Here is a 288358-nt window from a genome sequence, read left to right as displayed (position 1 = left end):
GTTTTCACACGTGGGGAAGAGCACCAATATAAGATAGTCATCAAGAAATCCAGAAATCAAATCGAGAATTCAGTAGCAACTTCTTTCTGGAAAGAGTGATGAGAATGTGGAACTCAAAAGCGTAGGAGTGGTTCAAGCGAATAGGTATAGATACATTTAAGGAGAGGCTATTCCAGCATATGAGGTATAAAGGAATAGATGGCTATGCTGATAGATTTAAATCAAGAAAGACTCCAGAATATTCGAGTGGAACATAAACGCTGGCATGGTCAGAATAGCCAGAAAGGCAGTATACGCTATGCTGTCCTTTGTAAGCCTATCAGTTATCTGCAGCATTATGCATTGGATTCAATGACAAGCTCTCTGACTATAGGTAGGAGTGTCTGGGTCACTGTAAGAGCTTTCTTTTTCTATGTAATAGTTTCTGAGTCTCTTTAGTTTCTCTCTGTGTCTGCGTTGCAGCTGCATGTGTCAGATTTTGAGCTGACTGTGTCTGTTTAAGTGTTGGCGGCTTTGTGTAGGAGCGTCGGGGTTTGTGTTGCAGCTCCATGTTCATGTTTGGAGCTGACTGGGTCTGTGCAAGAGTTGTCTCTATTTGTGCCGGAGAGCCTGCGTCTGTGTTGGAGTGTGTCTGTCTGTGGCTGATCTCCCTGAGTTAGCCTGGTTCTGCATTGAGCTTCTTGATCCAGTACCGGTGCTGTCTTGATCTTTAAATGAGGTGTCTGCATCTCCGAAGCGAGCTGTCTGGCTCGGGAAAAAAGCAGTCTGGTCCTTTCTCGGAACAGTCTGCGCCCGTGGAGGAACTGCTTATATCAGTGTAGGAGCTCTTGGAGCTGTGTTGGTGATGCCTTGGCCAGGGTCGAGCTGCCTATGTCTATGTAGGAGGGAATTAAGCTGTCTCGGAGGTCCCTCTGTCTCTGAAAGGAGCTGTATGGGTCTGTGTATTAAAGTTTGTGCCTGTGCTGTTAATCAGTGCTTCAGTGTAGCACCTGCCTGGTTCTGCATAGGAGCTGCCTGCTTTCGCGGAGGAAATGTCAGTGTCTCTGTCGAAGCTCTCTGTAAATGTGTTGGTGTTGTCTGCGGCTGATGAGGACATGTTTGCTCCTGTGTAGGTGATGCTGGGTCTGTGAAAGGAATTGTCTGAATATGTAAACAAGCATTTTGATGCTGTGTATGAGGTTTGCCTGTCTCCACAGGAGTGTATGGATCTGTGCAGTAATGTCTGGCTCGATGTAGGATCACTACCTCTCTGTACGGGAGCTGCCTCGATCTGTTTAGCCGCTGTCTGGGTCGGTGCAGGAAAAGTCTGGATCTGTGAAAGTAGATTGTGAAACTGTGTCGGAAGATTTTGAATCTGTGAAGGTCGAGTCTGGGACTGTGAAAGAGCCGTCTGAATATGTTTTGCAGATGTCTGGCTCTGTGATGGAATAGTCTGGGGCTGTGAAAGTAAATATAAATCTAGAAATCCACAGCGCTGAAGGAGGCCACTTCGGCCCATAGTATACATGCCAGCTGACAAAGAGCCAAAAGGCCCTTTGATCAACAACCCTGAAGGCTATATATGAACCTGTGAAGCATGACAATGGCGGAAAGATAAAGAACGCCCAGCCCATTAAGTTCGCCCCACACAACTTCTACAACCGTTGCACCGAAACATTACACACACCACCCCAACCCGAGCCATGCGAACGCATGGGAGAAGCAAAAAAGCAGAAAAAAAACCCAGGCGAATTGTGGGAAAAAATCTGTTAAAATTCCTCTCCATCTAAGCGATCAAAATTAGTCCAAGAGATCAACTTGGTCGTATTGGAATCCCTTCAGTACTTACCATCGTTTCTGCGCCAGCCAACAAAAGGTTATCCAGCCTAATCCCACGTACCAGCTCTCGGTCCGTAACTCTGCTGGTTACAGCAAGGACATTGTACTTGACTGTATAAAACATTGGTTAGGCCGCTGCTGGAGTACTGTGTGCAGTTCTGGTCACAACATTTCAAAAAAAAGATGTGGTTGCGCTGGAAAGGGTACTTTGGAGATTTACAAAAAAAGTTGCCTGGACTGGAGAATTTTGGTGATGAGGAAAGATTGGAAATGCTGAGTCTGTTTTCTTTGGACCAGAGGAGGCTGAGGGGAGACTATATTGAGGTGCAAAACTTTATGAGGGCCCTAGATGGAGTTGGTAGGAAGATCCTGTTTCCCTTTGCAGAGTGGTCAACAATCAGGGGGAATAGATTTAAACTAATTTCGGGGTGGACCAATTTCCCTATCTTGGGCGCCTCCTATCAACAAGAGCAGGCATTGATGACGAGATCCAACACCGCCTGCAGTACGCTAGTGCAGCCTTCGGCCGCTTGAGGAAAAGAGTGTTTGAAGATGAGTCCTTCAAAACTTTCACCAAGCTCATGGTCTTCAAGGCTGTATTAATACCCGCCCTCCTGTATGGCTCACGGACATGGACTATGTACAGTAAACACCTGAAGTCGCTGGAGAAATGTCTCCTCAAGATCCTGCAAATCCCCTGGCAGGACAGACGCGCAAACATTCGCGTCCTCGTCCAAGACATCATCCCCAGCATTGCACCACTTACCACACTTGATCAGCGCCGCTGGGCAGGCCATATGCCACACACGAGACTGCCAGAGCAAGCGCTCTTCTCGGAACTCGTCCACGGTAAATGAGCCAAAGGCGGACAGAGGAAACGTTACAACGACAGCCTCAAAGCCTCCCTGATAAAGTGTGACATCCCCACTGTGGGAGTCCTTGGCCATAGATCGCCCTAAGTGGAGGAAGTGCATGCGGGAGTGTGCTGAGCTCCTCGAGTATCGACGCCGAGAGCACGCAGAAATCAGGTGCAGGCAGCGGAAGGAGCTGCGGCAAACCAAGCTCCCTGACCATCCTTTCCCTCAACGACGATCTGTCTGACCTGTGACAGAGACTGTGGTTCCCGTATTGAACTGCACAGCCATCTAAGAACACATGCTAAGAGTGGAAGCAAGTCTTCCTCGATTCCGAGGGACTGCCTATGATGATGAATTAGGGGGAGGGTTAGACGAGCTGCGAGGATAAATGTCTTTACACAGGGCGTCATGGTAGTCGGGAACTCAATGCCTCAATGCGGCAGAAACACTCACACATTTTAACAATACTTCAATGCTACTTAAATTGCTGTAACCCATTGGACGGACTTAGAGCTGGGAAGTGGGAATTAGGCTGGAAAGCTCTTGATCGGCCTCCTCGGGCACTATTGGCTGAATAGGCCTCCTTCCATGCTGCACATTTTTGCATTTCCTACACTACAAAGTGATCACATCTTAAAAGTACTTATTTTGCTCTGAACTGCTTTGGGAAGTGCTGAGGTGAAAGTCGCTGGAGGAATGCTAACATTTTAATGTAAAAGTGCCATAAAAAAGCACATAGCATGAAAGCCGGTTGCCTCACTTGGTTAGCGCTGGGTGTTACTAACGCCAAATTGGCGAATTCGTACCAATTACGGGCCATTTATTTTATTTTTGGTGGTGCGGTTGGGCTGTAACTATTTTAGAGCATCTTAAACATTCAGGGACGAAACTCACACCAAACCTGTAATACATTGAAGCAATGCTGCAAAACATTAGTTCTGCCGAGAGCTGGTGGCCCTGCGGAGTGTTTCCAGCATTAAATGAAGAATTCGATATCCGCTGGGGATTTGTGACTTCTCATATTTCAATCAGTAAAAGGCTCACTGCCGCTGATTGGTTTGTAGTGCAAAGTATGGAACTGATCTAAACACATTTCCACTGCGTAATCCCTCATTATAAGAACATAGAATTAGGACAAGAGTAGGCCATCTAGCCCCTCGAGCCTGATCCGCCATTCAAGAAGATCATGGCTGATGTGGCCGTGGAATCAGCTCCACTGACCCGCCCGCTCCCCGTAACCCTTAATTCTCTTATTGGTTAAAAATGTATCTATCTGTGATTTGAATACATTCAATGAGCTAGCCTCAACTGCTTCCTTGGGCAGAGAATTCCACAGATTCACAACTCTCTGGGAGAAGAAATTCCTTCTCAACTCGGTTTAAAATTGGCTCCCCCGTAATTGAGGCTGTGCCCCCTAGGTCTAGTCTCCCCGACCAGTGGAAACAACCTCTCTGCCTTTATCTTGTTTATCTTTTTCATTATTTTAAATGTTTATTTCAGATCATGCTTCATCCTTCTGAACTCCAACGAGTAAAGACACAGTCTACGCAATCTATCATAATAAGGTAACCCCCTCATCTCCGGAATCAGCCGAGTGAATCGTCTCTGTACCCCCTTCAAATCTTGTATATCCTTCCTAAAAAAAGGTGATCAAAACTGCACGCAGTACTCCAGTGCGTCCTCAACAATGCCCTATACAGATGCTGCAGGACCTCCCTGCTTTTGTACTCCATTCCTCTCGCAATGAAGGCCAAGATTCCATTCGCCTTCCTGATTACTTGCTGCACCTGCAAACTAACATTTTGGCATTCATGCACAAGGACCCCTAGGTCCCTCTGCACCTCAGCATGTTGTAATTTCTCCCCATTCAAATAATATTCCTTTTTCCTGTTTTTTTTTTCCACAAGGTGGATGACCTCACATTTTCCGACATTGTATTCCATCTGCCAAACCTTAGCCCATTCGCTTAACCTATCTAAATCTATTTGCAGCCTCTCTGCGTCCTCTGCACAATCCGCTTTCCCACTATTCTTTGTGTCATCTGTAAATTTTGTTTCACGACACTCTGTCCCCTCTTCCAGGTCATGTATGTATAATGTAAACAGTTGTGGTCCCAGCACCGATCACTGTGGCACACCACTAACCACCGATTTCCAACCCGAAATGGACCCATTTATCCCGACTCTCTGCTTTCTGTTAGCTAGCCAGTTCTCTATCCATGCTAATAGATTTTCTATGACTCCACGTACCTTTATCTTCTGCAGTAACCTTTTGTGTGGCACCTTATCGAATGCCTTTTGGAAATCTAAATACACCACATCGATCCGTACACCTCTATCCACCATGCTCGTTATATCCTCAAAGAATTCCAATAAATTATTTCAACATGCTTTGCCCTTCCTGAATCCATGTTGCGTCTGTTGATTGTACTGTTCCTATCTAGATGTCCCGCTATTTCTTCCTTGATGATAGCTTCAAGCATGTTCCCCACCTATAGATATTAAACTAACCGGCCTATAATTACCTGCCTTTTGTCTGCCCCCTTTTTTAAACAGAGGTGTTACATTTGCTGTTTTTTAATTCGCTGGTACCTCCCCAGAGTCCAGAGCATTTTGGTAGATTATAACGAATGCATCTGCGAGAACATCCGCCATCTCTTTTAATACCCTGAGATGCTTTTCATCAGGACCAGGTGACTTGTCTACCTTGAGTCCTATTAGCCTGTCCAGCACTACCCCCCTAGTGATAGTGATTATCTCAAGGTCCTTCCTTCCCACATTCCCGTGACCAGCAATTTTTGGCCTGGTTTTTGTGTGTTCCACTGTGAAGACCGAAGCAAAATAATTGTTTGAGATCACAGCCAATTCCACATTTCCCTTTATTAAATCCCCCTTCTCATCTTCTCAGGGACCAACATTTACTTTAGTCACTCTTTTCCGTTTTATATATCGGTACAAGCTTTTAATAACTATATTTATGTTTTGTGCAAATTTACCTTCGTAATCTATCTTTCCTTTCTTTATTGCTTTCTTCGTCATTCTTTGCTGTCGTTTAAAATTTTCCCAATCTGCTAGTTTCCCACTAACCTTGGCCACCTTATACACATTGGTTTTCATTTTGATACTCTCCTATATTTCCTTGGTTATCCACGGCTGGTTATCCCTTCTCTTACCGCCCTTCTTTTTCACTGGAATATATTTTTGTTGAGCACTATGAAAGAGCTCCATAAAAGTCCTTCACTGTTCCTCAATTGTGCCACCGTTTAGTCTGTGTTTCCAGTCTACGTCAGCCAACTCTGCCCTCATCCCACTATAGTCACCTTTGGTTCAGCATAGTACGCTCGTTTGAGACACTACTTCCTCACCCACAATCTGTATTTCAAATTCAACCATACTGTCATCACTCATTCCGAGAGGATCTTTTTCTGGGAGATCGTTTATTATTCCTGTCTCATTACACAGGGCCAGATCTAAGATAGTTTGCACCCTTGTTTGTTCTGTAACATACTGTTCTAAGAAACAATCCAGTATGCATTCTATGAATTCCTCCTCAAGGCTACCCAGTGCGATTTGATTTGACCAATCGATATGTAGGTTAAAATCCCCCATGTTTACTGCCGTTCCTTTTTCACATGCTTCCATTATTCCCTTGGTTATTGCCCGCCCACCAGTGACTTTTTCCCCTTACTATCTCTAATCTCCACTCACAATGATTCAACATGTTGTTCATAGAGCCAATATAGTCTCTCACAACTGTCCTGATATCATCTTTTATTATCAGAGCTACCACACCTCCTTTCCCTTCTTGTCTATCTTTCCGAATTGTCAGATACCGCTGTAGGTTTAATTCCCTGTCCGAGCCAACCTGCAACGTTTCTATAATGGCCACCAAATCATACACATTTATGATGATTTGTGCCGTCAACTCATTTACTTTATTGCGAATGCTGCGTGCGGTTAGGTAAAGTGTTTTAATACTAGTTTTATAACAATGATTTTTAGTTTTGACCCTTCCTGCAGCCCCATTATATTCATACATAGTGTCCCTTCCTATCACCTTGTCGTTTACACTTACCCCAGTACTACTCTGCTCTGTTGCCTCCTGCCTTTTGCATGTTTTCTTGGGGTCCTGTGATCTGAGCTCTCACCCATTCTAACTAGCTCAGAGCCCTGTCCTGGGTTACGAATACTCCTTGCATTGCGGCACCGAGATTTCATGTTTGCCTTTCTATTACACTTTGACCCATTAGATTTTTGCTGTATATTAGTCTGCTGCAAACTGCAGGGGCCACATCGCTTAATGGATAAGGCATCTACTTTGATGCAAACACTGATGTTATCAGAAAATTGAAACTCAAACGCTGCCGTGGTCATTTTGGCAAAACTTGTTTATCTTTATAAAACCAAACCTCGTTCGCACTCATTAACTAAAGGTGAGTTCCTCCCAAACAATGCACTGATCTTTATTAAAAGGCATTTTTTTCATGCTGACTATATTGCTCACTGATTTTTGCAGATAGTGTCGAAAAACCAACAATTAATACCGATAAATTATTAATGTTTCCAGTTCGAACAACAGCTTCGCGTCAATCAAGGGCAGTGGAGGGAATTGTGATCAGATTCCAATGAGATCCCCGTGATTCGATAAAAAAGAGCACCTGTAGAATCGCGGCGAGCAGGGTTCGAACCTGCGCGAGGAAACCCCATTGGATTTCAAGTCCAACGCCTTAACCACTCGGCCATCGCAGCTACACAATAAAACTGCTTTAATAGTCGAATCGTTGGTGTAATTTATCAGAGAGTCCGCCTGCATGCTTGCCCTATTGGATCTCCCAGATGATGCGAACATTAAATCATAGAATCACAAAATCTCACAGCAAAGAAGGAAATATTTCGGTCAGAACTGAAAGAATTTACATTTCGGGAAAAACTGAACAGTCTGGGGAACTTCTTTCTCGAAAAACAAGGGAGATATATTTTTAACATTATGAAGGTATTTGGTCGTGTTGATGTGGAGAAAATATTTGCTATTGTGCAGGAGTTCAGAACGGGAGGTCACTGATAAATTCAGTCGACAATTCAAGAGCAACTTATTTACCAAAGAGTGGTTAGAATGTGGAAGATGCTACATAAGCAGTAGTTGAGGCGAATATCACAGAGACTAGTGGGGTACCGCAAGGTTCTGTGCTGGGGCCCCAGCTGTTTACACTGTACATTAATGATTTAGATGAGGGGATTAAATGTAGTATCTCCAAATTTGCGGATGACACTAAGTTGGGTGGCAGTGTGAGCTGCGAGGAGGATGCTGTGAGGCTGCAGAGCGACTTGGATAGGTTAGGTGAGTGGGCAAATGCATGGCAGATGAAGTATAATGTGGATAAATGTGAGGTTATCCACTTTGGTGGTAAAAACAGAGAGACAGACTATTATCTGAATGGTGACAGATTAGGAAAAGGGGAGGTGCAAAGAGACCTGGGTGTCATGGTACATCAGTCATTGAAGGTTGGCATGCAGGTGCAGCAGGCGGTTAAGAAAGCAAATGGCATGTTGGCCTTCATAGCAAGGGGATTTGAGTACAGGGGCAGGGAGGTGTTGCTACAGTTGTACAGGGCATTGGTGAGGCCACACCTGGAGTATTGTGTACAGTTTTGGTCTCCTAACCTGAGGAAGGACATTCTTGCTATTGAGGGAGTGCAGCGAAGGTTCACCAGACTGATTCCCGGGATGGCGGGACTGACCTATCAAGAAAGACTGGATCAACTGGGCTTGTATTCACTGGAGTTCAGAAGAATGAGAGGGGACCTCATAGAAACATATAAAATTCTGACGGGGTTAGACAGGTTAGATGCAGGAAGAATGTTCCCAATGTTGGGGAAGTCCAGAACCAGGGATCACAGTCTAGGGATAAGGGGAAAGCCATTTAGGACCGAGATGCGGAGGAACTTATTCACCCAGAGAGTGGTGAACCTGTGGAATTCTCTACCACAGAAAGTTGTTGAGGCCAATTCACTAAATATATTCAAAAAGGAGTTAGATGAGGTCCTTACTGCTAGAGGAATCAAGGGGTATGGCGAGAAAGCAGGAATGGGGTACTGAAGTTGAATGTTCAGCCATGAACTCATTGAATGGCGGTGCAGGCTAGAAGGGCCGAATGGCCTGCTCCTGCACCTATTTTCTATGTTTCTATGTTTCTATGTCTATTCATTTTAAAAGGAATTACCTGAGCACATGACTGAGAAAGCAATAGAACAATATGCTGATCGGATCAAGTGAAGTAGGGTAGCGTGCAGCATTAACTCTAGCAACACCAGTTAGGTATAATTGTCTCTTTCTGTGATGCAATCTCGAGATAACCTTATGTAACACACATTTTAAACAACAACAACAAATTATATAATAAGCACCTTGAAATTAGCGAAACGTCCAAGGCGCTTCACAAGAGTATTATGCGATACAAATTTGACACCGAGCCACTAAATATAAATTAGCGCAGGTGACTAAAAGATTGGCCAACCAGGTATGTTTGATAATTAGGAAGAAAACTGTACATTGCAGATAGATATCAAAGAACTGGTCAGGGGTTTAATGGAATTCAACTCGGATACGTGTTAGATAATGCATTTGGGGAGTGCTTAAAGGGAAAGCGAATAAACATTAAATGTTCGGACACTGATGAGTGTAGAGGTGCAAATGACCTTGGAGTGCATGTCCACAGACTCCTTGACGGTAGCAGGGCAGGTAGATAAGATGCTTGTGAAGGATAGACAGAAAGGAAAGGGAGGCAGGGTGGAGTTTCTGGTTAAAGAGGAAATTAATACAATGATAAGGAGGGACATTAGCATGGATGATTTGGAAGCGGTATGGGGGAAGCTGCAGAATACCAAATGGCAGGAAACGCTAGTGGGAATTGTGTACAGACCTCCGAACTGTAGTAGTGAAGTTGGGGACAGCATCAAACAAGAAATAAGGGATGTGTGCAATAAAGGTACAGCAGTTACCATGATCGACTTTAATCTATATGTTGATTGGGCTGACCAAACTGGTAGCAATGCGGTGGAGGACGATTTCCTGGATATATTCGGTATAGTTTTCCAGACCAATATGTCGAGGAACCACATAGAGAGCTGGCCATCGTGGACTAGGTGATGTGTAATGAGAAGGGAAAAATTGGCAATCTTGTTGTGCGAGGCCCCTTGGGGAAGAGTGACCATAACATGGTAGAATTCTTCATAAGATGGAGAGTGACACAGTTAATTCAGAAACTAGGCTCCTGAACTTTCGGAAAGGTAATTTCGATGGTATGAGGCGTGAATTGGCTAGAATCAGACTGTTGTTAACCTGTGGAATTCCCTGCCTCAAAGAGTTGTTGATGCCAGTTCATTGGATATATTCACCAGGGAGTTATTGTGGCCCTAATGGCTAAAAGATTCAAGAGATAGGGAGGAAACATGAAAGCGGTACTGAGGGAATGATCAGCCATGATCTTATTAAGTGGTGGTGCAGGCTCGAAGTGTCGAATGGCATTCTGCTGAATCTATTTTCGATGTTTCTATGTTGAGAAGCAACACGGAATACTTGAATACTTGCCTTCATTCGATGAGCCATAGCATATAGAAACATAGAAACATAGAAAATAGGTGCAGGAGTAGGCCATTCGGCCCTTCTAGCCTGCACCGCCATTCAATGGGTTCATGGCTGAATATTCAACTTCAGTACCCCAATCCTGCTTTCTCGCCATACCCCTTGATCCCCCTAGTAGTAAGGACCTCATCTAACTCCTTTTTGCATATATTTAGTGAATTGGCCTCAACAACATTCTGTGGTAGAGAATTCCACAGGTTCACCACTCTCTGGGTGAAGAAGTTCCTCCGCATCTCGGTCCTAAATGGCTTACCCCTTATCCTTAGACTGTGACCTCTGGTTCTAGACTTCCCCAACATTGGGAACATTCTTCCTGCATCTAACCTGTCTAACCCCGTCAGAATTTTAAATGTTTCTATGAGATCCCCTCTCATTCTTCTAAACTCCAGTGAATACAAGCCCAGTTGATCCAATCTTTCTTGATAGGTCAGTCCCGACATCCCGGGAATCAGTCTGGTGAACCTTCGCTGCACTCCGTCAATAGCAAGAATGTCCTTCCTCAGGTTAGGAGACCAAAACTGTACACAATACTCCAGGTGTGGCCTCACCAATGCCCTGTACAACTGTAGCAACACCTCCCTGCCCCTGTACTCAAATCCCCTTGCTATTAAGGCCCACATGCCATTTGCTTTCTTAACCGCCTGCTGCACCTGCATGCCAACCTTCAATGACTGATGTACCATGACACCCAAGTCTCTTTGCACCTCCCCTTTTCCTAATCTGTCACCATTCAGATAATAGTCTGTCTCTCTGTTTTTACCACCAAAGTGGATAACCTCACATTTATCCACATTATACTTCATCTGCCATGCATTTGCCCACTCACCTAACCTATCCAAGTCGCTCTGCAGCCTCACAGCATCCTCCTCGCAGCTCACACTGCCACCCAACTTAGTGTCATCCGCAAATTTGGAGATACTACATTTAATCCCCTCATCTAAATCATTAATGTACAGTGTAAACAGCTGGGGCCCCAGCACAGAACCTTGCGGTACCCCACGAGTCACTGCCTGCCATTCTGAAAAGTACCCATGTACTCCTACTCTTTGCTTCCTGTCTGACAACCAGTTCTCAATCCATGTCAGTACACTACCCCCAATCCCATGTGCTCTAACTTTGCACATCAATCTCTTGTGTGGGACCTTGTCGAACGCCTTCTGAAAGTAAAAAATATACCACATCAACTGGTTCTCCCTTATCCACTCTACTGGAAACATCCTCAAAAAATTCCAGGACATTTGTCAAGCATGATTTCCCTTTCACAAATCCATGCTAACTTGGACCTATCATGTCACCTCTTTCCAAATGCACTGCTATGACATCCTTAATAATTGATTCCATCATTTTACCCACTACCGATGTCAGGCTGACCGGTCTATAATTCCCTGTTTTCTCTCTCCCTCCTTTTTTAAAAAGTGGGGTTACATTGGCTACCCTCCACTACATAGGAACTGATCCAGAGTCAATGGAATGTTGGAAAATGACTGTCAACGCATCCACTATTTCGAAGGCCACCTCCTTAACTACTTTGGGATGCAGTCCATCAGGTCCTGGGGATTTATCGGCCTTCAATCCCATCAATTGCCCCAACACAATTTTCCGGCTAATAAGGATTTCCCTCAGTTCCTCCTCCTTACTAAACCCCCTGACCCATTTTATAACCGGAATGTTGTTCGTGTCCTCCTTCGTGAATACCGAACCAAAGTACTTGTTCAATTGGTCCGCCATTTCTTTGTTCCCCGTTATGACTTCCCCTGATTCTGACTGCAGGGGACCTACATTTGTCTTTACTAACCTTTTTCTCTTTACATATCTATAGAAACTTTTGCAATCCGTCTTAATGTTCGCTGCAAGCTTCTTCTCATACTCCATTTTCCCTGCCCTTGTCCTCCTCTGCTGAGTTCTAAATTTCTCCCAGTCCCCAGGTTCGCTGCTATTTCTGGCCAATTTGTATGCCACTTCCTTGGCTTTAATACTAACCCTGATTTCCCTTGATAGCCACGGTTGAGCCACCTTCCCTTTTTTATTTCTATGCCAGACAGGAATGTACAATTGTTGTAGTTCATCCATGCGGTCTCTAAATGTCTGCCATTGCCCATCCACAGTCAACCCCTGAAGTATCATTCGCCAATCCATCCCAGCCAATTCACGCCTCATACCTTCAAAGTTAGCCTTCTTTAAGTTCTGGACCATGGTCTCTGAATTAACTGTTTCATTCTCCATCCCAATGCAGAATTCCACCATATTATGGTCACTCTTCACCAAGGGGCCTCGCACAACGAGATTGCTAATTAATCCTCTCTCATTACACAACATCCAGTCTAAGATGGCCTCCCCGCTAGTTGGTTCCTCGACATATTGGTCTAGAAAACCATCCCTTATGCACTCCAGAAAATCCTCCTCCACCGTATTGCTTCCAGTTTGGTTAGCCCAATCTATGTGCATATTAAAGTCACCCATTATAACTGCTCCACCTTTATTGCACGCAGCCCTAATTTCCTGTTTGATGCCCTCCCCAACATCACTACTACTGTTTGGAGGTCTGTACACAACTCCCACTAACGTTTTTTGCCCTTTGGTGTTCTGCAGCTCTACCCATATAGATTCCACATCATCCAAGCTAATGTCCTTCCTAACTATTGCCTTAATCTCCTCCTTAACCAGCAATGCTACCCCACCTCCTTTTCCTTTTATTCTATCCTTCCTGAATGTTGAATACCCCTGGATGTTGAGTTCCCAGCCCTGCTCATCCTGGAGCCACGTCTCCGTAATCCCAATCATATCATATTTGTTAACATCTAATTGCACAGTTAATTCATCCCCCTTATTGCGGATACTCCTTGCATTAAGACACAAAGCCTTTAGGCTTGTTTTTGTAATACCCTCTGTCCATTTAGAATTTTGCTATATAATGGCCCTTTTTGTTCTTTGCCTTGGGTTTCTCTGCCCTCCACTTTTCCTCATCTCCTTTCTGTCTTTTGTTTTTGACTCCTTTTTGTTTCCCTCTATCTCCCTGCATTGGTTCCCATCCCCCTGCCATATTAGTTTAACTCCTCCCCAACAGCACTAGCACACACTCCCCCGAGGACATTGGTTCCGATTCTGCCCAGGTGCTGACCTTCCGGATTGTCCTGGTCCCACCTCCCCCAGAACCGGTTCCAATGCCCCAGAAATATAAGATCGAGGAAGTTATGCTTCAAATGTGTGAAACTCTAGTTGGGACACAGCTAGATTATTGCATGCTTCTCTGGTCACCGCATTACAGGAATGGTCAGACATACAGGTTAGATTTAGGCGGATGGTGAATTTAGATCTGAGTAAATATTGCATCGGCTGGGTTTGTTTTCTTTGGAACAGAGGAGGCTAAGGGGGTCCGTATTGAAGTGAATAAAATTATGAGTGGCCTAGATCGACTGCATAGAAAGGATCTATTTCCCTTCGCAGAGTGGCCAACAACCAGGCGTCATAGATTTAAAGTAATTGGTAGGAGGTTTTCCGGAACTTGTGTTGCACTGTTTTCACCTAGGGGTGTTGAGAGTCTGGAACTCACTCCTGAAAGTGATTTAGAGGCAGAAGTCCTCACCACGTTAAAAAGTCCTTGAATGTGCACTTCAATTCCAGTAACCTAAACGGTTATGGAGCAAGAGCTGGAAAGTGGCATTAGTCTGGATAGGTCGGATTTTAGTAGTAATTTAGGTCATGATCTGGTGTTTCTTCGGCAGCTCAGTGTATTTTGCAGCAAATCTATACTTCAGAGAAGGGAAACTGCGTTCCCAGCAGTTCCTGCTACACAAGTGGCTCCAATTCTAATCACTTTTCCATTGAGTTCTCTTAGAACCTGAGTCTATTACACAGGAACAAAAGCAAGCCATCGAACCTGTTACAGAAGGACTTCAGAATTCCATTAGCCCCTCGAGCCAGTTGCAAATGTCAAGAGGAAGTAATTCAGATCCTTGGGCTTTTTATACAGAATAGTAAAACGCCTTCGGCCGCTCGTACCTGCTGCATACATGACGAGGAGGCACACTTTCCTGTTACACAGAATTAGCTGGAGGCCATTCAGCCGCACTGCACTGTTGCACAAGGAAAGGAGTAGGACATTAACACCTCAAATCTGAGCCTTCGGAGAGGCAGAAGCCGATCAGTTCATTGAGCTTGCTCTACAAGAAGAGTATAAGTCCATTTAGATCCTAGAACTTCGAAACATAGAAAACGGCAGCAGTCGTCGTCCATTCGGCCCTTCGAGTCTGCACCGCCATTTGATATGATCATTCCTAATCTTCTATCTCAACAGCATATTGATGCTTTCCCCCCATATCACTTGAGGTCTTTTGTGTCTAGAAATCTATCTCCCTGTTAAATATATTCAGTGACTCGTCATTCACAGCCTTCTGTCGAAGGGAATTCCATAGCTGCACCACTCTCTGAATGAAAAAAAAATCATCACCTTCTCCTTCCTAAATTTCTTACCCCGTATCCTGAGAGTGTGACCCCTTGTCATAACCTTCCCAATCAGGTGAATCATCTTCCCCGCATCCAGTTTATTCAACCCTTTCAGAATGGTATACGTTTCAATGAGATCTTCTCTCATTCTTCTAAACTCTGCAGAATACTGGCCTAGTCTTCCCAATCTGTGCTCATACGACAGTCCTGCCATCCCAATAATCCATCTGGTGAACCTTCGCTGCACTCCCTCTATGGCAAGTATATCCTTGCTTGGGTAACGAAACCAAAACTGCACACAATACTCCAGGTGCGGTCTCACCAAGTCACTGTAGAATTGTAGTAACACATCTTTACTCATTTACTCACATCCTCTTGGAATGAAGGCCAACATACCATCTGCCTTCCTCACTGCTTGCTGCACCTGTATGTATGCTTTCAATAGACTATTTAACAAGGACACCAGGTCTCTCTGCCCATCGATCCTGTTTCCAGTCCATTAACGAATTTTCAATCCATGCTAGTAAATTACCCCTTATCATATATGTTTTACTTTTGCACACTATATCTTATGTGCGACTTTATCAGAGGCCTTCTGAAAATCCAAATACACTATATCCACTGGTTCTCCCTTAACTTTTCTATCAGTTACATCCTCAAAAACTCGAGTAGGTTTATCAAACATGATTTTCTTTTCATGACTTCATGTTGACTTTGGTATTATCTTAGTGTTCCGTTATAATATTCTTTACTATAGATTCTCGCATTTACCCTACAATTGGTGTTCGGCTAACCGGTCTGTAGTTCCTTGTTTTCTCTCTCCCTCCATTTTTAAACAGTGGGGTTACATTTGCCACCGTGCAAACTGCAGGAACTGTTCCATAATCTGTAGATATTTGGAAGTTGTCAACCAATGCAAGCACTATTTCCATTGTAACTTTTTTTCGTACTCTGGTATTCAGATCATCAGGCCCTGGGGATTTATCGGCCTTCATTCCCATTAGTTTCCTCAGCACTATTTTCTTACAAATAATCATGTCCGTTAATTCCTCTTGCTCACTAGACTTTTGGTTCACAAGCATTTTTGGGATGTTATTTATGTCCTCCGTGAAGACAGAACCGAAGTATTTATTTAATTGTCCTTCCATTTCCTTGTTCCACGTTATAAATTCCACCGTTTCTGTCTTTAAAGGGCCAACATTTGTCTTCACTAATCTTTTCCTTTTTACGAACTTGTAGAATCTACTGCAGCCGGTTTTAATGTTCCTTGCAAGTTCACTCTTGTACTCTATTTCTCGCCTCTCAATCAATCTCTTGGCACATTTTTGCTGAATTCTAAATTGTTCCCCATCCTCAGGCTTGTACTTTTTCTGGCAACTTTGTATAATTCTTCTTTGAATCTAATACTATCCTTAATTTATTTTGTTAACCATGGTTGGGCCAGCATCCTTTTATTTACACCAGAAAGGAAAGTATAACTGCCGCAATTGATACATTCGTTCCTGAAATGTTTGTCATTGCCCATCCACCAACATGACGTTTATTGACTCTTCCCAATCTAACATACCCCATGCAATTCATTCCCCATGCATTCGTAGTTACCTTTGCTTAGATTTAGGACCATATATTCGGATTAGGCTACTTCATTTTCCATCTTAATAACGAGTTTAATCGAGTTATTGCCACTCTTCGCGAAATGACCCCAGACAACTTGACTTTTACTTAACCCCTTCTCATTACACAAGACCCAATCTAGGATATTCTGTTCCCTAGTACGCTCCGCAAAATACTGGGTTCAAAAAACAACTGGTCCAAACGCCAGGAATTCATCAGCCACGTTATTATTATTTTAATTTATATGGAGTTTAAAGTCACCTTCGATGATGGTAGCACCCTTGTTACATGCAGCTCTGATTTCCTGTTAATGTTATCCTCTACACTACCACAACTGTTTGGAGGCCTATGGACAACTCACACCAATCCTTTCGGGTCCTTCGTTCTCCTTAGCGCCATCCAACTGAATCTACATCTTGTCTTTCTGAGCCGAATACCTTTCTCATTATTGCACTGATATCATCCTTTACCAACAACGCAACACAATCCGCTCTTTATTTTTCCCTGTCATTTCTAAATACCGAATATCATTTGATAGTCAGTTCCCAACCCTGGTCACCGTGCAACCATATATCTGTAATTGCACCGATATTGTATCTGTTTACATCTTTTTGCGCTGTTAATTCTTCTATCTTATTACAGATGCTTCGTCCATTCAGATACAATACTTTTGGATTTGTCTTTTTAACATTATTAGAGATCGTAGCATTTTTTTGCACTATAGCTCGATTTATCTTATCGCTTTTTTTCTTATCAGGATCCTTTTTGTTCGTGCCACCTTTTGTTTCTATGCTCTGTCCCTTCTTGACATAATGTGGTTACATTACAACAATCACTTTCCGGCATTGCTTCATTTTCATTTCTCCTTCGCATTCTAGATTTCTCTGCACCACGACCTCCGCCCCCCCCCCCCGCGGTCCCACATCCGGAACCCCACTCCGCTCTCCCCTCAATAGAAAAAGTTGCATAGGATTAGGAAGAGGCCTTCAGACCAACCGACCTGTTATATAGGAACAGGTGGAGACTAATCAACCCCTAGAACCTGTTACATAGGACTAGGAGGATGACATTCTGTCCCTCAAACTATTGCACAGGAACATCCTGAGTCATTCAGCCCCTCTAGCACATTACACAGCCGGAGGCCTGTGGCACTGGACTCTTAATCCAGTGAGAGAAAATCATAGTCCACCAAGACAGCAGGACAATTTAAATTTAATTAAATACATCTAGAATTTTAAAAGTATTAATAATGTTGACCATTGACTCAACACACCCATCACGTTTAATAGTCTCCTTTAGTGAAGGAAATCTGCGGTCCTTACTGGTCTGGGCCCAAATCTGGCTCCAGATCCAGAGCAACGTGGTTGGCTCTTTACGGCCCTCTGAAAAGGCCCAGTGAGAAACTCATTTGCATAAGGTGGCGAACCATCCCCTTCACAAGGGCAATTAGCGAAGTGCAACAAAGGCTGCCCTTGCTAGCATTGTCCACATACAAGAATTAATAAAAGAAACAATAGGATCTCGAGATTGTTACACGGGAGAAAGAAGAACCGCAAGACAGGTCATAGAATGTGGAGTCAGGAGACAACTAGATAAATGCATAGCTAGCTGGCTTTAAGAAAGAAAGCAGAGAGTAGGGGTAAAAGTTAGCTTTTTGGAGTGGCAGAAGGTGGGTAGTGCTGATCCACAAGGATCGGTGCTGGGACCACAGTTGTTTACAATTTATATTAATGACTTCTCCCTGCGAATCAAAAACACAATTTCTCAATTTGCGGATGACGCCAAATTAGTTCAATAATCAATACTGAGGATGACTGCAACATATTCGGTCGCGCGAACCTGTTGCATAGATGAGGAGAAGGCAATGCCAAACCAACGAACCTGTTGCACAGAAAAAGTAGGAGGCAGTTGAGCCTCTCCAGTCTGTTACACAAGAACAGGAGAATGACATTAACCGCTTTCTAGCGATGTCAACATGCTTGAATGAATAAAATAAAAACATAGATTGTTATATGGTTACAAGAAGAGTTGGAAAGTGGGATTAAGCGGGATAGCAATTTTTGGACGGTGCGGTCACGCTGTGCCTAAGTGGCCTCCTTCCGTTCTGAAATGTTCTTCGAGTCCATGATAAAACATCCCTTTCAAACATAATGATTCGGGTCTGACAGGACATCCGTTTTAGACGGCGGATATTGATCCAGTGGCTGTGCAAGTTCGTCGACCTCAAACGTTCACTCTGTTTCTCTCTCTGCAGATTCTGCCTCAATCGTTGATTGTTTCAGGATTTCTTTTAGCTCAGATTACGCATCAACACTATTTTACTTTTGTATTGATGCACAATTTCCTCTGTCGCGCAAAGGATAGCACGTTAGATTTTTAATTCTTGGCATATTAAACATTCAAAATTTTTGGGCTCGACTCCCACCAGAGTCAGGATTTGAGCCTGGGCCGCACAGTGAACTTTGCATCAAAGCAATACTTCAGAGAAGACTCACTGTGGTCCCTGCACTTCCTGTTGCACAAGTGGCTCCAGTCCTTCCCAATTATCATCTGAATATTCTGCACAGTAACAGATGCAAGCAATCGAGCCTGTTACACAGGGACAGGTGGAGGCCAATGAGTCACTTAAACCCTCAAACCAATTGCAAAGGGCAGGACGAAACCATTCAGCTGTGTGCGCCTGTTTTATAAGAAATGTCGAACTCCATTCGGTCGCTCGAACCTTTCGCATAGTTGACCTTAAGGCAATGCCAAACCAATGAATCTGTTGATCAGAAATAGAAGGATGTCATTGAACCTCTCCAGTCTGTTGGACAAGGACAAGGGAAGGCCATTAACCAATCGAACCTGAGGCAGAGGACTGGCGGAAGCCATTCAGCTCCTTGAGTCTTATCTATAAGAAGAGTCGAAGTCCATTTAGCCATTCGAAAGGCTGAGGATGAGGCATTTGCGAAGCACGAACCAGTTACACAGGAACAAGAGGAGGCTAATCAATCTCCCGATCCTGTTGCGTAGGAACAGGGCACAAAAATCCTTCCCTCAACCTGTTGCAATGAATAGGGGGTGTCAGTCAGCCCCTTGAGCGCATTACATCGATGGAGGTCAATCATAGTAGCATGATGGTTATGTCACTGGACTAATAATCCAGAGAGAAGAAATCATAGTCCAGTACGAGAGTGGGGAAATTTAAATTCAATTAATTAAATCTGGAATTTTAAAAGTATCAATAATGATAACCATTGTAACAAACTCCTCATCTGGTTCACGTGTCTCCTTTCGGGAAATAATTCTGCCGTCCTTACCGGTCTGGGCAAACATGTGACTCCAAACCCACAGCAATGTTGTTGGCTCTGAACTGACCTCTGAAATGGCCTTGCGAGCCAGTCGGTTGCGTAAAATGAATCACCAACAATTTCACAAGGGCAGATGGAGATGGGCAACAAATCCGGCCCTTGCTGGCGGTGTCGACATGATTGAATGAATAAAATAAAAAAAATAGATTGTTACATCGGAACAAGAAATGCCTCAAGCCAGGTCAGAGAATGCGGAGTCAGGTGACAACTAGCAGAATGGTTAGCTAGCTGGCTTCAAGACAGAAATCAAAGAGTAATTATAAAACTTAGCGTTTCTTAGCCGCAGAAGGTGGTTCGTGGCGTTCCACAAGGATCGGTGCTGGGACCACTGATGTTCATAATTAATATTAAAGATTTAGACGTCGGAATAAAAAACACTATTTCTAAATGTGTGGGTGACACCAAATTAGGAGGGATAGTAAATACGGAGGTACAGTGCAGCAACTTACAAGAGGACATTATTAAACTTGCAGAATGGGCATATAATTGGCAAATGAATTTCAAACCATCTAAATGTGAGGTGTTACATTTAAGGAGGAGGCTTAGTGAGGTCAGTTATGATTGGAAGGTGCCAGTCTGGATGGTGTACAGGAACAAAGGGATATCGGAGTACAAATACAAATCTCCAAAAAATAACGGCATAAGTTAGCAAGGCCATAAAAATCAAACCAAACACGCTGATTTATTTCTAGACATAAAGAATTGAAAAGTAGCGACATTATGCTAAACCTGTATTTAACCTTCATCAGATCACGCTTAGAGTATTACGTACAGGTCTGGTCGTCACATTATAAAAAGGTCATAAAGGCATTTCAGAGGATGCAGTGAAGATTTTAAAGGATGATACCAGAACAGACAGCGTATACAAATCAGGAAAGGATGAACAGGCAGTGTCTCTTTTCTCTTGAAAAAGGAAGCCTGAGGCGTGACCTGATACAAACATTTAAAATTATGAAAGATTTTGATGGATTGGATACAGTTAGAATGTATCAACTTGTTGGGAACAGAATAACTAGACGCTATCAATATAAGATAGTCACCATGAAATCAAAATAGGGAATTCAGAAGAAACTTATTTTCCCAAAGAGTGGTGATATTGTGCAACTCGGTACCACAGGGAGTGGCTGAAGAGAATAGTATGGACGTATTTAAGGAGCGGCTGGACAGACATATGAGAGGGAAGGGATTAGAGCATTCGGCTGTTGAGGAATGTTAAGCGGAGACTCCAATGGAGCATAAAAGACTGGCTGAGGCGAATGGCCGGTTTCAGTGCTGTATATCCGATGTAATCCAATGCTTGACATGAGTGTACTTGACTTCATTCCCGCCACCACCTCAATGAGACCCCAACACTGCACGAGGTAGAAAACGCCATAAGAAAGCTAAAAAATAACAAGGCTACGGGGGCTGACGGAATCATTGCTGAGGCACTAAAGTATGGCGGTGAGGCACTGCTGGCGCGAATACTTGACCTTCTTTCTCTCATCTGGAGGGAGGAAAGCATGCCGGGAGATCTTAGTGATTCAGTGATCGTGAACATTTTTAATAAGGCGATAAGCAGCAACGAAAGGGGAATCTCCCTGCTATCAGCCACTTGGAAAGTCGTCGCTAGCATCCTCCTCAACTGACTTCTCCCTGTGGCCGAGGAGCTCCTCACGGAGTTGCAGAGCAGATTTCGTCCCCTCCGGGGAACAACGGACATGATTTTTTGCAGCACGACAGCTGCAGGAAAAATGCAGGAAAAATGGCCTTCTTCGACCTTACAAATGCCTTTCCCACTCTTAACCACGAGAGCTTAAGGAGTGTCCTCCTCCGTTTCGGACGGCCCCAAAAGTACGTCACCATCCTCCGCCTGCTCCACGATGACATGCAGGCCGTGATCATTACCAATGGATCCATCACAGACGCAATCCACTTCCGGACCGGGGGTCAAGCAGTCTGCGTCAACGCTCCAACCCTCTTCTCATTCTTCGTCGCTGCCATGTTCCACCTCACAGTCCACAAGCTCCCCGCTGGAGTGGAACTAAACTACAGAACCAGGGGAAACCTGTTCATCCTTCGCCATCCCTAGGCCAGGTCCAAGACCATCCCAACCTCTGTCGTGAGCTACAGTACGCGGATGACGCCTTCGTCTGTGCTCACACAGAGGCTCAACTCCAGCACACAGTCGAGGTATTTACTGAGGCACACGAAAGCATGGCGCTTGCGCTAAACATGAGTAAGACAAAGGTCCTCCACCAACCTGTCCTCGCTGCACAGCACTGCCCCCCCGTCATCAACATCCATGGTCCGGCCCTGGACAACGTGAACCAATTTATTATTTCGGGTGCCTCCTATCAACAAGAGCTGGCATTGACGACAAGATCCAACAACGGTCTCCAGTGCGCCAGTGCAGCCTTCGGCCGCCTGTGGAAAAGTGTGCTTGAAGACCAGGACTTCAATACTTTCACCAAGCTCATGGTCGACAGGCCGTAGTAAAACCCGCCCTTCTGTACTGCTCAGAGATGTGGAACATGTAAAGTAGACACCGCAAGTCGCTGGAGAAATACCACCAACGATTTGTCCAAAAGATCCTACAAATTTCCTGGGAGGACAGACGCACCAAATTTAATATCCTCGTCCAGGCCAACATACCCAGCAGTGTAGCACTGACTACACATGATCAGCTCCGTTGGGCAGGCCACATAGTTTGCATGCCAAAGCAAGCGCTCTACTCGCAACTCGTCCACTGCCAACGAGCCAAAGGTGGGCAGTGGAAACGTTACAAGGACACACTCAAAGCCTCCCTGATAAAGTGTGACATTCCTACTGACACTTGGGAGTCACTGGCCCATGACTGCCCTAAGTGGAGGAAGTGCATCCGGGAGGGCACTGAGCTGCTCGAGTCTCATCCCCGAGAGCATGCAAACATCAAGCGCAGGCAGCGGAAAGAGCGTGCAACAAACCAGACTCCACTCCCACCCTTTACTTCAAACACTGTCTGTCCCACTTGTGATAGAGACTGTGGTTCTCGTATTAGACTGTACAGCCACCTACCAACTCATACTAAGAGTTGAAGCAAGTTTTCCTCGATTCCGAGGGACTGTCTATGATGATGATGATGATGTGAGGCTATTGCACAGGAAGAAGCCTTTCAGTACCTTCAACCTTGTACGCAGGATCAGGCTATTCATCCCCTCATACATGTTAAATAGTAACAGGTGGCCACCATTCAACTTTTCAAGCGTTTTAAATAAGAACAGGAGGTGGGTCATTCGTCACTTTCCAGAAGTTTTATAGTTATAGGAAAAGGCAATTCTGCCCCTCGAATCCGTTGCATAGGAACAGGAGGTTGTCATTAAGCCCATCGATGCTCATACACTAGAAAAAGAGGAGGACATTCAATCTCCCGAGCCGGTTACATAGGAACAGGAGAAGAATATTCAACCCACAGAGGCTGGTTAATCAGGAACAGGAGGAGTTCAATCACTCCCTCAAGCTTGTTAGACAAGACAGCAGGAGGGCATTCAGCCACTCGAGCTTGTTACACAAGAATAGGAGGAGGCCATTCATCCACTTGAGCCTGTTACGCTGGAACGGGTAGAGGCGATTCAGTCCTTCGAGCCTGTGGCAGTGGAACAAGAGGACGTAATTCAGCCCCCATAAATTATTACACACAAGCACACTATTCGGCCCCTCAAAACACTTACATTGGAATAGAGGGGATGATTAAACGCTGTTCAGCCTATTAGACATCAACAGGATACATAGAAACATACAAACATCGAAAATGGATGCAGGATTAGGCCATTCGGCCCTTCGAGCCTGCACCACCATTCATATAATGATGGCTGATCATGCAAGATCAGTACACAATTCCTGCTTTCTCTCCATACCACTTGATCCTTTTAGCAGTAAGTGGCACATCTTACTCCCATTTTGAATATATCTAACGAACTGGCTAAAACAACTTTCTGTGATAGAGAATTCCACAGGTTCACAATTCTCTGAGTGAAGAAGTTTCTCCTCATCTCAGTCCTAAATGGCTTACCCCTTATCCTTCGACTCTGATCCCTAGTTCTGGATTTCCCTAACATCGGGGACATTCTTCCTGCATTTAACCTGTCCAATCCCGTCAGAATTGTATCTGTTCCTATAGAATCCCCTCTCATTCTTCTAAATTCCAGTTAATATAAGCCAGTCGATCCAGGTGGAGGCGATTCAAGCCCTCGACCCTTGTATTTAGGAAATGGAGCAGGCCATTCAGCCACTAAAGCCTGTTACATAAGAGCTGAAGGAGGCTATTCATCCAGTTTTAATCGTGATGTTGTCAGAAGATTGCAGGTTCGGGTTGTGTTCCGGTTGTTTAACTCACCGGGCAAAACTTATTCTTCTGTGTTCCGAATCTCCCCAAAAAGCGACCAATTCTGACAGTTACTCAACTAAAGTTATGGAAACGCCTGCTTACAGAGACTGATTCTGCGTTTTCCACATTGCCGATCTGTGGGCACCCGCAAGGCATGCGACGAACATAAGAAAATAAGCATTAGTAGAAAGGGTCGGCGATTCTGCCCTTCGAGCCTGCTCCGCAATGAAATCACCTCCTATTCTTCTAAACTCTGTAGCATATAGGCCGAGTATACTCAACCTCTCCTCATGGAACATAACATTGCGGTTTCGAGTCTGTTGAGGTCGGTTTGCCCTGTGGCTTCCAACTTGGAAAGGAACTGTTTTTACCCGAACATTTCTAACAGTCTCTGACCTTACATAACGGACTTAGCGAAATTAATTTTGCTCACAGAAGCTGACTGTCAGTTTTTCACATTGTTGCTCCGGGTGCACGGGCAGGTCTTATGGTAAAGAGAACTGTCGTGCACGTTTTCTCTTTGAATGTCATTTCTTAAAAAATCTTTGTCAGTTCACTCCAGACGAATGATCTGAAGGAAGAAGTGAGGAAAAGTTCCATCTCCGATCCGGATCTCTGTTCCACCTTCATTCAAGAAATGACGAATTCCAATAGTCAGTGTTCATTTTAACAAGACCTGAACAATGCTGGGACAGAGACCAGTGGTTTTAAGGAGATTTGGATTCAATGCCTATTGTATGTAAGTTTCAGTCAAATTCTGGGATGATTCATCAGCATCAAAAGTTTACAATAAATGAGCAGAACGGTTTCGGCGGCCATCGCCATAACGTCCCGTCAACTGTCTAAGACAACTTTGCCATTCAACCTGGTGCTGTTAGTCTCCAACCAGAAATACTCTGCTAGAATGTCCCTCTCACCTACAAAGTCCTGCCCGTGCACCCAGATTGACAAAGTTCAAAATGTAGAATCAGATTCTGCAAGCAAAATGCCTTCAGGAATGCTATAAACTACCTTATCGAATGAAGCCTTTTACTCTGATCAGACAGCCTGGCGACGCCGGGTTCATTCCCAGTCATTACAGAATCCTCTACAGATAGACCACATTTGGCGTACTTTGTGTAAATCTGGTCGCCATATAATTTACAAAATTGATATAATGGAACTGGAGAGGGTAAAGAGAGGATTTACAAGGAGGATACATGAAATGCGAGGCTATATATTAGGAAAGGATGAACAGGCCGCGTCTCTTTTCACTTGAAAAGAGAAGTCTGAGAGTGACCTAATAGAGGTCTGCTAGACATGAAAGGGTTTGATACGTTAAATGCACAGAGAGAGAGTTTCCACATGTGGGGAGGACCGTCACTGGAGGTTATCAATATAAGATCGTCACCAACAAATCCAATAAAGAATTCACAAGAAACTTATGTATCAGAGATTGAGAATGTGGAACTCACTATCACAGGAATTTGTTGAAGCAAGTAGGATATAATCATTTAAGGGACAGTTAGATAAGTATATGTGTGAAAAAGGAATATAGCGTAATTCTGATGAGAGGATGTCCAGTGGACCATAAAGGTGGGAATCGACTGGTTGGGTCGAATGGCCTGCTCCTGCTCTATATATCCTAAATAATCGTATGCATTCGACACACATGATAGTAATTCAAAGGCCAGCTCCTTAAAACCTTCAGCACTAGAGAATGGGCACTGACTAAAATACAGTGCTGAGGATTTTTCAACATTATTTTGAGCTGGACGCTGAATTTAAACGTATCCAAATTCAGGCGAGTTCCTGCGTGCTGAATGGAACACGGGTGTCAGACGTCAAGTCGACACAGCGCCGCTACACCGGGAAACAATTAACTTTACTCAGTGGATTAGTTTTCATTAGTTGCTCATGTGAAGCTCTGAGATTTAGGAAAATGTGGGGAAAATGGAGCAAATTCATAAGTTTATATTTACTTTTATCTAATAGCCAGCGAGTCTCGCTTATTAATTTGAGAAATTTCATGAGCTGAGTGTAACATGCTTGGTAGAAAAAGATGAATCTGGACATGAGCTTCAAGGTAAAAGTACAATGAAAAAAAAACAGAGGCATGAAACATTCCACAAAGAAAATACGAGAATGGGATCCGAACCAACACGTGCAGTGTATAAGGGATTAGCAGTACATCTACTAAACCACACGGCCACCTGGTCTGAGGCCTAAAGTGTGATCTGCCCTTCGGTTTCCTGTTTTTTGCATCCAAACATATATACCCTGCGACAAAGTCCAGTTCACCACTTGTATGGCCCGAGCATCCAGGTCCACAAATTTCAAAGTCGACAATCAGCTTCTTTAAGCAAAAGCTCTTCCAATACTTCAGGTGAGCGAGTTTCAGAAATGGCCAGTTTTGAGACAGTTTCACAGCAGAATAGAAAAGTTATTACCCAGTGAGTTATACAGCCCCGATAGGGCATGGTTAGCACGGAAGTCAGACGCCTTATCCATTGAGCCACATCCCACTGCCGTTGTCAGTAGATGTGTTATATTTGGAACATAAGAACATAAGAAATAGGTGCAGGAGTCGGCTATTTGGCCCTGCTCCGCTATTCAATAAGATGATGGCTGATCTGATAATGGAATCAGCTCCACTTCCCTGTCCGCACTCCATAACCCTTTACACAATTATTGCTCAAAAAGCTATCTATCTCCGCTTTACATATATTCAGACCAAGCCTCCACAGCGCTCTGGGGCATTGTTTAACAAAACTCTGAGAGAGGAAATGTTTCCTCATCTCAGTTTTAAATAGGCAGCACATTATTTTAAAACTATATCCCCTTGTTTTATTTTCTCCTATGAGTGGAAATATCCTCTCTGCATTCACCTAGTCGAGCTCCCTAACGATCTTATACGTTTCAATCAGATCACCTCGCATTCTTCAGAACTCCAATGTGTATAGGGCCAAACTACCAAACCTATCCTCAAATCAACGCCCTCATCTCCGGAATGAACCTAGTGAACCTTCTCTGAGCAGCATCCAATGCAAGTATAACCTTTCTTAAAACGGAGAACAAAACTGTACGCAGTACTCTACGTGGTGACCTGTACAGTTGTAGAAGGACTTCATTGTTTTTATACTCTATCTCCCTTGCAATAAATGCCAACAAGCTATATGCCTTCCTGATTACTTACTGTAACTGAATAATAACGTTTTTGTGTTTAATGCACAAGGACCCCCAGGTCTCCTTTTATTGCATCACGTTTCAACGTTTCTCCATTTAAATTGTGGGCCATGAAATTCCGTTTTCGCCTTCCCGCGGGCATTTCAGAGATAAAATACGCATCTACATTAAGCTGTTGACCACGTTCGACTTTCTTGAGGACTCCTTCGACTGTGCTTTGCAGCGTGTGCACGGCCTAGAGCTGGAGTCACATGGCTTTGTGCAGCCAATCAGGTGAGGTATCATAGTAATAGGAGTTCCGAAGTATCCTATACTCCTGTTACTATGATTGTGATAGAGCCTGAAACACTAAAAACACAGCCCCAAACAGCTAAAACACTTATAAAAAAATTAATTACACTACTTCCATTTAAATTAAAGTTAATAATATCTTTAAAAAATTCACGAATTTTAACATTTTCTTTAACAAACTTACCGTTGTGGGGAGGGTTTTTAATGATAAAATATGTTTCAATAACTTTATTTTTATATGTTTCTTGCTTTTTAAAACACTTGCGCCTGTAAAAGTCGGCTATGCGCCTGCTTTTTCAGGTGCAAGATTTTTGAGGATATTAGTAAGAATAATTATGGGAAATTTCCACCTACAAGTGTCCTTGCTCCAGAGATACGGCCATCTGTCAAGTCAGAAACTTGCACACTGAAAACCAGCATTTCCGATGCCTTCCCGGATCCATAGGAACTCCATACAGACCCGGGGAAGCCGGAATTTCTGGGCCAATATTTGCTTTTCTATTATTTCTGCAAAAGTTGATAACCTCACATGTTCCCCTATTATAATCAATCTGCCGAATTATTGCCCAGTCACTTAGCCTGTCTATATCCCTTTGAAGGTTTGTTTTGTGCTGCTCACGATTTGCTTTCCCACCCATCTTTGTATCATCAGCAAACTTGGCTACATTACACTCGGTCCTTTCATCCAAGTAATTAATATAGATTTTAAATAGTTGATGACCCAGCACAAATCTCTGCGGCACCCCATTAGTCACTGTTTCCCATCCAGAAAATGACCCGTTTATCCTGACTCTCTGATTTCTGTTAGTTAGCCAATCCTCTATCCATGCTAATAGATTACCGCCAACCCCGTGAGCGTTTATCTTGTGTAGTAATCTCTTATGTGGCATCTTATCGAATGCCTTCTGGAAATCCAAATGCACCACATCCTCTTGTTCCCCCTTATTCACTCTACTCGATATATCCTCAAAGATTTGCAGGATATTTATCAAACATGACTTCCGTTTCATAAAACCATGTTGAGTCTGCTTGATTCAATCATGTTTGATCAAATGTCCTGCTACTGCTTCCTTAATAATGGACTCCAGCTTTTTCCCAACGACAGATGTTAGTCTAACTGGTTCATATTTTCCAGCTTTGCGTCTGCCTTTTTATTTAAATAGGGACTTTACGTTTGCGGTATTCCAATCCGCTGGGACGAACCCAGAATCGAGGGAATTTTGGTAGATTACAACCAAACCATCCATTATCGATGCTGCCTTTTCTCTTAAGACCCTAGGATATAAGCCATCAGATTCAGGTGACTTGTCCGCCTTTAGTCCCATTATTTTACATCGTATTACTTCATTCGTGATAATGATAGTGTTAAGTGCCTCCCTCCCTATAGCCCATGGATAATCCAGTATTGGGATGTTTTTAGTGACTTCTACCGTGAGAACTGATACAAAATATTTGTTCAAAGTCTCTGCCACTTCCCTGTTCTCCATATTAAATTCCACATTCTCATCCTCCAGGAGACCAACATTTACTTTAGCCACTCTTTTCTTTTTTATATATCTGTATAACTCTTATTATCTGTTTTCTATATTTCGTGCAAGTTAACATTCATAATCTATCCTCTTTTAATCATATTTTTAGTCGTTCTTGGCTCGATTTTAAAAATGTCCCAATCCTCTGGACTCGAACGAGTGGATAATTGGGGGAGCGTGATGTAACAGGTGGCCTAAAAGTTGCTGCAAAATAATTCAGGAGAATTTCAACTGAAATGAACTCCAATCAGAGCGGATTACGAGCAAATGCCTACACCCACTGATTCACTACGAGTAGGGCTCGAACCTACTCGGGAACAATTCCATAAAATTCGGAATCCAACGATTTAAGCACATTAATACTGCAGCTAGCACGTTGCATTTTTAAGCATACACCGAGTGAAGCAGCACTGACAGCACAACCATTTTAAACAGACAAAGACTAATCCGAGCCTGACAGTACAACTTGATGTCGCAGTATTACGCAGCAGAAAGCGGGATAGGCTGAATCCCTTTTGGCGGAAAATAAAATGTGAATCCCTGCTTGTCTCAGCTAATCAGCTCGGTGGTCAAGGGGTATGATTGTCTCTTTGATAGGAAAATAATGGAACCCTTACTAATAGAAGAACATCTAGAAACCAAAAGTATAAAAATGAATTATCAGCATTGATTTCAACAGGGAAAGTCCTGCTGGACCAACCTCACATACTTTTTGAAGAGGTAATAGAGAGAGTAGACCTTGATAAGGCAATAAGTGTGATGTATCGAGATTTTCAAAAGATCTTCGCTTTGATACCAAATAATAGCCTACTGAATACGGTCAGGGGATAAGTAGCAGAATGGATAGCGAGCTCGCTTCAAGACTGCAATCAGAGATTGGACATAAACGGTAGCTATTCACATTGGCAGAAGGTCGGCAGTGGTTTTCCAAAAGGATCAATGCTGGGACCATTATAGTTCACAATTTATAATAACGATTTAGATTTGGAACTAAAAACAGAATTTCCAAATATGTTAATGATACCAAATTGGAGGAAATTTATACTGAGAAGGACTGCAGCAAATTAAGGACAACACTGATAAATATGCAGAATGGGCACATCATTTTCAATGAAGTTCCACACACATAAATGTGAGTTATTACATTTTGGTGGGAAGAATATGGAGGTCACTTATTACTTGGTGCAAATGACTCTCGGGGGTGCAAGAGGAACAATAGGATCTCTCAGTATAACAACTCACTTAAATTGTGACAGAATTTAGCAAGGCAAAATAAAGGTAACTAAGAGTGGAGATTATTTCTAGTGTTATAGAATTGCAAAGTAGGAAGGTTATGATGAACCAGTATTGAACCTCGGTTAGACCACACTTAGAGTACTGCATGCAGTTTTGGTTATAAAGATGATATAGAGGCTCTTGGGAGGGTGCAGAGAGGATTTACACGGACGATACCGGAAACGTGAGGTTATTCATAAGAGGAAATATTGAACAAGCTAGGGGATTCAGAAGCAACTTCTTTCTGGAAAGAGTAATGAGAATGTGGAACTCAAAATGCAGGAGTGGTTCAAGCGAATAGTATAGATAAGTTTAAGGAGAGGCTATACAAGCATATGAGGGAGAAAGGAATAGACGGCTATGCTGATAGATTTAAATCAGGAAAGACTCGAGAAGATTCGATTAGAACATAAAAGCTGGCATGGTTGGATTAGGCAGAAAGGCAGCGTAGGCTATGCTCTCCTTTGTAAGCCTACACATTTCCGTTATCTGCAGCATTAGGCATTGGATTCAATGACAAGCTCTCTGGGTATATGTAGGAGTGTCTGGGTCACGATAAGAACTTTCAGTTTCTGGATCTCGTTAGATGCTGTCTGGGTCTGTGTTGCAGCTGCCTGTGTCAGATTGTGAGCTGACTGTGTCTGTTTAAGTGTTGTCCGTGATTGCGGAGGAGCGTCGTGGTTTATATTGCAGTTCCATGTGTCAGGTTTGGAGCTGACTTGGTCTGTGCAAGAGTTGTCTCTGTTTGTGTTGGAGAGTCTGCGTCCGTGTTGGAGTGTGTCGGTCTGTGGTTGATCTTTCTGGGTAGATGTTGCTCTGTATTGGCGTTTTTGATTCATTGCCGACACTGTCTTGATCTTCAAATGAGGTGTCTGGGTCTCCGAAGCTAGCTGTCTGGCTGGGTGTAGCAGCAGTCTGGTCCTTTGCTGGAACAGGCTGCGCCCGTGTAAGAACTGATTATCTCTGTGTAAGAGCTCTCTTCGATCTGTGTTGGTGAAGCCTTGGCCAGGGTAAAGCTGTCCATGTCTATGTAGAAGGGAATTAATCTGTCTCGGAGGTCCCTTTGTCTCTGATAGGAGCTGTACGGGCCTGTGTAGTAAAGTTTGTGCCTGTGCTGTTGATCCCTGCTTCAGTGTAGCACCTGCCTGGTTCTGTACAGGAGCTGCCTGCTTTCGCGAAGGAAATGTCAGTGTCTCTGTCGAAGCTCTCTGGAAAGGTTTTGGTGTTGTCTGCGGCTGATGAGGATATGTTTGCTCCTGTGTAGTTGATGCTGGGTCTGTGAAAGGAACTGTCTGAATCTGTAAACAAGCATTTTGATGCTGTGTATGAGGTTTGCCTGTCTGCACAGGAGTGTCTGCATCTGTGCAGTAATGTCTGTCTCGGTGTAGGATCAGTACCCCTCTGTGCGGGAGCTGCCTGCGTCTGTTTAACCGCTGTCTGGGTCGCTGTAGGACAAGTTTGGATCTGTGAAGGTAGAGTATGGGACTGTGTAGGAAGATTCTGAATCTGTGAAGGTAGAGTCTGGGAATGTGAAAGAGCAGTCTGAGTCAGTGTTGCAGCTGTCTGGGTCTGTGAAGGAATAGTTTGGATCTGTGAAGGAACATAGAAATTTAGAAATTCACAGCGCTGACGGAGACCACTTCGGCCCATAGTATACGTGCCGGCTGACAATGAGCCACAAGGCACTTTGATCAACAACCCTGAAGGCTATATATTAACCTGTGATGATTAACAATGGCGGAATGATAAAGAATGCCCAACCTAATAAGTCCGCCCCGCACAACTGCTACACCCCTTCCACCGAAATCTTAAACACAGCACCATAACTGGAGCCATGTGAAATCATGTGAGAAGCAAAAAACAGAAAAAAAAGCAAGCTAATGTGGGGAAAAAAAATCTGTGTAACTTCCTCTCCATCTTGTCGATTGAAATTAGTCCAGGAGATCAGCTTGGCCGTATTGGATTCCCTGCAGTACTTACCATTATATCTGCGCCAGCCAACAAGAGGTTATCCAGCCGATTCCCACTTACCAGCTCTCGGTCCGTAACTCTGCAGGTTACAGCAAGGACATTATAATTGACTTTATAAAGCATTGGTCAGGCGGCAGCTGGAATACTGTGTGCCGTTCTCGTCATCACATTTCAGAAAAAAGATGGAAATCCGCTGGAAAGGGTACTGAGGAGATTTCCAAAAATAGTTGCCTGGACTGGATAATTTGGGTGATGAGGAAAGATTGGAAATGCTGAGTCTGCTTTCATTGCAACAGAGGAGGCTGAGGGGAGACTATATTCAGGTGCATAACTTTATGAGGACCCTAGATAGAGTTGGTAGGAAGGACTTGTTTCCCTTTACAGAGTGGTCAACAACCAGGGGGAATGGTTTTAAAGTAATTGCGGGGTGGACCACTTCCCCTCTCTCGGGAGCCTTATATCAACAAGAGCAGGCATTGATGCTGAGAGGTAACACCGCCTCCAGTGCGCCAGTGCAGCCTTCGGTCGCCTGAGTAAAAAAGTGTTTGAAGATCAATCCCTTAAAACTGTCACCAACTCATGGTCTACAAGGCCGTAGTAATACCCGCCTCCTGTATGGCTCAGAGACCTGGACCATGTACAGTAAACACCTCAAGTCGCTGGAGAAAACCACTATCGATGTCTCCGCAAGATCCAGCAAATTCCCTAGCAGGACAGACGCACAAACATTATCGTCCTCGTCCAGGACAGCATACCCAGCATTGAAGCACTGACCACATTTGATCAGCTCCGCTGGGCAGGCCACGTGCCAGACACGAGATTGCAAAAGCAAGCGCTCTTCGAGGAAATCGTCCACGGCAAGTGAGCCAAGGGCGGGCAGAGGAAACGTTACAAGGACACACTCAAAGCCTCCCTGATAAAGAATGACATCCACAATGACACCTGGGAGACCTTGGCCATAGACTGCGTGAAGTGGAGGAAGTGCATTCGGGAGTGTCCTGAGCTCCTCGAGTATCGTTGCCGAGAGCATGCAGAAATCAAGCGCGGAAGGAGCGTGCGGCAAACCAGGCTCCCTTTCCATCCTTTCCCTCAACGAATATCTGTCCGAGCTGTGACAGAGACTGTAGTTCTCGTATTAGACTGTACAGCCACCAAAGAACACATGCTAAGAGTGGAAGCAAGTCTTCCTCGACCCCGAGGGCTGCCTATGATGATGAATTAGGGGGAGTATTAGACGAGCTATGAGGGTAACTATCTTTACCCAGGGGATCCTGGTAGTCGGGAACTCATTGCCTGGATGGGCGGTAGTGGCAGAAATCCTCACACATTTTAAAAATACTTGGATGCCACTTATAGTGCTGTAACCTACTTAGAGCTGGGAAGTGAGAATTAGGCTGGAAAGCTCTTGGTCGGCCTGCGTGGACACGATTGGCTGAAACGGCCTCCTTCCATGCTATACATTTTTGCGTCTCCTACATTACAACAGTGAATTAAAAGTAATTAATTTGCTCAGAACCGCCTTGTGAAGTGCTGAGGTGAATGTTGCTGTGGAAATGCTAGCATTTTAATTTTAAAGTGACTTAAGAAAGGACGCAGCGTTAAGGCAGGTTAGCTCAGTTGGTGAGAGCGTCGTACTAATAACGCAAAATTCGCGGGTTCGAACTCATTACGGGCCATCTATTATATTTTTGGTGTTGCAGTTGGGCTGCAAGTATTTTAGAGCAACTTAAACATTCAGGAACGAAAATCACACCGGAACTATAGTATATTGAAGTAACGCTGCAAAACATTAGTTCTGCCGAGAGCTGATGGCCCTGCGGAGTGTTTTCAGCATTTCATGAATAATTCCATATCCTCCGGGCCTTTGTGACTTCTCGTATTTCAATGAATGAAAGGCTCACTGCCACTGATTGGTTTGCAGTGCAAAGTATTGAACTGATCAAAATGCAATTCCGCTGTGTAATCCTTCATTCTTATCATTAGCCTGCTGCAAACGGCAGGGGCCATGTCGCTTAATGCATAAGGCATCTCACTTTGATGCAAACGCTGATGTTATCAGAAAATCGCAACGTCAAATGCTGCCGCTGTTATTTTGTCAAAACTTGTTCAACTTTATAAAACCAAACCCCGTTCCCACTCATTAACTGAAGGTGATTTCCTCCCTAACAATGCAGGGATCATTATTAAAAGGCATTATTTCATGCGGTGTATATTTCTCACTGATTTTTGCAGATAGTTTATAACAAACCAACAATCACGAATTAATACTGATAAATGATTAGTGTTTCCAGTTCGAACAACAGCTTCGCGTCTATCAGTGTAATAAAGGGCAGTGGAGGGAATTGTTGTCAGATTCCAGTGATATCCACAGGGAGTCGAGTAAAAAATAAAGTCGGCTGTTGAATCACTGGGAGGAGGGTTCTAACTTTTAAATCCAACGCCTTAACCACTCGGCCATCGCAGTTACACGATAACGCTGTTTTAATAGTCCAATGGTTGGTGCAAATTATCAGAGAGACTGCCTGCATGCTTGCCCTGTTGCCTCTCCCAGACGATGTGAAAATTAAATCGGAGAATCATAGAATCTCACAGCAAAGAAGGAAACATTTCGGTCAGAATTGAAATAATTTACATTTCGGGAAATGTAAATGAACAGACTGGGGAGCTTCTTTCTAGAAAAACAAGGGAGAAATATTTTTAACATTATGAAGGTATTTGATCGGCTTGATGTGGAGAAAATGTTTGATATAGTGCAGGATTTCAGAACGGAGGTCACCGCTAAATTCAGTTGGCAATTCAACAGTAACTTATTTACCAAAGAGTGGTTAGAATGTGGAAGATGCTACACAAGCTGTAGTTGAGGCGACGAGCACAGATTTATTTTAGAGGGAGTATTTAAGCACATGACTGAGAAAGTAAAAGAACAATATGCTGTTAGGATCAAGTGAAGTAGGGTAGTGTGGAGCATTAACTTCAGCAACACCAGTTAGGTGCAATTGTCTCTTTCTGTGGTGAAAACTCTATATAACGTTACGTAACACACATTTTAAACAACAACTTATATACAATTAGCGCCTTGAAATTAGAGAAAAGTCCATGGTGCTTCACAAGAGTATTATGCGATACAAATTTGACACCTAGCCGCTAAATACAAGTTAGCGCAGGTGACTAAAAGATTAGTGAACCATTTATGGTTGACAATGAGGACGAAAGCTGTACATTGCAGGAAGATATCAAAGAACTGGTCAGGAGTTTAATGGAATTTAACACGGAGAAGTGTGAGATAATGCATTTGGGGAGTGCTTATAGGGAAAGCGAATAAACATTCAATGTTAGGCCACTGTTAAGTGTAGAGGTGCAAATGACCTTGGAGTGCATGTCCACAGAATCCTTGACGGTAGCAGGGCCAGTAGATAAGATGCTTGGGAAGACTAGACAGAAAGGAAAAGAAGGCGGGGTGGCGTTGTTGGTTAAAGAGGAAATTAATGGAATAGTAAAGAGGATATTAGCTTGGATGATATGGAAGCGGTATGGCTCGAGCTGCGGAATACCAAATGGCAGAAAACGCTCGTGGGAGTTTTGTGCAGACCTCCAAACACTAGTAGTGAGGTTGGGGACTGCATCAAACAAGAAATAAGGGATGTGTGCAATAATGGTACAGCAGTTACCATGGCCGATTATAATCTACATATTGATTGGGCTGAACACATGGTAGCACTGCGGTGGTGGACGATTTCCTGGCGTGTATTAGGGATGGTTTTCTAGATCAATATATCGAGGGATCAACTGGAGAGCTGGCCATCCTAGACAGGGTGATGTGTAATGAGAGGGTCTAATTGGCAATCTTGTTGTGCGAGGCCCCTTGGGGAAGAGTGACCATAACATGGTCGAATTCTTTATTAAGATGGCGAGTGAAACAATTAATTCAGAAACTAGGGACCTGAACTTAAGGAAAGTTAATTACGATGGAATGAGGCGTGAATGGCAAGAATAGACTGGCAAATGATACTTAAAGGGATGACGGTGGATAGGCAATGGCAACATTAAAAGACCACATGGATCAACTTTAACAATTTACATTCCTGTCTGGAGTAAAAACAAAAGGGGCAGTTGGCTCAACCGTGGCGAACAAGGGAAGTTAAGGATAGTGTTAAATCCAAGGAAGAGACATATAAATTGGCCAGAAAAAGCAACAAACCTAAGGACTGGGAGAAATATACAATTCAGCAGAGCAGGATTAAGGGTTTAATTAAGAGGGGGAAAATAGAGTACGAGAGGAAGCTTGCCGGACACATAAAAAATGAGTGCAAAAGCTTCTGTCGATATGTGAAGTGAAAAAGATCAGTGAAGACAAACGTCGGTCGCTTGCAGTCGGATTCAGGTGAATTTATAATGGGGAACAAAGACATAGTCGAGTAATTGAACAAATACTTATGTTCTGTCTTCACGATGGAAGACACAGATAACCTTCCCGGTGTATTAATGGACCGAGGGTCTCGTGAGAAGGAGGAACCGAAGGATATCCTTATTAGATGGGAAATTGTCTTAGAGAAATTGATGTGATTGAAGGCAGATACATCCCCGGAGCCTGATAGCCTGCATCCCAGAGTACTTAACGAAGTGGCCCTAGAAATAGTGGATGAATTGGTGATCATTTTCCAACAGTCTATCGATTCTGGATCTGGGTAGCTAATGTAATATCAAATTTTTAAAAAGGAGGGAGAGAGAAAATGGGTAATTATAGAATGGTTAGCCTGATATCAGTAGTGGGGAAAATGTTGGTTCAATAATTAAGTATGATATAGCAGCGCATTTGGAAAGCTGTGATAAGGTCGGTCCAAGTCAGCATGGATTTATGAAGGGAAAATCATGCTTGACAAATCTTCTGGACTTTTTGACTATATAACTACCAGAGTGGACAAGGGAGAATCAGTGGATGTGGTCTATTTGGACTTTCAAAAGGCTGTTGACAAGGTCCCACATAAGCACATGGTATTGGGGGTAATGTACTGACGTGGATAGAGAACTGGTTGGCAGACAGGAAGCAGAGTGTCGGGATAAACGGATCCTTTTAAGAATTTGCAGGCAGTGATTAGTGGAGTGCCGCAGGGCTCAGTGCTGTGATCCCAGCTCTTAACAGTACTTTAATTATTTGGATGAAGGAATTGAGTGTAATATCTCCAGGATAGCAGATGAAACTAAATTGGGTGGCGGTGTGCGCCATTAGGAGGACGCTAATAGACTGCTGGATGACTTGGGCAGGTTCGGTGAGTGGGCAAATACATGGCAGATGCAGTATAATGTTGATAAATGTGAGGTTATCCACTTTGGTGGCAAAAACACGAAGGCAGAATATTATCTGAATGGCGGCAGATTAGGAAAACTGGGGGTGCAACGCGACCTGGGTGTCATGGTACATCAGTCATTGAAAGTTGGCATGCAGGTACAGCAGGCGGTGAACAGGGCAAATGGTATGTTGGCCTTTATAGCTTGGGGATTTGAATATAGGAGCACGGTGGTCTTACTGCTGTTCTACAGGGCCTTGGTGAGACCTCACCTGGAATATTCTGGTCAGTTTTGATCTCCTAATCCGAGGAAGGACATTCTTGCTATTGAGGGAGCGCTGCTTAGGTTCACCAGACTGATTCCCGGGATTGCAGGACTGACATATGAGGAGAGACTGGATCAACTGGGCCTTTATACACTGGAGTTTAGAAGGATGAGAGGGGATCTCATAGAAACATATAAGATTCTGACGGGACTGGACAGGTTAATGCGGGAAGAATGTTCCTGATGTTGCGAAAGTCCGGAACCAGGTGACACATTCTTAGGATAAGGGACAGATCATTTAGGATAAGATGAGGAGAAACTTCTTCACTCAGAGAGTTGTTAACCTGTGGAATTCCCTGCCGCAGAGAGTTGTTGATGCCAGTTCATAGGATATATTCAACAGGTAGTTAGGTATGGCCTTACGGCTAAATGGATCAAGGGGTATGGAGAGAAAAAGGAACGGGGTACTGAGGGAATGATCAGCCATGATCTTATTGAGTGGTGGTGCAGGCTCCAAGTGCCAAATGGCGTATGATGCGCCTAATTTCTATATTTCTATGTTAAGAATCAACACGGAATAGTTGCCTTCATTAGATGAGCTCTAGATTATAAGATCGTGGAAGTTATGCTTCAAATGTGTAAAGCTCTAGTTAGGCCACAGCTCGAGTATTACATGCCGTTCTGGTCACCGTACTACGGGAAGGATCTGACTGCACTCGTGAAGATACAGGGTAGATTTAGCCGGATGGTGAATTTAGCTCTGAGTAAATATTGCATAGACTGGGTTTGTTTTCTTTGGAACAAAGGAGGCTAAGAGGTGTCCGTATTGAAGTGAATAAAACTATGACTAGCCTAGATAGAGTGAATAGAAAGGATCGATTTCCCTTAGCAGAGTTGTCAACAACCAGGCGGCATAGATTTAAAGTAATTGGTAGGAGGTTATAAGGGAGTTGAGGTGCAATGCTTTCACCCAGGGAGTGGTGAGAGTCTGGAAATCACTGCCTGAAAGGACTTTAGAGGGCGAAGTCCTCACCACTATTAAAAAGTCCTTGAATGTGCACTTGAATTCCAGTAAACTGAAAGGCTACGGACCAAGAGCCGGAAAGTGGCATTCGTCTGGATAGCTTTGATTTAAGTCGTAATTTAGGTCATGAGCTGGTGTTTCCTCGGCCGCTCACTGCATTTTGCAGCAAATCAATACTTCCGAGAAGGGAAACTGCGGCGCCTGCACTTCCTGTAACACAAGTGGCTCCAACCTCACCCACTTTTCTATTGAGTTCTCTTCGCACACTGAGTCTGTTACACAGCAACAGGAGCAAGCCATCAACCCTGTTACAGAAGGACAGTAGAATTCCATTAACCCCTCGAGCCAGTTGCAAGGGTCAAGAGGAAGTCAGTCAGATACTTGGGCTTTTTATACAAGAATAGTAGAACGCCATTCGGCCGCTCGTACCTGCTGCATAGATGACGAGGAGGCACTCTTTCCTGTTACACAGATTTAGGAGGAGGCCTTTCACCCCCACCGCACTGTTGCACAGGGAAAGGAGGAAGCCATTAACGCCTCAAAACTGAGCCTTAGCAGAGGCAGAAGCCGATCAGTTCCTTGAGTTGCTCTACAAGAAGAGCAAAAGTCCATTTAGATCCTAAAACATAGAAACATGCAGTAGTCGTCCATTCGGCCCTTCGAGTCTGCACCACTATTCAATATGATCATTCCTAATCCTCTATCTCAACACCATATTCAGGCTTTTTCCCCATATCACTGGATGTCTTTTGTGTCTAGAAATCTATCTCCATCTTAAATATATTCAGTGACTCGGGCTTCACAGTCTTCTGTAGTAGAGAATTCCACAGCTGCACCACTCTCTGAGTGAAAAAAAACCTCCACTTCTCCTTTCTAAACTTCCTACCCCGTATCCTGAGACTGTGACTCCTTGTTAAAATCTTCCCATCAGGAGAATCATCTTCTCCGCATCCAGTCTATTCATCCTGTCAGAATGGTATAAGTTTCAATGAGATCTTCTCTCATTCTTATAAACTCCACTGAATACAGGGCTAGTCGACTCAATCTCTCCTCATACGACAATCCTGCCATCCCAATAATCCGTCTGGTGAACCTTCGCTGCACTCCCTCTATGGCAAGTATATCCTTTCTTGATTTACGAAACCAAAACTGCACGCCATACTCCAGGTGCGGTCTCACCAAGGCTCTGTACAACTAGTAACACATCGTTGCTCCTTTACTCAAATCTTCTTGCACTGAAGACCAACATGCCATCTGCCTTCTTAACTGCCTGCTGCACCTGCATGTATGCTTTCACATTACAGTTTTACAAGGACACCGTTCCCGCTGCACATCGATCCTGTTTCCTGTCCGTTAAACAATTTTCAATTCATGCTAGTAAATTACCCCCAATCCGATGTACTTTAATTTTGCACACTACATCTTACGTGGGACTTTATCCGAGGCCTTCTGAAAATCCAAATACACTATATACACTGGTTCTACCTTATGTTTTCTATTATTACATACTCAAAAAACGCCAGTTTGTCAAACATGATTTTCTTTTCATGAATTCATGTTGACTTTGTCTAATCCCTTTGATATTATGTAAGTGTGCCGTTATAAAATCCTTTATTATAGGCTCTCGCATTTTCCCTGCAGCTGATGTTAGGCTAACCGGTCTGTAGTTCCTTGTTTTCTCTCTCCATCCATTTTTAAAGAGTGAGGTTACATTTGCCACCATCCAGTCTGCAGGAACTGTTCCATAAACTATAGATTTTTGGAAGTTGTCAACCAATGCATGCACTCTTTCCATTGCAACCTCTTTTAGTACTCTTGGATGCAGATCATCAGGCCCTTGTGATTAATCGGCCTTCAGTCCCATTTGTTTCCTCAGCACTATTTTCTTACAAATAATCATTTCCTTTAATTGCTCTTGCGCAGTAGACCTTTGGTTCGCAAGCATTTCTGGAATGTTACTTGTGTCCTCGTCCTTGAAGACAGAAACGAAGTATTTATTTAACTGTGCTGCCATTTCCTTGTTCCACTTTATAAATTCTCCCGTGTCTGTCTGTAAAGGACCTACGTTTGCCTTCACTAATCTTTTCCTTTTTATGAACTTGTAGAATCTACTACAGTTGGTGTTTATGTTCCTTGCAAGTTCACACTCATACTCTATGTCTCGCCTCTTAATCAATCTCTTGGCACATTTTTACTGAATTCTAAATTGTCCACCATCCTCAGGCTTGCTACTTTTTCTGGCAACTTTGTATAACTCTTCTTTGAATTTAATACTATACTTAATTTATTTTGTTAGCCATTGTTGGGCAAGTATCATTTTTGTGTCTTTACACCAGAAAGGAAAGTATAACTGTCGCAATTCATGCATTCGTTCCAGAAATGTTAGCTGTTGCCCATCCACCAACATGACGTTTATTGACTCTTCCCAATCTATCACAGCCAATTCATTCCCCATACATTCGTAGTTTCCTTTGCTTGGATTTAGGACCATAGATTCGGATTGAATACTTCACTTTCCATCTTAATAAAGAATTCAATCATATTATTGCCACTCTTCCCGAAAGGACCCTGGTCAAAAAGATTGCTAAATAACCACTTCTCATTACATAATACCCAACCTAGTACATTCTGTTCCCTAGTAGGCTCCGAAAATACTGGGCTAAAAAAACATCTCATACACATGCCAGGAATCAATCGGCCATATTATTATTACTTTAATTTATATGCAGTTTAAAGTCACCTTCGATGATGGTAGTACCCTTGTTACATGCAGCTCCAATTTCCTGTTAATGTTATCCTCTACACTACCACAACTGTTTGGAGGCCTATAGACAAATCACACCAATCTTTTCTGCCCCTTCGTTCTCCTTCGTGCCACCCAGACTGAATCTACATCTTGACTTTCCGTGCCGTTAAACTTTCTCTTTCTTGCGCTGATTTCATCCTTTACTAACAATGCCACACAACCCGCTCTTCCTTTCTGCCTGTCCTTCCGAAATACCGGATATTGTTTGATATTCAGTTCCCAACCCTGGTCACCGTGCAACCATATCTCTGTAATTGCAACGATATTGTATCCGTTTACATCTATTTGAGCTGTCAATTCTTCTACCTTATTACAGATGCTTCGTTCATTCAGATACAATGCTTTTAGATTTGTCACTTTAAATCGTAACATTATTTTGTACAATAGCCCTATTTATCTTATCGTTTTTTTTCTTACCAGGATCCTTTTTGTTAGTGCCCCCTTTTGTTTCCATGCTCTGTCCCTTCTTGACATAATGTGGTTACAATACAACAATCACTTTCCGGCATTGTTTCCTTTTCATTTCTTTTTAGCATTCTAGATTTCTCTGCAACACGACCTCCGCCCCCTCTCTCCGCGGCCCCACATCCCGAACCCCACTCTGCTCTCCCCTTAATAGAACACGTTGCATAGGATTAGGACGAGGCATTTCAGACCAACCGACCTGTTATACAGGAACAGGTTGAGACTAAACAACCCCTCGAACCTGTTACATAGGACTCGGAGGATGACATTCCATCCCTCAACTTGTTGCACAGGAACAGGAGGAGTCATTCAGCCCCTCTAGCACATTACACAGGCGGAGGCCAATCATAATAGAATAATGGTTATGGCACTGGACAATAATCCAGTGCGAGAAAATCATAGCCCACCGGGAGAATAGAGCAATTTAAATTAAATTAAATACATCAGGAATTTTAAAAGTATTAGTAATGTTGACCATTGATGCAACACACCCATCTCGTTCGATGGTCTCCTTTAGTGAAGGAAATCTGCAGTCCTTACTGGTCTGGGCCTAAATGGGGCTCCAGATCCCGAGCAACATGGTTGACTCTTAACTGCCCTCTGAAATGGCCTAGCAAGAAACTCTGTTGCATAAGATGGCTAACCATTACCTTCACAAGGGCAATTAGGGAAAGGCAAAAACGGTTGCCCTTGCTAGCATTATCCACATGCTAGAATGAATAAAAAAATACTAGGATTGCTAGATTGTTAAACAGGAAAAAGAAGAACCGCAAGTCAGGTCAGAGAATGTGGAATCAGGAGACAACTAGATAAATGCATAGCTAGCTGGCTTCAAGACAGAAAGCAGAGTGTAGGGGTAAAAGTTAGCTTTCATAGTGGCAGATGGTGGCTAGTGCTGGTCCAGAAGGATCTGTGCTGGGACCACTGTTGTTTACAATTTATATTTAAGATTTAGACCTAGGAATCAAAATCATAATTTCTCAATTTGCGGATGACGCCAAATTAGTTGGATATTCAATACTGAGGATGACTGCAACAAATTCGGTCGCGTGAACCTGTTGCATAGATGATGAGAAGGCAATGCCAAACCAACGAACCTGTTGCTCAGAAATATTAGAAGGCAATTGAGCCTGTCCAGTCTGTTACACAAGAACAGGAGAAGGCCATTAACTCCTTGCTACCGATGTCCACATGCTTGAATGAATAAAATGAAACCATAGATTGTTACATGGGAACAAGAAGAGCTGGAAAGTGGGTTTAGGTGGGATAGCTATTTGTCGGACATTGCGGATACAGTGGGGCGAAGTGGCCTCCTTCCAAGCTGAAAAGTTCCATCAGTCAATGACAAAACATCACTTTCAAACAGTAACATGATGATTCGGGTCTGAAAGAGCATCCGTTTTGGACGGCAGAGATTGATCCAGTTGCGATGAAAGTCCATCGACCCAACACGTTCACTCTGTTTCTCTCTCCGCAGGTTTTTGCCTCGTCTGCTGAGTATATGCAGATTTTTCTGTTTTTAGCTCAGATTATGCATCTATTTTAATTTTGGATTGATGCAACATTTGGCGGCTCGGTGGTGTACTGGATAGTACGTTGGCACTTCTAATCCATGGCATATTAAACATTTGTGGGTTCCACTCACACCAAAGTCAATATTTGGGCTTGGGCTGCACAGTGAATTGTGCAGCAAAACAATACTTCAAAGAAGGCTAGCTGCGGTACCTGCGCTTTCTGTTGCACAAGTGGCTGCAGTCCTTCCCAATTATCATCTGAGTATTTTGCACACTAGCAGATGCAAGCAATCGAGCCTGTTACACACGGACAGGTGGAGGCCATTGTGTCCATTAACCCCTCAAATCAATTGCAAAGGGCAGGAGGAAGCCATTCAGCTTCTTGTGCCTGTTTTACCAGAAATGTCGAACTCCATTCGGTCGCTCGAACCTTTTGCATAGATGACGAGAAGGCAATGCCAAACCAACGAAGCTGCTGGGCAGAAATAGGAGGATGCCATTGAGCCTCTCCAGTCTGTTGCTCAAGGATAGGGGAAGGTCATTAACCCCTCGAGCCTGAGGCATAGGATTCGCGGAAGCCATTCAGCTCCTTGTGACTTATCTATAAGAAGACTAGAAGCCCATTTAACCATTCGAAACTGCAGCATAGGCTGAGGATGAGACATTTGAGACACACGAACGTGTTATACAGGAACAGGAGGAAGCTAATCAACCTCTAGATCCTGTTACATGGGAACAGGAGCATGCCATTCCTTCCCTCAACCTGTTGCACAGGAGTAGGAGGAGTCATTAAGCCCCTTGAGCATATTACACAGACAGAGGTCAATCATAGTGGCATGATGGTTATATAACTGGACTAATAATCCAGAGAGAGGAAATCACATCCCAACACTAGAGTGGGGAAATATAAATTCAATTAATTAAACCTGGAATTTTAAAAGTATCAGTAATGGTGACCATTATAACAAACTCCTCATCTGGTTCACTTGTCGCTTTTAGGGAGGGAAATCTGCCGTCCTTACCGGTCTGGGCCTACATGTGACTCCAAACCCACAGCAATGTCGTTGGCTCTTAACTGACCTCTGAAATTGCCTGGCGAGTTGTGAAATGGTGACTCACCGCCAACTTCACAAGGGCAGATCGAGATGGGCAACAAATGCTGCCCTTGCTAGCGATGTCGATATGCTGAATGAATACAATTGCAAAAAGTAGTTTGTTGCATATGAACTAGAAAAGCCTCAAGCCAGGTCAGAGAATGCAGAGTCAGAAAAAACTAGCAGAATGGAGAGTTAGCTGACTTCGAGACAGAAATCAGAGAGTAGCTTTTCTTCGTCGCAGAAGGTGGGTACTGGTGTTCCACAAGGATCGGTGCTGGGACCGCTGCTGTTCACAATTTATATTAAAGATTTAGATCTATGAAGCAAAAACAAAATTTCTAAATATGCGGGTGACACCAAATTAGGAGGGATAGTTAATACTGAGGAACGCTGAAACAACTTACCGGAGGACATTAATAAACTTGCAGAATGGGCATATAATTGGGAAATGAATTTCAAACCATATAAATGTGAGGTGTTAAACATTTAGATCGTAAACTTAGGGAGGTCGCTTATTGCTGCAAGTTGCCAGTCTGGATGGTGTTCAGGAACAAAGAGATCTCGGAGTACAAATACAAAAGTCGAAAAAATAACGACATGCAAGGCCATAAAAAAGCAAAGCAAACACGCTGATTTATTTCGAGACATACAGAATTGAAAAGTAGTCACATTATGCTAAACCTGCATTTAACCTTCATTAGATCACGCTTAGAGTACAATGCACAGTTCTGGTCGCCATATTATAAAAAGGACATAGAGGCATTTCAGAGCATGCAGAGAAGATTTACAAGGATGATACCAGAACATCCAGCGTATACAAATCAGGAAAGGATGAGCAGGCAGTGTCCCTTTTCCCTTGAAAAAAGAAGGCTGAGCCGTGACCTGATAGAGGCATTTCAAATTATGAAAGATTTTGATGGTGTGGATGCAGTGAGAATGTTTCCACTGGTGGGGATGAGAATAACCAGACGCTATCAATATAAGATAGTCACCATGAAATCAACATCGGCAATTCAGAAGAAACTTATCGGTACCACAGGGAGTGGTTGAAGAGAATAGTATGGAAGTATTTAAGGTGGGTCAAGACAGGCATATGAGAGAGAAGGAAATAGAGCGTTAGGCTGTTGAGGAAAGTTGAGCGGAGGCTCCCGTGGAGCATAAAAAACCGGCTGGGGCGAATGGACTGTTTCTGTGCAGTATACACTATGTAATCCAAAATTTGACACGAGTGTAGTTAACTTCCCCAATGAGATCCCAACACTTCACCAGATTGAAAACACCTCAAGAAATCTAAAGATATAACAAGGCTACGGGGGACGGACGGAATCCCTGCTGAGGCACTGAAGTATGGTGAAGAGGAACTTCTGGCGCGAATACATTACCTCCTCTCTCTCATCTGGCGTGTGGAGAACATGCGGGGAGATCTTAGAGATGTAGCGATCGTGAACATCTTTTACAACGGGGACAAGTCCGACTGCGGTATCTATAGGGGAATCTCCCGGCTATCAACCACTGGGAAAGTCGTCGCTCGTCTACTCCTCAACCGACTTCACCCTGTGGTCGAGGAGCTCCTCACAGAGTTGCAGAGCAGATTTCGTCCCCTCCGGGGCACAACGGACATAATTTTTTGCAGCGCTACAGCTGCAGGAAAAATGCAGGGAACATGGCTTTCTTCAACCTTTCAAATGTCTTTCCCACTCTCAACCACGAGAGCCTAAGGAGTGTCCTCCTCCGTTTCGGACGCCACCAAAAGTACGTCACCATCCTCCACCTGCTACACGACGACCTGCAGGCCGTGATCCTTACCAACGGATCCATCACAGACAGAATCCACGTCCGAACCGGAGTCAAGCAGAGCTGCTTCAATGCTCCAACCCTCTTCTCAATTCCTCGCTGCCATGGTCCAGCTCACAGTTGACTAACTCCCCGCTGGAGTGGAATTAAACTACAGAACCAGTGGGAACCTGTTCAACGTTCGCCATCACCAGGCCAGGTCCAAGACCATCCCAACCTCTGTCGTCGAGCTACCGTAGGTGGATGACGCCTGCGTCTGTGCACACACAGAAGCTGAACTCCAGGACACAGTCGAGGTATTTACTGATGTGCACGAAAGCATGGGCCTTGCGCTACACATCAGTAAGACAAATTTTCTCCAGCAACCTGTCCTCGCTGCAGAGCACTGCCCCCCAGTCATCAGGATACACAGTACGGCCCTGGACAACCTGGAGCACTTCCCTTATCTCGGGAGCCTACTTTCAACAAGAGCTGGCATTGAAGACAAGCTCCAAGAACGCCTCCAGTGCGCCAGTGCAGCCTTTGGCCACCTGTGGAATAGAGTGTTTGAAGACAAGTTCCTCAATACTTTCACCAAGATCATGGTCTACAGGGCCGTATTAATAACGGTGCTCCTGTTTTGCTCAAACATGTGGAACATGTAAAGTAGACATCTCAAGTCGCTGGGGAACTATCCCCAACGATTTCTCTGCAAAATCCTGCAAATTCCCTGGGAGGACAGAAACAACAAAGTTAGCGTCCTCGTCCAGGCCAACATCCCGAGCATTGAAGCACTGACCACACTTGATCAGCTCCGCTGGGCAGGCGACATAGATTGCATGCCAGACACGAGACTCCCAAAGCAAGCGCTCAACTTGGACCTCGTCCACGGCAAACGAGCCAAAGGTGGAGAGTGGAAACGTTACAAGGACACCCTTAAAGGCTCCCTGATAAAGTGTGACATTCCCACTGACACCTGGGAGTCCCTGGCCATAGACCGCCCTAAGTAGAGGAAGTGCATCCAGGAGGGCACTGAGCTGCTCGAGGCTCATCCCCGGGAGCAAGCAGAAATCAAGCGCAGGCAGCGGAAGGAGCGTGCAGCATACCAGACTCCCAACCTACCCTTTACTTCAACCAGTGTCTGTCCCACTTGTGACAGAGACTGTGGTTCTCGTACAGCCACCGAATAACTCATGCTAAAAGTGGAAGCAAGTCTTCCTCGATTCAGAGGGATTGCCGATGATGATGATGATGATAACGTGAGCCAATTGCACAGGAAGAATCCTTTCAGTCCGTTGAACCTTTTACACAAGAGCAGGCTATTCATCCCCTCAATCATGTTCAATAGTAACAGGTGGCGGCCAGTCAGCTTTTCAAGCGTCTTACATAAGAACAGGAGGCGGGATATTCATCACTTTCCAGACAGTTTCATAGGAATTGGAAAAGGCAATTTTGCCCCTCGAATCTGTTGTATTGGAACAGGAGGATGCCATTAAGCCCATAGATACTCTTACTGTGTTCTGTTTTGATCTCCTAATCTGACGAAGGACGTTCTTGCTACTGAGGGAGTGCAGCGAAGGTTCACCAGACTGATTCCCGGGATGGCAGGACTGACATATGAGGAGAGATTGGAACAACTGGGCCTGTATTCACTGGAGTTTAGAAGGATGAGAGGGGATCTCACCGAGACTTACAAGATTCCGACGGGACTGGACAGGTTAAATGCGGGAACAATGTTCCCAATGATGGGGAAGTCCAGAACCAGGAGATAAAGTCTTAGGATAAGGGGTAGGCCATGTAGGACGGAGCTGAGGAGAAAGTTCTTCATTCAGAGCGTTGTTAACCTTGAGGTATTCTCTACCGCAGAGAATTGTTGATGCCAGTTCTCTGAATAGGGAGTTATATATGGCCCAAAGGTATCAAAGAGTATGGGGAGAAAGCTGGAACGGGGTACTGAGGGAATGATCAGCCATCATCTTATTGAATGGTGATGCTAGCTCGAAGAGCCGAATGGCCTACTGCTGCACCTATGTTCTATGTTTTTATGTTTCTATGTTACACTGGAACAGGAGGAGGACATTCAATCTCCCGAGCCCTATTACATAGGAACAGGAGAAGAATGTTCAACCTATAGAGGCTGGTTATACAGGAACAGAATGAGTTTAATCTTCCCTCAAGCTTGTTACACAAGAACAGGAGGAGGACATTCAGCCACTCAAGCTTGTTACATAAGAATGGGAGGAGGCCATTCAACCACTTGAGCCTGTTACACTGGAACGGGTAGAGGCGACTCAGATATTCGAGCCTGCAGCAGTGGAACAAGAGGACGTCATTCAGCCCCTATAAATTGTTACACAGAAGTACACTATTCAGCCCCTCAAAACACCTACATAGGAATAGAACGGGCTGATTAAATGCCGTGCAGCCTATTAGACAGCAACAGGAAACATAGAAACATAGAAACATAGAAAATAGGCGCAGGAGTAGGCCATTTGGCCCTTCGAGCCTGCACCACCAATCATATGCTGATGGCTGATCATGCAAAATCAGTACCCCATTCCTGCTTTCTCTCCATACCACTTGATCCCTTTAGGGGCACATCTAACTCCCTTTTGAATATATCCAACGAACTGGCCACAACAATTTTCTGTGGTAGAGAATTTCACAGGTTCACAATTCACTGAGTGAAGAGGTTTCTATTCATCACGGTCCTAAATGGCTTATCCTTTATCCTTAGGCTGTGACCTCTTGTTCTGGACTTCCCCAACATCGGGGACTTCCTGCATCTAACCCGTCCAATCCCGTTAGAATTTTATATGTTTCTGTGACATTCCCTCTCATTCTTCTAAATTCCAGTTAATATAAGCCGAGTTGATCCACGAGGAAGTGATTCAAGCCCTTGACCCTTGTATTTAGGGAACGGAGCAGGCCATTCAGCCACTCAAGCCTGTTACATCAGAGCTGAAGGAGGCTATTCACCTCCTTGACTCAGTTGCACAGGTAAAGGATGAAGTTTAGAGTACGGTAGTACAGTGGTTATGCTACTTGTTCAGTAACTCAGAGGCATGTATACACATCCAACCATGGCAGGTGGGGAATTTAAATTGAGTTCATTAAATACATCTGGAATTAAAATGCTGTCTTTCCTCGTCAACTCTATCCGCATAATGCTCTATTCCTTTCTCCCTCATATGCTTAACTAACCACCCCTTAAAAGCATCTACACTATTTTACTCAACTATTCCTTGTTGCAGTGACTTCCACATTCTCACCACTATCTGGGTAAATGAGTTTATATTTAAATTGTTGTTGTTTATCTTATATTGATGGCCTTTTAGTTTTGCTCTTTCACACAAGTGGACATTACTCTACCAAAGTCTTTCATAATTTTAAAGAATTCTATTAGGTCAACCTCAAGCCTTTTCTTTTCAGGAGAAAAGAAACCCAACATGTTCATCATTTCCTTGCATTTCTGGTATCATCATCTTTTTTCCGCCCTCTCCAGTGCCTCTCTACCTATTTAATAACAACGTGACCAGAATTATACGCAGATTTCCAACTGCGCTATAAAACGTTATTATAACTTTTCAATTATATCCCGTCAGAAGTAAACCCTAGTGCTTTGTTGGCTTTTTATTGCCTTGTTAACCTGCGTCGCTACATTCAGTGATTTGTATATTTGTACTCAGACATCCATTTTCTCTTCTATCCCACTGAGCCTCGTATTTACCGAGTAACATGTGACCGCCCTATTTTTGTCAACAAAATATAATACCTCATATTTATTTGTGCTGACGTCCATTTGCCAATTACATGTGCATTCATCAAATGTATTTACATTACATTAATTATTTGAAACATCACCACGAAATTTGCTTTCTTATTAATGTTTCACATAATGCCTTCACTCATTTGTAAATTGTTGTTTGAAATGGATAAGTAAAAATGAAAAGCTGCATCGGCCGAGAATCGCACATGGGTCGGCTGTGTAGCAGGTGAGAATTCTTTTCTGAAAGCAGCAATGTTGCCATTCATAGGCTGCCATTTGCCAGCAGGTCACATTTAAATTACTTTGACATTTTATCAATATAATGAGGCCACTGCTGTAAAATAACAAGCAAAGTGCAACAGATGCTGGATATGGAATTGTTTATTTAATGCTGGAAACACTTGGCAGCTCAGGGAAGGCACTCGCGACTTTAAAGCATCGCCTTTGTTGACCACATCTTCCTTCGTGGCTTATCTTCCACCATGGGCTTACTGTATTTGGGTATTTACTGACTGCACGCCCTGATTTCCAGTGGGTTTCGCGCAGTCAAACAGCCTTCGTTCAATCAAAAATATATAAATTGTGAAACAATTAATTATTTATTGAAATCAAATCAAATTCAATTTTTTGCAATAAAATTATAAATTGATTTATTTTCTTATTATGATAAATATATATAATATTTTAAATTGTCTTTTTGTCTGGATTGGTTTTACATCCCCCACCCCCTCCTTCCTGCCTGTCGATCATCTGTGGCTTCAACAACCATCCCAGCCCTGCGTGGTCCTGAGACCCGCGCTCACTCACGCACAGCACAATTGCATTCAGGTATGACAGAAATCTCACTTTATTCTTTTAAAAGGGAACTGCTGTCCGTCAAGGGCCATTCTACATCTGTGTAGGAAGGATGTGCTTCCTGTCCAGGATCATTCGGTGTCTGTTTAAACTGGCTGGTTGTCAGTTCCGGTTCATCATTTTCCCCTTTAAGACATATTTTCTCATAATACGGAGCATCCTGTACATTTTAAAAGGAGTGTGATTTCACTGCGATGACCGAATTGTAAAACTGTTCAGTTTCAAGCTACATTGACGTTGACTGTGTCCGTGCGCATCCAGACCGCAGTGCATCTGTTCATTACTCGAAATATGCTCATGTTTTCCAAAATCCACTCCTTCATGAAACATTTGTCCCAAATTTGCTCTGAATATAAAAAACAATAAATTTTGTGCCGACGGCAACAGCCGCGTGGCAAAATGGATTAGGCGTCTGACTTCGATTGGAACTGTGATGTGATTAGAAGATTGCAGGTTCGAGTCATGCTGCGTTCAGCTAACACGCCGTGTGAAATTTTATATTCTTTGTTTTGATTCTGCCTCAAAACCAACCATCTCGGACATTCACTCACCTGAAGTAAAGGAAGGCTGTTTGCTTTAAGAAGGTAAAGGTACATTTTCATCACTGTCGATCTGGTTGAACGAGCAGAACAAGCGGTGAAGTAGACTTTTGTGCACGTTATTTCTGTTTGAATGCAAAAAGTAGGGGATGGATGTCTGACTTTGCAGTTAATAGGACACAAGGTGACTGAGAGGTTCAGGCAATGGACTGCTGATCCAGTATGCCATTAGCTTCGTCGTTATTGTGTTATACATTTTCCCCTCGTTTTTTTCGTCAATCACATTTAACCCCATTGCCAAATTCACCTTTTACTGACAAGGATGCAGCTCATTGGTGAAGTAATGTCTCAAAAAATAATCTTTCATCCAAGGGAAAACATTCGCTGTACTCTGGAGTTGGGGACTCATGAGATGGTTTCTGAGAGTCAGCACAGGCACGATGGGCCGAATAGCAAACTAACGTCAGAATCTGAGAGCTACGGCCCTTATTGTCGGCGGCTCATTGGTCTCGGGGTCTGATTCTCGCTTCGGGATTTTAATAATTGAAATGCGAGAGGGCACGGGTTCAAATACTGGACGAGCCCTCCCAACTAATAGCAAAAAAAAACACTTCTCAGCCGGTCAACATGTGAGAAATCTGACATGTTTCAAATTAAAACATGTGATTGCGCTCCGTTGTTCCCACAGTGTCCAAAATCCTGGAGATTCCCAGGAGCAAAGTGAAACTCACCGAACTGACTAAAGTTCATGTATCTCAGATGTACGCGGCTTTGTGTCTCATTGGATCAACCTAAACGCGGGTTTGATTCCGGCCAATACTTGATCAGTCTGTCTTCCTTTCTGCACGCATGAGCTCACCTCCATTGGGATAAGCATACATTCAGCGTCAATCTCCACTTTAACGTGAAACAGACTCTGCCCTGAATATGAGTGCGTCCTGTTTCTCTCGCGCTGAAAAGATGTGAGAAGCTGGTTTTGGATTTAGTCCCTTGGCTGCGGAATTTAAACCGTGCAGGAAATCAATCCGGGGTGGCCAAGCTGCCTGGTCTGATTAAAAGGCCTTCAAACCCTACATTCCAGGCATGTTATAGTGTTCTGGCCTCAACATTCGGTTCAACGTATCGGATCATAAGCACCGCTCCCATTGTCTGCTAATGGTTCTGCTGTTCCCACTAACACCTCCTCTGATCTATCCTTTGTTACTTTATTGCACGCTTACCACCCACTTTACCTTTTCGCATTGTGCCATTTATTATTCAATCAATCCTACGCTCCACTGTATCACAGGCATTCCCTTTTGTCCTTCCTCGCTGCCTATTTTTTACGGGCGCTATTTTCGTGGAAAATATCTGTAAACTTTACATTTTTCTTAAAATATCGGAATGATCATCTGAGTGAACGTGAGCACGGGAAATTCATCCACAGAATGTTCACGGCCTGCTGAGTTTTACAGAATTCTTTGTTTTTGTCCATTGTATTTCTGTATCCCTTTTAAGGTGATGTGCTGGTCTGCACGGGGTAATTCCCCGTCTCTCCAAAATGGTGTGCTATCAGTATCGAATCATTATCTATCTGTTTAAAAGATTTCAAATTTCAAATTTCAAAAACTGCCTTTGGAGGTTGCAGGAATTTTAGTTTGTTGGTTTGTTTGTGTCAGCGAGGGAGTGCGTGCAAACGTTCTGCGCGATCTTACTGTGCATTTCATGTCATGGGAGGAAAAATGCATTAGATGCAACTTGAAGCCACACTGATTTGATTCAACACGCATTCGGGGACTGCCTGACAGGAGAAGAATCTGCTGTGGGATTTTGCTATTCCACATCTGAAAGAAGGCAAATTATATAAGTTAGAAGCATAGCGATTTTAGCGAGAGCTTGCGGATGGGCTGTGTGACATGATGAGCTCTTTCCCCCTTATTTTCAAATACAAATCAAATCAAGACAAGACAAGACATGACTGACTGACTGACTTTGTTTATATAAATATATGTATAAATATTTATACATGCGTATATTTACATACATTCCCTACTTTTTAACTTTCACAATCAATGTGCTTTTTCTGTTCTATTACATTTGACCTCTTTCACAGCACACGCAGCTTCTGTCTGATCCTGCAGAAATGCACTCGCGACTTTAAAGATCGTCTTTGTTGCCCACATCTTCCCTCGTTGCTTGTCTTACACCATGGGCTTACTGTGTTTGGGTTTTTACTGACTGCACGTCCTGATTTCCAGTGGATTTCATGCAGTCGCACAGACTTCGTTCAATCAAAAATATATAGATTAAGAAACAATTATATATTTATTTCAATCAAATCAAATTCAATTTTTTGCAATAAAATCGTAAATGTATTTATTTTCTTATTATGATAAATATATATATGTTTTAAATTGTCTGTTTGTCTGGGTTGGTTTTATTTCCCTCCCTCCTTCCTGCCTGTCTATCACCTGTGGCTTCAACAACCATCCCAGCCCCGCGTGCTCCTGAGAACCGCGCTCAATCACACACAGCACAATTGCATTCAGGAATGACAGAAATCCCACTTTATTTTTCTGAAAGGGAACTGCTGTCCGTGAAGGGCAATTCTACAGCTGTGTAAGAGGGATGTGCTTCCTGTCCAGGATCATTCGGTGTCTGTTCAAACGGGATGGTTGTCAGTTCCATTTCATCAATTGCCACTTTAAGATGTATTTTCTCATAATCCGGATCATCCTGTATATTTAAAACGGATTGTGATTTAAGCTGTGATAACCGAATTGTTAAACTGTTGTGTTTCAAGCTACATTGACGTTGCCTGTGTCCGTGCACATCCATATCGCAGCGCATCTGTTCATTACTCAAAATATGCTCATGTTTTCCGATATCCACTTCTTGATATAGCCCTTGTCCCAAATTTGCTCTCAATATAAAAAACAACAAATATGGTGCCGATGGTAGCGGCCGCGTGGGCTAATGGATAAGGTGTCTGACTTCGATTGTAACTGTCATCTTATCATAATATTGCAGGTTCGAGGCCTGCCGCGGTCAATAAACGCGCCGCGTGAAATTTTATATTCTTTGTTTTGATTCTGCCTCAAAACCAACCATCTCCTACAGTCACTCACCTGATGTAAAGGAAGGCTGTTAAACTTTTTCCCCTCGTTTTTTTTCGACAATAACATTGAACCGCATTGCCAAATTCACCTTTTACTGACAAGGATGCAGCTCGTTGGTGAAGTAATGTCTCAAAAAATAATCACTTCATCAAACGGAAAACATTAGCAGGACTGTGGAGAGGGGGACTCATGAGATCGGTCTCTGAGAGTCAGCACAGGCACGATGGCCCGAATAGCAAACGAACGTCAGAATCTGAGAGCTACGTCCTTCACTGTCGGCGGCTCGTTGGTCTCGGGGTATGATTCCCGCTAAGGGGTTTTAATAATTGAAATGCGAGAGATCCCGGGTCCAAATCCTGGACGAGCCCTGCCAACTTTTAGTCAAAAAACCACTTCTCAGCCGGTCGACTTGTGAGAAAACTGACATGTTTCAAATTAAAACGTGTGATTGCACTCCGTTGTTCACACAGCGTCCAAAAATCCTGGAGATTCCCAGTCGCAAAGTGAAACTCACCGAACTGAGTAAAGTTCATATATTTCAGATGTACTCGGTTCTGTGTCTCATTGGACAACCTAAACCCGGGTTTGATTCCCGCAAATACTTGATCAGTATATCGTCCTTCCTGCACGCATGAGCTCACCTCCATTGGGATAAGCATACATTCAGCATCAATCTCAACTTCAACGTGAAACAGACTCTGCCCTGAATATGAGTGCGTCCTGTATCTCTAGCGCTGAAAAGATATGAGAAGCTGGCTTTGGATTTAGTCCCTTGGCTGCCGAATTTAAACCGTACAGGAAATCAATCCGGGGTGGCCAACCTGCTTGGTCTGATTAAAAGGCGTTCAAACCCTACATTCCAGGCATGTTATAGTGTTCTCGCCTCAACATTCGGTTCAACGTATCGGATCATAAGCACCGCTCCCATTGTCTGCTAATGGTTCTGCTGTTCCCACTAACACCTCCTCTGGTCCATCCTTTGTTACTTTATTGCCCGCTTACCACCCACTTTGCCTTTTCGCATTGTGCCATTTATTATTCAATCACTCATACGCTCCACTGTATGATAGGCATTCCCTTTTGTCCTTCCTCGCTGCCTATTTTTTTCCAGGCGCTATTTCCGTGGAAAATTCTGTAAACTTTACATTTTTCTTAAAATATCGGAATGATCATCTGACTGAACGTGAGCCCGGGAAATTCATCCACAGAATGTTCACGGCCTGCTGAGTTTTACAGAATGCTTTGTTTTTGTTCATTGTGTTTCTGTATCCCTTTTAAGGTGATGTGCTGGTCTGCCCGGGGCATTCTCTGTCTCTCCAAAATGGTGTGCTATCAGTATCGGATCATTATCTATCTGTTTAAAAGGTATGTGCTGTCGGTCCCGGATTTCAAATTTCAAATTTCAAAAACTGCCTTTGGAGGATGCAGGATTTTTAGTTTGTTGTGGGTTTGTGCAAGCGAGGGAGTGCGTGCAAACATTCTGCGCGATCTTACTGTGCATTTCATGTCATGGGAGGAAAAATGCATTACATGCAACTTGAAGCCACACTGATTTGATTCAACACGCATTCGGGAACTGCCTGACAGGAGAAGAATCAGCTGTGGGATTTTGCTATTCCACATTTGAAAGAAGGCAAATTATATAAGTTAGAAACATAGCGATTTTAGCGAGAGCTTGCGGATGGGCTGTGTGACATGATGAGCTCCTTCCCCCTTATTTTCAAATACAAATCAAATCAAGACAAGACAAGACATGACTGACTGACTGACTTTGTTTATATAAATATATGTATAAATATTTATACATGCATATATTTACATACATTCCCTACTTTTTAACTTTCACAATAAATGTGCTTTTCTGTTCTGCCTGCATTGGCTCTATTACATTTGACCTCTTTCACAGCACACGCAGCTTCTGTCTGATCCTGCAGAAAGGCACTCGCGACTTTAAAAGATGGCCTTTGTTGCGCACATCTTACCTCGTGGCTTGTCTTACACCATGGGCTTACTGTGTTTGGGTATTTACTGTTTGCACGCCCTGATTTCCAGTGGATTTCATGCAGTCGCACATAATTCGTTCAATCAAAAATATATAAATTAAGAAATCATTATTTATTTATTTAAATCTAATCAAATTCAATTTTTTGCAATAAAATTGTAAATTTATTTATTTTCTTATTATGATAAATATATATATGTTTTAAATTGTCTTTTTGTCTGGTTTGGTTTTACTTCCCTCCCTCTTTCCTGCTTGTCTATCACCTGAGGCTTCAACAACCGTCCCAGCCCCGCGTGGTCCTGAGACCCGCGCTCATTCACGCACAGCACAATTGCATTCAGGAATGATAGAAATCCCACTTTATTCTTCTGAAAGGGAACTGCTGTTCGTGAAGTGCCATTCTACAGCTGTGTAAGAGGGATGTGCTTCCTATCCAGGATCATTCGGTGTCTGTTTCAACGGGATGGTTGTCAGTTCCGGTTCATCAATTGCCCCTTTAAAACGTATCTTCTCATTATCCAGATCATCCTGTACATTTAAAAAGGAGTGTGATTATCAGCTGTGATAAGCGAATTGTTAAACTGTTGTGTTTCAAGCTACATTGACGTTGCCTGTGTCCGTGCACATCCATATCGCAGCGCATCTGTTCATTGCTCAAAATATGCTCATGTTTTCCGATATCCACTCCTTGATGCAACCCTTGTCCCAAATTTGCTCTCAATATAAAAAACAACAAATTTGGTACCGACGGTAGCGGCCGCGTGGTCTAATGGATAAGGTGTCTGACTTCGATTATAACTGTCATCTTATCAGAAGATTGCAAGTTCGAGTCCTGCAGTGGTCAGCTAACGCGCCGCGTGAAATATTATATTCTTTGTTTTGATTCTGCCTCAAAACCAACCATCTCGGACAGTCACTCACCTGAAGTAAAGGAAGGCTGTTTGCTTTAAGAAGCTAATGGCACATTTTCATCACTGTCGATCTGGTTGCACGGGCAAAACAAGCGGTGAAGTAGACTTTCGTGCACGTTATTTCTGTTTGAATGCAAAAAGTAGGGGATGGATGTCTGACTTTGCAGTAAATAGGGGACAAGGTGACTGAGAGGTTCAGGCAATGGACTGCTGATCCAGTATGCCCCCAGCTTCGTCGTTATTGTGTTAAACATTTTCCCCTCGTTTTTTTTCGTCAATCAAATTGAACCTCATTGCCAAATTCACCTTTTACTGACAAGGATGCAGCTCGTTGGTGAAGTAATGTCTCAAAAAATAATCACTTCATCAAAGCGAAAACATTAGCAGGACGATGGAGAGGTGGACTCATGAGATCGGTCTCTGAGAGTCAGCACAGGCACGATGGGCCGAATAGCAAACTAACGTCAGAATCTGAGAGCTACGTCCTTCACTGTCGGCGGCTCGTTGGTCTAGGGGTATGATTCTCGCTTAGGGATTATAATAATTGAAATGCGAGAGGTCCCGGGTTCAAATCCCGGACGAGCCCTGCCAACTTTTAGTCAAAAAAAACACTTCTCAGCCGGTCGACATGTGAGAAAACTGACATGTTTCAAATTAAAACGTGTGATTGCACTCCGTTGTTCACACAGCGTCAAAAAATCCTGGAGATTCCCAGTAGCAAAGTGAAACTCACCGAACGGAGTAAAGTTCATATATTTCAGATGTACTCGGCTCGGTGTCTCATTGGACAACCTAAACCCGGTTTGATTCCCGCAAATACTTGATCAGTATATCGTCCTTCCTGCACGCATGAGCTCACCTCCATTGGGATAAGCATACATTCAGCATCAATCTCAACTTCAACGTGAAACAGACTCTGCCCTGAATATGAGTGCGTCCTGTATCTCTAGCGCTGAAAAGATATGAGAAGCTGGCTTTGGATTTAGTCCCTTGGCTGCCGAATTTAAACCGTACAGGAAATCAATCCGGGGTGGCCAACCTGCTTGGTCTGATTAAAAGGCGTTCAAACCCGACATTCCAGGCATGTTATAGTGTTCTGGCCTCACCATTCGGTTCAACGTATCGGATCATAAGCACCGCTCCCATTGTCTGCTAATGGTTCTGCTGTTCCCACTAACACGTCCTCTGGTCCATCCTTTGTTACTTTATTGCCCGCTTACCACCCACTTTGCCTTTTCGCATTGTGCCATTTATTATTCAATCACTCCTACGCTCCACTGTATCACAGGCATTCCTTTTTGTCCTTCCTCGCTGCCTATTTTTTTCCAGGCGCTATTTTCGTGGAAAAATCTGTAAACTTTACATTTTTCTTAAAATATCGGAATGATCATCTGACTGAACGTGAGCCCGGGAAATTCATCCACAGAATGTTCACCGCCTGCTGAGTTTTACAGAATGCTTTGTTTTTGTTCATTGTGTTTCTGTATCCCTTTTGAGGTGATGTGCTGGTCTGCCCGGGGCATTCTCTGTCTCTCCAAAATGGTGTGCTATCAGTATCGGATCGTTATCTATCTGTTTAAAAGGTATGTGCTGTCGGTCCCGGATTTCAAATTTCAAATTTCAAAAACTGCCTTTGGAGGATGCAGGATTTTTAGTTTGTTGTGTGTTTGTGCAAGCGAGGGAGTGCGTGCAAACATTCTGCGCGAATTTACTGTGCATTTCATATCATGGGAGGAAAAATGCATTACATGCAACTTGAAGCCACACTGATTTGATTCAACACGCATTCGGGAACTGCCTGACAGGAGAAGAATCAGCTGTGGGATTTTGCTATTCCACATTTGAAAGAAGGCAAATTATATAAGTTAGAAACATAGCGATTTTAGCGAGAGCTTGCGGATGGGCTGTGTGACATGATGAGCTCCTTCCCCCTTATTTTCAAATACAAATCAAATCAAGACAAGACAAGACATGACTGACTGACTGACTTTGTTTATATAAATATATGTATAAATATTTATACATGCATATATTTACATACATTCCCTACTTTTTAACTTTCACAATAAATGTGCTTTTCTGTTCTGCCTGCATTGGCTCTATTACATTTGACCTCTTTCACAGCACACGCAGCTTCTGTCTGATCCTGCAGAAAGGCACTCGCGACTTTAAAAGATGGCCTTTGTTGCGCACATCTTACCTCGTGGCTTGTCTTACACCATGGGCTTACTGTGTTTGGGTATTTACTGTTTGCACGCCCTGATTTCCAGTGGATTTCATGCAGTCGCACATAATTCGTTCAATCAAAAATATATAAATTAAGAAATCATTATTTATTTATTTAAATCTAATCAAATTCAATTTTTTGCAATAAAATTGTAAATTTATTTATTTTCTTATTATGATAAATATATATATGTTTTAAATTGTCTTTTTGTCTGGTTTGGTTTTACTTCCCTCCCTCTTTCCTGCTTGTCTATCACCTGAGGCTTCAACAACCGTCCCAGCCCCGCGTGGTCCTGAGACCCGCGCTCATTCACGCACAGCACAATTGCATTCAGGAATGATAGAAATCCCACTTTATTCTTCTGAAAGGGAACTGCTGTTCGTGAAGTGCCATTCTACAGCTGTGTAAGAGGGATGTGCTTCCTATCCAGGATCATTCGGTGTCTGTTTCAACGGGATGGTTGTCAGTTCCGGTTCATCAATTGCCCCTTTAAAACGTATCTTCTCATTATCCAGATCATCCTGTACATTTAAAAAGGAGTGTGATTATCAGCTGTGATAAGCGAATTGTTAAACTGTTGTGTTTCAAGCTACATTGACGTTGCCTGTGTCCGTGCACATCCATATCGCAGCGCATCTGTTCATTGCTCAAAATATGCTCATGTTTTCCGATATCCACTCCTTGATGCAACCCTTGTCCCAAATTTGCTCTCAATATAAAAAACAACAAATTTGGTACCGACGGTAGCGGCCGCGTGGTCTAATGGATAAGGTGTCTGACTTCGATTATAACTGTCATCTTATCAAAAGATTGCAAGTTCGAGTCCTGCAGTGGTCAGCTAACGCGCCGCGTGAAATATTATATTCTTTGTTTTGATTCTGCCTCAAAACCAACCATCTCGGACAGTCACTCACCTTAGTAAAGGAAGGCTGTTTGCTTTAAGAAGCTAATGGCACATTTTCATCACTGTCGATCTGGTTGCATGGGCAAAACAAGCGGTGAAGTAGACTTTCGTGCACGTTATTTCTGTTTGAATGCAAAAAGTAGGGGATGGATGTCTGACTTTGCAGTAAATAGGGGACAAGGTGACTGAGAGGTTCAGGCAATGGACTGCTGATCCAGTATGCCCCCAGCTTCGTCGTTATTGTGTTAAACATTTTCCCCTCGTTTTTTTTCGTCAATCAAATTGAACCTCATTGCCAAATTCACCTTTTACTGACAAGGATGCAGCTCGTTGGTGAAGTAATGTCTCAAAAAATAATCACTTCATCAAAGCGAAAACATTAGCAGGACGATGGAGAGGTGGACTCATGAGATCGGTCTCTGAGAGTCAGCACAGGCACGATGGGCCGAATAGCAAACTAACGTCAGAATCTGAGAGCTACGTCCTTCACTGTCGGCGGCTCGTTGGTCTAGGGGTATGATTCTCGCTTAGGGATTATAATAATTGAAATGCGAGAGGTCCCGGGTTCAAATCCCGGACGAGCCCTGCCAACTTTTAGTCAAAAAAAACACTTCTCAGCCGGTCGACATGTGAGAAAACTGACATGTTTCAAATTAAAACGTGTGATTGCACTCCGTTGTTCACACAGCGTCAAAAAATCCTGGAGATTCCCAGTAGCAAAGTGAAACTCACCGAACGGAGTAAAGTTCATATATTTCAGATGTACTCGGCTCGGTGTCTCATTGGACAACCTAAACCCGGTTTGATTCCCGCAAATACTTGATCAGTATATCGTCCTTCCTGCACGCATGAGCTCACCTCCATTGGGATAAGCATACATTCAGCATCAATCTCAACTTCAACGTGAAACAGACTCTGCCCTGAATATGAGTGCGTCCTGTATCTCTAGCGCTGAAAAGATATGAGAAGCTGGCTTTGGATTTAGTCCCTTGGCTGCCGAATTTAAACCGTACAGGAAATCAATCCGGGGTGGCCAACCTGCTTGGTCTGATTAAAAGGCGTTCAAACCCGACATTCCAGGCATGTTATAGTGTTCTGGCCTCACCATTCGGTTCAACGTATCGGATCATAAGCACCGCTCCCATTGTCTGCTAATGGTTCTGCTGTTCCCACTAACACGTCCTCTGGTCCATCCTTTGTTACTTTATTGCCCGCTTACCACCCACTTTGCCTTTTCGCATTGTGCCATTTATTATTCAATCACTCCTACGCTCCACTGTATCACAGGCATTCCTTTTTGTCCTTCCTCGCTGCCTATTTTTTTCCAGGCGCTATTTTCGTGGAAAAATCTGTAAACTTTACATTTTTCTTAAAATATCGGAATGATCATCTGACTGAACGTGAGCCCGGGAAATTCATCCACAGAATGTTCACCGCCTGCTGAGTTTTACAGAATGCTTTGTTTTTGTTCATTGTGTTTCTGTATCCCTTTTGAGGTGATGTGCTGGTCTGCCCGGGGCATTCTCTGTCTCTCCAAAATGGTGTGCTATCAGTATCGGATCGTTATCTATCTGTTTAAAAGGTATGTGCTGTCGGTCCCGGATTTCAAATTTCAAATTTCAAAAACTGCCTTTGGAGGATGCAGGATTTTTAGTTTGTTGTGTGTTTGTGCAAGCGAGGGAGTGCGTGCAAACATTCTGCGCGAATTTACTGTGCATTTCATATCATGGGAGGAAAAATGCATTACATGCAACTTGAAGCCACACTGATTTGATTCAACACGCATTCGGGAACTGCCTGACAGGAGAAGAATCAGCTGTGGGATTTTGCTATTCCACATTTGAAAGAAGGCAAATTATATAAGTTAGAAACATAGCGATTTTAGCGAGAGCTTGCGGATGGGCTGTGTGACATGATGAGCTCCTTCCCCCTTATTTTCAAATACAAATCAAATCAAGACAAGACAAGACATGACTGACTGACTGACTTTGTTTATATAAATATATGTATAAATATTTATACATGCATATATTTACATACATTCCCTACTTTTTAACTTTCACAATAAATGTGCTTTTCTGTTCTGCCTGCATTGGCTCTATTACATTTGACCTCTTTCACAGCACACGCAGCTTCTGTCTGATCCTGCAGAAAGGCACTCGCGACTTTAAAAGATGGCCTTTGTTGCGCACATCTTACCTCGTGGCTTGTCTTACACCATGGGCTTACTGTGTTTGGGTATTTACAGTTTGCACGCCCTGATTTCCAGTGGATTTCATGCAGTCGCACATAATTCGTTCAATCAAAAATATATAAATTAAGAAATCATTATTTATTTATTTAAATCTAATCAAATTCAATTTTTTGCAATAAAATTGTAAATTTATTTATTTTCTTATTATGATAAATATATATATGTTTTAAATTGTCTTTTTGTCTGGTTTGGTTTTACTTCCCTCCCTCTTTCCTGCTTGTCTATCACCTGAGGCTTCAACAACCGTCCCAGCCCCGCGTGGTCCTGAGACCCGCGCTCATTCACGCACAGCACAATTGCATTCAGGAATGATAGAAATCCCACTTTATTCTTCTGAAAGGGAACTGCTGTTCGTGAAGTGCCATTCTACAGCTGTGTAAGAGGGATGTGCTTCCTATCCAGGATCATTCGGTGTCTGTTTCAACGGGATGGTTGTCAGTTCCGGTTCATCAATTGCCCCTTTAAAACGTATCTTCTCATTATCCAGATCATCCTGTACATTTAAAAAGGAGTGTGATTATCAGCTGTGATAAGCGAATTGTTAAACTGTTGTGTTTCAAGCTACATTGACGTTGCCTGTGTCCGTGCACATCCATATCGCAGCGCATCTGTTCATTGCTCAAAATATGCTCATGTTTTCCGATATCCACTCCTTGATGCAACCCTTGTCCCAAATTTGCTCTCAATATAAAAAACAACAAATTTGGTACCGACGGTAGCGGCCGCGTGGTCTAATGGATAAGGTGTCTGACTTCGATTATAACTGTCATCTTATCAAAAGATTGCAAGTTCGAGTCCTGCAGTGGTCAGCTAACGCGCCGCGTGAAATATTATATTCTTTGTTTTGATTCTGCCTCAAAACCAACCATCTCGGACAGTCACTCACCTTAGTAAAGGAAGGCTGTTTGCTTTAAGAAGCTAATGGCACATTTTCATCACTGTCGATCTGGTTGCATGGGCAAAACAAGCGGTGAAGTAGACTTTCGTGCACGTTATTTCTGTTTGAATGCAAAAAGTAGGGGATGGATGTCTGACTTTGCAGTAAATAGGGGACAAGGTGACTGAGAGGTTCAGGCAATGGACTGCTGATCCAGTATGCCACCAGCTTCGTCGTTATTGTGTTAAACATTTTCCCCTCGTTTTTTTTCGTCAATCACATTGAACCTCATTGCCAAATTCACCTTTTACTGACAAGGATGCAGCTCGTTGGTGAAGTAATGTCTCAAAAAATAATCACTTCATCAAAGCGAAAACATTAGCAGGACTATGGAGAGGTGGACTCATGAGATCGGTCTCTGAGAGTCAGCACAGGCACGATGGGCCGAATAGCAAACTAACGTCAGAATCTGAGAGCTACGTCCTTCACTGTCGGCGGCTCGTTGGTCTAGGGGTATGATTCTCGCTTAGGGATTATAATAATTGAAATGCGAGAGGTCCCGGGTTCAAATCCCGGACGAGCCCTGCCAACTTTTAGTAAAAAAAAACACTTCTCAGCCGGTCGACATGTGAGAAAACTGACATGTTTCAAATTAAAACGTGTGATTGCACTCCGTTGTTCACACAGCGTCAAAAAATCCTGGAGATTCCCAGTAGCAAAGTGAAACTCACCGAACGGAGTAAAGTTCATATATTTCAGATGTACTCGGCTCTGTGTCTCATTGGACAACCTAAACCCGGTTTGATTCCCGCAAATACTTGATCAGTATATCGTCCTTCCTGCACGCATGAGCTCACCTCTATTGGGATAAGCATACATTCAGCATCAATCTCAACTTCAACGTGAAACAGACTCTGCCCTGAATATGAGTGCGTCCTGTATCTCTAGCGCTGAAAAGATATGAGAAGCTGGCTTTGGATTTAGTCCCTTGGCTGCCGAATTTAAACCGTACAGGAAATCAATCCGGGGTGGCCAACCTGCTTGGTCTGATTAAAAGGCGTTCAAACCCGACATTCCAGGCATGTTATAGTGTTCTGGCCTCACCATTCGGTTCAACGTATCGGATCATAAGCACCGCTCCCATTGTCTGCTAATGGTTCTGCTGTTCCCACTAACACGTCCTCTGGTCCATCCTTTGTTACTTTATTGCCCGCTTACCACCCACTTTGCCTTTTCGCATTGTGCCATTTATTATTCAATCACTCCTACGCTCCACTGTATCACAGGCATTCCTTTTTGTCCTTCCTCGCTGCCTATTTTTTTCCAGGCGCTATTTTCGTGGAAAAATCTGTAAACTTTACATTTTTCTTAAAATATCGGAATGATCATCTGACTGAACGTGAGCCCGGGAAATTCATCCACAGAATGTTCACCGCCTGCTGAGTTTTACAGAATGCTTTGTTTTTGTTCATTGTGTTTCTGTATCCCTTTTGAGGTGATGTGCTGGTCTGCCCGGGGCATTCTCTGTCTCTCCAAAATGGTGTGCTATCAGTATCGGATCGTTATCTATCTGTTTAAAAGGTATGTGCTGTCGGTCCCGGATTTCAAATTTCAAATTTCAAAAACTGCCTTTGGAGGATGCAGGATTTTTAGTTTGTTGTGTGTTTGTGCAAGCGAGGGAGTGCGTGCAAACATTCTGCGCGAATTTACTGTGCATTTCATATCATGGGAGGAAAAATGCATTACATGCAACTTGAAGCCACACTGATTTGATTCAACACGCATTCGGGAACTGCCTGACAGGAGAAGAATCAGCTGTGGGATTTTGCTATTCCACATTTGAAAGAAGGCAAATTATATAAGTTAGAAACATAGCGATTTTAGCGAGAGCTTGCGGATGGGCTGTGTGACATGATGAGCTCCTTCCCCCTTATTTTCAAATACAAATCAAATCAAGACAAGACAAGACATGACTGACTGACTGACTTTGTTTATATAAATATATGTATAAATATTTATACATGCATATATTTACATACATTCCCTACTTTTTAACTTTCACAATAAATGTGCTTTTCTGTTCTGCCTGCATTGGCTCTATTACATTTGACCTCTTTCACAGCACACGCAGCTTCTGTCTGATCCTGCAGAAAGGCACTCGCGACTTTAAAAGATGGCCTTTGTTGCGCACATCTTACCTCGTGGCTTGTCTTACACCATGGGCTTACTGTGTTTGGGTATTTACTGTTTGCACGCCCTGATTTCCAGTGGATTTCATGCAGTCGCACATAATTCGTTCAATCAAAAATATATAAATTAAGAAATCATTATTTATTTATTTAAATCTAATCAAATTCAATTTTTTGCAATAAAATTGTAAATTTATTTATTTTCTTATTATGATAAATATATATATGTTTTAAATTGTCTTTTTGTCTGGTTTGGTTTTACTTCCCTCCCTCTTTCCTGCTTGTCTATCACCTGAGGCTTCAACAACCGTCCCAGCCCCGCGTGGTCCTGAGACCCGCGCTCATTCACGCACAGCACAATTGCATTCAGGAATGATAGAAATCCCACTTTATTCTTCTGAAAGGGAACTGCTGTTCGTGAAGTGCCATTCTACAGCTGTGTAAGAGGGATGTGCTTCCTATCCAGGATCATTCGGTGTCTGTTTCAACGGGATGGTTGTCAGTTCCGGTTCATCAATTGCCCCTTTAAAACGTATCTTCTCATTATCCAGATCATCCTGTACATTTAAAAAGGAGTGTGATTATCAGCTGTGATAAGCGAATTGTTAAACTGTTGTGTTTCAAGCTACATTGACGTTGCCTGTGTCCGTGCACATCCATATCGCAGCGCATCTGTTCATTGCTCAAAATATGCTCATGTTTTCCGATATCCACTCCTTGATGCAACCCTTGTCCCAAATTTGCTCTCAATATAAAAAACAACAAATTTGGTACCGACGGTAGCGGCCGCGTGGTCTAATGGATAAGGTGTCTGACTTCGATTATAACTGTCATCTTATCAAAAGATTGCAAGTTCGAGTCCTGCAGTGGTCAGCTAACGCGCCGCGTGAAATATTATATTCTTTGTTTTGATTCTGCCTCAAAACCAACCATCTCGGACAGTCACTCACCTTAGTAAAGGAAGGCTGTTTGCTTTAAGAAGCTAATGGCACATTTTCATCACTGTCGATCTGGTTGCATGGGCAAAACAAGCGGTGAAGTAGACTTTCGTGCACGTTATTTCTGTTTGAATGCAAAAAGTAGGGGATGGATGTCTGACTTTGCAGTAAATAGGGGACAAGGTGACTGAGAGGTTCAGGCAATGGACTGCTGATCCAGTATGCCCCCAGCTTCGTCGTTATTGTGTTAAACATTTTCCCCTCGTTTTTTTTCGTCAATCAAATTGAACCTCATTGCCAAATTCACCTTTTACTGACAAGGATGCAGCTCGTTGGTGAAGTAATGTCTCAAAAAATAATCACTTCATCAAAGCGAAAACATTAGCAGGACGATGGAGAGGTGGACTCATGAGATCGGTCTCTGAGAGTCAGCACAGGCACGATGGGCCGAATAGCAAACTAACGTCAGAATCTGAGAGCTACGTCCTTCACTGTCGGCGGCTCGTTGGTCTAGGGGTATGATTCTCGCTTAGGGATTATAATAATTGAAATGCGAGAGGTCCCGGGTTCAAATCCCGGACGAGCCCTGCCAACTTTTAGTAAAAAAAAACACTTCTCAGCCGGTCGACATGTGAGAAAACTGACATGTTTCAAATTAAAACGTGTGATTGCACTCCGTTGTTCACACAGCGTCAAAAAATCCTGGAGATTCCCAGTAGCAAAGTGAAACTCACCGAACGGAGTAAAGTTCATATATTTCAGATGTACTCGGCTCTGTGTCTCATTGGACAACCTAAACCCGGTTTGATTCCCGCAAATACTTGATCAGTATATCGTCCTTCCTGCACGCATGAGCTCACCTCTATTGGGATCAGCATACATTCAGCATCAATCTCAACTTCAACGTGAAACAGACTCTGCCCTGAATATGAGTGCGTCCTGTATCTCTAGCGCTGAAAAGATATGAGAAGCTGGCTTTGGATTTAGTCCCTTGGCTGCCGAATTTAAACCGTACAGGAAATCAATCCGGGGTGGCCAACCTGCTTGGTCTGATTAAAAGGCGTTCAAACCCGACATTCCAGGCATGTTATAGTGTTCTGGCCTCACCATTCGGTTCAACGTATCGGATCATAAGCACCGCTCCCATTGTCTGCTAATGGTTCTGCTGTTCCCACTAACACGTCCTCTGGTCCATCCTTTGTTACTTTATTGCCCGCTTACCACCCACTTTGCCTTTTCGCATTGTGCCATTTATTATTCAATCACTCCTACGCTCCACTGTATCACAGGCATTCCTTTTTGTCCTTCCTCGCTGCCTATTTTTTTCCAGGCGCTATTTTCGTGGAAAAATCTGTAAACTTTACATTTTTCTTAAAATATCGGAATGATCATCTGACTGAACGTGAGCCCGGGAAATTCATCCACAGAATGTTCACCGCCTGCTGAGTTTTACAGAATGCTTTGTTTTTGTTCATTGTGTTTCTGTATCCCTTTTAAGGTGATGTGCTGGTCTGCCCGGGGTCATTCTCTGTCTCTCCAAAATGGTGTGCTATCAGTATCGGATCATTATCTATCTGTTTAAAAGGAATGTGCTGTCTGTCCCGGATTTCAAATTTCAAATTTCAAAAACTGCCTTTGGAGAGTGCAGAATTTTTAGTTTGTTGGTGTGTTTGTGTAAGTGAGAGAGTGCGTGGAAACGTTCTGCGCGATCTTACTGTGCATTTCATGGCATGGGAGGAAAAATGCATTACATGCAACTTGAAGCCACACTGATTTGATTCAACACGCATTCAGGGACTGACTGACAGGAGAAGAGTCTGCTGTGGGATTTTGCTATTCCACATGTGAAAGAAGGCAAATTATATAAGTTAGAAACATAGCGATTTTAGCGAGAGCTTGCGGATGGGCTGTGTGACATGATGAGCTCCTTCCCCCTTATTTTCAAATACAAATCAAATCAAGACAAGACAAGACATGACTGACTGACTGACTTTGTTTATATAAATTTCTGTATCAATATTTATATATGCATATATTTACATACATTCCCTACTTTTTAACTTTCACAATAAATGTGCTTTTCTGTTCTGCCTGCATTGGCTCTATTACATTTGACCTCTTTCACAGCACACGCAGCTTCTGTCTGATCCTGCAGAAAAGCACTCGCGACTTTAAAAGATGGCCTTTGTTGCCCACATCTTCCCTCGTGGCTTGTCTTACACCATGGGCTTACTGTGTTTGGGAATTTACTGACTGCACATCCTGATTTCCAGTGGATTTCATGCAGTCGCACAGACTTCGTTCAATCAAAAATATATAGATTAAGAAACAATTATTTATTTATTTCAATCAAATCAAATTCAATTTTTTGCAATAAAATTGTAAATTTATTTATTTTCTTATTATGATAAATATATATATGTTTTAAATTGTCTTTTTGTCTGGGTTGGTTTTATTTCCCTCCCTCTTTCCTGCTTGTCTATCACCTGTGGCTTCAACAACCGTCCCAGTCCCGCGTGCTCATGAGAACCGCGCTCATTCACGCACAACACAATTGCATTCAGGAATGATAGAAATTCCAATTTATTCTTCTGAAAGGGAACTGCTGTCCGTGAAGGGCAATTCTACAGCTGTGTAAGAGGGATGTGCTTCCTGTCCAGGATCATTCGGTGTCTGTTTCAACGGGATGGTTGTCAGTTCCGGTTCATCAATTGCCCCTTTAAAACGTATTTTCTCATTATCCGGATCATCCTGTACATTTAAAAAGGAGTGTGATTATCAGCTGTGATAACCGAATTGTTAAACTGTTGTGTTTCAAGATACATTGACTTTGCCTGTGTCCGAGTACATCCATATCGCAGCGCATCTGTTCATTACTCAAAATATGCTCATGTTTTCCGATATCCACTCCTTGATGTAACCCTTGTCCCAAATTTGCTCTCAATATAAAAAACAACAAATTATGCACCAACGGTAGCGGCAGCGTGGCCTAAAGGATAAGGTGTCTGATTTCGATTGTAACTGTGATGTTATCAGATGATTGCAAGTTCGAGTGCGGCAGTGGTCAGCTATCGCATTTTGTGAAATTTTATATTCTTTGTTTTGATTCTGCCTCAAAACCACCATCTCGGACAGTCACTCACCTGAAGTAAAGGAAGGCTGTGTGCTTGAAGAAACTAATGGCACATTTTCATCACTGTCGATCTGGTTGCACGGGCAAAACAAGTGGTGAAGTAGATTTTCGTGCATATCATTTCTGTTTGAATGCAAAAAGTAGGGGATGGATGTCTGACTTTGCAGTCAATAGGAGACAAGCTGACTGACAGGTTGAAGCAATGGACTGCTGATCCAGTATGCCCCCAGCTTCGTCGTTATTGTGTTAAACATTTTCCCCTCGTTTTTATATTCAATCACATTTATCCTCATTGCCAAATTCACCTTTTACTGAAAAGGATGCAGCTCGTTGGTGAAGTAATGTCACAAAAAATAATCACTTCATCAAAGGGAAAACATTAGCAGGACGATGGAGAGGGGGACTCATGAAATCGGTCTCTGAGAGTCAGCACAGGCACGATGGGCCGAATAGCAAACTAACGTCAGAAACTGAGAGCTACGCTCATCACCGTCGGCGGCTCGTTGGTCTAGGGGTATGATTCTCGCTTTGGGATTATAATAATTGAAATGCGAGAGGTCCCGGGTTCAAATCCCGGACGAGCCCTGCCAACCTTTTGTCAAAAAACGACTTCTCAGCCGGTCGACATGTCAGAAAACTGACATGTTTCAAATTAAAACGCGTGATTGCACGTTTTAACACACAGCGTCCAAAAATCCTGGAGATTCCCAGGAGCAAAGTGAAACTCACCGAACTGAGTAAATTTCATGTTTCTCAGATGTGCTCGGCTCTGCGTCTCATTGGACAACATAAACCCCGGTTTGATTCCGGCAAATACTTGATCAGTGTATCTTCCTTGCTGCACGCATGAGCTCACCTCCATAGGGATAAGCATACATTCAACGTCAATCTCAAATTCAACGTGAAACAGACTCTGCCCTGAATATGAGTGCGTCCTGTTTCTCTCGCGCTGAAAAGATGTGAGAAGCTGGGTTTGGATTTAGTCCCTTGGCTGCCGAATTTAAACCGTGCAGGAAATCAATCCGGGGTGGCCAAGACGCCTGGTCTAATTAAAAGGCGTTCAAACCCTACATTCCAGGCAGGTTATAGTGTTCTGGCCTCAACATTCGGTTCAACGTATCGGATCATAAGCACCGCTCCCATTGTCTGCTAATTGTTCTGCTGTTCACACTAACACCTCCTCTGGTCCATCCTTTGTTACTTTATTGCCCGCTTACCACTCACTTTGCCTTTTTGCATTGTGCCATTTATTATTCAATCACTCCTACGCTCCACTGTATCACAGGCATTCCCTTTTGTCCTTCCTCGCTGCCTATTTTTCCAGGCGCTATTTTCCAGGAAAAATCTGTAAACTTTACATTTTTCTTAAAATATCGGAATGATCATCTGACTGAACGTGAGCCCGGGAAATTCATCCACAGAATGTTCACGGCCTGCAGAGTTTTACAGAATGATTTGTTTTTGTTCATTGTGTTTCTGTATCCCTTTTAAGGTGATGTGCTGGTCTGCCCGGGGTCATTCTCTGTCTCTCCAAAATGGTGTGCTATCAGTATCGGATCATTATCTATCTGTTTAAAAGGAATGTGCTGTCTGTCCCGGATTTCAAATTTCAAATTTCAAAAACTGCCTTTGGAGAGTGCAGAATTTTTAGTTTGTTGGTGTGTTTGTGTAAGTGAGAGAGTGCGTGGAAACGTTCTGCGCGATCTTACTGTGCATTTCATGTCATGGGAGGGAAAATGCATTACATGCAACTTGAAGCCACACTGATTTGATTCAACACGCATTCAGGGACTGACTGACAGGAGAAGAGTCTGCTGTGGGATTTTTCTATTCCACATGTGAAAGAACGCAAATAATATAAGTTAGAAACATAGCGATTTTAGCGAGAGCTTGCGGATGGGCTGTGTGACATGATGAGTTCCTTCCCCCTTATTTTCAAATACAAATCAAATCAAGACAAGACAAGACATGACTGACTGACTGACTTTGTTTATATAAATTTCTGTATCAATATTTATATATGCATATATTTACATACATTCCCTACTTTTTAACTTTCACAATAAATGTGCTTTTCTGTTCTGCCTGCATTGGCTCTATTACATTTGACCTCTTTCACAGCACACGCAGCTTCTGTCTGACCCTGCAGAAAAGCACTCGCGACCTTAAAAGATGGCTTTTGTTTCCCACATCTTCCTTCGTGGCTTGTCTTACACCATGGGCTTACTGTGTTTGGGAATTTACTGACTGCACACCCTGATTTCCAGTGGATTTCATGCAGTCGCACAGACTTCGTTCAATCAAAAATATATAGATTAAGAAACAATTATTTATTTATTTCAATCAAATCAAATTCAATTTTTTGCAATAAAATTGTAAATTTATTTATTTTCTTATTATGATAAATATATATATGTTTTAAATTGTCTTTTTGTCTCTGTTGGTTTTATTTCCCTCCCTCTTTCCTGCTTGTCTATCACCTGTGGCTATCACCTATCAGTCCCGCATACTCATGAGAACCACGCTCAATCACGTACAACACAATTGCATTCAGGAATGATAGAAATCCCACTTTATTCTTCTGAAAGGGAACTGCTGTCCGTGAAGGGCAATTCTACAGCTGTGTAAGAGGGATGTGCTCCCTGTCCAGGATTATTCGGTGTTGTTTCAACGGGATGGTTGTCAGTTCCGGTTCATCAATTGCCCCTTTAAAACGTATTTTCTCATTATCCGGATCATCCTGTACATTTAAAAAGGAGTGTGATTATCAGCTGTGATAACCGAATTGTTAAACTGTTGTGTTTCAAGATACATTGACTTTGCCTGTGTCCGTGTACATCCATATGGCAGCGCATCTGTTCATGACTCAAAATATGCTCATGTTTTCCGATATCCACTCCCAAATTTGCTCTCAATATAAAAAACAACAAATTATACACCGACGGTAGCGGCCGCGTTGCCTAAAGGATAAGGTGTCTGATTTCGATTGTAACTGTGATCTTATCAGACGATTGCAGGTTCGAGTCCGGCAGTGGTTAGCTATCGCGCTTTGTGAAATTTTATATTCTTTGTTTTGATTCTGCCTCAAAACCAACCATCTCGGACAGTCACTCACCTGAAGTAAAGGAAGGCTGTGTGCTTTAAGAAGCTAATGGCACATTTTCATCACTGTCGATCTGGTTGCACGGGCAAAACAAGTGGTGAAGTAGATTTTCGTGCACATTATTTCTGTTTGAATGCAAAAAGTAGGGGATGGATGTCTGACTTTGCAGTCAATAGGAGACAAGGTGACTGACAGGTTGAAGCAATGGACTGCTGATCCAGTATGCCCCCAGCTTCGTCGTTATTGTGTTAAACATTTTCCCCAATTTTTTTATTCAATCACATTTATCCTCATTGCCAAATTCACCTTTTACTGAAAAGGATGCAGCTCGTTGGTGAAGTAACGTCACAAAAAATAATCACTTCATCAAAGGGAAAACATTAGCAGGACGATGGAGAGGAGGACTCATGAAATCGGTCTCTGAGAGTCAGCACAGGCACGATGGGCCGAATAGCAAACTAACGTCAGAAACTGAGAGCTACGTGCATCACTGTCGGCGGCTCGTTGGTCTAGGGGTATGATTCTCGCTTTGGGATTATAATAATTGAAATGCGAGAGGTCCCGGGTTCAAATCCCGGACGAGCCCTGCCAACCTTTTGTCAAAAAACGACTTCTCAGCCGGTCAACATGTGAGAAAACTGACATGTTTCAAATTAAAACGTGTGATTGCACTCCGTTGTTCACACAGCGTCCAAAAATCCTGGAGATTCCCAGGAGCAAAGTGAAACTCACCGAACTGAGTAAATTTCATGTTTCTCAGATGTGCTCGGCTCTGCGTCTCATTGGACAACATAAACCCCGGTTTGATTCCGGCAAATACTTGATCAGTGTATCTTCCTTGCTGCACGCATGAGCTCACCTCCATAGGGATCAGCATACATTCAACGTCAATCTCAAATTCAACGTGAAACACACTCTGCCCTGAATATGAGTGCGTCCTGTTTCTCTCGCGTTGAAAAGATGTGAGAAGCTGGGTTTGGATTTAGTCCCTTGGCTGCCGAATTTAAACCGTGCAGGAAATCAATCCGGGGTGGCCAAGCTGCCTGGTCTAATTAAAAGGCGTTCAAACCCTACATTCCAGGCAGGTTATAGTGTTCTGGCCTCAACATTCGGTTCAACGTATCGGATCATAAGCACCGCTCCCATTGTCTGCTAATGGTTCTGCTGTTCACACTAACACCTCCTCTGGTCCATCCTTTGTTACTTTATTGCCCGCTTACCACTCACTTTGCCTTTTTGCATTGTGCCATTTATTATTCAATCACTCCTACGCTCCACTGTATCACAGGCATTCCCTTTTGTCCTTCCTCGCTGCCTATTTTTCCAGGCGCTATTTTCCAGGAAAAATCTATAAACTTTACATTTTTCTTAAAATATCGGAATGATCATCTGACTGAACGTGAGCCCGGGAAATTCATCCACAGAATGTATACGGCCTGCTGAGTTTTACAGAATGCTTTGTTTTTGTTCATTGTGTTTCTGTATCCCTTTTAAGGTGATGTGCTGGTCTGCCCGGGGTCATTCTCTGTCTCTCCAAAATGGTATGCTATCAGTATCGGATCATTATCTATCTGTTTAAAAGGAATGTGCTGTCTGTCCCGGATTTCAAATTTCAAATTTCAAAAACTGCCTTTGGAGAGTGCAGAATTTTTAGTTTGTTGGTGTGTTTGTGTAAGTGAGAGAGTGCGTGGAAACGTTCTGTGCGATCTTCCTGTGCATTTCATGTCATGGGAGGAAAAATGCATTACATGCAACTTGAAGCCACACTGATTTGATTCAACACGCATTCAGGGACTGACTGACAGGAGAAGAGTCTGCTGTGGGATTTTGCTATTCCACATGTGAAAGAAGGCAAATTATATAAGTTAGAAACATAGCGATTTTAGCGAGAGCTTGCGGATGGGCTTTGTGACATGATGAGTTCCTTCCCCCTTATTTTCAAATACAAATCAAATCAAGACAAGACAAGACATGACTGACTGACTGACTTTGTTTATATAAATTTCTGTATCAATATTTATATATGCATATATTTACATACATTCCCTACTTTTTAACTTTCACAATAAATGTGTTTTTCTGTTCTGCCTGCATTGGCTCTATTACATTTGACCTCTTTCACAGCACACGCAGCTTCTGTCTGACCCTGCAGAAAAGCACTCGCGACCTTAAAAGATGGCCTTTGTTTCCCACATCTTCCTTCGTGGCTTGTCTTACACCATGGGCTTACTGTGTTTGGGAATTTACTGACTGCACACCCTGATTTCCAGTGGATTTCATGCAGTCGCACAGACTTCGTTCAATCAAAAATATATAGATTAAGAAACAATTATTTATTTATTTCAATCAAATCAAATTCAATTTTTTGCAATAAAATTGTAAATTTATTTATTTTCTTATTATGATAAATATATATATGTTTTAAATTGTCTTTTTGTCTCTGTTGGTTTTATTTCCCTCCCTCTTTCCTGCTTGTCTATCACCTGTGGCTATCACCTATCAGTCCCGCATACTCATGAGAACCACGCTCAATCACGTACAACACAATTGCATTCAGGAATGATAGAAATCCCACTTTATTCTTCTGAAAGGGAACTGCTGTCCGTGAAGGGCAATTCTACAGCTGTGTAAGAGGGATGTGCTCCCTGTCCAGGATTATTCGGTGTTGTTTCAACGGGATGGTTGTCAGTTCCGGTTCATCAATTGCCCCTTTAAAACGTATTTTCTCATTATCCGGATCATCCTGTACATTTAAAAAGGAGTGTGATTATCAGCTGTGATAACCGAATTGTTAAACTGTTGTGTTTCAAGATACATTGACTTTGCCTGTGTCCGTGTACATCCATATGGCAGCGCATCTGTTCATGACTCAAAATATGCTCATGTTTTCCGATATCCACTCCCAAATTTGCTCTCAATATAAAAAACAACAAATTATACACCGACGGTAGCGGCCGCGTTGCCTAAAGGATAAGGTGTCTGATTTCGATTGTAACTGTGATCTTATCAGACGATTGCAGGTTCGAGTCCGGCAGTGGTTAGCTATCGCGCTTTGTGAAATTTTATATTCTTTGTTTTGATTCTGCCTCAAAACCAACCATCTCGGACAGTCACTCACCTGAAGTAAAGGAAGGCTGTGTGCTTTAAGAAGCTAATGGCACATTTTCATCACTGTCGATCTGGTTGCACGGGCAAAACAAGTGGTGAAGTAGATTTTCGTGCACATTATTTCTGTTTGAATGCAAAAAGTAGGGGATGTATGTCTGACTTTGCAGTCAATAGGAGACAAGGTGACTGACAGGTTGAAGCAATGGACTGCTGATCCAGTATGCCCCCAGCTTCGTCGTTATTGTGTTAAACATTTTCCCCAATTTTTTTATTCAATCACATTTATCCTCATTGCCAAATTCACCTTTTACTGAAAAGGATGCAGCTCGTTGGTGAAGTAACGTCACAAAAAATAATCACTTCATCAAAGGGAAAACATTAGCAGGACGATGGAGAGGGGGACTCATGAAATCGGTCTCTGAGAGTCAGCACAGGCACGATGGGCCGAATAGCAAACTAACGTCAGAAACTGAGAGCTACGTGCATCACTGTCGGCGGCTCGTTGGTCTAGGGGTATGATTCTCGCTTTGGGATTATAATAATTGAAATGCGAGAGGTCCAGGGTTCAAATCCCGGACGAGCCCTGCCAACCTTTTGTCAAAAAACGACTTCTCAGCCGGTCAACATGTGAGAAAACTGACATGTTTCAAATTAAAACGTGTGATTGCACTCCGTTGTTCACACAGCGTCCAAAAATCCTGGAGATTCCCAGGAGCAAAGTGAAACTCACCGAACTGAGTAAATTTCATGTTTCTCAGATGTGCTCGGCTCTGCGTCTCATTGGACAACATAAACCCCGGTTTGATTCCGGCAAATACTTGATCAGTGTATCTTCCTTGCTGCACGCATGAGCTCACCTCCATAGGGATAAGCATACATTCAACGTCAATCTCAAAAATAACGTGAAACACACTCTGCCCTGAATATGTGTGCGTCCTGTTTCTCTCGCGTTGAAAAGATGTGAGAAGCTGGGTTTGGATTTAGTCCCTTGGCTGCCGAATTTAAACCGTGCAGGAAATCAATCCGGGGTGGCCAAGCTGCCTGGTCTAATTAAAAGGCGTTCAAACCCTACATTCCAGGCAGGTTATAGTGTTCTGGCCTCAACATTCGGTTCAACGTATCGGATCATAAGCACCGCTCCCATTGTCTGCTAATGGTTCTGCTGTTCACACTAACACCTCCTCTGGTCCATCCTTTGTTACTTTATTGCCCGCTGACCACTCACTTTGCCTTTTTGCATTGTGCCATTTATTATTCAATCACTCCTACGCTCCACTGTATCACAGGCATTCCCTTTTGTCCTTCCTCGCTGCCTATTTTTCCAGGCGCTATTTTCCAGGAAAAATCTATAAACTTTACATTTTTCTTAAAATATCGGAATGATCATCTGACTGAACGTGAGCCCGGGAAATTCATCCACAGAATGTATACGGCCTGCTGAGTTTTACAGAATGCTTTGTTTTTGTTCATTGTGTTTCTGTATCCCTTTTAAGGTGATGTGCTGGTCTGCCCGGGGTCATTCTCTGTCTCTCCAAAATGGTATGCTATCAGTATCGGATCATTATCTATCTGTTTAAAAGGAATGTGCTGTCTGTCCCGGATTTCAAATTTCAAATTTCAAAAACTGCCTTTGGAGAGTGCAGAATTTTTAGTTTGTTGGTGTGTTTGTGTAAGTGAGAGAGTGCGTGGAAACGTTCTGCGCGATCTTCCTGTGCATTTCATGTCATGGGAGGAAAAATGCATTACATGCAACTTGAAGCCACACTGATTTGATTCAACACGCATTCAGGGACTGACTGACAGGAGAAGAGTCTGCTGTGGGATTTTGCTATTCCACATGTGAAAGAAGGCAAATTATATAAGTTAGAAACATAGCGATTTTAGCGAGAGCTTGCGGATGGGCTTTGTGACATGATGAGTTCCTTCCCCCTTATTTTCAAATACAAATCAAATCAAGACAAGACAAGACATGACTGACTGACTGACTTTGTTTATATAAATTTCTGTATCAATATTTATATATGCATATATTTACATACATTCCCTACTTTTTAACTTTCACAATAAATGTGCTTTTCTGTTCTGCCTGCATTGGCTCTATTACATTTGACCTCTTTCACAGCACACGCAGCTTCTGTCTGACCCTGCAGAAAAGCACTCGCGACCTTAAAAGATGGCCTTTGTTTCCCACATCTTCCTTCGTGGCTTGTCTTACACCATGGGCTTACTGTGTTTGGGAATTTACTGACTGCACACCCTGATTTCCAGTGGATTTCATGCAGTCGCACAGACTTCGTTCAATCAAAAATATATAGATTAAGAAACAATTATTTATTTATTTCAATCAAATCAAATTCAATTTTTTGCAATAAAATTGTAAATTTATTTATTTTCTTATTATGATAAATATATATATGTTTTAAATTGTCTTTTTGTCTCTGTTGGTTTTATTTCCCTCCCTCTTTCCTGCTTGTCTATCACCTGTGGCTATCACCTATCAGTCCCGCATACTCATGAGAACCACGCTCAATCACGTACAACACAATTGCATTCAGGAATGATAGAAATCCCACTTTATTCTTCTGAAAGGGAACTGCTGTCCGTGAAGGGCAATTCTACAGCTGTGTAAGAGGGATGTGCTCCCTGTCCAGGATTATTCGGTGTTGTTTCAACGGGATGGTTGTCAGTTCCGGTTCATCAATTGCCCCTTTAAAACGTATTTTCTCATTATCCGGATCATCCTGTACATTTAAAAAGGAGTGTGATTATCAGCTGTGATAACCGAATTGTTAAACTGTTGTGTTTCAAGATACATTGACTTTGCCTGTGTCCGTGTACATCCATATGGCAGCGCATCTGTTCATGACTCAAAATATGCTCATGTTTTCCGATATCCACTCCCAAATTTGCTCTCAATATAAAAAACAACAAATTATACACCGACGGTAGCGGCCGCGTTGCCTAAAGGATAAGGTGTCTGATTTCGATTGTAACTGTGATCTTATCAGACGATTGCAGGTTCGAGTCCGGCAGTGGTTAGCTATCGCGCTTTGTGAAATTTTATATTCTTTGTTTTGATTCTGCCTCAAAACCAACCATCTCGGACAGTCACTCACCTGAAGTAAAGGAAGGCTGTGTGCTTTAAGAAGCTAATGGCACATTTTCATCACTGTCGATCTGGTTGCACGGGCAAAACAAGTGGTGAAGTAGATTTTCGTGCACATTATTTCTGTTTGAATGCAAAAAGTAGGGGATGGATGTCTGACTTTGCAGTCAATAGGAGACAAGGTGACTGACAGGTTGAAGCAATGGACTGCTGATCCAGTATGCCCCCGGCTTCGTCGTTATTGTGTTAAACATTTTCCCCAATTTTTTTATTCAATCACATTTATCCTCATTGCCAAATTCACCTTTTACTGAAAAGGATGCAGCTCGTTGGTGAAGTAATGTCACAAAAAATAATCACTTCATCAAAGGGAAAACATTAGCAGGACGATGGAGAGGGGGACTCATGAAATCGGTCTCTGAGAGTCAGCACAGGCACGATGGGCCGAATAGCAAACTAACGTCAGAAACTGAGAGCTACGTGCATCACTGTCGGCGGCTCGTTGGTCTAGGGGTATGATTCTCGCTTTGGGATTATAATAATTGAAATGCGAGAGGTCCCGGGTTCAAATCCCGGACGAGCCCTGCCAACCTTTTGTCAAAAAACGACTTCTCAGCCGGTCAACATGTGAGAAAACTGACATGTTTCAAATTAAAACGTGTGATTGCACTCCGTTGTTCACACAGCGTCCAAAAATCCTGGAGATTCCCAGGAGCAAAGTGAAACTCACCGAACTGAGTAAATTTCATGTTTCTCAGATGTGCTCGGCTCTGCGTCTCATTGGACAACATAAACCCCGGTTTGATTCCGGCAAATACTTGATCAGTGTATCTTCCTTGCTGCACGCATGAGCTCACCTCCATAGGGATAAGCATACATTCAACGTCAATCTCAAATTCAACGTGAAACACACTCTGCCCTGAATATGAGTGCGTCCTGTTTCTCTCGCGTTGAAAAGATGTGAGAAGCTGGGTTTGGATTTAGTCCCTTGGCTGCCGAATTTAAACCGTGCAGGAAATCAATCCGGGGTGGCCAAGCTGCCTGGTCTAATTAAAAGGCGTTCAAACCCTACATTCCAGGCAGGTTATAGTGTTCTGGCCTCAACATTCGGTTCAACGTATCGGATCATAAGCACCGCTCCCATTGTCTGCTAATGGTTCTGCTGTTCACACTAACACCTCCTCTGGTCCATCCTTTGTTACTTTATTGCCCGCTTACCACTCACTTTGCCTTTTTGCATTGTGCCATTTATTATTCAATCACTCCTACGCTCCACTGTATCACAGGCATTCCCTTTTGTCCTTCCTCGCTGCCTATTTTTCCAGGCGCTATTTTCCAGGAAAAATCTATAAACTTTACATTTTTCTTAAAATATCGGAATGATCATCTGACTGTACGTGAGCCCGGGAAATTCATCCACAGAATGTATACGGCCTGCTGAGTTTTACAGAATGCATTGTTTTTGTTCATTGTGTTTCTGTATCTGTTTTAAGGTGATGTGCTGGTCTGCCCGGGGTCATTCTCTGTCTCTCCAAAATGGTATGCTATCAGTATCGGATCATTATCTATCTGTTTAAAAGGAATGTGCTGTCTGTCCTGGATTTCAAATTTCAAATTTCAAAAACTGCCTTTGGAGAGTGCAGAATTTTTAGTTTGTTGGTGTGTTTGTGTAAGTGAGAGAGTGCGTGGAAACGTTCTGCGCGATCTTCCTGTGCATTTCATGTCATGGGAGGAAAAATGCATTACATGCAACTTGAAGCCACACTGATTTGATTCAACACGCATTCAGGGACTGACTGACAGGAGAAGAGTCTGCTGTGGGATTTTGCTATTCCACATGTGAAAGAAGGCAAATTATATAAGTTAGAAACATAGCGATTTTAGCGAGAGCTTGCGGATGGGCTTTGTGACATGATGAGTTCCTTCCCCCTTATTTTCAAATACAAATCAAATCAAGACAAGACAAGACATGACTGACTGACTGACTTTGTTTATATAAATTTCTGTATCAATATTTATATATGCATATATTTACATACATTCCCTACTTTTTAACTTTCACAATAAATGTGCTTTTCTGTTCTGCCTGCATTGGCTCTATTACATTTGACCTCTTTCACAGCACACGCAGCTTCTGTCTGACCCTGCAGAAAAGCACTCGCGACCTTAAAAGATGGCCTTTGTTTCCCACATCTTCCTTCGTGGCTTGTCTTACACCATGGGCTTACTGTGTTTGGGAATTTACTGACTGCACACCCTGATTTCCAGTGGATTTCATGCAGTCGCACAGACTTCGTTCAATCAAAAATATATAGATTAAGAAACAATTATTTATTTATTTCAATCAAATCAAATTCAATTTTTTGCAATAAAATTGTAAATTTATTTATTTTCTTATTATGATAAATATATATATGTTTTAAATTGTCTTTTTGTCTCTGTTGGTTTTATTTCCCTCCCTCTTTCCTGCTTGTCTATCACCTGTGGCTATCACCTATCAGTCCCGCATACTCATGAGAACCACGCTCAATCACGTACAACACAATTGCATTCAGGAATGATAGAAATCCCACTTTATTCTTCTGAAAGGGAACTGCTGTCCGTGAAGGGCAATTCTACAGCTGTGTAAGAGGGATGTGCTCCCTGTCCAGGATTATTCGGTGTTGTTTCAACGGGATGGTTGTCAGTTCCGGTTCATCAATTGCCCCTTTAAAACGTATTTTCTCATTATCCGGATCATCCTGTACATTTAAAAAGGAGTGTGATTATCAGCTGTGATAACCGAATTGTTAAACTGTTGTGTTTCAAGATACATTGACTTTGCCTGTGTCCGTGTACATCCATATGGCAGCGCATCTGTTCATGACTCAAAATATGCTCATGTTTTCCGATATCCACTCCCAAATTTGCTCTCAATATAAAAAACAACAAATTATACACCGACGGTAGCGGCCGCGTTGCCTAAAGGATAAGGTGTCTGATTTCGATTGTAACTGTGATCTTATCAGACGATTGCAGGTTCGAGTCCGGCAGTGGTTAGCTATCGCGCTTTGTGAAATTTTATATTCTTTGTTTTGATTCTGCCTCAAAACCAACCATCTCGGACAGTCACTCACCTGAAGTAAAGGAAGGCTGTGTGCTTTAAGAAGCTAAATGGCACATTTTCCTCACTGTCGATCTGGTTGCACGGGCAAAACAAGTGGTGAAGTAGATTTTCGTGCACATTATTTCTGTTTGAATGCAAAAAGTAGGGGATGGATGTCTGACTTTGCAGTCAATAGGAGACAAGGTGACTGACAGGTTGAAGCAATGGACTGCTGATCCAGTATGCCCCCGGCTTCGTCGTTATTGTGTTAAACATTTTCCCCAATTTTTTTATTCAATCACATTTATCCTCATTGCCAAATTCACCTTTTACTGAAAAGGATGCAGCTCGTTGGTGAAGTAATGTCACAAAAAATAATCACTTCATCAAAGGGAAAACATTAGCAGGACGATGGAGAGGGGGACTCATGAAATCGGTCTCTGAGAGTCAGCACAGGCACGATGGGCCGAATAGCAAACTAACGTCAGAAACTGAGAGCTACGTGCATCACTGTCGGCGGCTCGTTGGTCTAGGGGTATGATTCTCGCTTTGGGATTATAATAATTGAAATGCGAGAGGTCCCGGGTTCAAATCCCGGACGAGCCCTGCCAACCTTTTGTCAAAAAACGACTTCTCAGCCGGTCAACATGTGAGAAAACTGACATGTTTCAAATTAAAACGTGTGATTGCACTCCGTTGTTCACACAGCGTCCAAAAATCCTGGAGATTCCCAGGAGCAAAGTGAAACTCACCGAACTGAGTAAATTTCATGTTTCTCAGATGTGCTCGGCTCTGCGTCTCATTGGACAACATAAACCCCGGTTTGATTCCGGCAAATACTTGATCAGTGTATCTTCCTTGCTGCACGCATGAGCTCACCTCCATAGGGATAAGCATACATTCAACGTCAATCTCAAATTCAACGTGAAACACACTCTGCCCTGAATATGAGTGCGTCCTGTTTCTCTCGCGTTGAAAAGATGTGAGAAGCTGGGTTTGGATTTAGTCCCTTGGCTGCCGAATTTAAACCGTGCAGGAAATCAATCCGGGGTGGCCAAGCTGCCTGGTCTAATTAAAAGGCGTTCAAACCCTACATTCCAGGCAGGTTATAGTGTTCTGGCCTCAACATTCGGTTCAACGTATCGGATCATAAGCACCGCTCCCATTGTCTGCTAATGGTTCTGCTGTTCACACTAACACCTCCTCTGGTCCATCCTTTGTTACTTTATTGCCCGCTTACCACTCACTTTGCCTTTTTGCATTGTGCCATTTATTATTCAATCACTCCTACGCTCCACTGTATCACAGGCATTCCCTTTTGTCCTTCCTCGCTGCCTATTTTTCCAGGCGCTATTTTCCAGGAAAAATCTATAAACTTTACATTTTTCTTAAAATATCGGAATGATCATCTGACTGTACGTGAGCCCGGGAAATTCATCCACAGAATGTATACGGCCTGCTGAGTTTTACAGAATGCTTTGTTTTTGTTCATTGTGTTTCTGTATCCCTTTTAAGGTGATGTGCTGGTCTGCCCGGGGTCATTCTCTGTCTCTCCAAAATGGTATGCTATCAGTATCGGATCATTATCTATCTGTTTAAAAGGAATGTGCTGTCTGTCCCGGATTTCAAATTTCAAATTTCAAAAACTGCCTTTGGAGAGTGCAGAATTTTTAGTTTGTTGGTGTGTTTGTGTAAGTGAGAGAGTGCGTGGAAACGTTCTGCGCGATCTTCCTGTGCATTTCATGTCATGGGAGGAAAAATGCATTACATGCAACTTGAAGCCACACTGATTTGATTCAACACGCATTCAGGGACTGACTGACAGGAGAAGAGTCTGCTGTGGGATTTTGCTATTCCACATGTGAAAGAAGGCAAATTATATAAGTTAGAAACATAGCGATTTTAGCGAGAGCTTGCGGATGGGCTTTGTGACATGATGAGTTCCTTCCCCCTTATTTTCAAATACAAATCAAATCAAGACAAGACAAGACATGACTGACTGACTGACTTTGTTTATATAAATTTCTATATCAATATTTATATATGCATATATTTACATACATTCCCTACTTTTTAACTTTCACAATAAATGTGCTTTTCTGTTCTGCCTGCATTGGCTCTATTACATTTGACCTCTTTCACAGCACACGCAGCTTCTGTCTGACCCTGCAGAAAAGCACTCGCGACCTTAAAAGATGGCCTTTGTTTCCCACATCTTCCTTCGTGGCTTGTCTTACACCATGGGCTTACTGTGTTTGGGAATTTACTGACTGCACACCCTGATTTCCAGTGGATTTCATGCAGTCTCACAGACTTCGTTCAATCAAAAATATATAGATTAAGAAACAATTATTTATTTATTTCAATCAAATCAAATTCAATTTTTTGCAATAAAATTGTAAATTTATTTATTTTCTTATTATGATAAATATATATATGTTTTAAATTGTCTTTTTGTCTCTGTTGGTTTTATTTCCCTCCCTCTTTCCTGCTTGTCTATCACCTGTGGCTATCACCTATCAGTCCCGCATACTCATGAGAACCACGCTCAATCACGTACAACACAATTGCATTCAGGAATGATAGAAATCCCACTTTATTCTTCTGAAAGGGAACTGCTGTCCGTGAAGGGCAATTCTACAGCTGTGTAAGAGGGATGTGCTCCCTGTCCAGGATTATTCGGTGTTGTTTCAACGGGATGGTTGTCAGTTCCGGTTCATCAATTGCCCCTTTAAAACGTATTTTCTCATTATCCGGATCATCCTGTACATTTAAAAAGGAGTGTGATTATCAGCTGTGATAACCGAATTGTTAAACTGTTGTGTTTCAAGATACATTGACTTTGCCTGTGTCCGTGTACATCCATATGGCAGCGCATCTGTTCATGACTCAAAATATGCTCATGTTTTCCGATATCCACTCCCAAATTTGCTCTCAATATAAAAAACAACAAATTATACACCGACGGTAGCGGCCGCGTTGCCTAAAGGATAAGGTGTCTGATTTCGATTGTAACTGTGATCTTATCAGACGATTGCAGGTTCGAGTCCGGCAGTGGTTAGCTATCGCGCTTTGTGAAATTGTATATTCTTTGTTTTGATTCTGCCTCAAAACCAACCATCTCGGACAGTCACTCACCTGAAGTAAAGGAAGGCTGTGTGCTTTAAGAAGCTAATGGCACATTTTCATCACTGTCGATCTGGTTGCACGGGCAAAACAAGTGGTGAAGTAGATTTTCGTGCACATTATTTCTGTTTGAATGCAAAAAGTAGGGGATGGATGTCTGACTTTGCAGTCAATAGGAGACAAGGTGACTGACAGGTTGAAGCAATGGACTGCTGATCCAGTATGCCCCCAGCTTCGTCGTTATTGTGTTAAACATTTTCCCCAATTTTTTTATTCAATCACATTTATCCTCATTGCCAAATTCACCTTTTACTGAAAAGGATGCAGCTCGTTGGTGAAGTAATGTCACAAAAAATAATCACTTCATCAAAGGGAAAACATTAGCAGGACGATGGAGAGGGGGACTCATGAAATCGGTCTCTGAGAGTCAGCACAGGCACGATGGGCCGAATAGCAAACTAACGTCAGAAACTGAGAGCTACGTGCATCACTGTCGGCGGCTCGTTGGTCTAGGGGTATGATTCTCGCTTTGGGATTATAATAATTGAAATGCGAGAGGTCCCGGGTTCAAATCCCGGACGAGCCCTGCCAACCTTTTGTCAAAAAACGACTTCTCAGCCGGTCAACATGTGAGAAAACTGACATGTTTCAAATTAAAACGTGTGATTGCACTCCGTTGTTCACACAGCGTCCAAAAATCCTGGAGATTCCCAGGAGCAAAGTGAAACTCACCGAACTGAGTAAATTTCATGTTTCTCAGATGTGCTCGGCTCTGAGTCTCATTGGACAACATAAACCCCGGTTTGATTCCGGCAAATACTTGATCAGTGTATCTTCCTTGCTGCACGCATGAGCTCACCTCCATAGGGATAAGCATACATTCAACGTCAATCTCAAATTCAACGTGAAACACACTCTGCCCTGAATATGAGTGCGTCCTGTTTCTCTCGCGTTGAAAAGATGTGAGAAGCTGGGTTTGGATTTAGTCCCTTGGCTGCCGAATTTAAACCGTGCAGGAAATCAACCCGGGGTGGCCAAGCTGCCTGGTCTAATTAAAAGGCGTTCAAACCCTACATTCCAGGCAGGTTATAGTGTTCTGGCCTCAACATTCGGTTCAACGTATCGGATCATAAGCACCGCTCCCATTGTCTGCTAATGGTTCTGCTGTTCACACTAACACCTCCTCTGGTCCATCCTTTGTTACTTTATTGCCCGCTTACCACTCACTTTGCCTTTTTGCATTGTGCCATTTATTATTCAATCACTCCTACGCTCCACTGTATCACAGGCATTCCCTTTTGTCCTTCCTCGCTGCCTATTTTTCCAGGCGCTATTTTCCAGGAAAAATCTATAAACTTTACATTTTTCTTAAAATATCGGAATGATCATCTGACTGAACGTGAGCCCGGGAAATTCATCCACAGAATGTATACGGCCTGCTGAGTTTTACAGAATGCTTTGTTTTTGTTCATTGTGTTTCTGTATCCCTTTTAAGGTGATGTGCTGGTCTGCCCGGGGTCATTCTCTGTCTCTCCAAAATGGTATGCTATCAGTATCGGATCATTATCTATCTGTTTAAAAGGAATGTGCTGTCTGTCCCGGATTTCAAATTTCAAATTTCAAAAACTGCCTTTGGAGAGTGCAGAATGTTTAGTTTGTTGGTGTGTTTGTGTAAGTGAGAGAGTGCGTGGAAACGTTCTGCGCGATCTTCCTGTGCATTTCATGTCATGGGAGGAAAAATGCATTACATGCAACTTGAAGCCACACTGATTTGATTCAACACGCATTCAGGGACTGACTGACAGGAGAAGAGTCTGCTGTGGGATTTTGCTATTCCACATGTGAAAGAAGGCAAATTATATAAGTTAGAAACATAGCGATTTTAGCGAGAGCTTGCGGATGGGCTTTGTGACATGATGAGTTCCTTCCCCCTTATTTTCAAATAAAAATCAAATCAAGACAAGACAAGACATGACTGACTGACTGACTTTGTTTATATAAATTTCTGTATCAATATTTATATATGCATATATTTACATACATTCCCTACTTTTTAACTTTCACAATAAATGTGCTTTTCTGTTCTGCCTGCATTGGCTCTATTACATTTGACCTCTTTCACAGCACACGCAGCTTCTGTCTGACCCTGCAGAAAAGCACTCGCGACCTTAAAAGATGGCCTTTGTTTCCCACATCTTCCTTCGTGGCTTGTCTTACACCATGGGCTTACTGTGTTTGGGAATTTACTGACTGCACACCCTGATTTCCAGTGGATTTCATGCAGTCGCACAGACTTCGTTCAATCAAAAATATATAGATTAAGAAACAATTATTTATTTATTTCAATCAAATCAAATTCAATTTTTTGCAATAAAATTGTAAATTTATTTATTTTCTTATTATGATAAATATATATATGTTTTAAATTGTCTTTTTGTCTCTGTTGGTTTTATTTCCCTCCCTCTTTCCTGCTTGTCTATCACCTGTGGCTATCACCTATCAGTCCCGCGTACTCATGAGAACCACGCTCAATCACGTACAACACAATTGCATTCAGGAATGTTAGAAATCCCACTTTATTCTTCTGAAAGGGAACTGCTGTCCGTGAAGGGCAATTCTACAGCTGTGTAAGAGGGATGTGCTCCCTGTCCAGTATCATTCGGTGTTGTTTCAACGGGATGGTTGTCAGTTCCGGTTCATCAATTGCCCCTTTAAAACGTATTTTCTCATTATCCGGATCATCCTGTACATTTAAAAAGGAGTGTGATTATCAGCTGTGATAACCGAATTGTTAAACTGTTGTGTTTCAAGATACATTGACTTTGCCTGTGTCCGTGTACATCCATATGGCAGCGCATCTGTTCATGACTCAAAATATGCTCATGTTTTCCGATATCCACTCCTTGATGTAACCCTTGTCCCAAATTTGCTCTCAATATAAAAAACAACAAATTATACACCGACGGTAGCGGCCGCGTTGCCTAAAGGATAAGGTGTCTGATTTCGATTGTAACTGTGATCTTATCAGACGATTGCAGGTTCGAGTCCAGCAGTGGTTAGCTATCGCGCTTTGTGAAATTTTATATTCTTTGTTTTGATTCTGCCTCAAAACCAACCATCTCGGACAGTCACTCACCTGAAGTAAAGGAAGGCTGTGTGCTTTAAGAAGCTAATGGCACATTTTCATCACTGTCGATCTGGTTGCACGGGCAAAACAAGTGGTGAAGTAGATTTTCGTGCACATTATTTCTGTTTGAATGCAAAAAGTAGGGGATGGATGTCTGACTTTGCAGTCAATAGGAGACAAGGTGACTGACAGGTTGAAGCAATGGACTGCTGATCCAGTATGCCCCCAGCTTCGTCGTTATTGTGTTAAACATTTTCCCCTAGTTTTTTTATTCAATCACATTTATCCTCATTGCCAAATTCACCTTTTACTGAAAAGAATGCAGCTCGTTGGTGAAGTAATGTCACAAAAAATAATCACTTCATCAAAGGGAAAACATTAGCAGGACGATGGAGAGGGGGACTCATGAAATCGGTCTCTGAGAGTCAGCACAGGCACGATGGGCCGAATAGCAAACTAACGTCAGAAACTGAGAGCTACGTTCATCACTGTCGGCGGCTCGTTGGTCTAGGGGTATGATTCTCGCTTTGGGATTATAATAATTGAAATGCGAGAGGTCCCGGGTTCAAATCCCGGACGAGCCCTGCCAACCTTTTGTCAAAAAACGACTTCTCAGCCTGTCGACATGTGAGAAAACTGACATGTTTCAAATTAAAACGTGTGATTGCACTCCGTTGTTCACACAGCGTCCAAAAATCCTGGAGATTCCCAGGAGCAAAGTGAAACTCACCGAACTGAGTAAATTTCATGTTTCTCAGATGTGCTCGGCTCTGCGTCTCATTGGACAACATAAACCCCGGTTTGATTCCGGCAAATACTTGATCAGTGTATCTTCCTTGCTGCACGCATGAGCTCACCTCCATAGGGATAAGCATACATTCAACGTCAATCTCAAATTCAACGTGAAACACACTCTGCCCTGAATATGAGTGCGTCCTGTTTCTCTCGCGTTGAAAAGATGTGAGAAGCTGGGTTTGGATTTAGTCCCTTGGCTGCCGAATTTAAACCGTGCAGGAAATCAATCCGGGGTGGCCAAGCTGCCTGGTCTAATTAAAAGGCGTTCGAACCCTACATTCCAGGCAGGTTATAGTGTTCTGGCCTCAACATTCGGTTCAACGTATCGGATCATAAGCACCGCTCCCATTGTCTGCTAATGGTTCTGCTGTTCACAATAACACCTCCTCTGGTCCATCCTTTGTTACTTTATTGCCCGCTTACCACTCACTTTGCCTTTTTGCATTGTGCCATTTATTATTCAATCACTTCTACGCTCCACTGTATCACAGGCATTCCCTTTTGTCCTTCCTCGCTGCCCATTTTTCCAGGCGCTATTTTCCAGGAAAAATCTGTAAACTTTACATTTTTCTTAAAATATCGGAATGATCATCTGACTGAACGTGAGCACGGGAAATTCATCCACAGAATGTATACGGCCTGCTGAGTTTTACAGAATGCTTTGTTTTTGTTCATTGTGTTTCTGTATCCCTTTTAAGGTGATGTGCTGGTCTGCCCGGGGTCATTCTCTGTCTCTCCAAAATGGTGTGCTATCAGTATCGGATCATTATCTATCTGTTTAAAAGGAATGTGCTGTCTGTCCCGGATTTCAAATTTCAAATTTCAAAAACTGCCTTTGGAGAGTGCAGAATTTTTAGTTTGTTGGTGTGTTTGTGTAAGTGAGAGAGTGCGTGGAAACGTTCTGCGCGATCTTACTGTGCATTTCATGGCATGGGAGGAAAAATGCATTACATGCAACTTGAAGCCACACTGATTTGATTCAACACGCATTCAGGGACTGACTGACAGGAGAAGAGTCTGCTGTGGGATTTTGCTATTCCACATGTGAAAGAAGGCAAATTATATAAGTTAGAAACATAGCGATTTTAGCGAGAGCTTGCGGATGGGCTGTGTGACATGATGAGCTCCTTCCCCCTTATTTTCAAATACAAATCAAATCAAGACAAGACAAGACATGACTGACTGACTGACTTTGTTTATATAAATTTCTGTATCAATATTTATATATGCATATATTTACATACATTCCCTACTTTTTAACTTTCACAATAAATGTGCTTTTCTGTTCTGCCTGCATTGGCTCTATTACATTTGACCTCTTTCACAGCACACGCAGCTTCTGTCTGATCCTGCAGAAAAGCACTCGCGACTTTAAAAGATGGCCTTTGTTGCCCACATCTTCCCTCGTGGCTTGTCTTACACCATGGGCTTACTGTGTTTGGGAATTTACTGACTGCACATCCTGATTTCCAGTGGATTTCATGCAGTCGCACAGACTTCGTTCAATCAAAAATATATAGATTAAGAAACAATTATTTATTTATTTCAATCAAATCAAATTCAATTTTTTGCAATAAAATTGTAAATTTATTTATTTTCTTATTATGATAAATATATATATGTTTTAAATTGTCTTTTTGTCTGGGTTGGTTTTATTTCCCTCCCTCTTTCCTGCTTGTCTATCACCTGTGGCTTCAACAACCGTCCCAGTCCCGCGTGCTCATGAGAACCGCGCTCATTCACGCACAACACAATTGCATTCAGGAATGATAGAAATTCCAATTTATTCTTCTGAAAGGGAACTGCTGTCCGTGAAGGGCAATTCTACAGCTGTGTAAGAGGGATGTGCTTCCTGTCCAGGATCATTCGGTGTCTGTTTCAACGGGATGGTTGTCAGTTCCGGTTCATCAATTGCCCCTTTAAAACGTATTTTCTCATTATCCGGATCATCCTGTACATTTAAAAAGGAGTGTGATTATCAGCTGTGATAACCGAATTGTTAAACTGTTGTGTTTCAAGATACATTGACTTTGCCTGTGTCCGAGTACATCCATATCGCAGCGCATCTGTTCATTACTCAAAATATGCTCATGTTTTCCGATATCCACTCCTTGATGTAACCCTTGTCCCAAATTTGCTCTCAATATAAAAAACAACAAATTATGCACCGACGGTAGCGCAGCGTGGCCTAAAGGATAAGGTGTCTGATTTCGATTGTAACTGTGATGTTATCAGATGATTGCAAGTTCGAGTGCGGCAGTGGTCAGCCATCGCATTTTGTGAAATTTTATATTCTTTGTTTTGATTCTGCCTCAAAACCACCATCTCGGACAGTCACTCACCTGAAGTAAAGGAAGGCTGTGTGCTTGAAGAAACTAATGGCACATTTTCATCACTGTCGATCTGGTTGCACGGGCAAAACAAGTGGTGAAGTAGATTTTCGTGCATATCATTTCTGTTTGAATGCAAAAAGTAGGGGATGGATGTCTGACTTTGCAGTCAATAGGAGACAAGCTGACTGACAGGTTGAAGCAATGGACTGCTGATCCAGTATGCCCCCAGCTTCGTCGTTATTGTGTTAAACATTTTCCCCTCGTTTTTATATTCAATCACATTTATCCTCATTGACAAATTCACCTTTTACTGAAAAGGATGCAGCTCGTTGGTGAAGTAATGTCACAAAAAATAATCACTTCATCAAAGGGAAAACATTAGCAGGACGATGGAGAGGGGGACTCATGAAATCGGTCTCTGAGAGTCAGCACAGGCACGATGGGGCGAATAGCAAACTAACGTCAGAAACTGAGAGCTACGCTCATCACCGTCGGCGGCTCGTTGGTCTAGGGGTATGATTCTCGCTTTGGGATTATAATAATTGAAATGCGAGAGGTCCCGGGTTCAAATCCCGGACGAGCCCTGCCAACCTTTTGTCAAAAAACAACTTCTCAGCCGGTCGACATGTCAGAAAACTGACATGTTTCAAATTAAAACGTGTGATTGCACTCCGTTGTTCACACAGCGTCCAAAAATCCTGGAGATTCCCAGGAGCAAAGGGAAACTCACCGAACTGAGTAAATTTCATGTTTCTCAGATGTGCTCGGCTCTGCGTCTCATTGGACAACATAAACCCCGGTTTGATTCCGGCAAATACTTGATCAGTGTATCTTCCTTGCTGCACGCATGAGCTCACCTCCATAGGGATAAGCATACATTCAACGTCAATCTCAAATTCAACGTGAAACAGACTCTGCCCTGAATATGAGTGCGTCCTGTTTCTCTCGCGCTGAAAAGATGTGAGAAGCTGGGTTTGGATTTAGTCCCTTGGCTGCCGAATTTAAACCGTGCAGGAAATCAATCCGGGGTGGCCAAGACGCCTGGTCTAATTAAAAGGCGTTCAAAGCCTACATTCCAGGCAGGTTATAGTGTTCTGGCCTCAACATTCGGTTCAACGAATCGGATCATAAGCACCGCTCCCATTGTCTGCTAATTGTTCTGCTGTTCACACTAACACCTCCTCTGGTCCATCCTTTGTTACTTTATTGCCCGCTTACCACTCACTTTGCCTTTTTGCATTGTGCCATTTATTATTCAATCACTCCTACGCTCCACTGTATCACAGGCATTCCCTTTTGTCCTTCCTCGCTGCCTATTTTTCCAGGCGCTTTTTTCCAGGAAAAATCTGTAAACTTTACATTTTTCTTAAAATATCGGAATGATCATCTGACTGAACGTGAGCCCGGGAAATTCATCCACAGAATGTTCACGGCCTGCAGAGTTTTACAGAATGATTTGTTTTTGTTCATTGTGTTTCTGTATCCCTTTTAAGGTGATGTGCTGGTCTGCCCGGGGTCATTCTCTGTCTCTCCAAAATGGTGTGCTATCAGTATCGGATCATTATCTATCTGTTTAAAAGGAATGTGCTGTCTGTCCCGGATTTCAAATTTCAAATTTCAAAAACTGCCTTTGGAGAGTGCAGAATTTTTAGTTTGTTGGTGTGTTTGTGTAAGTGAGAGAGTGCGTGGAAACGTTCTGCGCGATCTTACTGTGCATTTCATGGCATGGGAGGAAAAATGCATTACATGCAACTTGAAGCCACACTGATTTGATTCAACACGCATTCAGGGACTGACTGACAGGAGAAGAGTCTGCTGTGGGATTTTGCTATTCCACATGTGAAAGAAGGCAAATTATATAAGTTAGAAACATAGCGATTTTAGCGAGAGCTTGCGGATGGGCTGTGTGACATGATGAGCTCCTTCCCCCTTATTTTCAAATACAAATCAAATCAAGACAAGACAAGACATGACTGACTGACTGACTTTGTTTATATAAATTTCTGTATCAATATTTATATATGCATATATTTACATACATTCCCTACTTTTTAACTTTCACAATAAATGTGCTTTTCTGTTCTGCCTGCATTGGCTCTATTACATTTGACCTCTTTCACAGCACACGCAGCTTCTGTCTGATCCTGCAGAAAAGCACTCGCGACTTTAAAAGATGGCCTTTGTTGCCCACATCTTCCCTCGTGGCTTGTCTTACACCATGGGCTTACTGTGTTTGGGAATTTACTGACTGCACATCCTGATTTCCAGTGGATTTCATGCAGTCGCACAGACTTCGTTCAATCAAAAATATATAGATTAAGAAACAATTATTTATTTATTTCAATCAAATCAAATTCAATTTTTTGCAATAAAATTGTAAATTTATTTATTTTCTTATTATGATAAATATATATATGTTTTAAATTGTCTTTTTGTCTGGGTTGGTTTTATTTCCCTCCCTCTTTCCTGCTTGTCTATCACCTGTGGCTTCAACAACCGTCCCAGTCCCGCGTGCTCATGAGAACCGCGCTCATTCACGCACAACACAATTGCATTCAGGAATGATAGAAATTCCAATTTATTCTTCTGAAAGGGAACTGCTGTCCGTGAAGGGCAATTCTACAGCTGTGTAAGAGGGATGTGCTTCCTGTCCAGGATCATTCGGTGTCTGTTTCAACGGGATGGTTGTCAGTTCCGGTTCATCAATTGCCCCTTTAAAACGTATTTTCTCATTATCCGGATCATCCTGTACATTTAAAAAGGAGTGTGATTATCAGCTGTGATAACCGAATTGTTGAACTGTTGTGTTTCAAGATACATTGACTTTGCCTGTGTCCGAGTACATCCATATCGCAGCGCATCTGTTCATTACTCAAAATATGCTCATGTTTTCCGATATCCACTCCTTGATGTAACCCTTGTCCCAAATTTGCTCTCAATATAAAAAACAACAAATTATGCACCGACGGTAGCGGCAGCGTGGCCTAAAGGATAAGGTGTCTGATTTCGATTGTAACTGTGATGTTATCAGATGATTGCAAGTTCGAGTGCGGCAGTGGTCAGCTATCGCATTTTGTGAAATTTTATATTCTTTGTTTTGATTCTGACTCAAAACCACCATCTCGGACAGTCACTCACCTGAAGTAAAGGAAGGCTGTGTGCTTGAAGAAACTAATGGCACATTTTCATCACTGTCGATCTGGTTGCACGGGCAAAACAAGTGGTGAAGTAGATTTTCGTGCATATCATTTCTGTTTGAATGCAAAAAGTAGGGGATGGATGTCTGACTTTGCAGTCAATAGGAGACAAGCTGACTGACAGGTTGAAGCAATGGACTGCTGATCCAGTATGCCCCCAGCTTCGTCGTTATTGTGTTAAACATTTTCCCCTCGTTTTTATATTCAATCACATTTATCCTCATTGCCAAATTCACCTTTTACTGAAAAGGATGCAGCTCGTTGGTGAAGTAATGTCACAAAAAATAATCACTTCATCAAAGGGAAAACATTAGCAGGACGATGGAGAGGGGGACTCATGAAATCGGTCTCTGAGAGTCAGCACAGGCACGATGGGCCGAATAGCAAACTAACGTCAGAAACTGAGAGCTACGCTCATCACCGTCGGCGGCTCGTTGGTCTAGGGGTATGATTCTCGCTTTGGGATTATAATAATTGAAATGCGAGAGGTCCCGGGTTCAAATCCCGGACGAGCCCTGCCAACCTTTTGTCAAAAAACGACTTCTCAGCCGGTCGACATGTCAGAAAACTGACATGTTTCAAATTAAAACGCGTGATTGCACGTTTTAACACACAGCGTCCAAAAATCCTGGAGATTCCCAGGAGCAAAGTGAAACTCACCGAACTGAGTAAATTTCATGTTTCTCAGATGTGCTCGGCTCTGCGTCTCATTGGACAACATAAACCCCGGTTTGATTCCGGCAAATACTTGATCAGTGTATCTTCCTTGCTGCACGCATGAGCTCACCTCCATAGGGATAAGCATACATTCAACGTCAATCTCAAATTCAACGTGAAACACACTCTGCCCTGAATATGAGTGCGTCCTGTTTCTCTCGCGTTGAAAAGATGTGAGAAGCTGGGTTTGGATTTAGTCCCTTGGCTGCCGAATTTAAACCGTGCAGGAAATCAACCCGGGGTGGCCAAGCTGCCTGGTCTAATTAAAAGGCGTTCAAACCCTACATTCCAGGCAGGTTATAGTGTTCTGGCCTCAACATTCGGTTCAACGTATCGGATCATAAGCACCGCTCCCATTGTCTGCTAATGGTTCTGCTGTTCACACTAACACCTCCTCTGGTCCATCCTTTGTTACTTTATTGCCCGCTTACCACTCACTTTGCCTTTTTGCATTGTGCCATTTATTATTCAATCACTCCTACGCTCCACTGTATCACAGGCATTCCCTTTTGTCCTTCCTCGCTGCCTATTTTTCCAGGCGCTATTTTCCAGGAAAAATCTATAAACTTTACATTTTTCTTAAAATATCGGAATGATCATCTGACTGAACGTGAGCCCGGTAAATTCATCCACAGAATGTATACGGCCTGCTGAGTTTTACAGAATGCTTTGTTTTTGTTCATTGTGTTTCTGTATCCCTTTTAAGGTGATGTGCTGGTCTGCCCGGGGTCATTCTCTGTCTCTCCAAAATGGTATGCTATCAGTATCGGATCATTATCTATCTGTTTAAAAGGAATGTGCTGTCTGTCCCGGATTTCAAATTTCAAATTTCAAAAACTGCCTTTGGAGAGTGCAGAATTTTTAGTTTGTTGGTGTGTTTGTGTAAGTGAGAGAGTGCGTGGAAACGTTCTGCGCGATCTTCCTGTGCATTTCATGTCATGGGAGGAAAAATGCATTACATGCAACTTGAAGCCACACTGATTTGATTCAACACGCATTCAGGGACTGACTGACAGGAGAAGAGTCTGCTGTGGGATTTTGCTATTCCACATGTGAAAGAAGGCAAATTATATAAGTTAGAAACATAGCGATTTTAGCGAGAGCTTGCGGATGGGCTTTGTGACATGATGAGTTCCTTCCCCCTTATTTTCAAATACAAATCAAATCAAGACAAGACAAGACATGACTGACTGACTGACTTTGTTTATATAAATTTCTGTATCAATATTTATATATGCATATATTTACATACATTCCCTACTTTTTAACTTTCACAATAAATGTGCTTTTCTGTTCTGCCTGCATTGGCTCTATTACATTTGACCTCTTTCACAGCACACGCAGCTTCTGTCTGACCCTGCAGAAAAGCACTCGCGACCTTAAAAGATGGCCTTTGTTTCCCACATCTTCCTTCGTGGCTTGTCTTACACCATGGGCTTACTGTGTTTGGGAATTTACTGACTGCACACCCTGATTTCCAGTGGATTTCATGCACTCGCACAGACTTCGTTCAATCAAAAATATATAGATTAAGAAACAATTATTTATTTATTTCAATCAAATCAAATTCAATTTTTTGCAATAAAATTGTAAATTTATTTATTTTCTTATTATGATCAATATATATATGTTTTAAATTGTCTTTTTGTCTCTGTTGGTTTTATTTCCCTCCCTCTTTCCTGCTTGTCTATCACCTGTGGCTATCACCTATCAGTCCCGCATACTCATGAGAACCACGCTCAATCACGTACAACACAATTGCATTCAGGAATGATAGAAATCCCACTTTATTCTTCTGAAAGGGAACTGCTGTCCGTGAAGGGCAATTCTACAGCTGTGTAAGAGGGATGTGCTCCCTGTCCAGGATTATTCGGTGTTGTTTCAACGGGATGGTTGTCAGTTCCGGTTCATCAATTGCCCCTTTAAAACATATTTTCTCATTATCCGGATCATCCTGTACATTTAAAAAGGAGTGTGATTATCAGCTGTGATAACCGAATTGTTAAACTGTTGTGTTTCAAGATACATTGACTTTGCCTGTGTCCGTGTACATCCATATGGCAGCGCATCTGTTCATGACTCAAAATATGCTCATGTTTTCCGATATCCACTCCCAAATTTGCTCTCAATATAAAAAACAACAAATTATACACCGACGGTAGCGGCCGCGTTGCCTAAAGGATAAGGTGTCTGATTTCGATTGTAACTGTGATCTTATCAGACGATTGCAGGTTCGAGTCCGGCAGTGGTTAGCTATCGCGCTTTGTGAAATTTTATATTCTTTGTTTTGATTCTGCCTCAAAACCAACCATCTCGGACAGTCACTCACCTGAAGTAAAGGAAGGCTGTGTGCTTTAAGAAGCTAATGGCACATTTTCATCACTGTCGATCTGGTTGCACGGGCAAAACAAGTGGTGAAGTAGATTTTCGTGCACATTATTTCTGTTTGAATGCAAAAAGTAGGGGATGGATGTCTGACTTTGCAGTCAATAGGAGACAAGGTGACTGACAGGTTGAAGCAATGGACTGCTGATCCAGTATGCCCCCAGCTTCGTCGTTATTGTGTTAAACATTTTCCCCAATTTTTTTATTCAATCACATTTATCCTCATTGCCAAATTCACCTTTTACTGAAAAGGATGCAGCTCGTTGGTGAAGTAATGTCACAAAAAATAATCACTTCATCAAAGGGAAAACATTAGCAGGACGATGGAGAGGGGGACTCATGAAATCGGTCTCTGAGAGTCAGCACAGGCACGATGGGCCGAATTGCAAACTAACGTCAGAAACTGAGAGCTACGTGCATCACTGTCGGCGGCTCGTTGGTCTAGGGGTATGATTCTCGCTTTGGGATTATAATAATTGAAATGCGAGAGGTCCCGGGTTCAAATCCCGGACGAGCCCTGCCAACCTTTTGTCAAAAAACGACTTCTCAGCCGGTCGACATGTCAGAAAACTGACATGTTTCAAATTAAAACGCGTGATTGCACGTTTTAACACACAGCGTCCAAAAATCCTGGAGATTCCCAGGAGCAAAGTGAAACTCACCGAACTGAGTAAATTTCATGTTTCTCAGATGTGCTCGGCTCTGCGTCTCATTGGACAACATAAACCCCGGTTTGATTCCGGCAAATACTTGATCAGTGTATCTTCCTTGCTGCACGCATGAGCTCACCTCCATAGGGATAAGCATACATTCAACGTCAATCTCAAATTCAACGTGAAACACACTCTGCCCTGAATATGAGTGCGTCCTGTTTCTCTCGCGTTGAAAAGATGTGAGAAGCTGGGTTTGGATTTAGTCCCTTGGCTGCCGAATTTAAACCGTGCAGGAAATCAACCCGGGGTGGCCAAGCTGCCTGGTCTAATTAAAAGGCGTTCAAACCCTACATTCCAGGCAGGTTATAGTGTTCTGGCCTCAACATTCGGTTCAACGTATCGGATCATAAGCACCGCTCCCATTGTCTGCTAATGGTTCTGCTGTTCACACTAACACCTCCTCTGGTCCATCCTTTGTTACTTTATTGCCCGCTTACCACTCACTTTGCCTTTTTGCATTGTGCCATTTATTATTCAATCACTCCTACGCTCCACTGTATCACAGGCATTCCCTTTTGTCCTTCCTCGCTGCCTATTTTTCCAGGCGCTATTTTCCAGGAAAAATCTATAAACTTTACATTTTTCTTAAAATATCGGAATGATCATCTGACTGAACGTGAGCCCGGGAAATTCATCCACAGAATGTATACGGCCTGCTGAGTTTTACAGAATGCTTTGTTTTTGTTCATTGTGTTTCTGTATCCCTTTTAAGGTGATGTGCTGGTCTGCCCGGGGTCATTCTCTGTCTCTCCAAAATGGTATGCTATCAGTATCGGATCATTATCTATCTGTTTAAAAGGAATGTGCTGTCTGTCCCGGATTTCAAATTTCAAATTTCAAAAACTGCCTTTGGAGAGTGCAGAATTTTTAGTTTGTTGGTGTGTTTGTGTAAGTGAGAGAGTGCGTGGAAACGTTCTGCGCGATCTTCCTGTGCATTTCATGTCATGGGAGGAAAAATGCATTACATGCAACTTGAAGCCACACTGATTTGATTCAACACGCATTCAGGGACTGACTGACAGGAGAAGAGTCTGCTGTGGGATTTTGCTATTCCACATGTGAAAGAAGGCAAATTATATAAGTTAGAAACATAGCGATTTTAGCGAGAGCTTGCGGATGGGCTTTGTGACATGATGAGTTCCTTCCCCCTTATTTTCAAATACAAATCAAATCAAGACAAGACAAGACATGACTGACTGACTGACTTTGTTTATATAAATTTCTGTATCAATATTTATATATGCATATATTTACATACATTCCCTACTTTTTAACTTTCACAATAAATGTGCTTTTCTGTTCTGCCTGCATTGGCTCTATTACATTTGACCTCTTTCACAGCACACGCAGCTTCTGTCTGACCCTGCAGAAAAGCACTCGCGACCTTAAAAGATGGCCTTTGTTTCCCACATCTTCCTTCGTGGCTTGTCTTACACCATGGGCTTACTGTGTTTGGGAATTTACTGACTGCACACCCTGATTTCCAGTGGATTTCATGCAGTCGCACAGACTTCATTCAATCAAAAATATATAGATTAAGAAACAATTATTTATTTATTTCAATCAAATCAAATTCAATTTTTTGCAATAAAATTGTAAATTTATTTATTTTCTTATTATGATAAATATATATATGTTTTAAATTGTCTTTTTGTCTCTGTTGGTTTTATTTCCCTCCCTCTTTCCTGCTTGTCTATCACCTGTGGCTACCACCTATCAGTCCCGCATACTCATGAGAACCACGCTCAATCACGTACAACACAATTGCATTCAGGAATGATAGAAATCCCACTTTATTCTTCTGAAAGGGAACTGCTGTCCGTGAAGGGCAATTCTACAGCTGTGTAAGAGGGATGTGCTCCCTGTCCAGGATTATTCGGTGTTGTTTCAACGGGATGGTTGTCAGTTCCGGTTCATCAATTGCCCCTTTAAAACGTATTTTCTCATTATCCGGATCATCCTGTACATTTAAAAAGGAGTGTGATTATCAGCTGTGATAACCGAATTGTTAAACTGTTGTGTTTCAAGATACATTGACTTTGCCTGTGTCCGTGTACATCCATATGGCAGCGCATCTGTTCATGACTCAAAATATGCTCATGTTTTCCGATATCCACTCCCAAATTTGCTCTCAATATAAAAAACAACAAATTATACACCGACGGTAGCGGCCGCGTTGCCTAAAGGATAAGGTGTCTGATTTCGATTGTAACTGTGATCTTATCAGACGATTGCAGGTTCGAGTCCGGCAGTGGTTAGCTATCGCGCTTTGTGAAATTTTATATTCTTTGTTTTGATTCTGCCTCAAAACCAACCATCTCGGACAGTCACTCACCTGAAGTAAAGGAAGGCTGTGTGCTTTAAGAAGCTAATGGCACATTTTCATCACTGTCGATCTGGTTGCACGGGCAAAACAAGTGGTGAAGTAGATTTTCGTGCACATTATTTCTGTTTGAATGCAAAAAGTAGGGGATGGATGTCTGACTTTGCAGTCAATAGGAGACAAGGTGACTGACAGGTTGAAGCAATGGACTGCTGATCCAGTATGCCCCCAGCTTCGTCGTTATTGTGTTAAACATTTTCCCCAATTTTTTTATTCAATCACATTTATCCTCATTGCCAAATTCACCTTTTACTGAAAAGGATGCAGCTCGTTGGTGAAGTAATGTCACAAAAAATAATCACTTCATCAAAGGGAAAACATTAGCAGGACGATGGAGAGGGGGACTCATGAAATCGGTCTCTGAGAGTCAGCACAGGCACGATGGGCCGAATAGCAAACTAACGTCAGAAACTGAGAGCTACGTGCATCACTGTCGGCGGCTCGTTGGTCTAGGGGTATGATTCTCGCTTTGGGATTATAATAATTGAAATGCGAGAGGTCCCGGGTTCAAATCCCGGACGAGCCCTGCCAACCTTTTGTCAAAAAACGACTTCTCAGCCGGTCAACATGTGAGAAAACTGACATGTTTCAAATTAAAACGTGTGATTGCACTCCGTTGTTCACACAGCGTCCAAAAATCCTGGAGATTCCCAGGAGCAAAGTGAAACTCACCGAACTGAGTAAATTTCATGTTTCTCAGATGTGCTCGGCTCTGCGTCTCATTGGACAACATAAACCCCGGTTTGATTCCGGCAAATACTTGATCTGTGTATCTTCCTTGCTGCACGCATGAGCTCACCTCCATAGGGATAAGCATACATTCAACGTCAATCTCAAATTCAACGTGAAACACACTCTGCCCTGAATATGAGTGCGTCCTGTTTCTCTCGCGTTGAAAAGATGTGAGAAGCTGGGTTTGGATTTAGTCCCTTGGCTGCCGAATTTAAACCGTGCAGGAATTCAACCCGGGGTGGCCAAGCTGCCTGGTCTAATTAAAAGGCGTTCAAACCCTACATTCCAGGCAGGTTATAGTGTTCTGGCCTCAACATTCGGTTCAACGTATCGGATCATAAGCACCGCTCCCATTGTCTGCTAATGGTTCTGCTGTTCACACTAACACCTCCTCTGGTCCATCCTTTGTTACTTTATTGCCCGCTTACCACTCACTTTGCCTTTTTGCATTGTGCCATTTATTATTCAATCACTCCTACGCTCCACTGTATCACAGGCATTCCCTTTTGTCCTTCCTCGCTGCCTATTTTTCCAGGCGCTATTTTCCAGGAAAAATCTATAAACTTTACATTTTTCTTAAAATATCGGAATGATCATCTGACTGAACGTGAGCCCGGGAAATTCATCCACAGAATGTATACGGCCTGCTGAGTTTTACAGAATGCTTTGTTTTTGTTCATTGTGTTTCTGTATCCCTTTTAAGGTGATGTGCTGGTCTGCCCGGGGTCATTCTCTGTCTCTCCAAAATGGTATGCTATCAGTATCGGATCATTATCTATCTGTTTAAAAGGAATGTGCTGTCTGTCCCGGATTTCAAATTTCAAATTTCAAAAACTGCCTTTGCAGAGTGCAGAATGTTTAGTTTGTTGGTGTGTTTGTGTAAGTGAGAGAGTGCGTGGAAACGTTCTGCGCGATCTTCCTGTGCATTTCATGTCATGGGAGGAAAAATGCATTACATGCAACTTGAAGCCACACTGATTTGATTCAACACGCATTCAGGGACTGACTGACAGGAGAAGAGTCTGCTGTGGGATTTTGCTATTCCACATGTGAAAGAAGGCAAATATATATAAGTTAGAAACATAGTGATTTTAGCGAGAGCTTGCGGATGGGCTTTGTGACATGATGAGTTCCTTCCCCCTTATTTTCAAATAAAAATCAAATCAAGACAAGACAAGACATGACTGACTGACTGACTTTGTTTATATAAATTTCTGTATCAATATTTATATATGCATATATTTACATACATTCCCTACTTTTTAACTTTCACAATAAATGTGCTTTTCTGTTCTGCCTGCATTGGCTCTATTACATTTGACCTCTTTCACAGCACACGCAGCTTCTGTCTGACCCTGCAGAAAAGCACTCGCGACCTTAAAAGATGGCCTTTGTTTCCCACATCTTCCTTCGTGGCTTGTCTTACACCATGGGCTTACTGTGTTTGGGAATTTACTGACTGCACACCCTGATTTCCAGTGGATTTCATGCAGTCGCACAGACTTCGTTCAATCAAAAATATATAGATTAAGAAACAATTATTTATTTATTTCAATCAAATCAAATTCAATTTTTTGCAATAAAATTGTAAATTTATTTATTTTCTTATTATGATAAATATATATATGTTTTAAATTGTCTTTTTGTCTCTGTTGGTTTTATTTCCCTCCCTCTTTCCTGCTTGTCTATCACCTGTGGCTATCACCTATCAGTCCCGCGTACTCATGAGAACCACGCTCAATCACGTACAACACAATTGCATTCAGGAATGATAGAAATCCCACTTTATTCTTCTGAAAGGGAACTGCTGTCCGTGAAGGGCAATTCTACAGCTGTGTAAGAGGGATGTGCTCCCTGTCCAGTATCATTCGGTGTTGTTTCAACGGGATGGTTGTCAGTTCCTTTCATCAATTGCCCCTTTAAAACGTATTTTCTCATTATCCGGATCATCCTGTACATTTAAAAAGGAGTGTGATTATCAGCTGTGATAACCGAATTGTTAAACTGTTGTGTTTCAAGATACATTGACTTTGCCTGTGTCCGTGTACATCCATATGGCAGCGCATCTGTTCATGACTCAAAATATGCTCATGTTTTCCGATATCCACTCCTTGATGTAACTCTTGTCCCAAATTTGCTCTCAATATAAAAAACAACAAATTATACACCGACGGTAGCGGCCGCGTTGCCTAAAGGATAAGGTGTCTGATTTCGATTGTAACTGTGATCTTATCAGACGATTGCAGGTTCGAGTCCGGCAGTGGTTAGCTATCGCGCTTTGTGAAATTTTATATTCTTTGTTTTGATTCTGCCTCAAAACCAACCATCTCGGACAGTCACTCACCTGAAGTAAAGGAAGGCTGTGTGCTTTAAGAAGCTAATGGCACATTTTCATCACTGTCGATCTGGTTGCACGGGCAAAACAAGTGGTGAAGTAGATTTTCGTGCACATTATTTCTGTTTGAATGCAAAAAGTAGGGGATGGATGTCTGACTTTGCAGTCAAGAGGAGACAAGGTGACTGACAGGTTGAAGCAATGGACTGCTGATCCAGTATGCCCCCAGCTTCGTCGTTATTGTGTTAAACATTTTCCCCAATTTTTTTATTCAATCACATTTATCCTCATTGCCAAATTCACCATTTACTGAAAAGGATGCAGCTCGTTGGTGAAGTAATGTCACAAAAAATAATCACTTCATCAAAGGGAAAACATTAGCAGGACGATGGAGAGGGGGACTCATGAAATCGGTCTCTGAGAGTCAGCACAGGCACGATGGGCCGAATAGCAAACTAACGTCAGAAACTGAGAGCTACGTGCATCACTGTCGGCGGCTCGTTGGTCTAGGGGTATGATTCTCGCTTTGGGATTATAATAATTGAAATGCGAGAGGTCCCGGGTTCAAATCCCGGACGAGCCCTGCCAACCTTTTGTCAAAAAACGACTTCTCAGCCGGTCAACATGTGAGAAAACTGACATGTTTCAAATTAAAACGTGTGATTGCACTCCGTTGTTCACACAGCGTCCAAAAATCCTGGAGATTCCCAGGAGCAAAGTGAAACTCACCGAACTGAGTAAATTTCATGTTTCTCAGATGTGCTCGGCTCTGCGTCTCATTGGACAACATAAACCCCGGTTTGATTCCGGCAAATACTTGATCTGTGTATCTTCCTTGCTGCACGCATGAGCTCACCACCATAGGGATAAGCATACATTCAACGTCAATCTCAAATTCAACGTGAAACACACTCTGCCCTAAATATGAGTGCGTCCTGTTTCTCTCGCGTTGAAAAGATGTGAGAAGCTGGGTTTGGATTTAGTCCCTTGGCTGCCGAATTTAAACCGTGCAGGAATTCAACCCGGGGTGGCCAAGCTGCCTGGTCTAATTAAAAGGCGTTCAAACCCTACATTCCAGGCAGGTTATAGTGTTCTGGCCTCAACATTCGGTTCAACGTATCGGATCATAAGCACCGCTCCCATTGTCTGCTAATGGTTCTGCTGTTCACACTAACACCTCCTCTGGTCCATCCTTTGTTACTTTATTGCCCGCTTACCACTCACTTTGCCTTTTTGCATTGTGCCATTTATTATTCAATCACTCCTACGCTCCACTGTATCACAGGCATTCCCTTTTGTCCTTCCTCGCTGCCTATTTTTCCAGGCGCTATTTTCCAGGAAAAATCTGTAAACTTTACATTTTTCTTAAAATATCGGAATGATCATCTGACTGAACGTGAGCCCGGGAAATTCATCCACAGAATGTTCACGGCCTGCAGAGTTTTACAGAATGATTTGTTTTTGTTCATTGTGTTTCTGTATCCCTTTTAAGGTGATGTGCTGGTCTGCCCGGGGTCATTCTCTGTCTCTCCAAAATGGTGTGCTATCAGTATCGGATCATTATCTATCTGTTTAAAAGGAATGTGCTGTCTGTCCCGGATTTCAAATTTCAAATTTCAAAAACTGCCTTTGGAGAGTGCAGAATTTTTAGTTTGTTGGTGTGTTTGTGTAAGTGAGAGAGTGCGTGGAAACGTTCTGCGCGATCTTACTGTGCATTTCATGTCATGGGAGGGAAAATGCATTACATGCAACTTGAAGCCACACTGATTTGATTCAACTTGCATTCAGGGACTGACTGACAGGAGAAGAGTCTGCTGTGGGATTTTGCTATTCCACATGTGAAAGAAGGCAAATAATATAAGTTAGAAACATAGCGATTTTAGCGAGAGCTTGCGGATGGGCTGTGTGACATGATGAGCTCCTTCCCCCTTATTTTCAAATACAAATCAAATCAAGACAAGACAAGACATGACTGACTGACTGACTTTGTTTATATAAATTTCTGTATCAATATTTATATATGCATATATTTACATACATTCCCTACTTTTTAACTTTCACAATAAATGTGCTTTTCTGTTCTGCCTGCATTGGCTCTATTACATTTGACCTCTTTCACAGCACACGCAGCTTCTGTCTGATCCTGCAGAAAAGCACTCGCGACTTTAAAAGATGGCCTTTGTTGCCCACATCTTCCCTCGTGGCTTGTCTTACACCATGGGCTTGCTGTGTTTGGGAATTTACTGACTGCACATCCTGATTTCCAGTGGATTTCATGCAGTCGCACAGACTTCGTTCAATCAAAAATATATAGATTAAGAAACAATTATTTATTTATTTCAATCAAATCAAATTCAATTTTTTGCAATAAAATTGTAAATTTATTTATTTTCTTATTATGATAAATATATATATGTTTTAAATTGTCTTTTTGTCTGGGTTGGTTTTATTTCCCTCCCTCTTTCCTGCTTGTCTATCACCTGTGGCTATCACCTATCAGTCCCGCATACTCATGAGAACCACGCTCAATCACGTACAACACAATTGCATTCAGGAATGATAGAAATCCCACTTTATTCTTCTGAAAGGGAACTGCTGTCCGTGAAGGGCAATTCTACAGCTGTGTAAGAGGGATGTGCTCCCTGTCCAGTATCATTCGGTGTTGTTTCAACGGGATGGTTGTCAGTTCCGGTTCATCAATTGCCCCTTTAAAACGTATTTTCTCATTATCCGGATCATCCTGTACATTTAAAAAGGAGTGTGATTATCAGCTGTGATAACCGAATTGTTAAACTGTTGTGTTTCAAGATACATTGACTTTGCCTGTGTCCGTGTACATCCATATGGCAGCGCATCTGTTCATGACTCAAAATATGCTCATGTTTTCCGATATCCACTCCCAAATTTGCTCTCAATATAAAAAACAACAAATTATACACCGACGGTAGCGGCCGCGTTGCCTAAAGGATAAGGTGTCTGATTTCGATTGTAACTGTGATCTTATCAGACGATTGCAGGTTCGAGTCCGGCAGTGGTTAGCTATCGCGCTTTGTGAAATTTTATATTCTTTGTTTTGATTCTGCCTCAAAACCAACCATCTCGGACAGTCACTCACCTGAAGTAAAGGAAGGCTGTGTGCTTTAAGAAGCTAATGGCACATTTTCATCACTGTCGATCTGGTTGCACGGGCAAAACAAGTGGTGAAGTAGATTTTCGTGCACATTATTTCTGTTTGAATGCAAAAAGTAGGGGATGGATGTCTGACTTTGCAGTCAATAGGAGACAAGGTGACTGACAGGTTGAAGCAATGGACTGCTGATCCAGTATGCCCCCAGCTTCGTCGTTATTGTGTTAAACATTTTCCCCAATTTTTTTATTCAATCACATTTATCCTCATTGCCAAATTCACCTTTTACTGAAAAGGATGCAGCTCGTTGGTGAAGTAATGTCACAAAAAATAATCACTTCATCAAAGGGAAAACATTAGCAGGACGATGGAGAGGGGGACTCATGAAATCGGTCTCTGAGAGTCAGCACAGGCACGATGGGCCGAATTGCAAACTAACGTCAGAAACTGAGAGCTACGTGCATCACTGTCGGCGGCTCGTTGGTCTAGGGGTATGATTCTCGCTTTGGGATTATAATAATTGAAATGCGAGAGGTCCCGGGTTCAAATCCCGGACGAGCCCTGCCAACCTTTTGTCAAAAAACGACTTCTCAGCCGGTCGACATGTCAGAAAACTGACATGTTTCAAATTAAAACGCGTGATTGCACGTTTTAACACACAGCGTCCAAAAATCCTGGAGATTCCCAGGAGCAAAGTGAAACTCACCGAACTGAGTAAATTTCATGTTTCTCAGATGTGCTCGGCTCTGCGTCTCATTGGACAACATAAACCCCGGTTTGATTCCGGCAAATACTTGATCAGTGTATCTTCCTTGCTGCACGCATGAGCTCACCTCCATAGGGATAAGCATACATTCAACGTCAATCTCAAATTCAACGTGAAACACACTCTGCCCTGAATATGAGTGCGTCCTGTTTCTCTCGCGTTGAAAAGATGTGAGAAGCTGGGTTTGGATTTAGTCCCTTGGCTGCCGAATTTAAACCGTGCAGGAAATCAACCCGGGGTGGCCAAGCTGCCTGGTCTAATTAAAAGGCGTTCAAACCCTACATTCCAGGCAGGTTATAGTGTTCTGGCCTCAACATTCGGTTCAACGTATCGGATCATAAGCACCGCTCCCATTGTCTGCTAATGGTTCTGCTGTTCACACTAACACCTCCTCTGGTCCATCCTTTGTTACTTTATTGCCCGCTTACCACTCACTTTGCCTTTTTGCATTGTGCCATTTATTATTCAATCACTCCTACGCTCCACTGTATCACAGGCATTCCCTTTTGTCCTTCCTCGCTGCCTATTTTTCCAGGCGCTATTTTCCAGGAAAAATCTATAAACTTTACATTTTTCTTAAAATATCGGAATGATCATCTGACTGAACGTGAGCCCGGGAAATTCATCCACAGAATGTATACGGCCTGCTGAGTTTTACAGAATGCTTTGTTTTTGTTCATTGTGTTTCTGTATCCCTTTTAAGGTGATGTGCTGGTCTGCCCGGGGTCATTCTCTGTCTCTCCAAAATGGTATGCTATCAGTATCGGATCATTATCTATCTGTTTAAAAGGAATGTGCTGTCTGTCCCGGATTTCAAATTTCAAATTTCAAAAACTGCCTTTGGAGAGTGCAGAATTTTTAGTTTGTTGGTGTGTTTGTGTAAGTGAGAGAGTGCGTGGAAACGTTCTGCGCGATCTTCCTGTGCATTTCATGTCATGGGAGGAAAAATGCATTACATGCAACTTGAAGCCACACTGATTTGATTCAACACGCATTCAGGGACTGACTGACAGGAGAAGAGTCTGCTGTGGGATTTTGCTATTCCACATGTGAAAGAAGGCAAATTATATAAGTTAGAAACATAGCGATTTTAGCGAGAGCTTGCGGATGGGCTTTGTGACATGATGAGTTCCTTCCCCCTTATTTTCAAATACAAATCAAATCAAGACAAGACAAGACATGACTGACTGACTGACTTTGTTTATATAAATTTCTGTATCAATATTTATATATGCATATATTTACATACATTCCCTACTTTTTAACTTTCACAATAAATGTGCTTTTCTGTTCTGCCTGCATTGGCTCTATTACATTTGACCTCTTTCACAGCACACGCAGCTTCTGTCTGACCCTGCAGAAAAGCACTCGCGACCTTAAAAGATGGCCTTTGTTTCCCACATCTTCCTTCGTGGCTTGTCTTACACCATGGGCTTACTGTGTTTGGGAATTTACTGACTGCACACCCTGATTTCCAGTGGATTTCATGCAGTCGCACAGACTTCATTCAATCAAAAATATATAGATTAAGAAACAATTATTTATTTATTTCAATCAAATCAAATTCAATTTTTTGCAATAAAATTGTAAATTTATTTATTTTCTTATTATGATAAATATATATATGTTTTAAATTGTCTTTTTGTCTCTGTTGGTTTTATTTCCCTCCCTCTTTCCTGCTTGTCTATCACCTGTGGCTACCACCTATCAGTCCCGCATACTCATGAGAACCACGCTCAATCACGTACAACACAATTGCATTCAGGAATGATAGAAATCCCACTTTATTCTTCTGAAAGGGAACTGCTGTCCGTGAAGGGCAATTCTACAGCTGTGTAAGAGGGATGTGCTCCCTGTCCAGGATTATTCGGTGTTGTTTCAACGGGATGGTTGTCAGTTCCGGTTCATCAATTGCCCCTTTAAAACGTATTTTCTCATTATCCGGATCATCCTGTACATTTAAAAAGGAGTGTGATTATCAGCTGTGATAACCGAATTGTTAAACTGTTGTGTTTCAAGATACATTGACTTTGCCTGTGTCCGTGTACATCCATATGGCAGCGCATCTGTTCATGACTCAAAATATGCTCATGTTTTCCGATATCCACTCCCAAATTTGCTCTCAATATAAAAAACAACAAATTATACACCGACGGTAGCGGCCGCGTTGCCTAAAGGATAAGGTGTCTGATTTCGATTGTAACTGTGATCTTATCAGACGATTGCAGGTTCGAGTCCGGCAGTGGTTAGCTATCGCGCTTTGTGAAATTTTATATTCTTTGTTTTGATTCTGCCTCAAAACCAACCATCTCGGACAGTCACTCACCTGAAGTAAAGGAAGGCTGTGTGCTTTAAGAAGCTAATGGCACATTTTCATCACTGTCGATCTGGTTGCACGGGCAAAACAAGTGGTGAAGTAGATTTTCGTGCACATTATTTCTGTTTGAATGCAAAAAGTAGGGGATGGATGTCTGACTTTGCAGTCAATAGGAGACAAGGTGACTGACAGGTTGAAGCAATGGACTGCTGATCCAGTATGCCCCCAGCTTCGTCGTTATTGTGTTAAACATTTTCCCCAATTTTTTTATTCAATCACATTTATCCTCATTGCCAAATTCACCTTTTACTGAAAAGGATGCAGCTCGTTGGTGAAGTAATGTCACAAAAAATAATCACTTCATCAAAGGGAAAACATTAGCAGGACGATGGAGAGGGGGACTCATGAAATCGGTCTCTGAGAGTCAGCACAGGCACGATGGGCCGAATAGCAAACTAACGTCAGAAACTGAGAGCTACGTGCATCACTGTCGGCGGCTCGTTGGTCTAGGGGTATGATTCTCGCTTTGGGATTATAATAATTGAAATGCGAGAGGTCCCGGGTTCAAATCCCGGACGAGCCCTGCCAACCTTTTGTCAAAAAACGACTTCTCAGCCGGTCAACATGTGAGAAAACTGACATGTTTCAAATTAAAACGTGTGATTGCACTCCGTTGTTCACACAGCGTCCAAAAATCCTGGAGATTCCCAGGAGCAAAGTGAAACTCACCGAACTGAGTAAATTTCATGTTTCTCAGATGTGCTCGGCTCTGCGTCTCATTGGACAACATAAACCCCGGTTTGATTCCGGCAAATACTTGATCTGTGTATCTTCCTTGCTGCACGCATGAGCTCACCTCCATAGGGATAAGCATACATTCAACGTCAATCTCAAATTCAACGTGAAACACACTCTGCCCTGAATATGAGTGCGTCCTGTTTCTCTCGCGTTGAAAAGATGTGAGAAGCTGGGTTTGGATTTAGTCCCTTGGCTGCCGAATTTAAACCGTGCAGGAATTCAACCCGGGGTGGCCAAGCTGCCTGGTCTAATTAAAAGGCGTTCAAACCCTACATTCCAGGCAGGTTATAGTGTTCTGGCCTCAACATTCGGTTCAACGTATCGGATCATAAGCACCGCTCCCATTGTCTGCTAATGGTTCTGCTGTTCACACTAACACCTCCTCTGGTCCATCCTTTGTTACTTTATTGCCCGCTTACCACTCACTTTGCCTTTTTGCATTGTGCCATTTATTATTCAATCACTCCTACGCTCCACTGTATCACAGGCATTCCCTTTTGTCCTTCCTCGCTGCCTATTTTTCCAGGCGCTATTTTCCAGGAAAAATCTATAAACTTTACATTTTTCTTAAAATATCGGAATGATCATCTGACTGAACGTGAGCCCGGGAAATTCATCCACAGAATGTATACGGCCTGCTGAGTTTTACAGAATGCTTTGTTTTTGTTCATTGTGTTTCTGTATCCCTTTTAAGGTGATGTGCTGGTCTGCCCGGGGTCATTCTCTGTCTCTCCAAAATGGTATGCTATCAGTATCGGATCATTATCTATCTGTTTAAAAGGAATGTGCTGTCTGTCCCGGATTTCAAATTTCAAATTTCAAAAACTGCCTTTGCAGAGTGCAGAATGTTTAGTTTGTTGGTGTGTTTGTGTAAGTGAGAGAGTGCGTGGAAACGTTCTGCGCGATCTTCCTGTGCATTTCATGTCATGGGAGGAAAAATGCATTACATGCAACTTGAAGCCACACTGATTTGATTCAACACGCATTCAGGGACTGACTGACAGGAGAAGAGTCTGCTGTGGGATTTTGCTATTCCACATGTGAAAGAAGGCAAATATATATAAGTTAGAAACATAGTGATTTTAGCGAGAGCTTGCGGATGGGCTTTGTGACATGATGAGTTCCTTCCCCCTTATTTTCAAATAAAAATCAAATCAAGACAAGACAAGACATGACTGACTGACTGACTTTGTTTATATAAATTTCTGTATCAATATTTATATATGCATATATTTACATACATTCCCTACTTTTTAACTTTCACAATAAATGTGCTTTTCTGTTCTGCCTGCATTGGCTCTATTACATTTGACCTCTTTCACAGCACACGCAGCTTCTGTCTGACCCTGCAGAAAAGCACTCGCGACCTTAAAAGATGGCCTTTGTTTCCCACATCTTCCTTCGTGGCTTGTCTTACACCATGGGCTTACTGTGTTTGGGAATTTACTGACTGCACACCCTGATTTCCAGTGGATTTCATGCAGTCGCACAGACTTCGTTCAATCAAAAATATATAGATTAAGAAACAATTATTTATTTATTTCAATCAAATCAAATTCAATTTTTTGCAATAAAATTGTAAATTTATTTATTTTCTTATTATGATAAATATATATATGTTTTAAATTGTCTTTTTGTCTCTGTTGGTTTTATTTCCCTCCCTCTTTCCTGCTTGTCTATCACCTGTGGCTATCACCTATCAGTCCCGCGTACTCATGAGAACCACGCTCAATCACGTACAACACAATTGCATTCAGGAATGATAGAAATCCCACTTTATTCTTCTGAAAGGGAACTGCTGTCCGTGAAGGGCAATTCTACAGCTGTGTAAGAGGGATGTGCTCCCTGTCCAGTATCATTCGGTGTTGTTTCAACGGGATGGTTGTCAGTTCCTTTCATCAATTGCCCCTTTAAAACGTATTTTCTCATTATCCGGATCATCCTGTACATTTAAAAAGGAGTGTGATTATCAGCTGTGATAACCGAATTGTTAAACTGTTGTGTTTCAAGATACATTGACTTTGCCTGTGTCCGTGTACATCCATATGGCAGCGCATCTGTTCATGACTCAAAATATGCTCATGTTTTCCGATATCCACTCCTTGATGTAACTCTTGTCCCAAATTTGCTCTCAATATAAAAAACAACAAATTATACACCGACGGTAGCGGCCGCGTTGCCTAAAGGATAAGGTGTCTGATTTCGATTGTAACTGTGATCTTATCAGACGATTGCAGGTTCGAGTCCGGCAGTGGTTAGCTATCGCGCTTTGTGAAATTTTATATTCTTTGTTTTGATTCTGCCTCAAAACCAACCATCTCGGACAGTCACTCACCTGAAGTAAAGGAAGGCTGTGTGCTTTAAGAAGCTAATGGCACATTTTCATCACTGTCGATCTGGTTGCACGGGCAAAACAAGTGGTGAAGTAGATTTTCGTGCACATTATTTCTGTTTGAATGCAAAAAGTAGGGGATGGATGTCTGACTTTGCAGTCAAGAGGAGACAAGGTGACTGACAGGTTGAAGCAATGGACTGCTGATCCAGTATGCCCCCAGCTTCGTCGTTATTGTGTTAAACATTTTCCCCAATTTTTTTATTCAATCACATTTATCCTCATTGCCAAATTCACCATTTACTGAAAAGGATGCAGCTCGTTGGTGAAGTAATGTCACAAAAAATAATCACTTCATCAAAGGGAAAACATTAGCAGGACGATGGAGAGGGGGACTCATGAAATCGGTCTCTGAGAGTCAGCACAGGCACGATGGGCCGAATAGCAAACTAACGTCAGAAACTGAGAGCTACGTGCATCACTGTCGGCGGCTCGTTGGTCTAGGGGTATGATTCTCGCTTTGGGATTATAATAATTGAAATGCGAGAGGTCCCGGGTTCAAATCCCGGACGAGCCCTGCCAACCTTTTGTCAAAAAACGACTTCTCAGCCGGTCAACATGTGAGAAAACTGACATGTTTCAAATTAAAACGTGTGATTGCACTCCGTTGTTCACACAGCGTCCAAAAATCCTGGAGATTCCCAGGAGCAAAGTGAAACTCACCGAACTGAGTAAATTTCATGTTTCTCAGATGTGCTCGGCTCTGCGTCTCATTGGACAACATAAACCCCGGTTTGATTCCGGCAAATACTTGATCTGTGTATCTTCCTTGCTGCACGCATGAGCTCACCACCATAGGGATAAGCATACATTCAACGTCAATCTCAAATTCAACGTGAAACACACTCTGCCCTAAATATGAGTGCGTCCTGTTTCTCTCGCGTTGAAAAGATGTGAGAAGCTGGGTTTGGATTTAGTCCCTTGGCTGCCGAATTTAAACCGTGCAGGAATTCAACCCGGGGTGGCCAAGCTGCCTGGTCTAATTAAAAGGCGTTCAAACCCTACATTCCAGGCAGGTTATAGTGTTCTGGCCTCAACATTCGGTTCAACGTATCGGATCATAAGCACCGCTCCCATTGTCTGCTAATGGTTCTGCTGTTCACACTAACACCTCCTCTGGTCCATCCTTTGTTACTTTATTGCCCGCTTACCACTCACTTTGCCTTTTTGCATTGTGCCATTTATTATTCAATCACTCCTACGCTCCACTGTATCACAGGCATTCCCTTTTGTCCTTCCTCGCTGCCTATTTTTCCAGGCGCTATTTTCCAGGAAAAATCTGTAAACTTTACATTTTTCTTAAAATATCGGAATGATCATCTGACTGAACGTGAGCCCGGGAAATTCATCCACAGAATGTTCACGGCCTGCAGAGTTTTACAGAATGATTTGTTTTTGTTCATTGTGTTTCTGTATCCCTTTTAAGGTGATGTGCTGGTCTGCCCGGGGTCATTCTCTGTCTCTCCAAAATGGTGTGCTATCAGTATCGGATCATTATCTATCTGTTTAAAAGGAATGTGCTGTCTGTCCCGGATTTCAAATTTCAAATTTCAAAAACTGCCTTTGGAGAGTGCAGAATTTTTAGTTTGTTGGTGTGTTTGTGTAAGTGAGAGAGTGCGTGGAAACGTTCTGCGCGATCTTACTGTGCATTTCATGTCATGGGAGGGAAAATGCATTACATGCAACTTGAAGCCACACTGATTTGATTCAACTTGCATTCAGGGACTGACTGACAGGAGAAGAGTCTGCTGTGGGATTTTGCTATTCCACATGTGAAAGAAGGCAAATAATATAAGTTAGAAACATAGCGATTTTAGCGAGAGCTTGCGGATGGGCTGTGTGACATGATGAGCTCCTTCCCCCTTATTTTCAAATACAAATCAAATCAAGACAAGACAAGACATGACTGACTGACTGACTTTGTTTATATAAATTTCTGTATCAATATTTATATATGCATATATTTACATACATTCCCTACTTTTTAACTTTCACAATAAATGTGCTTTTCTGTTCTGCCTGCATTGGCTCTATTACATTTGACCTCTTTCACAGCACACGCAGCTTCTGTCTGATCCTGCAGAAAAGCACTCGCGACTTTAAAAGATGGCCTTTGTTGCCCACATCTTCCCTCGTGGCTTGTCTTACACCATGGGCTTACTGTGTTTGGGAATTTACTGACTGCACATCCTGATTTCCAGTGGATTTCATGCAGTCGCACAGACTTCGTTCAATCAAAAATATATAGATTAAGAAACAATTATTTATTTATTTCAATCAAATCAAATTCAATTTTTTGCAATAAAATTGTAAATTTATTTATTTTCTTATTATGATAAATATATATATGTTTTAAATTGTCTTTTTGTCTGGGTTGGTTTTATTTCCCTCCCTCTTTCCTGCTTGTCTATCACCTGTGGCTATCACCTATCAGTCCCGCATACTCATGAGAACCACGCTCAATCACGTACAACACAATTGCATTCAGGAATGATAGAAATCCCACTTTATTCTTCTGAAAGGGAACTGCTGTCCGTGAAGGGCAATTCTACAGCTGTGTAAGAGGGATGTGCTCCCTGTCCAGTATCATTCGGTGTTGTTTCAACGGGATGGTTGTCAGTTCCGGTTCATCAATTGCCCCTTTAAAACGTATTTTCTCATTATCCGGATCATCCTGTACATTTAAAAAGGAGTGTGATTATCAGCTGTGATAACCGAATTGTTAAACTGTTGTGTTTCAAGATACATTGACTTTGCCTGTGTCCGTGTACATCCATATGGCAGCGCATCTGTTCATGACTCAAAATATGCTCATGTTTTCCGATATCCACTCCTTGATGTAACTCTTGTCCCAAATTTGCTCTCAATATAAAAAACAACAAATTATACACCGACGGTAGCGGCCGCGTTGCCTAAAGGATAAGGTGTCTGATTTCGATTGTAACTGTGATCTTATCAGACGATTGCAGGTTCGAGTCCGGCAGTGGTTAGCTATCGCGCTTTGTGAAATTTTATATTCTTTGTTTTGATTCTGCCTCAAAACCAACCATCTCGGACAGTCACTCACCTGAAGTAAAGGAAGGCTGTGTGCTTTAAGAAGCTAATGGCACATTTTCATCACTGTCGATCTGGTTGCACGGGCAAAACAAGTGGTGAAGTAGATTTTCGTGCACATTATTTCTGTTTGAATGCAAAAAGTAGGGGATGGATGTCTGACTTTGCAGTCAATAGGAGACAAGGTGACTGACAGGTTGAAGCAATGGACTGCTGATCCAGTATGCCCCCAGCTTCGTCGTTATTGTGTTAAACATTTTCCCCAATTTTTTTATTCAATCACATTTATCCTCATTGCCAAATTCACCATTTACTGAAAAGGATGCAGCTCGTTGGTGAAGTAATGTCACAAAAAATAATCACTTCATCAAAGGGAAAACATTAGCAGGACGATGGAGAGGGGGACTCATGAAATCGGTCTCTGAGAGTCAGCACAGGCACGATGGGCCGAATAGCAAACTAACGTCAGAAACTGAGAGCTACGTGCATCACTGTCGGCGGCTCGTTGGTCTAGGGGTATGATTCTCGCTTTGGGATTATAATAATTGAAATGCGAGAGGTCCCGGGTTCAAATCCCGGACGAGCCCTGCCAACCTTTTGTCAAAAAACGACTTCTCAGCCGGTCAACATGTGAGAAAACTGACATGTTTCAAATTAAAACGTGTGATTGCACTCCGTTGTTCACACAGCGTCCAAAAATCCTGGAGATTCCCAGGAGCAAAGTGAAACTCACCGAACTGAGTAAATTTCATGTTTCTCAGATGTGCTCGGCTCTGCGTCTCATTGGACAACATAAACCCCGGTTTGATTCCGGCAAATACTTGATCTGTGTATCTTCCTTGCTGCACGCATGAGCTCACCACCATAGGGATAAGCATACATTCAACGTCAATCTCAAATTCAACGTGAAACACACTCTGCCCTAAATATGAGTGCGTCCTGTTTCTCTCGCGTTGAAAAGATGTGAGAAGCTGGGTTTGGATTTAGTCCCTTGGCTGCCGAATTTAAACCGTGCAGGAATTCAACCCGGGGTGGCCAAGCTGCCTGGTCTAATTAAAAGGCGTTCAAACCCTACATTCCAGGCAGGTTATAGTGTTCTGGCCTCAACATTCGGTTCAACGTATCGGATCATAAGCACCGCTCCCATTGTCTGCTAATGGTTCTGCTGTTCACACTAACACCTCTTCTGGTCCATCCTTTGTTACTTTATTGCCCGCTTACCACTCACTTTGCCTTTTTGCATTGTGCCATTTATTATTCAATCACTCCTACGCTCCACTGTATCACAGGCATTCCCTTTTGTCCTTCCTCGCTGCCTATTTTTCCAGGCGCTATTTTCCAGGAAAAATCTGTAAACTTTACATTTTTCTTAAAATATCGGAATGATCATCTGACTGAACGTGAGCCCGGGAAATTCATCCACAGAATGTTCACGGCCTGCAGAGTTTTACAGAATGATTTGTTTTTGTTCATTGTGTTTCTGTATCCCTTTTAAGGTGATGTGCTGGTCTGCCCGGGGTCATTCTCTGTCTCTCCAAAATGGTGTGCTATCAGTATCGGATCATTATCTATCTGTTTAAAAGGAATGTGCTGTCTGTCCCGGATTTCAAATTTCAAATTTCAAAAACTGCCTTTGGAGAGTGCAGAATTTTTAGTTTGTTGGTGTGTTTGTGTAAGTGAGAGAGTGCGTGGAAACGTTCTGCGCGATCTTACTGTGCATTTCATGTCATGGGAGGGAAAATGCATTACATGCAACTTGAAGCCACACTGATTTGATTCAACACGCATTCAGGGACTGACTGACAGGAGAAGAGTCTGCTGTGGGATTTTGCTATTCCACATGTGAAAGAAGGCAAATAATATAAGTTAGAAACATAGCGATTTTAGCGAGAGCTTGCGGATGGGCTGTGTGACATGATGAGCTCCTTCCCCCTTATTTTCAAATACAAATCAAATCAAGACAAGACAAGACATGACTGACTGACTGACTTTGTTTATATAAATTTCTGTATCAATATTTATATATGCATATATTTACATACATTCCCTACTTTTTAACTTTCACAATAAATGTGCTTTTCTGTTCTGCCTGCATTGGCTCTATTACATTTGACCTCTTTCACAGCACACGCAGCTTCTGTCTGATCCTGCAGAAAAGCACTCGCGACTTTAAAAGATGGCCTTTGTTGCCCACATCTTCCCTCGTGGCTTGTCTTACACCATGGGCTTACTGTGTTTGGGAATTTACTGACTGCACATCCTGATTTCCAGTGGATTTCATGCAGTCGCACCGACTTCGTTCAATCAAAAATATATAGATTAAGAAACAATTATTTATTTATTTCAATCAAATCAAATTCAATTTTTTGCAATAAAATTGTAAATTTATTTATTTTCTTATTATGATAAATATATATATGTTTTAAATTGTCTTTTTGTCTGGGTTGGTTTTATTTCCCTCCCTCTTTCCTGCTTGTCTATCACCTGTGGCTTCAACAACCGTCCCAGTCCCGCGTGCTCATGAGAACCGCGCTCATTCACGCACAACACAATTGCATTCAGGAATGATAGAAATTCCAATTTATTCTTCTGAAAGGGAACTGCTGTCCGTGAAGGGCAATTCTACAGCTGTGTAAGAGGGATGTGCTTCCTGTCCAGGATCATTCGGTGTCTGTTTCAACGGGATGGTTGTCAGTTCCGGTTCATCAATTGCCCCTTTAAAACGTATTTTCTCATTATCCGGATCATCCTGTACATTTAAAAAGGAGTGTGATTGTCAGCTGTGATAACCGAATTGTTAAACTGTTGTGTTTCAAGATACATTGACTTTGCCTGTGTCCGAGTACATCCATATCGCAGCGCATCTGTTCATTACTCAAAATATGCTCATGTTTTCCGATATCCACTCCTTGATGTAACCCTTGTCCCAAATTTGCTCTCAATATAAAAAACAACAAATTATACACCGACGGTAGCGGCAGCGTGGCCTAAAGGATAAGGTGTCTGATTTCGATTGTAACTGTGATGTTATCAGATGATTGCAAGTTCGAGTGCGGCAGTGGTCAGCTATCGCATTTAGTGAAATTTTATATTCTTTGTTTTGATTCTGCCTCAAAACCACCATCTCGGACAGTCACTCACCTGAAGTAAAGGAAGGCTGTGTGCTTGAAGAAACTAATGGCACATTTTCATCACTGTCGATCTGGTTGCACGGGCAAAACAAGTGGTGAAGTAGATTTTCGTGCATATCATTTCTGTTTGAATGCAAAAAGTAGGGGATGGATGTCTGACTTTGCAGTCAATAGGAGACAAGCTGACTGACAGGTTGAAGCAATGGACTGCTGATCCAGTATGCCCCCACCTTCGTCGTTATTGTGTTAAACATTTTCCCCTAGTTTTTATATTCAATCACATTTATCCTCATTGCCAAATTCACCTTTTACTGAAAAGGATGCAGCTCGTTGGTGAAGTAATGTCACAAAAAATAATCACTTCATCAAAGGGAAAACATTAGCAGGACGATGGAGAGGGGGACTCATGAAATCGGTCTCTGAGAGTCAGCACAGGCACGATGGGCCGAATAGCAAACTAACGTCAGAAACTGAGAGCTACGTGCATCACTGTCGGCGGCTCGTTGGTCTAGGGGTATGATTCTCGCTTTGGGATTATAATAATTGAAATGCGAGAGGTCCCGGGTTCAAATCCCGGACGAGCCCTGCCAACCTTTTGTCAAAAAACGACTTCTCAGCCGGTCAACATGTGAGAAAACTGACATGTTTCAAATTAAAACGTGTGATTGCACTCCGTTGTTCACACAGCGTCCAAAAATCCTGGAGATTCCCAGGAGCAAAGTGAAACTCACCGAACTGAGTAAATTTCATGTTTCTCAGATGTGCTCGGCTCTGCGTCTCATTGGACAACATAAACCCCGGTTTGATTCCGGCAAATACTTGATCTGTGTATCTTCCTTGCTGCACGCATGAGCTCACCTCCATAGGGATAAGCATACATTCAACGTCAATCTCAAATTCAACGTGAAACACACTCTGCCCTGAATATGAGTGCGTCCTGTTTCTCTCGCGTTGAAAAGATGTGAGAAGCTGGGTTTGGATTTAGTCCCTTGGCTGCCGAATTTAAACCGTGCAGGAAATCAACCCGGGGTGGCCAAGCTGCCTGGTCTAATTAAAAGGCGTTCAAACCATACATTCCAGGCAGGTTATAGTGTTCTGGCCTCAACATTCGGTTCAACGTATCGGATCATAAGCACCGCTCCCATTGTCTGCTAATGGTTCTGCTGTTCACACTAACACCTCCTCTGGTCCATCCTTTGTTACTTTATTGCCCGCTTACCACTCACTTTGCCTTTTTGCATTGTGCCATTTATTATTCAATCACTCCTACGCTCCACTGTATCACAGGCATTCCCTTTTGTCCTTCCTCGCTGCCTATTTTTCCAGGCGCTATTTTCCAGGAAAAATCTGTAAACTTTACATTTTTCTTAAAATATCGGAATGATCATCTGACTGAACGTGAGCCCGGGAAATTCATCCACAGAATGTTCACGGCCTGCAGAGTTTTACAGAATGATTTGTTTTTGTTCATTGTGTTTCTGTATCCCTTTTAAGGTGATGTGCTGGTCTGCCCGGGGTCATTCTCTGTCTCTCCAAAATGGTGTGCTATCAGTATCGGATCATTATCTATCTGTTTAAAAGGAATGTGCTGTCTGTCCCGGATTTCAAATTTCAAATTTCAAAAACTGCCTTTGGAGAGTGCAGAATTTTTAGTTTGTTGGTGTGTTTGTGTAAGTGAGAGAGTGCGTGGAAACGTTCTGCGCGATCTTACTGTGCATTTCATGTCATGGGAGGGAAAATGCATTACATGCAACTTGAAGCCACACTGATTTGATTCAACACGCATTCAGGGACTGACTGACAGGAGAAGAGTCTGCTGTGGGATTTTGCTATTCCACATGTGAAAGAAGGCAAATAATATAAGTTAGAAACATAGCGATTTTAGCGAGAGCTTGCGGATGGGCTGTGTGACATGATGAGCTCCTTCCCCCTTATTTTCAAATACAAATCAAATCAAGACAAGACAAGACATGACTGACTGACTGACTTTGTTTATATAAATTTCTGTATCAATATTTATATATGCATATATTTACATACATTCCCTACTTTTTAACTTTCACAATAAATGTGCTTTTCTGTTCTGCCTGCATTGGCTCTATTACATTTGACCTCTTTCACAGCACACGCAGCTTCTGTCTGATCCTGCAGAAAAGCACTCGCGACTTTAAAAGATGGCCTTTGTTGCCCACATCTTCCCTCGTGGCTTGTCTTACACCATGGGCTTACTGTGTTTGGGAATTTACTGACTGCACATCCTGATTTCCAGTGGATTTCATGCAGTCGCACCGACTTCGTTCAATCAAAAATATATAGATTAAGAAACAATTATTTATTTATTTCAATCAAATCAAATTCAATTTTTTGCAATAAAATTGTAAATTTATTTATTTTCTTATTATGATAAATATATATATGTTTTAAATTGTCTTTTTGTCTGGGTTGGTTTTATTTCCCTCCCTCTTTCCTGCTTGTCTATCACCTGTGGCTTCAACAACCGTCCCAGTCCCGCGTGCTCATGAGAACCGCGCTCATTCACGCACAACACAATTGCATTCAGGAATGATAGAAATTCCAATTTATTCTTCTGAAAGGGAACTGCTGTCCGTGAAGGGCAATTCTACAGCTGTGTAAGAGGGATGTGCTTCCTGTCCAGGATCATTCGGTGTCTGTTTCAACGGGATGGTTGTCAGTTCCGGTTCATCAATTGCCCCTTTAAAACGTATTTTCTCATTATCCGGATCATCCTGTACATTTAAAAAGGAGTGTGATTGTCAGCTGTGATAACCGAATTGTTAAACTGTTGTGTTTCAAGATACATTGACTTTGCCTGTGTCCGAGTACATCCATATCGCAGCGCATCTGTTCATTACTCAAAATATGCTCATGTTTTCCGATATCCACTCCTTGATGTAACCCTTGTCCCAAATTTGCTCTCAATATAAAAAACAACAAATTATGCACCGACGGTAGCGGCAGCGTGGCCTAAAGGATAAGGTGTCTGATTTCGATTGTAACTGTGATGTTATCAGATGATTGCAAGTTCGAGTGCGGCAGTGGTCAGCTATCGCATTTAGTGAAATTTTATATTCTTTGTTTTGATTCTGCCTCAAAACCACCATCTCGGACAGTCACTCACCTGAAGTAAAGGAAGGCTGTGTGCTTGAAGAAACTAATGGCACATTTTCATCACTGTCGATCTGGTTGCACGGGCAAAACAAGTGGTGAAGTAGATTTTCGTGCATATCATTTCTGTTTGAATGCAAAAAGTAGGGGATGGATGTCTGACTTTGCAGTCAATAGGAGACAAGCTGACTGACAGGTTGAAGCAATGGACTGCTGATCCAGTATGCCCCCACCTTCGTCGTTATTGTGTTAAACATTTTCCCCTAGTTTTTATATTCAATCACATTTATCCTCATTGCCAAATTCACCTTTTACTGAAAAGGATGCAGCTCGTTGGTGAAGTAATGTCACAAAAAATAATCACTTCATCAAAGGGAAAACATTAGCAGGACGATGGAGAGGGGGACTCATGAAATCGGTCTCTGAGAGTCAGCACAGGCACGATGGGCCGAATAGCAAACTAACGTCAGAAACTGAGAGCTACGTGCATCACTGTCGGCGGCTCGTTGGTCTAGGGGTATGATTCTCGCTTTGGGATTATAATAATTGAAATGCGAGAGGTCCCGGGTTCAAATCCCGGACGAGCCCTGCCAACCTTTTGTCAAAAAACGACTTCTCAGCCGGTCAACATGTGAGAAAACTGACATGTTTCAAATTAAAACGTGTGATTGCACTCCGTTGTTCACACAGCGTCCAAAAATCCTGGAGATTCCCAGGAGCAAAGTGAAACTCACCGAACTGAGTAAATTTCATGTTTCTCAGATGTGCTCGGCTCTGCGTCTCATTGGACAACATAAACCCCGGTTTGATTCCGGCAAATACTTGATCTGTGTATCTTCCTTGCTGCACGCATGAGCTCACCTCCATAGGGATAAGCATACATTCAACGTCAATCTCAAATTCAACGTGAAACACACTCTGCCCTGAATATGAGTGCGTCCTGTTTCTCTCGCGTTGAAAAGATGTGAGAAGCTGGGTTTGGATTTAGTCCCTTGGCTGCCGAATTTAAACCGTGCAGGAAATCAACCCGGGGTGGCCAAGCTGCCTGGTCTAATTAAAAGGCGTTCAAACCCTACATTCCAGGCAGGTTATAGTGTTCTGGCCTCAACATTCGGTTCAACGTATCGGATCATAAGCACCGCTCCCATTGTCTGCTAATGGTTCTGCTGTTCACACTAACACCTCCTCTGGTCCATCCTTTGTTACTTTATTGCCCGCTTACCACTCACTTTGCCTTTTTGCATTGTGCCATTTATTATTCAATCACTCCTACGCTCCACTGTATCACAGGCATTCCCTTTTGTCCTTCCTCGCTGCCTATTTTTCCAGGCGCTATTTTCCAGGAAAAATCTATAAACTTTACATTTTTCTTAAAATATCGGAATGATCATCTGACTGAACGTGAGCCCGGGAAATTCATCCACAGAATGTATACGGCCTGCTGAGTTTTACAGAATGCTTTGTTTTTGTTCATTGTGTTTCTGTATCCCTTTTAAGGTGATGTGCTGGTCTGCCCGGGGTCATTCTCTGTCTCTCCAAAATGGTATGCTATCAGTATCGGATCATTATCTATCTGTTTAAAAGGAATGTGCTGTCTGTCCCGGATTTCAAATTTCAAATTTCAAAAACTGCCTTTGGAGAGTGCAGAATGTTTAGTTTGTTGGTGTGTTTGTGTAAGTGAGAGAGTGCGTGGAAACGTTCTGCGCGATCTTCCTGTGCATTTCATGTCATGGGAGGAAAAATGCATTACATGCAACTTGAAGCCACACTGATTTGATTCAACACGCATTCAGGGACTGACTGACAGGAGAAGAGTCTGCTGTGGGATTTTGCTATTCCACATGTGAAAGAAGGCAAATTATATAAGTTAGAAACATAGCGATTTTAGCGAGAGCTTGCGGATGGGCTTTGTGACATGATGAGTTCCTTCCCCCTTATTTTCAAATAAAAATCAAATCAAGACAAGACAAGACATGACTGACTGACTGACTTTGTTTATATAAATTTCTGTATCAATATTTATATATGCATATATTTACATACATTCCCTACTTTTTAACTTTCACAATAAATGTGCTTTTCTGTTCTGCCTGCATTGGCTCTATTACATTTGACCTCTTTCACAGCACACGCAGCTTCTGTCTGACCCTGCAGAAAAGCACTCGCGACCTTAAAAGATGGCCTTTGTTTCCCACATCTTCCTTCGTGGCTTGTCTTACACCATGGGCTTACTGTGTTTGGGAATTTACTGACTGCACACCCTGATTTCCAGTGGATTTCATGCAGTCGCACAGACTTCGTTCAATCAAAAATATATAGATTAAGAAACAATTATTTATTTATTTCAATCAAATCAAATTCAATTTTTTGCAATAAAATTGTAAATTTATTTATTTTCTTATTATGATAAATATATATATGTTTTAAATTGTCTTTTTGTCTCTGTTGGTTTTATTTCCCTCCCTCTTTCCTGCTTGTCTATCACCTGTGGCTATCACCTATCAGTCCCGCGTACTCATGAGAACCACGCTCAATCACGTACAACACAATTGCATTCAGGAATGATAGAAATCCCACTTTATTCTTCTGAAAGGGAACTGCTGTCCGTGAAGGGCAATTCTACAGCTGTGTAAGAGGGATGTGCTCCCTGTCCAGTATCATTCGGTGTTGTTTCAACGGGATGGTTGTCAGTTCCGGTTCATCAATTGCCCCTTTAAAACGTATTTTCTCATTATCCGGATCATCCTGTACATTTAAAAAGGAGTGTGATTATCAGCTGTGATAACCGAATTGTTAAACTGTTGTGTTTCAAGATACATTGACTTTGCCTGTGTCCGTGTACATCCATATGGCAGCGCATCTGTTCATGACTCAAAATATGCTCATGTTTTCCGATATCCACTCCTTGATGTAACCCTTGTCCCAAATTTGCTCTCAATATAAAAAACAACAAATTATACACCGACGGTAGCGGCCGCGTTGCCTAAAGGATAAGGTGTCTGATTTCGATTGTAACTGTGATCTTATCAGACGATTGCAGGTTCGAGTCCAGCAGTGGTTAGCTATCGCGCTTTGTGAAATTTTATATTCTTTGTTTTGATTCTGCCTCAAAACCAACCATCTCGGACAGTCACTCACCTGAAGTAAAGGAAGGCTGTGTGCTTTAAGAAGCTAATGGCACATTTTCATCACTGTCGATCTGGTTGCACGGGCAAAACAAGTGGTGAAGTAGATTTTCGTGCACATTATTTCTGTTTGAATGCAAAAAGTAGGGGATGGATGTCTGACTTTGCAGTCAATAGGAGACAAGGTGACTGACAGGTTGAAGCAATGGACTGCTGATCCAGTATGCCCCCAGCTTCGTCGTTATTGTGTTAAACATTTTCCCCTAGTTTTTTTATTCAATCACATTTATCCTCATTGCCAAATTCACCTTTTACTGAAAAGAATGCAGCTCGTTGGTGAAGTAATGTCACAAAAAATAATCACTTCATCAAAGGGAAAACATTAGCAGGACGATGGAGAGGGGGACTCATGAAATCGGTCTCTGAGAGTCAGCACAGGCACGATGGGCCGAATAGCAAACTAACGTCAGAAACTGAGAGCTACGTTCATCACTGTCGGCGGCTCGTTGGTCTAGGGGTATGATTCTCGCTTTGGGATTATAATAATTGAAATGCGAGAGATCCCGGGTTCAAATCCCGGACGAGCCCTGCCAACCTTTTGTCAAAAAACGACTTCTCAGCCTGTCGACATGTGAGAAAACTGACATGTTTCAAATTAAAACGTGTGATTGCACTCCGTTGTTCACACAGCGTCCAAAAATCCTGGAGATTCCCAGGAGCAAAGTGAAACTCACCGAACTGAGTAAATTTCATGTTTCTCAGATGTGCTCGGCTCTGCGTCTCATTGGACAACATAAACCCCGGTTTGATTCCGGCAAATACTTGATCAGTGTATCTTCCTTGCTGCACGCATGAGCTCACCTCCATAGGGATAAGCATACATTCAACGTCAATCTCAAATTCAACGTGAAACAGACTCTGCCCTGAATATGAGTGCGTCCTGTTTCTCTCGCGCTGAAAAGATGTGAGAAGCTGGGTTTGGATTTAGTCCCTTGGCTGCCGAATTTAAACCGTGCAGGAAATCAATCCGGGGTGGCCAAGACGCCTGGTCTAATTAAAAGGCGTTCAAACCCTACATTCCAGGCAGGTTATAGTGTTCTGGCCTCAACATTCGGTTCAACGTATCGGATCATAAGCACCGCTCCCATTGTCTGCTAATTGTTCTGCTGTTCACACTAACACCTCCTCTGGTCCATTCTTTGTTACTTTATTGCCCGCTTACCACTCACTTTGCCTTTTTGCATTGTGCCATTTATTATTCAATCACTCCTACGCTCCACTGTATCACAGGCATTCCCTTTTGTCCTTCCTCGCTGCCTATTTTTCCAGGCGCTATTTTCCAGGAAAAATCTGTAAACTTTACATTTTTCTTAAAATATCGGAATGATCATCTGACTGAACGTGAGCCCGGGAAATTCATCCACAGAATGTTCACGGCCTGCAGAGTTTTACAGAATGATTTGTTTTTGTTCATTGTGTTTCTGTATCCCTTTTAAGGTGATGTGCTGGTCTGCCCGGGGTCATTCTCTGTCTCTCCAAAATGGTGTGCTATCAGTATCGGATCATTATCTATCTGTTTAAAAGGAATGTGCTGTCTGTCCCGGATTTCAAATTTCAAATTTCAAAAACTGCCTTTGGAGAGTGCAGAATTTTTAGTTTGTTGGTGTGTTTGTTTAAGTGAGAGAGTGCGTGGAAACGTTCTGCGCGATCTTACTGTGCATTTCATGTCATGGGAGGGAAAATGCATTACATGCAACTTGAAGCCACACTGATTTGATTCAACACGCATTCAGGGACTGACTGACAGGAGAAGAGTCTGCTGTGGGATTTTGCTATTCCACATGTGAAAGAAGGCAAATAATATAAGTTAGAAACATAGCGATTTTAGCGAGAGCTTGCGGATGGGCTGTGTGACATGATGAGCTCCTTCCCCCTTATTTTCAAATACAAATCAAATCAAGACAAGACAAGACATGACTGACTGACTGACTTTGTTTATATAAATTTCTGTATCAATATTTATATATGCATATATTTACATACATTCCCTACTTTTTAACTTTCACAATAAATGTGCTTTTCTGTTCTGCCTGCATTGGCTCTATTACATTTGACCTCTTTCACAGCACACGCAGCTTCTGTCTGATCCTGCAGAAAAGCACTCGCGACTTTAAAAGATGGCCTTTGTTGCCCACATCTTCCCTCGTGGCTTGTCTTACACCATGGGCTTACTGTGTTTGGGAATTTACTGACTGCACATCCTGATTTCCAGTGGATTTCATGCAGTCGCACAGACTTCGTTCAATCAAAAATATATAGATTAAGAAACAATTATTTATTTATTTCAATCAAATCAAATTCAATTTTTTGCAATAAAATTGTAAATTTATTTATTTTCTTATTATGATAAATATATATATGTTTTAAATTGTCTTTTTGTCTGGGTTGGTTTTATTTCCCTCCCTCTTTCCTGCTTGTCTATCACCTGTGGCTTCAACAACCGTCCCAGTCCCGCGTGCTCATGAGAACCGCGCTCATTCACGCACAACACAATTGCATTCAGGAATGATAGAAATTCCAATTTATTCTTCTGAAAGGGAACTGCTGTCCGTGAAGGGCAATTCTACAGCTGTGTAAGAGGGATGTGCTTCCTGTCCAGGATCATTCGGTGTCTGTTTCAACGGGATGGTTGTCAGTTCCGGTTCATCAATTGCCCCTTTAAAACGTATTTTCTCATTATCCGGATCATCCTGTACATTTAAAAAGGAGTGTGATTATCAGCTGTGATAACCGAATTGTTAAACTGTTGTGTTTCAAGATACATTGACTTTGCCTGTGTCCGAGTACATCCATATCGCAGCGCATCTGTTCATTACTCAAAATATGCTCATGTTTTCCGATATCCACTCCTTGATGTAACCCTTGTCCCAAATTTGCTCTCAATATAAAAAACAACAAATTATGCACCGACGGTAGCGGCAGCGTGGCCTAAAGGATAAGGTGACTGATTTCGATTGTAACTGTGATGTTATCAGATGATTGCAAGTTCGAGTGCGGCAGTGGTCAGCTATCGCATTTTGTGAAATTTTATATTCTTTGTTTTGATTCTGCCTCAAAACCACCATCTCGGACAGTCACTCACCTGAAGTAAAGGAAGGCTGTGTGCTTGAAGAAACTAATGGCACATTTTCATCACTGTCGATCTGGTTGCACGGGCAAAACAAGTGGTGAAGTAGATTTTCGTGCATATCATTTCTGTTTGAATGCAAAAAGTAGGGGATGGATGTCTGACTTTGCAGTCAATAGGAGACAAGCTGACTGACAGGTTGAAGCAATGGACTGCTGATCCAGTATGCCCCCAGCTTCGTCGTTATTGTGTTAAACATTTTCCCCTAGTTTTTATATTCAATCACATTTATCCTCATTGCCAAATTCACCTTTTACTGAAAAGGATGCAGCTCGTTGGTGAAGTAATGTCACAAAAAATAATCACTTCATCAAAGGGAAAACATTAGCAGGACGATGGAGAGGGGGACTCATGAAATCGGTCTCTGAGAGTCAGCACAGGCACGATGGGCCGAATAGCAAACTAACGTCAGAAACTGAGAGCTACGCTCATCACCGTCGGCGGCTCGTTGGTCTAGGGGTATGATTCTCGCTTTGGGATTATAATAATTGAAATGCGAGAGGTCCCGGGTTCAAATCCCGGACGAGCCCTGCCAACCTTTTGTCAAAAAACAACTTCTCAGCCGGTCGACATGTCAGAAAACTGACATGTTTCAAATTAAAACGCGTGATTGCACGTTTTAACACACAGCGTCCAAAAATCCTGGAGATTCCCAGGAGCAAAGTGAAACTCACCGAACTGAGTAAATTTCATGTTTCTCAGATGTGCTCGGCTCTGCGTCTCATTGGACAACATAAACCCCAGTTTGATTCCGGCAAATACTTGATCAGTGTATCTTCCTTGCTGCACGCATGAGCTCACCTCCATAGGGATAAGCATACATTCAACGTCAATCTCAAATTCAACGTGAAACAGACTCTGCCCTGAATATGAGTGCGTCCTGTTTCTCTCGCGCTGAAAAGATGTGAGAAGCTGGGTTTGGATTTAGTCCCTTGGCTGCCGAATTTAAACCGTGCAGGAAATCAATCCGGGGTGGCCAAGACGCCTGGTCTAATTAAAAGGCGTTCAAACCCTACATTCCAGGCAGGTTATAGTGTTCTGGCCTCAACATTCGGTTCAACGTATCGGATCATAAGCACCGCTCCCATTGTCTGCTAATTGTTCTGCTGTTCACACTAACACCTCCTCTGGTCCATCCTTTGTTACTTTATTGCCCGCTTACCACTCACTTTGCCTTTTTGCATTGTGCCATTTATTATTCAATCACTCCTACGCTCCACTGTATCACAGGCATTCCCTTTTGTCCTTCCTCGCTGCCTATTTTTCCAGGCGCTATTTTCCAGGAAAAATCTGTAAACTTTACATTTTTCTTAAAATATCGGAATGATCATCTGACTGAACGTGAGCCCGGGAAATTCATCCACAGAATGTTCACGGCCTGCAGAGTTTTACAGAATGATTTGTTTTTGTTCATTGTGTTTCTGTATCCCTTTTAAGGTGATGTGCTGGTCTGCCCGGGGTCATTCTCTGTCTCTCCAAAATGGTGTGCTATCAGTATCGGATCATTATCTATCTGTTTAAAAGGAATGTGCTGTCTGTCCCGGATTTCAAATTTCAAATTTCAAAAACTGCCTTTGGAGAGTGCAGAATTTTTAGTTTGTTGGTGTGTTTGTGTAAGTGAGAGAGTGCGTGGAAACGTTCTGCGCGATCTTACTGTGCATTTCATGTCATGGGAGGGAAAATGCATTACATGCAACTTGAAGCCACACTGATTTGATTCAACACGCATTCAGGGACTGACTGACAGGAGAAGAGTCTGCTGTGGGATTTTGCTATTCCACATGTGAAAGAAGGCAAATAATATAAGTTAGAAACATAGCGATTTTAGCGAGAGCTTGCGGATGGGCTGTGTGACATGATGAGCTCCTTCCCCCTTATTTTCAAATACAAATCAAATCAAGACAAGACAAGACATGACTGACTGACTGACTTTGTTTATATAAATTTCTGTATCAATATTTATATATGCATATATTTACATACATTCCCTACTTTTTAACTTTCACAATAAATGTGCTTTTCTGTTCTGCCTGCATTGGCTCTATTACATTTGACCTCTTTCACAGCACACGCAGCTTCTGTCTGATCCTGCAGAAAAGCACTCGCGACTTTAAAAGATGGCCTTTGTTGCCCACATCTTCCCTCGTGGCTTGTCTTACACCATGGGCTTACTGTGTTTGGGAATTTACTGACTGCACATCCTGATTTCCAGTGGATTTCATGCAGTCGCACAGACTTCGTTCAATCAAAAATATATAGATTAAGAAACAATTATTTATTTATTTCAATCAAATCAAATTCAATTTTTTGCAATAAAATTGTAAATTTATTTATTTTCTTATTATGATAAATATATATATGTTTTAAATTGTCTTTTTGTCTGGGTTGGTTTTATTTCCCTCCCTCTTTCCTGCTTGTCTATCACCTGTGGCTATCACCTATCAGTCCCGCATACTCATGAGAACCACGCTCAATCACGTACAACACAATTGCATTCAGGAATGATAGAAATCCCACTTTATTCTTCTGAAAGGGAACTGCTGTCCGTGAAGGGCAATTCTACAGCTGTGTAAGAGGGATGTGCTCCCTGTCCAGGATTATTCGGTGTTGTTTCAACGGGATGGTTGTCAGTTCCGGTTCATCAATTGCCCCTTTAAAACGTATTTTCTCATTATCCGGATCATCCTGTACATTTAAAAAGGAGTGTGATTATCAGCTGTGATAACCGAATTGTTAAACTGTTGTGTTTCAAGATACATTGACTTTGCCTGTGTCCGTGTACATCCATATGGCAGCGCATCTGTTCATGACTCAAAATATGCTCATGTTTTCCGATATCCACTCCCAAATTTGCTCTCAATATAAAAAACAACAAATTATACACCGACGGTAGCGGCCGCGTTGCCTAAAGGATAAGGTGTCTGATTTCGATTGTAACTGTGATCTTATCAGACGATTGCAGGTTCGAGTCCGGCAGTGGTTAGCTATCGCGCTTTGTGAAATTTTATATTCTTTGTTTTGATTCTGCCTCAAAACCAACCATCTCGGACAGTCACTCACCTGAAGTAAAGGAAGGCTGTGTGCTTTAAGAAGCTAATGGCACATTTTCATCACTGTCGATCTGGTTGCACGGGCAAAACAAGTGGTGAAGTAGATTTTCGTGCACATTATTTCTGTTTGAATGCAAAAAGTAGGGGATGGATGTCTAACTTTGCAGTCAATAGGAGACAAGGTGACTGACAGGTTGAAGCAATGGACTGCTGATCCAGTATGCCCCCAGCTTCGTCGTTATTGTGTTAAACATTTTCCCCAATTTTTTTATTCAATCACATTTATCCTCATTGCCAAATTCACCTTTTACTGAAAAGGATGCAGCTCGTTGGTGAAGTAATGTCACAAAAAATAATCACTTCATCAAAGGGAAAACATTAGCAGGACGATGGAGAGGGGGACTCATGAAATCGGTCTCTGAGAGTCAGCACAGGCACGATGGGCCGAATAGCAAACTAACGTCAGAAACTGAGAGCTACGTTCATCACTGTCGGCGGCTCGTTGGTCTAGGGGTATGATTCTCGCTTTGGGATTATAATAATTGAAATGCGAGAGGTCCCGGGTTCAAATCCCGGACGAGCCCTGCCAACCTTTTGTCAAAAAACGACTTCTCAGCCGGTCGACATGTGAGAAAACTGACATGTTTCAAATTAAAACGTGTGATTGCACTCCGTTGTTCACACAGCGTCCAAAAATCCTGGAGATTCCCAGGAGCAAAGTGAAACTCACCGAACTGAGTAAATTTCATGTTTCTCAGATGTGCTCGGCTCTGCGTCTCATTGGACAACATAAACCCCGGTTTGATTCCGGCAAATACTCGATCAGTGTATCTTCCTTGCTGCACGCATGAGCTCACCTCCATAGGGATAAGCATACATTCAACGTCAATCTCAAATTCAACGTGAAACACACTCTGCCCTGAATATGAGTGCGTCCTGTTTCTCTCGCGTTGAAAAGATGTGAGAAGCTGGGTTTGGATTTAGTCCCTTGGCTGCCGAATTTAAACCGTGCAGGAAATCAATCCGGGGTGGCCAAACTGCCTGGTCTAATTAAAAGGCGTTCAAACCCTACATTCCAGGCAGGTTATAGTGTTCTGGCCTCAACATTCCGTTCAACGTATCGGATCATAAGCACCGCTCCCATTGTCTGCTAATGGTTCTGCTGTTCACACTAACACCTCCTCTGGTCCATCCTTTGTTACTTTATTGCCCGCTTACCACTCACTTTGCCTTTTTGCATTGTGCCATTTATTATTCAATCACTCCTACGCTCCACTGTATCACAGGCATTCCCTTTTGTCCTTCCTCGCTGCCTATTTTTCCAGGCGCTATTTTCCAGGAAAAATCTATAAACTTTACATTTTTCTTAAAATATCGGAATGATCATCTGACTGAACGTGAGCCCGGGAAATTCATCCACAGAATGTATACGGCCTGCTGAGTTTTACAGAATGCTTTGTTTTTGTTCATTGTGTTTCTGTATCCCTTTTAAGGTGATGTGCTGGTCTGCCCGGGGTCATTCTCTGTCTCTCCAAAATGGTATGCTATCAGTATCGGATCATTATCTATCTGTTTAAAAGGAATGTGCTGTCTGTCCCGGATTTCAAATTTCAAATTTCAAAAACTGCCTTTGGAGAGTGCAGAATTTTTAGTTTGTTGGTGTGTTTGTGTAAGTGAGAGAGTGCGTGGAAACGTTCTGCGCGACCTTCCTGTGCATTTCATGTCATGGGAGGAAAAATGCATTACATGCAACTTGAAGCCACACTGATTTGATTCAACACGCATTCAGGGACTGACTGACAGGAGAAGAGTCTGCTGTGGGATTTTGCTATTCCACATGTGAAAGAAGGCAAATTATATAAGTTAGAAACATAGCGATTTTAGCGAGAGCTTGCGGATGGGCTTTGTGACATGATGAGTTCCTTCCCCCTTATTTTCAAATACAAATCAAATCAAGACAAGACAAGACATGACTGACTGACTGACTTTGTTTATATAAATTTCTGTATCAATATTTATATATGCATATATTTACATACATTCCCTACTTTTTAACTTTCACAATAAATGTGCTTTTCTGTTCTGCCTGCATTGGCTCTATTACATTTGACCTCTTTCACAGCACACGCAGCTTCTGTCTGACCCTGCAGAAAAGCACTCGCGACCTTAAAAGATGGCCTTTGTTTCCCACATCTTCCTTCGTGGCTTGTCTTACACCATGGGCTTACTGTGTTTGGGAATTTACTGACTGCACACCCTGATTTCCAGTGGATTTCATGCAGTCGCACAGACTTCGTTCAATCAAAAATATATAGATTAAGAAACAATTATTTATTTATTTCAATCAAATCAAATTCAATTTTTTGCAATAAAATTGTAAATTTATTTATTTTCTTATTATGATAAATATATATATGTTTTAAATTGTCTTTTTGTCTCTGTTGGTTTTATTTCCCTCCCTCTTTCCTGCTTGTCTATCACCTGTGGCTATCACCTATCAGTCCCGCGTACTCATGAGAACCACGCTCAATCACGTACAACACAATTGCATTCAGGAATGATAGAAATCCCACTTTATTCTTCTGAAAGGGAACTGCTGTCCGTGAAGGGCAATTCTACAGCTGTGTAAGAGGGATGTGCTCCCTGTCCAGGATCATTCGGTGTTGTTTCAACGGGATGGTTGTCAGTTCCGGTTCATCAATTGCCCCTTTAAAACGTATTTTCTCATTATCCGGATCATCCTGTACATTTAAAAAGGAGTGTGATTATCAGCTGTGATAACCGAATTGTTAAACTGTTGTGTTTCAAGATACATTGACTTTGCCTGTTTCCGTGTACATCCATATGGCAGCGCATCTGTTCATGACTCAAAATATGCTCATGTTTTCCGATATCCACTCCTTGATGTAACCCTTGTCCCAAATTTGCTCTCAATATAAAAAACAACAAATTATACACCGACGGTAGCGGCCGCGTTGCCTAAAGGATAAGGTGTCTGATTTCGATTGTAACTGTGATCTTATCAGACGATTGCAGGTTCGAGTCCGGCAGTGGTTAGCTATCGCGCTTTGTGAAATTTTATATTCTTTGTTTTGATTCTGCCTCAAAACCAACCATCTCGGACAGTCACTCACCTGAAGTAAAGGAAGGCTGTGTGCTTTAAGAAGCTAATGGCACATGTTCATCACTGTCGATCTGGTTGCACGGGCAAAACAAGTGGTGAAGTAGATTTTCGTGCACATTATTTCTGTTTGAATGCAAAAAGTAGGGGATGGATGTCTGACTTTGCAGTCAATAGGAGACAAGGTGACTGACAGGTTGAAGCAATGGACTGCTGATCCAGTATGCCCCCAGCTTCGTCGTTATTGTGTTAAACATTTTCCCCTAGTTTTTTTATTCAATCACATTTATCCTCATTGCCAAATTCACCTTTTACTGAAAAGAATGCAGCTCGTTGGTGAAGTAATGTCACAAAAAATAATCACTTCATCAAAGGGAAAACATTAGCAGGACGATGGAGAGGGGGACTCATGAAATCGGTCTCTGAGAGTCAGCACAGGCACGATGGGCCGAATAGCAAACTAACGTCAGAAACTGAGAGCTACGTTCATCACTGTCGGCGGCTCGTTGGTCTAGGGGTATGATTCTCGCTTTGGGATTATAATAATTGAAATGCGAGAGGTCCCGGGTTCAAATCCCGGACGAGCCCTGCCAACCTTTTGTCAAAAAACGACTTCTCAGCCTGTCGACATGTGAGAAAACTGACATGTTTCAAATTAAAACGTGTGATTGCACTCCGTTGTTCACACAGCGTCCAAAAATCCTGGAGATTCCCAGGAGCAAAGTGAAACTCACCGAACTGAGTAAATTTCATGTTTCTCAGATGTGCTCGGCTCTGCGTCTCATTGGACAACATAAACCCCGGTTTGATTCCGGCAAATACTTGATCAGTGTATCTTCCTTGCTGCACGCATGAGCTCACCTCCATAGGGATAAGCATACATTCAACGTCAATCTCAAATTCAACGTGAAACAGACTCTGCCCTGAATATGAGTGCGTCCTGTTTCTCTCGCGTTGAAAAGATGTGAGAAGCTGGGTTTGGATTTAGTCCCTTGGCTGCCGAATTTAAACCGTGCAGGAAATCAATCCGGGGTGGCCAAGCTGCCTGGTCTAATTAAAAGGCGTTCGAACCCTACATTCCAGGCAGGTTATAGTGTTCTGGCCTCAACATTCGGTTCAACGTATCGGATCATAAGCACCGCTCCCATTGTCTGCTAATGGTTCTGCTGTTCACACTAACACCTCCTCTGGTCCATCCTTTGTTACTTTATTGCCCGCTTACCACTCACTTTGCCTTTTTGCATTGTGCCATTTATTATTCAATCACTCCTACGCTCCACTGTATCACAGGCATTCCCTTTTGTCCTTCCTCGCTGCCCATTTTTCCAGGCGCTATTTTCCAGGAAAAATCTGTAAACTTTACATTTTTCTTAAAATATCGGAATGATCATCTGACTGAACGTGAGCCCGGGAAATTCATCCACAGAATGTTCACGGCCTGCAGAGTTTTACAGAATGATTTGTTTTTGTTCATTGTGTTTCTGTATCCCTTTTAAGGTGATGTGCTGGTCTGCCCGGGGTCATTCTCTGTCTCTCCAAAATGGTGTGCTATCAGTATCGGATCATTATCTATCTGTTTAAAAGGAATGTGCTGTCTGTCCCGGATTTCAAATTTCAAATTTCAAAAACTGCCTTTGGAGAGTGCAGAATTTTTAGTTTGTTGGTGTGTTTGTTTAAGTGAGAGAGTGCGTGGAAACGTTCTGCGCGATCTTACTGTGCATTTCATGTCATGGGAGGGAAAATGCATTACATGCAACTTGAAGCCACACTGATTTGATTCAACACGCATTCAGGGACTGACTGACAGGAGAAGAGTCTGCTGTGGGATTTTGCTATTCCACATGTGAAAGAAGGCAAATAATATAAGTTAGAAACATAGCGATTTTAGCGAGAGCTTGCGGATGGGCTGTGTGACATGATGAGCTCCTTCCCCCTTATTTTCAAATACAAATCAAATCAAGACAAGACAAGACATGACTGACTGACTGACTTTGTTTATATAAATTTCTGTATCAATATTTATATATGCATATATTTACATACATTCCCTACTTTTTAACTTTCACAATAAATGTGCTTTTCTGTTCTGCCTGCATTGGCTCTATTACATTTGACCTCTTTCACAGCACACGCAGCTTCTGTCTGATCCTGCAGAAAAGCACTCGCGACTTTAAAAGATGGCCTTTGTTGCCCACATCTTCCCTCGTGGCTTGTCTTACACCATGGGCTTACTGTGTTTGGGAATTTACTGACTGCACATCCTGATTTCCAGTGGATTTCATGCAGTCGCACAGACTTCGTTCAATCAAAAATATATAGATTAAGAAACAATTATTTATTTATTTCAATCAAATCAAATTCAATTTTTTGCAATAAAATTGTAAATTTATTTATTTTCTTATTATGATAAATATATATATGTTTTAAATTGTCTTTTTGTCTGGGTTGGTTTTATTTCCCTCCCTCTTTCCTGCTTGTCTATCACCTGTGGCTTCAACAACCGTCCCAGTCCCGCGTGCTCATGAGTACCGCGCTCATTCACGCACAACACAATTGCATTCAGGAATGATAGAAATTCCAATTTATTCTTCTGAAAGGGAACTGCTGTCCGTGAAGGGCAATTCTACAGCTGTGTAAGAGGGATGTGCTTCCTGTCCAGGATCATTCGGTGTCTGTTTCAACGGGATGGTTGTCAGTTCCGGTTCATCAATTGCCCCTTTAAAACGTATTTTCTCATTATCCGGATCATCCTGTACATTTAAAAAGGAGTGTGATTATCAGCTGTGATAACCGAATTGTTAAACTGTTGTGTTTCAAGATACATTGACTTTGCCTGTGTCCGAGTACATCCATATCGCAGCGCATCTGTTCATTACTCAAAATATGCTCATGTTTTCCGATATCCACTCCTTGATGTAACCCTTGTCCCAAATTTGCTCTCAATATAAAAAACAACAAATTATTCACCGACGGTAGCGGCAGCGTGGCCTAAAGGATAAGGTGTCTGATTTCGATTGTAACTGTGATGTTATCAGATGATTGCAAGTTCGAGTGCGGCAGTGGTCAGCTATCGCATTTTGTGAAATTTTATATTCTTTGTTTTGATTCTGCCTCAAAACCACCATCTCGGACAGTCACTCACCTGAAGTAAAGGAAGGCTGTGTGCTTGAAGAAACTAATGGCACATTTTCATCACTGTCGATCTGGTTGCACGGGCAAAACAAGTGGTGAAGTAGATTTTCGTGCATATCATTTCTGTTTGAATGCAAAAAGTAGGGGATGGATGTCTGACTTTGCAGTCAATAGGAGACAAGCTGACTGACAGGTTGAAGCAATGGACTGCTGATCCAGTATGCCCCTAGCTTCGTCGTTATTGTGTTAAACATTTTCCCCTAGTTTTTATATTCAATCACATTTATCCTCATTGCCAAATTCACCTTTTACTGAAAAGGATGCAGCTCGTTGGTGAAGTAATGTCACAAAAAATAATCACTTCATCAAATGGAAAACATTAGCAGGACGATGGAGAGGGGGACTCATGAAATCGGTCTCTGAGAGTCAGCACAGGCACGATGGGCCGAATAGCAAACTAACGTCAGAAACTGAGAGCTACGCTCATCACCGTCGGCGGCTCGTTGGTCTAGGGGTATGATTCTCGCTTTGGGATTATAATAATTGAAATGCGAGAGGTCCCGGGTTCAAATCCTGGACGAGCCCTGCCAACCTTTTGTCAAAAAACAACTTCTCAGCCGGTCGACATGTCAGAAAACTGACATGTTTCAAATTAAAACGCGTGATTGCACGTTTTAACACACAGCGTCCAAAAATCCTGGAGATTCCCAGGAGCAAAGTGAAACTCACCGAACTGAGTAAATTTCATGTTTCTCAGATGTGCTCGGCTCTGCGTCTCATTGGACAACATAAACCCCGGTTTGATTCCGGCAAATACTTGATCAGTGTATCTTCCTTGCTGCACGCATGAGCTCACCTCCATAGGGATAAGCATACATTCAACGTCAATCTCAAATTCAACGTGAAACAGACTCTGCCCTGAATATGAGTGCGTCCTGTTTCTCTCGCGCTGAAAAGATGTGAGAAGCTGGGTTTGGATTTAGTCCCTTGGCTGCCGAATTTAAACCGTGCAGGAAATCAATCCGGGGTGGCCAAGACGCCTGGTCTAATTAAAAGGCGTTCAAACCCTACATTCCAGGCAGGTTATAGTGTTCTGGCCTCAACATTCGGTTCAACGTATCGGATCATAAGCACCGCTCCCATTGTCTGCTAATTGTTCTGCTGTTCACACTAACACCTCCTCTGGTCCATCCTTTGTTACTTTATTGCCCGCTTACCACTCACTTTGCCTTTTTGCATTGTGCCATTTATTATTCAATCACTCCTACGCTCCACTGTATCACAGGCATTCCCTTTTGTCCTTCCTCGCTGCCTATTTTTCCAGGCGCTATTTTCCAGGAAAAATCTGTAAACTTTACATTTTTCTTAAAATATCGGAATGATCATCTGACTGAACGTGAGCCCGGGAAATTCATCCACAGAATGTTCACGGCCTGCAGAGTTTTACAGAATGATTTGTTTTTGTTCATTGTGTTTCTGTATCCCTTTTAAGGTGATGTGCTGGTCTGCCCGGGGTCATTCTCTGTCTCTCCAAAATGGTGTGCTATCAGTATCGGATCATTATCTATCTGTTTAAAAGGAATGTGCTGTCTGTCCCGGATTTCAAATTTCAAATTTCAAAAACTGCCTTTGGAGAGTGCAGAATTTTTAGTTTGTTGGTGTGTTTGTTTAAGTGAGAGAGTGCGTGGAAACGTTCTGCGCGATCTTACTGTGCATTTCATGTCATGGGAGGGAAAATGCATTACATGCAACTTGAAGCCACACTGATTTGATTCAACACGCATTCAGGGACTGACTGACAGGAGAAGAGTCTGCTGTGGGATTTTGCTATTCCACATGTGAAAGAAGGCAAATAATATAAGTTAGAAACATAGCGATTTTAGCGAGAGCTTGCGGATGGGCTGTGTGACATGATGAGCTCCTTCCCCCTTATTTTCAAATACAAATCAAATCAAGACAAGACAAGACATGACTGACTGACTGACTTTGTTTATATAAATTTCTGTATCAATATTTATATATGCATATATTTACATACATTCCCTACTTTTTAACTTTCACAATAAATGTGCTTTTCTGTTCTGCCTGCATTGGCTCTATTACATTTGACCTCTTTCACAGCACACGCAGCTTCTGTCTGATCCTGCAGAAAAGCACTCGCGACTTTAAAAGATGGCCTTTGTTGCCCACATCTTCCCTCGTGGCTTGTCTTACACCATGGGCTTACTGTGTTTGGGAATTTACTGACTGCACATCCTGATTTCCAGTGGATTTCATGCAGTCGCACAGACTTCGTTCAATCAAAAATATATAGATTAAGAATCAATTATTTATTTATTTCAATCAAATCAAATTCAATTTTTTGCAATAAAATTGTAAATTTATTTATTTTCTTATTATGATAAATATATATATGTTTTAAATTGTCTTTTTGTCTGGGTTGGTTTTATTTCCCTCCCTCTTTCCTGCTTGTCTATCACCTGTGGCTTCAACAACCGTCCCAGTCCCGCGTGCTCATGAGTACCGCGCTCATTCACGCACAACACAATTGCATTCAGGAATGATAGAAATTCCAATTTATTCTTCTGAAAGGGAACTGCTGTCCGTGAAGGGCAATTCTACAGCTGTGTAAGAGGGATGTGCTTCCTGTCCAGGATCATTCGGTGTCTGTTTCAACGGGATGGTTGTCAGTTCCGGTTCATCAATTGCCCCTTTAAAACGTATTTTCTCATTATCCGGATCATCCTGTACATTTAAAAAGGAGTGTGATTATCAGCTGTGATAACCGAATTGTTAAACTGTTGTGTTTCAAGATACATTGACTTTGCCTGTGTCCGAGTACATCCATATCGCAGCGCATCTGTTCATTACTCAAAATATGCTCATGTTTTCCGATATCCACTCCTTGATGTAACCCTTGTCCCAAATTTGCTCTCAATATAAAAAACAACAAATTATTCACCGACGGTAGCGGCAGCGTGGCCTAAAGGATAAGGTGTCTGATTTCGATTGTAACTGTGATGTTATCAGATGATTGCAAGTTCGAGTGCGGCAGTGGTCAGCTATCGCATTTTGTGAAATTTTATATTCTTTGTTTTGATTCTGCCTCAAAACCACCATCTCGGACAGTCACTCACCTGAAGTAAAGGAAGGCTGTGTGCTTGAAGAAACTAATGGCACATTTTCATCACTGTCGATCTGGTTGCACGGGCAAAACAAGTGGTGAAGTAGATTTTCGTGCATATCATTTCTGTTTGAATGCAAAAAGTAGGGGATGGATGTCTGACTTTGCAGTCAATAGGAGACAAGCTGACTGACAGGTTGAAGCAATGGACTGCTGATCCAGTATGCCCCCAGCTTCGTCGTTATTGTGTTAAACATTTTCCCCTAGTTTTTATATTCAATCACATTTATCCTCATTGCCAAATTCACCTTTTACTGAAAAGGATGCAGCTCGTTGGTGAAGTAATGTCACAAAAAATAATCACTTCATCAAATGGAAAACATTAGCAGGACGATGGAGAGGGGGACTCATGAAATCGGTCTCTGAGAGTCAGCACAGGCACGATGGGCCGAATAGCAAACTAACGTCAGAAACTGAGAGCTACGCTCATCACCGTCGGCGGCTCGTTGGTCTAGGGGTATGATTCTCGCTTTGGGATTATAATAATTGAAATGCGAGAGGTCCCGGGTTCAAATCCTGGACGAGCCCTGCCAACCTTTTGTCAAAAAACAACTTCTCAGCCGGTCGACATGTCAGAAAACTGACATGTTTCAAATTAAAACGCGTGATTGCACGTTTTAACACACAGCGTCCAAAAATCCTGGAGATTCCCAGGAGCAAAGTGAAACTCACCGAACTGAGTAAATTTCATGTTTCTCAGATGTGCTCGGCTCTGCGTCTCATTGGACAACATAAACCCCGGTTTGATTCCGGCAAATACTTGATCAGTGTATCTTCCTTGCTGCACGCATGAGCTCACCTCCATAGGGATAAGCATACATTCAACGTCAATCTCAAATTCAACGTGAAACAGACTCTGCCCTGAATATGAGTGCGTCCTGTTTCTCTCGCGCTGAAAAGATGTGAGAAGCTGGGTTTGGATTTAGTCCCTTGGCTGCCGAATTTAAACCGTGCAGGAAATCAATCCGGGGTGGCCAAGACGCCTGGTCTAATTAAAAGGCGTTCAAACCCTACATTCCAGGCAGGTTATAGTGTTCTGGCCTCAACATTCGGTTCAACGTATCGGATCATAAGCACCGCTCCCATTGTCTGCTAATTGTTCTGCTGTTCACACTAACACCTCCTCTGGTCCATCCTTTGTTACTTTATTGCCCGCTTACCACTCACTTTGCCTTTTTGCATTGTGCCATTTATTATTCAATCACTCCTACGCTCCACTGTATCACAGGCATTCCCTTTTGTCCTTCCTCGCTGCCTATTTTTCCAGGCGCTATTTTCCAGGAAAAATCTGTAAACTTTACATTTTTCTTAAAATATCGGAATGATCATCTGACTGAACGTGAGCCCGGGAAATTCATCCACAGAATGTTCACGGCCTGCAGAGTTTTACAGAATGATTTGTTTTTGTTCATTGTGTTTCTGTATCCCTTTTAAGGTGATGTGCTGGTCTGCCCGGGGTCATTCTCTGTCTCTCCAAAATGGTGTGCTATCAGTATCGGATCATTATCTATCTGTTTAAAAGGAATGTGCTGTCTGTCCCGGATTTCAAATTTCAAATTTCAAAAACTGCCTTTGGAGAGTGCAGAATTTTTAGTTTGTTGGTGTGTTTGTTTAAGTGAGAGAGTGCGTGGAAACGTTCTGCGCGATCTTACTGTGCATTTCATGTCATGGGAGGGAAAATGCATTACATGCAACTTGAAGCCACACTGATTTGATTCAACACGCATTCAGGGACTGACTGACAGGAGAAGAGTCTGCTGTGGGATTTTGCTATTCCACATGTGAAAGAAGGCAAATAATATAAGTTAGAAACATAGCGATTTTAGCGAGAGCTTGCGGATGGGCTGTGTGACATGATGAGCTCCTTCCCCCTTATTTTCAAATACAAATCAAATCAAGACAAGACAAGACATGACTGACTGACTGACTTTGTTTATATAAATTTCTGTATCAATATTTATATATGCATATATTTACATACATTCCCTACTTTTTAACTTTCACAATAAATGTGCTTTTCTGTTCTGCCTGCATTGGCTCTATTACATTTGACCTCTTTCACAGCACACGCAGCTTCTGTCTGATCCTGCAGAAAAGCACTCGCGACTTTAAAAGATGGCCTTTGTTGCCCACATCTTCCCTCGTGGCTTGTCTTACACCATGGGCTTACTGTGTTTGGGAATTTACTGACTGCACATCCTGATTTCCAGTGGATTTCATGCAGTCGCACAGACTTCGTTCAATCAAAAATATATAGATTAAGAATCAATTATTTATTTATTTCAATCAAATCAAATTCAATTTTTTGCAATAAAATTGTAAATTTATTTATTTTCTTATTATGATAAATATATATATGTTTTAAATTGTCTTTTTGTCTGGGTTGGTTTTATTTCCCTCCCTCTTTCCTGCTTGTCTATCACCTGTGGCTTCAACAACCGTCCCAGTCCCGCGTGCTCATGAGAACCGCGCTCATTCACGCACAACACAATTGCATTCAGGAATGATAGAAATTCCAATTTATTCTTCTGAAAGGGAACTGCTGTCCGTGAAGGGCAATTCTACAGCTGTGTAAGAGGGATGTGCTTCCTGTCCAGGATCATTCGGTGTCTGTTTCAACGGGATGGTTGTCAGTTCCGGTTCATCAATTGCCCCTTTAAAACGTATTTTCTCATTATCCGGATCATCCTGTACATTTAAAAAGGAGTGTGATTATCAGCTGTGATAACCGAATTGTTAAACTGTTGTGTTTCAAGATACATTGACTTTGCCTGTGTCCGAGTACATCCATATCGCAGCGCATCTGTTCATTACTCAAAATATGCTCATGTTTTCCGATATCCACTCCTTGATGTAACCCTTGTCCCAAATTTGCTCTCAATATAAAAAACAACAAATTATGCACCGACGGTAGCGGCAGCGTGGCCTAAAGGATAAGGTGACTGATTTCGATTGTAACTGTGATGTTATCAGATGATTGCAAGTTCGAGTGCGGCAGTGGTCAGCTATCGCATTTTGTGAAATTTTATATTCTTTGTTTTGATTCTGCCTCAAAACCACCATCTCGGACAGTCACTCACCTGAAGTAAAGGAAGGCTGTGTGCTTGAAGAAACTAATGGCACATTTTCATCACTGTCGATCTGGTTGCACGGGCAAAACAAGTGGTGAAGTAGATTTTCGTGCATATCATTTCTGTTTGAATGCAAAAAGTAGGGGATGGATGTCTGACTTTGCAGTCAATAGGAGACAAGCTGACTGACAGGTTGAAGCAATGGACTGCTGATCCAGTATGCCCCCAGCTTCGTCGTTATTGTGTTAAACATTTTCCCCTAGTTTTTATATTCAATCACATTTATCCTCATTGCCAAATTCACCTTTTACTGAAAAGGATGCAGCTCGTTGGTGAAGTAATGTCACAAAAAATAATCACTTCATCAAAGGGAAAACATTAGCAGGACGATGGAGAGGGGGACTCATGAAATCGGTCTCTGAGAGTCAGCACAGGCACGATGGGCCGAATAGCAAACTAACGTCAGAAACTGAGAGCTACGCTCATCACCGTCGGCGGCTCGTTGGTCTAGGGGTATGATTCTCGCTTTGGGATTATAATAATTGAAATGCGAGAGGTCCCGGGTTCAAATCCCGGACGAGCCCTGCCAACCTTTTGTCAAAAAACAACTTCTCAGCCGGTCGACATGTCAGAAAACTGACATGTTTCAAATTAAAACGCGTGATTGCACGTTTTAACACACAGCGTCCAAAAATCCTGGAGATTCCCAGGAGCAAAGTGAAACTCACCGAACTGAGTAAATTTCATGTTTCTCAGATGTGCTCGGCTCTGCGTCTCATTGGACAACATAAACCCCAGTTTGATTCCGGCAAATACTTGATCAGTGTATCTTCCTTGCTGCACGCATGAGCTCACCTCCATAGGGATAAGCATACATTCAACGTCAATCTCAAATTCAACGTGAAACAGACTCTGCCCTGAATATGAGTGCGTCCTGTTTCTCTCGCGCTGGAAAGATGTGAGAAGCTGGGTTTGGATTTAGTCCCTTGGCTGCCGAATTTAAACCGTGCAGGAAATCAATCCGGGGTGGCCAAGACGCCTGGTCTAATTAAAAGGCGTTCAAACCCTACATTCCAGGCAGGTTATAGTGTTCTGGCCTCAACATTCGGTTCAACGTATCGGATCATAAGCACCGCTCCCATTGTCTGCTAATTGTTCTGCTGTTCACACTAACACCTCCTCTGGTCCATCCTTTGTTACTTTATTGCCCGCTTACCACTCACTTTGCCTTTTTGCATTGTGCCATTTATTATTCAATCACTCCTACGCTCCACTGTATCACAGGCATTCCCTTTTGTCCTTCCTCGCTGCCTATTTTTCCAGGCGCTATTTTCCAGGAAAAATCTGTAAACTTTACATTTTTCTTAAAATATCGGAATGATCATCTGACTGAACGTGAGCCCGGGAAATTCATCCACAGAATGTTCACGGCCTGCAGAGTTTTACAGAATGATTTGTTTTTGTTCATTGTGTTTCTGTATCCCTTTTAAGGTGATGTGCTGGTCTGCCCGGGGTCATTCTCTGTCTCTCCAAAATGGTGTGCTATCAGTATCGGATCATTATCTATCTGTTTAAAAGGAATGTGCTGTCTGTCCCGGATTTCAAATTTCAAATTTCAAAAACTGCCTTTGGAGAGTGCAGAATTTTTAGTTTGTTGGTGTGTTTGTGTAAGTGAGAGAGTGCGTGGAAACGTTCTGCGCGATCTTACTGTGCATTTCATGTCATGGGAGGGAAAATGCATTACATGCAACTTGAAGCCACACTGATTTGATTCAACACGCATTCAGGGACTGACTGACAGGAGAAGAGTCTGCTGTGGGATTTTGCTATTCCACATGTGAAAGAAGGCAAATAATATAAGTTAGAAACATAGCGATTTTAGCGAGAGCTTGCGGATGGGCTGTGTGACATGATGAGCTCCTTCCCCCTTATTTTCAAATACAAATCAAATCAAGACAAGACAAGACATGACTGACTGACTGACTTTGTTTATATAAATTTCTGTATCAATATTTATATATGCATATATTTACATACATTCCCTACTTTTTAACTTTCACAATAAATGTGCTTTTCTGTTCTGCCTGCATTGGCTCTATTACATTTGACCTCTTTCACAGCACACGCAGCTTCTGTCTGATCCTGCAGAAAAGCACTCGCGACTTTAAAAGATGGCCTTTGTTGCCCACATCTTCCCTCGTGGCTTGTCTTACACCATGGGCTTACTGTGTTTGGGAATTTACTGACTGCACATCCTGATTTCCAGTGGATTTCATGCAGTCGCACAGACTTCGTTCAATCAAAAATATATAGATTAAGAATCAATTATTTATTTATTTCAATCAAATCAAATTCAATTTTTTGCAATAAAATTGTAAATTTATTTATTTTCTTATTATGATAAATATATATATGTTTTAAATTGTCTTTTTGTCTGGGTTGGTTTTATTTCCCTCCCTCTTTCCTGCTTGTCTATCACCTGTGGCTTCAACAACCGTCCCAGTCCCGCGTGCTCATGAGAACCGCGCTCATTCACGCACAACACAATTGCATTCAGGAATGATAGAAATTCCAATTTATTCTTCTGAAAGGGAACTGCTGTCCGTGAAGGGCAATTCTACAGCTGTGTAAGAGGGATGTGCTTCCTGTCCAGGATCATTCGGTGTCTGTTTCAACGGGATGGTTGTCAGTTCCGGTTCATCAATTGCCCCTTTAAAACGTATTTTCTCATTATCCGGATCATCCTGTACATTTAAAAAGGAGTGTGATTATCAGCTGTGATAACCGAATTGTTAAACTGTTGTGTTTCAAGATACATTGACTTTGCCTGTGTCCGAGTACATCCATATCGCAGCGCATCTGTTCATTACTCAAAATATGCTCATGTTTTCCGATATCCACTCCTTGATGTAACCCTTGTCCCAAATTTGCTCTCAATATAAAAAACAACAAATTATGCACCGACGGTAGCGGCAGCGTGGCCTAAAGGATAAGGTGACTGATTTCGATTGTAACTGTGATGTTATCAGATGATTGCAAGTTCGAGTGCGGCAGTGGTCAGCTATCGCATTTTGTGAAATTTTATATTCTTTGTTTTGATTCTGCCTCAAAACCACCATCTCGGACAGTCACTCACCTGAAGTAAAGGAAGGCTGTGTGCTTGAAGAAACTAATGGCACATTTTCATCACTGTCGATCTGGTTGCACGGGCAAAACAAGTGGTGAAGTAGATTTTCGTGCATATCATTTCTGTTTGAATGCAAAAAGTAGGGGATGGATGTCTGACTTTGCAGTCAATAGGAGACAAGCTGACTGACAGGTTGAAGCAATGGACTGCTGATCCAGTATGCCCCCAGCTTCGTCGTTATTGTGTTAAACATTTTCCCCTAGTTTTTATATTCAATCACATTTATCCTCATTGCCAAATTCACCTTTTACTGAAAAGGATGCAGCTCGTTGGTGAAGTAATGTCACAAAAAATAATCACTTCATCAAAGGGAAAACATTAGCAGGACGATGGAGAGGGGGACTCATGAAATCGGTCTCTGAGAGTCAGCACAGGCACGATGGGCCGAATAGCAAACTAACGTCAGAAACTGAGAGCTACGCTCATCACCGTCGGCGGCTCGTTGGTCTAGGGGTATGATTCTCGCTTTGGGATTATAATAATTGAAATGCGAGAGGTCCCGGGTTCAAATCCCGGACGAGCCCTGCCAACCTTTTGTCAAAAAACAACTTCTCAGCCGGTCGACATGTCAGAAAACTGACATGTTTCAAATTAAAACGCGTGATTGCACGTTTTAACACACAGCGTCCAAAAATCCTGGAGATTCCCAGGAGCAAAGTGAAACTCACCGAACTGAGTAAATTTCATGTTTCTCAGATGTGCTCGGCTCTGCGTCTCATTGGACAACATAAACCCCAGTTTGATTCCGGCAAATACTTGATCAGTGTATCTTCCTTGCTGCACGCATGAGCTCACCTCCATAGGGATAAGCATACATTCAACGTCAATCTCAAATTCAACGTGAAACAGACTCTGCCCTGAATATGAGTGCGTCCTGTTTCTCTCGCGCTGGAAAGATGTGAGAAGCTGGGTTTGGATTTAGTCCCTTGGCTGCCGAATTTAAACCGTGCAGGAAATCAATCCGGGGTGGCCAAGACGCCTGGTCTAATTAAAAGGCGTTCAAACCCTACATTCCAGGCAGGTTATAGTGTTCTGGCCTCAACATTCGGTTCAACGTATCGGATCATAAGCACCGCTCCCATTGTCTGCTAATTGTTCTGCTGTTCACACTAACACCTCCTCTGGTCCATCCTTTGTTACTTTATTGCCCGCTTACCACTCACTTTGCCTTTTTGCATTGTGCCATTTATTATTCAATCACTCCTACGCTCCACTGTATCACAGGCATTCCCTTTTGTCCTTCCTCGCTGCCTATTTTTCCAGGCGCTATTTTCCAGGAAAAATCTGTAAACTTTACATTTTTCTTAAAATATCGGAATGATCATCTGACTGAACGTGAGCCCGGGAAATTCATCCACAGAATGTTCACGGCCTGCAGAGTTTTACAGAATGATTTGTTTTTGTTCATTGTGTTTCTGTATCCCTTTTAAGGTGATGTGCTGGTCTGCCCGGGGTCATTCTCTGTCTCTCCAAAATGGTGTGCTATCAGTATCGGATCATTATCTATCTGTTTAAAAGGAATGTGCTGTCTGTCCCGGATTTCAAATTTCAAATTTCAAAAACTGCCTTTGGAGAGTGCAGAATTTTTAGTTTGTTGGTGTGTTTGTGTAAGTGAGAGAGTGCGTGGAAACGTTCTGCGCGATCTTACTGTGCATTTCATGTCATGGGAGGGAAAATGCATTACATGCAACTTGAAGCCACACTGATTTGATTCAACACGCATTCAGGGACTGACTGACAGGAGAAGAGTCTGCTGTGGGATTTTGCTATTCCACATGTGAAAGAAGGCAAATAATATAAGTTAGAAACATAGCGATTTTAGCGAGAGCTTGCGGATGGGCTGTGTGACATGATGAGCTCCTTCCCCCTTATTTTCAAATACAAATCAAATCAAGACAAGACAAGACATGACTGACTGACTGACTTTGTTTATATAAATTTCTGTATCAATATTTATATATGCATATATTTACATACATTCCCTACTTTTTAACTTTCACAATAAATGTGCTTTTCTGTTCTGCCTGCATTGGCTCTATTACATTTGACCTCTTTCACAGCACACGCAGCTTCTGTCTGATCCTGCAGAAAAGCACTCGCGACTTTAAAAGATGGCCTTTGTTGCCCACATCTTCCCTCGTGGCTTGTCTTACACCATGGGCTTACTGTGTTTGGGAATTTACTGACTGCACATCCTGATTTCCAGTGGATTTCATGCAGTCGCACAGACTTCGTTCAATCAAAAATATATAGATTAAGAAACAATTATTTATTTATTTCAATCAAATCAAATTCAATTTTTTGCAATAAAATTGTAAATTTATTTATTTTCTTATTATGATAAATATATATATGTTTTAAATTGTCTTTTTGTCTGGGTTGGTTTTATTTCCCTCCCTCTTTCCTGCTTGTCTATCACCTGTGGCTATCACCTATCAGTCCCGCATACTCATGAGAACCACGCTCAATCACGTACAACACAATTGCATTCAGGAATGATAGAAATCCCACTTTATTCTTCTGAAAGGGAACTGCTGTCCGTGAAGGGCAATTCTACAGCTGTGTAAGAGGGATGTGCTCCCTGTCCAGGATTATTCGGTGTTGTTTCAACGGGATGGTTGTCAGTTCCGGTTCATCAATTGCCCCTTTAAAACGTATTTTCTCATTATCCGGATCATCCTGTACATTTAAAAAGGAGTGTGATTATCAGCTGTGATAACCGAATTGTTAAACTGTTGTGTTTCAAGATACATTGACTTTGCCTGTGTCCGTGTACATCCATATGGCAGCGCATCTGTTCATGACTCAAAATATGCTCATGTTTTCCGATATCCACTCCCAAATTTGCTCTCAATATAAAAAACAACAAATTATACACCGACGGTAGCGGCCGCGTTGCCTAAAGGATAAGGTGTCTGATTTCGATTGTAACTGTGATGTTATCAGATGATTGCAAGTTCGAGTGCGGCAGTGGTCAGCTATCGCATTTTGTGAAATTTTATATTCTTTGTTTTGATTCTGCCTCAAAACCACCATCTCGGACAGTCACTCACCTGAAGTAAAGGAAGGCTGTGTGCTTGAAGAAACTAATGGCACATTTTCATCACTGTCGATCTGGTTGCACGGGCAAAACAAGTGGTGAAGTAGATTTTCGTGCATATCATTTCTGTTTGAATGCAAAAAGTAGGGGATGGATGTCTGACTTTGCAGTCAATAGGAGACAAGCTGACTGACAGGTTGAAGCAATGGACTGCTGATCCAGTATGCCCCCAGCTTCGTCGTTATTGTGTTAAACATTTTCCCCTAGTTTTTATATTCAATCACATTTATCCTCATTGCCAAATTCACCTTTTACTGAAAAGGATGCAGCTCGTTGGTGAAGTAATGTCACAAAAAATAATCACTTCATCAAAGGGAAAACATTAGCAGGACGATGGAGAGGGGGACTCATGAAATCGGTCTCTGAGAGTCAGCACAGGCACGATGGGCCGAATAGCAAACTAACGTCAGAAACTGAGAGCTACGCTCATCACCGTCGGCGGCTCGTTGGTCTAGGGGTATGATTCTCGCTTTGGGATTATAATAATTGAAATGCGAGAGGTCCCGGGTTCAAATCCCGGACGAGCCCTGCCAACCTTTTGTCAAAAAACAACTTCTCAGCCGGTCGACATGTCAGAAAACTGACATGTTTCAAATTAAAACGCGTGATTGCACGTTTTAACACACAGCGTCCAAAAATCCTGGAGATTCCCAGGAGCAAAGTGAAACTCACCGAACTGAGTAAATTTCATGTTTCTCAGATGTGCTCGGCTCTGCGTCTCATTGGACAACATAAACCCCAGTTTGATTCCGGCAAATACTTGATCAGTGTATCTTCCTTGCTGCACGCATGAGCTCACCTCCATAGGGATAAGCATACATTCAACGTCAATCTCAAATTCAACGTGAAACAGACTCTGCCCTGAATATGAGTGCGTCCTGTTTCTCTCGCGCTGAAAAGATGTGAGAAGCTGGGTTTGGATTTAGTCCCTTGGCTGCCGAATTTAAACCGTGCAGGAAATCAATCCGGGGTGGCCAAGACGCCTGGTCTAATTAAAAGGCGTTCAAACCCTACATTCCAGGCAGGTTATAGTGTTCTGGCCTCAACATTCGGTTCAACGTATCGGATCATAAGCACCGCTCCCATTGTCTGCTAATTGTTCTGCTGTTCACACTAACACCTCCTCTGGTCCATCCTTTGTTACTTTATTGCCCGCTTACCACTCACTTTGCCTTTTTGCATTGTGCCATTTATTATTCAATCACTCCTACGCTCCACTGTATCACAGGCATTCCCTTTTGTCCTTCCTCGCTGCCTATTTTTCCAGGCGCTATTTTCCAGGAAAAATCTGTAAACTTTACATTTTTCTTAAAATATCGGAATGATCATCTGACTGAACGTGAGCCCGGGAAATTCATCCACAGAATGTTCACGGCCTGCAGAGTTTTACAGAATGATTTGTTTTTGTTCATTGTGTTTCTGTATCCCTTTTAAGGTGATGTGCTGGTCTGCCCGGGGTCATTCTCTGTCTCTCCAAAATGGTGTGCTATCAGTATCGGATCATTATCTATCTGTTTAAAAGGAATGTGCTGTCTGTCCCGGATTTCAAATTTCAAATTTCAAAAACTGCCTTTGGAGAGTGCAGAATTTTTAGTTTGTTGGTGTGTTTGTGTAAGTGAGAGAGTGCGTGGAAACGTTCTGCGCGATCTTACTGTGCATTTCATGTCATGGGAGGGAAAATGCATTACATGCAACTTGAAGCCACACTGATTTGATTCAACACGCATTCAGGGACTGACTGACAGGAGAAGAGTCTGCTGTGGGATTTTGCTATTCCACATGTGAAAGAAGGCAAATAATATAAGTTAGAAACATAGCGATTTTAGCGAGAGCTTGCGGATGGGCTGTGTGACATGATGAGCTCCTTCCCCCTTATTTTCAAATACAAATCAAATCAAGACAAGACAAGACATGACTGACTGACTGACTTTGTTTATATAAATTTCTGTATCAATATTTATATATGCATATATTTACATACATTCCCTACTTTTTAACTTTCACAATAAATGTGCTTTTCTGTTCTGCCTGCATTGGCTCTATTACATTTGACCTCTTTCACAGCACACGCAGCTTCTGTCTGATCCTGCAGAAAAGCACTCGCGACTTTAAAAGATGGCCTTTGTTGCCCACATCTTCCCTCGTGGCTTGTCTTACACCATGGGCTTACTGTGTTTGGGAATTTACTGACTGCACATCCTGATTTCCAGTGGATTTCATGCAGTCGCACAGACTTCGTTCAATCAAAAATATATAGATTAAGAAACAATTATTTATTTATTTCAATCAAATCAAATTCAATTTTTTGCAATAAAATTGTAAATTTATTTATTTTCTTATTATGATAAATATATATATGTTTTAAATTGTCTTTTTGTCTGGGTTGGTTTTATTTCCCTCCCTCTTTCCTGCTTGTCTATCACCTGTGGCTATCACCTATCAGTCCCGCATACTCATGAGAACCACGCTCAATCACGTACAACACAATTGCATTCAGGAATGATAGAAATCCCACTTTATTCTTCTGAAAGGGAACTGCTGTCCGTGAAGGGCAATTCTACAGCTGTGTAAGAGGGATGTGCTCCCTGTCCAGGATTATTCGGTGTTGTTTCAACGGGATGGTTGTCAGTTCCGGTTCATCAATTGCCCCTTTAAAACGTATTTTCTCATTATCCGGATCATCCTGTACATTTAAAAAGGAGTGTGATTATCAGCTGTGATAACCGAATTGTTAAACTGTTGTGTTTCAAGATACATTGACTTTGCCTGTGTCCGTGTACATCCATATGGCAGCGCATCTGTTCATGACTCAAAATATGCTCATGTTTTCCGATATCCACTCCCAAATTTGCTCTCAATATAAAAAACAACAAATTATACACCGACGGTAGCGGCCGCGTTGCCTAAAGGATAAGGTGTCTGATTTCGATTGTAACTGTGATCTTATCAGACGATTGCAGGTTCGAGTCCGGCAGTGGTTAGCTATCGCGCTTTGTGAAATTTTATATTCTTTGTTTTGATTCTGCCTCAAAACCAACCATCTCGGACAGTCACTCACCTGAAGTAAAGGAAGGCTGTGTGCTTTAAGAAGCTAATGGCACATTTTCATCACTGTCGATCTGGTTGCACGGGCAAAACAAGTGGTGAAGTAGATTTTCGTGCACATTATTTCTGTTTGAATGCAAAAAGTAGGGGATGGATGTCTAACTTTGCAGTCAATAGGAGACAAGGTGACTGACAGGTTGAAGCAATGGACTGCTGATCCAGTATGCCCCCAGCTTCGTCGTTATTGTGTTAAACATTTTCCCCAATTTTTTTATTCAATCACATTTATCCTCATTGCCAAATTCACCTTTTACTGAAAAGGATGCAGCTCGTTGGTGAAGTAATGTCACAAAAAATAATCACTTCATCAAAGGGAAAACATTAGCAGGACGATGGAGAGGGGGACTCATGAAATCGGTCTCTGAGAGTCAGCACAGGCACGATGGGCCGAATAGCAAACTAACGTCAGAAACTGAGAGCTACGTTCATCACTGTCGGCGGCTCGTTGGTCTAGGGGTATGATTCTCGCTTTGGGATTATAATAATTGAAATGCGAGAGGTCCCGGGTTCAAATCCCGGACGAGCCCTGCCAACCTTTTGTCAAAAAACGACTTCTCAGCCGGTCGACATGTGAGAAAACTGACATGTTTCAAATTAAAACGTGTGATTGCACTCCGTTGTTCACACAGCGTCCAAAAATCCTGGAGATTCCCAGGAGCAAAGTGAAACTCACCGAACTGAGTAAATTTCATGTTTCTCAGATGTGCTCGGCTCTGCGTCTCATTGGACAACATAAACCCCGGTTTGATTCCGGCAAATACTCGATCAGTGTATCTTCCTTGCTGCACGCATGAGCTCACCTCCATAGGGATAAGCATACATTCAACGTCAATCTCAAATTCAACGTGAAACACACTCTGCCCTGAATATGAGTGCGTCCTGTTTCTCTCGCGTTGAAAAGATGTGAGAAGCTGGGTTTGGATTTAGTCCCTTGGCTGCCGAATTTAAACCGTGCAGGAAATCAATCCGGGGTGGCCAAACTGCCTGGTCTAATTAAAAGGCGTTCAAACCCTACATTCCAGGCAGGTTATAGTGTTCTGGCCTCAACATTCCGTTCAACGTATCGGATCATAAGCACCGCTCCCATTGTCTGCTAATGGTTCTGCTGTTCACACTAACACCTCCTCTGGTCCATCCTTTGTTACTTTATTGCCCGCTTACCACTCACTTTGCCTTTTTGCATTGTGCCATTTATTATTCAATCACTCCTACGCTCCACTGTATCACAGGCATTCCCTTTTGTCCTTCCTCGCTGCCTATTTTTCCAGGCGCTATTTTCCAGGAAAAATCTATAAACTTTACATTTTTCTTAAAATATCGGAATGATCATCTGACTGAACGTGAGCCCGGGAAATTCATCCACAGAATGTATACGGCCTGCTGAGTTTTACAGAATGCTTTGTTTTTGTTCATTGTGTTTCTGTATCCCTTTTAAGGTGATGTGCTGGTCTGCCCGGGGTCATTCTCTGTCTCTCCAAAATGGTATGCTATCAGTATCGGATCATTATCTATCTGTTTAAAAGGAATGTGCTGTCTGTCCCGGATTTCAAATTTCAAATTTCAAAAACTGCCTTTGGAGAGTGCAGAATTTTTAGTTTGTTGGTGTGTTTGTGTAAGTGAGAGAGTGCGTGGAAACGTTCTGGGCGATCTTCCTGTGCATTTCATGTCATGGGAGGAAAAATGCATTACATGCAACTTGAAGCCACACTGATTTGATTCAACACGCATTCAGGGACTGACTGACAGGAGAAGAGTCTGCTGTGGGATTTTGCTATTCCACATGTGAAAGAAGGCAAATTATATAAGTTAGAAACATAGCGATTTTAGCGAGAGCTTGCGGATGGGCTTTGTGACATGATGAGTTCCTTCCCCCTTATTTTCAAATACAAATCAAATCAAGACAAGACAAGACATGACTGACTGACTGACTTTGTTTATATAAATTTCTGTATCAATATTTATATATGCATATATTTACATACATTCCCTACTTTTTAACTTTCACAATAAATGTGCTTTTCTGTTCTGCCTGCATTGGCTCTATTACATTTGACCTCTTTCACAGCACACGCAGCTTCTGTCTGACCCTGCAGAAAAGCACTCGCGACCTTAAAAGATGGCCTTTGTTTCCCACATCTTCCTTCGTGGCTTGTCTTACACCATGGGCTTACTGTGTTTGGGAATTTACTGACTGCACACCCTGATTTCCAGTGGATTTCATGCAGTCGCACAGACTTCGTTCAATCAAAAATATATAGATTAAGAAACAATTATTTATTTATTTCAATCAAATCAAATTCAATTTTTTGCAATAAAATTGTAAATTTATTTATTTTCTTATTATGATAAATATATATATGTTTTAAATTGTCTTTTTGTCTCTGTTGGTTTTATTTCCCTCCCTCTTTCCTGCTTGTCTATCACCTGTGGCTATCACCTATCAGTCCCGCGTACTCATGAGAACCACGCTCAATCACGTACAACACAATTGCATTCAGGAATGATAGAAATCCCACTTTATTCTTCTGAAAGGGAACTGCTGTCCGTGAAGGGCAATTCTACAGCTGTGTAAGAGGGATGTGCTCCCTGTCCAGGATCATTCGGTGTTGTTTCAACGGGATGGTTGTCAGTTCCGGTTCATCAATTGCCCCTTTAAAACGTATTTTCTCATTATCCGGATCATCCTGTACATTTAAAAAGGAGTGTGATTATCAGCTGTGATAACCGAATTGTTGAACTGTTGTGTTTCAAGATACATTGACTTTGCCTGTGTCCGTGTACATCCATATGGCAGCGCATCTGTTCATGACTCAAAATATGCTCATGTTTTCCGATATCCACTCCTTGATGTAACCCTTGTCCCAAATTTGCTCTCAATATAAAAAACAACAAATTATACACCGACGGTAGCGGCCGCGTTGCCTAAAGGATAAGGTGTCTGATTTCGATTGTAACTGTGATCTTATCAGACGATTGCAGGTTCGAGTCCGGCAGTGGTTAGCTATCGCGCTTTGTGAAATTTTATATTCTTTGTTTTGATTCTGCCTCAAAACCAACCATCTCGGACAGTCACTCACCTGAAGTAAAGGAAGGCTGTGTGCTTTAAGAAGCTAATGGCACATGTTCATCACTGTCGATCTGGTTGCACGGGCAAAACAAGTGGTGAAGTAGATTTTCGTGCACATTATTTCTGTTTGAATGCAAAAAGTAGGGGATGGATGTCTGACTTTGCAGTCAATAGGAGACAAGGTGACTGACAGGTTGAAGCAATGGACTGCTGATCCAGTGTGCCCCCAGCTTCGTCGTTATTGTGTTAAACATTTTCCCCTAGTTTTTTTATTCAATCACATTTATCCTCATTGCCAAATTCACCTTTTACTGAAAAGAATGCAGCTCGTTGGTGAAGTAATGTCACAAAAAATAATCACTTCATCAAAGGGAAAACATTAGCAGGACGATGGAGAGGGGGACTCATGAAATCGGTCTCTGAGAGTCAGCACAGGCACGATGGGCCGAATAGCAAACTAACGTCAGAAACTGAGAGCTACGTTCATCACTGTCGGCGGCTCGTTGGTCTAGGGGTATGATTCTCGCTTTGGGATTATAATAATTGAAATGCGAGAGGTCCCGGGTTCAAATCCCGGACGAGCCCTGCCAACCTTTTGTCAAAAAACGACTTCTCAGCCTGTCGACATGTGAGAAAACTGACATGTTTCAAATTAAAACGTGTGATTGCACTCCGTTGTTCACACAGCGTCCAAAAATCCTGGAGATTCCCAGGAGCAAAGTGAAACTCACCGAACTGAGTAAATTTCATGTTTCTCAGATGTGCTCGGCTCTGCGTCTCATTGGACAACATAAACCCCGGTTTGATTCCGGCAAATACTTGATCAGTGTATCTTCCTTGCTGCACGCATGAGCTCACCTCCATAGGGATAAGCATACATTCAACGTCAATCTCAAATTCAACGTGAAACAGACTCTGCCCTGAATATGAGTGCGTCCTGTTTCTCTCGCGTTGAAAAGATGTGAGAAGCTGGGTTTGGATTTAGTCCCTTGGCTGCCGAATTTAAACCGTGCAGGAAATCAATCCGGGGTGGCCAAGCTGCCTGGTCTAATTAAAAGGCGTTCGAACCCTACATTCCAGGCAGGTTATAGTGTTCTGGCCTCAACATTCGGTTCAACGTATCGGATCATAAGCACCGCTCCCATTGTCTGCTAATGGTTCTGCTGTTCACACTAACACCTCCTCTGGTCCATCCTTTGTTACTTTATTGCCCGCTTACCACTCACTTTGCCTTTTTGCATTGTGCCATTTATTATTCAATCACTCCTACGCTCCACTGTATCACAGGCATTCCCTTTTGTCCTTCCTCGCTGCCCATTTTTCCAGGCGCTATTTTCCAGGAAAAATCTGTAAACTTTACATTTTTCTTAAAATATCGGAATGATCATCTGACTGAACGTGAGCCCGGGAAATTCATCCACAGAATGTATACGGCCTGCTGAGTTTTACAGAATGCTTTGTTTTTGTTCATTGTGTTTCTGTATCCCTTTTAAGGTGATGTGCTGGTCTGCCCGGGGTCATTCTCTGTCTCTCCAAAATGGTGTGCTATCAGTATCGGATCATTATCTATCTGTTTAAAAGGAATGTGCTGTCTGTCCCGGATTTCAAATTTCAAATTTCAAAAACTGCCTTTGGAGAGTGCAGAATTTTTAGTTTGTTGGTGTGTTTGTGTAAGTGAGAGAGTGCGTGGAAACGTTCTGCGCGATCTTCCTGTGCATTTCATGTCATGGGAGGAAAAATGCATTACATGCAACTTGAAGCCACACTGATTTGATTCAACACGCATTCAGGGACTGACTGACAGGAGAAGAGTCTGCTGTGGGATTTTGCTATTCCACATGTGAAAGAAGGCAAATTATATAAGTTAGAAACATAGCGATTTTAGCGAGAGCTTGCGGATGGGCTTTGTGACATGATGAGTTCCTTCCCCCTTATTTTCAAATACAAATCAAATCAAGACAAGACAAGACATGACTGACTGACTGACTTTGTTTATATAAATTTCTGTATCAATATTTATATATGCATATATTTACATACATTCCCTACTTTTTAACTTTCACAATAAATGTGCTTTTCTGTTCTGCCTGCATTGGCTCTATTACATTTGACCTCTTTCACAGCACACGCAGCTTCTGTCTGACCCTGCAGAAAAGCACTCGCGACCTTAAAAGATGGCCTTTGTTTCCCACATCTTCCTTCGTGGCTTGTCTTACACCATGGGCTTACTGTGTTTGGGAATTTACTGACTGCACACCCTGATTTCCAGTGGATTTCATGCAGTCGCACAGACTTCGTTCAATCAAAAATATATAGATTAAGAAACAATTATTTATTTATTTCAATCAAATCAAATTCAATTTTTTGCAATAAAATTGTAAATTTATTTATTTTCTTATTATGATAAATATATATATGTTTTAAATTGTCTTTTTGTCTCTGTTGGTTTTATTTCCCTCCCTCTTTCCTGCTTGTCTATCACCTGTGGCTATCACCTATCAGTCCCGCGTACTCATGAGAACCACGCTCAATCACGTACAACACAATTGCATTCAGGAATGATAGAAATCCCACTTTATTCTTCTGAAAGGGAACTGCTGTCCGTGAAGGGCAATTCTACAGCTGTGTAAGAGGGATGTGCTCCCTGTCCAGGATCATTCGGTGTTGTTTCAACGGGATGGTTGTCAGTTCCGGTTCATCAATTGCCCCTTTAAAACGTATTTTCTCATTATCCGGATCATCCTGTACATTTAAAAAGGAGTGTGATTATCAGCTGTGATAACCGAATTGTTGAACTGTTGTGTTTCAAGATACATTGACTTTGCCTGTGTCCGTGTACATCCATATGGCAGCGCATCTGTTCATGACTCAAAATATGCTCATGTTTTCCGATATCCACTCCTTGATGTAACCCTTGTCCCAAATTTGCTCTCAATATAAAAAACAACAAATTATACACCGACGGTAGCGGCCGCGTTGCCTAAAGGATAAGGTGTCTGATTTCGATTGTAACTGTGATCTTATCAGACGATTGCAGGTTCGAGTCCGGCAGTGGTTAGCTATCGCGCTTTGTGAAATTTTATATTCTTTGTTTTGATTCTGCCTCAAAACCAACCATCTCGGACAGTCACTCACCTGAAGTAAAGGAAGGCTGTGTGCTTTAAGAAGCTAATGGCACATGTTCATCACTGTCGATCTGGTTGCACGGGCAAAACAAGTGGTGAAGTAGATTTTCGTGCACATTATTTCTGTTTGAATGCAAAAAGTAGGGGATGGATGTCTGACTTTGCAGTCAATAGGAGACAAGGTGACTGACAGGTTGAAGCAATGGACTGCTGATCCAGTGTGCCCCCAGCTTCGTCGTTATTGTGTTAAACATTTTCCCCTAGTTTTTTTATTCAATCACATTTATCCTCATTGCCAAATTCACCTTTTACTGAAAAGAATGCAGCTCGTTGGTGAAGTAATGTCACAAAAAATAATCACTTCATCAAAGGGAAAACATTAGCAGGACGATGGAGAGGGGGACTCATGAAATCGGTCTCTGAGAGTCAGCACAGGCACGATGGGCCGAATAGCAAACTAACGTCAGAAACTGAGAGCTACGTTCATCACTGTCGGCGGCTCGTTGGTCTAGGGGTATGATTCTCGCTTTGGGATTATAATAATTGAAATGCGAGAGGTCCCGGGTTCAAATCCCGGACGAGCCCTGCCAACCTTTTGTCAAAAAACGACTTCTCAGCCTGTCGACATGTGAGAAAACTGACATGTTTCAAATTAAAACGTGTGATTGCACTCCGTTGTTCACACAGCGTCCAAAAATCCTGGAGATTCCCAGGAGCAAAGTGAAACTCACCGAACTGAGTAAATTTCATGTTTCTCAGATGTGCTCGGCTCTGCGTCTCATTGGACAACATAAACCCCGGTTTGATTCCGGCAAATACTTGATCAGTGTATCTTCCTTGCTGCACGCATGAGCTCACCTCCATAGGGATAAGCATACATTCAACGTCAATCTCAAATTCAACGTGAAACAGACTCTGCCCTGAATATGAGTGCGTCCTGTTTCTCTCGCGTTGAAAAGATGTGAGAAGCTGGGTTTGGATTTAGTCCCTTGGCTGCCGAATTTAAACCGTGCAGGAAATCAATCCGGGGTGGCCAAGCTGCCTGGTCTAATTAAAAGGCGTTCGAACCCTACATTCCAGGCAGGTTATAGTGTTCTGGCCTCAACATTCGGTTCAACGTATCGGATCATAAGCACCGCTCCCATTGTCTGCTAATGGTTCTGCTGTTCACACTAACACCTCCTCTGGTCCATCCTTTGTTACTTTATTGCCCGCTTACCACTCACTTTGCCTTTTTGCATTGTGCCATTTATTATTCAATCACTCCTACGCTCCACTGTATCACAGGCATTCCCTTTTGTCCTTCCTCGCTGCCCATTTTTCCAGGCGCTATTTTCCAGGAAAAATCTGTAAACTTTACATTTTTCTTAAAATATCGGAATGATCATCTGACTGAACGTGAGCCCGGGAAATTCATCCACAGAATGTATACGGCCTGCTGAGTTTTACAGAATGCTTTGTTTTTGTTCATTGTGTTTCTGTATCCCTTTTAAGGTGATGTGCTGGTCTGCCCGGGGTCATTCTCTGTCTCTCCAAAATGGTGTGCTATCAGTATCGGATCATTATCTATCTGTTTAAAAGGAATGTGCTGTCTGTCCCGGATTTCAAATTTCAAATTTCAAAAACTGCCTTTGGAGAGTGCAGAATTTTTAGTTTGTTGGTGTGTTTGTGTAAGTGAGAGAGTGCGTGGAAACGTTCTGCGCGATCTTCCTGTGCATTTCATGTCATGGGAGGAAAAATGCATTACATGCAACTTGAAGCCACACTGATTTGATTCAACACGCATTCAGGGACTGACTGACAGGAGAAGAGTCCGCTGTAGGATTTTGCTATTCCACATGTGAAAGAAGGCAAATTATATAAGTTAGAAACATAGCGATTTTAGCGAGAGCTTGCGGATGGGCTGTGTGACATGATGAGCTCCTTCCCCCTTATTTTCAAATACAAATCAAATCAAGACAAGACAAGACATGACTGACTGACTGACTTTGTTTATATAAATTTCTGTATCAATATTTATATATGCATATATTTACATACATTCCCTACTTTTTAACTTTCACAATAAATGTGCTTTTCTGTTCTGCCTGCATTGGCTCTATTACATTTGACCTCTTTCACAGCACACGCAGCTTCTGTCTGACCCTGCAGAAAAGCACTCGCGACCTTAAAAGATGGCCTTTGTTTCCCACATCTTCCTTCGTGGCTTGTCTTACACCATGGGCTTACTGTGTTTGGAAATTTACTGACTGCACACCCTGATTTCCAGTGGATTTCATGCAGTCGCACAGACTTCGTTCAATCAAAAATATATAGATTAAGAAACAATTATTTATTTATTTCAATCAAATCAAATTCAATTTTTTGCAATAAAATTGTAAATTTATTTATTTTCTTATTATGATAAATATATATATGTTTTAAATTGTCTTTTTGTCTGGGTTGGTTTTATTTCCCTCCCTCTTTCCTGCTTGTCTATCACCTGTGGCTATCACCTATCAGTCCCGCGTACTCATGAGAACCGCGCTCAATCACGCACAACACAATTGCATTCAGGAATGATAGAAATCCCACTTTATTCTTCTGAAAGGGAACTGCTGTCCGTGTAGGGCAATTCTACAGCTGTGTAAGAGGGATGGGCTCGCTGTCCAGGATCATTCGGTGTTGTTTCAACGGGATGGTTGTCAGTTCCGGTTCATCAATTGCTCCTTTAAAACGTATTTTCTCATTATCCGGATCATCCTGTACATTTAAAAAGGAGTGTGATTATCAGCTGTGATAACCGAATTGTTAAACTGTTGTGTTTCAAGATACATTGACTTTGCCTGTGTCCGTGTACATCCATATGGCAGCGCATCTGTTCATGACTCAAAATATGCTCATGTTTTCCGATATCCACTCCTTGATGTAACCCTTGTCCCAAATTTGCTCTCAATATAAAAAACAACAAATTATACACCGACGGTAGCGGCCGCGTTGCCTAAAGGATAAGGTGTCTGATTTCGATTGTAACTGTGATCTTATCAGATGATTGCAGGTTCGAGTCCGGCAGTGGTTAGCTATCGCGCTTTGTGAAATTTTATATTCTTTGTTTTGATTCTGCCTCAAAACCAACCATCTCGGACAGTCACTCACCTGAAGTAAAGGAAGGCTGTGTGCTTTAAGAAGCTAATGGCACATTTTCATCACTGTCGATCTGGTTGCACGGGCAAAACAAGTGGTGAAGTTGATTTTCGTGCACATTATTTCTGTTTGAATGCAAAAAGTAGGGGATGGATGTCTGACTTTGCAGTCAATAGGAGACAAGGTGACTGACAGGTTGAAGCAATGGACTGCTGATCCAGTATGCCCCCAGTTTCGTCGTTATTGTGTTAAACATTTTCCCCTAGTTTTTTTATTCAATCACATTTATCCTCATTGCCAAATTCACCTTTTACTGAAAAGGATGCAGCTCGTTGGTGAAGTAATGTCACAAAAAATAATCACTTCATCAAAGGGAAAACATTAGCAGGACGATGGAGAGGGGGACTCATGAGATCGGTCTCTGAGAGTCAGCACAGGCACGATGGGCCGAATAGCAAACTAACGTCAGAAACTGAGAGCTACGTTCCTCACTGTCGGCGGCTCGTTGGTCTATGTGTATGATTCTCGCTTTGGGATTATAATAATTGAAATGCGAGAGGTCCCGGGTTCAAATCCCGGACGAGCCCTGCCAACCTTTTGTCAAAAAACGACTTCTCAGCCGGTCGACCTGTGAAAAAACTGACATGTTTCAAATTAAAACATGTGATTGCACTCCGTTGTTCACACAGCGTCCAAAAATCCTGGAGATTCCCAGGAGCAAAGTGAAACTCACCGAACTGAGTAAAGTTCATGTCTCTCAGATGTACTCGGCTCTGCGTCTCATTGGACAACATAAACCCCGGTTTGATTCCGGCAAATACTTGATCAGTGTATCTCCCTTTCTGCACGCATGAGCTCACCTCCATAGGGATAAGCATACATTCAACGTCAATCTCAAATTCAACGTGAAACAGACTCTGCCCTGAATATGAGTGCGTCCTGTTTCTCTCGCGCTGAAAAGATGTGAGAAGCTGGCTTTGGATTTAGTCCCTTGGCTGCCGAATTTAAACCGTGCAGGAAATCAATCCGGGGTGGCCAAGCTGCCTGGTCTAATTAAAAGGCGTTCAAACCCTACATTCCAGGCAGGTTATAGTGTTCTGGCCTCAACATTCGGTTCAACGTATCGGATCATAAACACCGCACCCATTGTCTGCTAATGGTTCTGCTGTTCACACTAATACCTCCTCTGGTCCATCCTTTGTTACTTTATTGCCCGCTTACCACTCACTTTGCCTTTTTGCATTGTGCCATTTATTATTCAATCACTCCTACGCTCCACTGTATCACAGGCATTCCCTTTTGTCCTTCCTCGCTGCCTATTTTTCCAGGCGCTATTTTCCAGGAAAAATCTATAAACTTTACATTTTTCTTAAAATATCGGAATGATCATCTGACTGAACGTGAGCCCGGGAAATTCATCCACAGAATGTATACGGCCTGCTGAGTTTTACAGAATGCTTTGTTTTTGTTCATTGTGTTTCTGTATCCCTTTTAAGGTGATGTGCTGGTCTGCCCGGGGTCATTCTCTGTCTCTCCAAAATGGTGTGCTTTCAGTATCGGATCATTATCTATCTGTTTAAAAGGAAAGTGCTGTCTGTCCCGGATTTCAAATTTGAAATTTCAAAAACTGCCTTTGGAGAGTGCAGAATTTTTAGTTTGTTGGTGTGTTTGTGTAAGTGAGAGAGTGCGTGGAAACGTTCTGTTCGATCTTACTGTGCATTTCATGTCATGGGAGGAAAAATGCATTACATGCAACTTGAAGCCACACTGATTTGATTCAACACGCATTCAGGGACTGACTGACAGGAGAAGGGACTGCTGTGGGATTTTGCTATTCCACATGTGAAAGAAGGCAAATTATATAAGTTAGAAACATAGCGATTTTAGCGAGAGCTTGCGGATGGGCTTTGTGACATGATGAGTTCCTTCCCCCTTATTTTCAAATACAAATCAAATCAAGACAAGACAAGACATGACTGACTGACTGACTTTGTTTATATAAATTTCTGTATCAATATTTATATATGCATATATTTACATACATTCCCTACTTTTTAACTTTCACAATAAATGTGCTTTTCTGTTCTGCCTGCATTGGCTCTATTACATTTGACCTCTTTCACAGCACACGCAGCTTCTGTCTGACCCTGCAGAAAAGCACTCGCGACCTTAAAAGATGGCCTTTGTTTCCCACATCTTCCTTCGTGGCTTGTCTTACACCATGGGCTTACTGTGTTTGGGAATTTACTGACTGCACACCCTGATTTCCAGTGGATTTCATGCAGTCGCACAGACTTCGTTCAATCAAAAATATATAGATTAAGAAACAATTATTTATTTATTTCAATCAAATCAAATTCAATTTTTTGCAATAAAATTGTAAATTTATTTATTTTCTTATTATGATAAATATATATATGTTTTAAATTGTCTTTTTGTCTCTGTTGGTTTTATTTCCCTCCCTCTTTCCTGCTTGTCTATCACCTGTGGCTATCACCTATCAGTCCCGCGTACTCATGAGAACCACGCTCAATCACGTACAACACAATTGCATTCAGGAATGATAGAAATCCCACTTTATTCTTCTGAAAGGGAACTGCTGTCCGTGAAGGGCAATTCTACAGCTGTGTAAGAGGGATGTGCTCCCTGTCCAGGATCATTCGGTGTTGTTTCAACGGGATGGTTGTCAGTTCCGGTTCATCAATTGCCCCTTTAAAACGTATTTTCTCATTATCCGGATCATCCTGTACATTTAAAAAGGAGTGTGATTATCAGCTGTGATAACCGAATTGTTGAACTGTTGTGTTTCAAGATACATTGACTTTGCCTGTGTCCGTGTACATCCATATGGCAGCGCATCTGTTCATGACTCAAAATATGCTCATGTTTTCCGATATCCACTCCTTGATGTAACCCTTGTCCCAAATTTGCTCTCAATATAAAAAACAACAAATTATACACCGACGGTAGCGGCCGCGTTGCCTAAAGGATAAGGTGTCTGATTTCGATTGTAACTGTGATCTTATCAGACGATTGCAGGTTCGAGTCCGGCAGTGGTTAGCTATCGCGCTTTGTGAAATTTTATATTCTTTGTTTTGATTCTGCCTCAAAACCAACCATCTCGGACAGTCACTCACCTGAAGTAAAGGAAGGCTGTGTGCTTTAAGAAGCTAATGGCACATGTTCATCACTGTCGATCTGGTTGCACGGGCAAAACAAGTGGTGAAGTAGATTTTCGTGCACATTATTTCTGTTTGAATGCAAAAAGTAGGGGATGGATGTCTGACTTTGCAGTCAATAGGAGACAAGGTGACTGACAGGTTGAAGCAATGGACTGCTGATCCAGTGTGCCCCCAGCTTCGTCGTTATTGTGTTAAACATTTTCCCCTAGTTTTTTTATTCAATCACATTTATCCTCATTGCCAAATTCACCTTTTACTGAAAAGAATGCAGCTCGTTGGTGAAGTAATGTCACAAAAAATAATCACTTCATCAAAGGGAAAACATTAGCAGGACGATGGAGAGGGGGACTCATGAAATCGGTCTCTGAGAGTCAGCACAGGCACGATGGGCCGAATAGCAAACTAACGTCAGAAACTGAGAGCTACGTTCATCACTGTCGGCGGCTCGTTGGTCTAGGGGTATGATTCTCGCTTTGGGATTATAATAATTGAAATGCGAGAGGTCCCGGGTTCAAATCCCGGACGAGCCCTGCCAACCTTTTGTCAAAAAACGACTTCTCAGCCTGTCGACATGTGAGAAAACTGACATGTTTCAAATTAAAACGTGTGATTGCACTCCGTTGTTCACACAGCGTCCAAAAATCCTGGAGATTCCCAGGAGCAAAGTGAAACTCACCGAACTGAGTAAATTTCATGTTTCTCAGATGTGCTCGGCTCTGCGTCTCATTGGACAACATAAACCCCGGTTTGATTCCGGCAAATACTTGATCAGTGTATCTTCCTTGCTGCACGCATGAGCTCACCTCCATAGGGATAAGCATACATTCAACGTCAATCTCAAATTCAACGTGAAACAGACTCTGCCCTGAATATGAGTGCGTCCTGTTTCTCTCGCGTTGAAAAGATGTGAGAAGCTGGGTTTGGATTTAGTCCCTTGGCTGCCGAATTTAAACCGTGCAGGAAATCAATCCGGGGTGGCCAAGCTGCCTGGTCTAATTAAAAGGCGTTCGAACCCTACATTCCAGGCAGGTTATAGTGTTCTGGCCTCAACATTCGGTTCAACGTATCGGATCATAAGCACCGCTCCCATTGTCTGCTAATGGTTCTGCTGTTCACACTAACACCTCCTCTGGTCCATCCTTTGTTACTTTATTGCCCGCTTACCACTCACTTTGCCTTTTTGCATTGTGCCATTTATTATTCAATCACTCCTACGCTCCACTGTATCACAGGCATTCCCTTTTGTCCTTCCTCGCTGCCCATTTTTCCAGGCGCTATTTTCCAGGAAAAATCTGTAAACTTTACATTTTTCTTAAAATATCGGAATGATCATCTGACTGAACGTGAGCCCGGGAAATTCATCCACAGAATGTATACGGCCTGCTGAGTTTTACAGAATGCTTTGTTTTTGTTCATTGTGTTTCTGTATCCCTTTTAAGGTGATGTGCTGGTCTGCCCGGGGTCATTCTCTGTCTCTCCAAAATGGTGTGCTATCAGTATCGGATCATTATCTATCTGTTTAAAAGGAATGTGCTGTCTGTCCCGGATTTCAAATTTCAAATTTCAAAAACTGCCTTTGGAGAGTGCAGAATTTTTAGTTTGTTGGTGTGTTTGTGTAAGTGAGAGAGTGCGTGGAAACGTTCTGCGCGATCTTCCTGTGCATTTCATGTCATGGGAGGAAAAATGCATTACATGCAACTTGAAGCCACACTGATTTGATTCAACACGCATTCAGGGACTGACTGACAGGAGAAGAGTCCGCTGTAGGATTTTGCTATTCCACATGTGAAAGAAGGCAAATTATATAAGTTAGAAACATAGCGATTTTAGCGAGAGCTTGCGGATGGGCTGTGTGACATGATGAGCTCCTTCCCCCTTATTTTCAAATACAAATCAAATCAAGACAAGACAAGACATGACTGACTGACTGACTTTGTTTATATAAATTTCTGTATCAATATTTATATATGCATATATTTACATACATTCCCTACTTTTTAACTTTCACAATAAATGTGCTTTTCTGTTCTGCCTGCATTGGCTCTATTACATTTGACCTCTTTCACAGCACACGCAGCTTCTGTCTGACCCTGCAGAAAAGCACTCGCGACCTTAAAAGATGGCCTTTGTTTCCCACATCTTCCTTCGTGGCTTGTCTTACACCATGGGCTTACTGTGTTTGGAAATTTACTGACTGCACACCCTGATTTCCAGTGGATTTCATGCAGTCGCACAGACTTCGTTCAATCAAAAATATATAGATTAAGAAACAATTATTTATTTATTTCAATCAAATCAAATTCAATTTTTTGCAATAAAATTGTAAATTTATTTATTTTCTTATTATGATAAATATATATATGTTTTAAATTGTCTTTTTGTCTGGGTTGGTTTTATTTCCCTCCCTCTTTCCTGCTTGTCTATCACCTGTGGCTATCACCTATCAGTCCCGCGTACTCATGAGAACCGCGCTCAATCACGCACAACACAATTGCATTCAGGAATGATAGAAATCCCACTTTATTCTTCTGAAAGGGAACTGCTGTCCGTGTAGGGCAATTCTACAGCTGTGTAAGAGGGATGGGCTCGCTGTCCAGGATCATTCGGTGTTGTTTCAACGGGATGGTTGTCAGTTCCGGTTCATCAATTGCTCCTTTAAAACGTATTTTCTCATTATCCGGATCATCCTGTACATTTAAAAAGGAGTGTGATTATCAGCTGTGATAACCGAATTGTTAAACTGTTGTGTTTCAAGATACATTGACTTTGCCTGTGTCCGTGTACATCCATATGGCAGCGCATCTGTTCATGACTCAAAATATGCTCATGTTTTCCGATATCCACTCCTTGATGTAACCCTTGTCCCAAATTTGCTCTCAATATAAAAAACAACAAATTATACACCGACGGTAGCGGCCGCGTTGCCTAAAGGATAAGGTGTCTGATTTCGATTGTAACTGTGATCTTATCAGATGATTGCAGGTTCGAGTCCGGCAGTGGTTAGCTATCGCGCTTTGTGAAATTTTATATTCTTTGTTTTGATTCTGCCTCAAAACCAACCATCTCGGACAGTCACTCACCTGAAGTAAAGGAAGGCTGTGTGCTTTAAGAAGCTAATGGCACATTTTCATCACTGTCGATCTGGTTGCACGGGCAAAACAAGTGGTGAAGTTGATTTTCGTGCACATTATTTCTGTTTGAATGCAAAAAGTAGGGGATGGATGTCTGACTTTGCAGTCAATAGGAGACAAGGTGACTGACAGGTTGAAGCAATGGACTGCTGATCCAGTATGCCCCCAGTTTCGTCGTTATTGTGTTAAACATTTTCCCCTAGTTTTTTTATTCAATCACATTTATCCTCATTGCCAAATTCACCTTTTACTGAAAAGGATGCAGCTCGTTGGTGAAGTAATGTCACAAAAAATAATCACTTCATCAAAGGGAAAACATTAGCAGGACGATGGAGAGGGGGACTCATGAGATCGGTCTCTGAGAGTCAGCACAGGCACGATGGGCCGAATAGCAAACTAACGTCAGAAACTGAGAGCTACGTTCCTCACTGTCGGCGGCTCGTTGGTCTATGTGTATGATTCTCGCTTTGGGATTATAATAATTGAAATGCGAGAGGTCCCGGGTTCAAATCCCGGACGAGCCCTGCCAACCTTTTGTCAAAAAACGACTTCTCAGCCGGTCGACCTGTGAAAAAACTGACATGTTTCAAATTAAAACATGTGATTGCACTCCGTTGTTCACACAGCGTCCAAAAATCCTGGAGATTCCCAGGAGCAAAGTGAAACTCACCGAACTGAGTAAAGTTCATGTCTCTCAGATGTACTCGGCTCTGCGTCTCATTGGACAACATAAACCCCGGTTTGATTCCGGCAAATACTTGATCAGTGTATCTCCCTTTCTGCACGCATGAGCTCACCTCCATAGGGATAAGCATACATTCAACGTCAATCTCAAATTCAACGTGAAACAGACTCTGCCCTGAATATGAGTGCGTCCTGTTTCTCTCGCGCTGAAAAGATGTGAGAAGCTGGCTTTGGATTTAGTCCCTTGGCTGCCGAATTTAAACCGTGCAGGAAATCAATCCGGGGTGGCCAAGCTGCCTGGTCTAATTAAAAGGCGTTCAAACCCTACATTCCAGGCAGGTTATAGTGTTCTGGCCTCAACATTCGGTTCAACGTATCGGATCATAAACACCGCACCCATTGTCTGCTAATGGTTCTGCTGTTCACACTAATACCTCCTCTGGTCCATCCTTTGTTACTTTATTGCCCGCTTACCACTCACTTTGCCTTTTTGCATTGTGCCATTTATTATTCAATCACTCCTACGCTCCACTGTATCACAGGCATTCCCTTTTGTCCTTCCTCGCTGCCTATTTTTCCAGGCGCTATTTTCCAGGAAAAATCTATAAACTTTACATTTTTCTTAAAATATCGGAATGATCATCTGACTGAACGTGAGCCCGGGAAATTCATCCACAGAATGTATACGGCCTGCTGAGTTTTACAGAATGCTTTGTTTTTGTTCATTGTGTTTCTGTATCCCTTTTAAGGTGATGTGCTGGTCTGCCCGGGGTCATTCTCTGTCTCTCCAAAATGGTGTGCTTTCAGTATCGGATCATTATCTATCTGTTTAAAAGGAAAGTGCTGTCTGTCCCGGATTTCAAATTTGAAATTTCAAAAACTGCCTTTGGAGAGTGCAGAATTTTTAGTTTGTTGGTGTGTTTGTGTAAGTGAGAGAGTGCGTGGAAACGTTCTGTTCGATCTTACTGTGCATTTCATGTCATGGGAGGAAAAATGCATTACATGCAACTTGAAGCCACACTGATTTGATTCAACACGCATTCAGGGACTGACTGACAGGAGAAGGGACTGCTGTGGGATTTTGCTATTCCACATGTGAAAGAAGGCAAATTATATAAGTTAGAAACATAGCGATTTTAGCGAGAGCTTGCGGATGGGCTGTGTGACATGATGAGCTCCTTCCCCCTTATTTTCAAATACAAATCAAATCAAGACAAGACAAGACATGACTGACTGACTGACTTTGTTTATATAAATTTCTGTATCAATATTTATATATGCATATATTTGCATACATTTCCTACTTTTTAACTTTCACAATAAATGTGCTTTTCTGTTGTGCCTGCATTGGCTCTATTACATTTGACCTCTTTCACAGCACACGCAACTTCTGTCTGATCCCGCAGAAAAGCACTCGCGACTTTAAAAGATCGTCTTTGTTGCCCACATCTTCCCTCGTGGCTTGTCTTACACCATGGGCTTACTGTGTTTGGGAATTTACTGACTGCACACCCTGATTTCCAGTGCATTTCATGCAGTCGCACAGACTTCGTTCAATCAAAAATATATAGATTAAGAAACAATTATTTATTTATTTCAATCAAATCAAATTCAATTTTTTGCAATAAAATTGTAAATTTATTTATTTTCTTATTATGATAAATATATATATGTTTTAAATTGTCTTTTTGTCTGGGTTGGTTTTATTTCCCTCCCTCTTTCCTGCTTGTCTATCACCTGTGGCTTCAACAACCGTCCCAGTCCCGCGTGCTCATGAGAACCGCGCTCATTCACGCACAACACAATTGCATTCAGGAATGAAAGAAATCCCACTTTATTCTTCTGAAAGGGAACTGCTCTCCGTGAAGGGCAATTCTACAGCTGTGTAAGAGGGATGTGCTTCCTGTCCAGGATCATTCGGTGTCTGTTTCAACGGGATGGTTGTCAGTTCCGGTTCTTCAATTGCCCCTTTAAAACGTATTTTCTCATTATCCGGATCATCCTGTACATTTAAAAAGGAGTGTGATTATCAGCTGTGATAACCGAATTGTTAAACTGTTGTGTTTCAAGATACATTGACTTTGCCTGTGTCCGTGCACATCCATATCGCAGCGCATCTGTTCATTACTCAAAATATGCTCATGTTTTCCGATATCCACTCCTTGATGTAGCCCTTGTCCCAAATTTGCTCTCAATATAAAAAACAACAAATTATGCACCGACGGTAGCGGCCGCGTGGCCTAAAGGATAAGATGTCTGATTTCAATTGTAACTGTGATCTTATCAGATGATTTGCAGATTCGAGTACGGCAGTGGTCAGCTATCGCGCTTTGTGAAATTTTATATTCTTTGTTTTGATTCTGCCTCAAAACCAACCATCTCGGACAGTCACTCACCTGAAGTAAAGGAAGGCTGTGTGCTTTAAGAAGCTAATGGCACATTTTCATCACTGTCGATCTGGTTGCACGGGCAAAACAAGTGGTGAAGTAGATTTTCCTGCACATTATTTCTGTTTGAATGCAAAAAGTAGGGGATGGATGTCTGACTTTGCAGTCAATAGGAGACAAGGTGATGACAGATTGAAGCAATGGACTGCTGATCCAGTATGCCCCCAGCTTCGTCGTTATTGTGTTAAACATTTTCCCCTCGTTTTTTTATTCAATCACATTTATCCTCATTGCCAAATTCACCTTTTACTGAAAAGGATGCAGCTCGTTGGTGAAGTAATGTCACAAAAAATAATCACTTCATCAAAGGGAAAACATTAGCAGGACGATGGAGAGGTGGACTCATGAAATCGGTCTCTGAGAATCAGCACAGGCACGATGGGCCGAATAGCAAACTAACGTCAGAAACTGAGAGCTACGTTCCGCACTGTCGGCGGCTCGTTGGTCTAGGGGTATGATTCTCGCTTTGGGATTATAATAATTGAAATGCGAGAGGTCCCGGGTTCAAATCCCGGACGAGCCCTGCCAACTTTTTGTCAAAAAACGACTTCTCAGCCGGTCGACATGTGAGAAAACTGATATGTTTCAAATTAAAACATGTGATTGCACTCCGTTGTTCACACAGCGTCCAAAAATCCTGGAGATTCCCAGGAGCAAAGTGAAACTCACCGAACTGAGTAAAGTTCATGTCTCTCAGATGTACTCGGCTCTGCGTCTCATTGGATAACATAAACCCCGGTTTGATTCCGGCAAATACTTGATCAGTGTATCTTCCTTGCTGCACGCATGAGCTCACCTCCATAGGGATAAACATACATTCAACGTCAATCTCAAATTCAACGTGAAACAGACTCTGCCCTGAATATGAGTGCGTCCTGTTTCTCTCGCGCTGAAAAGATGTGAGAAGCTGGCTTTGGATTTAGTCCCTTGGCTGCCGAATTTAAACCGTGCAGGAAATCAATCCGGGGTGGCCAAGCTGCCTGGTCTAATTAAAAGGCGTTCAAACCCTACATTCCAGGCAGGTTATAGTGTTCTGGCCTCAACATTCGGTTCAACGTATCGGATCATAAGCACCGCTCCCATTGTCTGCTAATGGTTCTGCTGTTCATACTAACACCTCCTCTGGTCCATCCTTTGTTACTTTATTGCCCGCTTACCACTCACTTTGCCTTTTTGCATTGTGCCATTTATTATTCAATCACTCCTACGCTCCACTGTTTCACAGGCATTCCCTTTTGTCCTTCCTCGCTGCCTATTTTTCCAGGCGCTATTTTCCAGGAAAAATCTGTAAACTTTACATTTTTCTTAAAATATCGGAATGATCATCTGACTGAACGTGAGCCCGGGAAATTCATCCACAGAATGTTCACGGCCTGCTGAGTTTTACAGAATGCTTTGTTTTTGTTTATTGTGTTTCTGTATCCCTTTTGAGGTGATGTGCTGGTCTGCCCGGGGTCATTCTCTGTCTCTCCAAAATGGTGTGCTATCAGTATCGGATCATTATCAATCTGTTTAAAAGGAATGTGCTGTCTGTCCCGGATTTCAAATTTCAAATTTCAAAAACTGCCTTTGGAGAGTGCAGCTGTGATAACCGAATTATTAAACTGTTGTGTTTCAAGCTACATTTACTTTGCCTGTGTCCGTGTACATCCATATCGCAGCGCATCTGTTCATTACTCAAAATATGCTCATTTTTTCCGATGTTTTTGATGTCTCAGTGTAAGGGCTCCCTGGATTTGATGCCTCAGTGTAAGGGGTCCCTGGATTTGGTGCCTCAGTGTAAGTGTTTCCTGTATTTGGTGCCTCAGTGTAAGGGGTCCCTGGATTTGATGCCTCAGTGTAAGGGGTCCCTGGATTTGATGCCTCAGTGTAAGGGGTCCCTGGATTTGGTGCCTCAGTGTAAAGGGTCCCTGGATTTGGTGTCTCAGTGTAAGGGGTTCATGGATTTGGTGTCTCAGTGTAAGGGATACCTCGATTTGATGCCTCAGTGTAAGGGGTCCCTGGATTTGATGCCGCAGTGTAAGTGGTCCCTGGATTTGATGTCTCAGTGTAAGGGGTCCCTGGATTTGATGTCTCAGTGTAAGTGGTCCCTGGATTTGATGTCTCTGTGTAAGGGGTCCCTGGATTTGATGTCTCAGTGTAAGGGGTCCCTGGATTTTATGTCTCTGTGTAAGGTGTCCCTGGATTTGATGTCTCATTGTAAGGGGTCCCTGGATTTGATGTCTCAGTGTCAGGGTTCCGTGGATTTGATGTCTCATTGTGAGGGCTCCCTGGATTTGATGCCTCAGTGTAAGGGGTCCCTGGATTTGGTGCCTCAGTGTAAGGCTTTCCTGTATTGGTGCCTCAGTGTAAGGGGTCCCTGGATTTGATGCCTCAGTGTAAGGGGTCCCTAGATTTGGTGCATCAGTGTAAGGGATTCATGGATTTGGTGCCTCAGAGCAAGGGGTCCCTGGATTTGGTGTCTCATTGTAAGGGGTCCCTGGATTTGGTGCCTCAGATTAAGGGGACCCTGGATTTGGTCTCTCAGTGTAAGGGATCCCTGGATTTGATGCCTCAGTGTAAAGGTTCCTTGGATTTGATGCCTCAGCGTAAGGGGTCCCTGGATTTGGTGCCTCAGTGTCAAGGTTCCCTGGATTTGATGCCTCAGTGTGAGCGGTCCCTGGATTTGGTGCCTCAGTGTAAGGGGTCCCTGGATTTGATCCCTCAGTGTAAGGGCTCCCTGGATTTGGTGCCTCAGTGTAAGGGGTCCCTGGATTTGATGCCTCATTTCCTGTGGTCCCTGGATTTGGTGTCACAATGTAAGGGAATCTTGGATTTGTTGTCAAAAGCACCTCGTCATTGGGACTGATGACAAACCTGCAGCCCAGCAGCGCATTCAGCACAGACAAATATCATTAAAATCTATTCCCAATTAACACTAACCCATAGTAATTCACCAGTAACAGTCCAGTGCCTGCAAGGAACTGCTGCCCCGCATTTTGCTTCAGTGGAACACAGTGCAAAACATTTTAAAAGAAAAATAAACCCATCATAGTTCAACAAATGCAATTAATGGGCAGTAAATCCCACTGATTCATACACCTCCTTCACCCCTACTCTCCAACTCCCCCTCGCCAACTATTCTTTCACCCCTACTTACCAAACCCCTCGCCCCAACTCCCCTATCACCCCATTTCTTTCAAACCTTCACCCCAACTCCTCTTTCACCCTACTCTCCAAACCCACCTCCTCCAACTCCTCTTTCATCCCTACAGTTTCATTTTCAACATCACTTACACAAGTCATCTACACTGGAGGTAAATCTAGGATCTTCTGTGTGATGGTGAGGTGATCACTGGACAATAAAGTGCAGAGACTGATGGATGGCTGCTCATTACCCTCGGTGATAGTTAATCCCCTTTCCCACTGAATACTCTGGACAGACGGTCACCTTGGTAACGGAATGGTCATTGTGACATCACTTTCTATCCAATAGCACACAAGACAATGCGTCATCAATAAATGGCAAATGAATTAAACACTCTTCAATTACATTGTAAATAATAGGAAATAAAATGCTGGAAAATAACTGGTGCAGATAATAGCTTATCTCTATCAAACATTGAGAATGATGTGTTTTATTTACACACACACACAGCATTGACTCTGTGTGCATTCTTTTCAGTTGTTCGACTTAACCTGATGCAATTTTATTTCTTCGGAGTTTAGGAACCGCGGGAAGCCATCAGGCGGTGTTTGCTGTTTCAGTATCTCAAGAGATAGCGCGCAGTTGCTCCTCCCACTGCCCGGGGGAATCGGGTAGCTATTTAAACGGACAGGGACTCTCTTTTCTCTGCCTATTTAAACTTAAAGGAACAGTCTAGTTCATCTCAGAGTGTTGGCGGACTTCACGAACCGAGATACCATTACCATTCGCTCCCTTCTGTAATGTGCTGTGATTGTAAAGCTGTCTATTTCAGTGACTTGAGCCTTTCTAAAATGTCACATTGTTTTTATAATCCATTTGACTTGCTTGTCTTATTTGTCAAAATTTCAGAATTGTGCAGTTTGACAAAGGTTTTGTTTAAAGGTAGAGTAAAATTAGTTTCAAAATATTCTTTCTAACCCTCCCTCAGCTCCCAAATTTTAGAATACTCGGCAATACTGACTGGGAAGGTGCCAAGTTCGGTCCTTGATCTGGGCTGTTAGTTGATCTCAGCCAAGGCAGCAATTCACGGGTTATAGTTGTCCTCAGTACCACTGTGCTAAATATGAGTAAAATTTAGCCACTGCAATTGCTCTTAATACTGATCCAGTATGTGTCGCGTGTGTCTTTCTGCTGGATCTGACAGCAGCTGCTTGTGCTGTGAAAGAGGTCAAATGTAATCGAGCCCCGTGCAGGCAGAACAGAAAAAGTACATTTATTTTGGAAGTTAAAAAGTTGGGATTGGATATAAATATACATATATTTAAATATACAAAGTCACTCAGTCAGTCATGTCTTGGCTTGTCTTGTCTCGTCTTTTCTTGATTTTATTTGATTTGATTTGAATTTGAAAATAAGGGTGGAGGATGTCATCATGTCACACAGCCCACACGCAAGCCCTCGATAAAATCGCTATATTTCTAACTTGTGTATTTTCCCTTCTTTTAGATGTGGAATAGCAAAATCCCACAGCAGATTCTTCTACCGTCAGAGAGTCCACGAAGGAGTGTTCAATCAAATCAGTACGGTTTCAAGCTGCATGTAATGCATTTTTCTCACATGATAGTAAGATCGCACAGCACGTTTGCACACACACTGGCTTACACAAACACACAAACAAACTAAATTCCTGCACCCTCTAAGGCAGTTTTTGAAATTTGAAATGTGAACTCCGGGACAGACAGCACATCGCTTTTACACAGACACAGAATGATGCGGGTCTGATAGCACACCATTTTAAACAGATAGAGAATGATCTCGGACAGACAGCACATCCCCTTAAAAGGGACACGGAAATAGAATGAATAAAAACAGATAAATATGTAAAACTCAGCAGGTCGTGCAGATTCTGTGGATGAAGAACCCGGTTTCACGTTCTGTCGGATAATCATTCCGATATTTTAGGAAACATTTCAAGATTACAGATTTTGTTCAACAAAAATAGCGCCTGGAAATAATACGCAGCGAGAAAGGTCAAATGGGAATGTCTGTGATACAGTGAAACACAGGAGTGATTAATAATAAATGGCACAATGGAGAAGGCAAAGTGGGTGGTAATCGGGTAATAAGGTTACAAAGGATGGTCCAAAGGAGGTGTTCGTGGGAATAGCAGAACCATTACTAGACAATGGGAGCGGTGCTTATCACCCGATACGTTGAACCTAATGTTGAGGCCAGAAGACTATAACATGCCTGCAATATTAGGTGTCAACGCCTTTTCATCAGACCAGGTGGCTTGGCCACCCCGGATTGATTTCCTGTCCGCTCTGAATTTGTCAATTAAGAGGCTAATTCAAAAGCTAGCTTCTCACATCTAGAGAAACAAGACGCCTTCATATTCAGGGCAGAGGTGGAGATTGACGCTGAATGTATGCGTATCCCCACTGAGCAGAGCTGATGCGGACAGACAGGAGGATATACTGATCAATTATTGGCCGGAACTAAACACGGGTTTAGGTTATCCAACGAATCACAGAGCCGAGTACCTCTGAGATACTTTAACTTTACTCAGTTGTGTGAGTTTCACTTTGCTCTGGGATTTGGACGCTGTGGGAACAATCGGCGCAAAATTACACGTTTTAATGTGAAATATGTCTGTTTTCTCACATGTCAAGCGGCTGTGAGAAGCGGAACTTTGAATAAAAAATGACGGGGCTCGTTCAGGATTTGGCCCGAGACCTCACGCATTTCAAATGTGATCATTCCTAAGCAAGATTCATAACCCGAGAACAAGAGCCGCCGACAGTGAAAAGCGCAGCTCTCAGATTCTGACGGTAGTGAGAAAAGATATTAGGCCCATCGTGCTTGTGCTGTCCCTCAGAGAGCTATCTAATTAGTCCCCCTCTCCGCAGTCCTGCAACTGTTATCCTTTTGACGAATATATTATTAATTTGAGACATAACATGAGCAAAGTGCTGCATCCTTGTCAGTGAAAGGGAAACTCGGCGATGAGGTTAATGTGATTGACAAAGTGACCAGGGGAGTCAAAGCTGAACACAAATACGACGAGGATGGGATTCGAACCCATGCGTGCAGAACAAAATTGATTAGTAGTTCATCGCCTTAACTTCTCGGCCACCTCGCCTTTTATTCAGCTAAGCGTCAGCCTTTCAATCTCCTGCTTTTTGTAACCCAACAGAAATAATGTGCAAGAAAGTCCACTTCACAGCTTGCTGCGCCCGTGCATGCAGATCGACAATGATGAAAACGTGCTATTCGATTCCAAAAGCAAACAGCCTTCCTTTACTTCAGCTGAGTGACTGGAAGTGATGGTTGGTTTCTCGGCAGAATCACAACAACGAATATAAAATTTCAGGCAGCGGGTTAATTGACCGCGGCAAGATACGACTCTGCAATGTTTTGATAAGTTCGCGGTTATAATCGAAGTCAGACGCTGTATCCATTAGACCACACGGCCGCTGCCCCCATTACCCAATGTGTTGTTGTGTATATTGCGAGCAAAATCAAGGAGTGGATTGAGGAAAAGATGAGCATATTTCGAGTAAATGAACAGATGCACTGCGATCTGGGTGCGCACCCGGCAGAGGAAACCCCGATGTAAATTGGAACACAACAGTTTAACAATTCGGTCATTGCAGCTGAAATCATACTCCTTCTCAAACTATACAGGATGACCCGGGTTTATAAGACAATCCGTTTTAAAGGGAAAGATTATGAACCGGAACTGACAACCAGCCCTTTTAAAGAGATACAGAATGATCGGGGACTGCAATAACATCCCTTTTACCCAGATGCAGAATCACCCTTGACTGACCGCAGTTCCCTTTTAAATGAATAAAGTGAGATTTCTATCATCACTGAAGGCAATTGTGCAGTGGGGCTCAGGACCACGCGGGGCAGAGACGGATATTGAAGCCACAGGTGATAGACAGGCAGGAAAGAGGGAGGTACGTAAAACCAGCGCACTGAAAGCCAATTTACAAATATATATATATTAAACAACTTAAGAAAATAAATACATTTAATTTTTATTTAAAAAAAAATGAATTTGATTTGTTTTAAATAAATAAATAATTGATTCATAATCTAGATATTTTTTGATTGAACGAAGGCTGTGTGACTGGAAGAATTCCATTGGAAATGAGGGGGTGCCTCTTATCAACAAAGGCAGACATTGATGTGGAGATTCAGCATCTCCTCCAGTGCTCCAGTGCAGCCTTCGGCCGCCTGCGGAAAAGACTGTTTGAAGACCAGGCCCTGAAATCTACCACCTAACTCATGGTCTACAGGGCTGTAATAGTACCCGCCCTCCTGTATGGGTCTGAGGCATGGACGATGTGCAGAAGGCACCTCAGGTCGCTGGAGATATATCACCAACGATGTCTCCGCAAGATCCTGCAAATCTCCTGGCAGGACAGACGCATCAACATCAGTGTCCTCGACCAGGGTAACATCCCCAGTACTGAAGCACTGACCACACTCGATCAGCTTCGCTGGGCAGGCAACATAGCACGCATGCCAGATGTGAGACTCCATAAGCAATGCTTTATGCGGAACTCCTTCATGGTAAACGAGCCAAAGGAGGACAGCGTAAACGTTATAAGGACACCCTGAAAGCCTCGCTGGCAAAGTGCGACATCACCACTGACACCTGTGAGACCCTGGCCGCAGATAGCCCGAGGTGGAGAAAATCCATCCGGGAGGGCGTTGAGCTCTTTGAGGCTCGATGCAAGGAGCATGAAGAGCCCAGGCGCACGCAGCAGAATGAGCGTGCGGCAAACCAGCCCTACCGACCCCTTCCCCTGTCCCACCTGTGAAAGGGTCTGTGGCTCTCGTATCGGACTGCTCAGCCATCAAAGAATTCACTTTGGGAGTGGAAGCAACTCCTCCATAGGACCCCTGGACCTGATGGCTTATATCCTGTGGATACAACCAATGCATCCATAGTATATAAGCCATCAGGTCCAGGGGACTTGTCCGCCTTTAGTCCCATTATTTTACCTCATACTGCTTCATTAGTGATAATGATAGTATTAAGTTCCTCCCTCCATATAGCCCTTGGATTATCCACTATTTGAATGTTTTTACTGACTTCTACCGTGAGAACTGAAACAAAATATTTGTTCAAAGTCTCTGCCATTTCCCTGTTCTCGATTATTAATGCCCCAGTCTCATCCTCCACGAGACTAACATTTACTTTACCCACTCTTTTCCTTTTTACATACCGATAGAAACTCTTACTATGTGTTTTTATATTTCGTTCAAGTTAACATTCATAATCTACCCTCTTTTAACCAAATTTTTAGTAATTCTTTGCTGGATTATAGCAATGTCACAATCCTCTGGACTCGCGCGAGTGGATGATTGGGTGAGCGTGACGGAACAGGTGGCCGAAAAGTTGCTGCAAAATAATTACACCTCAAATGACCTCCAAACAGAGCGGATTACGTGCGAATGCCTACAGCTACTGATTCATTGTGAACAGGGCTCGAACTTATTCAGAAGCAATTCGATTACATTCCTAATCCAACAATTTAACCACCCAGCCACGGCAGCTAGCACGTCGCATTTTTTTAAACACACACTGAATGAAGCAGCACTGAGATCGCAAGCCTTTTAAACAGATGAAGACTGATCCGAGACTGACAGTACAACAACTTGATGTCGCTGTATTACACAATAGAAAGCGGGAATGGCTGAATTGCTTTCGGCGGGAATTAAATGCTGTACTCCCTGCTTGTCTCAGCTAATCAGCTCGTTGGTCAAGGGGATTGATTGTCACTTATATAGGAAAATAATGGAACCCTTACTAATGGAGAAAATAGAAGAACATCTAGAAACCAAAAGTATAAAAATGAATAATCAGCATGGATTTCAATACGGAAAGTACTGCTGGACCAAACTCATAATGTTTGAAGAGGTTATAGAGAGGGTAGACATTGATCATGCAATAAGTATAAGGTATCTAGATTTTCAAAAGACCCTCGCTATAATACCCAATAATAACCTGCTGAGCAACGTCAGGGTATAAGCAGCAGAATGCATAGCGAGCTAGCTTCAAGACTGAAATCAGAGATTGGAGGTAAAAGGCAGATATTCACATTGGCAGAAGATGGGTAGTGGTGTTCCAAAAGGATCAATGCTGGAACCACTATTGTTCACAATTTATATTAACGATTTAGAATTTGGAACTAAAAACAGAATTTCCAAATTTGCCAATGATACCAAATTTGAGGAAATTTATACTGAGGAGGGCTGCAACAAATTAAGGACAACATTAATAACACGCAGAATGGGCATATAATTTTCAATTAAGTTCCACACACACACATGTGAGGTATTACATTCTGGTAGGAAGAATATGGAGGTCACTAATTACTTGGCACAAACGACTCTCGGTGGGTTAGAGGAACAATAGGATATCTGAGTACAACTACACAAATCACAAAAATTGTCACAGAGTTTAGCAAGACAAAATAAAGGTAACTAAGCAGTGGAGGTTATTTCTAGTGGTATAAAATTGCAAAATAGGAAGGTTATGCTAAACCTGTATTGAACCTCGGTTAGACCACACTTAGAGTTCTGCATGCAGTTCTGGTCATCCTATGATAAAGATGATATAGAGGCATTTGGGAGGGTGCAGAGAAGATTTACACGGATGCTACCAGAAATGGGAGGTTATTCATAAGTGGAAATACTGAACAAGCTGGGTCTCTTTTCTCTGGAAGATTGATCTGTAGGGGTGACCTAATAGATTTATTTAAAATTATGAAAGTTTTTGATAGAGTGTTTACAGAGAGAATGTTTTCACATGTGGGGAAGAGCATAACTGGAGGCCACCAATATAAGATAGTCATCAAGAAATCCAGAAATCAAATCGAGAATTCAGAAGCAACTTCTTTCTGGAAAGAGTGATGAGAATGTGGAACTCAAAAGCGTAGGAGTGGTTCAAGCGAATACTATAGATACATTTACGGAGAAGCTATACAAGCATATGAAGTAGAAAGGAATAGATGGCTATGCTGATAGATTTAAATCAAGAAAGACTCCAGAATATTCGAGAAAGGCTGTATACGCTATGCTGTCCTTTGTAAGCCTATTTAATTCAGTTATCTGCAGCATTATGCATTGGATTCAATGACAAGCTCTCTGAGTATAGGTAGGACTGTCTGTTTCACTGTCAGAGCCTTCTGTTTCTGTGTAATAGTTTCTGGGTCTCTTTAGGTGCTGTCTGGGTCTGTGTTGCAGCTGCCTGTGTCAGAATTTGAGCTGACTGTGTCTGTTTAAGTGTTGTCCGGGTTTGTGTAGGAGCGTTGGGCTTTGTGTTGCAGCTCCATGTGTCAGGTTTGGAGCTGACTGGGTCTCTGCAAGAGTTGTCTCTTTTTGTGCCGGAGAGTCTGCATCTGTTATGGAGTGTGTCTGACTCTGGTTGATCACCCTGGGTCAGTGTGGTTCTGCATTGAGCTTTTTGATTCAGTACCGGTGCTGTCTTTATCTTTAAATGAAATGTCTGCATCTCCGAAGCAAGGTGTCTGGCTCGGTGAACGAGCAGTCTGGTCCTTTGTCGGAACAGTCTGCGCCCGTGCAAGAACTGCTTATATCTGTGTAGGAGTTCTTGGATCTGTGTTGGTGATGCCTTGGCCAGGGTAGAGCTGTCTATGTCTATGTAGGAGGGACTTAATCTGTCTCGGAGGTCCAAATGTCTTTGAACGGAGCTGTATGGGTTTGTGTAGGAAGGTTTATCCCTGTGCTGTTAATCCCTGCTTCAGTGTAGCACCTGCCTGGTTCTGTACAGGAGCTGCCTACTTTCACGAAGGAAATGTCAGTGTCTCTGTCGAAGCTCTCTGGAAATGTGTTGGTATAGTCTGCAGCTGATGAGGACATGTTTGCTCCTGTGTAGGTGATGCTGGGTCTCTGAAAAGAACTGTCTCAGTCTGTACACAAGCATTTTGATGCTGTGTATGCGCTTTGCCAATCTGCACAAGTGTGTATGGATCTGTGCCGTAATGTCTGACTCAGTGTAGGATCACTACCCCTCTGTACGGGAGCTGCCTGGGTCTGTTTAGCCGCTGTCTGGGTCGGTGCAGGAAAAGTTTGGATCTGTGAAGGTAGATTGTGGTACTGTGTCGGAAGATTGTGAATCTGTGAAGGTCGAGTCTGGGACTGTGAAAGAGCCGTCTGAATATGTGTTGCAGCTGTCTGGCTCTGTGAAGGAATAGTCTGGGGCTGTGAAAGTACATAGAAATCTAGAAATCCACAGCGCTGAAGGAGGCCAATTCGGCCCATAGTATACATGCCAGCCGACAAAAAGCCACAGGGCCCTTTGATCAACAACCCTGAAGGCTATATATGAACCTGTGAAGTATGACAATGGCGGAAAGATAAAGAACGCCCAGCCCAATAAGTCCGCCCCACACAACTTCTACAACCCTTGCACCGAAAAATTATACACACCACTTCAACCCGAGCCATGCGAACGCATGGGAGAAGCAAAAAAGCAAAAAAATCCCCCAGGCTAATTATGGGAAAAAAATCTGTTAAAATTCCTCTCCATCGACGCGATCAAATTAGTCCACGAGATCAACTTGGCCGTATTGGAATCCCTGCAGTACTTACCATCGTATCTGCGCCAGCCAACAAAAGGTAATCCAGCCTAATCCCACTTACCAGCTCTCGGTCCGTAACTCTGCTAGTTACAGCAAAGACATTGCACTTGACTGTATAAAACATTGGTTAGGCCGCTGCTGGAGTACTGTGTGCAGTTCTGGTCACCACATTTCAAAAAAAAGATGTGATTACGCTGGAAAGGGTACTGAGGAGATTTACAAAAAAAGTTGCCTGGAATGGAGAATTTTGGTGACGAGGAAAGATTGGAAATGCTGAGTCTGTTTTCTTTGGACCAGAGGAGGCTGAGGGGAGACTATATTGAGGTGCATAACTTTATGACGGCCCTAGATAGAGTTGGAAGGAAGGTCCTGTTTCCGTTTGCAGAGTGGTCAACAACCAGGGGGAATAGATTTAAACTAATTTCGGGATGGACCAATTTCCCTATCTCGGGCGCCGGCTATCAACAAGAGCAGGCATTGATGACGAGATCCAACACCGCCTGCAGTGTGCCAGTGCAGCCTTCGGCCGCCTGAGGAAAAGAGTGTTTGAAGATGATTCCCTCAAAACTGTCACCAAGCTCATGGTCTCCAAGGCTGTAGTAATACCCGCCCTCCTGTGTGGCTCAGGGACGTGGACTATGTACAGTAAACACCTCAAGTCGCTGGAAAAATGCCACCAGCGATGTCTCCTCAAGATCCTGCAAATCCCCTGGCAGGACAGACGCGCAAACATTCGCGTCCTCGTCCAAGACATCATCCCCAGCATTGCACCACTTACCACACTTGATCAGCTCCGCTGGGCAGGCCATATGCCACACACGAGACTGCCAGAGCAAGCGCTCTTCTTGGAACTCGTCCACGGCAAATGAGCCAAAGGCAGACAGAGGAAACGTTAAAAAGACACCCTTAAAGCCTCCCTGATAAAGTGTGACATCCCCACTGTGACCTGGGAGTGATTGGCCATAGATCGCCCTAAGTGGAGGAAGTGCATGGGGGTGCGTGCTGAACTCATCGAGTATCGTCGCCGAGAGCATGGAGAAATCAGGTGCAGGCAGCGGAAGGAGCTGCGGCAAATTAGGCTCCCTGCCCATCCTTTGCCTCAACGACGGTCTGTCTGACCTGTTTCAGAGAGTGTGGTTCCCGTATTGAACTGTACAGCCATCGAAGAACACATGCTAAGTGTGGAAGCAAGTCTTCCTCGATTCCGAGGGACTGTCTATGATGATGAATTAGGGGGAGGGTTAGACGAGCTGTGAGGATAAATGTATTTACCCAAGGCGTCATGGTAGTCGGAAACTCAATGTCTCAATGCGGCAGAAACCCTCACACATTTTAAAAATACTTGAATTCCACTTAAATTGCTGTAACCCGTAGGACGGACTTAGAGCTGGGAGGTGGGAATTAGGCTGGAAAGCTCTTGATCGGCCTCCTCGGGCACTATTGGCTGAAATGGCCTCCTTCCATGCTGTACATTTTTGCATTTCCTACACTACAAAGTGATCACATCTTAAAAGTAATTAATTTGATCTGAACTGCTTTGGGAAGTGCTGAGGTAAAAGTCGCTATCGGAATGCTATCATTTTAATGTAAAAGTGCCATAAGAAAGTACATGGCATTAAGGCCGATTGCCTCACTTGGTTAGCGCTTGGTCTTACTAACGCCAAATTGGCGAGTTCGAACCCATTGCGGGCCATTTATTTTATTTTTGGTGGTGCGGTTGGCCTGCAAGTATTTTAGAGCAGCTTAAACATTCAGGGACGAAACTCACACCAAACCTGTAATACATTGAAGCAATGCTGCAAAACATTAGTTCTGCCGAGAGCTGGTGGCCCTGAGGAGTGTTTCCAGCATTAAATGAATAATTCCATATCCTCCGGGGATTTGTGACTTCTCGTATTTCAATCAGTGAAAGGCTCACTGCCGCTGATTGGTTTGTAGTGCAAAGTATGGAACTGATCTAAATACAATTCTACTGCATAATCCCTCATTATAAGAACATAAGAATTAGGAACAGGAGTAGGCCATCTAGCCCCTTGAGCCTGATCCACCATTCAACAAGATCATGGCTGATCTGGCCGAGGACTCAGCTCCACGGACTCGCCCGGTCCCCGTAACCGCTAATTCCCTTATTCGTTAAAAATGTATCTATCTGTGATTTGAATACATTCAATTAGCTAACCTCAACTGCTTCCTTGGGCAGAGAAGTGCACAGATTCACAACCCTCTGGGAGAAGAAATTCCTTCTCAACTCGGTTTTAAATTGGCTCCCCCTTATTTGGAGGCTGTGCCCCTAGTTCTAGTCTCCCCGACCAGTGGAAACAACCTTTCTGCCTCTATCTTGTCTCTCCCTTTCATTCGTTTAAATGTTTCTTTCAGATCACCCCTCATCCTTCTGAACTCCAACGAGTAAAGACCCAGTCGACGCAATCTATCTTAATAAGGTAACCCCCTCATCTCCGGAATCAGCCTATTAAATCGTCTCTGTACACCCTTCAAAGCAAGTATATCCTTCCTAAGGAAAGGTGATCAAAATTGCACGGAGTACTCCAGGTGCGTCCTCAACAATGCCCTATACAGTTACAGCAGGACCTCCCTGCTTTTCTATTCCATCCCTCTCACAATGAAAGCCAACATTCCATGCGCCTTCCTGATTATTGCTGCACCTGCAAACTAACATTTTGGGATTCATGCACAAGGACCCCCAGGTCCCTCTGCACCTCAGCATGTTGTAATTTCTCCCCATTCAAATAATATTCCTTTTAACTGTTGTTTTTCCCCAAGGTGGATGACCTCACATTTTCTGACATTGTATTCCATCTGCCAAAACTTAGCCCATTCGCTTAACCGATCTAAATCTCTTTGCAGCCTCTCTGTGTCCTCTACACAATCCTCTTTCCCAGTAATCTTTGTGTCATCTGCAAATTTTGTTGCACGACACTCTGTCCCCTCTTCCAGGTCATCTATGTATATTGTAAACAGTTGTGGTCCCAGCTCCGATCCTTGTGGCACACCACTAACCACCGATTTCCAACCCGAAAAGGACCCATTTATCCAGACTTTCTGCTTTCTGTTCGTTAGCCAATTCTCTATCCATGCTAATAGATTTCCTATGACTCCAGGTATCTTTATCTTCTGCAGTAACCTTTTGTGTGGCACCTTATCGAAAGCCTTTTGGTAATCTAAATACACCACATCCGTCGGTACACCTCTATCCACCATGCCCGTTATATCCTCAAAGAATTCCAGTAAATTATTTAAACATGCTTTTGCCTTCCTGAATCCATGTTGCGTCTGCTTGATTGCACTGTTCCTATCTCGGTTCCCGCTATTTCTTCCTTCATGATAGCTTCAAGCATTTTCCCCACTACAGATGTAAACTAACCGGCCTATTGTTACCTGCCTTTTGTCTGCCCCCTTTTTTAAACAGAGGCGTTACATTTGCTGCTTTTTAATTCACTGGTACCTCCCTAGAGTCCAGAGAATTTTGGTAGATTATAACGAATGCATCTGCTAGAACGTCCGCCATCTCTTTTAATACCCTGGGTTGAATTTCATCAGAATCAGGGGACTTGTCTACCTTGAGTCCTATTAACCTGTCCAGCACTAGCCCCCTAGTGATAGTGATTATCTCAAGGTCCTTCCTTCCCACATTCCCGTGACCAGCAATTTTTGGCATGGTTTTTGTGTGTTCCACTGTGAAGACCGAAGCAAAATAATTGTTTGAGGTCTCAGCCATTTCCACATTTCCCATTATTAAATCCCCCTTCGCACCTTCTCAGGCACCAGCATTTACTATAGTCACTCGTATCCGTTTTATATATCGGTAAAAGCTTTTACTAACTATTTTTATGTTTTGTGCAAGTTTACCTTCGTAATCTAGCTTTCCTTTCTTTATTGCTTTCTTCGTCATTCTTTGCTGTCGTTTAAAATTTTCCCAACCTGCTAATTTCCATCTGACCTTAGCACCTTTTACGCATTGGTTTTTATTTTGACACTCTCCTTTATATCCTTGGTTATCCACGGCTGGTTATCCCTTCTCTTACCGCCCTTCTTTTTCACTGGAATATATTTTTGTTGAGCACTATGAAAGAGCTCCATAAAATTCCTCCACTGTTCCTCAATTGTGCCACCGTTTAGTCTGTGTTCCAGTCTACTTCAGCCAACTCTGCCCTCATCCCACTGTAGTCACTTTTGGTTAAGCATAGTACGCTCGTTTGAGACACTACTTCCTCACCCTCAAACTGTATTACAAATTCAACCATACTGTGATCACTCATTCCGAGAGGATCTTGTACTGGGAGATCGTTTATTATTCCTGCCTCATTACACAGGACCAGATCTAAGATAGCTTGCTTCGCTTTACGTTCTGTAACATAATGTTCTAAGAAACAATCCCGTATGCATTCTATGAATTCCTCCTCAAGGCTACGCAGTGCGATTTGATTTGACCAATCGAAATGTAGGTTAAAATCCCCCATGAGTACTGCCGTTCCTTTTTCACATGCCTCCATTATTCCCTTGGTTATTGCCCGCCCCATCGTGAAGGTATTATTTGGGGGCCTATAAACTACGCCCACCAGTGCCTTTTTCCCCTTACTATCTCTAATATCTACCCACAATGATTCAATATTTTGTTAATTAGAGCCAATATCGTCTCTCACACCTGCCCTGATAACATCCTTTATTAACAGAGCTACCCCACCTCCTTTCCCTTCTTGTCTATCCTTCCGAATTGTCAGATACCGCTGTATGTTTAATTCCCTGTTCTGGCCAACCTGCAATGTTTCTGTAATGGCCAACAAATCATACCCATTTATGATGAGTTGTGCCGTCAAATCATTTACTTTATTTCAAAAGCTGCGTGCGGTTAGGTAGAGTGTTTTAGTACTAGTTTTTAAACCAGGATTTTTAGTTTTGACCCCTCCTGCAGCCTCTTTATATTCATACATATTGTCTCTTCCTAGCACCTTGTCCTTTACACTTTCCCCAGTGCTACTCTGCTCTGTTGCCTCCTGCCTTTTGCATTTTTGGGGTCCTGTGATCTGAGCTGTCAACCACTCTAACTAGCTCAGAGCCCTGTCCTGGGTTCCGAATACTCCTTGCATTGCAGCACCGAGATTTCATGCTTGCCTTTCTATTACACTTTGACCCATTAGAATTTTGCTGTACATTATTCTGCTGCAAACTGCAGGGGCCACGTCGTTTAATGGATAAGCCATCTACGTTGATGCAAACACTGATGTTATCAGAAAATTGCAACGTCAAACGCTGCCTTGGTCATTTTGGCAAAACTTGTTCATCTTTAGAAAACCAAACCTCGTTCGCACTCATTAACTAAATGTGAGTTCCTCCCAAACAATGCACTTGACTTTATTAAAAGGCATTTTTTTATACTGTCTATATTGCTCACTGATTTTTGCAGATAGTGTCCAACAAACCAACAATTAATACCGATAAACTATTAATGTTTCCAGTTCGAACAACAGCTTCGCGTCAATCAGTGTAACAAAGGGCAGTGGAGGGAATTGTAATCAGATTCCAATGAGATCCCCGTGTGTCGATAAAAAAGAGCACTTGCAGAATCGCTGCGGGCAGGGTTCGAACCTGGGCAGGGAAATCCCCACTGGATTTCAACTCCAACGCCTTAACCACTCGGCCATAGCAGCTACACACTAGAGCTGCTTTAAAAGTCGAATCGTCGGTGCAATTTATCAGAGAGACCGCCTGCATGCTTGCCCAATTGGATCAACCAGACGATGTGAAAATGAAATCATCGAATCGCAGAATCTCGCAGCAAAGAAGGAAAAATTTCGGTTAGAACTGAAAGAATTTACATTTCGGGAAAAACTGAACAGTCTGGGGAGCTTCTTTCTCGAAAAACAAGTGAGATATATTTTTAAGATTATGAAGGTATTTGATCGAGTTGATGTGGAGAAAATGTTTGCTATTGTGCAGGAGTTCAGAACGGGAGATCAACGGTAAATTCAGTGGACAATTCAAGAGCAACTTATTTACCATAGAGTGGTTAGAATGTGGAAGATGCTACATAAGCAGCAGTTGAGGCGAATAGCACAGATTCATTTTAAAGGGAAATTACCAAAGCACATGAGTGAGACAGAAATAGAACAATATGCTGATAGGATCAAGTGAAGTAGGGTAGTGTGCAGCATTAACTCTAGCAACACCAGTTAGGTACAATTGTCTCTTTCTGTGATGCAATCTCTATATAACGTTATGTAACACACATTTTAAACAACAACAACTTATATATAATTAGCACCTTGAAATTAGCGAAACGTCCAAGGCGCTTCACAAGAGTATTATGCGATACAAATTTGACACCGAGCTACTAAATAAAAAATAGCGCAGGTGACTAAAAGATTGGTCAACCAGGTATGCTTGATAATGAGGAAGAAAGCTGTACTTTGCAGGTAGATATCAAAGAACTGGTCAGGGGTTTAATGGAATTCAACCCGGAGAAGTGTTCGATAATTCATTTGGGGAGTGCTTATAGGGAAAGCGAATAAACATTAAATGTGAGGCGACTGATGAGTGTAGAGGTGCAATTGACCTTGGAGTGCATGTCCACAGAATCCTTGACGGTAGCAGGGCAGGTAGATAAGATGCTTGTGAAGGATAGACAGAAAGGAAAAGGAGGCAGGGTGGCGTTGCTGGTTAAAGAGGAAATTAATGAAATGATAAGGAGGGACATTAGCTTGGATGATTTGGAAGTGGTATGGGGGGAGCTGCAGAATACAAAATGGCAGAAAACGCTAGTGGGAATTGTGTACAGGCCACCAAACAGTAGTAGTGAGGTTGGGGACAGCATCAAACAAGAAATAAGGGATGTGTGCAATAAAGGTACAGCAGTTACCATGGGCGACTGTAATCTATATATTGATTGGGCTGACCAAACTGGTAGCAATGCGGTGGAGGGCGATTTCCTGGAGTATATTAGGGATGGTTTTCCAGAACAATATGTCGAGGAACCACCGCGAGAGCTGGCCATCGTGGACTAGGTGATGTACAATGAGAAGGGACTAATTGGCAATCTTGTTGTGCGAGGCCCCTTGGGGAAGAGTGACCATAACATGGTAGAATTCTTTATAAGATGGAGAGTGACACATTTAATTCAGAAACTAGGGACCTGAACTTTAGGAAAGGTAATTTCGATGGTATGAGGCGTGAATTAGCTAGAATTGACTGGCAAATGATACTTAAAGGGTTGACGGTGGATAGGCAATGGCAAACATTTAAAGACCACATGGATGAACTTCAACAATTGTACATCCCTGTCTGGAGTAAAAATACAACGGGGAAGATGGCGCAACCGTGGCTAACAAGGTAAATTAAGGATAGTGTTAAATCCAAGGAAGAGTTATATAAATTGGCCAGAAAAATCAGGAAACCTGAGGACTGCGAGAAATTTAGAATTCAGCCAAGGGGGACTAAGGGTTTTGTTAAGAGGGGGAAAAAAGAGTACGAGACGAAGCGTGCCAGAAGCGTAAAAAATGACTGCCAAAGCTTCTATACATATGTGAAGAGGAAAAGATTAGTGAAGGCAAAGGTACGTCCCTTGCAGTCGGATTCAGGTGAATTTATAATGGGGAACAAAGAAAAGGCAGACTAATTGAACAAATACTTTGGTTCTGTCTTCACGACGGAAGACACAAATAACCTTTTGGATGTACTAGGGGACCGAGGGTCTAGTGCGAAGGAGGAACTGAAGGATATGCTGATTAGATGCGAAATTGTGTTGCGGAAATTGATGGGATTGAAGGCCGATAAATCCGCGGGGCCTGATAGTCTGCATCCCAGAGTACTTAAGGAAGTGTCCCGAGAAATGGTGGATGCATTCGTGATCATTTTCCAACAGTCTATCGATTCTGGATCAGTTCCCATGGACTGGAGGGTAGGTAATGTAACACCACTTTTTTAAAAAGGAGGGAGAGAGAAAAGGGGTAATTATAGATCGGTTAGCCTGACATCAGTCGTGTGGAAAATGTTGGAATCAATTATTAAATATGAAATCGCAGCGCATTTGGAAAGCAGTGACAGGGTCGGTCCAAGTCAGCATGGATTTATGAAGGGAAAATCAAGCTTGACGAATCAACCAGAATTTTCTGAATATGTAACTTGCAGAGTGGACAAGGGAGAACCAATGGATGTGGTGTATTTGGACTTTCAAAAGGCTTTAGATAAGGTCCCACACAAGAGATTTGTGTGCAAAATCAAAGCACATGATATTGGGGGTGATGTACTTACGTGGATAGAAACAGAGAAACAAAGAAAATAGGTGCAGGAGTAGGCCATTCGGCCATTCGAGCCTGCACCGGCATTCAATCAGATCATGGCTGACCATTCCTTCAGTACCGCTGTCCTGCTGTCCTTCCATACCCCTTGATCACCTTAACCGTAAGGGCCATATTTAACTCCCTCTTGAATATATCCAATGAACATGCATCAACAACTCTCTGCGGCAGGGAATTCCACAGGTCAACAACTCTCTGAGTGAAGAAGTTTCTCCTCATCTCAGTCGTAAATGGCCTGTCCCTTATCCTAAGACTGTCTCCCCTGGTTCTGGACTTCCCAATTATAGAGAACATTCTTCCCGTATCTAAACTGTCCAGTCCCGTCAGAATCTTATATGTTTCTATGAGATCCCCTCTGATCCTTCTAAACTCCAGTGAATAAAGGACCAGTTGATCCAGTCTCTCCTCATATGACAGCCCAGCCATCCCTGGAATCAGTCTGGTGAACCTTCACTGCACTCCCTCAATAACAAGAACGTCCTTCCTCAGACTAGGAGACCAAAACTGAACACAATATTCCAGGTGAGGCCTCATTAAGGCCCTGTACAACTGCAGTAAGACCTCCCTGCTCCTATATTCAAATCCCCTAGCTACGAAGGCCAACATACCATTTGCTTTTTTACCACCTCCTGTACCTGCGTGCCCACCTTCAGAGACTGATGAACCATGTCACCCAGGTCTCGCTGCACCTCCCCTTTTTCTAGTCTGCCACCATTCAGATAATATTCTGCCTTCGTGTTTTTGCCCCCAAAATGGATAACCTCACATTTATCCAGATTAGACCGCATCTGCCATGTATTTGGCCACTCACCTAATCTGCCCACGTCACCCTGCAGCCTCTTAGCGTCCTCCTCACAGCTCACACCGCCACCTAGTTTATCGTTATCCACAAATTCTATCCCTTTATCCGAATCGTTAATGTATTTTGTAAAGAGCTGGGGTCCCAGCCCTGAGCCCTGCGGCACCCCACTAGTCACTGCCTGCCATTCTGGAAAGGACCCGTTTATCCCGACGCTCTGCTTCCTGTCTGCCAAACAGATCTCTATCCACGTCAGTACATTACCACCAATACCAAGTGCTTTGATTTTGTACACCAATCTCTTGTGCGGGACCTCGTCAAAAGCCTTTTTAAAGTCCAAATACACTACATCCATTGGTTCTCCTTGTGCACACTACTAGTTACATCCTCAAAAAATTCCAGAAATTTCGTCAAGCATGATTTCCCTTTCATAAATCTATGCTGACTCGGTCCGATCCTGTCACTGCTTTTTAAATGGGCTCCTTCATGATTGATTCCAACATTTTCCCCATTACGGATGTCAGGCGAACCAGTTTATAATTATCGGCTTTCTCTCTCCCTCCATTTTTAAAAAGTGGCGTTACATTAGCTACCCTCCAGTCCATAGGAACTGATCCAGATCGATAGATTGTTGGAAAATGATCACCATTGCATCCACTATTTATCGGGCCACTTCTTTAAGTACTCTGACATGCAGACTATCAGGACTCGGGGATTTATCGGCCTTTAATCCCATCAGCTTCCCTAACACAATTTCCCACCTAATAAGGATAACTTTCAGTTCCTCATTCTCACTAGACCCACTGTCCCCTAGTACATTCGGAAGGTGATCTGTATCTTCCTTTGTGAAGACAGAACCGAAGTCTCGAAAACTGGTTGGCAAACAGGAAGCAGAGAGTCCGGATAAACGGGTCCTTTTCAGAATGGCCGGCAATGACTAGTGGAGAGCCTCAGGGCTCAGTGCTTGGACCCCAGCTCTTCACAGAATACATTAATAATTCAGATGAAAGAATTGAGTGCAATATCTTCAGGTTTGCAGATGAAACTAAATTAGCTGGCGGTGTGAGCCGTGAGGAGGACGCTAAGAGGCTGCAGGTTGACTTGGGCAGGTTTGGCGAGTGGGAAAATACATGGCAGATGCAGTATAATGTTGATAAATGTGCAGTTATCCACTTTTATGGCAAAAAAACGAAGGCAGAATATTATCCGCATGGCGGCAGATTAGGAAAAGGTGATGTGTAACGAAACCTGTGTGTCATGGTTCATCAGTCATTGAAAGTTGGCATGCAGGTAAAGCAGGCTGTGAAGAAGACAAATGGTGTGTTGGCCTTCATAGCTCGGGGATTTGAGTATAGGAGCAGGGTCGTCTTACTGCAATTGTAAAGGGCATTGGTGAGACCTCACCTGGAATATTGTGTTCAGTTTTGGTCTCCTAATCTGAGAAAGGAAGTGCTTGCTATTGAGGGAGTGCAGCGAAGTTTCACCAGACTGATTCCATGGATGGCTAGACTGACATATGAAAAGAGACTGCATCAACTAGGCCTTTATACACTGGAGTTTAGAAGGATGAGAGGGGATCTCGTAGAAACATGTAAGTTTCCGATGGGACTGGACAGGTTAGATGCGGGAAGAATGTTCAAAATGTTGGGAAAGTCCAGAACCAGGGGACACAGTCTTAGGATAAGGGGTTGGCTATTTAGAACATAGATGAGGAGAAACTTCTTCACTCAGAGAGTTGTTAACCTGTGCAATTCCTTGCAGCAAAGAGTTGTTGATGCCAGTTCATTGGATATATTCAAAAGGGAGTTATTGTGGCCCTTATGGCTAAAAGGATCAAGAGATAGGGAGGAAACATGAAAGCGGTACTGAGGGAATGATCAGCCATGATCTTATTGAGTGGTGGTGCAGGCTCGAAGTGTCGAATGGCGCACTGCTGAATCTATTTTCGATGTTTCTATGTTGAGGAGCAACACGGAATACTTGCCTTCATTAGATGAGCCATAGAATATAAGATCGGGGAAGTTATGCTTCAAATTTGTAAAACTCTAGTTGGGCCACCGCTAGATTATTGCATGCTTCTCTGGTCACCTTATTACAGGAATGATCAGGCAGCACTCGTGAGCATACAGGTTAGATTTAGGCGGATGGTGAATTTAGCTCTGAGTTAATATTGCATCGGCTGGGTTTGTTTTCTTTGGAACAGAGGAAGCTAAGAGGGTCCGTATTGATGTGAATAAAATTATGAGTGGCCTAGATCGAGTGCATAGAAAGGATCTATTTCCCTTCGCAGAGTGGTCAACAACCAGGCGTCATAGATTTAAAGTAATTGGTAGGAAGTTTTCCGGAATGTGAGGTACACTGTTTTCACCCAGGGGTGGTGAGAGTCTGGAACTCACTCCTGAAAGTGATTTAGAGACAGAAGTCCTCACCACTTTTAAAAGTCCTTGAATGTGCACTTCAATTCCAGTAACCTAAACGGCTATGGACCAAGAGCTGGAAAGTGGCATTAGTCTGGATAGGTCGGATTTTTGTCGGAATTTAGGTCATGATCTGGTGTTTCTTCGGCAGCTCAGTGCATTTTGCCGCAAATCAATACTTCAGAGAAGGGAAACTGCGTTCCCTGCAATTCCTGCTACACAAGTGGCTCCAATCCTACCCACTTTTCCATTGAGTACTCTTAGAACCTGAGTCTATTGCACAGGAACAAGAGCAAGCCATCGAACCTGTTACAGAAGGACAGCAGAATTCCATTAGACCCTCGAGCCAGTTGCAAAGGACAAGAGGAAGTAATTCAGATACTTGGGCTTTTTATACAAGAATAGTAGAACGCCTTCGGCCGCTCGTACCTGCTGCATAGATGACGAGGTGGCACACTTTCCTGTTACACAGAATTAGCTGGAGGCCATTCAGCCGCACCGCACTGTTGCACAGGGAAAGGAGGAAGCCATTAACGCCTCAAATCTGAGCCTTCGGAGAGGCAGAAGCCGATCAGTTCCTTGAGCTTGCTCTACAAGAAGAGTATAAGTCCATTTAGATCCTAGAATATAGAAACATAGAAAACGGGAGCAGTATTAGTCCATTCGGCCCTTCGAATCTGCACCGCCATTTAATATGATCATTCCTAATCCTCTATCTCAACACCATATTCACGCTTTTCCCGCATATCACTTGATGTCTTTTGTGTCTAGAAATCTATCTCCCTCTTAAATATATTCAGTGACTCGGCATTCACAGCCTTCTGTGGAAGGGAATTCCACAGCTGCACTGCTCTCTGAAAGAAAAAAACCTCCTCTTCTCCTTCCTAAATTTCCTACCCCGTATCCGGAGACTGTGACCCCTTGTTATAACCTTCCCAATCAGGTAAATCATCTTCCCCGCATCCAGTCTATTCAACCCTTTCAGAATGGTATACATTTCAATGAGATCCTCTCTCATTCTTCTAAACTCGACAGAATACAGGCCGAGTCGACCCAATCTCTGCTCATTCGACAGTTCTGCCATCCCAATAATCCATCTGGTGAACCTTCGCTGCACTCCCTCTATGGCAAGTATATCCTTTCTTGTGTAACGAAAGCAACACTGCACACAATACTCCAGGTGCTGTCTCACCAAGGCCGTGTAGACCTGCAGTAACACATCTTTACTCATTTGCTCACATCCTCTTGGAATGAAGGCCAACATACCATCTGCCTTCCTAACTGCTTGCTGCACCTGCATGTATGCTTTCAATATACTATTTTATAAGGAAACCAGGTCCCGCTGCCCATCGATCCTGTTTCCTGTCCATTAACCAAATTTCAATCCATGCTAGTATATTACCCCCAATCATATATGCTTTAATTTTGCACACTGCATCTTACATGGGACTTTATCAGAGGCCACCTGAAAATCCAAATACACTATATCCACTGGTTCTCCCTTAACTTTTCTATCAGTTACATCCTCAAAAACTCGAGTAGGTTTGTCATCCATGATTTTCTTTTCATGAATTCATGTTGACTTTGTCTATTCCCTTTGGTATTATCTAAGTGTTCCTTTATAATATCCTTTACTATAGATTCTCGCATTTTCCCTACAACTGGTGTTCGGCTAACCGGTCTGTAGTTCCTTGTTTTCTCTCTCCCTCATTTTTAAACAGTGGGGTTACATTTGCCACCGTGCAAACTGCAGGAACTGTTCCATAATCTATAGATGTTTGGAAGTTGTCAACCAATGCATGCACTATTTCCATTGCAACCTCTTTTAGTACTCTGGGATGCAGATCATCAGGCCCTGGGGATTTATCGGCCTTCATTCCAATTAGTTTCCTCAGCACTATTTTCTTACAAATAATCATGTCCGTTAATTCCTCTTGCTCACTAGACCTTTGGTTCACAAGCATTTTTGGGATGTTATTTATGTCCTCCGTGAAGACAGAACCAAAGTATTTATTTAATTGTCCTGCCATTTCCTTGTTCCAGGTTATAAATTCCCGCGTTTCTGTCTGCAAAGGGCCTACATTTGTCTTCACTAATCTTTTCCTTTTTACGAACTTGGAGAATCTACGGCAGCGGTTTTTATGTTCGTTGCAAGTTCACTCTTATACTCTATTTCTCGCCTCACAATCAATCTCATGGCACATTTTTGCTGAATTCTAAATTGTTCCCCATCCTCAGGCTTGTACTTTTTCTGGCAACTTTGTATAACTCTTTTTTGAATCAAATACTATCCTTAATTTATTTTGTTAACCATGGTTGGGCCAGCATCCTTTTATTTTTACACCAGAAAGGAAAGTACAACTGCCGCAATTGATACATTCGTTCCTGAAATGTTAATCCTTGCCCATCCACCAACATGACGTTTATCGACTCTTCCCAATCTATCATACCCCATGCAAATCATTCCCCATGCATTCGTAGTTTCCTTTGCTTAGATTTAGGACCATAGATTCGGATTGGGCTACTTCACTTTCCATCTTAATAACGAGTTTAATCGAGTTATTGCCACTCTTCGCTAAAGGACCCCAGAAAACTTGACTTTTAATTAACCCCTTCTCATTACACAAGACCCAATCTAGGATATTCTGTTCCCTAGTAGGCTCCGCAAAATACTGGGCTAAAAAAACAACTGGTACAAACGCCAGGAATTCATCGGCCACATTATTATCACTTTAATTTATATGTAGTTTAAAGTCACCTTCGATGATGGTAGTACCCTTGTTACATGCAGCTCTAATTTCCTGTTAATGTTATCATCTACACTAGCACAACTGTTTGGAGGCCTATGGACAACTCACACCAATCTTTTCTGGTCCTTCATTCTCCTTAGCGCCATCCAACTGAATGTACATCTTGTCTTTCTGAGCCGAATACCTTTCTCATTATTGCACTGATATCATCCTTTACCAACAACGCAACACAACCCGCTCTTCCTTTTTGCCTGTCCTTTCTAACTACCGAATATCATTTGATATTCAGTTCCCAACCCTGGTCACCGTGCAACCATATATCTGTAATTGCAACGATATTGTATCTGTTTACATCTGTTTGCGCTTTAAGTCTTCTATCTTTATTACAGAAGCTTCGTCCATTCAGATACAATGCTTTTGGATTTGTCTTTTTAACAATATTAGAGATCATAACATTTTTTTGCACTATAGCCCGATTTATCTTATCGCTTTATTTCTTATCAGGATCCTATTTTTTAGTGCACTCTTTTGTTTGTATACTCTGTCCCTTCTTGACATAATGTGGTTACATTACAACAATCACTTTCCGGCATTGCTTCATTTTCATTTCTCTTTAGCATTCTAGATTTATCTGCACCACGCCCCCCCACCCCCCCCCCCCCCCGGCCCCACATCCCGAACCCCACTCAGCTCTCCCCTTAATAGAACATGTTGCATAGGATTAGGACGAGGCATTTCAGACCAACCGACCAGTTATATAGGAACAGGTGGAGGCTAATCATCCCCGAGAACCTGTTACATAGGACGCGGGGGATGACAATCCATCCCTCAAACTATTGCACAGGAACAGCCTGAGTCATTCAGCCCCTCTAGCACATTAAACAGCAGGAGGCCTGTGGCACTGGACTCGTAATCCAGTGAGAGAAAATCACGGTCCACCAAGGGAGTAGGACAATTTAAATTCAATTAAATACATCTAGAATTTTAAAAGTATTAATAATTTGACCATTGATGCAACACACCCATCTCGTTCAATAGTCTCCTTTAGTGAAGGAAATTTGCAGTCCTTACTGGTCTGGGCCCAAATGTGGCTCTAGATCCAGAGCAACGTGGTTGGCTCTTTACGGCCCTCTGAAAAGGCCTAGCGAGAAACTAATTTGCATAAGTTAGCAAACCATCACCTTCACAAGGGCAATTAGGGAAGTACAACAAAGGCTGCCCTTGCTTGCATTGTCCACATGCTAGAATGAATAAAATAAACAATAGGATCTCTAGATTGTTACACAGGAAAAAGAAGAACTGCAAGAGAGGTCAGAGAATATGGAGTCTGGAGACAACTAGATAAATGCATAGCTAGCTGGCTTAAAGGCAGAAAGCAGAGAGCAGGGGTAAAAGTTAGCTTTTTAGAGTGGAAGAAGGTGGGTAGTGCTGTTCCACAAGAATCAGTGCTGGGACCACTGTTGTTTACAATTTGTATTAATGACTTCTACCTGGGAATCAAAAACACAATTTCTCAATTTGCGGAGGATGCCAAATTAGTTGGATATTCAATACTGAGGATGACTGCCACAAATTTGGTCCCGCAAATCTGTTGCATAGATGAGGAGAAGGCAATGCCAAACCAACGAACCTGTTGCTCAGAAATAGTAGGAGGCAATTGAGCCTCTCCAGTCTGTTACACAAGAACAGGAGAAGGCCATTAACCGCTTGCTAGCGATGTCAACATGCTTGAATGAACAAAATAAAAACATAGACTGTTACATGGTTAAAAGAAGAGTTGGAAAGTGGGATTAGGTGGGATAGCAATTTTCGGACGGTGCGGACACGCTGGGCCGAAGTAGCCTCCTTCCGTGCTGAAAGGTTCTCCGAGTCCATGACAAAACATCCCTTTCAAACATAATGATTCGGGTCTGACAGGGCATCCGTTTTAGATGGCGGAGGTTGATACAATGGCGATGAAAGTTCATCGACCTGAAACGTTCACTCTGTTTCTCTCTCCGCAGATTCTGCCTCATCTGCTGCGTGTTTCCAGATTTTTTTAGCTCAGATTACGCAACAACACTATTTTACTTTTGTATTGATGCACAATTTGGCGACTCTGTGGCGCAATGGATAGCACGTTAGATTTTTAATTCTTTGCATATTAAACATTCAAAGTTTTTGTGCTCGACTCCCACCAGAGTCAAGATTTGAGCCTGGGCCGTATAGTGAACTTTGCATCAAGCAATACTTCAGAGAAGGCTAACTGTGGTCCCTGCACTTTCTGTTACACAAGTGGCTCCAGTCCTTCCCAAGTATCATCTGAATATTTTGCACAGTAACAGATGCAAGCAATCGCGCCTGTTACTCAGGGACAGGTGGAGGCAAATGAGTCACTTAAACGCTCAAACCAATTGCAAAGGGCAGGAGGAAGCCATTCAGCTGTGTGCGCCTGTTTTACAAGAAATGTCGAACTCCATTCGGTCGCTCGAACCTTTTGCATAGTTGACCAGAAGGCAATGCCAAACCAACGAAGCTGTTGAGCAGAAATAGTAGGATGCCATTGAGCCTCTCCAGTCTGTTGCACAAGGATAGGGGAAGGCCATTAACCACTCGGGCCTGAGGCAGAGGACTGGCGGAAGCCATTCAGGTCCTTGAGACTTATCTATAAGAAGAGTAGAAGTCCAGTTAGCCATTCGAAAGGTGAGGATGAGGCATTTGCGACTCACGAACCTTTTATACAGGAACAGGAGGAGGCTAATCAATCTCCCGATCCTTTTGCGTAGGAACAGGCCACACCATTCCTTCCCTCAACCTGTTGCAAAGGAATAGGAGGTGTCATTCAGCCCCTTGAGCGCATTACATAGATGGAGGTCAATCATAGTAGCATGATGGTTATGTCACTGGACCAATAATCCAGAGAGAAGAAATCATAGCCCACCACGAGAGTGGGGAAATTTAAATTCAATTAAGTAAATATGGAATTTTAAAAGTATCAATAATGATGACCATTGTAACAAACTCCTCATCTGGTTCACTTGACTCCTTTCGGGAAAGAATTCTGCCGTCCTTACCGGTCTGGGCCTACATGGGACTCCAAACCCACAGCAATGTCGTTGGCACTTAACTGACCTCTGAAATGGCCTGGCGAGCCAGTCGGTTGCGTAAAGTGACTCACCAACAATTTCACAAGGGCAGATGGAGATGGCAACAAATCCGGCCTTTGCTACCGATGTTGACATGCTTGAATGAATAAAATAAAAAATATAGATTGTTCATCGGAACAAGAAGAGCCTCAAGCCAGGTCAGAGAATGCGGAGTCAAGTGACAACTAGCAGAATGGATAGCTAGCTGGCTTCAAGACAGAAATCAAAGAGTAGGTGTAAAGGTTGGCGTTTCTTAGACGCAGAAGGCGGGTAGTGGTGTTCCACAAGGATCGGTGCTGGGACCACTGTTGTTCAAAATTTATATTAAAGATTTAGACCTCGGAATTAAAAAAAACATTTCTAAATGTGCGGGTGACACCAAATTAGGAGGGATAGTCAATACGGAGGAACACTGCAGCAACTTACAAGAGGACATTAATAAACTTGCAAAATGGGCATATAATTGCCAAATGAATTTCAAACCATATAAATGTGAGGTGTTACATTTAAGTAGGAGACTTAGTGACTTATTATTGGAAGGTGCCAGTCTGCGTAGTGTACAGGAACAAAGGGATATCGGAGTACAAATACAAAAACTCTAAATAATAACGGCATAAGTGAGCAAGGCCATAAAAAAGCAAACCAAACACGCTGATTTATTTCTAGACATACAGAATTGAAAAGCAGCGACATTATGCTAAACCTGTATTTAACCTTCATTAGATCACGCTGAGAGTACTACGTACAGTTCTGGTCGCCATATTATAAAAAGGACATAGAGGCATTTCAGAGAATGCAGAGAAGATTTTCAAGGATGATACCAGAACAGCCAGCGCATACAAATCAGGAAAGGATGAACAGGCAGTGTCTCTTTTCTCTTGAAAAAGGAAGGCTGAGGCGTGACCTGATACAGACATTTAAAATTATGAAAGATTTTGATGGAGTGGATACAGTTAGAATGTTTCAACTTGTGGGAAACAGAATAACTAGACGCTATCAATATAAGATAGTCACCATGAAATCAAAATAGTGAATTCAGAAGAAACTTATTTACCCAAAGAGTGGTGATATTGTGTAACTCGGTACCACAGGGAGTGGTTGAAGAGCATTGTATGGAAGTATTTAAGGAGGGGCTAGACAGGCATATGAGAGAGAAGGAAATAGAGCATTAGGCTGTTGAGGAATGTTGAGCGGAGGCTCCAGTGGAGCATAAAAGACTGGCTGAGGCGAATGGCCTGTTTCAGTGCTGTATATCCGATGTAATCCAATGCTTGACATGAGTGTACTTGCCTCCATTCCCGCCACCACCTCAATGAGACCCCAACACTGCACGAGGTAGAAAACACCATAAGAAAGCTAAAAAATAACAAGGCTACGGGGGCTGACTGAATCATTGCTGAGGCACTAAAGTATGGCGGTGAGGCACTGCTGGCGCGAATACCTGACCTTCTTTCTCTCATCTGGAGGGAGGAAAGCATGCCGGAACATCTTAGTGATTCATTGATCGTGAACATCTTTAATAAGGCAATAAGTCCGACTGCAGCAACTAAAAGGGAATCTCCCTGCTATCAGCCATTTGGAAAGCCGTCGCTCGCCTCCTCCTCAACTGACTTCTCCCTGTGGCCGAGGAGCTCCTCACGGAGTTGCAGAGCGGATTTCGTCCCTTCCGGGGAACAACGGACATGATTTTTTGCAGCATGACAGCTGCAGGAAAAATGCAGGTAACATGGCCTTCTTTGACCTTACAAATGCCTTTCCCACTCTCAACCACGAGAGCCTAAGGAGCGTCCTCCTCCGTTTCAGACGGCACCAAAAGTACGTCACCATCCTCCGCCTGCTCCACGATGACATGCAGGCCGTGATCCTTACCAACGGATCCATCACAGACGCAATCCACTTCCGGATCGGGGGTCAAGCAGTCTGCGTCAACACTCCAACCCTCTTCTCATTCTTCCTCGCTGCCATGTTCCACCTCACAGTCCACAAGCTCCCCGCTGGAGTGGAACTAAACTACAGAACCAGGGAAAACCTGTTCATCCTTCGCCATCCCTAGGCCAGGTCTAAGCCCATCCCAACCTCTGTCTTGAGCTACAGTACGCGGATGACACCTGCGTCTGTGCTCACACAGAGGCTGAACTCCAGGACACAGTCGAGGTATTTACTGAGGCACACGAAAGCATGGCGCTTGCGCTAAACATCAGTAAGACAAAGGTCCTCCACCAACCAGTCCTCGCTGCACAGCACTGCCCCCCCAGTCATCAACATCCAAGGTACGGCCCTGGACAACGTGACCAATTCATTATTTCTGGCGCCTCCTATCAACAATAGCAGGCATTGACGACAAGTTCCAACAACGTCTCCAGTGCGCCAGTGCAGCCTTCGGCCGCCTGTGGAAAAGTGTGTTTGAAGACCAGAACTTCAATACTTTCACCAAGCTCATGGTCGACAGGCCATAGTAATACCCGCCCTCCTGGACTGCTCAGAGATGTGGAACATGTAAAGTAGACACCGCACGTCGCTGGAGAAATACCACCAACGATTTGTCCGAAAGATCCTACAAATCTCCTGGGAGGACAGACGCACCAAACTTAATATCCTCGTCCAGGCCAACATACCCAGCATTGTAGCACTGACTACACATGATCAGCTCCGTTGGGAAGGCCACAAAGTTCGCATGTCAGACACGAGACACCCAAAGCAAGCGCTCTGCTCACAACTCGTCCACGGCCAACGAGCCAAAGGTGGGCAGTGTAAACGTTACAAGGACACACTCAATGCCTCCCTGATAAATGTGACATTCCCACTGACAATTGGGAGTCACTGGCCCATGACCGCCCTAAGTGGAGCAAGTGCATCCGGGAGGGCACTGAGCTGCTCGAGTCTCATCCCCGAGAGCATGCAGACATCAAGCACAGGCAGCGGAAAGAGCGTGCAGCAAACCAGACTCCCCGCCCACCCTTTACTTCAAACACTGTCTGTCCCACTTGTGACAGAGACTGTGGTTCTCGTATTAGACTGTACAGCCACCTACCAACTCATGCTAAGAGTGGAAGCAAGTATTCCTCGATTCCGAGGGACTGCCTATGATGATGTGAGGCTATTGCACAGGAAGAAGCCTTTCAGTACCTTGACCCTTGTACGCAGGAGCAGGATATTCATCCCCTCATACATGTTAAATAGTAACATGTGGCCACCATTCAACTTTTCAAGCGTTTTAAATAAGAACAGGAGGTGGGTCATTCCGCACTTTCCAGACAGTTTTATAGTTATCGGAAAAGGCAATTCTGCCCCTCGAATCCATTGCATAGGAACAGGAGGTTGTCATTAAGCCCATAGGTGCTCCCACACTAGAAAAAGAGGAAGACATTCAATCTCCCGAGCCAGTTACATAGGAACAGGAGAAGAATATTCAACCCACAGAGGCTGGTTAATCAGGATCAGGAGGAGTTCATTCACTCCCTCAAGCTTGTTAGACAAGACAGCAGGAGGGCATTCAGCCACTCGAGCTTGTTACACAAGAATAGGAGGAGGCCATTCATCCATTTGAGCCTGTTACACTGGAACGGATAGAGGCGATTCAGTCCTTCGAGCCTGTGGCAGTGGAACAAGAGGACGTCATTCAGCCTCCACAAATTGTTACACAGAAGCACACTATTCGGCCCCTCAAAACACTTACATTGGAATAGAGGGGATGATTAAACGTTGTTCAGCCTATTAGACATCAACAGGATACATAGAAACATACAAACATAGAAAATGGATGCAGGAGTAGGCCATTCGGCCTTTTGAGCCTGCACCACCATTCATTAGCTGATGGCTGATCATGCAAAATCAGTACACAATTCCTGCTTTCTCTCTATACCACTTGATCCCTTTAGCAGTAAGTGGCACATCTTACTCCCTTTTGAATATATCTAACGAACTGGAAGCAACAACTTTCTGTGATAGAGAATTCCACAGATTCACAATTCTCTGAGTGAAGAAGTTTCTCCTCATCTCAGTCCTAAATGGCTTATCCCTTATCCTTAGACTCTGACCTCTAGATCTGGATTTCCCTAACATCGGGAAGATTCTTCCTGCATTTAACCTGTGCAATCCCGTCAGAATTGTATCTGTTTCTATGCAATCCGCTCTCATTCTTCTAAATTCCAGTTAATATAAGCCAGTCGATCCAGGAGGAGGCGATTCATGCCCTCGACCCTTGTATTTAGGAAACGGAGCAGGCCATTCAGCCACTCAAGTTTGTAACATCGGAGCTGAAGGAGGCTATTCACCCCCTTGACCCAGTTGCACAAGTAAAGGATGAAGTTAAGAGTACGGTTGCACAGTGGTTATGTTACTGGTTGAGTAATTCAGAGGCATGTGTACACATTCAACCATGGCAGCTGTGGAATTTAAATTGAATTCATTAAATACATCCTGTCCTTCCTCGTCAACTCTATCAGCCTAATGTTCTATTCCCTTCTCCCTCATATACGTATCTCAATTTTCCTCGCCGCCATGCTCCCCCTCACAATCAACAAGCTCCCCATTTAAACTCAGGACCAGTGGGAAGCTGTTTAAACAACGCTACCTCCAGGGCAGGTACAAGATCACCCCTACCTCTGTCATTGAGCTGCACTATGCGGACGATGCCTGCATCTGTGCACATTCAGTGGCTGAACTCCAGGGTATAATCATTGTATTCCCTGAGGCATATGAAAGCATGGGCCTTACGCTGAACATCCGTAAGACAAAATTCCTTCACCAGCCTGCCATCGCCGCACAGCACTGCCCTCCAATCATCAAGGCCCAAGGCACGGCCCTGGATAACGTGGACCATTTCACATATCTCGGCAGCCTCTTTTCAACAAAGGCATATGTGAATGCAGAGATTCAGCATCGCCTCCAGTGCGCCAGAACAGCCTTCGGCCGCCTGCGGAAGTAAGTGTTTTAAGATCGGATCTTAACAAATCTACGACCAAACTCATGGTTGATAGGGCTGTATGGGTCTGAGGCATGCACGATGTACAGAAGGCACCTCAAGTCGCAGGAGATATATCACTAACGATGTCTCCGCTAGATCGATAAAATCTACGGGGAGGACAGGCACACCAACATCAGTGCCCTCGACCAGGCTAAGATACCCAGTATTGAAGCACTGCCCACACTCGATCAGCTTCACTGTGCAGACCACATAGTCCGCATGCCAGATACGAGACTCCCGAAGCAAATGCTTCAGGCGGAGCTCCTTCATGGTGACCGAGCCAAAGGAGGACAGCATAAACGTTATAAGAACATCCTCGAAGCCTCCCTGGTAAACTGCGACATCACCACAGACAACTGGGAGACCCTGACCACAGATCGCCCGAGGTGGAAAAAGTCCATCCGGGAGGGCGTTGAGCTCTTTAAGGCTTGACGCAAGGTGCATGAAGAGCCCAGGCGCACGCAGCGGAAGGAGTGCGTGGCAATCCAGCACAACCGACCCCTTCCCCCATCGAATGTCTGTCCCACCTGTGACAGAGTCTGTGGACCTCGTATCGGACTGTTCAGCCACGAAAGAACTCACTTTGGAAATGGAAGCAACTCCTCCTCAATTCCGAGGGACTGCCTATGATGATGGGGGAGTTTTAGGATTGAGCAAAGTAGACCAATATGTGTTTAAATATGTCTGTGCTGTCAGTCCCGGATCATTCTGTGTCTCTTTAAATGGATATGCTGTCAGTTCAGTTCATTCTTTGTCAGTATAAAAGGGATGTGCTGTCTGTCCAGGATCATCCTGTGCGTGTGTCTGCTTAATATTAGTGTGCTTACAGTTGTGAAGACCGAATTTCTAAGGTGATATATTTGAAAGCGAAATGGGTTTCCTTGCGTAGGAGTGAACCCAGTTGACAGCGCGCCTGTTGAATAATTCAAAATGTATTTATATTTGAGTAAAACCCTTTCTCTAATCATAGCTGAAGCCCTGAAAAAGCTCCCAATTCTCTCCACAACAAAGTGACCAGCTGTGGACACATTGCCGAATGAATAAGGCATCCGCGTTCAGTTTTAATCGTGATGTTGTCAGAAGATTGCAGGTTCGGCTTGTGCTCCGGTTGTTTAACTGACTGGGCAAAACTTATTCTTCTGTGTTCCGAATCTCCCCAAAAAGCGACCAATTCTGACAGTTACTCAACTTAAGTTATGGAAATGCCTGCTTACAGAGACTGATTCTGCGTTTTCCACATTGTCGATCTGGCGGCATCCGCAAAGCATGCGACGAACATAAGAAAATAAGCAATCGTAGAAAGGGTCGGCCATTCGGCCCTTCGAGCCTGCTCCGCAATGAAATCACCTCCTATTCTTCTAAACTCTGTAGAATATAGGCCTAGTCTACTCAACCTCTCCTCATGGAAAATAACATTGTGGTTTCAAGTCTGGTGAGGTCGGTTTGTCCAGTGGCTTCCAACGTGGAAAGGAACTGTTTTTACCCGACCATTTCTAACAGTCTCTGACCTTACGTAACGGACTTAGCGAAATTAATTTTGCTCACAGAAGCTGATTGTCAGTTTTTCACATTGTTGATCGGGGTGCACGGGCAGGTCTTGTGGTAAAGAGAACTGTCGTGCACGTTTTCTCTTTGAATGTCATTTCTTAAAAAATCTTTGTCAGTTCACTCCAGACGAATGATCTGAAGGAAGAAGTGAGGAAAAGTTCCATCTGCGATCCGGATCTCTGTTCCACCTTCATTCAAGAAGTGAAGAATTCCAATAGTCAGTGTTCATTTTAACAAGACGTGAACGATGCTGGGGCAGAGACCAGTGGTTTTAAGGAGATTTGGATTCAATGCCTATTGTATGTAAGTTTCAGTCAAATTCTGGGCTGATTCTTCAGCATCAAAAGTTTACAGTAAATGAGCACAACGGTTTAGGCGGCAGTTGCCTTAACATCCCGTCTACTGTCGAAGACAACTCAGCTATTCAATCTGGTGCTGTTAGTCTCCAACCAGAAATACTCTGCTAGAACGTCCCCCTCACCTTCAAAGTCCTGCCCGTGCACCCAGATTGACAAAGTTCAAAATGTAGAATCAGATTCTGCAAGCAAAATGCCTTCAGAAATGCTCTAAACTACCTTATCGAATGAAGCCTTTTACTCTGATCAGACAGCCTGGCGACGCCGGGTTCATTCCCAGTCATTGCAGAATACTCTACAGATAGACCACATTTGGCGTACGGTGTGCAAATCTGGTCGCCATATAATTTACAAAATTTATATAATGGAACTGGAGAGGGTAAAGAGAGGATTTACAAGGAGGATACATGAAATGCGAGGATATATATCAGGAAAGGATGAACAGGCCGCGTCTCTTTTCGCTTGAAAAGAGAAGTCTGAGGGTGACCGAATAGAGGTCTGCTCGACATGAAAGGGTTTGATACGTTAAATGCACAGAGAGAGAGTTTCCACATGTGGGGAGGACCGTCACTGGAAGGTATCAATATAAGATCGTCACCAACAAATCCAATAAAGAATTCACAAGAAACGTATTTATCATAGATTGAGAATGTGGAACTCACTATCACAGGGATTTGTTGAAGCAAGTAGGATATAATCATTTAAAGGACAGTTAGATAAGTATATGTGCGAAAAAGGAATATAGCTTTATTCTGACGAGAGGATGTCCAGTAGACCATAAAGGTGGGAATCGACTGGTTGGGTCGAATGGCCTGCGCCTGCTCTGTATATCCTAAATAATCGTATGCATTCGGCACACATGATACTAATTCAAAGGCCAGCTCCTTAATACCTTCAGCACTAGAGAATGGGCACTAACTAAAATACAGTGCAGAGGATTTTTCAAGATTATTTTGAGATTGACGCTGAATTTAAATGTATCCAAATTCAGGCGAGTTCCTGCGTGCTGAATGGAACACGGGTGTCAGACGTCAAGTCGACACAGCGCATCATACACCGGGAAACATTTAACTTTACTCAGTTGATTAGTTTTCATTAGTTGCTCATGTGAAGCTCTGAGATTTCGGAAAATGTGGGGAAAATGGAGCAAATTCATAAGTTTATATTTACTTTTATCTAAAAGCCATCGAGGCTCGCATATTAATTTGAGAAATTTCATGAGCTGAGTGTAACATGCTTGGTAGAAAAAGATGAATTTGGACATGAGCTTCAAGGTAAAAGTACAATGAAAAAAAAACAGAGGCATGAAACATTCCACAAAAAAACTACGAGAATGGGATCCGAACCAACACGTGCAGAGTATAAGGGATCAGCAGTACTTCGACTTAACCACACGGCCACCTTGTCTGAGGCCTAAAGTGCGATCTGCCCTTCGGTTTCCTGTTTTTTGCATCCAAACATATATACCCTGCGACAGAGTGCAGTTCACCACTTGAATGGCCCGAGCATCCAGGTCGACAACGTTCAAAGTCTACAATCAGCTTCTGTCAGCAAAAGCCCTTCCAATACTTTAGATGAGGGAGTATCAGAAATGGCCAGTTTTGAGACAGTTTCACAGCAGAATAGAAAATGTATTACCCGGTGAGTTGTACGGCCCCGACAGGTCATGGTTAGCACCGAAGTCAGACGCCATATCGACTGGGCCACATCCTACTGCCGTTTCCAGAAGATGTGTTGTATTTGGAACATAAGAACATAAGAAATAGGAGCAGGAGTAGGCTATTTGACCCTGCTCGGCTATTCAATAAGATGATGGCTGATCTGATAATGGAATCAGCTCCACTTCCCTGTCCGCACTCCATAACCCTTCACCCAATTATTGCTCAAAAAGCTATCTATTTCCGCTTTAAATATATTCAGACCAAGCCTCCACAGCGCTCTGGGGCATTGTTTAACAAAACTCTGAGAGATGAAATGTTTCCTCATCTCAGTTTTAAATAGGTGGCATATTATTTTAAGACTATATCCCCTTGTTTTATATTCTCCTATGAGTGGAAATATCTTCTCTGCATCCACCTAGTCGAGCTCCCGATCGATCTTATAGTCGAGCTCCCGATCGATCTTATACGTTTCAATCAGATCACCTCGAATTCTTCAGAACTCCAATGTCTATAGGGCCAACCTTCCAAACCTATCCTCAAATCAACGCCCTCATCTCCGGAATGAACCTCGTGAACCTTCTCTGAGCAGCCTCCAACGCAAGTATAACCTTCCTTAAAAACTGTACGCAGTACTCCACGTGGTAGCCTGTACAGCTGTAGCAGGACTTCATTGTTTTTATACTCTATCTCCCTTGCAATAAATGCCAACAAGCTGTATGCCTTCCTGATTACTTACTGTAACTGAATAATAACATTTTTGTGTTTAATGCACAAGGACCCCCAGGTCTCCTTTTATTGCATCATGTTGCAACGTTTCTCCATTTAAATTGTGGGCCATGAAATGCCGTTTTGGCCTTCCCGCGGGCATTTTGGACAAAACATATGCATCTACATTAAGCTGTTGACCACGTTCGACTTTCTAGAGGACTCCTTCGACTGCGCTTCGCAGCGTGTGCACGGTCTCGAGCTGGAGTCACATGGCATTGGGCAGCCAATCAAGTGAGGTATCATAGTAATAGGAGTTCCGCAGGATCCTGTGCTCCTGTTACGATAATTGTGATAGAGCCTGAAACACTAAAAACACAGATCCAAACAGCTAAAACATTATAAAGAAAATAATTACACTACTTCCATTTAAATTAAAGTTAATAATGTCTTTAAAAAACTCACGATTTTTTAACATTTTCTTTAACAAACTTACCGTTATGGGGAGGGTTTTTAATGATAAAATATGTTATAATAACTTTATTTTTATATGTTTTTGTGTTTTGTAAAACATTTGCGCCTGTAAAAGTCGGCTATGCGCCTGCTTTTTCAGGCGCAAGATTTTTGAGCACATTAGTAAGAATAAATATCGGAAATTTCCACTTGCAAGTGTCCTTGCTCCAGACATACGGCCATCTCTCATGTCAGAAACTTGCACACTGAAAACCGGCATTTCCGATGCCTTCCCAGGTCCATAGGAACTCTGTACAGACCCGGGGAAGCCGGAATTTCAGTGCCAATATTTGATTTTCTAATATTTCTGCCAAAGTTGATAACCTCACATGTTCCCACATTATAATCAATCTGCCTAATTATTGCCCAGTCACTTTGCCTGTCTAAATCCCTTTGAAGATTTTTTTTGTGCTGCTCACGATTTGCTTTTCCACGCATCTTTGTATCATCAGCAAACTTGGCTACTTTACACTCGGTCCTTTCATCCAAGTAATTAATACAGATTTTAAATAGTTGAGGACCCAGCACAAATCTCTGCGGCACCTCATTAGTCTCTGTTTCCCATCTGGAAAATTACCCGTTTATCCTGACTCTCTGATTTCTGTTAGTAAGCCAATCCTCTATCCAAGCTAATATATTACCGCCAATCCCGTGAGCGTTTATCTTGTGCAGTAATCTCTTATGTGGCATTTTATCGAATGCCTTCTGGAAATCCAAATGCACCACATCCACCTGTTCCCCCTTATCCACTCTGCTCGATATATCGTCAAAGATTTGCAGGATATTTGTCAAACATGACTTCCCTTTCATAAAACCATGTTGACTCTGCTTGATTCAATCATGTTTTATCAAATGTCCTGCTACTGCTTCCTTAATAATCGACTCCAGCTTCTTTCCAACGACAGATGTTAGTGTAACTGGTTTATAGTTTCCTGCTTTGCGCCTGCCTCTTTATTTAAATAGGGGCTTTACGTTTGTGGTATTCCAATCCGCTGGGACGAACCCAGAATCGAGGGAATTTTGGTAGATTACAACCAAACCATCCAGTATCACTGCTGCCTTTTCTCTTAAAACACTAGGATATAAGCCATCAGATTCAGGGGACTTGTCCGCCTTTAGTCCCATTATTTTACCTCTGATTACTTCATTAGTGATAATGATAGTATTAAGTGCCTCCCTCCCTATAGCCCATTGATAATCTACTATTGGGATGTTTTTAGTGACTTCTACCCTGAGAACTGATACAAAATATTTGTTCAAAGTCTCTGCCATTTCCCTATTCGCCATTATTAATTCCCCATTCTCATCCTCCAAGAGACCAACATTTACTTTAGCCACTCTTTTCCTTTTTATACACCTGTAGAAACTCTTACTATCTAATTTTATATTTCGTGTAAGTTAACATTCATAATCTATCCACTTTTAATCATATTTTTTGTAGTTCTTGGCTGGATTTTAAAAATGTCCCAATCCTCTGGACTCACACGAGTGGATGATTGGGGGAGTGTGATGCAACAGGTGGCCGAAACGTTACTGCAAAATAATTCAGAAGAATTTCAGCTCAAATGAACTCCAATCAGAGCGGATTACGAACAAATGCCGACACCTACTGATTCACTACGAGTAGGGCTCTAACCGACTCGGAAACAATTCCATTAAATTCCAAATCCAACGATTTAAGCACATTACCACTGCAGATAGCACATTGCATTTTTAAACACACACCGAGTGAAGCAGCACTGACAGCACAACCATTTTAAACAGACAAAGACTAATCCGAGACCTACAGTACAACTTGATGTCGCTGTATTACGCAGTAGAAAGCGGGATAGGCTGAATCACTTTCGGCGGAAAATAAACTGCACTCCCTGCTTGTCTCAGCTAATCAGTTCGTTGGTCAAGGGGTATAATTGTCTCTTAGATAGGAAAATAATGGAACCCTTACTAATGGATGTTGGAGCGGATTTTTTGACATATACTTGACTAGTATACGGGACCATACATTTGCTTTATTTTCTCCTTTAATGAATTTTGTAAGGGACAATACTGATGCAATATGCTTTGTATAAAACACACAGTTAGACTTTAAGGTATGCTGGCCTTGAGTTATGGAGATACGAAAGTGAGATAATGAACAACTGGAGAGATAATTAAGTGGGATGTTTGTCTATACCGGTGCCAAAGAGTATGCCCTTGTTTATAATGCTCTGTCATAATGCAGGCTGGTTTATATCAAAAAGTCTCAGCCTTGGAGGAAATGCTTTGTAAACCTTGTAATGCGATGATAGAGCATGTGATGCAAAGTGACGTAATTTGTAAGATAAAAGAACCTCACTGGAGATACCAAATTGAGAAGCTGGTTCAAAGACAGGGGTCTTTAACACTTCTCCCAAAGCTTTTTCTCCAATTTAATAAACCTCTCTTTATATATTATACAGTCTCGGAAAAATGTTTCCACAAAAAAATGGCGTCACGACAGGATACTGTCCGATCAGACTTGATCACTTAAGACAGTATCTGGAATCTCGTGTTAGAGACTGAAAAGAGAGGTGTACGGGCACGACGGGATAGTGTATAAGATACGAGTAACTAGATAGCGGGAAGAGGCTGACTAACAGTTTGATTTTACCCTTTGGTAAATAAGGTCGTTGCGGAAGGGAACTGATCACTCCAACCAAGAGCCGAAAAACTCCGGTGACAAGGAAACACGTTAGCTTTGTTGTGAAGACAAAGAGTCCCCACTGAGTAGTCGTGGCCGTGAGTATTACAGGAACAAAGGGAAACGTCCGAGACTGGCAAAGATGGAAGGTAAGGAATGGAATGTAAAACACGGGCCGCCTGGGTCGTTAATTAATTCCTATATGACCGATCGACAGGTCTTAATCAAGAAAATGCAAAAGTACGTTTGGGATGTATCCCAGACGTTAGAACAACAGCGAAGTTGGATAGTTAAACAAAAGAAAGATAAAACTAAAAAAGCCGGAGTATTATTGGTGCATCAGTTAGGTGGACTAATTGAACAGGTTAAGGAGGTTAAAGAGAAAATGAATGAAAAAAGTAAACAATTAAACCAGGCAAAAAGGAAAAACTTAGAGTGGGAAAAGAAATGCCTGGCGCTGGAACAACAGATCCAGGATCGATCTCAATGGGGGGGATCGCTGCCCCCTTACGAGAATTATCAATGCGAAGCAACCGCCCCGGGTCAGGAAGATTTAGAAACCCTCCCGGTGGCGCCGGTAACAAGAGGGCGGACGGCCGTAAATCCCACTGCGACCTATAAGCCCTTTACCCCCGGCAAAAGACAGCAGATAATAGCATCCCTGGGTAAATTACAGTCCCGATGTGCGAATATTAAATGTTGGGCAGAGCTGAATACAGTTTGGGTGGGCCACCAACTACACCTCAGAGATATCCACCAACTAGTCCGAGCGGCTTGCCCGGCAGATTGGTGGAGAGCAGTGGCCGGAGGAGCCGCGGTAGCCTGTCGACTTTTCAGGGGGACGTTGGACACACGCGGTACCTTTAACCACCGAAGTAGATCGTCAACAGGCGGCCTTTGTCCCTTTTAAAACCGAGATCCATGGGTTTTAGGTAACGCCCCTACTAATTGGGGTAAAATTACGACAACCAAACAGCAAAAAGGGGAAGGAGCCTCAGAGTATGGGAAAGATTGTTCCCGATATATCAAGAATGCTCTGGACAGGGAAACCCAGGCCGCGGTGACCGAACATTTATTCAGGCATTCAAGGATGGACTATCCGCTGTACACCAGACCATTATAAAAATGGGAGTAATTGTAACCCAGCATTATGGTGAACTGGTCGAGTGGTCTAGTGGCGTCCAGGGAGGGGGCGATGAAAAATCTCAGACAAAGATAAAGCAGGAAAAGGTCTCTGCCACGGGAACAGGAGGAGGGCAGAAAAGCGGGACTTGCCATAATTGAGGAAAACCGGGCCATTTTGCCAAGGAATGGAAAGGGAAAGGCAGTGAAAAGCAATGTACGTATTGTGTTAAGAAAGGGCACCTGGAAGCGACATGCTATGGTAAAAATGGCTATACTAATAAGGCAAGGACCCTGTCAGAACAGGAATACCAGAAGTGGCAGGCGTACAAAGCCACCGGTGATGTCGGGCGGCCCCTGTACAAAGTAAAAAGGAGGGAAGGATATATGTGCCTGCACTAGTAGGGGGCCGACAGTGTGAAATGCTAGTGGACACGGGAGCCTCAATATCCATTACCAATATGTCCCTTCTCGTCACCGACAAGAAGGCTCTGATAAACGGAATAGATGGACGGCTCACACTGGCCGACCTGAGCACCACCCAATTGGTGGAAATTGATAACTTATATATACCCATGAGATTTTATGTATGCAAGAATCGTGAGGGAACACTATTGGGGAATGATGTAATGAGGGAATTTAAGGCCCTGATTGATTGCGGCAAGGGGAAACTGACATGGCCAAAGGCCGATGGCAGTAAGGAAGATTTAGGACAGATAGACCACCATGTGGAAAGTATAGGTGTAGCTACAGCCACAAAAACTGACTGGCTTATCGGGACTGGAGGGTATGGAGGCATATATGCCTGTGTGCCCGGGGTCAGGGCACAGACAAAATTAGATACTGGAAAGGCGAAGATGGACCCTATTAAAGTCCCTGGACCACCTCATAAACCACACCGACAATACCCTATAAGCCCTGAAGCGAGAACGGCGGCTGTAGAAATAGTAAAAGGGCTAGTGGAAAAGGGTATCGTAAAAGAAACAGTTAGCACCACTAACTCCCCAACATGGCAGGTAGGGAAACCAGATGGGAGTTATAGACTCACTATCGATTACACTGCCCTTAACAAGGTCACCCCCAAATTACACCCCATAGTGGCCAGCCCCTCCACAATCCTTAATGGATTATCACCTGAACATAAGATCTTTACAGTCCTGGACATAGCCAATGGTTTTTGGGCCCTTCCCCTTGACCTAGAATCACAAGAAAAATTTCCCTTCACGGTGGAGGATAAACAATATACTTGGACCCGATTACCGCAAGGATTCCATAATAGTCCTGCCATATTCCATCGAGTCATGAGGGATATACTAAAACAAATAGAGGTACCGGCAGGAAATAGTATTTTACAATAGCCTCAGAAACCAAGGAAGGACATCAGGCAAACCTATACTTAGTATAAAGGGCTCTGGAAACGGCGGGTCTTAAGGTTAACCCCAAAAAGGCCCAGGTAGGGGAATCCCAGGCCCTGTACCTAGGGTACTGCCTCTTAAAGGGACTGAAAAAAATGCTCTCGGATAGGAAAACGGCTGTCAAGGACATGCTTAGACCAGTAATGGTAAGGGGGGTGAGGAAGGTACTGGGCATCTTTAATTACAGCCGGAACTTTATCCCTGATTTTGCAAAAATTGCTGAGCAAATACAAAGATTAGTGAAAGGGGGGAAACCGGCCCTAGAACTCATAGAATGGGGCCCTGAACAAGAACAGGCGTCGAGTAAACTCAAGTCAGAACTAGTCTCCGCACCTGGATTGGGACTGCCTGACATGGGTAAGGATTTCCACATCCACTGTAACAATGTAGGTGGGTTCTATATGGCCGTGCTCACCCAAGATCACGGGGATAAAAGGAGACCTATAGCCTATTACTCTACCACCGAAAGCTCGGTGGTGACTGGGTTATCCAGATGTATAGCCGCGCTAGATTGCGCAGATTGGGCGGTAAAAATTAAGCGAGCCTGTGGTGATGACTGGAAACATCATTCGCCACACTAAACACACATTGGTAGAAATGTTAAGCACAGGAAAACTGAGAACCGTATCTAATATGAGACAGGCAAATTGGGAAGCAGTCCTCTTAACACCCAACAAGGCGGTAACCATAATTAGAGATGCAGGAAACAATCCCGCAGAAGGTACGATGGGTGAGGGGGAACCCCACTTTTGCGAAGAGGTATGTGAGGATATGGAAGAGGATAGAATAAAAGACGCCCCCCTTCAAACCGCAGAACAAACCTTGTTTGTGGACGGCTCTCGAAAATACGTAGAGCGACTACCTCGTCCCGGATGGGCCGTAGTTAACCAGGATCTAGAGAGAGTTGAATCAGGGCGAATTAATGGGCGTCGTCAGCTCAAGTGTCAGAACTGGTAGCCCTCACACGGGCAGTGGAATTATCGGAAAATAAGATTGTTAATATCTATATGGACAGTAGATATGCATTGGGGGTAGTACACGATTATATGACAGCATGAGGGAGAAGGGGTTTTATCACAACTAGCGGACATCCCATAAAGCATCAGCTGAGAATAGAAGCTCTTTTAGCAGCCAGTAATAAACCAAAACAGGTACCGGTTATTAAAATTAAAGCCCACAGGAGGGAGCCGGACCGAACCAGACCAGATTGGCTGAGTCACCAGGGAAATAAAGCTGCAGATGTAGCTGCACAGAAGGCATTAGAGCAGGAAGCGTGTGAGGAAGCCTCAGTCAGTGCCGCTGGGGCCCGAGACGAACTGATAAGTGTTGAGAAACTACACCAGGACACTTCTGAGGAGGAAATAGGTATGTGGACAAAGCAGGGCACAACACAAGGGAAGGATAACGTTTGGAGACGAAACGACAAGGTAATGGCGCCTGAATGCATACAGAATACCTTATTGGAGTTGCATCATGGCCTGTCTCATTCAGGACGAGAGGCCATGTCCGGGAGTCTTGGAAGAGATTGGTGGTGGAAAGGGATGGGGAGAGATATCGCCAAATATTGCCATCGATGCGTTACGTGCGCACAATATAATCCAGGCAGGCCCATTAAAATTAAAATTGGACATCAGCCCCGTCCACGGGGGCCATGGGAACACATACAAATTGATTTCACAGGTCCTTTGCCCCCATCCCATGGAAAAATATATTGCCTAGTGATTATAGATCAATTTACCCGGTGGGTGGAATCTTTCCCCACACGTGATTGCACTGCCTCAACAGTGGCAAGGATATTCTGACCAAGGCACCCACTTCACCGGGAAAATTGTAAAAACAATATGCCAGCTGATGGGCATAAAACAAAAATTCCACATCCCCTACCACCCGCAGAGTTCTGGGATGGTAGAGCGCATGAACCATACCCTTAAGAACGCCCTGGCAAAGGCCATGAAAACGTCAGGAAAAACGTGGACAGAAGTATTACCCATTATATTGATGAAGTTAAGGGCCAAGACAAACCGGACAACCGGATTAACCCCTTATGAACTTATGACAGGAAGGGCGATGCAATTACCAGAGAACATCATAACAGGGGGGGCCGATGTAGGCCCATTAAAAGACAAAATAAAACGGTATGTTTTGGAACTAAGTACTCAATTAAAAGGGATGTGTAAATTCGTTAGGTACAATCAGGAAGAAAGAGACGCGGAAGCAGAGCTTACAAAGCTCCCTGAAGTCCCGTTGGCGGGAAGTCGCGTTATGGTAAGGGTCCTCCCGGGAAAACTGTGGTTTGCCCCAAAAATGAATAGGACCGTATGAGGTTATAATCAGCAGGGATACTTGTGCCTGCATCGATGTTAAAGGGAACGGACAATGGAAGCATCGGACCCAGCTTAAGGTTTTTGAACCAGCCGTTTAGCACACGTATTAGTTGTTGTTGTTTGTCTACTTGCAGATTGACAGCGAGAGATTCTTCAAAGCCATACGGCCATTTTGCCTTTGACTATTTGTTAATTGTAGAGTAATAAGATGAAACTATATATTGCAATCGGTGAGATTATCATAGTTCGTGTAAGGTCCGGCCTGCTAGCTAGACCGAAACGAGAGTTACATGTGAATACCTTTTTGTACATGTCTTATGTTTATGCGCAAAATGAGAACTTTTCCAGTTGCTGGGTATGTTCGCACATCCCCATACATAGCAAAGGAGGCATCCCTTTGAGGTCAATCTCCCTTAACATCTCGGAAGTTGCGGAGTGGGTAATGCGACAAAACGGTACAGGGGAAGTAAATGATACCTGGAACCAGAGTAGAGATAAAGAAACGTGGAGATCGGGGGGGTTACCTTTTGGATGCATTGACGGCTGGTACCAGCCGGAATACAATAGGTAGGTACGACCCCCGTTCCTGGTTTTGACCAACACCTCAGGTGTTGGAAGGCCCACTGCTGACATTTGTTTCACTAGAACCCTGACTGGTGAGGAAACAGGTTTTGTAGCAGGATACTTTAACCTCGCCAGGTGTAACATAATAGCCAGCGAAACAACAAACCAGGGGTTCTTTGAAATAGAGGGTTTGAAGAATCAGACAAGTAGCCAGGACTGGGAGCCGAAGATTAGGTGGCGATGGGGTATGAGAGAGAGATTGGGATCGAATCTAACAGCATACAATGGCATGTATTTTGTGTGCAGGCATAAGACCTACCCCTGATTGCCACAGGACTGGAGGGGGTCCTGTCATTTGGGATATGTGTTCCCTTTTGTCAGACGGGTACGTACTTTAGCAGAAGTACAGACACCGGGTCGACTAAGACGCGATCTTACACCGGTAGAGAGGCTATTTGGGGTCATGATGCTCACATTCGGGATAGGATGCACCATAGATGAATTAGGTAATCTAGAGAGTATACTGGAACAGATAGTTAACGACAGTGCTGAAGCAATGGAGGGCATAACGGCTGAAATGGTAGCCATAGGCACAATGGTACTCCAGAACCGAATGGCCCTAGATTATATATTAGCACAAAGTGGGGGCACATTTGCCTTAATTGGAGCTGAATGTTGCACTTACATTCCCGATAGTTCAGAAAACATAACCAACCTCGCTGATCACATAAGAAGGGAGGTAAAGAAGTTATCCACGACAGCAGGAGGATCTGGCTGGTTTGACTGGCTGTTAGCGGAATCCTGTGGGTCCTATCTTATGCATGGAGTAATTATTCTGGTTGTAATAATAATTACTTGCTATCTGATTATCGGGTGTTTTAATATCTGCTGTAAAGTTATGATGGCTCGACTGATGCCAGTAGCCAGTGTAATCGCCGAAGAAGAAGCACACCTGATGGAAATACTTGAAGACACCAAGGATGAAGAAACAGATGACGATGACACCGACCACTGTCTTTGAAGGGTAGCCTAGAGCTACAAGCAAGGTGGACATACGCAACATCAGGGAAGTAACATACCCCAAAGGACGAATATATGACACCATGCTACTATCATTGTGGTCATCTGGATTTCGTGAACATCCTCCAGGACCAAAAGGGGGAATATTGTTGGAGCGGATTTTTGGACATATACTTGACTAGTATACGGGACCAAACATTTGTTTTTATTTTCCCCTTTAATGAATTTTGTAAGGGACAATACTGATGCATTATGCTTTATATAAAAAAAACACAGTTTGACTTCAAGGTCTGCTGGCCTTGAGTTATGGATATAGGAAAGTGAGATAATGAACGACTGGAGAGATAAGCGGGGGTATGTTTGTCTATACCGGTGCAAAAAGCCTGCACTTGTTTATAATGCCCTGTCACAATGCGAGGATGGTTTATATCAAGAGCTCAGCCTTGGATAGTAATTGTATGAAAAGCTTTGTAAATTTTGTAATGCGATGATTAGACTTAAGAACTAGTTCTAAAGCATGTGATGTAAAGTGACGTAATTTGTAAGATAAAAGAACCTCACTGGAGATATCAAATTGAGAAGCTGGTTCAGAGACAGGGGTCTCTAACACTTCTCCCAGAGCTTTGTCTCCGATTTAATAAACCTCTCTTTATATATTATACAGTCTCGGAAATATTTTTCCACATGTCTGTGGGAAAATATCTCAAACATCAGTGTGACTGGAAAAGCACACACATATCCGAGTGAGAGTGTTCCAGTGCACTGACTGTGGAAAGAGCTTCAATCAGATACACAGCTGAAAAAATATTGCACCATTCACAGCAGGGAGAAACTACGCGTGTTCTGTATGTGGACAAAACTTCAACTGATCATCCAACCGAGGAGACACAAGGACACCTGCATCATGGAGAAACCGTGGGAATGTGGAGACTGTGAGAAGGGATTCAGTTCCCCGTCTGATCTAGAAATTCATTGTCACAGTCACACCGACGAGAGGCCGGTCACCTACTCTGTGTGTGGGCAGGGGTTCACTCAGTCATCCAACCTGCTGAAACTCCAGCGAGTTCACACTGGGGAAGTGTGGGAAGGGATTCACTCAGTCATCTGAATTGCGTGTTCACAAGTGACTGCACGGGTTATGTTCTACTGTTATTACTGCTGTTAATCGCATCCTGACTGAATCGTGTTCGTTCTGTCAGTTGGGATTTGTTTCTGCTGATATTACTCACCCCGAAAACTGGGATGGAGTTTAATATTTTGATATTTCAAATAATACAATGTGTCGATATTTGAAATATCCTTGATAAGAGGAGACTAATTGATGTCCTGTTATATATTGGTCCTTTTCTCCTTTCTATCTCTAGATTGTTTCTGTTCTCATGCCTTTGGTTACTCTCAGGGAGATGTCCCAGTTAATTATACCTTCCAGACTGCCGCTCCTTGCCTTGGTGTCCAGAGTAGGGATAGCTATCACGCCTGGGATCACTAAACACAAAACACAGTCTGTTAATCTATTTCTGCTACAGGACTTAGCGCGTTCCTGGCAGCATCTCTCTCACCTTCGATGTGTGAATAGAGAATCGTGCAAATCTGGTTTCAATTTAAATTTGAATCCACTCAGTAAATGTATTTAAAGAAAAATGTACAAGTAAACCCATCACGTCAAGTAATTGGCAAAGGTTTACACTCAACAAGTAAAAATATCACGGCCCAGTAACCCAGCTCTATATTCACAGGAGAAAGTCTGTTATCTACGTCCTCGAATGTCAGTTGGTGAGATGAGAGACTGAATCACTTTCCACATTCAGCTGGTAAACGGTCTCTCCCTGATGTCTTTCCACCCAACGTGCATCTGCATCCATTCCCACTGTCCCTACATTCACAGTGTTGAGTCAGCTGGCCACACGAGTCTCACAGGCTAGACGATTGGTTGAAGGTGCATCCACGCACAGAACATGTGTCCTGTTTCTCACCGCTGTGATTGGTGTTTTTCCAAAGGCTGATGATAGGGTGCTCCTGATCAATCCGGTGAATCTCTCAAATATTGCCATGATGTTTGGTTTCAGTTTCCCAGCTGTAGACCCTCACCTTCTGATACCCTGCAAATTGAGGTCACAAACGTTTTTACTTTAAGGACAGGATACACATTTCCACTGTGGTAGGCATCAGAGTCGAGTCCAGTCCTGCCCTCAAATTACAACCACACACTTCCCAGTTGAGGTCATTTCCCAGTTGAGGTCATTGGATCGGTATCAAGAGCAGGGGCACTGGCTAATTTTTAATCATATTTAGCCAACTGGTACCGAGGACAATTATAACCACTGAACAGCTGCCTTGGCTGAGATCAACCAACAGCACAGATCAAGGAACGAACTTGGGAACTTCCCAGTCAATATTGCAGAGTGTTCTAAAATTTGGGGGATGGGGGGGAGGGTTAGAAATGATATTTTGAAACACATTTTATTCCAGCTTTAAACGAAACCTTCGTCACACTGCACAATTCTGAAGTCGTTCCAAATTCAAGTCAAATGGATCATCAAAAAGTGTGTGACATTTTAGAAAGGCGCAAGTCACTGAAATAGACAGCTTTTCAATCACTGCACAGTACAGAAGGGAACAACTGTTAATGGGAGGTCGGTTCGTGAAGTCCCCCGACACTCCGAGATAAACTGCACTGTTCCTTTAAGTATAAATAGGCAGTGAAAAGGGACTCCGAGTCCCTTTAAATATCTGCTCCATTCCCCCAGGTTTGGGAGGAGCAAACGCGCGGGGTCTCCTTATATCTTCACACAGCAAGCACCGCCGGTGGGCTCCCGCAAGGTCCTAAAGACCGAAGTATTTATTCGCATCTGGTTAAGCACAACAACTGAAAAGTGCACACACAAAGTCTTTGCTATATATGCGTGTGTGTGTGTGTGTATGTAAACAAAACACATCATTCTTAATGTTTGACAATGAATTCCACAGAGATAAGCGATTGTCTTCGCCAGTTATTTTCCAGCATTTTATTTGCTCTTATTTACAATGTAATTGCAGAGTGTTCAATCTCTTTCCCATTTATTGATAACCCATTGTCTTGTGTGCTCTTGATTCGAAAGTGATGTCACACTGACCATTCCGTACAACTGCAGCAACACCTCCTGGAACCTCGAATCAATTATTAAGGATGTCATAGCAGTGCATCTGGAAAATGGTGACATGATAGGTCCAAGTCAGCATGGATTTGTGAAAGGGAAATCATGCTTGACAAATCTTCTGGAATTTTTTGAGGATGTTTCCAGTAAAGTGGACAAAGGAGAACCAGTTGATGTGGTATATTTGGACTTTCAGAAGGCTTTCGACAAGGTCCCACACAAGAGATTAATGTGCAAAGTTAAAGCACATGAGATTGGGAGTAGTGTGCTGACGTGGATTGAGAACTGGTTGTCAGACAGGAAGCAAAGAGTAGGAGTAAACGGGTACTTTTCAGAATGGCAGGCAGTGACTAGTGGGGTGCCGCAAGGTTCTGTGCTGGGGCCCCAGCTGTTTACATTGTACATTAATGATTTAGACGAGGGGATTAAATGCAGTATCTCCAAATTTGCGGATGACACTAAGTTGGGTGGCATTGTGAGCTTCGAGGAGGATGCTATGAGGCTGCAGAATGACTTGGATAGGTTAGGTGAGTGGGCAAATGCATGGCAGATGAAGTATAATGTGGATAAATGTGAGGTTATCCACTTTGGTGGTAAAAACAGAGAGACAGACTATTATCTGAATGGTGACAGATTAGGAAAAGGGAAGGTGCAACGAGACCTGGGTGTCATGGTACATCAGTCATTGAAGGTTAGCATGCAGGTACAGCAGGCGGTTAAGAAAGCAAATGGCATTTTGGCCTTCATAGGGAGGGGATTTGAATACAGGGGCAGGGAGGTGTTGCTACAGTGTACAGCGCCTTGGTGAGGCCACACCTGGAGTATTGTGTACAGTTTTGGGCTCCTAACTTGAGAAGGGACATTCCTGCTATTGAGGGAGTGCAGCGAAGATTCACCAGACTGATTCCCGGGATGGCGGGACTGACCTATCAAGAAAGACTGGATCAACTGGGCTTGTATTCACTGGAGTTCAGAAGAATGAGAGGGGACCTCATAGAAACGTTTAAAATTCTGACAGGTTTAGACAGGTTAGATGCAGGAAGAATGTTCCCAATGTTGGGGAAGTCCAGAACCAGGGGTCACAGTCTGAGGATAAGGGGTAAGCCATTTAGGACTGAGATGAGGAGAAACTTCTTCACCCAGAGAGTGGTGAACCTGTGGAATTCTCTACCACAGAAAGTAGTTGAGGCCAATTCACTAAATATATTCAAAAGGGAGTTAGATGAAGTCCTTACTACTCGGGGGATCAAGGTTTATGGCGAGAAAGCAGGAAGGGGGTACTGAAGTTTCATGTTCAGCCATGAACTCATTGAATGGCGGTGCAGGCTAGAAGGGATGAATGGCCTGCTCCTGCACCTATTTTCTATGTTTCTACGTTTCTATGTTTCTATGTTACCAAGGTGACCACTTGTCCACAGTATACTGTGGGAGAGGGGATTAAATCTCACCGAGGGTAATAAGCAGCCTCCCACCAGTCTCTGCATTTTATTGCCCAGTGATCACCGCACCATTACACAGAAGTTCCTGAGATTTACCTCCAGTGTGGATGACTTGTGTAAGTGATGTTAAAAATTAAATTGTAGGTTAAAAGAGGAGTTTGGTGAGGAGGGTTTGGAGAGTAGGCGTAAAAGAGGAGTTGGGTTGAGGGTTTGAGAGAAATACGGTGATAGAGGAGTTGGGGTGAGGGGTTGGGGAGTTGGGTTGAAAGAGTAGTTGGGTAGGGGGAGGTGGAGAGTAGGGGTGAAGAAGGTGTATGAGTGAATGGGATTTACAGCCCTTTAATTGCCTTTGTTGAACTATGATGGGGTTTATTTTTCCTTTAAAATGTTTTGTATTGTGCTTTTCACTGAAGTTAGACGTGGGCAGTGTTAATGGGGAATAGATTTGAGTGGGATCATTCAGTGCTGAATGCGTGGCTGCGCGGCGTGTTTGCCCTCAGTCCCAGCGACGAGGAGTTGTTGACACCAAATCCAGGAACCACATACATTGTGACTCCAAATCCAGGGACCCCTTACACTGAGGCAACAAATACAGGGACCAGTTACAATGACACATCAAATCCATGATGAATTACATCGTGACAGCAAATTGAGGGATTACTAATAACGTGACAACAAATCCAGGGACCAATAACACTGAGGCACCAAATCCTTGGACCACTTACACTGAGAATATAGAATTACATCAGATATATGGGATAGAAATGGGCCATTCAGACTAACCAGTCTGTGCCGGTGTTCATGCTCTGCTCGGTAATTAGAGAGCCTCAGTATGGGGAATGGCCATACTGCTGAAAGCAGCTCTAGTTAAGGGGAAAGGTGGGTAATGAATGAAGATATGATGGTGGAATCAGACGGTGACTGGTGAGGCCTGGTGACAGATTATTGTCAGAAGCCCTTTTCAAGCAGGCTGAGTATTAAATGTAACCAGCACAACAACTGTATCCGTCTGTTATTGTCCCAAAATCCACAAATCTAATGTCACTAATTGATTTTTCTGTGAGAATTGTAGAGATTTAAAAGAAGGGAGGAAATGAGGCTTGCGCAGAAACGAAGGTTCCTTGAAATAACACATTTTGAGGCTGTTTTGTGACTCGTCTGTGAGAGGTTAAAAACATGAAATGGAAAAGGGCAAGTTCAGTGACACTTATATTGCCAATAGTGCTTTCTACGTTAATCACTATATCCTAAGCCGAATATCATATTGACTATCCCAATCACTAATCCCAATCCTAACACATAGCCACAAACCACACCCACTAACCACTAAACCTACATCTAAACCCAGCCCATAATCAATGCTAAGAACATAAGAAATAGGAGCAGAAGTAGGTCATCTAGCCCCTTGAGTCCGCTCTGCCATTCAATAATATCATGGCTGATCTGATCTTGGCCTCAATTCCACTTCCCTGCCCTCTCCACAGAACGCTTGACTTCCCTATCTTTCAAAAATCAGTCTGTCTGCAACTTAAATATATTCAATGACCCAGCCTCCGTTGCTCTCTGGGGTAGAGAATTTCAAAGATTCACTACTCTCTGAGAGAAGAAATTCATCCTCATTTCCGGTTAAAATTGGTGACCCCTTATGCTCAGACTTTGCCACCTAGTTCTAGATTCCCCCCACAAGAGGAAACAGAGATCAGTGGGGAAGCTAAAGACCCGATAAAGGAAGTGTTTAAACAATTATTTTGATGCAAAAATTTCTGCAACGCATTTAGTAACAAGTAATTATAATCAAATAACCCATCAAAATTAGCAAAGACAATTACAAAGACCAGAACATTTCAAAGGCAATATGCAGTATGTGTGGAGATCTATTAACCGCATTCAAAAATCGTTAAACAATATAGAAAATAAGAGAGTTCCAGTCTTAAGCAAGATAGTTCTTTCAAGGAACGTCAAATGAGTGTAAAGTGAGACACGCCGGTTCAGTGTATGACATCCACAAGCCGTATGCTCAAACGAAACAAGCTTGGGATTTGATGTCGCAAAAGATGAATTGCGTGAGAAGTGAAATAATCTAGAGTAAGAAAAGGCCCAAAATGGAAGGGAAGGGAACATGAATTAGTCTTCCGTGCAGCGGCACGGACCCGGCCTGGATGACCATCAGCAGGTCGGGGCCATCAGAGGGAGCAGGGTGCGGCGGTGGCATTCCATTGTAGGATGGTAACGGCTGCAAAGTCACGTCGCTAATTGCAGTGAGGGCAGGCACAGCAGGAGGGGTGAAGGAGCGGCAATAGATTATAGAAGGACGTGACCGGGGCCCAGGAGAGGCATGAGTCTGGGGCCCAGAAGGGGCAAGGGCCTAGGGGCAGCATGGGCCAGCCCAAACTGGTATATGTGTGCGCTCAGTCCGTGCAGCACAGCTGGTCTCCAGTCGTCTGGGATAATCCTTGCCACTGGACCAAGACCGAGCTCTGACAAGCCAGTGTGGTGACTGGTGTGCAAAATCCAAACACAGGCAGGTTCCACCCTTCAAGATGTAGCTCGGGATCTGGAATACTCGGTCCTTCATTAAAACACCTGTGAACTCATTCCTTTTTGGCGTGGAAGCAAATCATCCTCGCTTCCAGGGACTGCCTGTGATGATGATGATGGTTGTGGAGAAATGAAATATTGGACACCCGGTGTTTGAAACAATACTGAGACAGAACATTAATCTCCAGCTCAGGGACAGGGTTATTGGAGCAGCAGGAACAAAGTCTCAGTGCCAGAATGAACATGGTTCAGTGCCCAATGGGAGGCCAGTAAATCCTGTCCCAGTCACTTAAGTAGTCTTGGGTATTTACCCAGCATTCCCCGCGATGGAGAATGTGCCGACCCCAGACTTCAGGGGACCAGTGCGCACGCGCGAGAACTGGCTGTATTTGGAGCATGCGCGGTGCGTGTAATGGCGGAGCGGCTGTGGTGAAATGTGCTCCGTAAAACAGCTCACTTTCAGCGCGGCGGAGGTGAGTAATGGACCAGCGGGGAGTCGGGGAGGCTTCATAAACACCTGGTGCCTTCCGGAAGCCCGGAATAATAACCGGAATATCGGCGCCTGCAGCCTCGAGGCTTTCTCCCGGTCACAGGCCCCGGTTAACGGCGGCCATCTTTGTACAGGAATGCAGAGTCTGTTCTCCGCCATCTTTGTTAAGTGAGCAGCAAAGCGCATGCGCGGCCATCTTGGTAAAGCAACAGCTGAGTTATATTCTGACGCCTCGGATTTCTCACCATCTCCTAAAGGCGCTGCTCAGTGCTCAGCTTCTGGTTACATCCCAGACAATTGTAACAGGAAAGCCCCAGAGCTGTTCATTCCCAGGGTTAGAGTCCCCATGTACAGTCCCAGAGTTAGAGTCCCCAGGTACAGTCCCAGAGTTAGAGACCCCATGTACAGTCCCAGGGTTAGAGTCCCCATGTACAGTCCCAGAGTTAGAGACCCCATGTACAGTCCCAGAGTTAGAGTCCCCATGTACAGTCCCAGAGTTAGAGACCCCATGTACAGTCCCAGAGTTAGAGACCCCATGTACAGTCCCAGGGTTAGAGACCCCATGTACAGTCCCAGGTTTAGAGTCCCCATCTACAGTCCCAGGGTTAGAGTCCCCATGTACAGTCCCAGAGTTAGAGTCCCCAGGTACAGTCCCAGGGTTAGAGTCCCCAGGTACAGTCCCAGGGTTAGAGTCCCCAGGTACAGTCCCAGGGTTAGAGTCCCCAGGTCCAGTCCCAGGGTTAGAGTCCCCAGGTACAGTCCCAGGGTTAGAGTCCCCAGGTACAGTCCCAGGGTTAGAGTCCCCAGGTACAGTCCCAAGGTTAGAGTCCACAGGTAAAGTCCCAGGGTTAGAGTCCCCAGGTACAGTCCCAGGGTTAGAGTCCCCAGGTACAGTCCCAGGGTTAGAGTCCCCATGTACAGTCCCAGGGTTAGAGTCCCCATATACAGTCACAGGGTTATTATCTCATAAGAACATAATAACCTAAGAAATAGGAGCAGGAGTGGATCATTTGGCCCCTGGATCCTGCTCTGCCATTCAATAAGATGATGGCTGATCTGATCATGGACTCAACTCCACTTCCCTGCCCGCTCCCCATCACCCTTTAATCCCTTATCGCTCAAAAACCTGTCTATCTCTGCCTTAAATACATTCAATGACCAAGGCTCCACAGCTCTCGGGCAGAGAATTCCACAGATTTACAACTATCTGAGCGAATAAATTTCTCCTCATCTCAGTTTTAAATGGGTGGCCCCTTATTCTGAGACTATGCACCCTAGTTTTAGTTTACCCTGAGTGGAAATATCCTCTCTGGATCCACCTTGTCTAGTCCCCTCGTTATATGTTTCAATAAGATCACCTCTCATTCTTTTGAACTCCAATGTGTATCGGCCCACCCTAATCAACCTATCCTCATAAGACAATCCCCCCATCGCCAGAATTAACCTCTGAACAGCCTCCAATTCAAGTATATCCTTCCTTAAATACAGAGACCAAACTGCATGCAGTATTCTGGGTGTGGTCTCACCAAAACCCTGCACAGTTGTAGCAGGACTTCTCTGCTTTATCCCCCTTGCAATAAAGGCCAATGTTCCATTTGCCTTCCTGATTACTTGCCGTACCTGCACATTAACTTTTTGTGTTTTATGCACAAACATCCTCAGGTCTCTCTGTCCTGTAGCACTTTGCAATTTTTCTCCATTTAAATTATAATTTGCTTTTCTATTATTTCTGCCAAAGTGGATAACCTCACATTTTCCCATATTATACTACATCTGACAAATCTTTGCCCACTCATTTCGCCAGTCTGTATCCCTTTGCAGATTTTTCGTGTTCTCGATTCGCTTTCCCCCCCATCTTTGTATCATCGGCAAACTTGGCTCTATTACACTCGGTGCCTTCTTCCAAGTCATTAATATAGATTGTAAATAGTTGAGGACCTAGCACCGATACGTGCGGCACCCCACTAGTCACCATTTGCCAACCGGAAAAAGACCCATTTATCCTGACTCTCTGTTTTCTGTTAGTTAACCAATCCTCTCTCCATGCTAATATACTGCCCCCAACACTATGAGGTTTATCTTGTGCAGTAACCTCTTATGTGGTACCTTATCAAATGCCTTCTGGAAATCCAAATACACCACATCCACTGGTTCCGCCTTATCTATTCTGCTTCTTACATCATCAAAGGACTCCAGCAAATTTGTCAAACATGATTTCCCTTTCATAAAGCCATACTGACTCTGCTGGATTGAATCATGCTTTTCCAAATGTCCCGCGACTGCTTCCTTAATAATGGTCTCCAGCATTTTCCCAATGACAGATGTTAGGCCAACTGGTCTATAGTTTCCTGCTTTTTGTCTGCCTCCTTTTTTAAATAGAGGCATTACATTTTTGGTTTCCAATCTGTTGGGACCACCCCAGAATCCATGGAATTTTGGTAGATTACAACTAATGTGTCCACCATCTTTGCAGCCACTTCTCTTAAGACCTTACGATGTAAGCCATCAGGGCAAGGTGACTTGTATGCCTTTAGTCCCATTATTTTATCGAGTTCTACTTCATAATGAATAGTGATTGTATTAAGTTCCTGCCTCATGAAAGCCCCTTGATTATCCACTTCGGTATTACTCTCAGTTACCGAGTATTTTACTCTAATTAAACTGATCTCAGATTGTTTCTGTTAGATATTAACTCCTGCACGGTCCCAGCAAACACTCCCACTCCCTCACCCCTCCGATGTTGCTGCAGGATAGCTTTGTGAAGATGGGCTCATGGAGAGAAACACCCTGCACGGAATGATCTCAAATTGAGCATCTCCAAGGGACAAAGCTCCCAGCTTTAATCATTCTCTGTCCTTTCCCCCCAAGCCCAGTTCCTTTGCTCAGATTCTGATAAAAGTAAATTGGGAAAAGTGCACTTTGATTTTAACAGGCTGAATTATTGCAGAGAGCTGCGCATGCACGGTTCAGCCCCACCCCCTGTGTCAATTCCCAGTGAGCAGAAGAGCACATGCACCCTCCCCTCCCCCAGCACTGCCTGCAATCACCATTCACTCAGTGAGCAGAAGAAGATGGTTTAAAACAGCCAGGAATGGTGACACAGTAGCCCCGGGGTAAGGCAGCGAGCAGCAGCCTCCTTACAGCAGCACAGCACTTTGGGAGCGTGTCCGCAGATGGGCTCAGAGATCAGCATTGAGTCCGGGGGAAACAGCCTGACAGTGAGGATGTGGGGAGTATCACAAGGTCATCTATTGCAGGCAACAGGAGAGGAGTGTGGGAGAAGATATTTTAAAGACGGGTTATATTGTTTCGGTGAGCTGAGTTCTCCAAAACCGTGTTGCTGGTGATTGAGAGCTACATTGTTGCTCCCTCAGGTACATCATATTCTCTCCTGCATCCATATCTTAGAACTAATAATGTTCTCGTATTATTATTCTCACAGCAAAATTATTCAACCAGCCAGAACAAATGTGATCTTTCCTCCACCCAGAACACAAGGAACAGTGCAGGCAGCTCCTTCTCACACACAGTAAGTAGATTATCACTCACAGAGCGCAGACACACAGAACTGGCCTCAAGTCTATTGTCACAGACAGCAGAAGCTGTCAGTCCCACAGTGATCCGAAGTGACAGAGTTACATTGTGAATCTTACAGCCACATGGAGCAGTAGAATCACATGCTGTTTCACCATTGAAACAGATCACACTGACAGGTACATTAAACACCCACACTCACTTGCCAGAAACTGGCAGGTAGAGAATAAAAGACAATCATCTATCAGAAAAAATGTCAAACAGATAGTATAAACCACATTAGCATATCAGAAGCTGATGGGTACAGAGCAAAAGCCATATTCATGTTTCAGAATCTGACAGATTCAGTATTTAAACCCCCCGAACATACCAGAAGATGACAGGTGCAGAATAAACCCCACATTCCCGTACCACAGACTGACAGATACAGTATACAACACACACCCACATATATGAAAGTGGCAGTAACAGAATAAAATCCCCACTTGCATACCAGAGAGTGACAGGTAAAGTGTAAATCCCATGAGCACATATCGAAAAACTGAAAGGCAGTCAGTAAAGTTTTTACTTGCATCGCAGAAACTGATAGGGGCAGAATAAAACCCACACACACACATATCTGAACAATGACAGGTAGAAGGCAAAATCTTCACACACATATCAGAGAAATACAGGTTAAAAGTTCAATTGATTCTCATGTTCACATACCAGAGACAAGCAGATACAGAGTAAATTCCACACTCACATAGCAGCAACTGACAGGTACAGTCTAAAACATACAATCAAGAAGCAGCAACAAATAGGTACAGTCTAACATAGCAGAAACTGAGAAGCACAGATTAAACCTGAACACACAACAAAACTCGACAGTTACAGAAAAATACACACATTTGCATATGAGAGACTGAGAAATACAGTATAAAACCCACACTCACACATCAGAGGCTGACTTATTACAATCCATATTCCCATAACATAAATTGACATACAGTGACATGCACAGACTCACAAACCAGTAATTGACAGGTACTAGGTAAAGAGCTCTCTTTCATTCCAGAAACTGACAGGTACAAAGGAAAGCCCACTCGCAATTAAACAGAAACTGGCAGTTATAGAGTAAGGCCCACAATCACATATCAGAACTTGACGGGTACAGAATAAAACCTAGACTCCCATAACAGAAATGGAGATACAGAGAAAGGCCCACACTCACATCGCAGACACAGATAGAAACAGAGTGAAACTCAGACTCATTTACCAGAGACCGACAGATTCAGCATAAACACTCACCTCCATAACACAAATTGACAGTTAGAAAGTAAAACCAATACTATAAGAGATTGGGAGTACACAGTAGAACAATACTAACATACTGGAGAATGACGGGTATGCAGTAGAGCTCACATTCACATCACAGAGATGGACAGATACAGCACAAAATACACACTCACTCACCAAGAATGGAAAGATACATTGAAACATTGAAAATAGGTGCACGAGTAGGCCATTCGGCCCTTCTAGCCTGCACCACCATTCTATATGATCATGGCTCATCATGCAACTTCAGTACCCCACTCCCGCTTTCTCTCCATACCCCCTGAGCCCCTTAGCCGTAAGGGCCACATCTAACTCCCTCTTGAATAAATCCAACAAACAGTACTCCACAGCTTTCTGTGGTAGAGAACTTCACAGGTTTACCACTCTGGGTGAAAAAGTTTCTCCTCATTTCAGTCCGATAAGGCTTACCCCTTATCCTTAGACTGTGACCCCTGATTCTGGACTTCCCCAACATCAGGAACATTCTTCCTGCCTCTAACCTGTCCAGTTCCATCATAATTTTATATGTTGCTATGAGATCCCCTCTCATTCTTCTAAATTCCAGTGAGTGTAAGCCTAGCCGATCCAGTCTTTCTTCATATGTCAGTACTGCCATCCCGGGAATTAGTCTGGTGAACCTTCGTTGCAGTCCCTCAATAGCAAGCACGTTCTTCCTCAGATTAAGAGACCAAAACTGCACACAATACTCAAGGTGTGGTCTCAGCAAGGCCCTGTACAATTGCAGTAAGACTTCCCTGCTCGTATACTCAAATCGCCTTGCTATGAAGGCCAGCATGCCAGTTGCTTTCTTTACTGCCTGCTGGACCTGCATGTCTACCTTCAGTGACTGATGTACCATGACACCCAGGTCTCTTTGCACCTCCCATTTTACTAATCTGTCACCATTCAGATAATCTGCCTTCCTGTTTTTGCACCCAAAGTGAATAACCTCACATTTATCCACATTATACTGCATCTGCCATGCAATTGCCCATTCACCTAACCTGTCCAAGTCACCCTGCAGCCTTTTAGCATCCTACTCACAGCTCACACTGCCACCCAGCTTAGTATCATCTGCAAATTTGTAGATATTACGTTAAATTCCCTCATCTAAATAATTAATGGATGTTGTAAATTACTGAGATCCCAGCACTGAACCTTACGGCACCCCACTAGTCAATGCCTGCCATTCTGAAAAGGACACGTTTATTCCCACTCTTTGCTTCCTGTCTGCCAAGCAGTTCTCCCTCCACATCAATACATTACCCCCAATACTATGTACCTTAATTTTGCACACTAATCTCTTGTGTGGGACGTTGTCAAAAGCCTTTTTTAATTCCAAATGCACCACATCCACTGGTTCTCCCTTATCCACTCTGCTAGTTACATCCACAAAAAACTCAAGAAGATTTGTCAAGCATGATTTCCCTTTCATAAATCCATGCTGACTTGGACCGATCCTGTCACTGCTTTCCAAATGCTATGCTATTACATCTTTAATAATTGATTCCAGCATTTTCCCCACCACCGATGTCAGGCTAACCGGTCTATAATTCCCTGTTTTCTCTCTCCCTCATTTTTTAAAAAGTGGGTTTACATTAGCTACCCTCCAATCCATAGGTACTGATCCAGAATCTATAGAATGTTGGAAAATGACCACCAATGCATCTACTATTTCTAGGGCCACTTCTTTAACTACTCTGGGACGCAGACTATCAGACCCTGGGGATTTATCGGCCTTCAGTCCCATCAGTTTCCCTACAACCATTTCCTGACTAATAAGGATTTCCCTCAGTTCATCTTTCCCCTTAGACCCTCGGTCCCCTAGTATTTTCGGGAGGTTATTCGTGTCTTCCTTAGTGAAGACAGAACCAAAGCATTTGTTCAATTGGTCTGCCATTTACTTGTTCCCCATTATAAATTCACCTGATTCTGACTGCAAGGGGCCGACATTAGATTTCACTAATCTTTTTCTCTTCACATATCTATAGAAGCTTTTGCAGTCAGTTTTTTATGTTCCCTGCAAGCTTACTCTCATATTCTATTTTCCCCCTCCTTATTACACCCTTAGTCCTCCTCTGCTGAATTCTAAATTGCTCCCAGTCCTCAGGTTTGCTGCTTTTTCAGGCCAATTTATGTGCCACTGTCCCTAATTTCCTTGGTTAGCCACGGTTGAGCCACCTTTCATGTTTTATTTTTACGCCAGACAGGGATGTATAATAATTTTAATTCATCCATGTGATCTTTAAATGTCTGCCATTGCCTATCCACCATCAACCCTTTAAGTATTATTCGCCTGTTTATCCCAGCCAAATCACGTCTCATACCATCGAAGTTTCCTTCAAGTTCAGGACCCTAGTCTCTGAGTTAACTGTGTCGCTCTCCATCTTAATGAAGAATTCTACCATATTATGGTCACTCTTCCCTATGGGGCCACGCACGACTAATTGCTAATTAATCCTCTCTCGTTACACAAGATCCAATCTAGGATGGCCGGCTCTCTAGTTGGTTCCTCGACATATTGGTCTAGAAAACCATCCCTTATACACTCCAGGAAATCCTCCTCTACAATATTGCTACCGGTTTGGTTCGCCCAATCAATATGTAGCTAAAAGTCACCTATGGTAACTGCTGTACCCTTATTGCACGCCTCCCTAATTTCCTCATTGATGCCATCCCCAACCTCCCTACTACTGTTAGTTGGGTTTGTTTACAGACCACCAAACGTTTTCTGCCCTTTGTTGTTTCGCAGCTCGACCCATACAGATTCCACATTATCCCAGCCAATGTCCTTCCTTACTATTGCATTAACCTCCTCTTTAACCATTAACTCTACCCCACCTCCTTTTCTTTCTTCAATATTGAATACCTCTGCATATTATGTTCCCAGCCTTGCTTACCCTGGAGCCATGTCTCTGTAATCCCAATTACATCATATCCATTAACAGCTATATGTGCAGTTAATTTGTCCACCTTATTACCAATGATCCTCACTTTGAGACTCAGAGCCTTCAGGCTTTTTTTTTAACACTCTTTATCCTTTTAGAATTATGTTGTAATGTGGCCCTTTTTGATACAGAATGAAACCCACAGGCAATTACCAGAAATTGACAGGAACAGGATAAAATCCACGCTCTCGTATCAGAAACTAACATACAGAGTAAAATCCTCATCCACATACCAGAGATGGACAGATATGAGTAAAATCCACACTCCCATACGAGACTACATTAGAAAATAAGAACATAAAAAATAGGAGCAAGAGCAGGCCATACGGCCCCTCGAGCCTGCTCCGTCATTTAATACGATCATGGCTGATCCGATCATGGACTCGGGTCCACTTTCCTGCCCACTCCCCATAACCCCTTATTCCCTTATCGGTTAAGACACTGTCTATCTCTGTCTTAAATATATTCAATGTCCCAGATTCCACAGCTCTCTGAGGCAGCGAATTCCACAGATTTACAACCCTCAGAGAAGAAATTCCTCCTCATCTCAGTTTTAAATGGAGGGCCCCTTATTCTAAGATTATGGCCCCTATTTCTAGTCTCCCCGATCAGTGAAAACATCCTCTCTGCTACCACCTTGTCAAACCCCCTAATTATCTTATACGTTTCGATAAATCACCTCTCATTCGTTCTTCTGAATTCAATGAGTAGAGGCCCAACCTCCTCAACCTTTTCTCATAAGTCAACCCCCTCATCTCCGGAAACAACTCAGTGGACTTTCTCTCAACTTCCTGCAAAGCAAGTGTATCCTTTCATAAATATGGAAACCAAAACTGCATGCAGTATTCCAGGTGTGGCCTCACCAATACCCTGTGTAACTGTAGCAAGACTTCCCTGCTTTTATACTCCAGCCCCTTTGCAATAAAGGCCAAGATTGCATTGGCCTTCCTGATCACTTGCTGCACCTGCATACTAACCTTTTGTGTTTCATGCACAAGTACCCCCAGGTTCCGCTGTACTGCGGCACTTTACAATCTCTCTCCATTTAAATAATAACTTGCTCTTTGATTTTTTTCTGCCATAATGCATGACCTCACACTTTCCAACATTATACTCCATCTGCCAAATTTTTGCCCACTCACTTAGCCTGTCTATGTCCTTTTACAGATTATTTGTGTCCTCCTCACACGTTGCTTTTCCTCCCATCTTCATATCGTCAGCAAACTTGGCTACGTTAAAGTCGGTCCCTTCTTCCAAGTCGTTAATATAGATTGTTAATAGCTGGGGTCCCAGCACTGATCCCTGCGGCACCCCACGAGTCACTGATTGCCAACCCAAGAATGAACCATTTACCCCAACTCTCTGTTTTCTGTTAGTTAGCCAATCCTCTATCCATGCTAATATATTACCCCCAGCCCCGTGAACTTTTATCTTGTGCAGTAACCTTTTATGTGGCACATTGTCAAATGTCTTCTGGGAATCCAAATACAAAAGACCCACTTTATCCACCCTGTTCATTACATGCTCAAAGAATTCCAGCAAATTTGTCAAACTTAACTTCCCCTTCATAAATCCATGCTGACTCTGCCTGACCGAATTATGCTTTTCCAAATGTCGTGCTATTGATTCTTTAAAAATGAACTCTTCAACATTTTCCCAACCACAGATGTTAGGCTAACTGGTCTATCGTTTCCTGTTTTTTGTCTGCCTCCTTTTTAACCGAGTGCGGCTCTCAGTCCCCGGGCAACACCGAGTGCGGCTCCCGGGCCCCGGGCAACACTGAGTGCGGCTCTCGGGCCCCGGGCAACACTGAGTGCGGCTCTCATTCCCCGGGCAACAATGAGTGCGGCTCTCGGGCCCCGGGCAACACCGAGTGTGGCTCTCATTCCCCGGGCAACACTGAGTGCGGCTCTCGGGCCCCGGGCAGCACCGAGTGCGACTCTCAGTCACCGGGCAGCACCGAGTGCGGCTCTCAGTCCCCGGGCAACACCGAGTGCGGCTCCCGGGCCCCGGGCAACACTGAGTGCGGCTCTCGGGCCCCGGGCAGCACCGAGTGCGGCTCTCAGTCACCGGGCAACACCGAGTGCGGCTCCCGGGCCCCGGGCAACACTGAGTGCGGCTCTCAGTCCCGGGGCAGCACCGAGTGCGGCTCTCAGTCACCGGGCAACACCGAGTGCGGCTCCCGGGCCCCGGGCAACACTGAATGCGGCTCTCAGTACACGGGCAACACCGAGTGTGGCTCTCATTCCCCGGGCAACACCAAGTGTGGCTCTCAGTCCCCGGACAACACCGCGTGTGGCTCTCAGTCCCCGGGCAACACCGAGTGTGGCTCTCAGTCCCCGGACAACACCGAGTGTGGCTCTCAGTCCCCGGGCAACACCGAGCGCGGCTCTCAGTCCCCGGGCAACACCGAGTGCGGCTCCCGGGCCCCGGGCAACACCGAGTGTGGCTCTCATTCCCCGGGCAACACCGAGTGTGGCTCTCAGTCCCCGGACAACACCGAGTGTGGCTCTCAGTCCCCGGGCAACACCGAGTGTGGCTCTCAGTCCCCGGACAACACCGAGTGTGGCTCTCAGTCCCCGGGCAACACCGAGTGAGGCTCTCAGTCCCCGGGCAACACCGAGTGTGGCTCTCAGTCCCCGGGCAACACCGAGTGAGGCTCTCGGTCACCGGACAACACCGAGTGCGGCTCTCGGTCCCCGGGCAATGCCAAGCGCGGCTCTCGGGCCCCGAGTCAGAGCCACCGGGCCCGGCCCCAGCAACCCCTGGGGGCAGCACCTCCCCCACACCAGGCAAACAACAACTTACATTTATACAGCAGGCCCAGCAATTCCCAGCCGCTCTGTATCAGGGTGGGCGCTGGATGTGGAAGTCACTCACTGGCCTCCTGTGTGGGTCTGTTTGTTACACCAGTTTGAGCTGGATGGAGATGGGGGAGAAGCTTCTGGGTATCACCCCCAGTAATTCTGGGCCCAGTGGGAACAACAATTTCCCATGTGGGCCTGTCGAGGGAGGTGGGTTCCATTCCCTGAAGGACAGTACTGACCCAGATGTGTTTTTACGACAATCCAGCAGCTTTCATGGTCACTTTTTTCTCGTGCCGGCCCCACAAATGACCAGATTCATTAAGCTCAATTTCACAACCTGCCTTTGTGTTTTTGTGGGTTCTCTCTCACACTCACTTTTCCTGTTTGAAATTCACTTTACAGGGTGTTAAAAGGGGAGGATTTGTAGACTGGAAGCTCAAACCAAACATCACCTCAAGATCTGACGGTCACTCAATACATCGGGACTGGAATATCATCAGCTTTTGACCATGGAAGCAGAAGGCACCGTTCACAGTGGGGAGAAACGGTACACGTGCTCTGTATGTGGACAAGGCTTCAGTCGATCGTCCAACCTGGAGAGACACAAGTGCAGTCACACTGGGGAGAAACCAATTAAATGTGGGGACTGTGGGAAACGTTTCAACTGCCCGTCCCAGCTGGAAACACATCGACGAGTTCACACTGGGGAGAGGCCGTTCACCTGCTCCGACTGTGGGAAGGGATTCATTCAGTCATCCGACCTGCTGATACACCAGCGAGTTCACACTGGGGAGAGACCGTTCACCTGCTCCGAGTGTGGGAAGAGATTCGCTACATCATCCCACCTGCTGAAACACCAGCGAGTTCACACTGGGGAGAGGCCATTCACCTGCTCCGAGTGTGGGAAGGGATTCATTCAGTTATCCCACCTACTGATACACCAGCGAGTTCACACTGGGGAGAGGCCGTTCACCTGCTCCGACTGTGGGAAGGAATTCACTGCATCATCCAGCCTGCTGATACACCAGCGAGTTCACACTGGGGAGAGACCGTTCACCTGCTCCGAGTGTGGGAAGGGATTCGCTGTATCATCCAGCCTGCTGATACACCAGGGAGTTCACACTGGGGAGAGGCCATTCACCTGCTCCGAGTGTGGGAAGAGATTCACTGCATCATCCAGCCTGCTGATACACCAGCGAGTTCACACTGGGGAGAGACCGTTCACCTGCTCCGACTGTGGGAAGGAATTCACTGCATCATCCCACCTGCTGAAACACCAGCGACTTCACACTGGGGAGAGACCTTTTAAATGTTCTGAGTGTGGGAAGGGATTTACTCGGTCATCCCACCTGCTGACACACCAGCGAGTTCACTCTGGGGAGAGGCCGTTCACCTGCTCTGAGTGTGGGAAGGGATTCTCTCTGTCAGGCAACCTGCTGAGACACCAGCGAGTTCACAAGTGACTGCAGGGGTTGGATTCTGTTGTTATTGCTGCAGGTAATCACATCCTGGACTAAATTGTGTTAATTCTGATAGTTGGGGTTTATAAATCCTGTAACGCTGATGTTAATAACTCCTGTAACTGGATTGGAGTTTAATATTTGGGATATAGACAACAAATTAGTGTTGCTTTCAACACATTGCTGTGGATTTTTGTCTTTACCACCTGAGTGTTTCGCATCACCTGATTGGAGCTGAGAAAGGACATTCTGTGGGGAGGATTTTACAGGGGGAACAGAACTTCAGCCTGGACACAGTCCTTCAGGGCCACACAGAGATCACCTCATTCTTTTGAACGCCAATGTGTCTAGGTCCAACCTAATCAACCTATCGTCATAAGTCAACCCCCTCATCTCTGGAATCAACTCTGGAATCTGCAGCAGACATGAGCAAGGACTTGAGGCTTATTAAATGACACATATTTCATTACAGACAAGGTTAGACTGGGAGAAATGTTCAGTTAGAACATGAGAACATAATAAATAGGAGCTGGAGTAGGCCATTTGACCCCTCGGGTCTGCTCCGCCATTCAATAAGATCATGGCTTATCTGATCATGGACTCAGTTCCACTTCCCTGCCCACTCCCCATAATCCTGTACTCCCTTAATCGCTCAAACATCTGTCTATGTTTCCGCCTGAAATATATTCAAAGACCCAGCCTCCACAGCTCTCCTGGGCAGAGAATTCCACAGATTTATAATCCTCAGAGAAGAAATTCCTCATCTCAGTTTTAATTGGGTGGCCCCTTATTCTAAGACTATGTCTCCTTCTTTTAGTTTCCCCTATGAGTGGAAATATCCTCTCAGCATCCACCTTGTCGAACCCCCTTATTATCTTATGTTTCGATAAAATCACCTCTCATTCTTCTGCACTCCAATGTGTTTAGGCCCAATCTACTCAACCTATTTTCATAAGTCAATCCCCTCATCTCCAGAATCAACCGAGTGAACCATCTCCGAACAGCCTCCAATGCAGATATATCCTTTTGTAAATATGGAGACCAAAATACAGAGTCTATTACAGGCAAAATGCCAATCAAACCAGCAACACACTGGCACCTTAACAGTGTGTCATTGGCATATAGGCTTTTCTTTAATAGATTTGCTGAGTGGATATAAACTTAAACCAGGTTTTGCAGGCGTGATGCTCTATTCACATATTGAATGTAGAAGAGATGCTTTGGGACACATGCTAAGTCCAGTAGCTGAAAGTGATTAACAGACTGGGTTTTGTGTTTAGTGATTACAGGCGTGTTACCAATACCAGCACAATCGAGGCCCATGGAATAATGGGGACAGTGGCAGCATGGATATGAAAGTGGCTAAGTGACACACACAGAGTCGTGGTGAATGGTTGTTTTTCAGACTGGAGGAAGTGGTGTTCCCCAGGGGTCGGTATTGGGTCCACTGCTTTTTTTGATCTATATTAATGACCTATGTACAGGGCACAATTTCCAAATCTACAGCTCACACAAAACTTGGAAGTACAGTGAACCGTGAGGAGGTAGTGATAGACTTCGAACCCCCTTATTATCTTATGTTTCGATAAAATCACCTCTCATTCTTCTGCACTCCAATGTGTTTAGGCCCACTAGCTTCCACTCTAAAAATGAGTCCTTTGGTGGCTGAACAGCCCACCCATTACACCAGCGTGTCTATGTGGCAGATGAAATTTAACGTAGAAATGTTCAAAAGTGATACATCTTTGTCGGAAGAAAGAGGAGAGGAAATATAAGCTAAAGGGTACAATTGTAAAGGGGTGCGTGAACAGAGAGACCCAGGAGTATGTGTGCACCAATCATTGAGGGTGGCAGTGCTGGTTGAGAAAGTGGTTACAAAGACTTACGGGATCCTATTTTTCATGAATAGAGGTATAGAGTATAGATGTGTGGATATTATGTTGAACCTGCATAAAACACTGGTTCGGCCTCAACTGGAGTATTGTGTGCAGTTCTGGGTCGTCATCATCATCATAGGCAGTCCCTCGAATCGAGGAAGACATGCTTCCACTCTAAAAATGAGTCCTTTGGTGGCTGAACAGTCCAATACGAGAGCCACAGTCCCTGTCACAGGTGGGACAGATAGTCGTTGAGGGAAGGGGTGGGTGGGACAGGTTGCCGCACATCCTTTTTGATGCCACGGTTGATTTCTGCACGCTCTCGGCGATGAGACTCGAGGTGCTCAGCACCCTCCCGGATGCTCTTCCTCCACTTAGGGCGGTCTTTAGCCAGGGACTCCCAGGTGTATCAGGGAGGCTTTGATGGTGTCCTTGTAACATTTCATCAGCCACACCTTTGGCTCGTTTGCTGTGAAGGAGTTCTGAGTAGAGTGCTTGCTTTGGGAGTCTCGTGTCTGGCATGCGAACAATGTGGCCTGCCCAGCGGAGCTGATCAAATGTGGTCAGTGCTTCAATGCTGCAGATGTTGGCCTGGTCGATGACGCTAACGTTTGTGTGTCTGTCCTCCCAGGTAATTTGTATGATCTTGCGGAGACATCGTTATTGGTATTTCTCCAGCAACTTGAGGTGTCTACTGTACATAGTCCATGTCTCTCAGCCATACAGGAGGGTGGGTATTACAACAGCCCTGTAGACCATGTGCTTGGTTGTAGATTTGAGGACGTGGTCTTCAAAGACACTTTTCCTCAAGCGGCCGAAGGCTGCACTGGAGGCGGTGTTGAATCTTGTCGTCAATGTCTGCTCTTGCTGACAAGAGGTTGCTGAGGTATGGGAAATGGTTCACACTGTCCAGGGCCGTGCCATGGATTTTGATGACTACGGGGGGTGGGTGAAGTGGGGAGTGCTATGTGGCGAGGACAGGCTGGTGGAGGACCTTTCTCTTATGGATGTTTAGTGTAAAGCCTATGCTTTCGTAACGTCAGTAAATACGTCGACTATGATTTGAATTTCAGCCTCTATATGTGCGCAGACACAGGTATTATCCGCGTACGGTAGCTCAACGACAGAGATTGGGGTGGTCTTGGACCTGGCCTGGAGACGACGAAGGTTGAACAGGTTCCCACTGGTTCTGTAGTATAGTTCCACTCCAGCGGGAAGCTTGTTGACTGAACTGGAGCAATTCTGGCTACCACATTTTAGTAAGCATGCGAAGGCCTTTTAAGAGCGTGCAGAAAAGATTTACGAGAATGAATCCAGGGATGAGGGACTTCAATTACGTGGATAGTCTGGAGAAGTTGAGGTTGTTCTCAGAACAGAGAAGATTGAGAGGAGATTTGACAGAGGTGTTCAAAATCATTAGAGGTCTGGTCAGAGTAGCTGGAGTGGGATTAGCAGAAGCTCTTGCAGATAGCCAACATAGGCTCGACGGGCAAATGGCCTCCTTCCATTTTGTAACCAGTCTCTGATTCTATGAAGAAGAAAAATGTGTTGCCCAGGATGCTCCATCTCCCGGGCACTGGGACCCAGTTGGGAACAGAGACTCTGAAGCCCCGCCCACTCTCTGATCCTGAACGAAGATGGCCACGCATGCGCCCTGATCCCGCCCTGTGCAAGATGGCGGCCAGTGACCCTGCTCCCCCGGGCCTGTCAGCACGGGGCCTGTGGGCTCTAATTCGGGGCCTGAGATTTATTCTGTATCTAAGCCGTGCTGTACCTGCTCTGGTAGTGTTAAATGGGACAGTGTAGATGAAGCATTTTAATACATACGTAAAATGACGGACAGGTAAAGACCATCTGGTCCATCAAGCCTGTCCCACACAATTGCGATATATCACAGCGTATACACTCCACTCCACCCGAATCCATGTGATCTCCTGGGAGAGGCAAAAATACAGATTTAAAATAAACCTAGGACAATTTGGGAAAATAAAATCTGGGAAATTCCTCTCCAACCCAAGTGATGGAAACTAGTCCAGGAGATCACTCTGGCCATGAAACTCCCTGCAGTACCTACCTTCTGTAAGTGTTAATCTCCGCCGCAGACATAAACAAATCCAGCTTTTACTTGAAGGAATTCAATGAGTCTGTATCCACCACATGAGAGGGCAGCTTGTTCCAGAGGTCTACTGTTCTCTGGGAAAAGAACCACCTCCTGATGTCTAACCTAGATCTAGCCTTGTACAACTGAAATTTGTGTCCCCTGGTCCTGCCTAACCTATTTAAGTGAAATAAACAGTCAGCTGGAACACTCTCTTTCACTTTCATTATCTTATAAACCGCAATCATATCGCCCTAATTCTGCACTACTCTAAGGTAAAGAGTCCCAACTCTTTTAACCCATCTTGATAACTAAGATCCTTTAGACTTGGAATTAGTCGAGTGACCCTTTCCAGAACCTCAATATCACCCACCATGTGAGGAGACCAAAACTGGACACAGTATTCCAAGTGTGGCCTGACTAAGGTCTTGTACTCGGACAAAACAGTACTCCTCGTTTTATACTGAATTGTCCTATGGATACACCCCAGCACCCTATTTGCTCTAACTGTCGCTGCACTGCATTGCTCGTGTACCTTTAAGGGTGTATTCATTAGAATGTCTAAATCTCTTTCTATCTCCACCATCTTTAATGCCTTTCCCTGGAGGGTGTATGAATGTTGAGCATTTGCCCTGCCCACATGCATAACACTGAACTTATCTAAGTTATAAATCATTTTCCAGTTGTTAGTGTTAGTTTTTATCAGAAGAATCACTCAACACTCAGAGTCGGTTCCAACGCCAGTGCGGCCTTTAATTACGCCAGCGGGGAGGAAATCACAAGACTGAGTCCAGGCTTCTCTCCGCTGAACAAAGGGTTTCATGGATCTTTATAGGTTTTACAACAGTTTACTACAGTTACATACAACAGTTTACTACAGTTACATTAGACCAATAGCGTTAGTCTCTAAACGTAAAGTGGCTCATGTGTTGCCAAGAGATGTGTTGCGAAGGGGTGTGTTGCGAAGGGGTGTGTTGCTAGGGATGACTCATGTGTCTTGTAACATGGCCTGGGCTTCTCTTATCTTACTGTCCTTGGATGCTGGAATTGGGTAGCCTCCTTATCCCCATCCAGCTACAGAGCCGTATTGTTACTAGATCATTTGGTCCTGAGGTATGCTGATTAGAGACACCTGCAGAGCTTGCATGCTGGTCCTGTGTGTGGGAAACAACAAGTATCAGTCTCCAGGAATGCAGTCTATTTCAGCTAACAGAAATCCCTTGAGGCTTCACTGGTTACCATTTTATGGTACAAGTTACATGTTACATATTTAATTCTAACCTTATCCTACAGGTGCTGTTGCCCGAGGGTGCCTAATACCTACAACACAGTCATGAGGCCAGTGTCCCAACACTTCAACATCTGCCTGAATCAGACGAGCCACTTCTACAGTTCGAGCACTCGCACAGATCTTGGTATCATTTCAAAATTGTGCCCCAACCCCAAAATCCAGATCATTAATAAAAATAGGGAAAAGCAATGGTCCCAACACTGATCCATGCAGGACACCACTGGTGACTGGTCTCCAAACAGATCCAAATCCATCAAAAACTGCTCTTTACCTACATCCTGCCGGCCAGTTCTGTATCCACTTCAATATATTTCACTAATACCAGAGACTCCGATCTTAGAGAAGCCTCTTGTGCGATACCTTATCAAAAGGTTTTTGGAAATCTAAGCAGACAATGTCGACTGGGCTTCCCTCATCCACCAACATTGTAACTTCTTCAAAAAATACAATTAGAGTTGTGAGACATGAACTCTTTATGAAGCCATGTTGGCTTTCCCTAATATGTCCCTCCCTATCCAAGTATTCATATATTGCATCCCTTATGATTCTTTCAAGCATCTTACCTATTACTGATATTAAACTGATGGGCCTATAGTTACCCAGGTCTGCCTTGTCACATTGTTTTAAAAATGGGGACTACTTTAGCCTCCTTCCTATCTGTAAGGCCCATTCCAGAGTGCAGTGAGCTATTAAACATACAGGCGAGGGGCTCACACAGCACATGTCCCATCTCCCGGAGGGGCTCACACAGCACATATCCCATCTCCCGGAGGACCCTCACACAGCACATGTCCCATCTCCCGGAGGACCCTCACACAGCACATGTCCCATCTCCCGGAGGGGCTCACACAGCACATGTCCCATCTCCCGGAGGACCCTCACACAGCACATGTCCCATCTCCCGGAGGACCCTCACACAGCACATGTCCCATCTCCCGGAGGGGCTCACACAGCACATGTCCCATCTCCCAGAGGACCCTCACACATCACATGTCCCATCTCCCGGAGGGGCTCACACAGCACATGTCCCATCTCCCGGAGGGGCTCACACAGCACATGTCCCATCTCCCGGAGGACCCTCACACAGCACATGTCCCACCTCCCGGAGGACCCTCACACAGCACATGTCCCATCTCCCGGAGGGGCTCACACAGCACATGTCCCATCTGCCGGAGGACCCTCACACAGCACATGTCCCATCTCCCGGAGGACCCTCACACAGCACATGTCCATCTCCCGGAGGACCCTCACACAGCACATGTTCCATCTCCCGGAGGACCCTCACACAGCACATGTCCCATCTCCCGGAGGACCCTCACACAACACATGTCCATCTCCCGGAGGGGCTCACACAGCACATGTCAAATCTCCTGGAGGGGCTCACACAGCACATGTCCCATCTCCCGGAGGGGCTCACACAGCACATGTCCCATCTCCTGGAGGGGCTCACACAGCACATGTCCATCTCCCGGAGAACCCTCACACAGCACATGTCCCATCTCCCGGAGGACCCTCACTCAGCACATGTCCTATCTCCCTAAAGACCCTCAGACAGCACATGTCCCATCTCCCGGAGGACCCTCACACAGCACATGTCCCATCTCCCGGAGGGGCTTACACAGCACATGTCCCATCTCCCGGAGGGGCTCACACAGCACATGTCCCATCTTCCGGAGGACCCTCACACAGCACATGTCCCATCTCCCGGAGGATCCTCACACAGCACATGTCCCATCTCCCGGAGGGTTTCACAGAGCACATGTCCCATCTCCCGGAGGGGCTCACACAGCACATGTCCCATCTCCCGAAGGACCCTCACACAGCACATGACCCATCTCCCGGAGGGGCTCACACAGCACATGTCTCATCTCCCGGAGAACCCTCACACAGCACATGTCCCATCTCCCGGAGGACCCTCACACAGCACATGTCCCATATCCCGGAGGGGCTCACACAGCACATGTCCCATCTCCCGGAGGACCCTCACACAGCACATGTCCCATCTCCCGGAGGACCCTCAAACAGCACATGTTCCATCTCCCGGAGGGGCTCACACAGCACATGTCCCATCTCCCAGAGGACCCTCACACATCACATGTCCCATCTCCCGGAGGGCCTCACACAGCACATGTCCCATCTCCCGGAGGGGCTCACACAGCACATGTCCCATCTCCCGGAGGACCCTCACACAGCACATGTCCCACCTCCCGGAGGACGCTCACACAGCACATGTCCCATCTCCCGGAGGGGCTCACACAGCACATGTCCCATCTCCCGGAGGACCCTCACACAGCACATGTCCCATCTCCCGGAGGACCCTCACACAGCACATGTCCATCTCCCGGAGGACACTTACACAGCACATGTTCCATCTCCCGGAGGACCCTCACACAACACATGTCCCATCTCCCGGAGGACCCTCACACAACACATGTCCATCTCCCGGAGGGGCTCACACAGCACATGTCAAATCTCCTGGAGGGGCTCACACAGCACATGTCCCATCTCCCGGAGGGGCTCACACAGCACATGTCCCATCTCCTGGAGGGGCTCACACAGCACATGTCCATCTCTCGGAGAACCCTCACACAGCACATGTCCCATCTCCCGGAGGACCCTCACTCAGCACATGTCCTATCTCCCTAAGGACCCTCAGACAGCACATGTCCCATCTCCCGGAGGACCCTCACACAGCACATGTCCCATCTCCCGGAGGGGCTTACACAGCACATGTCCCATCTCCCGGAGGGGCTCACACAGCACATGTCCCATCTTCCGGAGGACCCTGACACAGCACATGTCCCATCTCCCGGAGGATCCTCACACAGCACATGTCCCATCTCCCGGAGGGTTTCACAGAGCACATGTCCCATCTCCCGGAGGGGCTCACACAGCACATGTCCCATCTCCCGGAGGACCCTCACACAGCACATGACCCATCTCCCGGAGGGGCTCACACAGCACATGTCTCATCTCCCGGAGAACCCTCACACAGCACACGTCCCATCTCCCGGAGGATCCTCACACAGCACATGTCCCATCTCCCGGAGAACCCTCATACAGCACACGTCACATCTCCCGGAGGACCCTCACACAGCACATGTCCCATCTCCCGGTGGACCCTCACACAGCACATGTCCCATCTCCCGGAGGGGCTCACACAGCACATGTCCCATTTCCCGGAGGATCCTCACACAGCACATGTCCCATCTCCCGGAGGACCCTCACACAGCACATGTCCCATCTCCCGGAGGACCCTCACACAGCACATGTCCTATCTCCCGGAGGACCCTCACACAACACAAGTCCCATCTCCCGGAGGACCCTCACACAGCACATGTCCCATCTCCCGGAGGATCCTCACACAGCACATGTCCTATCTCCCGGAGGACCCTCACACAGCACATGTCCCATCTCCCGGAGGGGCTCACACAGCACATGTCCTATCTCCCGGAGGATCCTCACACAGCACATGTCCTATCTCCCGGAGGACCCTCACACAGTACATGTCCCATCTCCCGGATGATCCTCATACAGCACATGTCCCATCTCCTGGAGGACCCTCACACAGCACATGTCCCATCTCCCGGAGGATCCTCACACAGCACATGTCCCATCTCCCGGAGGACCCTCACACAGCACATGTCCCATTTCCCGGAGGGGCTCACACAGCACATGTCCTATCTCCCGGAGGATCCTCACACAGCACATGTCCTATCTCCCGGAGGACCCTCACACAGCACATGTCCCATCTCCCGGATGATCCTCATACAGCACATGTCCCATCTCCTGGAGGACCCTCACACAGCACATGTCCCATCTCCCGGAGGATCCTCACACAGCACATGTCCCATCTCCCGGAGGACCCTCACACAACACAAGTCCCATCTCCCGGAGGAGCTCACACAGCACATGTCCCATCTCCCGGAGGACCCTCACACAGCACATGTCCCATCTCCCGGAGGACCCTCGCACAGCACATGTCCCATCTCTCGGAGGGGCTCACACAGCACATGTCCCATCTCCCGGAGAACCCTCACACAGCACATGTCCCATGTCCCGGAGGACCTTCGGCTGGCTACTCTATGTATTTTTAAGTTCTTACTTTTTTTCTAAAGCAATATTCTTATCTATGTTAATGTTACTGAGGAAAACTAGTGTTATTAAATTCTAATATTTTTGCATGATCTTCAAGGGTGAAGACTCATCAAAGTGCTGGTTAATATTTCCGCCATACTCAGTGAGTCCTTTGTAACCGGTCCTTGAACACCCTTCAGTGGCCCAACACAGTCTTTGATAGTTCTCTGACTCTTTACATAAATAAAAAAGGCTCTTCCCATGACTGCCACAGTTGCCTACAATTCTTTTTTCCAAATAACCTTTTTGCTGATCGAATAGCCGCTTCCGTTTTCTTTGTATTCAACGCTATTTATTTGTGTGTTAAATTTCTTTAATTTATAGAGACATTTCTGTTTACATGTTATTTGTCTTTGTACAGAGCCAGTCAGCCACCTTGGCTTTTTCTTACCCCATTTCCATCTTTAGATTTTGGCTACGTTAGCTTTCCACATTTTAATTCTGAAATACGTTCCATTTGTATTCAACATCGGTCACATCACCACTGAGTCGGGTTGGCCAATTTACCTGTTGCAAGTCCTCTGCCATTTTGGAGAAGTTTGCCCTTCTGAAATGCGGTGCGAGTTGCAGGTTCTCAGTCACTTTGGTTCTCCTGGCCAATTGGGACCCTACAATGTGATTACTGTTGCCCAGATGTTCCCCCACACGGAGACCTGATAGGAGGTCAGGCTCACTACTAAACACCACATCCAATATATAATTTTCCCAAGTTACTTCATTAACATGTTGAGTCAGGAAACATTCCTGTATATTTTCAATAAATAAGAACAGAAGAAATAGGAGCAGGAGTAGGCCATAAGGCCTCTTGAACCTGCTCCTCCGTTCAATAAGATCATGGCTGATCCGATCATGGACTCAGCTCCACTTCCCTGCCCGCTCCCCATAACCCCTTAACCCCTTATCGTTTAAATAAATTTAAGACAGAAATAGACAGTTTCTTAATGTCCTAACTTCCACAGCTCTCTGAGGCAACGAATTCCACAGATTCACAACCGTTTGAGAGCAGAAATTTCTCGTCATCTCAGTTCTAAATGGGCGGCCCCTTATTCTAACATCAAGCCATCTAGTTATAGTCTCCCCCATCAGTGGAAACATCTTCTCTGCATCCACCTTGTCCAGTCCTGTCATAATCTTATATGTTTCTAGAAGATCAAATCTCATTCATAGAACCATAGAAAATCGGTGCAGGAGTAGGCCATTCGGCCCTTCGTGCCTGCACCACCCTTCAATCAGATCATGGCTGATCACTCCCTCAGTACCCCTTTCCTGCTTTCTCTCCATACCCCTTGATCCCTTTAGCCGTAAGGGCCATATCTAACTCCCTCTTGAATATATCCAATGAACTGGCATCAATAACTGTCTGTGGCAGGGAATTCCACAGGTTAACAACTCACTGAGTGAAGAAGTTTCTCCTCATCTCAGTCCTAAATGGCCTACCCCTTATCCTAAGACATTGTCCCCTGGTTCTGGACTTCCCCAACATAGTGAACATTCTATCCTGTCCTGTCAGAATCTTTTATGTTTCTATGAGATCCCCTCTCATCCTTCTAAATTCCAATTTATAAAGGCCCAGGTTATCCAGTCTCTCCTCATATGTCAGTCCTGCCATCCCGGCAATCAGTCTGGTGAATCTTCGTTGCACTCCCACAATAGCAAGCACACCCTTCCTCAGATTAGGAGACCAAAGCTGAACACAATATTCCAGGTGAGACCTCACCAAGAGCCTGTATAACTGCAGTAAGACCTCCCTGCTCCTATACTCAAATCCCCTAGCTATGAAGGCCAACATACCATTTGCCTCCTTCACCGCCTGCTGAACCTGCATGCCAACTTTCAATGACTGATGAAACATGACACCCAGGTCTCGTTGCACCTCCCCTTTTGCTAATCTGCCACCATTCAAATAATATTCTGTCTTCGCGTTTTTGCCCCCAAAGTGGATAACCTCACATTTATCCACATTATAATGCATCTGCCATGCATTTGCCCACTCACCTAACCTGTTCAAGTCAACCTGCAGTCTTTTAGCGTCCCCCTCACCGCTCACACTGCCACCCACTTTAGTGTCATCTGCAAACTTGGAGATATTACACTCAATTCCTTCATCCAAATCATTGATGTATGTTGTAAAGAGCTGGGGTCCCAGCACGGAGCCCTGCGGCACTCCACAGGTCACTGCCTTCCATTTAGAAAAGGACCCATTTATCCCAACTCTCTGCTTCCTGTCTGCCAACCAGTTCTCTATCCACGTCAGTATATTACCCCCAATACTATGTGCTTTCATTTTGCACAGCAATCTCTTGTGTGGGACCTTGTCAAAAGCCTTTTGAAAGTCCAAATACATGACTTCCACTGATTCTCCCTTGTCCACTCTACTAGTTACATCCTCAACAAATTGCAGAAGATTTGTCAAGCATGATTTCCCCTTCATAAATCCATGGTGACTTGGACTGATCCTGTCACTGCGTTCCACATGCGCTGCTATTTCATCTTTAATAATTGATTCCAGCAATTTCCCCACTACTGATGTCAGGCTAACCAGTCTAGAATTACCCACTTTCCCTCTCCCTCCCTTTTTAAAAAGTGATGTTACATTAGCTACCCTCCAGTCTATAGGAACTGATCCAGAGTTGATAGACTGTTGGAAAATGATCACCAATGAATCTACTATTTCTAGGGCCACTTCCTTACACTCTGGGTTGCAGACTATCAGGCCCCGGGGATTTATCGGACTTCAATCCCATCAATTTCCCTAACACAATATCCAACCTAATATGGATATCCTTCAGTTCCTCCTTCTCACTCGGCACTCTGTCCCCTAGTACTTCCAGAAGGTTATTTGTGTCTTCCTTCGTGAAGACAGAACCGAAGTATTTGTTCAATTGGTTTGCCATTTCTTTGTTCCTCATTATAAATTCACCTGAGTCCGACTGCAAGGGACCTACGTGTGTCTTCACTAATCTTTTTCTCTTCACATATCTATATAAGCTTTTGCAGTCAGTTTTTATGTTCCCGGCAAGATTATTCTCATACTCAATTTCCCCCCTCTTAATAATACCCTTTGTCCTCCTCTGCTGAATTCAAAATTTCTCCCAGTCCTCAGGTTTGCTGCTTTTTCTGGCCAATTTATAAGCCGCTTTCTTAGATTTAACACTATCCTTAATTTCCTTTGTTAGCCACGGTTGAGCCACCTTCCCAGTTTTATTTTTACTCCAGACAGGGATGTACAATTGCTGAAGTTCATCCAGTGATCTTCAAATGTTTGCCATTGCCTATCCACCGTCAAACCTTTAAGTAACATTTGCCAGTGTATTTGAGCCAATTCACGCATCAAACCATCGAAGTTACCTTTCCTTAAGTTCAGGACCTTAGTTTCTGAATTAAGTGTGTCACTCTCCATCATAATAAAGAATTCTACCATGTTATGGTCACTCTTCCCCAAGGGGCCTCGCCCAACAAGATTGCTAATTAGTCCCTTCTCATTACAAATCACCCAGTCGAGGATGGTCAGCTCCCGAGTTGGTTCCTCGACATATTGGTCTAGAAAACTATCCCGAATACACTCCATGAAATCCTCCTCCACCGCATTACTGCCAGTTTGGTTAGCCCAATCTATATGTAGATTAATGTCGCCCATGATAACTGCTGTACCTTTATTGCATGCATCCCTAATTTCTTGTTTGATGCTGTCCCCAACCTCACTACTATGGTTTGGTGGTCTGTACACAACTCCCTGTACCATTTTCTGCCTTTTGGTATTCCGTAGCCCCAACCATACCGATTCCACATCATTGAAGGAAATGTCCTTTCTTACGATTGCATTAATTTCCTCTTTACCTAACAATGCCACCCTGCCTCCTTTTCCTTTCTGTCTACCCTTCCTAAATGTTGAATGCCCCTGGATGTTGAGTTCCAAGCCTTGGTCACCCTGGAGCCATGTCTCCGTGATGCCAATTACATCATACCAGTTAGTTGCTATCTGCATAGTTAATTCGTCCCCCTTATTCCGAATACTCCTCGCATTGAGGCACAGAGCCTTCAGGCTTGTCTTTCTTACACACTTTGCCCCTTAGAATTTTGCTGTATTGTAGCCCTTTTTTCCTTAGGTTTCTCTGCCCTCCACTTTTACTTTTCTTCTTTCTATCTATTTTTTGCATCTGCCCCCATTCTACTTCTCTCTGTCTCCCTGCATAGGTTCCCATCCCCCTGCCATAGTAGTTTACCTCCACCCCAACAGCACGAGCAAACACTTCCCCTATGACATTGGTTTCAGCCCTGCCCAGGTAAAAACCGTCCAGTTTGCACTGGTCCCACCTCCTCCAGAACCGGTTCCAATGAACCAGGAATTTGAATCCCTCCCTTTTGTACCACACCTCAAGCCACGTATTCATCTGAGCTATCTTGAGAATCCTACTCTGACTAGCACATGGCACTGGTAGCAATCCTGAGATTACTACTTTTGAGGGAGCATTATTCTGTATTTAATCCATGTTGTACCTGCCCTGGGAGTGTTTGATGGGACAGTGTAGAGGGAGCTTTATTCTGTATCTAACCCGTGCTGTACCTGCCTGGGAGTGTTTGATGGGACAGTGTAGAGGGAGCATTATTCTGTATCTAACACGTGCTGTATCTGCCCTGGCAATGTTTGATGGGACAGTGTAGAGGGAGCTTTATTCTGTATCTAACCCATGTTGTATCTGTACTGGGAGTATTTGATGGGTTAGTGTAGAGGGAGCCTTACTATGTTTGTAAACCATGTGGTAAGTGTCCTGAGATTGTTTAATGGGACATTGTAGAGGGAGCTTCACTCAGCATGTAACCTCTGCTGTATGTGTTTGGGAATGTTTGATGGGACAGTGTAGAGGGAGCTTTACTCTGTATCTAACCCTTGCTGTACCTGTCCTGGGAATTGGACAGTGCAGAGGGAGCTTTACTCTGTATCCAACCCATGCTGTGTTGCCCCTGTGAGTGTTTAGTGGGAGAGTGCAGAAGGAGCTTTCCTCTTAGTCCAACGCGTGACTTACATGCCTGAGTGTTTGATGGGGCAGTATAGAGGGAGCTTTACTCTGTATCTAACCCAGGCTGCAACTCCCCTGGAGTTGATTGGTTTGACAGCATTGAGTGAGCTTTACCCTATATCTGACCCGTTCTGTACCTGCCTGGGAGTGTTTGATGGGACATTGTAGAGGGAGCTTTACTCTGTATCTAACCCTTGCTGTACCTGCTTTGGGAGTGTTTGATGGGACAGTGAGAGGGAGCTTTACTCTGTATCTAACCCGTGCTGTACTTGCTCTGGGAGTGTTTCATGGGACAGTGTAGAGGGAGTTTTACTCCATATATAACCCGTGCAGTAGCTGCTCTGGGAGTGTTTGATGAGACAGTGTAGAGGGAGTTTTACTCCATATATAACCCGTGCTGTACCTTCTCTGGGAGTGGTGAAGTGAACCGAGCTGTGTCCATTCTCATTCTTGTTGAAGATGTTGGATCTTTCCCCTGTTTGGACCTTCAGCCATGGCGGTGACAGGCATTCCCAGGTTCTGATGCTCTATAATAAATATATTAATAGGAGGGTTAGAGGGAAATATTAAAATGGGAAGGAGGACATTGCCATGATACCCAGTCCCTCCTCCCCCACCGGTACAACAGCGGTTAGCTCTGGGATCGAGCATTTCCCAGTGTTACAATCAACTCTTCACATCAGGTGTGACACAGAACGCTGCCCAGTAAAACCAGTGAGTCCCACTGATCTCCACAACCCAGTTCCAGACGGGCTCCCGTCGGCCGAGAGTCCGCACTGGGAGCACCCATTGGTGAGATTTACTCACAATGCAGGCACAAACCATTATACCCAAGGTAGGGAATATTCAGCAGGGAAATGTGGAGCGGGTGATAATTGATGAATTAAATGCTCCTACATTCAGTTTTACTTGGTCTGGCATAAGAACATAAAAAATAGGAGGAGTAGGCCATCTGGACCCTCAAGCCTGCTCCGCCATTTAATGGCGGTATTGTATTATTTTTATTCACAGATGTGTGTTTAATATTTTTGAGTTGGGATATTAAATTATGCCATTTTATGACTATTATATCTATCCACGTACACAACATATAGCTGGGTGTAATTCCTCTGGTCTCGATGGGCAGTGATATTGTCCGTGTGTTCAGGGAGATGTGAACTGGTTGCTGCTTCTATTTTATATTGACCATATCTCATGGTGTCAGCACCTGATTAATGAACTCCACTGGGCAAGCCACATTGTTCACATGCCTGACACAAGACTCCCAAAGCAAGTGCTCTACTCGGAACTCCTTCACGGCAAACGAGCCCAAGGTGGACGGAGGAAACGTTTCAAGGACACCCTCAAAGCGTCCTTGATGAAATGCAACATTACCATCGACACCTGGGAGTCCCTGGCCAAAGACCACCCTAAATGGAGGAAGTGCATCCGGGAGGTCGTTGAGCACCTCGAGTCTCGTTGCTAAGAGCATGCAGAAATCAAGCTCAGGTAGCAGAAGGAGCGTGCGGCAAACCAGCGCCACCCACCCTTTCCCTCAACCACTGTCTGTCCCACCTGTGACAGAGATTGTGGTTCTCGTATTGGACTCACTTTTAGAGTGAAGCAAGTTTTCCTCGATTCTGACGGACTACCTGCGATGATGAAGAATGAGCACTTTAGGGGGTGAGGACATTTCCCTCTGTCCCACTGATAACATAATGTAGAATGAATTGTGTACCTTCAGTCAGGGGATACATAACATCGATTTGTTTCATTATCTTTAAGTGTTTTACAATCTCAAAACACCATAAATATAACATTGGTAGAGTTAGCTGATGTTTTACAATCACAATTCTCTACTTGTGCGTGTGCAGACACACGCTCATGCACGTTAACTCTCAGCATCCTTTCCTTTCCCAACTGTGGAAATGCAAGCGATTCAGTCTCGGATACGGAATTTCTCCAAACAGGTGTTGAAGTTATTCTCTGGCATTAATTTGTGAGGAGTTAGGAAATTAGCAACAGGGTTTTGGATGAGTGCAAGTTTACGGGGGGTGTAAGAAGGGAGGCCGGCCAGGAGAATGATGGAATATTCAAGTCTAGAGGTAGCAAAGGATGAGATAAGGTTTTCAGCAATAGATGGTTCACCTGCTGTTGTTCCTCAGTCTGGAACCCCTGTTCACATCCAGCTGCAGACCTTTTTTTTATCACTCCATCATTTACCCGAGATCTAATTATGCGAGACAGAAAATTAGATAAATATTGATAAAGTGACGTGGATTGGGACTCCCTCTGACCTTTTTCCCCAGTCCATCCCCAGGACCAGTGTGTATCTGAGTCAATGGGACTCTCTCTGACCTTTCTCCCCAGTCTATCCCCAGGACCAGTGTGTATCTGAGACAATAGGACTCTCTCTGACATTTCTCCCCAGTCTATTCCCAGGACCAGTGTTTATCTGAGTCAATGGGACTCTCTCTGACCTTTCTCCCCAGTCTATTCCCAGGACCAGTGTTTATCTGAGTCAATGGGACTCTCTCTGACCTTTCTCCCCAGTCTATCCCCCGGACCAATGTGTATCAGAGTCAATGAGACTCTCTCTGATCTTTCTCCCCAGACTCCCAGGACCAGTGTTTATCTGAGTCAATGAGACTCTCTCTGATCTTTCTCCCCAGACTCCCAGGACCAGTGTGTATCTGAGTCAATGGGACTCTCTCTGACCTTTCTCCCCAGTCTATCCCCAGGACCAGTGTTTATCTGAGTCAATGGGACTCTCTCTGACCTTTCTCCCCAGTCTATCCCCAGGACCAGTGTGTATCTGAGTCAATGGGACTCTCTGACCTTTCTCCCCAGTCCCCCAGGACCAGTGTGTATCTGAGTCAATGGGACTCTCTCTGATCTTTCTCCCCAGTCTATCCCCAGGACCAATGTGTATCTGAGTCAATGGGACTCTCTCTGACCTTTCTCCCCAGTCTATCCCCCGGACCAATTTGTATCTGAGTCAATGAGACTCTCTCTGACCTTTCCCCCCAGTCCCGCAGGACCAGTGTGTATCTGAGTCAATGGGACTCTCTCTGACCTTTCTCCCCAGTCCCCCAGGACCAGTGTGTATCTGAGTCAATGGGACTCTCTCTGACCTTTCTCCCCAGTCTATCCCCAGGACCAATGTGTATCTGAGTCAATGGGACTCTCTCTGACCTTTCTCCCCAGTCTATCCCCCGGACCAATGTGTATCAGAGTCAATGAGACTCTCTCTGATCTTTCTCCCCAGACTCCCAGGACCAATGTGTATCTGAGTCAATGGGACTCTCTCTGACCTTTCTGCCCAGTCTATCCCCAGGACCAGTGTTTATCTGAGTCAATGGGACTCTCTCTGACCTTTCTCCCCAGTCTATCCCCAGGACCAGTGTTTATCTGAGTCAATGGGACTCTCTGACCTTTCTCCCCAGTCTATCCCCAGGACCAGTGTTTATCTGAGTCAATGGGACCCTCTCTGACCTTTCTCCCCAGACCCCCAGGACCAGAGTGTATCTGAGTCAATGGGACTCTCTCTGACCTTTCTCCCCAGTCTATCCCCCGGACCAATGTGTATCAGAGTCAATGAGACTCTCTCTGATCTTACTTCCCAGTCTATCCCCAGGACCAGTGTGTATCGGTGTCAATGGGACTCTCTGACCTTTCTCCCCAGTCTATCCCCAGGACCAGTGTTTATCTGAGTCAATGGGACTCATTCTGAACTTACTCCCCAGTCTATCCCCAGGATCAGTGTTTATCTGAGTCAATGGGACTCTCTCTGATCTTTCTCCCCAGTCTATCCCCAGGACCAGTGTGTATCTGATTCAATGGGACTCTCTCTGACCTTTCTCCCCAGTCCCCCAGTACCAGTGTGTATCTGAGTCAATGGGACTCTCTCTGACCTTTCTCCCCAGTCTATCCCCAGGACCAGTGTTTATCTGAGTCAATGGGACTCATTCTGACCTTTCTCCCCATTATATCCCCAGGACCAGTGTGTATCTGAGTCAATGGTACTCTCTGAACTTTCTCCCCAGTCCCCCAGGACCAGTGTGTATCTGAGTCAATGGGACTCTCTCTGACCTTTCTCCCCAGTCTATCCCCAGGACCAGTGTTTATCTGAGTCAATGGGACTCTCTCTGACCTTTCGCCATTGTCCATCCCCAGGACCAGTCTGTATCTGAATCCATGGGACTCTCTCTTACCTTTCGCCCGTATCGATGGATGAAAGTTCTTTGAATCGATAGTTTTCTCTGTTTGGTGCTATCAAAATCCTGGGCTCGTTCACCTGGTATTGTTCCTCAGTCTACAATCCCTGTTAGGTCCACAGCTGGAATTTTCTCAAGCACTCCTACATTCACCGGGATATCTAATCAGGACAGAAAATGAGAACAATATTATCGGGGTGAAATAGAGTGCGATGTTAACCTACCTTGTAGTTACTGGTCGAAACAAAACATTCAAGTAAAAATAATTCCATATTCCGCGATTAGAGACTCCTCATATACTGGACGTGCATTTTCCAGGAGTAGGTCACATATTGAAGTTGTTAACATAGAAAATAGGTGCAGGAGCAGGCCATTCAGCCGTACTAGCCTGCACCGCCATTCAATAAGATCATGGCTGATCATTCAACCTCAGTATCCCATCCCTGCCTTCTCTCCATACCCCTTGATCCCTTGAGCCCTAAAGGCCACATCGAATTCCCTTTTGAATATATTTAGTGAACTGGCCTCAACAACTTTCTGTGGTAGAGAATTCCACAGGTTCACCACTCTCTGAGTGAAGATGTTTCTCTTCATCTCGGTCCTAACTGGCTTACCCCTTATCCTTAGACTATGTCCCCTGGTTCTGGACTTCCCCAACATCGGGAACATTCTTCCTGAATCTACCCTGTCCAATCCCATCAGAATTGTTTATGTTTCTATGAGATCGCCTCTCATTCTTCAAAATTCCAGTGAGGATAAGCCTAGCCGATCCAGTCTTTCCTCATATTTCAATCCTGCCATCCCCGGACTCAGTTTGATGAACCTTCGCTGCACTCCCTCAATAGCAAGAATGTCCTTCCTCAGATTAGGAGAGTAAAATTGCACACAATATTCCAGGTGTGGCTTCACCAAGGCCCTGTACAACTGCAGTAAGACTGTCCTGCTCCTATACTCAAATCCTCTCGCTATGAAGGCCAGCATGCTTTCTCCGCTATCTACAATCACTGCCCATTCCTTTATATTCCTGGCTGAAGCCCATCCAGGACACACCCGCCCCGTCTCCACCTGTCTGTCTGTCCCTCGTGTTTTGCTTTCTCTCAGTGACACCTCAGGCAAAGAGAGAGCTGAGAGATTATATATTCAGCTCAGACACTCAGCAACTTCCCTGGAGCGTTGGCCAGCTTTAATGACATTGATTAACATGGGCTTTCTCCCTCCCACTGTCTGGGGCTCTCTCTGTGTCCGGAGAGACAACAATGGACATTCAATTCGCTCTCAATTCCTGTCTGAGAGAGGGACAGCCCACCGTGTGTGAGGTCAGGGCCCCGCCCATCGTGTGTGAGGTAAGGGCCCCACCCACACAGCCCCTGAGCCCAGCAGCGGGAATGCTGCTATGTGAGAGAATAAAGAGAGAAGGTGCTGGGAACAGTCAGCCTGAGAGCTCAGGTAGTGTGTGTGGGGGGAGAGAGAGAGAATGGAGCTGAAGGAAGATCATTGTCATTGGCCTGACATTCAGGGTCACGGGGCTTTACCTGCTGCTGGGGACAGTGCAGCTGAAAGATTGAGTGACAATATACAGCAGTGTTTCCAGCCACAACATGTTAATGCAGTAACTGGGGAAAACCAGAGATTGGATCTGGTGTTTAATAGTGAGCCTGACCTCGGATCAGGCCTCCGTGTGGGGAACATCTGGGCAACACTGATCACATTATACCTTCCCGATTGGCCGGGAGAACCAAAGGGACTGAGAACCTGCGACACGGACCGCATTTCAGTGCAATCTTCTCCAAACTGGCAGAGGACTGTAACAGGTAAATTGGTCAACCCTCCTCGGTGGTGATGTGACCGATGTTGGATATCAATGGAAAGGTTTTAAAAACAAGTTTAAAAATGTGGTAAACAAACGTGGTCAAAATTAAAAGACAGAAATATGGTAAGAAAAAGCCGAGGTGGCCGACTGGCTCTGTACAAAGATGTAAACAGAAAAGTTTCCATAAATTAAATAATTTTACCGTAAATAAATAGGGTGAATACAAGGAACAACTAAAGAAAACGAAGGCTGCTATTTGATCAGCAAAAAAGCTCTGGGAATAAAAGGATTGTATTCAACTGGCCGTCATGGGCAGAGCTTTTTCAGTTATGTGGAGAGTCCGAGAACTATCAAAGTCTATATTGATCCACTGAAGGGTATTCAAGGACAGGTTACACAGGACTCACTGAGTATGGCGGGAATATTAGTGAGTAATGTGCATCAGTCTTCACCCTTTAACATCATGCTCAAATATTAGAATTTAATAATGATACTAGTTTTTTCAGTAACATTAACTTAGATAAACATGATGTTTTAGAAAACATTCAGAACTTAAAAAGAGATAGAGCAGCAGGGCCGGAGTATATACATCTGAGGGTCCTCCGGGAGATGGGACATGTGCTGTGTGAGGGTCCTCCGGGAGATGGGACATGTGCTGTGTGAGGGTCCACGGGGAGATGGGACATGTGCTGTGTGAGCCCCTCCGGGAGATGGGACATGTGCTGTGTGAACCCCTCTGGGAGATGGAAGATGGGACATGTGCTGTGTGATGGTCCTCCGGGAGATGGGGACATGTGCTGTGTGAGGGTTATCCGCGAGATGGGACATGTGCTTTGAAAACCCCTCCGGGAGATGGGACTTGTGTTGTGCGAGCCCCTGACATGTATGTTTAATAGCTCATTCTGAAATAGTTCCGACAGATTGGAAGGAGTCTAATGAAGTCCCCATTTTAATAAAAATGTGACAAGGCAGACCCGGGTTACCAGAGGCCCATAAGGTTAACATCAGTAACAGGTAAGATGCTTGAAAGAATCATAACGGATGCAATATATGAATACTTGGATAGGGAGGGACATATTAGGAACTACACAACCCATTATAAAGAGTTCATGTCTCCATACTCTAATTGTACTTTTTGAAGAAGTTACAAAGTTGGTGGATGAGGGAAGCCCAGTAGACATTGTCTGCTTCGATTTCCAAAATCCTTTTGACAAGGTGCCACACAAGAGGCTTCTCTATAAGATAGGAGCCTCTGGTGGTGATAATATATTGAGCTGCATACAGAACTGGCCGGCAGGATGTAGGTAAAGAGCAGTTATAGAAGGATTTGGATCTGTTTGGTACCGGTCACCAGTGGTGTCCAGCAGGGATCAGTGTTGGGACCATTTCATTTTACTATTTGTATTTATGATCTGGATTTTTGGGTTGGGGGCACAATTTGCAAATTTTGAAATTATACCAAGATCTGTGCGAGTGCTCGAACTGTAGAAGAGGCTCGTCTGATTCAGGCAGATCTTAATGTGTTGGGACACTGGCCTCATGACTTGAAAATGATGTATAACTTAGATAAGTTCAGTGTTATGCATGTGGGCAGGGCAAATGCTCAACATGCATACACCCTCCAGGGAAAGGCATTAAAGATGGTGGAGAGAGAACGAGATTTAGACATTCTAGTGAATACATCCTTAAAGGTACACGAGCAATGCAGTGTAGTGACAGTTAGTGCAAATAAGGTATTGGGGTGTATCCATAGGACAATTCAGTATAAGACGAGGAGTACTGTTTTGTCCTTATACAAGACCTTAGTCAGGCCACACTTGGAATACTGTGTCCAGTTTTGGTCTCCTATCATGGTGGGTGATATTGAGGTTCTGGAAAGGGCCACTAGACTAATTCCAAGTCTAAAGCATCTTAGTAACCAAGATAGGTTAAAAGAGTTGGGACTCTTTACCTTAGAGTAGTGCAGAATTAGGGCAATATGATTGAGGTTTATAAGATAATGAAGGCGAAAGAGATTGTTCCAGCTGACTGTTTGTTTATGTCAATTAAATAGGTTAGGCAGCACCAGGGGACACAAATTTCAGTTGTATAAGGATAGATCTAGGTTAGACATCAGGAGGTGGTTCTTTTCCCAGAGAACAGTAGACCTCTGGAACAAGCTGCCCTCTCATGTGGTGGATGCAGACTCACTGAATTCCTTCAAGTAAAAGCTGGATTTGTTTCTGGCTGCGGCGGAGATTAACACTTACAGAAGGTAGGTACTGCAGGGAGTTTAATGGCCAGAGTGATCTCCTGGACTAGTTTCCATCACTTAGATGCCTTGGAGAGGAATTTCCCAGATTTATTTTCCCAAATTGTCCTCGTTTTTTTTTAAATCTGTATTTTTGCCTCTCCCAGGAGATCACATGGATTCGGGTGGAGTGGAGTGTATACGCTGTGACATATCGCAATTGTGTGGGACAGGCTTGATGGACCGATGGTCTTTACCTGTCCGTCATTTTTCGTATGTATTAAAATGCTTCCTCTACACTGTCCCATCGAACACTACCAGAGCAGGTACAGCACGGCTTAGATACAGAATAAATCTCAGGCCCCGAATTAGAGCCCACAGGCCCCGTGCTGACAGGCACGGGGGAGCAGGGTCACGGGCCGCCTTCTTGCACAGGGCGGGATCAGGGCGCATGTGCGGCCATCTTGGTTCAGGAACTGATAGTGGGCGGGGCTTCAGGGTCTCTGTTCCCAACTGGGTCCCAGTGCCCGGGAGATGGAGCATCCTGGGCAACACACTTTTCATCATCATAGAATCAGAGACTGGTTACAACATGGAAGGAGGCCATTTGGCCCATCGAGCCTATGCCGGCTATCTGCAAGAGCTTCTACGAATCCCACTCTATCTACTCTGTCCAGACCCCTCATGATTTTGAGCACCTTGTCAAATCTCCTCTCAATCTTCTCTGTTCTGAGAACAACCCCAACTTCTGCAGACTATCCACGTAACTGAAGTTCCTCATCCCTGGAATCATACTCGTAAATCTTTTCTGCACGCTCTCAAAAGGCCTTTGTACACTTACTAAAATGTGGAAGCCAGAATTGCTCCAGTTCAGTCAACAAGCTCCCTGCTGGAGTGGAACTAAACTACAGAACCAGTGGGAACCTTTTCAATCTTCATCGTCTACAGGCCAGGTCCAAGACCACCCCAATCTCTGTCGTTGAGCTACCGTACGCGGACAATACCTGTGTCTGCGCACATATAGAGGCTGAACTTCAAGTCATAGTCAACGTATTTAGTGAAGCGTACAAAAGCATGGGCCTTACACTAAACATCTGTAAGTCCGAGGTCCTCCACCAGCCTGTCCTCGCCAAATAGCACTCCCCACTCCACCCACCCCCCACCCTGCAGTCATCAAAATCCATGGCGCGGCCCTGGACAACGTGGACCATTTGCCATACCTCGGGAACCTGTTATCAACAAGACCAGACATTGACGACAAGATTCAACACCGCCTCCAGTGCAGCCTTCGGCCGTTTGAGGAAAAGAGTGTTTGAAGACCACGCCCTCAAATCTACCACTAAGCTCATGGTCTACAGGCTGTAGTAATACCCACCCTCAGAGACATGGACTATGTACAGTAGACACCTCAAATTGCTGGAGAAATAACACCAACGAGGTCTCCGCAAGATCCTACAAATTCCCTGGGAGGACAGATGCACCAACGTTGGCTTCGTCGGCCAGGCCAACATCCCCAGCATTGAAGCACGGACCACATTTGATCATCTCCACTGCACAGGCCACATTGTTCACATGCCATACACGAGATACCCAAAGCAAGCACTCTACTCAGAACTTCTTCACAGCAAGCGAGCCAAAGGTGTGGCAGAGGAAATGTTACAGGGACACCCTCAAAACCTTCCTGATAAAGTACAACATCCCCACTGACACCTGGATGTCCCTGGCTAAAGATCGCCCTAAGTGGAGGAAGTTCTTCTGGGAGGGCGCTGAGCACCTCGAGTCTCATCGCCGAGAGCATGCAGAAATCAACCGTAGGCATCAGAAAGAGCGTGTGGCAAACCTGTCCCACCCATCGCTTCCCTCAACGACTATCTATCCCACCTGTGACCGGGACTGTAGCTTCGTATTGGACTGTTCAGCCACCTAAGGACTCATTTTTAGAGTGGAAGCAAGTCTTCCGCAATCTGAGGGACTGCCTATGATGATGATGAACCAGAATTGGACACAACAGTCCAGTTGAGGCCGAACCAGAGTTTTACGTGGGTTCAACATAATATCCACACTTCTGTACTCTATACCTCTATTCATGAAGCCTAGGATCCCGTAAGTCGTTGTAACCACTTTCTCAACCTGTGCTGCCACCTTCAGTGATTGGTGTACACATACTCCTGGGTCTCTCTGTTCACGCCCCCCTTTACAATTGTACCCTTTAGTTTATATTTCCTCTCCTCTTTCTTTCTACCAAAATGTATCATTTTTGAACTTTTCTACGTTAAGTTTGATCTGCCACGTTTGCCCATTCCACCAGCATGTCTGTGTCTTTCTAAAGTCTATCACTACCTCCTCACTGTTCACTGTACTTCCAAGTTTTGTGTGAGCTGTAGATTTGGAAATTGTGCCCTGTACACCCAAGTCTAGGTCATTAATATAGATCAAAAAAAGCAGTGGCACCAGTACCGACCCCTGGGGAACACCACTTCCTCCAGTCTGAAAAACAACCATTCACCACTACTCTGTTTGTGTCACTTAGCCACATTCAATCCATGCTCCCACTGTCCCCGTTATTCCATGGGCTTCGATTTTGCTGGTATTGGTAACACGCCTGGGATCACTAAACACAAAACCCAGTCTGTTAATCACTTTCAGCTACTGGACTTAGCATGTGCCCCACAGCATCTCTTCTACCTTCAATATGTGAATAGAGCATCACATCTGCAAACCTGGTTTAAGTTCATATCCACTCAGCAAATCTATTTAAGAAATGCCTGTAGGCCAATGAGACACTGTTAAGGTGCCAGTGTGCTGCTGATTTGATTGGCATTTTGCCTGTAATGGACTCTGTATTTTTGTCTCCGTATTTAAGGAAGGATATATCTGCATTGGTGGTAGTTCAGAGAAGGTTCACTCGGTTGATTCCGGAGATTAGGGGGTTGACTTAGGAAGATAGCTTGAGTAGGTTGGGCCTAAACACATTGGAGTTCAGAAGAATGAGATGTGATCTTATTAAAATATAAGATAATGAGGGGGCTTGATAGGTGGATGTAGAGAGGATATTTCCAGTTAAACGGGAAACTAAAACTTGGGGACATCGTCTTAGAATAAGGGGCCACCCAATTAAAACTGAGAAGAGAAATTTCTTCTCTGAGGGTTATTAATCTCTGGAATTCTCTGCCAAGGAGAGCTGTGGAGGCTGGGTCTTTGAATATATTTAAGGTGGAAATAGACAGATTTTGAGCGATAAGTGAGTAAAGGATTATGGGGAGTGGGCAGGGAAGTGGAACGGAGTCCATGATCAGATCAGACATGATCTTATTGAATGGTGGAGCAGGCCCGAGGGGCCAAATGGCCTACTCCGGCTCCTTTTTCTTATGTTCTAACTGAACATTTCTCCCAGCGTAATCTTGTCTGTAATTAAATATGTGTCTTTTAATAAGCCTCAGGTCCTTGCTCATGTCTGCTGCAGATTCCAGAGTTGATTCCCGAGTTGAGGGGTTTGACTTATGGTTGAGTAGGTTGAGGAGGTTGGATTAAACATATTGGAGTTCAGAAGAATGAGATCTAAGTGTGGCCCTGAAGGTCAGTGTCCAGGCTGAAATTCTGATCCCCCTGTAAGATCCTCTCCACAGAATGTCCTTTCTCAGCTCCAGTCAGGTGATGCTAAACACTCAGGTGAGAAAGACAAAAATCCACAGCAATGTGTTGAAAGCAAAACTAATGTATGTGTCTATATCCCAAATATTAAACTCCAGTCAATTTCAGGAGTTATTAACATCAGCGTTACAGGATTTATAAACCCCAACTGTCAGAATGAACACGATTCAGTCCGGGATGTGAATAATAGCAGAATCCAACCCCTGCGGTCACTTGTGAACTCGCTGATGTCTCAGCAGGTTGCCTGACAGAGAGAATCCCTTGTCACACTCAGAGCAGGTGAATGGCCTCTCCCCACTGTGAACTAGCTGATGTGTTAGCAGGTTGGTTGAGGTAATGTATCCCTTCCCGCATTCAGAGCAGCTGAACGGCCTCTCCCCGGTGTGAACTCGCTGGTGTCTCATCAGTTGCTCTTTGCTTTTAAAACTCTTCTCACAGTCAGAACATTTACAAGGTCTCTACTCATTATGAACTCGCTGGTGTCTCAGCAGGCTGGATGATGCAGTGAATCCCTTCCCACAATCAGAGCAGGTGAACGGTCTCCCCCCACTGTGAACTCGCTGGTGTTTCAGCAGGTGGGATAACTGAGTGAATCCCTTCCCACAGTCGGAGCAGGTGAACGGCCTCTCCCCAGTGTGAACTCGCTGGTGTGTCAGCAAGTGGGATGATAGAAGGAATCCCTTCCCACAGTCGGAGCAGGTGAACGGCCTCTCCCCAGTGTGAACTCGCTGGCGTGTCATCAGTTGCTCTTTGTTTTTAAAACTCTTCTCACATTCAGAACATTTACAAGGTCTCTCCTCATTATGAACTCGCTGGTGTGTCAGCCGGTTGGATGATGTTGTGAATCCCTTCCCACAGTCGGAGCAGGTGAACGGCCTCTCCCCAGTGTGAACTCCCTGGTGTATCAGCAGGTGGTATGATGCCGTGAATCCCTTCCCACAGTCGGAGCAGGTGAATGGTCTCTCCCCAGTGTGAACTCGCTGGTGTGTCAGCAGGTGGTATGAAGTACTGAATCCCTTCCCACAGTCGGAGCAGGTGAACGGCCACTCCCCAGTGTGAACTCGCTGGTATGTCAGCAGGTGGCATGAAGTACTGAATCCCTTCCCACAGTCGGAGCAGGTGAATGACCTCTCCCCAGTGTGAAGTCGCTGATGCCTCAGCAGGTGGGATGATGTAGTGAATCCCTTCCCACAGTCGGAGCAGGTGAATGACCTCTCCCCAGTGTGAACTCGCTGGTGTGTCAGTATGTTGGATAATTGAGTGAATCCCTTCCCACAGTCGGAGCAGGTGAATGACCTCTCCCCAGTGTGAACTTGCTGGTGTGTCAGCATGTTGGATAATTGAGTGAATCCCTTCCCACACTCCGAGCAGGTGAATGGACTCTCCCCAGTGTGAACTCGCCGATGTGTTTCCAGCTGGGATGGGTAGTTGAAAAGTTTCCCACAATCCCCACATTTACACGGTTTCTCCCCAGTGTGACTGCACTTGTGTCTCTCCAGTTTGGACGATCGGCTGAAGCCTTGTCCACACACAGAGCACGTGTACCGTTTCTCCCCACTGTGAACGGTGCCTTCTGCTTCCATGGGCAGAATACCAAAGGGCAATAAACGTTAGTGGGAGTTGTGTACAGACCTCCAAACAGTAGTAGTGATGTTGGGGAGGGCATCAAACAGGAAATTAGGGGTGCGTGCAATAAAGGTGCAGCAGTTATAATGGGTGACTTTAATATGCACATAGATTGGGTTAACCAAACTGGAAGCAATACGGTGGAGGAGGATTTCCTGGAGTGCATAAGGGATGGTTTTTTAGACCAATATGTCGAGGAACCAATTAGGGGGGAGGCCATCTTAGACTGGGTGTTGTGTAATGAGAGAGGATTAATTAGCAATCTCATTGTGCGAGGCCCCTTGGGGAAGAGTGACCATAATATGGTGGAATTCTGCATTAGGATGGAGAATGAAACAGTTAATTCAGAGACCATGGTCCAGAACTTAAAGAAGGGTAACTTTGAAGGTATGAGGCGTGACTTGACAAGGATAGATTGGCGAATGATACTGAAGGGGTTGACTGTGGATAGGCAATGGCAGACATTTAGAGACCGCATGGATGAACTACAACAATTGCACATTCCTGTCTGTCGTAAAAATAAAAAAGGGAAGGTGGCTCAACCGTGGCTATCAAGGGAAATCAGACATAGCATTAAAGCCAAGGAAGTGGCATACAAATTGGCCAGAAATAGCAGCGAACCCGGGGACTGGGAGAAATTTAGAACTCAGCAGAGGAGGACAAAGGGTTTGATTAGGGCAGGGAAAATGGAGTACAAGAAGAAGCTTGCAGGGAACATTAAGACGGATTGCAAAAGTTTCTATAGATATGTAAAGAGAAAAAGGTTAGTAAAGACAAACGTAGGTCCCCTGCAGTCAGAATCAGGGGAAGTCATAACGGGGAACAAAGAAATGGCGGACCAATTGAACAAGTACTTTGGTTCGGTATTCACTGAGGAGGACACAAACAACTTTCCGGATACAAAAGGGGTCAGAGGGTCTCGTAAGGAGGAGGAACTGAGGGAAATCCTTATTAGTCGGGAAATTGTGTTGGGGAAATTGATGGGATTGAAGGCCGATAAATCCCCAGGGCCTGATGGACTGCATCCCAGAGTACTTAAGGAGGTGGCCTTGGAAATAGCGGATGCATTGACAATCATTTTCCAACATTCCATTGACTCTGGATCAGTTCCTATGGAGTGGAGAGTAGCCAATGTAATCCCACTTTTTAAAAAAGGAGGGAGATAGAAAGCAGGGAATTACAGACCGGTCAGCCTGACATCGGTAGTGGGTAAAATGATGGAATCAATTATTAAGGATATCATAGCAGTGCATTTGGAAAGAGGTAATATGATCGGTCCAAGTCAGCATGGATTTGTGAAAGGGAAATCATACTTGACAAATCGTCTGGAATTTTTTGAGGATGTTTCCAGTAGAGTGGACAAGGGAGAACCAGTTGATGTGGTGTATTTGGACTTTCAGAAGGCTTTCGACAAGGTCCCACACAAGAGATTAATGTGCAAAGTTAAAGCACATGGGATTGGGGGTAGTGTGCTGACATGGATTGAGAACTGGTTGTCAGACAGGAAGCAAAGAGTAGGAGTAAATGGGGACTTTTCAGAATGGCAGGCAGTGACTAGTGGGGTACCGCAAGGTTCTGTGCTGGGGCCCCAGCTGTTTACACTGTACATTAATGATTTAGACGAGGGGATTAAATGTAGTATCTCCAAATTTGCGGATGACACTAAGTTGGATGGCAGTGTGAGCTGCGAGGAGGATGCTGCGACGCTGCAGAGTGACTTGATAGGTTAGGTGAGTGGACAAATGCATGGCAGATGAAGTATAATGTGGATGAATGTGAGGTTATCCACTTTGGTGGTAAAAACAGAGAGACAGACTATTATCTGAATGGTGACAGATTAGGAAAAGGGGAGGTGCAAAGAGACCTGGGTGTCATGGTACATAAGTCATTGAAGGTTGGCATGCAGGTACAGCAGGCGGTTAAGAAAGCAAATGGCATGTTGGCCTTCATAGCGAGGGGATTTGAGTACAAGGGCAGGGAGGTGTTGCTACAATTGTACAGGGCCTTGGTGAGGCCACACCTGGAGTATTGTGTACAGTTTTGGTCTCCTAACCTGAGGAAGGACATTCTTGCTATTGAGGGAGTGCAGCGAAGGTTCACCAGACTGATTCCCGGGATGGCGGGACTGACCTATCAAGAAAGACTAGATCAACTGGGCTTGTATTCACTGGAGTTCAGAAGAATGAGAGGGGACCTCATGGAAACGTTTAAAATTCTGACGGGGTTAGACAGGTTAGATGCAGGAAGAATTTTCCCAATGTTGGGGAAGTCCAGAACCAGGGGACACAGTCTAAGGATAAGGGATAAGCCATTTAGGACCGAGATGAGGAGGAACTTCTTCACCCAGAGAGTGGTGAACCTGTGGAATTCTCTACCACAGAAAGTTGTTGAGGCCAATTCACTAAATATATTCAAAAAGGAGTTCGATGAAGTCCTTACTACTAGGGGAATCAAGGGGTATGGTGAGAAAGCAGGAATGGGGTACTGAAGTTGCATGTTCAGCCATTAACTCATTGAATGGCGGTGCAGGCTAGAAGGGCCGAATGGCCTGCTCCTGCACCTATTTTCTATGTTTCTATGGTCAAAGGCTGATGATATTCCAGTCCCGATGTACCGAGTGACTGTCAGATCTTGAGGTGATGTTTGGTTTGAGCTTCCAGTCTACAAATCCTCCCCTTTTAACACCCTGTAAAGTGAATTTCAAACAGGAAAAGTGAGTGAGAGAGAGAACCCACAAAAACACAAAGGCAGGTTGTGAAATTGAGCTTAATGAAGTCTGTTCATTTGTGGGGCCGGCACGAGAAAAAAGTGACCATGAAAGCTGCCGGATTGTCGTAAAAACACATCTGGGTCACTGTTGTCATTCAGGGAAGGGAACACACTCCCTCGACAGGCCCACATGGGAAATTGTTGTTCCCACTGGGCCCAGAGGTACTGGGGGTGAAACCTAGCAGCTTCTCCCCGCTCTCCATCGAGCTCAAACTGATGTAACAAACAGACCCACACAGGAGGCCAGTGATTGACTTCCACATCCAGCGCCCACCCTGATACAGAGCGGCTGGGAATTGCTGGACCTGCTGTCTAAATGTAAGTTGTTGTTTTCCTGTTGTGGTGGAGGTGCTGCCCCCGGGGTTGCTGCTGCTGGGGCCAGTGGCTCTGACTGAGGGCCTGAGAGACGCACTCGCTGTTGCCCGGGGACCGAGAGCCACACTCGGTGTTGCCCGGGGACTGAGAGCCGCACTCGCTGTTGCCCGGGGACCGAGAGCCACACTCGGTGTTGCCCGGGGACCGAGAGCCACACTCGGTGTTGTCCGGGGACTGGGAGCCGCACTCGGTGTTGCCCGGGGGCTGAGAGCCACACTCGGTGTTGCCCGGGGACTGAGAGCCACACTCGGTGTTGCCCGGGGACTGAGAGCCGCACTCGGTGTTGCCCGGGGACTGAGAGCCACACTCGGTGTTGCCCGGGGACTGAGAGCCACACTCGGTGTTGCCCGGGGACTGAGAGCCGCACTCGGTGTTGCCCGGGGACTGAGAGCCACACTCGGTGTTGCCCGGGGACTGAGAGTCACACTCGGTGTTGCCCGGGGACCGAGACGCGCAGTCGGTGTTGCCCGGGGACTGAGAGCCACACTCGGTGTTGCCCGGGGACTGAGAGCCACACTCGGTGTTGCCCGGGGACTTGGAGCCACACTCGGTGTTGCCCGGGGACTGAGAGCCACACTCGGTGTTGCCCGGGGACTGAGAGCCACACTTGGTGTTGCCCGGGGACTGAGAGCCACACTCGGTGTTGCCCGGGGACTGAGAGCCACACTCGGCGTTGCCCGGCGGCCCCGAGAGCCACACTCGGTGTTGCCCGGGGACCGAGAGCCACACTCGGTGTTGCCCAGGGATTGAGAGCCACACTCGGTGTTGCCCGGCGACTGAGAGCCAAACTCGGTGTTGCCCGGGGACTGAGAGCCTCACTCGGTGTTGCCCGGGGACTGAGAGCCACACTCGGTGTTGACCGGAGACTGAGAGCCACACTCGGTGTTGCCCGGGGACTGAGAGCCACACTCGGTGTTGCCCGGGGACTGAGAGCCACACTCGGTGTTGACCGGGGACTGAGAGCCACACTCGTTGTTGCCCGGGGTCTGAGAGCCACACTCGGTGTTGACCGGTGACTGAGAGCCACACTCGGTGTTGACCGGAGACTGAGAGCCACACTCGGTGTTGACCGGAGACTGAGAGCCACACTCGGTGTTGACCGGTGACTGAGAGCCACACTCGGTGTTGCCCGGGGACTGAGAGCCACACTCGGTGTTGCCCGGAGACTGAGAGCTACACTCGGTGTTGACCGGGGACTGAGAGCCACACTCGTTGTTGCCCGGGGTCTGAGAGCCACACTCGGTGTTGACCGGTGACTGAGAGCCACACTCGGTGTTGACCGGAGACTGAGAGCCACACTTGGTGTTGACCGGTGACTGAGAGCCACACTCGGTGTTGCCCGGGGACTGAGAGCCACACTCGGTGTTGCCCGGAGACTGAGAGCTACACTTGGTGTTGACCGGGGACTGAGAGCCACACTCGGTGTTGCCCGGGGGCTGAGAGCCACACTCGGTGTTGACCGGGGACTGAGAGTCACACTCGGTGTTGCCCGGGGACTGAGAGCCACACTCGGTGTTGCCCGGGGACTGAGAGCCACACTCGGTGTTGCCCGGGGACTGAGAGCCTCACTCGGTGTTGACCGGGGACTGAGAGCCACACTCGGTGTTGCCCGGGGACTGAGAGCCACACTCGGTGTTGCCCGGGGACTGAGAGCCACACTCGGTGTTGCCCGGGGAAAATGAGCCACACTCGGTGTTGCCCGGAGACTGAAAGCCACACTCGGTGTTGACCGGGGACCGAGAGCCGCACTCGGTGTTGCCCGGTGATTGAGAGCCACACTTGGTGTTGCCCGGTGACTGAGAGTCACACTCGGTGTTGACCGGAGACTGAGAGCCACACTCGGTGTTGCCCGGGGAAAATGAGCCACACTCGGTGTTGCCCGGAGACTGAGAGCCACACTCGGTGTTGACCGGGGACTGAGAGCCACACTCGGTGTTGCCCGGGGACTGAGATCCACACTCGGTGTTGCCCGGGGAAAATGAGCCACACTCGGTGTTGCCAGGAGAGTGAGAGCCACACTTGGCATTGCCCGGGGACTGAGAGCCACACTCCGTGTTGCCCGGGGACTGAGAGCCACACTCGGTGTTGCCCGGGGACTGAGAGCCACACTCGGTGTTGCCCGGGGACTGAGAACCGCACTCAGTTAAAAATGAGGCAGACAAAAAGCAGGAAACTATAGACCAGTTAGCCTAACATCTGTGGTTGGGAAAATGTTGAAGAGTTCATTCTTAAAGAAGCATTAGCACGACATTTGGAAAAGCATAATTCGGTCAGGCAGTCAGCATGGATTTATGAAGGGGAAGTTAAGTTTGACAAATTTGCTGGAAGTCTTTGAGCATGTAATGAACAGGGTGGATAAAGTGAGTGTGGTGTATATGGATTTCCGGAAGGCATTTGACAAGGTGCCACATAAAAGGTTACTGCACAAGATAAAAGTTCACGGGCTGGGGGTAATATATTAGCATGGATAGAGGATTGTCTAACTAACAGACAACAAAGATTCGGGATAAATGTTAATTCTTGGGTTGGCAATCAGTAACTAGTGGGGTGCCGCAGGGATCAGTGCTGGGACCCCAGCTATTTACAATCGATATTAACGACTTGGAAGAAGGGACTGACTGTAACGTAGCCAAGTTTTCTGGCGATATAAAGATGGGAGGAAAAGCAATGTGTGAGGAGGACACAAATAATCTGTAAAAGGACACAGATAGACTAAGTGAGTGGGCAAAAATTTGGCAGATGGAGTATAATGTTGGGAAGTGTGAGGTCATGCACTATGGCAGAAAAAAAATCAAAGAGCAAGTTATTATTTAAATGGAGAAAGATTACAAAGTGCTGCAGTACGGCGGGACTTGGGGGTACTTGTGTATGAAACACAAAAGGATAGTATGCAGGTACAGCAAGTGATCAGGAAGGTCAACTGAATCTTGGCCTTTATTGCAAATGGAATGGAGTATAAAAGCAGGGAAGTCTTGCTACAGTTATACAAGTTATTGGTGAGGCCACACCTGGAGTACTGCGTGCAGTTTTGGTTTCTATATTTATGAAAGGATATACTTGCTTTGGAGGAAGTTGAGAGAAGGTTCACTCGGTTCATTCCGGAGATGAGGGGTTGACTTATGAGAAAAGGTTGAGGAGGTTGGGCCTCTACTCATTGAATTCAGAAGAATGAATGAGAGGTGATTTATCAAAACGTATAAGATAATGAGGCAGCTTGACAAGGTGGTAGCAGAGAGGATGTTTTCACTGATCGGGGAGAATAGAACTAGGGGGCATAATCTTGGAATAAGGGGCCCCCATTTAAAACTGAGGTGAGGAGGAATTTTTACTCAGAGGGTTGTAATGCTGTGGATTTCGCTGCCTCAGAGAGCTGTGGAAGCTGGGACATTGAATATATTTAAGACAGAGATAGACATTGTCTTAACCGATAAGGGAATAAGAGGTTATGGGGAGCGGGCAGGGAAGAGGACCTGGGTCCATGATTGGATCAGCCATGATCATATTAAATGGTGGAACAGGCTCGGGGGGCCGTATGGCTACTCCTGCCCCTATTTCTTATGTTCTTATTTTCTTATATAGTGGGTGCCTGGTGTGGGAGTGTGGATTTGACTCTGTATCTGTCCATCTCTGGTATGTGGATGAGGGTTTTACTCTGCATGTTAGTTTCTGATACGAGAGGTGGATTTTATCCTGTACCTGTCAATTTCTGGTAATTGCCTGTGGGTTTCATTCTGTATCAAAAAGGGCCACATTACAACATAATTCTTCAAGGACAAAGATTGTTAAAAAAACAAGCCTGAAGGCTCTGAGTCTCAAAGCAAGGATCATTCGTAATAAGGTGGACGAATTAACTGCACAGATAGCTGTTAATGGATATGATGTAATTGGGATTACTGAGACATGGCTCCAGGGTAACCAAGGCTGGGAACATAACATCCAGGGGAATTCAATATTCAGAAAGGATAGCCAGAAAGGAAAAGGAGGTGGGGTAGTGTTAATGGTTAAAGAGGAGGTTAATGCAATAGTAAGGAAGGACATTGGCTGGGATGATGTGGAACCTATATGGGTCGAGCTGCGAAACACCAAAGGGCAGAAAACGTTAGTTGGGGTTGTGTACAGTCCACCAAACAGTAGTAGGGAGGTTGGGGATGGCATCAAACAGGAAATTAGGGATGCGTGCAATAAGGATAATGCAGTTATCATGGGTGACCTTAACCTAGATATTGATTGGGCTAACCAAACTTGTAGCAATACTGTGGAGGAGGATTTTCTGGAGTGTATAAGGGATGGTTTTCTAGACCAATATGTCGAGGAACCAACTGGAGAGCAGGCCATCCTAGACTGGGTCTTGTGTAACGTGAGAGGATTAATTAGCAATCTGGTCATGCGTGGCCCCTTGGGGAAGAGTGACCATAATATGGTAGAATTCTTCATTAAGCTGGAGAGTGACACTGTTAACTCAGAGACTAGGGTCCTGAACTTAAAGGAAACTTCAATGGTATGAGACGTGATTTGGCTAGGATTATCTGACGAATGATACTTAAAAGGTTGACGGTGGATAGGCAATGGCAGACATTTAAAGATCACATGGATGAATTACAACTATTGTACATCCCTGTCTGGCATAAAAATAAAACCGAAAAGGTGGCTCAACCGTGGCTAACAAGGAAAATTAGGGACAGTGTTCAATCCAAGGAAGAGGCATATAAATTGGCCAGAAAACACAGCAAACCTGAGGACTGGGAGAAATTTAGAATTCAGCAGAGGAGGACTAAGGGTCTAATTAGGAGGTGGAAAATAGACTATGAGAGTAAGCTTGCAGGGAACATTAAAAACTGACTGCAAAAGCTTCAAGAGGTATGTGAAGAGAAAAAGATTAACGAAGACAAACGTGGTCCCTTGCAGTCAGAATCAGGTGAATTCATAATAGGGAACAAGGAAATGGCAGACCAATTGAACAAATACTTTGGTTCAGTCTTCACTAAGGAAGACACGAATAACCTCCCGAGGATCTAGCGGGAAGGAGGAACTGAGGGAAATCCTTATTAGTCAGGAAATGTTTGCAGGGAAACTGATGGGACTGAAGGTCGATAAATCCCCAGGGTCTGATAGTCTGAGTAGTTAAAGAAGTGGCCCTAGAAATAGTAGATGCATTAGTGGTCATTTTCCAGAATTCCATGGACTATGGATCAGTATCTATAGATTGGAGGGTAGCAAATGTAACCCCACTTTTTAAACAAAAGGAGGGGGAGAGAAAACAGGGAATTATAGACCTGTTAGCCTGACATCGGTGGTGGGGAAAATGCTGAAATCAATTATTAAAGATGTAATAGCAGATCATTTGGAAAGCAGTGACAGGATTGGTCCATGTCAGCTTGGATTTATGAAAGGGAAATCATGCTTGACAAATCTTCTAGAGTTTTTTGAGGATGTAACTAGTAGAGTGGATAAGGGAGAATCAGTGGATGTGATGTATTTGGAATTTCAAAAAACTTTTGACAAGGTCCCACACAAGAGATTAGCGTGGAAAATTAAAGCACATGGTATTGGGGGTAATGTATTGACGTGGATAGAGAACCGGTTGGCAGACAGGAAGCAAAGAGTAGGAATAAACAGGTCTTTTTCAGAATGGCAGGCAGTGACTAGTGCGGTGCCGCAAGGTTCAGTGCTGGGATCCCATATATTTACAATATATATTAATGATTTAGATGATGGAATAGAAGGTAATATCTCCAAGTTTGCAGATGATACTAAGCTGGGTGGCAGTGTGAGCTGTGAGTAGGATGCTCAGAGGCTGCAAGGTGACTTGGACAGGTTAGGTGAATGGGCAAATGCATGGCAGATGCAGTATAATGTGGATAAATTGAGGTTATCCACTTTGGTGGCAAAAACAGGAAGGCAGATTATTATCTGAATGGTGACAGATTAGTAAAATGGGAGGTGCAAAGAGATCTGGGTGTCATGGTACATCAGTCACTGAAGGTAGGCATGCAGTAAAGAAAACAATTGGCATTCTGGCCTTCATAGCAAGAGGATTTGAGTATAGGAGTAGGGAAGTCTTACTACAGTTGTACAGGGCCTTGGTGAGACCACACCTTGAGTACTGTGTGCAGGTTTGATGTCTTAATCTGAGCAAGGACATTCTTGCTATTGAGGGAGTGCAGCGAAAGTTCACCAGACTGATTCCCGGGATGGCAGGTCTGACATATGACGAAAGACTGGATCGGCTAGGCTAACACTCACTGGAATTTAGAAGAATGAGAGGGGATCTCATAGAAACATATAAAACTATGACAGGACTGGACAGGTTAGATGCAGGAGAATGTTCTCGATGTTGGGGAAGTCCAGAATCAGGGGTCACAGTCTCAGGATAAGGGGTAAGCCATATCGGACTGAAATGAGGAGAAACTTTTTCACCCAGAGAGTGGTAAACCTGTGCAATTCTCTACCACAGAAAGTTGTGGAGCCCAGTTCGTTGGATATATTCAAGAGGGAGTTAGATGAGGTCTTTACGGCTAAGGGGATCAGGGGGTATGGAAAGAAAGCGGGAGTGGGGTACTGAAGCTGCATGATCAGCCATGATCATATTGAATGGCAGTGCAGGCTCGAAGGGCTGAATGGCCTGCTCCTGCACCTATTTTCTATGTTTCAATATTTCTTTCCATTCCTGGTGTGTGAGTGTGTGTTCTGTGCTGTATCTGTCCATCTCTGTTATGTGAATGTGAGCTCTACTCCATACCCGGCATTCTCCAGTATGTTGGTATTGTCTTACTGTGTACCACCAATTCCTGATAGAGTATTGGTTTTACTTTCCAACTGTCAATTTGTGTTATGGAGGTGAGTTTTATGCTGAATCTGTCGGTCCTGGTAATTGAATCTGAGTTTTACTCTGTATCGAGCTGCCTCTGGTATGTGAGTGTGGGCCTTTCTTTGTATCTCTCCATTTCTGTTATAGGAGCCTGGGTTTTATTCTGTACCCGTCAAGCTCTGATATGTGATTGTGGGCCTTACTCTATAACTGCCTGTTTCTGTTTAATTATGAGTGGACTTTCCTTTGTACCTGTCAGTTTCTGGAATGAAAGAGAGTTCTTTACCCTGTACCTGTCAATTCCTGGTTCCTGAGTATGGGCATGTCACTGTATGTCAATTTATGTTATGGGAATATGGATTTTAACATGTGAGCCTCTGATATGTGAGTGTGGGTTTTATACTGTATCTCTCAGTCTCTGATATGCAAGTGTGTGTATTTTTCTGTAACTGTCAGGTTTTGGTGTGTGTTGAGGTTTAATCTGTGCCTCTCAGTTTCTGCGATGGTAGTCTGGGTTTAATCTGTATTTGCCAGTCTCTGGTATGTGAACGTGATAATCAATTTAACTTTTTAAACCTGTATTTCTCTGATATGTTAGTGAAGATTTTGCCTTCCACGTGTCATTTTTCAGATGTGTGTGTGTGGGTTTTACTCTGCCCCTATCAGTTTCTGCGATGTAAGTAACAATTTTACTTACTGTCTTTCAGTTTTCCGACATGTGCACATGGGATTTACACTTTACCTGTCACTCTCTGGTATGTAAGTGGGGATTTTATTCTGTTACTGTCACTTTCATATATGTGGGTGTGTGTTGTATACTGTATCTGTCAGTCTGTGGTACGGGAATGTAGGTTTTATTCTGCACCTGTCATCTTCTGGTATGTTCGGCAGGTTAAATACTGAATCTGTCAGATTCTGAAACATGAATATGGCTTTTGCTCTGTACCCATCAGCTTCTGATATGCGAGTGTGGTTTATACTTTCTGTTTGACATTTTTTCTGATAGATGATTGTGTTTTATTCTCTACCTGCCAGTTTCTGGCAAGTGAGTGTGTGTGTTTAATGTACCTGTCAGTGTGATCTGTTTCAATGGTGAAACAGCATCTGATTCTACTGCTCCATGTGGCTGTAAGATTCACAATGTAACTCTGTCACTTCGGATCACTGTGGGACTGACAGCTTCTGCTGTCTGTGACAATAGGATTGAGGCCAGTTCTGTGTGTCTGTGCTCTGTGAGTGATAATCTACTTACTGTGTGTGAGAAGGAGCTGCCTGCACTGTTCCTTGTATTCTGGGTGGAGGAAAGATCTAATTTGTTCTGGCTGGTTGAAGAATTTTGCTGTGAGAATAATAATACGAGAACATTATTAGTTCTAAGATATGGATTCGGGGGACAATACGATGTATCTGAGGGAGTGACAATGTAGCTCGCGATCATCAGCAACACGGTTTTGGGGAACTCAGTTCACCGAAATATAACGCGTCTTTAAAATATCTTCTCCCACTCTCCTCTCCTGGTACCTGCAATAGATGCACTGTGTGAAATTCCCCACATCCTCACTGTCAGACTGTGTTTCCACTGCTCACTGTCCAAGAACAGACACGGTGAGATTGGAACTGAATCAGGAACACTCACGACTGATTTGGGGAAAGAAAGCAGCAATAATTTGAAAGAGCGAGGTGGTTTACTTTCTCTGTTACCTTACACTGTCCACACACAGCCCGAGAATGGCCTCCCCCTTCCCCCATTCACACCATGTCCCGGAACGAGTTCCTGCTCCACTCTGCCTCTTACACACAGCCCCCGAGGGAACTAAACCAGGAACGTCCACTCCTGGTTTGGAGAGAGAAAGCAGCAGGTTATAAATAGCGGATTCTGACCATTCTGTCTCCCTGACCCTGGACACACACTGTCCACACACAGCCCGAGAATGGCCTCTCCCTTCCCCCACTCACACCACGCACTGAGACTGGTTCTTGGTCCACTCTGCCCCTTACACACAGCCCCCGACTCCCCCTGAACTCCCCCCGGACTCAATGCCGATCTCTGAGCCTTACCCTGGGGTCGTGGTGTCTCCAATCCCGGCTGTTTTAAACCACCTTCTTCCACTCACTGAGTGAATGGTGATCCCAGGCAGGGCTGGGGCAGGGGAGGGTGCATGTGCTATTCTGCTCACTGGGAATGACACAGGGGGTGGGGTGAACCGCGCATGCGCAGCTCTCTGTATTAATTCAATCTGTAAAATCCAATTTACTTTTATCAGAATCTGATCAAAGGAACTCAGCTGTTCCTTTACCAAGATGGCCGCGCATGCGCTTTGCTGCTCACTGAACCAAGATGGCGGAGGACTGACCCTGCATTCCTGTACAAAGATGGACGCCGTTACCCGGGGCCTCTAACCGGGAGAAAGCCTCGAGGCTGCAGCCGCCGATATTCCGGTTGTTATTCCGGGATTCCGGCGGGCACCGGTTGTTTATGAAGCCTCCCCGGCTCCCCGCTGGTCCTTTACTCAACTCCGCCCCGCGGAGAATGGACTGTTTTGCGGAACAGATGTTCACCATGTCCTTTCCGCCATTACACGCACCGCGCATGCTCCAAACACAGCTCGGTCTCGCACCTGCGCACTGGGCCCCTGCAGTCTGGGCTCGGCACGTCCTCCGTCGCGGGGAATGCTGGGTAAACAGGAATGGAACGTCATGACTGGGACAGGATTTCCTGGGCCCCCATTGGGCACTGAACATGGTCATTCTGGCCATCAGTCATTGTTCCTGCTGCTCTGTATAACCCTGTCCCTGAGCTGGACAGTAATGTTCTGTCTCAGGATTGTTTCAAACACCCTGTGTCCAATATTGGATTTCTCCATAAAAATAGACTCATTAATGTTCCCGTCCCTTCCATTTTGGGCCTTTTCTTACTCTAGATTATTTCACTTCTCACGTAATTCATCTTTTGCCACATCAAATCCCAAACTTGTTTCATTTGAGTATACGGCTTGTGGGTGTCATGGACTGATTCGGCGTGTCTCACTTTACACTCATTTGACGTTCCTTTCAACCAACCCTTGAAAGAACTAAAGGCTTAAGACTGTAAATCTGTTATTTTCTGTATTGTTTAACGATTGTTGGATGCGGTTAATAGATCTCCACACATACTGCATGTGATCAACATTGAAATGTTCTAATCTTTGTAATTGTCTTTGCTAATTTTGATGGGTTAGTTGATTATAATTACTTGTTACTAACATACCTTGCAGTAATGTTTGCATCAACATAATTGTTTAAATACTTCCTTTATAAGCTCTTTATCTTCCCCACTGACCTTTGTTACCTCTTGTGGGGGAATCCAGAACTAGGTCGCATAGTCTGAGAATAAGAGGTCGCCCATTTAAAACCGAAATGAGGAGGAATTTCTTCTCTCAGAGAGTCGTGAATCTTTGAAATTCTCTGCCCCAGAGTGCAATGGAGGCTGGATATTGAATATATCTCATTTTGAGGGACCGCATATGAGGGATATTTAAGTTGCAGATGTACTAATTTTTGTAAGATAGGGGAGTCAAGGGTTATGGGGAGAGGGCAGGGAAGTGGAATTGAAGCCAAGATCATATAAGCCATGAACTTATTGAATTTTCTTATGTTCTTAGCCTTGGTTAGGGAATGGGTTTAGATGTAGGTTTAGCGGTTAGTGGGTGTGGTTTATGGTTATTTTTTAGGACTGGGATTAGTGATTGGGATAGTCAGTAGGATATTCGGCTTAGGATATAGTGAGTAACTTAGAAAGCACTTTTGGCAATATAAGTGTCACTGGACGTGCCTTTTTCCATTTCATGTTTTTAACCTCACACAGACAAGTCACTAAACAGCCTCACAATGTGTTCACTCAAGGAATCTTCTTTCCTGTGCAAGCCTCATTTCCTCTGTTCTTTCACATCTCTGCATTTCTCACGGAAAATTAATTAGTGACATTAGATTTGGGGATGTTGGACAAGAACAGATCGATATAGTTGTTGTGCTGGTTACATCTAATCATCCATCTGCCTGAAAAGGGCTTCTGACAATCTGTCACCAGACCCCACTGGTCACCGTCTGATTCCACCATGATATCTTCATTCATTACCCACCTTTCACCCTAACTAGAGCTGGTTTCACCTGCATGGCCATTCCCCATACTGATGCTCTCTAATTACCGAGCAGAGCATAAACACCGGCATGCACTGGATAATGCGAATGGTCCGTTTCTGTGCTGTATATCCTACGTAATGTTGTAGTCTCAGTGTAAGTGCTCCCTGGATTTGATGTCTCAGTGTTATTGGTCCCTGGATTTGTTGTCACGGTATTAGTAATCCCTCAATTTGGTGTCACGATGTAATTCATCCTGGATTTGATGTCTCATTGTAACTGGTCCCTCAGTGTAAGAAGTCCCTGGATTTGATGCATCAGTGTAAGTCGTCCCTGGATTTGGAGTCACAATGTGTGTAGTCCCTGCATTTGGAGTCACAATGTATGTAGTCCCTGGATTGGGAGTCAGAGTCTATATAGTCCCTGGGTTTGGAGTCACAGTGTAAGTCGTCCCTGGATTTGGTGTCACAATGTATGTGGTCCCTGGATTTGGAGTCACAATGTATGTAGTCCCTGGATTTGGAGTCACAATGTATGTAGTCCCTGGATTTGGAGTCAGAGTGTATATAGTCCCTGGATTTGGAGTCACAGTGTATATAGTCCCTGGATTTGGAGTCACAGTGTAAGTCGTCCCTGGATTTGGTGTCACAATATATGTGGTCCCTGGATTTGGAGTTACAATGTATGTAGTCCCTGGATTTGGAGTCACAATGTATATAGTCCCTGGATTTGGAGTCACAGTGTATGTTGTCCCTGGATTTGGAGTCACAGTGCATGTGGTCCCTGGATTTGGTTAACAATGTATGTGGTCCCTGGATTTGGAGTCACAATGTATGTGGTCCCTGGATGTGGAGTCACAGTGTATGTGGTCCCTGGATGTGGAGTCACAGTGTAAGTCGTCCGTGGATTTGGATTCACAATGTATGTGGTCCCTGGATTTGGAGTCACAGTGTAAGACGTCCCTGGATTTGGAGTCACAGTGCATGTGGTCCCTGGATTTGGAGTCACAATTTATGTGGTCCCTAGATTTGGAGTCACAGTGTATGTGGTCCCTGGATTTGGAGTCACAGTGTATGTGGTCCCTGGATTTGGAGTCACAATGTATTTGGTCCCTGGATTTGGAGTCACAGTGTATGTAGTCCCTGGATTTGGTGTCACAATGTATGTGGTCCCTTGATTTGGAGTCACAATGTATGTGGTCCCTGGATTTGGAGTCACAATGTATGTGGTCCCTGGATTTGGAGTCACAGTGTATGTAGTCCCTGGATTTGGAGTCACAGTGTATGTGGTCCCTGGATTTGGAGTCACAATGTATGTGGTCCCTGGATTTAGTGTCACAGTGTATGTAGTCCCTGGATTTGGAGTCACAGTGTATGTAGTCCCTGGATTTGGAGTCACAGTGTGTGTGGTCGCTGGATTTGGAGTCACAGTGTATGTGGTCCCTGGATTTGGAGTCACAATGTATGTGGTCCCTGGATTTGGAGTCACAATGTATGTGGTCCCTGGATTTGTTGTCAACAGCATCTCGTCACTGGGACTGATGGTAAACCCGCAGCCCAGCATCTCATTCAGCACAGAATGATCCCACTCAAATCTATTCCCAATTAACACTACCCACATTAATTCACCAGAAACAGTTCAGTGCCTGCAAGGAACTGCAGCCCCACGTCTAACTTCAGTGAAACACACCATACAAGACATTTTAAAGGGAATATTAACCCCATCATAGTGCAAAAGAGGCAAGTAATGGGCAGTAAATCCCAATCACTCATACACCTTCTTTACCCCTACTCTCCAACTCCCCCTCCCCAACTACTCTATCACCTCTACTCCCCAAATATCCCTCACTCCAACTCCTCTTTAACCCCTACTCTCCAAACATCCCTCACCCAACTCCTCTCTCACCCCTACTCTACAAACCCCTCACCCAACTTCACTTTCACCCCTACTCCCCAAATCCCTCACCCAACTCCTCTCTCACCCCTACTCGACAAACCCCTCACCCAACTTCTCTTTCACCCCTACTCTCCAAACCCCTCACCCAACTCCTCTATCACCCCTACTCCACAAACCCCTCACCCAACTCCTCTATCACCCCTACTCTCCAAACCCCTCACCCAACTCCTCTATCACCCCTACTCCCCAAACATCCCTCACCCCAACTCCACTATCACGCCTACTTTATAAACTCCTCACCCAACTCCTCTTTCACCCCTACTCCCCAAACATCCCTCACCCCAACTCCTCTTTTAGCCCTACTCTCCAAACCCTGTATCACCCCTACTCCCCAAACCCCTCACCCAACTCCTCTTTCACCCCTACTCCCCAAACATCCCTCACCCCAACTCCTCTTTTACCCCTACAATTTAATTTTTAACATCACTTACACAAGTCATCCACACTGGAGGTAAATCTAGGATCTTCTGTGTGATGGTGAGGTGATCGCTGGACAATAAAGTGCAGAGACTGGTGGGTGGCTGCTCATTACCCTCGGTGAGATTTAATTCCATTTCCCACTGAATACTGCGCACAGACGGTCACCTTGGTAACGGAATGGTCAGTGTGACATCACTTTCTAAACAAGAGCACGCAGGTCATCAATTAATGGTAAAGGAATTAAACACTCTGCAATTACATTGTAAATAATAAGAAATAAAATGCTGGAAAATAACTGGCGAAGATAACAGCTTATTTCTGTGGAAGTCAATAGCAAACATTAGGAATGATGTGTTTTGTTTGCACACACACACACACACATATATAGAGCAAAGACTTTGTGTGTGCACTTTTCAGTTGTTGTGGTTAACTTGATGCGATAAGGTTTCTTTGGATTTTAGGACCCTGTGAGAGCCCATCCGGCGGTGCTTGCTGTGTGAGGATATAAAGAGACCGCGCGCTGTTCCTCCTCCTACTGCCTGGGGGAATGGGGCAGATATTTAAAGGGACAGGGACTCCCTTTTCTCTGCCTATTTATACTTAAAGGAACAGTCCAGTTTATCTCGGAGTGTCGGAGGACTTCACGAACCGAGCTCCCATTGACAGTCGCTCCCTTCTGTACTGTGCAGTGATTGTAAAGCTGTCTATTTCAGTCACTTGCGCCTTTCTAATATGTCTCACTCTTTTTGATGTTCCGTTTGACGAATTTGGAAAGACTTGACAATTGTGCAGTGTGATGAAGGTTTTGTTTAAAGCTGGAGTAAAATGTGTTTCTAACCCTCCCCCAACATGCCCCTCCCCCCAAAATTTTTAGAACACTGCAATCCTGACTGAGACGGTCCCATGTTCGATCCTTGATCGGGGCTGTTAGTTGATCTCAGCCAAGGCAGTAGTTCGAGGGTTATAATTGTCCTCAGTACCATTGGACGAAATATGAGCAAAAGTTAGACAGGGGCCCTGCTCTTGATACCGAAGCAATGACCTCAACTGGGAAAAGACCTCAACTGGGAGGTGTGTGGATGTGATTTGAGGGCAGGATTTGACCCGACTCTGATGCCTACCACAGTGGAAATTTCTACCCTGCTCTTAAAAGTAACAACTTTTGTAAGCTCCCTTTGCAGTGTATTAGAAGGGGAGGATCTGCAGCTGAGAAACTGAAACCAAGCATCACGTCAGGATTTGAGAGATTTACCGGATTCATCGGCATCACCTTATCATCAGCCTTTGGAAAAACACCAATCACAGCGGGGAGAAACAAGACACATGTTGTGTGTATGGATGCACCTCCAACCAATCGTCTAGCCTGAGACTCGTGTGTCCAGCTGGCTCAACACTGTAAATGTGGGGACAGTGGGAATGGATGTGGATGTGCGTCGGGTGGAAACACATCAGGGAGAGGCTGTTTACCAGCTGAGTGTGGAAAGAGATTCAGTCTCTCATCTCACCAACTGACATTCGAGGATTTAGATAACAGACTTTCTCCTGTGAATATAGAGCTGGGTTATTGGGCCATGATGTTTTTACTTATTCATCTTGTTGACTGTAAACCTTTGCCAATTACTTGATGTAATCGGTTTACCTGTACTTTTTAAAAAATACATTTACTGAGTGGATTCAAATTTAAATTGAAACCATATTTGCAGGATGCTCTATACACACATCGAAGGTGAGAGAGATGCTGCCAGGAACACGCAAAGTCCTGTAGCTGAAAGAGATTAACAGATTGGGGTTTGTGTTTAGTGATCCCAGGAGTGTTGGCTATTCCTACCCTGGACATCAAGGCAAAGAGAGGCATTCTGGAAGGTATGGGAACTGGGACTTGTCCCCGAGAGTAACTGAAGGCATGAGAACTGAAACAATCTAGAGTTGGAAATGAGAAAAGGCGCAAAATGTAACAGGACATCAATTAGTCTCCTCTTATCACGGAGAGATCAAATATCGACACATTGTATTATTTGAAACATCAAAATATTAAACTCCATCCCAGTTTTCGGGGTTATTAACATCAGCAGAAACAAATCCCAATTGACAGAATGAATACGATTCAGTCAGGATGTGATTAACAGCAGTAATAACAGTCGAACCCAACCGCTGCTGTCACTTGTGAACTCGCAATTCAGATAACTGAGTGAATCCCTTCCCACACTTCCCGAGTATTAACTCGCTGGAGTTTCAGCAGATCCGATGACTGAGTGAAACCCTGCCCGCACACAGAGCAGGTGACCAGCCTCTCCCCGGTGTGACTGCGACAATAAATGTCGAGATCAGAAGGGGAACTGTTTCCCTTCCCACAGTCTCCACATTTCGATGGTTTCGCCATGGTGTGGGTGTCCTTGTATCTCTCCAGGTTGGATGATTAGTTGACGTTTTGTCCACACACAGAACACGTGTATTACTCCCCGATGTGAAAGGTGCGACGTTTTTCAGGCTGTGTAACTGGTTGAAACTTTTTCCACAGGCAGTGCACTGGGACACTCTCACTCGGATGTGTGTGTATCTCGGTGCTTCTCTAGTCACACTGATGTTTGAAATTTGTTCCCACAGACAGAAGAGACAAACATTTCTCCTTCTCCATTAAAAGGCTGATGATGTGCATTAATCCCAGCTTACATGGTTGGGTTCAGTTCTGCACCAGCTGTGCGCAGAGTGAGAATAAAATCAATGAGCTGCTGATTTTCTCTGCTGCTTACTGGGTCTTTTGTGCTGGCCCAAAATGCTGAGCCCGGGCTGGCCCAATAGGGTGAGCCCGGGCTGGCCCAATAGGGTGAGTCCGGCTGGCCCAATAGGTTGAGCCTGGGCTGGCCCAATAGGGTGAGACCGGTTGGCCAATCGGGTGCACGTGGCCTGACCCAATAGGGTGAACCTCGGCTGGTTCAATCGGGTCATCCTGGGCTGGCCCAATAGGGTGAATCTGTACTGGCCAGATAAGGTGAACCTGGGCTGGCCCAATAGTGTGAGCCTGTGCTGGTCCGATAGGGTAAGCCTGGGCTGGCCCAATAGGTTGAATCTGTACTAGCCCGATAGGGTGAACCTGGGCTGGCCC

At 43.8% G+C, this 288358-nt stretch overlaps 1 protein-coding gene, 1 long non-coding RNA gene, 38 other non-coding genes and 1 pseudogene across 41 annotated transcripts; 37 read left to right on the top strand and 4 right to left on the bottom strand.

Annotated features, from left to right (window-relative positions):
• Window positions 1–7341: 7341 nt before the first annotated feature.
• On the bottom strand, window positions 7342–7423 carry trnas-uga (transfer RNA serine (anticodon UGA)). Its single transcript has one exon. It is a non-coding gene; the product is annotated as a tRNA-Ser (tRNA).
• A 50779-nt stretch (window positions 7424–58202) lies between these two features.
• trnap-agg (transfer RNA proline (anticodon AGG)) lies at window positions 58203–58290 on the top strand. Its single transcript is given in 2 exon segments — window positions 58203–58238; window positions 58255–58290. It is a non-coding gene; the product is annotated as a tRNA-Pro (tRNA).
• Window positions 58291–61332: 3042 nt separating this feature from the next.
• trnap-agg (transfer RNA proline (anticodon AGG)) lies at window positions 61333–61420 on the top strand. The gene is given in 2 exon segments: window positions 61333–61368; window positions 61385–61420. It is a non-coding gene; the product is annotated as a tRNA-Pro (tRNA).
• Window positions 61421–64462: 3042 nt separating this feature from the next.
• trnap-agg (transfer RNA proline (anticodon AGG)) lies at window positions 64463–64550 on the top strand. The gene is given in 2 exon segments: window positions 64463–64498; window positions 64515–64550. It is a non-coding gene; the product is annotated as a tRNA-Pro (tRNA).
• A 3042-nt stretch (window positions 64551–67592) lies between these two features.
• Window positions 67593–67680, top strand: trnap-agg (transfer RNA proline (anticodon AGG)). Its single transcript is given in 2 exon segments — window positions 67593–67628; window positions 67645–67680. It is a non-coding gene; the product is annotated as a tRNA-Pro (tRNA).
• A 3043-nt stretch (window positions 67681–70723) lies between these two features.
• On the top strand, window positions 70724–70811 carry trnap-ugg (transfer RNA proline (anticodon UGG)). The gene is given in 2 exon segments: window positions 70724–70759; window positions 70776–70811. It is a non-coding gene; the product is annotated as a tRNA-Pro (tRNA).
• A 3016-nt stretch (window positions 70812–73827) lies between these two features.
• On the top strand, window positions 73828–73915 carry trnap-ugg (transfer RNA proline (anticodon UGG)). Its single transcript is given in 2 exon segments — window positions 73828–73863; window positions 73880–73915. It is a non-coding gene; the product is annotated as a tRNA-Pro (tRNA).
• Window positions 73916–76933: 3018 nt separating this feature from the next.
• Window positions 76934–77021, top strand: trnap-ugg (transfer RNA proline (anticodon UGG)). The gene is given in 2 exon segments: window positions 76934–76969; window positions 76986–77021. It is a non-coding gene; the product is annotated as a tRNA-Pro (tRNA).
• A 3018-nt stretch (window positions 77022–80039) lies between these two features.
• Window positions 80040–80127, top strand: trnap-ugg (transfer RNA proline (anticodon UGG)). The gene is given in 2 exon segments: window positions 80040–80075; window positions 80092–80127. It is a non-coding gene; the product is annotated as a tRNA-Pro (tRNA).
• Window positions 80128–83146: 3019 nt separating this feature from the next.
• On the top strand, window positions 83147–83234 carry trnap-ugg (transfer RNA proline (anticodon UGG)). The gene is given in 2 exon segments: window positions 83147–83182; window positions 83199–83234. It is a non-coding gene; the product is annotated as a tRNA-Pro (tRNA).
• A 3018-nt stretch (window positions 83235–86252) lies between these two features.
• trnap-ugg (transfer RNA proline (anticodon UGG)) lies at window positions 86253–86340 on the top strand. The gene is given in 2 exon segments: window positions 86253–86288; window positions 86305–86340. It is a non-coding gene; the product is annotated as a tRNA-Pro (tRNA).
• Window positions 86341–89377: 3037 nt separating this feature from the next.
• On the top strand, window positions 89378–89465 carry trnap-ugg (transfer RNA proline (anticodon UGG)). The gene is given in 2 exon segments: window positions 89378–89413; window positions 89430–89465. It is a non-coding gene; the product is annotated as a tRNA-Pro (tRNA).
• A 3040-nt stretch (window positions 89466–92505) lies between these two features.
• trnap-ugg (transfer RNA proline (anticodon UGG)) lies at window positions 92506–92593 on the top strand. The gene is given in 2 exon segments: window positions 92506–92541; window positions 92558–92593. It is a non-coding gene; the product is annotated as a tRNA-Pro (tRNA).
• Window positions 92594–95634: 3041 nt separating this feature from the next.
• On the top strand, window positions 95635–95722 carry trnap-ugg (transfer RNA proline (anticodon UGG)). Its single transcript is given in 2 exon segments — window positions 95635–95670; window positions 95687–95722. It is a non-coding gene; the product is annotated as a tRNA-Pro (tRNA).
• Window positions 95723–98738: 3016 nt separating this feature from the next.
• trnap-ugg (transfer RNA proline (anticodon UGG)) lies at window positions 98739–98826 on the top strand. The gene is given in 2 exon segments: window positions 98739–98774; window positions 98791–98826. It is a non-coding gene; the product is annotated as a tRNA-Pro (tRNA).
• Window positions 98827–101842: 3016 nt separating this feature from the next.
• On the top strand, window positions 101843–101930 carry trnap-ugg (transfer RNA proline (anticodon UGG)). Its single transcript is given in 2 exon segments — window positions 101843–101878; window positions 101895–101930. It is a non-coding gene; the product is annotated as a tRNA-Pro (tRNA).
• A 3036-nt stretch (window positions 101931–104966) lies between these two features.
• trnap-ugg (transfer RNA proline (anticodon UGG)) lies at window positions 104967–105054 on the top strand. The gene is given in 2 exon segments: window positions 104967–105002; window positions 105019–105054. It is a non-coding gene; the product is annotated as a tRNA-Pro (tRNA).
• A 3018-nt stretch (window positions 105055–108072) lies between these two features.
• On the top strand, window positions 108073–108160 carry trnap-ugg (transfer RNA proline (anticodon UGG)). The gene is given in 2 exon segments: window positions 108073–108108; window positions 108125–108160. It is a non-coding gene; the product is annotated as a tRNA-Pro (tRNA).
• Window positions 108161–111176: 3016 nt separating this feature from the next.
• Window positions 111177–111264, top strand: trnap-ugg (transfer RNA proline (anticodon UGG)). The gene is given in 2 exon segments: window positions 111177–111212; window positions 111229–111264. It is a non-coding gene; the product is annotated as a tRNA-Pro (tRNA).
• Window positions 111265–114300: 3036 nt separating this feature from the next.
• Window positions 114301–114388, top strand: trnap-ugg (transfer RNA proline (anticodon UGG)). The gene is given in 2 exon segments: window positions 114301–114336; window positions 114353–114388. It is a non-coding gene; the product is annotated as a tRNA-Pro (tRNA).
• Window positions 114389–117424: 3036 nt separating this feature from the next.
• On the top strand, window positions 117425–117512 carry trnap-ugg (transfer RNA proline (anticodon UGG)). The gene is given in 2 exon segments: window positions 117425–117460; window positions 117477–117512. It is a non-coding gene; the product is annotated as a tRNA-Pro (tRNA).
• Window positions 117513–120553: 3041 nt separating this feature from the next.
• trnap-ugg (transfer RNA proline (anticodon UGG)) lies at window positions 120554–120641 on the top strand. Its single transcript is given in 2 exon segments — window positions 120554–120589; window positions 120606–120641. It is a non-coding gene; the product is annotated as a tRNA-Pro (tRNA).
• A 3041-nt stretch (window positions 120642–123682) lies between these two features.
• On the top strand, window positions 123683–123770 carry trnap-ugg (transfer RNA proline (anticodon UGG)). The gene is given in 2 exon segments: window positions 123683–123718; window positions 123735–123770. It is a non-coding gene; the product is annotated as a tRNA-Pro (tRNA).
• Window positions 123771–126807: 3037 nt separating this feature from the next.
• Window positions 126808–126895, top strand: trnap-ugg (transfer RNA proline (anticodon UGG)). The gene is given in 2 exon segments: window positions 126808–126843; window positions 126860–126895. It is a non-coding gene; the product is annotated as a tRNA-Pro (tRNA).
• A 3041-nt stretch (window positions 126896–129936) lies between these two features.
• On the top strand, window positions 129937–130024 carry trnap-ugg (transfer RNA proline (anticodon UGG)). Its single transcript is given in 2 exon segments — window positions 129937–129972; window positions 129989–130024. It is a non-coding gene; the product is annotated as a tRNA-Pro (tRNA).
• Window positions 130025–133040: 3016 nt separating this feature from the next.
• On the top strand, window positions 133041–133128 carry trnap-ugg (transfer RNA proline (anticodon UGG)). Its single transcript is given in 2 exon segments — window positions 133041–133076; window positions 133093–133128. It is a non-coding gene; the product is annotated as a tRNA-Pro (tRNA).
• Window positions 133129–136165: 3037 nt separating this feature from the next.
• Window positions 136166–136253, top strand: trnap-ugg (transfer RNA proline (anticodon UGG)). The gene is given in 2 exon segments: window positions 136166–136201; window positions 136218–136253. It is a non-coding gene; the product is annotated as a tRNA-Pro (tRNA).
• A 3041-nt stretch (window positions 136254–139294) lies between these two features.
• trnap-ugg (transfer RNA proline (anticodon UGG)) lies at window positions 139295–139382 on the top strand. The gene is given in 2 exon segments: window positions 139295–139330; window positions 139347–139382. It is a non-coding gene; the product is annotated as a tRNA-Pro (tRNA).
• A 3039-nt stretch (window positions 139383–142421) lies between these two features.
• On the top strand, window positions 142422–142509 carry trnap-ugg (transfer RNA proline (anticodon UGG)). Its single transcript is given in 2 exon segments — window positions 142422–142457; window positions 142474–142509. It is a non-coding gene; the product is annotated as a tRNA-Pro (tRNA).
• Window positions 142510–145548: 3039 nt separating this feature from the next.
• On the top strand, window positions 145549–145636 carry trnap-ugg (transfer RNA proline (anticodon UGG)). Its single transcript is given in 2 exon segments — window positions 145549–145584; window positions 145601–145636. It is a non-coding gene; the product is annotated as a tRNA-Pro (tRNA).
• Window positions 145637–148675: 3039 nt separating this feature from the next.
• Window positions 148676–148763, top strand: trnap-ugg (transfer RNA proline (anticodon UGG)). Its single transcript is given in 2 exon segments — window positions 148676–148711; window positions 148728–148763. It is a non-coding gene; the product is annotated as a tRNA-Pro (tRNA).
• Window positions 148764–151779: 3016 nt separating this feature from the next.
• On the top strand, window positions 151780–151867 carry trnap-ugg (transfer RNA proline (anticodon UGG)). The gene is given in 2 exon segments: window positions 151780–151815; window positions 151832–151867. It is a non-coding gene; the product is annotated as a tRNA-Pro (tRNA).
• Window positions 151868–154883: 3016 nt separating this feature from the next.
• Window positions 154884–154971, top strand: trnap-ugg (transfer RNA proline (anticodon UGG)). Its single transcript is given in 2 exon segments — window positions 154884–154919; window positions 154936–154971. It is a non-coding gene; the product is annotated as a tRNA-Pro (tRNA).
• Window positions 154972–158008: 3037 nt separating this feature from the next.
• Window positions 158009–158096, top strand: trnap-ugg (transfer RNA proline (anticodon UGG)). Its single transcript is given in 2 exon segments — window positions 158009–158044; window positions 158061–158096. It is a non-coding gene; the product is annotated as a tRNA-Pro (tRNA).
• A 3037-nt stretch (window positions 158097–161133) lies between these two features.
• trnap-ugg (transfer RNA proline (anticodon UGG)) lies at window positions 161134–161221 on the top strand. The gene is given in 2 exon segments: window positions 161134–161169; window positions 161186–161221. It is a non-coding gene; the product is annotated as a tRNA-Pro (tRNA).
• A 6162-nt stretch (window positions 161222–167383) lies between these two features.
• Window positions 167384–167471, top strand: trnap-ugg (transfer RNA proline (anticodon UGG)). The gene is given in 2 exon segments: window positions 167384–167419; window positions 167436–167471. It is a non-coding gene; the product is annotated as a tRNA-Pro (tRNA).
• A 6167-nt stretch (window positions 167472–173638) lies between these two features.
• On the top strand, window positions 173639–173726 carry trnap-ugg (transfer RNA proline (anticodon UGG)). The gene is given in 2 exon segments: window positions 173639–173674; window positions 173691–173726. It is a non-coding gene; the product is annotated as a tRNA-Pro (tRNA).
• Window positions 173727–190537: 16811 nt separating this feature from the next.
• trnas-uga (transfer RNA serine (anticodon UGA)) lies at window positions 190538–190620 on the bottom strand. The gene has a single exon. It is a non-coding gene; the product is annotated as a tRNA-Ser (tRNA).
• A 38103-nt stretch (window positions 190621–228723) lies between these two features.
• LOC139250762 (zinc finger protein ZFP2-like) lies at window positions 228724–246939 on the top strand. 2 transcript variants are annotated; one of them, XM_070873124.1, is made up of 4 exons: window positions 228724–228794; window positions 232254–232340; window positions 239820–240914; window positions 246146–246939. In XM_070873124.1, exon 3 carries the CDS (start codon window positions 239927–239929, stop codon window positions 240878–240880), a length of 954 nt encoding a protein of 317 aa, XP_070729225.1. In that variant the 5' UTR covers window positions 228724–228794; window positions 232254–232340; window positions 239820–239926; the 3' UTR covers window positions 240881–240914; window positions 246146–246939. The 2 variants fall into 2 exon arrangements, with proteins under 2 accessions (XP_070729225.1, XP_070729224.1); XM_070873123.1 differs by lacking the exon at window positions 246146–246939 and having other exon boundaries at window positions 239820–241411.
• LOC139250764 (uncharacterized) lies at window positions 245581–281034 on the bottom strand. Its single transcript, XR_011591365.1, has 5 exons — window positions 280822–281034; window positions 280016–280102; window positions 259492–259655; window positions 255702–255825; window positions 245581–246006 (listed from the first exon to the last, which is right to left on the bottom strand). It is a non-coding gene; the product is annotated as an uncharacterized lncRNA (long non-coding RNA).
• Window positions 267395–268771, bottom strand: LOC139250763 (zinc finger protein 432-like; annotated as a pseudogene).
• Window positions 281035–288358: the final 7324 nt, after the last annotated feature.

The sequence above is a fragment of the Pristiophorus japonicus genome, unplaced genomic scaffold, assembly GCF_044704955.1.
Source record: "Pristiophorus japonicus isolate sPriJap1 unplaced genomic scaffold, sPriJap1.hap1 HAP1_SCAFFOLD_42, whole genome shotgun sequence".
NCBI lineage: Eukaryota > Metazoa > Chordata > Chondrichthyes > Pristiophoridae > Pristiophorus > Pristiophorus japonicus.
Note: the sequence above shows the minus strand (reverse complement) of the source record. Positions and strands in the feature narration are given on the sequence as shown.

Excerpts from the sequence above, each read along its gene's own strand:
- LOC139250762 (XM_070873124.1), top strand. The coding sequence starts at position 239,927 with ATGGAAGCAGAAGGCACCGTTCACAGTGGGGAGAAACGGTACACGTGC.